Genomic DNA, 286,845 nt, shown 5'->3' with positions numbered 1-286,845 from the left:
GTCCTTCAGCTAGGAATTAGGCCCTCTCGATGTATAAAACAGAGAGGAGAATTTTTTTGCTGTAATATAAAGAGACAGAATGTTTTCCACCCAAGGCATGAAGGAAGAAATGTTCCAGCCTTTTTAAAGCTGTGTAGCTAACATAAAAACATCTTTTCCTTGCGGCCAACTCAGCCTGGTTCCTGCAGCATCCTCATTATCATCAGGCCATACTCTATTACAATTAAAGACTCTTATGAATGACAAAACCTAATCCGACTTACGTCGAAGTGGCATCTCTGAAGTGAGTAAAATTAAATTAGCCCTTTCAAATCTTAGGGAAGATTGAGTTATGTAACCATACCAAGAGACTCTCTCAGCAACTTGGATCCTCCAAATTAACCATATTACATAAGATTTAGGTTAGCTCACTAATAAAAAATACTACGATATTCCACAATAACGGTCCAGAATAAGGCAGTAATACTATTGTAAATGATAGCCTTTTGTAGCATTATGCTAACATATTGCTGTATTTCTCTAGAGAACAGTTTTGATGCTCAGATACAATAATGACAGGCCCATTAGAAATACCTATTTAGATTAAATATATAGCTTGCCCATTCGCAGACAGAGACCTATGAATATAGCTGGTGTCCTTTTAGATGAGATTTTTATTGGTAATTATTTCCCCAAACTTCTGTTTCACTCCCACTTCTATTACTTAAACCTAAAGATTGTGGACTTTTGTCCTTCTATATCCTAAATTTTAAGTCCGTCAACGGTGGCAGAATGAAATCCCAAAACAGCAAATCTATAGTGCAAGCTTTTTCATACTCCTTTTACCAATGTGTTGTATCCCAATTGTAGAGGGTCCCCCTTTTCTGGAGGAAGAGGGGAGTTTAGTCTTCATAACTCATTCAATTCTTGGTCTCACTCCAAAGACAGCCAACAAGGTTGCCTATTGTGGTGGTACTTCTTTTGTGTGTGAGATGAGGACATTTGTCCATTAGGAACTGGACTGAGACCACCAGTCATTTCACAAAGGCCTCCAGACCAACCTTCAGATGCTTACAACTTTCACCCATTGCCAACCTGGGCTAGATTGGACCCAGGCGTGCAATCCTGGACCCATTGAAGTCAACAGCAAGACTCCCATTGACTTCAGTGGGGCCAGGATTGCTCCCCAGCATGCTACAGGTGAAAGACTTCATAACCAGTCCACCATGCCACTTGGCACATGATAATGAAAAACAATTGTAATTTGTTTTTGTTGACACTTATCTGGCTGTATCTTACACCTTGTTTTGTTCTTCTGTGTATAATGGCCAAATGGATCGCGTCTGTAACTGAAAGAACAATACATTAAAAAAAAAAAAGATGCACATCTGAAAACACAGAACAAAGGGCCAAGTACTGAGGCACTTCACTTCGCCAACTCCCTCTGAAGTCAATGGCAGTGTGGCCTGAGGAAAATGAGTAGAAATTGAGTAAGGACCTCACGATTTGGCCAAATGAGAATATAAACCCTCATACCTAGGGTAGAAGTTAGAACAAAAGCCATAACTTCAGTAGGTGTGGAGGACACTCAGCACCTGGCCTACCAGCCTCATGGGCCTAATCCAAGCCCCACTGAAGTCAATGGAAAGAATTCCACTGACTTCGATGGATTTTGAAACAGGCTCTGTGTTTGTATAGAACCAAGTAAGTACCCCATTAGTCCTCACTCAACCACTGATAATTAATAAGTGAAACTCACTGACATTTTGGTTGTGAATTATTAGGTTACTACAGAGTTTTAGGGGTTGGGAGGGGCTGCTCATTTGGTTTTTAGTCAACAATACTAGATCCTTCAAACAAAAAACCAGTGGGACTGTGAAAAGTTAGCTGTTGTGCATAGTCCTTTCACATATAGGCTGCCAAGGAAAAGCAAGTGGGCCTGTTTTGCTGATCTGTATTTATGCTGAGCTCATCACTGGTGCATAAGGTTGTCCTGCGGCACAATGATGTGTACATAAAGAGGACAAAGCTAGACGAGACACGACAACCTGTTATGAGGCATGCCACATTTGTAAAGGGAGGCGTCACTGGTATTTATTTCAGATAACTGCCATCCAAAGCAGGAAGCTGGATTTGTGTGACCAGAGGGTGATCTTACAAAACAACAAAATTTGACAAGTAGCAGGATAATTAGTTTTGCAAAGAAGTTTGGAAAGATTTTAACATGAAATCGATATTTCAGGGATAGTTTAAAGCCTAGTTACTTGAAGAGACATTTCAGCGGTTTACTTCTCATGCTAGCATTTGAATTCAGAGCAATGCAGAAAGATCATATGGAATGTGAATTCTAAGAGCCAGACTCTGATCTCAATTAGACTGGGGTAAATTTAGAGTAACTCCAGATTGAATCACAAGTTTTGCCCTTAGTGTGGAGAAGGACATTTGGGGAATCCAGTGGTTAACCAGGATGAGTTTCATAGATTCATAGATTCTAGGACTGGAAGGGATCTCGAGAGGTCATCGAGTCCAGTCCCCTGCCCGCATGGCAGGACCAAATACTGTCTAGACCAGGGGTAGGCCACCTATGGCATGCGTGCCGAAGGCGGCACGCGAGCTGATTTTCAGTGGCACTCACACTGCCCGGGTCCTGGCCACCAGTCCGGGGGGCTCTGCATTTTAATTTAATTTTAAATGAAGCTTCTTAAACATTTTAAAAACCTTATTTACTTTACATACAACAATAGTTTAATTATATATTATAGACTTATAGAAAGAGACCTTCTAAAAACATTAAATGTATTATTGGCACGTGAAACCTTAAATTAGAGTTAATAAATGAAGACTCGGCACACCACTTCTGAAAGGTTGCCGACCCCTGGTCTAGACCATCCCTGATAAACATTTATCTAACCTACTCTTAAATATCTCCAGAGTTGGAGATTCCACAACCTCCCTAGGCAATTTATTCCAGTGTTTAACCACCCTGACAGTTAGGAACTTTTTCCTAATGTCCAACCTAAACCTCCCTTGCTGCAGTTTAAGCCCATTGCTTCTTGTTCTATTCTTAGAGGCTAAGGTGAACAAGTTTTCTCCCTCCTCCTTATGACACCCTTTTAGATACCTGAAAACTGCTATCATGTCCACTCTCAGTCTTCTCTTTTCCATACTAAACAAACCCAGCTCTTTCTGCCTTCCTTCATAGGACCTTTAATCATTCCTGTTGCTCTTCTCTGGGCTCTCTCCAATTTCTCCACATCTTTCTTGAAATGCGGTGCCCAGAACTGAACACAATACTCCAGTTGAGGCCTAACCAGCGCAAAGTAAAGTGGAAGAATGACTTCTCGTGTCTTGCTCACAACACACCTGTTAATACATCCCAGAATCATGTATGCTTTTTTGGCAACAGCATCACACTGTTGACTCATATTTAGCTTGTGGTCCACTATAACCCCTAGATCCCTTTCTGCCGTACTCCTTCCTAGACAGTCTCTTCCCATTCTGTATGTGTGAAACTGATTTTTCCTTCCTAAGTGGAGCACTTTGCATTTGTCTTTGTTAAACTTCATCCTGTTTACCTCAGACCATTTCTCCAATTTGTCCAGATCATTTTGAATTATGACCCTGTCCTCCAAAGCAGTTGCAATCCCTCCCAGTTTGGTATCATCTGCAAACTTAATAAGCGCACTTTCTATGCCAATATCTAAGTCGTTAATGAAGATATTGAACAGATCCGGTCCCAAAACAGATCCCTGCGGAACCCCACTTGCTATGCCTTTCCAGCAGGATTGGGAACCATTATTATATCTCTCCTAGAACTGGAAGGGACCTTGAAAGGCATTAATAACAACTCTCTGAGTATGGTTATCCAGCCAGTTATGCACCCACCTTATAGTAGCCCCATCTAAATTGTATTTGCCTAGTTTATCGATAAGAATATCATGCGAGACCGTATCAAATGCCTTACTAAAGTCTAGGTATACCACATCCACAGCTTCTCCCTTATCCACAAGACTCGTTATCCTATCACATTTAAACAGCCTTTGTCCACATTAAGGGCTTGTCTACACTGGCACTTTACAGCGCTGCAACTTTCTCACTCAGGGGTGTGAAAAAACACCCCTGAGCGCTGCAAGTTTCAGCACCATAAAATGCCAGTGTAGACCGTGGTAGCTATCCCCCTTGTGGAGGTGTTTTTTTTAAATCGCTGGGAGAGCTCTCTCCCAGTGCTATGCCGCGACTACACAAGCCATGTTAAAGCGCTTTAACGTTGCCAATGAAGACGTGCCCTAAAGGCAAAATTGTGTTTGACTATGTATTAGTTAACACATTTTCTAGCTCGATGTTTTGTCTGAAGATTTGCTCCTCAAATCTTGCCCTCTGCTGTGACTCTCTCCAGGAAGAGGAAGCAGACTCGCGATGCAGCACATAGAAAAGAATAACACCCTCCTGCTCACAGTTTCATGTCCCTCTCCAAATGCCACTACAAAACCTTCATTATATTTCTTTATCTTGCAACAGACTCTCTCGTAAAAGGTTTTTGTGAGCTGACCCTCTGCATGAAGAATGATACCATATATATTAAATGTGTATTGTGCTGGCAGAGTTACATAATGGAGCTTTGAACTGGGCCTGTCTCTAGCCAGGTGCTATTAATCCTCACTTTTATCAGCACTATCTCACTGAACACCTGAAAAAAAATAATGCTAAAGAAAGCACTGAGGGGGGTTAGTACATAAAACATGTTTAATCCTCCAGTAAGTCACCACAGATTTTATATAGTATCTAGAGTTTGGTCTTTTCTTGTCTGGCTAATAGATTTTTAAAACTAAATTGTTATATTGATTTTTTTTAAATGTATGAAATTCACCCTCTTTAGCCTTTTGAATCTGCTAATGCTGCTTCTCCCTTTCCCCACCCCACCACCTTCTTTAATACAGTATTTAGGTTCCACCTAGTGGCTTCCAGTAACATCTATGGCCTGGTCAACACTATGAGTTTAGTTCGAATTTAGCAGCGTTAAATCAAAATAATCCTGCACCCGTTCACACAACGAAGCCATTTACTTCGAAATAAAATCGATTTCTGTACTCCTCCCCAACAAGGGGAGTAGCGCCGAAATTGACATTGCCATTTCGAATTAGAGTTATTGTGGCCGCAATTCCACACTATTGGCCTCTGGGAGCTTTCCCACAGTGCACCAATGTGACCTCTCTGGACAGCAATCTGAACTCGGATGCACTGGCCAGGTAGACAGGAAAAGCCCCACGAACTTTTGAATTTCATTTCCTGTTTACCCAGTGTGGAGAGCACAGGTGGCCACACAGAGCTCATCAGCACAAGTAACCATGCAGTCCGAGAATCGAAAAAGAGCACCAGCATGGACCGTACGGGAGGTACTGGATCTGATCGCTATATGGGGAGAGGATTCCGTGCTAGCAGAACTACGTTCCAAAAGATGAAATGCCAAAACATTTGAAAAAATCTCCAAGGGCATGATGGAGAGAGGCCACAATAGGGACTCACTACAGTGCCGCGTAAAAGTTAAGGAGCTCAGACAAGCGTACCAGAAAACCAAGGAAGCAAACGGAAGGTCCGGGGCAGAGCCGCAGACATGCCGCTTCTACGCTGAGCTGCATGCAATTCTAGGGGGGGCCGCCAGCACTACCCCACCCCTGACCGAGGATTCCGAGGAAGGGGTAATCTCAACCATGCCTGAGGATTCTGCGGACGGGGAAGATGAGGAGGAGGAGGATGAGCTTGCAGAGAGCACACAGCACTCCATTCTCCCCAACAGCCAGGATCTTTTTCTCAGTCTGACTGAAGTACCCTCCCAACCCCCAGACAATGAGGCCATGGATGGGACCTCTGGTGAGTGTACCTTTGTAAATATAATACATGGTTTAAAAGCAAGTGTTTTTTAATGATTAATTTCCCTTGGGGACTTGGGATGCATTCGCGGCCAGTACAGCTACTGGAAAAGTCTGTTAACATGTCAGGGGATGGAGCAGAAATCCTCCAGGGACATCTCCATGAAGCTCTCCTGGAGGTACTCCAAAAGCCTTTCCAGAAGGTTTCAGGGCAGTGCAGCCTTATTCCGTCCTCCATGGTAGGACACTTGACCACGTCATGCTAGTAGCAAGTAATCTGGTATCATTGCATGACAAAGCCTGGCAGCGTATGGTCCCGGTGTTTGCTGGCATTCAAGCAACATCTGTTCTTTATCTCACTGTGTTATCCTCAGGAGAGTGATATCGTTCATGGTAACCTGGTTGAAATACGGGAATTTAATTAAGGGGACAGAGGTGGCCGTTCCTACTGGGCTGTTTGCCTGTGGCTGAAAAGAAATCCTTCCCTGCAGTTAGCCAAGCGGGGAGTGGGGGTGGGCGGGGATCATTGGCGCTGAGCTTTTCGCGTTTGGCTAGCAGGGATCTTCCCTGATACCAGCCACGCGGTGTGGGGAGGGATAAAGTGATTATCCCAGAGACTTGGATGGGGGGGGGGATTAGTTTGGTTTCTGCAGGGATCTTCCCTGATACCAGCCACACGGTGGGGGGAGGGATAAAGCGATCATCCCAGAGAATTGGATGGTGGGGAGGTTATTTTGGTTTATGCTGCTGCACGTTAACAGGAAAACCGCAGCCCTCAATGGGCTTTGCTTGGTATGTGGGAAAGGAGAGTGCTGCTTTTCTGAAGGCTACAAGCCGAAAGACAATGGCTTACCATGGCCAGCTGCAAGCTGAATTCTGTTGCCCAGACCTGCGTCTGTGCTCTCTACCACCAAAGCCACAGGCACTCAATATTAAGATGCAAAATGCGACCTTGTGCCAAAATCACATGTGCTATGTAATGTGAATAGTGTTGTTCACTATGAAAGAGTATAAGCATTGTTCTGTAAAATGTAACTTTTTAAATACTTCTCTACCTTTTTTCCCTCCCTCCCGCAGCTGCAAATTTTTCAAGCCTCCCTCCTCTGTCCTGAAGGTTATCTCAGATAAGGTGGCAAAAAAAAAGGACGCGAGACTAAATGTTCTCTGAAATCATGGAATCCACCCGCAATGAAAGAGCTCATCTGAATGAGTGGAAGGACACGGTATCAAAGTACAGGAAAGATGCCAGTGAACGTGAGGACAGCAGGGACGCTCGAGATGAGAGGTGGCAGGCTGCAACGCTGGGGCTGCTGCTTGATCAAATGGACATGCTCTGGCGTCTGGTGGAGCTTCAGGAACGGCAGCAGGATCACAGAGTGCCGCTGCAGCCGCTGTATAACCTCTCTCCCCCCTTACCATGTTCCATAGCCTCCTCACCCAGAAGTGTAAGAACGTGGCGGGGGGGAGGCTCCGTGCACCCTCCCACTTCACCCCAGTGGACAGCCCAAGCAAAAGGCTGTCATTACTTTGAACTTTTTTAGTGGCCTTTTCCTTCCCCCCTATCCTCCTCCCAAACCCCACCCGGGCAGTTCTCTCCCTATGTTTATAATCAATTCATAAAGAATACATGATTTTTAAACAATAGTGACTTTATTTCCTTTGAAAGCAAGCTGTGATCGAAGGGGGGAGGGTGATTTGCTTACAGGGAATGAGTCAATCAAGGGGCAGGTTTTCAACAAACAGAACTTTCACACCGTAGCCTGGCCAGTCATGAAACTGGTTTTGAAAGCTTCTCTGATGCGCAGCGCTTCCTGGTGTGCTCTTCTAATCGCCGTGGTGTCTGGCTGAGCGTAATCAGCGGCCAGGCGATTTGCCTCAGCCTCCCACCCCGCCATAAAGGTCTCCCCCTTACTCTCACAGAGATTGTGAAGCACACAGCAAGCAGCAATAACAATGGGAATATTGGTTTGGCTGAGGTCTGAGCGAGTCAGTAACGTGTGCCAGCGACCCTTTAAATATCCAAATGCACATTCTACCACCATTCTGCACTTGCTCAGCCTGTAGCTGAACAGCTCCTGACTACTGTCCAGGCTGCCTGTGTATGGCTTCATGAGCCATGGCGTTAAGGGGTAGGCTGGGTCCCCAAGGATAACTATAGGCATTTCAACATCCCCAACGGTTATTTTCTGGTCTGGGAAGTAAATCTCTTGCTGCAGCTGTTTAAACAGAGTAGTGTTCCTGAAGACACGAGCGTCATGAACCCTTCCCAGCCATCCCATGTTGATGTTGGTGAAACGTCCCTTGTGATCCACCAGTGCTTGCAGCACCATTGAAAAGTACTCCTCGCAGTTTATGTACTGGCTACCCTGGTGCTCCGGTGCCAAGATAGGGATATGGGTTCCATCTATCGCCCTACCACAGTTAGGGAATCCCATTGCAGCAAAGCCATCCACTATGACCTGCACATTTCCCAGAGTCACTGCCTTTGGTAGCAGCAGCTCAGTGATTGCTTTGGCTACTTGCATCACAGCAGCCCCCACAGTAGATTTGCCCACTCCAAATTGATTCCCGACTGACCGGTAGCTGTCTGGCGTTGCAAGCTTCCACAGGGCTATCGCCACTCGCTTCTCAACTGTGAGGGCTGCTCTCATCTTGGTATTCTGGCACTTCAGGGCAGGGGAAAGCAAGTCACATAGTTCCATAAAAGTACCCTTACACATGCGAAAGTTTCGCAGCCACTGGGAATCGCCCCACACCTGCAACACTATATGGTACCACCAGTCTGTGCTTGTTTCCCAGGCCAAGAATCTGCGTTCTACGGCTATAAACTGCCCCATTAACAGCATGATCTCCAAAACGCCGGGGCCCGCGGTTTGATAGAATTCCATGTCCATGTCCTCATCGCTCTCGTCGCCGCGCAGCCATAGCCTACTCCTCCTCGCCTGGTTTTGCAGGTTCTGGTTCAGCATAAATGTACGATAACGCGCGAGGTGTTTACAATGTTCATGACTGCTGTCTTGAGCTGAGCGGGCTCCAGGCTTGCCGTGGTATTGCATCTGCACTGTTCACCCAGGAAAAAAGGCGTGAAACAGTTGTCTGCCATTGCTTTCCCGGAGGGAGGGAGAGGATGTACCCAGAACCACCTGCGACAATGTTTTTGGCCCCATCAGGCATTGGGATCTCAACCCAGAATTCCAATGGGTGGAGGAAACTGCAGGAACTATGGGATAGCTATGGGATAGCTACCCACAGTGCAACGCTCCGGAAGTCGATGCTAGCCTCAGTACATGGACGCACACCACCGAATTAATGTGCTTAATGTGGCCGCATACACTCGACTTTATAAAATCGGTTACCAAAAATCGAATTCTGTAAATTCGGAGTAATCCCGTAGTGTAGACATAGCCTATATCACACCGAGGGCTAGATATTCAGGCATGTAAACCCATGCTAAAGGACAACTGTATGCATAGATGTTAGAGGCACTTCAGTCTGACTCTGTTAGCACCCAAGCAGATTGGCATGTGCCAAAAATGGAATGGGAAAGGGGTGCGTGGGATGGTCTGAAAATATCACAAACATGTGTGACCAATAGATGATTGCCTTTGTTATACATATACACACAGTTTAGACAGAAGATAGCCAAGTTTCTTTTTATCTCCTAAAAAGCATTCTCTGGGCCTATTCATGATGTATCCTGGTGCTATGGCTTTACAAATAATGTAGATGCTAGGGCAGGAGTAGGCAATCTACGACACGCGTGCCAAAGATGGCACGCGAGCTGATTTTCAGTGGCACTCACATTGCCCAGGTCCTGGCCACCGGTCCAGGGGGCTCTGCATTTTAATTTAATTTTAAATGATGCTTTTTAAAGATTTTAAAAACCTTTACATACAAAAATAGTTTAGTTATATATTATAGACTTATAGAAAGAGACCTTCTAAAACATTACAATGTATTACTGGCACGCGAAACCTTAAGTCAGAGTGAATAAACGAAGACTTGGCACACCATTTCTGAAAGGTTGCCGACCCCTGTGCTAGGGGCTTGTCTTTGAGGAAAAGTTTTACCAGTCATATTGATATAGTCCCTGGGCCTACATTGATGGTATAAGAGTGACTTTCTGCTGTTTATCTTAGCCCTTTTCCCAAGCTACATAACTGAACAGTGCCTTTATTAAGACCATGATTTTTAATAGCTTACTACTGCAATCTGTAACCCACTAGCTCCCTTTTTTTTTTGTCCTATGACTGCCGGCATGTTAACAGGCCACTTCACCTTGAATGGTGCCTTAGAATATGTGCTAACCACTTATGCTAAAGAATCTGTTCCACCTTGTATTTAGCTATAACAAGTACCTTCCCCGGACCTGAAGAAGTGCCCTGTGCAGCTTGAAAGCTTGAACCAACAGATGTTGATCCAATAAGAAATATTACCTCAGCCACCCTGGCTCTCTAATATCCTAGGATCAACCCTGCTACAACAACACTGCAAACTCAGGGTAACCCATTTTGGGGCTGCCTTTTAAATATTGTTTTGTCCTATATTTCTATTTCCAGTCTTATTTCTGTGGGGATGGTGCTGTCTCACAGAAATGGTCACTGAGTTAGTGTTTGGTGGATTTGATTCCTTCAGTCTGCTCATCTACTGAAAATAATGCATTAGCACACTTTTTACCTATGTCAGCTGCAGGAAAATCCTAATTAGGAGTGTTCATTATACTGTCTGGTGTGTACTGTATATACCACACCTGATGATCATGTGCTCTGATTACATACTTGGACTAGGCTGAGCCTGATATAAACATATTGAGTGTAATGTAAATATATAGATACTTGTACATTTACCTTAATTTTTATTCAGTTACTATCAATGGCCATATTATTGCTGACATTTATATTAGTCTATTTATTGCAACAAAAGTTGGCTCCAGGTTCTCCCCACATCAAAGTTTGGAAAGGTTAGGACCTGGGAAATTTTTAACTCAGCTCTGACAACAAAGAGTTTTCATTATATTTTTTTTTAAGTCCGTGATTTTAAAAAATAATAGTAAAATACCCGCTACTGAACCAGAGGAGTTTCCAGATGCAGTAAAAAAGAGGTAATTCGGATTAAAGAGTGTCCTGGTTTACAGTAATAATTGTATTAGCGATGAAGAAACAGTACATTACCATGCATTTAGATCAACAGAAATGATAGGTGGCTCCATAGCTCAGTGGTTAGAGCACTGGTCTTGTAAACCAGGGGTCGCGAGTTCGATCCTCGCTGGGGCCTTAAACTTATTTTGTTTGCGAGAATGTGCTAAATAAAATCATTTTAGGGCAGCAAGGGGAGAAGGGCAGCTCCGGGCCGCAGGTAGCTCCAGCCGCTCTGCTCTGTTGCACGCGCCCAGCGCGGGGGCTGCGGCGCTTCCGCCCCTTGCACAGCCCCGGAGCGGAGACCAAAGCAACGAGCCCCAGCAGGGCGAGTCCCGCTGCAGGCTGCAGGGAAGTTGTTACGCATCTAGCCCCTGCTTGCTTCACCGGCAGCACCGCGCTGGGGGGGCTGGGACCGGTCCCCCGCACGCCGGGCTGGCAGAGCGTAGGGGAGACACACGGGACGCTGCAGCCGCTGCTCTTCGCCTTCGCTACCGGCCGCTGACGCTGAAGGACAAAACCGCGGCGCGCCGGTTTCACCCCGGAAACCCCCCTCTGGGCCCCCCGCCCGAGCCGCTGAGCACTGGGGCCCTGCGACTCCCGCCCTTGGCGCGCGCGCGCGCGTGTGTGTGTGTGGAGGGGGGAGGGGGGCTAGCGCAGCGCGCAGCGACCCGGTCCTGCTCTGCAGGGCTTGAGCCCCTGCCTTGCCTGCTGGGGCCCTTCTCGCGCTGCCGCACCGCTCCCGTAGCGGGGCCCCGCGGGGAGCAGTGCCAGGAGCGGGGCTGGGCTGCGGGCAGAAGGGAGAGCAAAGCCCTGGGGAAAGCAGGGCGGGTTCCCACAGCCTCGGCTTTGCTGGCAGAGAGTAGGGTTACCATACGTCCGGATTTTCCCGGACATGTCCGGCTTTTGGGGGCTCAAATCCCCGTCCGGGGGGAAATCCCCAAAAGCCGGGCATGTCCGGAAAATCGGGAGGTCAGCCGGGCCGGCGGGGAGCCGGGCGAGCCGGGCCGGCGGGGAGCCGGGTCAGGCGGGCCCGCGGGGAGCCGGGCCGGCGGGGAGCCGGGTCGGCCGGGACCCCGGCCGGCGGGGAGCCGGGCCGGCGGGGACCCCGGCCGGCGGGGAGCCGCGTCGGCCGGGCCCGCGGGGAGCCGGGCCGGCGGGGAGCCGGGTCAGCTGGGCCCGCGGGGACCCCGGCCCGCGGGGAGCCGGGTCAGCCGGGCCGGCGGGGACCCCGGCCCGCGGGGAGCCGGGCCGGCGGGGACCCGGGTCAGCCGGGCCGGTGGGGAGCCGGGGCCGGGAGCCGGGGGGTGCGCCGGGGGCCGGCAGTGCTGGGCAGGCCGGGGGTGGTCGGCCGGGGCCGGCACCCCAGGGCCCGAGCTGACCCAGGCTGGAAACGCCGGGGGGCCAGCCTGGGCCGCGCCTCCTCCCCCCACACCCCCCTTACCTGCTTCAGGCTTCCCGCGAATCAAATATTCGCGGGAAGCAGGGGAGGGGGCGGAGACTTTGGGGAGGGGGCGGGGTTGGGCAGGGGTGTGGGCGGGACTGGGGGCGGGGCCGTGGAGTGTCCTCCATTTGGAGGCACAAAATATGGTAACCCTAGAGAGCAGGGACTGCGTGCCCCGCCCTGCCTAGGGTTGGCACCTCTACCAACTTAGGTCGGTATAACTCTCCCGTTTGTTTGCCGTGTGGGGGCATATGCCCCATCATCACAGGACTGCAGAGGTGCTCCTGTCTGTTTTTTTAATCACAGCTCCAGTAGACCCCACCACCACCACAGTGAAACCCTAGGCCCACTTCATGAAATTAGCTAGATACTTTTGTTCATTGGGTTTTTAATGAGTCTACGTTTTTGAGACTTTTCATGTTTTTTTTCTGTTTATAGAAAACAGCTGCTGCTTCTACAACACCCAGCTTTCAAATATCTCATTGCATGATGTTTTGCATAAGGAACAATATCCAACCTCAGAGTTACCAGCAGTAACCAAACTATGTGCAGGGGAGATCCAGGGAACAGACTCACTGACAGTGGAGAGGGAATTCCTCTCACTGGCCATAGAGGAGCAGTATTGTCCCTCTGTTGTCATTACTACAGCCTCAAGGACTGCCATGAATGCTGCTCTTCTCCTCTCACTCACAGATCAACTGGGCCTGTTTCCACTGCACCCTTGGTTTACCACCTAATCCCCTTGTGCACCAGAGCATGGGTCCATTATACACAGTGGTCCAGACCCCTGCTGCCTAAATCCCATGTCTTAGAACTGAACTGATTCTGCTGCATCTGTATCCTGCGTCTGGTGAAAGGGGTCAGGATTTGGCCCTGTTTATGTGATTTGGGGAGTGTAAGGTGCCATGACATAGATGTCTGCCAAACTCTTTTCACAGTGTTTGCTGTTCAGTTTGATTCCATAGGGTAGTTTGGGTCAGCTTGAATTTCTGTTCAAAGCAATTGTCCAGCCACAGCTGGCCTGACTTTCAGATGTGCTGAGCAACTCCAGCCTCCCTTGAAATCAATGGGAGCTGCAGGTACTCAGCAACTTTGAAAATTAGGCACATAATAACAAATATGTCTAAGTAGACTGTTCCTCTGGTGATTTAAAACAGCTGCCTAAAATAAACACACATTCAGATTTTCTTTTGGAGTATTTAATAGAAGGTGATTTTTAAAAAATATATTTTGACAGATAAGAAATTCAGTGGCAAAGGATGATAAAATACTGACCAAAAAAAATCTGGCAACTTCAATGTATTTATTCCATATACTGTGATTAAAATATGAACCCCCTCATAACCAGTTAAGCCCACCAATAGATACCTGCTGCCTAATCTTGCAATCCTTATTCAGGCAACACCCCTTGAGGTTAAAAATCCAAATGCCCAGAAACCAAATCCTACCCTCACTGCACCTGTGGGACTGTCACTGAAGTCAGTGGAGGCTTTGTATAACTGCTAATGTCAGGAAATGGCCTTCAGAGCAAGATTTGCAAAGAATGTGAAACTTATGAGGCGGGGAAAACCTTGCTGCAGTTAAAGTCATAATAGGACATATAGTCCACTCATGCTAAACTCATGAAGTAGTATGCATTCACCAAGACTGAATTTTCCCCCACATAAACTTATGAACATGTTATGGGCATAAAAACTGCACGCAGGTCTGATTCTTCTAATAAGGTCCGTGTTGGAAAACTCCAGTCCACACCGCAAACTGGTCGTCCTTTTCTCAATCACTTGCTTTCTTTTTGGCCCTTTGGGAGTTCTCTTGTGTTCAGAGGGAGCTCCTTGACCTGACCCCTTTTTTCTTCTGTTTTTTCTCCTTAGCTGCTGCTGTTTTCTTAGGGAGAAGTTTCTTCTTGGCTCTGGTTAGCTGGGAACCTTTCCTGTCTGGCAAAGATGTCACACGTGATGCTTTGGATACCTTTGGAGCCTTTGTCTTCTCTTCTGCTAGATCTAGTTTAGTCTTGGATCCTTTGGCCTGCCTCTTTTTGCCAGACACAGTTGGCTTCACTGCTGACAGCTTGGTGGAGCTTTTTGGGGAAGCTGGCTTCTTGGCTTTTTTGGAAGAAGTTGCTGGGGTGGCTCCTGTGGAGATGGAGGATGTGTTGGGAGGCTTGGTTGTTGGGGGTTCATTAAGCAGTTCAAGGACAGTCTCTGAAAAATAATTCAATGCTTCAGCATTCCTGATTTAAGGCAAAACACTAACTCAGACATATCCCTGAAAAAGAGCCTTAGCAGACTGACAAGCAGGCAGGCAGACAAGAAACATATTTGCCTTTCAAAAGAGATTAAAAACTGTGATGCTTGAACACTACCTCACTTTTCTCATTTTGATTCTGCTTCCTCCATTAAATATGAACCCTGGCTTCTTTTTGTAGGGTTGCTAAGAATAAGTTTGTTTTCTCTTAGAATAAAAAACGATGATGGAACATTTGTTTAGAACAGGGGTCGGCAACCTTTCAGAAGTGGTGTGCCGAGTCTTAATTTATTCACTCTAATTTAAGGTTTTGCGAGCCAGTCATACGTTTTAACGTTTTTAGAAGGTCTCTTTCTATAAGTCTTCAATATATAACTAAACTATTGTATGTAAAGTAAATAAGGTTTTTAAAATGTCTAAGAAGCTTCATTTAAAATTAAATTAAAATGCAGAGCCCCCCCGGACTGCTGGCCAGGACCCGGGCAGTGTGAGTGCCACTGAAAATCAGCTCGTGTGCCACCTTCAGCACGCGTGCCATAGGTTGCCTACCCCTGGTTTAGAAAAAGGCCAAAATGCATAAAGAGTAAGATGGAATTTGCAAGCAGATTTTAATGAAAGGGTAGATAAAGTTTCTCTTTGGCAGCTCCAGTTTGTTGACGGGTCGTTATTATCATTAGTATTAATTATTTATATTACAGTAGCATCTACAACTCCCAGTGGGACCTCATGGTGCTGGGTACTGTTCAACCTAGATAATGGGAGGCAATCCCTGAGTCATAGACATTACAATCTAAATATGCACGACAGACAAAGGGCAGGGGAACTGAAGTATTATTATCCCAGTTTTACAGCTGGGGAAACTGAAGTGTTGAGAGATTAAGGGTTAGAGTCACAAAGAGAGTTAGGAGTTGTGAGTGCATAACTTTTAGCCTGGTGAGTGCATAACTTTTAGCCCAGTGGTCAGGGTAGTTGCCTGGGATGTGGGAGACCCCCAGTTCAAGTTCCCCCCTCCACATGAGGTGGAAAACGGATTCTACAGTGGAACAGCTTCAACAGGAGAGACTGAGGGAGACCCACAGTCTCCCATAGCCCAGTGGTTAGGCCACTCACATGAGAGGTGAACCAGGCGTCTCACGCATTAAAGGTCAGTGCACTAACCAGTGGGCTAAAAATTATGAGGGAAGTGGACCTCCTCCTCTCCCCTTCCCTGGGTGTTTTGTGTGGAATTAGGTGGCCCATGAGCATGTCTACCAGATTAGGAACCTGAAGCAATTTAGGTGTAGGAGTGCCTGTCTTCTTGTGGCTCATGAATCACTTGGGGGCCTAGGTGGGAGATAGGCATTTGGATGCCTAGAGGGAGGCAGCAGTGTACATGCTCAGAGGCAGAAACTTAGGCGCTCAGGGAACTTTTACAACAAAAACCTAGCCACCGAGTGAGTTTAGGCACCTACCGGGTTAGGTAGCAGCCAAGCAGGAGTCTTGTGAATCACAGTGGTGCCAAAAAACTGGACATAGGTACCTAAGTCTGGGGGGTAAGCGCCTAAATAACTTTGTGAATGTAGTCCGCAGTGGCTTTGGCTACATGGGGAGTCTGGCAGAGCCCAAAACTGCACTCAGGTCCCCTGAGAGTTCCAATCTAGTGCCTTAACCACAGCACCATCTGTCCTCACATGTTTTCTATGTGTCACTCTGTTGCTGTTGTGAAGACTGAAAAACTAACTTTCACCACTTCCAAACTCCTCTGAGGACCTAAGAAGCAGCAGCATATTTAATATGCAACGGAAACATGAGTTAACATACTTATCGTACGACATTAACAGTTGTTGCATAGTACTTTGGCTTTAACGAATGCTTACATTTCAACCTGACATCTCTTTGAGATTGTATACAGTTGTGCCACACAATAAAATGAAAACCTAAGGACTTACTTGCTAGAGGAGCAAATGGGATACGCTTACTCTTTGTTTTCACTGGAATAGGCTTGTGTTTACATTTCCCAGGTGGAGCTCTCCTTCAAAACAGATTTAAAAGATAAAAAGGCATATGTGACTATCTAGGAAATGATCAGGAAGTTTACTTTTTCCAGAGACAAAGATCACAACACACATCAATCCTCCCTGTTAGGTCATGTGCCCTCAGAAGAAACCAGACCGTTTGCAATTAGAGTGGGTCAAAAATTAGGAATGCTTTTCACAAAAAAGTGTGCCTTTTCTCACTGAAAAATACCCACGTTTTATTATTGTGGAGTAATATTTTGGTGATACGATTATGAAAGGTGCTACATAAAATTCTCTGTTCTTTGCTAGCTACCTCGCTCTATAATACCACCAATGTACCAAGCTCCTCACATCTGGCCACCTTCAACAGAGAAAAGTAGAATAAAAACAAAACTCCGTTAAATTGCAATGAAAGAAAAATGAGGATAGAAGAGCTATGATTGTGACAGAACTGAGAGAGCTAGACTGCTACCCAACTCACTCGCTGCCCCTCTCTGTTGAGATGCCCGAGTGTGTGAAGCCCTAAGGCCCTGATTTTCTGAGGTGCTGAGCAATCTCACCTTTCACTGGAATTGTGGCTACTGAGCACTCCTGAAAATCAGACCTTTACTAAAGTTAGATGCTTAATCAAAACAGACAAGACGAAAGCTGAACAGATAAGCAATGAGACCTAGTTATCAGGGAACCCAGATGAGGCGCAGAAAGAAAAAAAAATCTCCAAAGGACCATGGGCCACGGGTATCATAGGCTGGGGGAGGCTGTGCCTCCCCAAACAGCCAGGCGTGGCCCTGCCCACACTCTGCCCCCAGGCCCTCCTCCTCCTGCTTCCCACTTGCCGCAGCTCCAGTCTCCCTGTGGGGTGCCCTGGCTCAGGCCGTGCCACCTGCCCTCCCGGGGCTGGGGCCATGCCGCCCACCCTCCCAGCGCTCTCAGGAGCTAGCCTCAGGCTGCTGGCGGCTGCGGTGGGGGGAGCTCTGGGCTCCGGCAGGGTGTGTGTGCGGAAGGGGTGGGGCCTCAGGTGGAAGGAGCGGGGTTGGGGGGCTAGCCTCCCTCAGCCAGCGGTTCACCGCCCATGCAAAGGACCAAGGGAAAGATTAAACATACAGTCATGCTCTAGAAGGCAGGTGACAGGGTGAGGGGAGAAGCTTCTGAAACTCAGCAAAGAAAATTGGTTCATTTCAGGAAAACTTATAGAGCAAGCAGCAAGCCCTCCTGTGCAGTAATGCTGTTCATTAGTGAGCTGCCTCCTTGCCCGCTTCCAGGAAGCTGGCCACCTGGAAACTCTCTTCAGGCTTCTTGGAAAATGTAAAGCTGGGTTTCTCCATTCATACAGTAGAACCTCAGAGTTACGAACACCTAAGAACACATGCGGTAGAGTCCTGCAAGCCAGCTTTCCTTGTGTGCAAATCCAGAAGAAATCCCTACAGTACATTTGCCTAGTCATAGATAGCAACAATTCAGGAAAGTGCCAGCATATCACTGCTTTTGAACAGCCTCCTAAGATTATCAAAATGTAGCCTAATAGACCCACCCTGGAGAACTGATTCATAACTGACCCTGCTAAACCCTATTAACCTCAGTTCATAACACTGGAATTCACAGGAGACTTAGAGATTACAAAGCATTTTTAATCTGTTTTCAATTTAAATTTGTTTAATTGGGTTTTTTCACCTTTCTCTGCAGTATGGGGCATGACTTGCCTGGACATAGTTCACCTCATCAGTCCGGCATTGGTGGCACCTGGGTCTCTCCTGTTCTCTGCCTGTGGCACACAACTGTTCAGTCTCCTCACGACTAACATGCTTTGGTTTAACTGAAATCATTGGGCTCAACATAGGGGAATTTGGGTGAAATGTAATGGCCTGTGATATGCAGGGGGTCAGACTAGATTAGTGTTTCTCAAACTGAGGGTCCCAACCCAAAAGGAGGTCACAAGGCTATTACAAGAGGGTCGTGGCCAGAGAGCCCAGCTCTGAAGGCAGCGCCACCATCAGCAGCAGCGCAGAAGTAAGGGTGGTATGCTATGAGGTGCGGGTCGTCACTTTTTTGAGAGGGGGTCATTACAGCCTGAAATATTTTCAAAGGGGAGCCCAGCAAAAAGAGTTGGAGCACCTCTGGACTAGATAATCTAAATGGTCCCTTTTGCTGGGTATAATAGGCTTAGGCTTCCCTGGTGCTGCCACTGATCCGCCACTGGACACCTGGGATGCGGTGGCCCTGCCCCTTCCCTGAGATCCCCACTGCCTCCTCCACCCCCACCTCCCCCAGGTCCCTGCTGCTCGCTGCATCCCTCCTCCTCGGGGCGGGGAGAGCCAGCGGCTGGCGAGTGAGGAGGGTCGGCCGGGCGCTCTGGGGCTGGCGGGGCTTTCAGGGGCAGGGAGGGGCTGGAGGCTCGGGGGGCCAGCGGCTCGGCACTGGCAGCCAGCGGCTCGGCCTGGGGAGGGCCTTCAGGGGTGGGAGGGGCTGGTGCTCAAGGGGGCCAACCCAGCGCTGGGCCAGCCTGGTGCTCAAGGGGCCGACGGCCTGGTGCTGATGGTGGGGGCCAGCAGCTCAGACAGGGGAGGGCCTTCAGGGGCGGGAGGCCGGCAGTTCGGCCCAGTGCTGAGGCTGGCCCAGCACTTGTGGGCTCCAGGTTGTGGGGGGGCAGGGCCTGGTGCAGAAGGGGCAGGGCTAGTGGGCTAGCCTCCCCAAAGCGGGCGTTTACCCACCGCCCGGGCTCCAGGACACTATGAAGTAGTGAACAATGTTGGCATGACGATGCTAAACACTCAAATCCTTTAAGCACAGAACTGATGCAGCAGGATGCGTGGTGATGCAAGCTCCCCACACAATGGGCCTCAACTGTATTCTGGAAAGACCACCTTGCATGGTGAAAGGGCATTTTTGTCTGCATGGCAGCCAAGTTAAAGTTATGTTGAGTAAGAAAGAAAATTTTTGGTGAAAGGCCTTTTTGGCATTACAAAATTAATGTCTATTTTACAGGGTCCTTGGCTGACGTATAGACAGAAAAAGGCTGTCTCTGTCGTGAACCTGAAGGGTACTGATTATTACTTAATACTATTAAAGCAAGTTTGTGGTGTATCTTTGACTTGTAAAAAAGTGAACATTTTTTAACCTTATTGTCCCCAAACTTTTAACAGATTTTGGGCCTGATTCTATTCTCAGTTGTATCAGCCTAAGTCTGAAGTAATGTAAATGAATACAAATGTCAGTCTAATTCTAGAATTAACTTCACTCAAGCCAGGGGAGTTGTTCAAGATATTCCACCTCTATTGAGCCAACTAGATAATTTGTGTTGATTATAAAGTAGCATGCAAGAGAAAACCAGATCTTAATGCTAACCTTGCAGGATCAACAAATTTGTAGATAGATCCATGGGGTGCATAGGCACTGGGATAAGAAGTAGCCAAAAAATAAAGCTCCCCTAAACAAACAGAGAGAGAGAAAAAAAGAATATAAGCTGTTTCAGATGCAAATGCATAGAATTATTGCAGATTTGGTGCACTACCATTTCCCCCTTCCCTTGCCCCTCCATTATATCACATAATTGGAAAGGAAGACACAATCCTATTTGTTTCATTCAAAATCCTTCTTCACACCTTGGGCCATGGTCTCACAGCGTGATCCATGTGGGCAGATTGCAATGCCCACACACAGACCCACTGATTTCAGTGGGGCTTCATGCAGGCATAGCAGTCCTGTGCCAATCACAATGCCGCATCAGAGCTATTGTGTCCCCCTGTGGAGGACACTCCAAAATATTATTTTATTGGGTATATCCTATAAGTGTACTTTCTAAAAGGCTTGTTTTTATCCAGTAAAGCAGCCAGCAATTATAAATAGAGGAAACACACACACAAAAACAAAATATTTAGCTGACTTATAAACTACCAAAAAAAAAATCAAACAGGCTCCAGAATGGCTAATCATTTAGGACAAAAGTCTCTTGTTACTGGGCTGTTCAGGTTCATAATTGGAGAAATTGACTACCATCCCTAGAATACGTATCTTTTCATTAGCCATCAGTATAATATCTAGGGAGCAACAGAGGGTCCTGTGGCACCTTTAAGACTAACAGATGTATTGGAGCATAAGCTTTCGTGGGTGAATGCCCACTTCGTCGGATGCATGTAATGGAAATTTCCAGGGGCAGGTATAAATATGCTGGCTGATCGTTATCTCCAGACTGATTCTTGCCAGCATATTTATACCTGCCCCTGGAAATTTCCATTACATGCATCCGACGAAGTGGGCATTCACCCACGAAAGCTTATGCTCCAATACATCTGTTAGTCTTAAAGGTGCCACAGGACTCTCTGTCGCTTTTTACAGATCCAGACTAACACGGCTACCCCTCTGATACATATCTAGGGAGGTTATTGTAGTTTGAACAAATACCAGGAGAAACTATTGTTGTAGTTCAAATTACATTACAGCACTGTGACAATTTTTAGAGGAAGAGTTGATACTGGAGTTTAACATCCATCTCTGCCACTTATTACTAGAACAGAGACGAAAGCCTGTCAGTGTTTTACACTAAAGCAACATTTCTGTATTCCCCAGGTCTCTCTAGGTCTTCTGCCTTATTTTCATTTTCTAGAAACAGTAGCCAGATGCGTAAGAAACTAGTATTCCCCGGTCTGAGCTCATCCAGGATCTTTTCCATTACAAGCACAGGATGATATCCACATTCTGCTGAACCATAAGTTATTATCAGAGGGCTTCCTCTTCTTCCAAACTCTGCCAGAGCACAGCTGGCTGCTATCTGAAGCGTTGAGATCAATTTTGCATTATGCTTTGGAGAGCTCTTTGTACTCAGGAAGCCCCAAAGGCATGACCGATGGATCTGTTAGTAATTTCACTTTTGTTAAAGCCATGATGACATTTTAAATCCTTGACCAAGCTTTGAGACACTCCTATCAGATACAGAAAAAGGAATTGTTTTTCCTCTCTCCAAACCAAGGTCTCTTCAGACCAGAGCTCCTAGTGTTGCCATTGTGAAAGAGAATGGTGTCTTGATGGGGTAGAGATTCAGCTGGCTGCAAGAACTGTAGTGAAGAGGATCCCATTGCAGTGACCCATACTTTTACATTTTTAAATTTAAACAAGTGAACAAACAATGTATATGGGTATGAATCAAAACAGGAATCCAGCCACCCCACCCAACTTTGAGTGAGTTCAGATCCGGATTCAAATTTCAAGTGGGTAGTGAGCTCTATCATGAGCTGTCTTGAGTTCTGCATCACGGGTGTCTAGGGTAGGTGGGAAAAAAAACCTCACAAGGTCTCATGACTGGGCATATTTCTGAACTGTCTGAGCCATCTGCCAACCCCAGCTGCAATGCGGAGATATTTCATCACCCCTGCACAGTCAATCTTCACTAACATTTCCAAAGGGCAACCAAACCCCATATATTCACCCTGAAACACAGAACCCAGTTTCCTATACAAATGTGGTTAGGGAGATGCATTACCTGCTTCGTCTTCAGCAAAGGAGATGATGAATTTGTTATAAGAGCTGATCAGCCCAGGGAAAGCACAGGCTTTAGTGCTACCAATACAAATATCTTGTTTCTTCCATTTCTTTTCCCTCTCATCTTCCTGCAAAGCCATAAGTCGACTGGATGAAAAATAAAACCTTATGTTGTAGGATTCCATTTTTCCATTCTCAGGGTTAATTCCTGCAAAAATCATGCATCACTGGAAGTAAAAGGTTAGTTGGAACCCTGATCCTTAAAGTGGGTTTAATTTTCTTTTGTATAAGATGGGCCTGAATAAAAACCCCAATTCTGAAAGCTCTAACTTGGGTGAAGTTCAGATCCAGATCAGAACTTTAGAGGTGCTGTCTCTGTAATGGACCAAACCAAACCATTGATCTAAATATAATGAATGTCTAGGACTTTCACTGTCTAGGACTTTCACTGACTGTGGGCCAGAGGGTTTCAGAATGCTCAGACATGGAAGCCGTATAAATATAAGGATAGCCGGATAGAAAAGAATGGAAACTGTTGTCTCCCTCACCCACTCATGAAATCACCAAAAATGTAGAGGCCATTCAGGTTTGGAGATTCACATCCCCGGTACACGTATCCTCCAGTGACTGACTTCCCCACAGTGTGGCCATAGGCAAATATCGGAAGAATGTCATCTGTTAAACACATACACACAAAAAAACAGAATAGCTTTCATGGACTCGCTGATCAAAGAGCAACTGGTCAACAATACTGATGTATGCAATGGAGGCCAAAAGGGCTAGTGGACATGGGAGTAGCTTGGTTCATTTCAATGAGGTTTCATCCATTTACACCAGCAGAGAATTTGGCCCTGAGGTTTAAAGAGCTTCCTACGTGGCTTAACAAGACTCAACCAGTGAACTTCATTATCATGCTGGACCAATATTCTTTACATCAGGTAAATGCTGCAGAGAGAGTTCATGAAACGTTACATGTGGCCAAGTGTAGCAAGCATTTTAACAAAGATCAACATTAAAAATTCTGTTGTTTTCTACTGAAAAGACAAAATACGGAAGCAGGAAGTTGCAGCTCAGCTCAACAGATTTATACATTGCAACTGCTCCCAGTACAGTAAATGCTAAACATGCCGGCAACTAAAAATCATTCTGCTGGATCACAAATATTACCAGAAATGTAAGTTACTGCCACCCTTTCAGCCTGGCACCAGGAAAGGTGGTTCCAGCCCTTCTGGGGAGGGGCTGACATTCTGCTCCTGAAAACTTTCAGTCCTGTCTGCACTTTTTTAATATGACTGAGATTGTCTGTTTATGCTGAACAGCACAGATAGAAAAATGTAATGAGTTAAAATCTGAAGCCTAGCAGCCAAGCCTAACACAGGCACATGGTAAACTTTCTGGTCCTTATGCCACAGTGCTGGACCTTGTTAAAAACTACTGGCATATTCAGCAGTAATGGCACCATATGGCAATCACCAGCACATACGTGGTGTGTAGACAGATGCTGCATACGTACGCTCGTATGCCAAGCTTAGTTCCCAGAGTCATTTACATTTTATTATCTTATCTTAAGAGTGGTGCTTGTCAACAAAATCCTTAAGGAACATAATTACACCCAGCTCTTATATTGTGCTTTTCATCAGTCGGTATCAAAGCACTTTACAAAGATGAGCGGTATCATTATGCCCATTTTACAGATGGGGAAACTGAGGCACAGAAAGGTGAAATGACTTATCAAAGACAAAGTCAGCCAGGAGTAGAACCCAGGTCTTCTGAGGCCCACTCCAGTGCTCTATCCAGTAGGCAGCACTGCCTCCTACATAGGATTTGCTACAAGATCATGTCACCAAGCCTGGCCACTACCTGATGTTTCAGAGGAAGGCAACTATTCCCGATAATGCACTTAGGCCCCAATCCAGTGCCCACTGGACTCCATAGAAGACTTCTGTTGACTGCAATGGGCACTGGCACTGGTCCTTTGCCATTTGTGCAATGCGGTGCACAACAGAGATGCCAGGATGTTTTGTATTTTGATGCCTCTGGATTGGAAAGCTGGGAGGCTGTATGTTTTCTTATCAGACAGGAACATATTCCCCATCATCCCGTACATGACTTCAGATTACAGAGGTTCACTGGAAAAGCAGCAGTATAGTCGTTAACTAAGTACATATTGCATGGTGTGTGCTCGTTCAAGCAAAGCTCCCACAAGAAGTGATTGGCTTACCTAAGGAGGAATTATAGCAAAGCTTTATGTCATAACATTCAAATCCCTCCTTAGCTCTCCAGCCGTAGTTCCCTCCTTTAACAATGACGTCAACTTCTTCAAACCTGTTCTGTCCAACATCACCACAGAATATTCTCCCTCGTCCCTTGTGAGTGACTGGGTCCCCTCTGTCAACAGCACAGCGCCACATATTCCTGACTCCGTAGGCATAGACCTCAGGGAGAGCCTTGGGGTCTGAGACAAAGGGGTTATCTGGTGGGATGCGATATGGCTTTCCATCTGGGCTTTTTCCATTCACATCTATCCGTAAAACTTTTCCTAGTAACGTACTCCTGAAAGTAAGGCAAGGCATAAGCAATAGGTTAATGAGACTGTCAGGTAAATCAAGGCTTATAGATGTTAATCTGAGAGTTGGTGGGAAAATGGGAACACTGAAAATTTTCATGAAAAATGTGCCCCTTTTTTCATCAAAAAATATTTAAAATTTAAAAAAATTTCAACCAGCTCTCATAAATATTGTAATGAACTGGATTGTGGGGGGGGAGGTGGAGGGAGTACACAAGCACCACTGCCCTCTGCTGAAAGGAATCGAAACTGCTTGGCTGTGTGCGATAGGCCCTCTGCTGCACACAGCTAATGGAGTTTCTCCTTTAACTCACATAGGATCCGTGTTTTTCTGGAGAAGGGAGATATCAGGTCTCTCTCTCTGCTTTCCCCATGAAGCTCCACGTGGCCACAGTGCGACAGCCATGAAGCCCCGTTACAATATTCTTCAATCAACACAAAAACTACCGTCACAAATGATACTCATTGGCACCCTTGTCTCAGCAGAGGGGCAAAAGAATGGATGGACCATGGAAGCAAAACCAACCCTTAGAGGTGGTTCCACCAGGTCAGGGCTGAGGCACGGGGCAGCATGGGGGAAGCCTGCACTGCTCCTCGATGGGCTGTACTGGTTCTAGGTGTGTGGAGAAGACTTCATTTTCAGGAAACATCAATCTGTACCATGGGCACTAACTTCACTTTCACGTTTTTGTCAAAAGCAATGTGTTATTTATATAGGTATATTCAGCTGCAAAAATAGCTTACATTAAAACTGGATTCACAAAATGTCCCTTGTAAGGACAGAAGGACTGGACTAATATAGACATCCAGTGTAAATGACTCACTCATGCTGTGTGGCATGGAAAACAAGATGCTGTCTGCAGTCGCTGAATAGGAAACAACATCAATTTAACTGGTTTTCAACTGTCATGTAAAATTGCTCTTCATTTCCCTTGTAGCCAGTACTAGTATGCAGTTCTTCCAAGATATTAAGGCTAATATCCTAATAATTCAAAACCACGTAGGGGATTTGGATTCCAATACCCAACAGGATTTGGACATCTGAATCTCCTAGGCTTTGGAATTTTCAGGCTTTGAAAATCTCATCCTAAAAGTACACGGATACTGTAAATTGGGGGTAATCCTGGTTTGCAATGACTAGTCAAGCAGCATTTTTGTTGTATCAGTCCATTCTCTTGTTTTGCTAAAAGTCCAAATTCTGTCTCATCATGCACTAAGCCAATGCATTGCACTAGCATGAGAGATGCATAAACCTGTCCTCCAGCTTACTTGTTCTGAGCATTCCCAAATTTTCCAAAAGGGTCCCCAGCTTTCCCTCCGTCCCCGATGAACAGATACAGACAGCCATCCAGGCCAAAGAGGAGCTGCCCCCCGTTATGATTTGCAGCTGGTTCTTCAAGCTCCAAAAGACTCCTAAAAAGAAAGGAAAGAGAAATAACCACAGATGTAGCCCCTGGACAAGATTCAGTGTCTTGTTGGGTTAGAGAAATGCGTTACTATTCAGTCAGCACAATAAGCAGAACTGCTTATCTGCATAACGTATCTTTCCAAGGTATCTTACTGTTTCCAGGCTAAGCAAGGACCTTTCATGTCTTTTGCTAATCACATCTCTCCATTTAAGGGTATGTCTACGTTTGAGCTGGGAGGTGTGATTCCCACCTTGCGTGGACATACAAGTAGCATTGACTCCGTGGCAGCACAGATGGCCTATCGGGCTAGCCATCTTGAGTATAATCCTGCCTGACCTGGGTATGTGGCTAACCCAAGCTGTCGTCTGTGCTGCTGGGGACACATTGCTATTTTTAGGCACTAGCTTGAGCGGAGCTAATGCAGGTACATCTACATAAGCTGGAAATTACACCTCCCAGCTCAAATGTAGAGACATACCCTGAGTCTGCAAGGCACATGGCAGCCTGGTAAGGATAAGTGCATAACTAGCAGGTGGGCAGCGATTGTTCCCATTGATTTCATCTTGCCCTTTCAGCAAATGGTAAAATCAAATAGCTCAGTGGATCTTGTTCTTTAAAGGCAGAGCTTCCCGAAAGTTTGACAGTCCAAAGGCACTTTTCAGCCATAATAAAGTGTGAAATGTGTTCAACATGTATCTATCTATATTTACAATTGGATTTTTAAAATCTAATTTTGTTGGGTGCATTTTCTAGCACTTGATGCGGAAGGTGTCAGGGGTGTGTTAGTGACCAGGGAAATGGGCCAGACATCAAGGCCTTGGGGCTGAAGTTCTCTGTTGATCCACAGAACATGTACAGCATGGCTGTGGCAGTGCAAGCTCCACCCACACTACCCCACTATTGTACTTCCATCTTAACAGAGAAGAGCCACCTCTAGAAGTGAAAGGACACTTCAGGCCCCAGTGTCCATTCAATCCTTGACCGCTCTGCTCAGACTACCAACAAGGATACTAACGAGTGCCTCAGTTTTCCCATCTGTAAAATGTGGACAATAGTACTTCCTTCAGAGGGTTCTTCAGAAGCTTATTTCCTTTGGAAATCATTTTAGATTCCCTCTAGGAAAGGCATTACAGAAATGCAAAAACTTCATTAGTATTATTTATTAGTAGCAGAGTGCCCATCATGCTGGGGGTTTCTGTAATATGGACACTTGCCACTGGGAATAGGAATGAGACCCATCAGCTTTATTTCTCCTGGGCTGCTCTGCAGCTATCAGCCACTACCAGATGGAATGGTTTCAGTCAGGTAATCTAACACCATTAGACTTTTTTAACCTGCTACTGGTTGGGGCTTAAAAATGTGATGTCATCTGTGCCCCTTGTGGCACAGAATCTACCACAACTGGGGCGCAACCAGAATTTTCCTCAGGAGGGGGCCTAGCGCTCTCCCTCCCCTGCACTCAGCCCAAGCTCTCTGCCCCACACTTTCCCCCTGCACCCAGTCCAACCCATCCACACTGCCTCAGCACCCAGCTCTGAGCTCCCCGCCCCACACCCAGCTTCATGGTCTCCACACCCCACACTCAGTCCCGAGCTCTTACCCAGAGAGGTGATCAAGCTGAAGAGTAACATCCCCTCCTCCTGCATCTCTGCTTCCCCAAGAAGCACCAAAAAAGCCCAGATCCAGTCCTCCCACCCTCTTGGGCACTGGGGGTTCCCAGTCTCCCTGCTGTACTTCTCCTTCGGAGCTGGGGATGCCCCGTGCTCATGAGCACCAGATGGACTGCAGAGGTGGGGGCCCCAAACAGGCACAACCTTACTCAGATTTGGCCCAGCCATCCCAAAGTGGCTGGGCCAAATTTCCAGCTCCGGTCACGGGCCAAGGGGGGGGCCCTGGGTCCCCCAGCTCTCCCTTAATTGCACCCCTGACCACCCACCATCGGCACAGAAATAAAATACCAGTGCCCATTCAAAAACAGGAATCTTCCAACACATTTCAAAGTTTATTCTGGCTGAAAACTGTTTCTTGCCTTTTAAACGTTCACAGTGAGAAATGGGCACTGGGTTTTTGTTTTATATACGTCTTTCAGCATGATTGTGAAGCTCACAAGCAACAAAATTATTACTAAATCCTTTTCTATGAGTGAAAGGGACAGAATCAGCCTCCCCAGAAAAGATGTTCTTGTTCTGAGCAATTTAACTTTTATTAGAGGTGAGACCAAGCTGGTGCCACTAAGAACTTCTGTAGTGCCTTCAGCCCTGTGATATGTGTGTGATATTTATATTATCATTGCAATAAAATACCTTTGCAGTGGGCAATAAAAACACGGAGCCTATTTAACATTATTGTCTATAAAGCAATTTCAGAGCAGGAGTTAATTCTCTACAGGGTTCACAGTTTGAAAAGTTGGTGTGTTTGAGGCTGCCACTGTACTGCTAGATTTCACAGGGCAGGGACAGGAGGCAGTGTGTCTAATGGTTAGAGAAGGAGAATTTGGTGCTATTTTCCATTCTGCTTTGGGCTCACCGTGTGACCTTGAACCAGCACTCACATCTCTTTCTGTCTCTGTTTAGCAATCTCCTTAATGGGCCAATCCAAACACCTGGATCTGCGCAACTTAGAATGGTCAGGAGCTCAGCATTCAGATCCAGATGTTGCAGTTGGGCAGGTTCCTATGTGGTCATATGAGAAACTGATACATTCAAAATGGCTCTGAATAAGCTTTACCTTTCTGAGCGTGGATCAGCTTTGTTGACATCAGATGCTAAAACTTTGAATTCACTGATCCGGATCTTCTCCGCTTTCTTCTTGTCCATGTACGAATAATAGATGTAAAATTTTCTGTTGTGTCTGTGCTTGGGGTGAAAAGCCATCCCTAGGAAACCCCTCTCATCCCCTATCCATGGACTAGCCAGCACTATTTTCTTAATATCTAGAAAGGGCTCCTCCAATCGGCTCCCATCAGGCAAGTAGACCCAGATGATCCCCACCTGTTCAGCTACGAACATGCGATGGGTGTTGTCATTAGCATGGAGCATCAGTACAGGATTCCTCAGCCCATTAGCAACCTCTGTCAGGCACAGCTGAAGGCAGCCCTTGGGGTCCTCCACTACTGACCCCAGGTTGCGATTGAGGTCTGTGTTTTTTAGCACATTGGGGTAGCAATAGTCTTGGTCCTGTATGTTAAGGAGGTTACAGAAGCGGGTTTTGTTCCTCTCACAGCATTCTTGAATGTGTTTATCATTAGTCAGCAGTGTGATAGCAGAGCGGCAGTTGAAATGGAACTCAGAGCAGTAGTCAAAGCAAAGTCCTGGGAGGTTCCTAAGAGGTGTCTGGGGGTTTTCTGCATCATAGAGATGTGCCGCATATGGGGAGCACTCCTATGAAAATAAACATAAACTAATTACATGTCTGTCTGTACGGATCCCTGATGCACTGAGTAGCCTTCATCCAAGCAAACTGGTCAGTAACATGCAAATCATTAATAAGATAAATAGCCCCAATTAAACAATCTTGGAATAACATTCCCACTGCATTTTTCAGATCTCTTTAAGGTCTTGATTCAACAAAGCATTTAAGCACATACCTAGCTTTGAGCATGTGTGGAGTCCCATTGAAGTCAATGCATAACATTGAATTATGATCCAATTGAGCTTGGACTGAGATTTAAAACTCTTGGGTTGTGCTCCTGGATCCCCCACTGACTCTTTGTGTGATCTCGGATAAATCACGGAGGTCAACATTTTCACATTGATGTTCCTAAAGTTCTGCACCTTAAATCAAATGTTTAGCTGTGCAAGATTTAGGTTAAGTGCCTAACATTAGGCACCCAAGTTTGAACATTTGGGTGCACACAGCTCTGTGCCTCAGTTTCCCCATCTGTGTAATGGGGATATTAACACTTACCTACCCAATTTCGCAAAATTCCACTAGCCTTTCACCCAGCTGGGTTTCTGTGTTGGACCCTTCAGAAAATAATGTTTCTATTAATACTTGACCTGTATATTTTTTGGTGCAAGCTTTATAGAAACGAAAACACAATCAGTTAAATCCTGATGCTCCTCTCACCCTAGTTTTGCACTGGTGTCATTCCACTGGCTTCAGGAGTTCTCTCTGCTGTACCTATGTGAGGTGTGCAGGAGACTAAGAACTATGGCAACTGCTATAGCATCCAAATGTGCTTGCATGTGAGGGAGAAATGCATTTCTCATTGAAGCAAGAAGCAACCTCAGCACCTCTAACCTTAATGAACTCCCCCTCCAGCCTCTACTCCTTATCACTGTGGTGCTAGGTCTTCTACAGTTTAAGGTATTGAACAAAGTGTACCCTCTAAGCAGGGGACATTCTTTTCCAGCCATTCACTTAGTAGCTGTTTCTAAACTATTCACATTTCCAACTCATTGTCTGTGTTGCAAGGAATGCAGACAACCGCCATTGTTTTGGCTAAATGTCTGAGGTGAAGGCATTCCTTAGGGTCTATGTAAAACCACCAGGATTAAGCAGTCTCACACTACTCGCTGGTCATTTCCCTCCTCTGTGGAGGAAGGGGACAGTGGGGGATGGGGAGAGGGAATGGATTATTATTTCAACTAATTAATAGAGCTGAAGAAATAAGAAGATCTTCAGAATCCTTAAAGGTGGCAATTTTGCAACAGAAAAACTTCAAAAACAGACTCCAATGAGAAACTGCTGAACTTGAATTAATATGCAAACTAGATACCATTAATTTAGGCTTGAATAGAACCTGGGAATGGCTGAGTCATTACACAGATTGAATCTATTTCCCCATGTTAAGTATCCTCATACTTCTTGTCAACTGTCTGAAATGGGCCATCTTGATTATCATTACAAAAGCTTTTTTTTTCTCCTGCTGATAATACCTCATCTTAATTAATTAGCCTCTTAGAGTTGATATGGCTACTTCCATCTTTTCATGTTCTGTACGTATATATATTTCCTTTCTATATGTTCCATTCTATGCATCTGAAGAAGTGGGCTGTAGCCCACAAAAACTTACGCTCAAATAAATTTGTTAGTCTCTAAGGTGCCACAAGTACTCCTGTTCTTTTTGTGGATACAGACTAACACAGCTACCACTCTGAAACCTGTCAGATCCAGATGTCACTTGTCTGTCATCTTCAAGACAAATGACCGATTTCTCACTAAGTGTAACAAATTGCAATTGTGAGCATAACACAATGAAATTAATTGTGACAAATCTGGGGCCTTTTAGCATGTCACAGTTGTCTCATTCATGTCACACAGACCTTCCTGGAGACAGTGGGGATAGAACTCTAATGCTTCTGCTTCAAAAAGCACAGGCCCCTACCACTTGAACTAAAGGAGAATCTCCATTAACTCTTAACAGACAGGCCCTGTGACACTCAGTTCTCATTCACAGTATTTTCTAACCCGACTCGTTCAGAAATCATGAGTCAGCCCCCACCCCAATCATGATACTGGCTTAAGGGTTGGAGGGGATTTGGGGGAGGGTGGTTACAAAAAGAATAAATATTGTGTCCTTTTTATTTGTATTCTGTTTTTTGAGCCTTTAGGATTCCCCCTAGCACATGCCAAGTTACAGGCAGTGTGCCTATCTATACCAGATCTTAAAACATGCCAATTACGACGTTAGGTAGCACATGCTAATATCACACCTTTCAATCCTAGTCTAAACAAGATTTAATTCACCTTCCCCCTGCACCAGCCAGCTGAACAGGGAAACCTTAAATCCTCTCAAAGGCTGATGAAGCTGCCATTCTAGTGTGTGCTACCAGGGATTGCCTCCTAGGGCATCAGCTGCCATCAGTGCTCTTTCTTAAGGACATCAAGGGCAGGTCTTGACCAGGGCTTCACCTGGACTGTACGGACCAGATCCTCAGCTGGCATATCTCAGACTAGCTACCCTTTTACAGCCTCTGGGGATCTGGCCTTTCTAGCCCTAAATGTTTTCAATCAGTCAGTCAAATAATTAGCAAATACGGCCCGACTGTCAGCGGGTGTAAATCAGAGCAGCTCCACGGATGTCAGTGGAGTCATGTCACTTTACGCAATCTGCCGAGTTGATCTTTTGCTTTCACTTCAGCTAAAATGATAAAGAGAAATGCAGGAGATCTAGGCTGTGACAGAGGCAAAGCTGTTAAAAATACTTTCTAAACCACTCGTTACAAGAGTGCTCTCTGTCTGTATATATGTAAATAGATATCGATAAGGTGACAGGAGATGGCACTGAGGAATGTGTAGCATGGCTCCTGGGTTTTGTAGGACCAATAAAAGTTGTTGTGCACTACAAATAGCTTCCTCTTTGCAGCACATTACATCAGCTCTTAACACCAACTTGCTACCATACCAGGAAGACTATCAAAAGCAGGTCTGTTTGCTCTCCACTATTTCTAGCATAGAATGGATGCATTGGCTTCCACGCACCTGCCTGAAAGGGCTTTGGCCATGTCTCTACTACAAGTGATACAGTGGTGGCACAGCTAGGGTGCCATAGCTGTGCTGCTATAACCCCATCGTGTAGATGCAGACTATAATGATACAAACGTTTTTTCTATCGCTGTAGGAACTTCACCTTGGGGAGGCAGAAGCAGTCTTTCATCAACTTAGCTGTGTGCAAGATTGGATCCTCACAGTTTCTCAGAGTCTGTTTTGTATCATGTGCAGTACTCATCACATGTGTCAACATTTAACAAAAAAAGAACAGGAGTACTTGTGGCACCTTAGAGACTAACAAATTTATTAGAGCATAAGCTTTTGTGGACTACAGCCCACTTCTTCGGTATGCATCCGAAGAAGTGGGCTGTAGTCCACGAAAGCTTATGCTCTAATAAATTTGTTAGTCTCTAAGGTGCCACAAGTACTCCTGTTCTTTTTGCGGATACAGACTAACACGGCTGCTACTCTGAAACATTTAACAATCATTACTAATTATTAATATGGCCTTGATTTGGTGGAATGATGAGCTGTCCTTACTACTTATTGGATCAAAGAGCTATGGCTGACTTCACTTGAGGGGAAAAAAGCATTATGAAGTAGAACCTTGCTGACTGTGCTAATCCAATAAACAACTGAATCTCACCAAGTAACCTAGCCTGTTCCCAGTGTGTTGACATTAACATCAATAGGAGCAGAAGCAAGTCATTAAAAACTAGCAGTCACTAACCACTTCTCATCAAAGAGTTAATAGATAAGTCATTATTATAGAATCTCTAAGGTTACTAAGACAATTATTTTTAAAAATAAACACCAGTATTTTTATTATATGATTACAATTAATTCAAACTAAGCTAGGACTTATGTCAGGACTTATGATCAAAGTATAAAGATGCAACAGTCTTAATTGTTATTATTAATGTGTGGGCTTATTTTCTAGCCGTCACATAGGAAATCCTCCAAAGGCCGCTCAATCATTAAACATTAGTGTGAATTATGTTCTGCCATGGCCACATTAATTTTTTTCTTAGTTTATTGGCTGTAAGTGACTATGAAATGTTGATGTTGTTTTTCTGAAAGTTGGTTTCTCCAAGGTGACTCCAGACTCTGACCAATGAGACTATAAAAGTGGAAGTATTTAGTAAACATGGATAATATTTGAGAGCTAAGAAGGATTAGCTGGAAGAATTTTATACCTATGTGATAAGCAAAAATATGTTTTTTGGCTGCTTTGTGTTGGCATACAGTAAATCATGACCAGCATGATTAGCATACCTGTTAAAAAGTCAGGTCCTTTCTACTCACAAATCATTGTGCAGGCAGGAACCCAAGAAGAGCTTTTACTACTGAACTGTCTGCTTCCATGAGCCAGATGGGCAGTGGGAAGAAAGCACAGGGGAAATGCAACAGCTGAAGCTTCAGGATCTTTCAGCTGCATGAATCTTCTGGCTGTTTCTTAATGTTGTTCTACTTTAATAACCACAGCGTTTGCAGTGTACTAGGCAGGAGCACAGTCTAAACACATTCGTCATGAGACCTGGGAATGCAAACACTGTGCTTCATGTCCTGTATAATCTGCCACCCAAGTCACCCTGTATTTATGAGCAGAATGAAAAATAAATAATGATCTTTTTAATCCTCCCTTAGTTTCAAAGGGGCTAGTATTGTTCCCCTCCTAACAGCAGGATACACTCCTTCATTTCATCAGCACTACAGCTATCAAAAAATAGCAATTCATTATTAACTACAGTTACTGATGCTGTTACATGCATTTATAGGACATCTATCCCTGTGGTACCTGGCCACACTTTGAACCCAATGCAAACTATGCAATAACCGTTATCCAGTAACATTATCCCCACTGTTCCCCCTCCCCCAAATCCACACATCCCCACAGCATCACAAATGTAAAAGGGATGACAGGGAGAAATCACCTTTTAATAAAAACTTATAGCACATGAGCGTGCACACAAACAAATGCACAAATGTAGTGTAAACTACAGGTTGAAACCCTCTGCCCTACCTGACACAGGATATCCTTGATATATCCTCCACACAGCTCATGGCCCTGGGGATCAATGTAATCCATGATCTCCCAGTATTTAGCTGCAATGCTGTTGTCCTTATCCTGGTCACAGCAGCCAAAAGTCTCATAGGCAGAGCAGAACTCCAGGTGGAAAGGGGGCTGGAAAGGGGGTCCGTAGTCCAGGCACTGGGGGTGCCCCCAGAGCATGCCTGCTTGGCCCAGCAAGGCGACAGAGAGGCAAAAGAAAAAGTTTGGGGACAAGTTGCTAACTCCAGACCTGCTGCTGTGTGGCCAAACATTAACCTTCTTCACTGGAGGTTTCCTGAGGTCAGATGTATAGGAATCCTGGCCATCTTTAAGATAAGGCCCATTCATCCTCTGAGCTTTACAAATTGCCAGCTGCAGAACTCAATGTTTGCTCAGGTTTGCTTGCTCGCTGGGGCTCTCCCCGCGCGCTCTCTCTCTCTCCCTCTGAAGTTTACTATTTGTGGGCTGGGGAGAAACCCTGCAGGCTGCTTCTTTGGTATTTCACACGTCACATTGCAAGAAGCCTCCCTCCCCTCTGCACATTTCTCATGCCCCCAAGAGCACTCACACATCTAGTCCCTACAACTTACTTTAAACAGGTTCCAAAATCATTCATTGAATATGTATAACAGGTAAACAGTACAATGCGTGTGATCCAAATATATCCAACCTGATCTGCTCTCCCTATTTACAATGCAAAGCATGCTGCAGCTGTGAAAATATCAGGGAAGGAAAATGAATGGATCATTTTCAATCAGTACATACCCTCTATTTAATTTTCAAGAGCTGGGTCAAACTTGGATCAGATTCTACAGGGATGGAAGCAGGGAGTCCTCCACCCTGTTTAAGATTCACTTAATAATCCCATCTTAAATAAATGTTGAGTGTATGTGAGGATAAAAATCTTTACAGGGATGCTATTGCCAAACAAGGTATTCTACAAATTCAGAGCTAGAGTTAAACTTAAAAGAAATCCAAACATGTGAAGGTAGGAAATGTAAATTAAGGCACACAAACAACTTTAACTCTACCCTGTAATGATGCCATGCAACCACCACACTTTTAGGACTAATGTGTGAGCTCAGATTAGTTTAAATTGTTTTTTAAAGACCCATTCGATTTTTGCATTTTTCCTTCCCAGTGTGCACTGCTAGACAGTGGCCTTTTGAGACTCTACTTCTTAGCAAACTAGTTCTCATATCCACCGAGGATGTGCTAGGTTGTGTGTGTGCTGTGCTCACTGCTGACGACTCAAGTCATTTGTCCTGGACTCCAGTGCATGAGCAAACATGGCAAGCAGATCGAGGCTACCTCAACCACACTCCAGCTTTGTCACAGCTTCTCCTGCAAAGTTTTCCTTGCTCATTTGCTGCCAATCAGAAAATGGTACAGTAATATTCATGCAGCGTATGTGGTTTATAACACTAACAAATCCATGGCCACTCAGAACTTGACAATTGCCATTATGCTACACGCCACAGGCCACTCAGAACATCAGACCAACACCATGCAAACTTGCTGTTTCAAATTACGGGCCCCTATCACTTGAGGTAAAGGAGAATCTCTGTTGACCTATTAGCAGTGTAGGGCCAATGACACAGGGCTGAGTAGTTCTGATTCCACGCCAGACAGTGGTGTGCACATGTATGTCCACACCCACCCACCTGTTCATTACAATACAAAGCTGGTTGAAAAAAATAAACATTTGTGGAAAATGTTTAAAGTTGTTTCCATATCCTAGGGTTACCATACGTCCGGATTTTCCCGGACATGTCCGGCTTTTTGGGCTCCAAATCCCCGTCCCGGGGGAAATCCCAAAAAGCCAGACATGTCCGGGAAAATCGGGCCGGGCCGGCGGTACGGTGCCGGGCCGGGGGCTCGGGGGCCGGGCCGGCGGAGTGGTGCCGGGCCGGGGGCTCGGGGGCCGGGCAGGCGGAGTGGGGCCGGGCCGGGGGCTCGGGGGCCGGCGGAGCGGGGCCGGGGGCTCGGGGGCCGGGCCGGGGGCTCGGGGGCTGGGCCGGCGGAGCGGGGCCAGGCCGGGGGCTCGGGGGCCAGGCCGGCGGAGCGGGGCCGGGCCGGGCTGGCGGAGCGGGGCCGGGGGCTCGGGGGCCGGGCCGGGGGCTCGGGGGCTGGGCCGGCGGAGCGGGGCCGGGGGCTCGGGGGCCGGGCCGGCGGTGCGGGGCCGGGCCAGGGACCGGCAGTGCTGGGCGGGCCGGGGGTGCTCGACCGGGGGCCGGCACCCCAGGGCCCGAGCCGACCCAGGCTGGAGACGCCGGGGGGGCCAGACTGGGCCGCGCCTCCTCCCCCCACACCCCCCTTACCTGCTTCAGGCTTCCCGCGAATCAAATGTTCGTGGGAAGCAGGGGAGGGGGCGGAGACTTTGGGGAGGGGGCGGAGTTGGGGCGGGGCTGGGGGCGGGGCCAGGGCCCCGTGGAGTGTCCTCCTTTTGGAGGCACAAAATATGGTAACCCTAAACTGAAAATAATGCTTTTCATACAAGGCACCAGCCAGCTGCTGTGTAAGCTTCCTCAGGCTGTTCTAGCAGTACACCTCCATCCTGACTTGCAGTTTCAGTTTTGGGCCCCCTATGCACAGACTGCCAATCATGTCCAATTGAAGTGAGAAACTTACTTCTCCGAATTCCCCAGCTCAGCAGTCGTGAAAAGCGAGTATATTAAACCCTCTTGTCCCCAGCAAATCATAAGGAGAAGAGAACTGCTGGGGTTTTTTGTGAAGAAATCCTAAACATTTTGATTAGGTAGCTTCCCAAATACTTCAGTCTAAACACACTGGCTTAGATAAAACAACAAAACAAATGTACTGACAACAGAAAGATCGATTTTAAATTACTACAAGTAATGAGGCATCTAAATCAGAATTGGTTACAAGTTAGGAATTGGTTGTTTTACCTTTTAACAAGCTAAGTGAATACAAAGCAAAGATCTCTCTCACCACATGTTCCAGCAGTCGTACTGGGTGAACCTCTTTCAGTCAGGATCTCTCCCCCAGTCCAGTGCTACTTCCTTTGTTCTTCAGCTGTGGATGATGCCAGGGGCAGAGAGCAAGGGAGAGATGATTTGAGGCATCGGCCCTCTCCTCTTACAGCCCTGTCTCTTGCTCAAGTATCATCTCCAGCTGATGTCTGGCCAGGAAACAAACTACTTCGTTGTCAAAATGTAGATGTTTTCCTCCATACCTCTCTTCTGCCAAAGAGTGGCCACTTACACAGGTGGTGGTGACTCCGAAGGCTCGTGGGAGACCAACACAGAGACCAGTAGGAAGTGACCCAGGGAGGGTGACGGAGTGGTACCTCCCGCCCGGGAAAACTCAGTGTGTTTCAGTAGGACCCCCTGCTGAGTCAGTGGCAGGATGCTACACAGCTGTTAGGGGCCTGGTGGAGTCGGGTGGGCCTGGGCCCCCATACCGGGGCCACCGCACCCCTTGGTGGGCACTCCACCCTTGATAGACTCTGGCCAATAGGCCTCACTGCCCTGCACTAAGGGCTGCTTAATAGACTCTGACCATTGGGCTGTGCTGCCCTTGTCCTAGGGGCATCACAGTTTGCAAGTGCTTTGGAAGTTAGGATTAAAATTCAAAATGATCTGAACAAACTAGAGAAATGATCTGAAGTAAATCGGATGAAATTCAATAAGGACAAATGCAAAGTACTCCATTTCTGAAGGAACAAACAGTTGCACACACATAAATGGGAAATCCTAGAATATCAGGGTTGGAAGGGACCTCAGGAAGTCATTTAGTCCAGTCCCTTGCTCAAAGCAGAACTAATTCCCAACTAAATCATCCCAGCCAGGGCTTTGTCAAGCCTGACCTTAAAAACCTCTAAGGATGGAGATTCCATCACCTCACTAGGTAACCCGTTCCAGTGCTTCACCACCCTCCTAGTGAAAAAGTTTTTCCTACTATCCAACCTAAACCTCCCCACTGCAACTTGAGACTATTACTCCTTGTTCTGTCATCTGGTATCACTGAGAACAGTCTAGATCCATCCTCTTTGGAACCCCCTTTCAGGTAGTTGAAAGCAGCTATCAAATTCTCCCTCATTCTTCTCTTCTGCAGACTAAACAATCCCAGTTCCCTCAGCCTCTCCACAGAAGTCATGTGCTTCAGCCCCCTAATCATTTTTGTTGCCCTCCGCTGGACTCTTTACCATTTTTCCACATCCTCCTTGTAGTGTGGGGCCCAAAACTGGACACAGTACTCCAGATGAGGCCTCACCAATGCCGAATAGAGGGGAAAAGACAGTTACCTTTTCCGTAACTGGTGTTCTTCGAGATGTGTTGCTCATGTCCATTCCACAATAGGTGTGCGTGCTCGCCACGTGCACCGGAAGTTTTCCTCCTAGCAATACCTGTAGGGAGGAGCGCCCCAGCGACCCCTGGAGTGGCGCCTCCATGGGAGTCTTCTCTTCTCCAGACTAAACAAACCCAATTTTTTCAATTTTTCCTCATAGGTCACGTTTTCTAGACCTTGAATCATTTTTGTTGCTCTCCTCGGCACTTTCTCCAATTTGTTCACTTCGTTGCCAAAGTGTGGTGTCTATAACTTGCCACAATACTCCAGTTGGGTCTTATCAGTGCTGAATAGAGTGGTAGAATTACTTCTTGTGTTTTGCTTACATTTCTTTTGGACTTTCTCAGAAGAATTGAGGACCCTAATTGATCGCTGCTGACGGAAACTACTGATAGGTTATTTCTCAATTATATAATAAATCCAGGCCATTCATACTTTTGAAAATCAGTAGTAGCACAGTGTATTGAGAGTTATTTAGCACAAGGCTGAAAGAATAAAAACAAATACTTATTTCAGTGCAAATCAACGGAAAAAAACAATTCTGCCTCATTTGCCTCTAAAAGATGTAGGACAATGAAACCCAGAATATAGAACATGTTAATCTGGTCTGGATTGATTGCCTAAATGTCTGTAAATTAAATGTTTGTCTTTTCAGCAATGTTATTAGAAGCATATACATCATGTTCCACACCTACTCTAAGTGGCTCCCTTCAAGGAACTCTCAACTCTCAGAAGACAGTATGGAATATTGAAAACAGACTCTCACTAATCTGTCATTTTTCTATTTAATTTATAAAATGGGACACAGAGAGAACATTGCGGGCTGCGGATTTTGCAGTGCACAGATGAATCTCAGAAGCATTCACATAAACATCTGAAAGCTTGAATTATGAATATAGACTGATTTGTCAGGCATTCAAAGAAGACAAAACAATGCAAATATATTTTTGGAGACTGAATTGTTTTAAAGCCACCCTCTAGCTTTTCAAAGTGCTGTTCAGTTTCTGAGCACATTACACATTGAAAAAAGGTTTATATATAACCATACCATCTTTGGAACCGCAGTCTTACCAGTTCCATTTTGATGCAAATCCAGGAATTTACCATGGGTTTATAAAATCAATTTCAGTACTGTCGTGGTTGAGATTATATTGTAATCCACATTTTATAGAAGACAACCAAATAAATACTCATCAGCATTGACAGAAAGTTTTAAAAATTGTTTTGAACAACTGAACTCTCCACAGAGGATTGAAAGCCTTAGTATATCTTGCTTAATAAGGCTGATGCTAGGTAGGACATGTTTTCCTTCATAGTGGTGATGGGAATTAAAGCCATTACATGGGTCAAGTTGGCCTAAATCCTTATGAACAGGAACATGAAGCAGCCAGGCAAAACCAGTCACAGGGGCAAATCTATAGAGAAGGGCTGTAATCTACACCAAGGGCCAATGTTTTTCTTCAGGACAGGGCACGTTTACCTTAGTTTGCCAAGTTTTCATTTGTAAAATAAGCACATTTGTAATTCATAATGCAAAGAAAATCCAGTCTAGTACACATGTTCTAGTTCCCTCTCTGATCTTCTTCTAGGAATTGTAGGACTATGTAGAATTATATTCCAGTGTACATGTCTGAATCTGATTTGGATATAGATAGCAGCTCCACCTAATATGTTCTTAACATTTTCTCCTTAACATGTGATACAATCAATACCAGCAGCATGGATGGACAAGATGGATGGTGTTGAGGCATTTCTTCTCCTTCTCAAGAAAAATCCTTACAGGACTAGTAAATTCTTGTGGACAGTGTGATGTATAGCTAGCATTAACTACTGCAGTGGTGTACACAACAGGGCAGCCCAGTGTTCCCTTTGAATACTGGCACTTCCAAAAGCAGCATAGGATGAGGTTTGGTAAATGCGTTTAGTTCGGTTGAGAGCTATATATGTATACTGTTGGACATGAATGAACTGAGTTGCTAGGTGAACTGTAGCTGTCATGGCAAATGTTGAGAAATCATGATATGTGGAGAAAGTGAATAAGGAAGAGTTATTTATTCTTTCACCTAACACAAGAACCAGGGGTCACCCAATGAAATTAATAGGCAGCTGGTTTAAAACAAATGAAAGGAAATACTTCTTCACACAGTGAACAGTCAACCTATGGAACTCATTGGCAAGGGATGTTGAAGTCCAAAACTATAAAGGTGTTCAAAAAAGAATTCGATAAGGTCATGGAAGATAGGCTATTACTGAGGGTGGTCAGGCATGCAACCCCAAGCTCTGGGTGTTCCTAGCCACTAACTTCCAAAAGCTGGGAGCATTGGCCATGTCAGAAGACCAGATATTGGGCTAGATGGACCATTGGTTTTGATCCACTATGGCCGTTCTTATGATAGGTCAACTCACTAATCGTAGCAAAACCTAATTACTTCACTATTGCTCAATCCCGTGACAAATCTTCTATTGATTTCAATGGGAACAGGTCAGGTCCTCACTGTACATCAAGGGTTCTTTCATCCCCATATGCAACAACTTTGTCTCCTTTTCTTTATGCAGTTGTCCTGTATTACCCAAGCACTAGGTCACCAGGGTATCTCACAAGAGGTCGGCTGAGCTAGCCTTGAGTGCCTCTACAGTGTAGTCACTGACATATTGCTCTTGGAGTACGTGTAACCCTATGGAGGTTTTGTGGCAGAGGGTTCCTAGTGCTTTTCTAGTTTGGAATCCCATTGAAATCAATGGTGTCGAATGGGTTGCAAAGAAGTCAGAGTAGAGCAGCCTAGTGAACTTTGAAAATCCAAAGTACTAGAATCTAACTCAAAATATTCATCCTTGGTAATAATCCTACAAAGGAGCAGCAGCCAAACAAATCTCAGTTTTGTGCTTTTTCTTTCATTACTAGGTAAAAATGAGAAGACTATTTCAAGACCTGAAGGATGAGCTGAACCGCACTTATCAACTAGACCCTTCCATCAGCTACACTGGCATACAGCATAGTGATACCAGGACCTTTAAAACATGTTTTTAGTGTATTACTATCAAGTCACATTGATTTTTTTTTCCATTTCCAGACACTTCAGGAGACAAACATAGAAAGACAGCAAACTAGACTATATTAGCATGAATTGTACTGCGAGCCTTGCACAAATAGGAAAAATCCAACCAATGCATTCTCTGCAACAGAATATACAATTGTTTAATATCACTGTTGTAATAGTCAGGTTACTGTACACAGAACAATACTGGAGTGCGAATGACAGCATTTCTATGGAGACTTTCATAAATCAAAATGGAGTGCTAAGGACAAGTGTGCTTTCACTGATGATTTATCAGCCCTGGCTCAGAAAGTTGCCTTAATTTATACAACCATCTTACCAGGAATTTACCTAGGAATTCTTCTTGTTTTATGTACCACACACCTGATTATAGATAGATTAGAAATTAAGAACTGAGGGTAAAATGTTCAAAATCACCTAAACAACTCAGGAGATCATGTCCGGTTTGTTTCCAGAGACTTAAGCTCCTAAGCAATTTGGGAGCCTTTGAAAATTTTATCATACAAAAAAATTAAGTTTAGAGGGAGTTAAGGTAGAGAGTCCATAGCACTAAAACACATTACAGGAATGCTTTAAATTTTCCCAAAACTAAGCACCACAAATGCAGGAAATTCAACATTAAAGTTACATTTAAAAAGTAGTACAAATAGATTAAGAACTGAAAATACACAGTTAACACAACCTTAACTCTTCCCTGTAGTGCCACCATGCAATAACCGTAGGACAATAAATGTTTTCGTTTTTGTGACCTCAGTTCAGCTAAAACTGATTTTTTTAAAGACTTTTTTCCAAACTCGTCTCCCTCATGTCGTCACTACAAAGTCAAGATGGGTTGGGAAAAATTATAAAACCCCTATAATCTTTTTTACCCTTACATTACTGATATATACTCACAACCATAACTTCATCTTAATGTACATTTTGTATGAGTTTTGTTAATTTTTAATTACCGAAAATTTCACACATGATCACCAAACAAGGAATCTAAAGAAAATGCTACTATGATATTTCTAATTATTAGAAGATATGCAGTGTCAATCTTTAATCATTTTATTTTAATTTTAACTTTCAAGGTCAGATTTGCTGGCATACCAGAACAGCCTAAAGCAGCCAGGACGCATTGGCCATTTAAACTTAATGCTAATTGGCATCACTAGAACAACACAAAGCCGATAAAGTGTACTGGTGAATCTGTCTCTTAATTTGCAATTGACTTGTTGCTTTAGAGAGCGGTATTATTGAGATTCATGCTATGTGAAAAGGGGGTGGGTAAAGCACAGTCTGCAAGTCTCAATATCTGTGAAATTTAAAGATATTCCCTGCAGGGGCTGCCTGGGTGCACAATAGAGCTAAGGCATCTAGGGAGCCTTTCAGGCATTGATACCCAAGCTCGTGTGCCAGCATGGAACCTTCAAAGAGCTGTGAAATTGGGCCAACTAATCTACCAATGAGCACTCCACTCATGTCCAGTCTCCTTCATCCAGAGTCATTACACCCCATAGAACTATTGCATGAAAAATAACTTGAGAGAAAGGGGGGTGGGATTGGTGAAATTGCATCTGATGTCACAATGGTCCCAATTAAAAGTTACCTGACCAGTTGAACTGACCCTGTGTGTAGTCTATATAACAATTAGAGTAAAAAAATCCTGAAAATAGCTTAATTGCAACCTAATTTCTTCCAATATAGCCTACACACAAGTTTTCAATTAATTTTAACTATATAAAACATTTGAAGAGTTTGTGTTAAGATCATTTGGGACATAGAAGAGAGTGATACAAATGCTAAATTTCTTAAGGGTCCCAGTTTTCAATTAATTTAACTAATTAATTTATTTTCTTGTAATTCTCAGAAAATTCATTCTGTGCTCAAAAGGAAAGTACTGTAAGTTTGAGCAGACAGGATAATGCTGTGTTTTCCATACATAAAAGACGTTGAATCCTATTTGAAACTAAAGCTCAACCTTAATTATGCTGTCCATACTAGTACCTTCATGATAACTGAACAAATGAACCATTAACACCAGTTTAGCTTAGATCAAAATTGATGAATTGGAAGGGTGGAATCAACATCAACAGAGAGCACTTTTACCATCTTGGATTCATGGGCTATATTGTGTTGATTGCCAAAAATACTATCAAACTACAGAAAATGCTGCGAGAACTCAACACAAAAAGCAGCCAAGTCGGACTGAAAATTAACCGCTCCAAAACAAAATGTATACGATATGATACCTTGCCAAAAGCCCAAATAACAATGAAGGGAGAACAAATAGAAGTTGAGCAATATGTCTATTTGGGCCAAGGAATTAACATGCGCCACGATCAGGAAGCTGAACTCTCGCGAAGAAAGAACGCACATTGGTGTGCATTCAGTTCTATCAAGGATGTCCTCCAAGGAAAAATCAACAAGGCAACACGTGCCAGCCTCTTCAGCTAAACAGTACAGTAACTCCTCACTTAAAGTCATCCCTGTTAACGGTGTTTCATTGTTATGTTGCTGATCAATTACAGAACACGCTCGTTTAAAGTTGTGCAATTGTTAGTGGGGGAATGGTCCCGCTATTGTGGGGAACTTTCCTGGCTTCTGCACTACCCCGGTGAAGTGGGCTAGCGAAAGGATCTGAGTCCTCGCTCCCACGCCCTTTACCCAGAGGCCTCCCTGTCCTTGAGGGCTCCCCTTCCACTCTCCTGTCTGGCAGAGTCCTCGTAACCCCAACAAGGCTGGGCCCAGGATTGCTGGGCCCAGGATTCCTGGGGGGCTCAACCCCCAACCCTGCTGTGGTCACCTAGGACAGGGGCTAGGGTGTCCCTACTCCAGGATACCCTATCTGCACTGGGCACCTCCCTGACCCACTGATTATTCCATACAATTTAAAGCAAATACAAGTTGTTTAATTAACAATTAATCTAAAGAAAAGAACAAGGAAAAATGGAAAAGGTTAAAGGAAAACACATCACCCTGCTCTGTGGCAGGGAACATCACAAACAGTGTCTCTGGACATCAGGGCACTTCGCAGTCTGTTCCTTGTAGGTCCCAGATTTCCTTCTCAGGCCCTGGCTGTGCTGCAGGTATGATGCAGGTTGGACACTTGCAATGGTGGTGGCCACAGACCTCCGGGCTTTGAGTGATGGGACCCTTCTTCCCAGCGTCAGCCCCCCCATCAGGTTAAGGTCCCCCGCCCGGTCTGGCCTGCAAGGGCCCTTGGCTAGGGGTGTCTTTCTGTGCTGGGCCCTTTGCCCGAGGTCCCCCTTTGGCTGGTCCCAGTTGCTCACCACACCTGGCTCTGTGGCTGCAGCTCTGCTCCCAGCACAGGATCTGCTCTCCCTGCGCTGCGTCTCTGGCTGCGCCTCTGGCCCCTCTGGGTCTGGCACGGTTCTGCTCTCCAGCTCAGCTTGGGCCCCTGCTTTCTCCTTAGCTCGGCCCCACTCAGTCTGACCCAGGCAATTCCAACTCACACGGAGGACGGGACCCACCCTGGCCTCCTGTCATGCTGATTAGCCTGCCCGCCCTGTCAATCAGGCTGACCTGAGCATTGGCCTCTCACCATTGTTCCTGGGGACTGTCAGTCTCAGGGTCCTGATTTCCCATCGACCCCTCCCCTTTTAGTGCTGGGAGCTAGCCAACCAAAACACCCCCACTGAATGTTAGTAAGGGGCAACGGTCCCCTTACACAATGCTGCCTTATGTCATAACAGATAGTTAAGGGTTAATGCCTCTTTTACCTGTAAAGGGTTAAGAAGTTCACCTAGTCTAGCTAACACCTGACCAGAGGAACCAATGGGGGGATAAGATGTTTCAAAAGGAAGGAGGGAAGTTTCCTTTGTTTAGTTTCAGTTTAAGTTTTGACCGGAGTGGGCAAGCTCCAGAATTCAGCCTCTTATCAAGAAGTGAGTATTAGTGAAGGAAATAAATAGGTTTATGTTTATTTTCTTTGTAACTTGTCTTGGGCATTAGGGAATAATCAAATTGGGTATTTTTTGTGTAACTAAGTTTTTGCCCAGGGGAACATCCTCTGTGATTTGAAGCTGTTGTCTGTGAGAGTAGCTGGTATGCTAATCTCTCCCAGAGGGTTTTCTTTTACCTTTCTTTTCTTTAAGTAAAAGCCTTCTTTTTAAGAACCTGCTTGATTTTTCCTTGTTTTAAGATCCAAGGGGGTTGGATCTGGACTCACCTGGAATTGGTGGGGGGAAAGGAGGGGGAATGGTTAATTTCTCCTTGTTTTAAGATCCAAGGGTTTGGATTGGTGTTCACCAGGGAATTGGTGAAGAAGTCTCTCAAGGGTACCCAGGAAGGGAGTTAGCACTTGGGAGTGGTGGCAGCAAAACCAGATCTAAGCTGGTAATTCAGTTTAGAGGTTCACATGCAGGCCCCCATCTCTGTACTCTAAAGTCCAGAGTGGGGATGAAACTTAGGACACCTTATAACGTCGTTTGGCAGCCGCCTGCTTTGTCCACTGCTTGCAGGAAGAGCAGCCTGTTGCAGCTAGCTGCTGAGGGCTTAGAATCTGGGTGGACCAGTAGCCCCCCCTTTCAGCTCCCCACTACCCTAGGTTCCCTGTGCAGCAGCTGCCCAGCCAGCTATCAATTGCGGGCAGTTCAGATGTCCCTCCGCCCACTGCTATGTGCTGCTCCTGCCCTCTGCCTTGGAGCTGCTCTTGGGAGCCTCCTGCTTGCTGTGCAAGGGGGGGGGGGCTAATGTCAGGGTTTCCCCCTCTCCCCTGCTCCTGCACCCCACTTACCCCTTCTCCATATACAGCAGGGTGGGGACACTGATGGAGAGAGACAGAGAGAGCTTGGGGCAGCAGCTGCTGTCTCAACTCCCGATAGACTTAAAAAGACAATGTACTTACGAGTGGGGTCAGCATACTTAAAGGGGCAATGTGCATATCTCTCTCCCTCCCCCACACACAGGGTGTGTGTCTCTGTTTGCCATGCTGTCTCCCCCCATTGGTGCTGCCTTGTAGAGTGTGAGGCTACATTAACAACATTTTAACCCTTGAAGGCTCAGCCAAAAGCTAGTTCATCATTTAGCAGTAAGGCATTCCCTGGGGAAATATCTCACTCTCTTCCACCCCCTCAACCAAGCTTCACAATCGTCATCGCTGTGTACAGTATTAAAGTGTTTGTTTAAAATGTGGTGTGTGTGTGTATAGTTTTTTCTCTGGTGAAAAAAATTTCCCTGGAACCTAACCCCACCCATTTATATTAATTCTTATGGGGAAATTGGTTTTGCTTAACAATGTTTCGCGTAAAGTCATATTTTTCAGGAACATAACTACAACGTTAAGCGAGGAATTACTGTACTGCAATGTTGTATGGTAGTGAAACATGGGTGCTGACAGAGGAGCAGCAACTGTTGTCATGGAGAGTGTGATGGAAAGAAGAATTCTGGGAATTTCAATCCACGACCGAGTCCCCAATGAAGAGATCAGACAGCAGAGTGGAGTGCTGAACGTCGTTGTTTAGAGCAGGCATAGTAAAATGCAATAGGCCGGGCATATAGTGAGGCTCACTGACAATCGATGGACTAGCAGCTGCACTCGGCCAAACTCCAAAGAGATGGGAAGATGTTACCATGAAAAGACATGGCCGCACATGGAGAAGGAAGGCCATGATACAAGAAGAATGGAAGACGTGTTGTGATTGGTGCAATCGAGACGAGGGCTGAAGGACCAATCGATCAAAGTGATCAAGGTGAACTTCTAGTAATGAATAGTCTCAGAAATGTGTTTTGGAAATTTAATGAAACATCTATATACAGAAGGAATACTGCTAATGTAATGTGTGGTTTGGTATTTAACTGCATTTCTATTAAATTTTATCTCAAACAAGTTTCTACAGAATTATTTACAGAACATTGTACAGCGATCAGCTATATTACCAACATGTTGTGAAATAAAAATGGATATGACCATTCTTTCAAGATAGCTTTCCTGACATAGTTCTCAGGAAATGTTTAACAAGACCTGTAAAAATGATTTAGTGTTCAAAGTATTATACAAATTCTTTTGACAAAAAATAGTGAGCATATAGTTTTCATTCCTAGTCATGAAAACTATTTATCTTCCAAAGGTTATCTTGATCTGAAGTGATATAACTGCAGTGTAGAAGTTTCGTGCCAGGGCTCGACCCTCCTGGGCAGGAGGGGAGCCACACCGACTCACTACTGGTGGAACAAACAACCAGTTAGTTTAGGGCTCAGGCCCTCTGGTGCAGGGGCTGAGCAACCGTATAGAGTTAGGGAGCTCAGGCCCTTTGGTGCAGGGACTGAGCAACAATATAACAGCCAGTTGGGAGGCCCAGGCCCTGGATCAGGGCGGGGCACAAACAGTCACAGCTCAGGCTCTCTGGTGCAGGGGCTGAGCAAACAAGCAGCAAGTTCAGGTAGGGCCCAGGCCCTGGATCAGGGCGGGGCACAAACAGTCACAGCTCAGGCCCTTTGGTGCAGGGACTGAGCAACAATATAACAGCCAGTTGGGAGGCCCAGGCCCCGGATCAGGGCGGGGCACAAACAGTCACAGCTCAGGCTCTCTGGTGCAGGGGCTGAGCAAACAAGCAGCAAGTTCAGGTAGGGCCCAGGCCCTGGATCAGGGCGGGGCACAAACAGTCACAGCTCAGGCCCTTTGGTGCAGGGGCTGAGCAAACAATATCCCAGCAGGCTCCTACACCTCCTGCAGGGGGGGACACAGGCCCACCCACTCCACTGCGTTCCAGCCCGGGGCCCTAGCAGCGGCTATCACCTCTGCTGGTCAGTGGGGTATCCTGCCCGAAAAACGCCGGGCTCGGGCCAGTCCAGCAACATCGGTTCCTCTGGTCCGGGGCTTGGGGGCAGGTCTGGCAGCTCCTCGGGGAAATCCGGCCAGTGAGGCTCCAGCGGCTCCTCCGGGTAACAGCAGGGGCGGAGGGGCTCTGGGGGCTCCTCGCCTTCGTAGTTGGCACGGGGCAGGTCTGACTGCTACTCCCAATGACGGGAGCGGACGGGCTCCGGCGGCTCCTCCTCGTAGTGGGCTCGGGGTAGCTCAAGCTAGTTAGGGCAACAGCCTCGGGCCTCGGAGGTCTCCCGGCCGCACGTCTGCTCCCTGCGGTGGCTGGGCCTCACTGAGCTCTGGCGGCCAGCTTTTACACTTCCTGTACCGCCCCTTGACTTCCGGGGGGCGGGAACAGGCGTCGGTGACTCCGCCCACTTGGGTGTCTGTAAGGGCTCTCCCTCTGCTGGGCAGGAGGGGAGCCACCCCGAGTCACTACATGCAGGCTAGTAACATAAGGGTCCTAAAGTCAATCCAACCCTAACCCTGTCCCTTGACCCATTAAGTCCCACCCCTTGACCCGTCAAACCCCGCCCACCTGTCAAAGGAAGTCCCGCCCCAGAGGGTATTACTTCCGGGGTCAAAGCAGCCACATGATTATAAGCAAGGTGCCTTCTGTGACCCCTGTAAGAACTCCTCCCACTTCCCTCTACCAATCACCATGGGTTTTGCCCTGATAGGACCTCCCAGAGAGGAGATTTGACCAGTTAGGGTGAGTCCTAGGGCGGGGTGACCTGTTCGGAAGTGGGTCGTGTTACCCCTCTAAGAACTCCTCCCAACACCCTCTGCCAGTCAGAGTGCAGCACCATTACCCCAGAAGTCCCAGCTACGGGCAGAAGAGGCCGTCTCTTACCAAGGACACGTGTTTTAGAAATTGTGGAAAGGCTGCTGAGAGGGAAGGTGGACTCCTTTACCACCCCCGTGAGAACTTCGGACTTTGTTTTAGACCTGAGCACCTTTGGACGTGTGTGGAGAAAGCGCTACATCAGTGACAGTTCCAAGGAGGACCTTTTGACTCAACCGTTGATGGATACGTTGGAATCCAACCCCAAAACCCTTGTGAGGCACCACGATGAGCGTGACGGCCTCTCATTGTTCAACCCCCTAGAGGTGGAAGGTGATCATGGCTTGGAGGAGTCACCGGCGGGCAAGGTGAACGGAAAAGACGTTGCTCAGGTAAATGAATGACTAAGAAGCGAAGGTCGAGGCAGGGCCAGCTCTAACTTTTTTGCTGCCCCAAGCAAAAAAGAAGAGCGCCGCCCCGCCGTACCCCGCCCCGTGAGTGACGCACAGCTGAACCCGCCCCGACCAGCGCCGCCGAAATCCCCACACCCCCAGCACCACGCTGCCCGAAGCCCCACCCCCCGAGCAAGCCCCTGGCCCCCCAGCGCCGCACCACCCAAAGCCCCGCCCCCTCCAAGTGCCGCGCCCCCACTCCCAGCGACGTGCCATGCCAAGCCCCTGCCCCCCCTCCGACCGACGCGCCAAGCCCCCGCCCCTCCGAACGTTATGCTGCCCAAAGCCCCACCCCCGGAGAGCCGCGCAAGCCCCCGCTCCCCCAGCGCTGTGCCGCCTGAAGCCCCGCCCCTTCCGAGTGCCGTGCCAAGCCCCCGCCCCCCCTCTGAGCGCTGTGCTGCCCGAAGCCCCACCGCCCGTGCGCCGCGCAAGCCCCCTCGCCCTCAGCACCGCGCCACCCAAAGCCCCGCCCCCTCCAAGCGCCGCGCCGCCTGAAGCCCCCGCACCTCTCCGAGCGACACGCCATGCCAAGACCCTGCTTCCCCTCTGAGCGCCGTGCCAAACCCCCCGAGCGCCCTGCCGCCGAACCAAAATAAATAAATAAATAAAAATCCTAGCGCCGCCTCGCTGTAAGATGCCGCCCCAAGCACGTGCTTGGTCGCCTGGTGCATGGAGCCGGCCCTGGGTCGAGGATGGAGTGTAATGGGGCTAGGAACCAGGGATTGCGTAAATTAACAAATTAAAGCCTTATGGGAGGTACCGTCACAGCATGGTCGAGCTGTTGAGAGATTTTCAGAAAAGCAACAGTGTAAGCACCCCACTGCTGCTTGTTAATTTACGCAATCCCTGGTTCCTTGCCCCATTATACCCCATCCTCGACCGTCGCTTCTTAATCATTCATTTACCTGAGCGACGTCTTTTCTGTTCAGCTTGTCAGCTGGTGACTCCCCTAAGCTATGATCGCCTTCCACCTCTAGGGGGTTGAACAATGAGAGGCCATCACACTCATCGGGGTGCCTCACAAGGGTTTCGGGGTTGGGTTCCAACGTATCCATCAACGGTTGAGTCAAAGGGTCCTCCTCGGGACTGTCACTGATGTAGCGCTTTCTCCACACAAGTCCAAAGGTGCTCGGGGCTAAAACAAAGTCTGAAGTTCTCACAGCGGTGGGAAAGGAGTCCATGTTTCCGCTCAGCAGCCTTTCCACAATTTCTAAAACATGTGTCCTTGGTAAGAGATGGCCTCCTCTGCCCGGAGCTGGGACATATGGGGTAATGGTGCTGCACTCTGACTGGCAGAGGGTGTTGGGAGGAGTTCTTAGAGGGGTCACACGACCCACATCCAGACAGGTCACCCCGCCCTAGGACTCACCCTGACTGGTCAAATCTCCTCTCAGGGTGGTCCTATCGGGGTAAAACCAATACCGAGGAGGAGTTCGTAGGCGGAGGGTCACATGACACACCTTGCTGCCGGTCATGTGGACGTCTTGACCCCGGAACTAACACCCCCTGGGGCGGGACTTCCTGTGACAGGTGGGTGAGGTTTAAGGGGTCAAAGGGCAGGGTAAAGGGGTCAAGAGGCAGGGTTAGGGTTTTATTGACGGTAGGGCCCTTATACTACTCAGGTTTACAGTATTATACAGTTTTGGCCTTCTTCATTTTGCTCAGGTGATGTTTGTGTGCTCAAGGAACCTCTGCCTTTGTGAGTGTTAATATTCTCCCTAGAGGTCTGAGCAACAGTTTTTGTGGGTTGCTCATTTATGCAAAGAGATCTTGAACTAGATTCCATGGGTTCAATAGCTGTTTCTGCTTGGCACTGTTGAGTATCATCTACCTGCAACACAACAAAAAATAGTCTTGTTAAGTACCAGCAGGAAGTGAGAGACGCATTCCAAGCAACCAAATACCATGAATTAGCAGACACCCGCTAAATGCAAGAATCTTCAGTGTTTATATTGATCACTTTGAAAATACAACAGTGCTGTGCAGAATGCTTTACAGCAACTACCTACTCCTCACCACGTTCAAGTTTTACAAATCGCAAGTCACATAATATAAAAAGGTATAGGCAAAGCTAAGGAGTAGTACACAGTAATTCCTTGTCTAGTCTATTCTTGCTCAATCACTAATCTGCAGAACTGTATTTTGAGATATGTAATTTAAGTTTAATTACTGATATTTCATAATGAATTTGTAAATGTACTATAGTTTATTCTGTAAATAGAATAGCACTTGAAAAAGTTGTTTTGTCCTGAAGCATTTACACTGGCCTGCAGAGGATATCTTGTCCAGATGTTCTGCTGTTCAACACTAGCTTTGTAAAACTGTTGAAAAATTTCACAATATTTATACCTTTGGAGTTATCTCAAATTCCAGTCCCCACTGCTATTACAATCATCCTTGTCTCCCCTGCACTTCCCACCAAATGCTGACATGATTTTAGCATCAATTAGTTAAAACTTAAGTAGTTATAAATGTGTGCTTCACGACAATTGAAATCCCAAATGCCACAGCTTCTGATAGTGTAGGTAATTGGTCTCAATTCTCATCCCACTTACACTGATGTGGGTCCTGTGTGAGAGATGAGCATCAGGGCTTATCCTTCTAGCGCCGATACTTATCAAAATAAAAGCTGTTAAAATGTTGATGTCAAGTGGAAAAAGGGAAGACCGTCCTTACAGTTCCGTAATTGTAATAGTAGCTTGAGAAATCTACGGCTAAGTCTAAAAATAAATGATTTTTACCACTGAAAGCAGACACTGTGGAAGCATTCCTTTTTAGACCTAAGAGTTGTGGAGATAGTGTGCCACCTCTCTAATTGTTCTATCACTCTAACAGTGTTTTTCTAGCAATGGGCAAAATCTCCGATTGTGGACATGCAGTTACCAGGGTCTGGTTGAGGCTATCACAATACAAGCATTAAGACAAAGTTCAGTACCAGAACCTCTAAAGAATGAGATCAATTTTCATTCCAGTACCCTCAATAATTAAAAGCAAAGGAAAAAAATCAGATCAAGTTTGCATAAGGACTGAGAAACGACTTCAGGGTCTGGCCCTAAAAAATGAAAACTCTGGGAACAGAATATCTCTTTAAACAATTTGTTGAAGCATGATTGTTTTTGTAGAGATTGTTACTTAAAGAATGATTTTGTGTGTTGTTCACAGCAATGCAACAGCAAAAACAAAATTGTTACCAACATATATTACTGGCAAAGCTAGTAGGATCATTTATTATTAAGGTTACCTGTCTCCTCCCATTACAAGACCCTGTTTTCTGCTGCTTATAACTTTACAAACTTTAATTGCTTGGGCTGAAATTTTCCATGCTGTATGTCTGCCTCATGCTCTTTTTCTTCAGGGGTGGGGGACAGAGGCAGAATTTCAGCCAAAATGGTTAAGCTATTCCCAAGAGCAAGGCTGGGGAAATCTACATTTTTCTCATATTAAAATATTCTGGCAACTTTTCTTTGAAAAGCTCCATGTGTTGGAGCAGGGACTTGTCATTTGGCAGGGAGTGGCCTTTGTGTCAGAGAATGTGCTTTTTGCCATCCCCAGGAAAACCTGCCCAAATTTGGCCAAATTAGAAGCCTTTGAAAAAAATCACAGTTCACAGACGCTCAGTAGAGAGAATTCTTAGATTTTTAGCAGCTAAAATCTCTGAAGATTTCATCCTTGCTGCGTATACTTGGATCTCGCACAGCTCTTAGTGCTAACCAAACTGCGCATGAGCTATTCCCCACAGAATGACTGCACATGTGCCATTTCCCCACAGCTCCTGGATATGAAAACACAGCACTGAGCCATCCTCACAGAGCAACTGATATGCTCCAACCCAGGCCTACAGGGGTCAACGCCAGAGTTTCCCTGCAACGGTTCTTCCCAGCTGCTTTGGGCCAAGCACCAGAACTGAGACAGGAACCTTTCTTTCCTGTACTCCCAATGACCCCTCCAAGCTGGTGCACATGCCCGGTGGTGGAGGAAGATACTGGACTCAAATGCAGAGGGGACAAAAGGCAAATGGGGGGTGGGGGTGGGAGGGCAGACTGGGACAAGGAGTATGCCAAGATTTGGACTGGACCTGGGGTGAGGGGAGGGGGCCAAGGACAGGGAGCCAGTAGGCGAGGCTAGGGCTAGAAGACTATGAGAGAAGGCGGGGGTACGGGGAAAGGAATGTGTAGGAGACACTGAGGCTAGGTCTATACTACCCGCCTGAATCGGCGGGTAGAAATCGACCTCTCGGGGATCAATTTATCACGTCCCGTTGGGACGCGACAATCGGTCCCCGAATCGGCGCTCTTACTCCACCAGCGGAGGTGGTAGTAAGAGCCGCCGACGGGAAGCCGCAGAAGTCGATTTTGCCGCCGTCCTCACAACGGGGTAAGTCGGCTGCGATACGCCGAATTCAGCTACGCTATTCACGTAGCTGAATTTGCGTATCTTAAATCGACTCCCCCCTGTAGTGTAGATGTACCCTGAGAGAAGACACAGAGCTAAGAGGAGGAGGAGAAGAGAACTGGGGCTGGCTGAACAGAGAGATTGGGACAAGGAGCTTTCATTCCAGCATATCCGAACTTTTGAGTGCTTTTGTGTGTAATCCATCTATGCACGCACACACGCACCCCCCTGTTCTAGGCAGCCAGGTCTTTCAAGAAATAATCAAATATTTGTGATGAGCATTAAAGTGGGAAGATTTACCTCATTTCTATTTACCAAGTTAATGAGCACTTGGCATGAGATCACAGATTTGATCATACCAACAATTTTAAGTTTACCATTATGCCCAGATCTTTGTTATATGCCACACTTTATTGATTGTATTTACATTGATGACCTTGCCTTCACTATATTCATGGCAGATAGAAAGGAGGTGTGAATAACACGGCATATCTTCAAACTCACTTGGAGAGATAAATACATGATGTGGATTGCCCATGCCCTGCACATTCAGATACATTTTTAAGATCAGTTACCTTTTGTGATTTGCTGCCACCAGCTGTCGGTTTACAGATCTCCCCAAGATTATCTGACCTGCCTTTTCGTAAAAGTTGGGAACCTGGTGACAATTTTTGGCTTTGGGCAGCAAGACTGGGACTGGTCCTTAGGTTAAAAGTTGTTCTGCACAAAATGTAAGGGTCGGTTTTCACAATAGGAATAGCAGGAAACCCTAAAAAATAAACAGCTTCTATTAACCAAGGTTGCTTAAATTACTTTATTGTTCTAATCAATCTGATCTTGCTCATTTCAAGATGGAGATGACAACTGGTAATAATTTAAGAAAGTAAAATGGCATTTACTCACTGAATAAAATATAATGGGGGAATTATTAGGACTATCTTGCGTTCCTAGAATTTTATAGGTGAACTCAGGCAAGGGTGTGGATCTGTGCAACAGCAGCTCTACTAAAATGTCCAAAAGCGTTTTCCCCAAGAAAATGTTCTCTTTTTCCTTTAAAGGAACACCATTAACTGGAAAATCATTTCCATCTGAAAATGAAGTCTCTTCTACTGTTCTAAGTGGAGCTGGCCGGAGGGCGACAATTCTGTTTTGCGACACCTTTCGAGGTTTCAAAATTTGTTTTTATTCTAGATTGGAATGAAACCATAAGCCTTTCAAATGCTTTCACAAAATGAAATTGAATCAAAAACATCAGGTTTTCAATTTGGGGGCCTTCCTCCTTGCAAGAGTCCACTTTGCACCTCAGAAACCTTCCCAGCAAAAACTTTGTCTGAATCAATACATTTCCGTGAAACATTTCGGCTTTGACAATGCAGCACATTTCAATGAAAAAACATTCAGTTAAAAATGTTTAAGCAAAAATTTCCCCCCTTCCTCTCAACCAGAAGAAAAAGGTGTTTTATACTGGGAATGGCTGGGCCTAGAATCCCTCTCTTTTTGCCAGAGGTCTTTTGCAAAGTTTTTGGAGGAGTCCCAAAGTAAACAACATGTATCTAGACTGATTTTCAAAACTACAACCCCATATTAGGATTCTGGATTTCACAATTTTTGGCTGTTTTGCTTTTGTCATCAAATACTACAAAACTGTACAGATGGGAAGACATCACACAGACCAAAAACCAAAACCACTAGAAATTACATACATCTACAACAAAATATACTAGCCCCCTATAGCCTCAATTGTATACTAGGGCTTTTTTTTAAAGCACATGCGGCTAAACTCAGCTCTGACAAGCAGTTGAGTTAAATGGACTTATGCAACCTATACGAGGGCTGAATCTGGCCGATGATGTCCAAGTTTTTACAATGCTTCCAAGTCACACATATGACAACACGATTCTCTAGATAAGCGTGCGCGCACACACTCCCCACCAATGTGGTCTCTTCTCCTCTAACGAAGTAACAATTACCTTTTTTCACCACCTCTGGGAGTCCGTCTAGCTCATACTCTGGCTCATTCTCATGTAGGGAGATGGCAACCTCATCAGCACCTGACCAAAGGAAAGAGTCATTACCTGTACAAATAACTTTAAGGAGACTCTGGAAAGAGGAGTTTAGAATGCAATGATCTCAATCATTCATTTGTTAATTAAGTACATAAGATGTGTGCTTGTGCAACCACAGTAAACTATACCAAATAAAACAAACCAGATATCATGTAAAGGTTACTTTACAGAAGAGATCTCTGTTGATACCATATTTACTGTCATGGTGCCAGGTACCCCGATTCGTTGGAATCTGACCCTGAGCACACAATGCATGGGCAACATTAACTCTGGCATTTCCTAACTTTTAAGTGCTTAACATTACCACCTTACCATTATTTTAACAATTTTTGGGTATATAATTGAATATAGCTCGTCTCAGAAATATGGATCTCTTTTTATACCGCTAGTGATTCTGCTTATTGGACACTCATGATTATTTGCTAGCCTAACTTACCCTAGCTAATGGCAGACAAGTTGTAGTATATTTTACACACTGTGGTGACCACTTTAAACTGTTGTCCTATTAGCTCTATACTTAGCCCCTGACAACTCTTGAAATGACTGAAGCTTGTGATCAATAAAACCCCAATGTATGTGTCTTACAAAATATTTGTTAAAGTTAATAAACTCCAGCACTTCCTGGTCCCAGAAAGCATGTTTCTTCAGATGCAAGTAATGGAAATTTCCAGAGGCAGATATAAATCAGTATGGAGATATCGAGGTTAGTTCAATCAGAGAGGGTGAGGTGCTCTGCTAGCAGTTGAGATGTGAACACCAAGGGAGGAGAAACTGCTTCTGTAGTTGGATAGCCATTCACGGTCCTTGTTTAATCCTGATCTGATGGTGTCAAATTTGCAAATGAACTGGAGCTCAGCAGTTTCTCTTTGGAGTCTGGTCCTGAAGTTTTTTTGCTGTAAGATGGCTACCTTTACATCTGCTATTGTGTGGCTATCCAACTACAGAAGCAGTTTCTCCTCCCTTGGTGTTCACACCTCAACTGCTAGCAGAGCACCTCACCCTCCCTGATTTAACTAACCTCGTTATCTCCATACTGATTTATACCTGTCTCTGGAAATTTCCATTACTTGCATCTGAAGAAGTGAGGTTCTTACCCACGAAAGCTTATGCTCCCAATACTTCTGTTAGTCTTAAAGGTGCCACAGGACCCTCTGTTGCTTTTTACAGATTCAGACTAACATGGTTACCCCTCTGATACTTGTCTGAATCATAACACTTTAAGAGTTGCTCCTCTCTCCCTGTCTACAAGCCAGAAGGACACCAAAAGCTGTTTGGAAGGACATATGTATAAACTCTAAAAGATGTCAGTTTCTCCATGGTGGATGCTGAACTATCAGCCATCTATACCCAGAATGTGAATTTTCTTTGTTGTGATGGCCAGCAACGGAAAGAACAGACACACTCCAACATTTTACACTCTCATGTCTCAAACAAAGCATTGTAAGAAGTTATACACACCACTCTAATGTTCTTTAAAAAATAGCCTCCCCTTCATCCTAAGGTCATTTTTGATTTCAAAACATAGGCATTGGAAATCTATATTCATAACATAGAAGGAGACTCTGAAATTTGAGGAGACAGATCTTGGGCCAAATTCTCAGCTGGTGTGAATGGCAGAGCTTCAGAAACTATACTGATTTACACCAGCTGAGGATCTGGCGCCTCATCTGAATCGAACGTAATAATACATGTTTTGAAAACATATTGTATAAATAAATGCATTAAGGTTAGAAACAGGATCATGATTAAGGCTATGTTTTAGTCTCGGGTATTTTTAGTAAAAGTCATGGACAGGTCACGGGCAATAAACAAAAAGTCACGGCCTCATGACCTGTTCATGACTTTTACTAAAAATACTCGCGACTAAATCTTACCTACTGGGAGGGGGGACGCTCCTGAAGATTGCTGGAGAGTGGGGGAGAGAGAACAGGGTGACGCTGTTGCTGGGGGGATGCCCAGGATCCCGCTGCCACTACTCCCAGACTCCTACTCCAGGGCAGTACTAGGGACCATGCCTAGTGCTGCCGGAGCAATGGCCAGTGCGGCTGGCTCCTGGGCTTCCCCAGCTGATGGGGTGGTCCTGGGATCAGCTGCACCAGCACTGCAAAATTCACAGAGGTCACGGAAACCGTGACTTCCATGAATGATTTGCAGCCTTATAATAACATTCTAGTAGAGCTTTTCCTTCTTAAACTACCCCATACTTGTCTTTTGCTCCTTTAACGGAGCACCATGTTCAGCAATTTGTTTCTGCAACATTTTTTTTTCCTTCTCTAGCTGCTTACCGGATTTCATCCACGTCTTCATTTTAGTGCGAGCAAATCCATTTTGCTTCTTTGGTTGAATTCTAGATTTCAGATTGTCCAACTATAAAATAAAAAATTGTTTGTAGTTGCTAATAGGAAACTTCATTCTTCTGTATAAGCATTATACTCTCACTAATGGCATCTCACCTGTCATTAAAAGTTCAGTGCAACTAAAAAACCAGACAAAAGTTGTAATATGCATTTGTATAATAGATTCACTTAGTAATATACAATTGAATTATAGCAGCTTCTAATTCCAACAGAGAAACATTAAAGTCATGTTTCTTGGAAAGCTACATGTGTGTAGATTTCCTTGATAGAGAAATAATAATCTAAATAGAATATTCAAAATAACCAAATGACAAAACCCAGCTGAAAAGCATGTGGTCCAGGCAGGTTTGTCCACCCTATGTGCATTGGAATAATGCCAAAATAAAGGGATGGTGGATATCTGGCAGCCTTATAAAACACACTTCAGGATAATGTAAATATCAAGCACAGTGCTCCATTAGCTGGGCATGGAGTGAGCACAGTAACTCAGTGCCTGCTTGCCACAATACAGGCTCCACACTGTGCTTTTTCATGTGTTTATTTCTGAAGCGAGAGCACAGAACTACAGTCCGTCATTCACCACAAATGGAAGAGAAAAAGACTGCAGGCTAGAAAATGCAGAGGGAATTGATAAGAAGAAATTCACCTAGATGGACAGGTTTAAAAACTAAAAACGCCTATCTAAATTATTAGCAGAAATAGTGCTGTCATAAGAAGAATCGCTTAATTAATAATTTAGATGGAAATTCTGCATACATCAGAACTGATATGCTCTCACAAGTTGCGTGTGACATAATGAGGTAGTAGAAGCAGTTTAAAGACAATAGGGGCACGTCTACAGTGGGAAGTTTCACAAGGTATTAATTAATGTGTTCATTAACATGGTGTTACAACATGCAGTGTAAACACTGCACTGTTATGTTTAATATCACATCAGTCAGTTATGGTTAATCTTAGGGGCAGAGTGAAAAGACATGTTTAAACACGGTCTAATTTTGAAGTACAGACCCTGGCAAGTAAGGTATTGTTTCCTTTGCACCATAAGTGGAGGCATGGCGATGTCTCTCTCTGGTAGGACTATTGCTGCACTTAGGTTCCCCAAACTTTCAAACTTTCCTTACATTTTAGTTTAACATCTAGTTTTAACCGGAAATGATGATCTCAAAGGAGGAAAGCATGAGAAACTAGATAGTTTATTATTATTGAGGTTTTTTTCAAGACACTGGCTTCCAGTGCTGAGAGAGTCATGTGGGTTTGGGATTTCTTTTTTGTGTGGTTCTGTACATGGGGTACTTCCCCCGATTGTTTACAGAAGTGAGGTAGCACGCTAATCACCCTGCTCTGGGCATCTCTCAACTAAGTAGAGGTACTGAGACAAATGCTGATTGTTGGAATAGCTTGCTAGATGGCCCCAGGTGCCTGAAAGGGTGTCTCTCTACACCCTTCCGAAGAGAATTAGTACCACTTGGGGCTTTTTACTCAGTAAAGCAGGAGCCATTTTGAACATGGGAAGGGATTTCTCCTTGATGCCTCTGTAATCCCCTGATGGTGCAGCTACATAAGGAATGGAATTCTTATGTGCCTCTGGCCTGGTCTACACTAGGCGTTTATGTCGAAGTTAGCGCCGTTAAATCGAATTAACCCTGCACCCGTCCACACTGCGATGCTATTTAGTTCGACATAGAGGTCTCTTTAATTCGACTTCTGTACTCCTCCCCGACGAGGGGAGTAGCGCTAAATTCGACATGGCCATGTCGAATTAGGCTAGGTGTGGATGGAAATCGACGCTAATAGCTCCGGGAGCTATCCCACAGTGCACCACTCTGTTGACGCTCTGGACAGCAGTGCGAGCTCGGATGCTCTGACCAGCCACACAGGAAAAGCCCCGGGAAAATTTGAATTTGAATTCCTTTTCCTGTCTGGCCAGTTTGAATCTCATTTCCTGTCTGGACATCGTGGCGAGCACAGCAGCACTGGCAACGATGCAGAGCTCTCCAGCAGTGATGGCCATGCAGTCTGTGAATAGAAAGAGAGCCCCAGCATGGACTGATCGTGAAGTCTTGGATCTCATCGCTGTGTGGGGCGATGAGTCCGTGCTTTCCGAGCTGCGATCCAAAAGAAGGAATGCAAAGATCTACGAGAAGATCTCTAAAGACATGGCAGAGAGAGGATACAGCCGGGATGCAACGCAGTGCCGCGTGAAAATCAAGGAGCTGAGACAAGGCTACCAGAAGACCAAAGAGGCAAACGGACGCTCCGGATCCCATCCCCAGACATCCCGTTTCTACGAGGCACTGCATTCCATCCTCGGTGCTGCCGCCACCACTACCCCACCAGTGACCGTGGACTCTGAGGATGGGATACTGTCCACGGCCGGTTCCTCAGACATGTTAGGGGACGGGGAAGATGAGGAAGGAGATGAGGAGGGCGAGGCAGTTGGCAGCTCTCACAACGCTGATTTCCCCGACAGCCAGGATCTCTTCATCACCCTTACAGAGATCCCCTACGAAGCGTCCCCAGCCATTACCCCGGACACAGAATCTGGTGAAGGATCAGCCAGTAAGTGTTGTAAACATCTAAACATTTATTTTTAACAAAACAGGAATATTAACAATTAAAAGAATGGGTTGTTCATGATTAGTGTGCCCTAGGCGCTTAACGGTTTAGTAAGGGGCAGTGCAAGTTTTGAAAAGAAATCTAGCAATGTCCGGTTTTCAGTGATTGTCCTGCACAAGCCGCTCTACTGTGTATTCCCTGCTACTGCAGCTACAGTAAAATGCGGTCTATATGTGCGGGGATAGAGCAGTAATCCTCCTGGGACATCTCGATGAAGCTCTCCTGGAGGTAACTTGAAAGCCGTTGCATGAGGTTCTTGGGGAGAGCGGCCTTATTGGGTCCTCCGAAGTACGACACGTTGCCGCGCCACGAGATTATCAGGTACTCGGGGATCATTGCTCTGCACAGCAGGGCGGCATACGGCCCTGGTCTTTGGAGGCTTTCCCGGAGCATTCTCTCTTTGTCGCTCTCGGAGATCCTCATCAGGGTGATGTCGGCCATGGTGACCTGCTTTTAATTAGGTAGGGGAATGTTAGTGTTGGGACTGCTTTCCCGTTCCTTTACAGAACTGTAACCGCTGGTTTGCAGCCACGCGGTGGAGGCGGGAGAGGGGCAGCCGAAAGGGATCGTTCCCGGGGACAGCCGCGAGGGGGTGGGACAGGGGCAGAGTTCCCGCTTGCCGGATTGCTGGCAGCAGGGACTGACATTGATTTAAATGTGAAATGAGGCCAGTGGTAATATAAAAGTTTTAAACTGCCACAAGTGTACGGCTTACCATGTCTGCCTGCAACAGAAATTCCGTTGTGCTGCCTCGCTTCTCAAATGTGCTGTTCAAGACCCCAGGCACAGAATGCGAAGGCCGAGAATTCGACCTTGTGCTGAGTGCGCATGTGAAAGGTGCTGTGCATGGTCTTGTTCACAGAGAAAGACTATGTTCTTTGTTCACAACTACATTTATCTTTCAGAGGAATTCACTCCCTTTTTCCCATTTCCACAGCCCCGTCTGCGACTGTCTCACAACCTAGCCTGGAATCACACTCCCAGAGGCTAGCGCGGATTAGGCGTAGGAAGAAGAGGACACGGGAGGACATGTTCTCTGAGCTTATGGCCTCTTCCCAAGCCCAGGCAGCACAGCAGACCCAGTGGCGGGAGAACTTGACCCGAATGCACCAAGCCAACATGGATCGGGAGGAGAGGTGGCGTCAGGAAGACCAGCAGGCGACTCTAACGCTGCTTGGACTACTGAGGGAGCAAACGGACACACTCCGGCGCCTTGTGGATGTTCTGCAGGAACGGAGGCAGGAGGACAGAGCCCCGCTGCAGTCCATCTCTAACCGCCCTCCCCCGCCACCAAGTCCCATACCCACCTCACCCAAAGTGCAAAGAAGGAGAGGCGGCAGAGTCCCTGCTAACTCTCACTCCACCCCTGCAGAGAGCTCTAGTAGCAGAAGGCTCTCATTTCCCAAAATTTGAAAAGTTCTTTCCTTCCCGCCTGACACAAGCCCACGTCCAAGTTTCACCTCCCAATGCCATGTGTAGTTGATAATAAAAAATTCGTTTCTGTTAACTACTGTTTCAATCATGTTCTTTTGGAGGAGGAGGGGAAAGGGGGTTGGAAATTGGACAGGACAGTCTCCTTTGGCAGGGTACATAGTCGGGGGCAGGCACAGCAGCAGGGCACATACACAGTGCAGTGATGCAGTGACTAGTTGCCCCGGTTAGTCTGGGAGGTTGTTTTGATGTAATGTTGGGGGGGGTGGGTTGCTCTGTGACTTTGTGGCGGGGGAGGGCAGTTACAGATCTTAAGCGCCGGTCCTTAGACAGGATCACAGAGCCACACAGCATGGGATCTGTAACCGTCCTCCCCCTGCCACAAAGTCAAATAGACCTCCCATACACACAGTCCCGATCAGGAGGGGTGACAGGCTCCGTTGAAACAAGCATCCCACCGCAGCGGAGCCTGTCAATCCTTGAGTTTAGAAGCTGCATTCGCATCACAACACTAGACCCGCCCCGCACCACAGTCTGCGTCCCAGTTTTAAAAAATTCCCGCGAAAACAGTATTAAAGAAAACGGTGTGCTTTAACAAAGTAGAACTATTTTTATTTCGACACGTGTGTTGGAGGGGGGGTGAAGGGGGTATGTAACTGGATAGGATAGTCAACATTACCTGGGTAAAGAAACGGGGGCAGGTTTAGCTTCTCAGTACACAAACTATAAAATCACAGGTTACCCTGCTCACTCAGGAACTTTGCTTTCAAAGCCTCCCGGATGCACAGCGCTTCCCGCTGGTCTCTTCTAATCGCCCGGCTGTCTGGCTGTGAGTAATCACCAGCCAGGCTATTTTCGTCAACCTCCCACCCCGCCATAAAGGTCTCCCCCTTGCTCTCACAGAGATTGTGGAGCACACAGCAAGCTGCTATAACAATGGGGATATTGGTTTCGCTGAGATCACAGCGAGTCAGTAAGCTTCTCCATCTCCCCTTGAGACGGCCAAAAGCACACTCCACCACCATTCTGCACTTGCTCAGCCGGTAGTTGAAGAGTTCTTTTTCAGTGTCCAGGGCGCCAGTATAGGGCTTCATGAGCCAGGGCATTAGCGGGTAGGCTGGGTCCCCGAGGATGACTATAGGCATCTCCACATCCCCAACAGTTATTTTGCGGTCCGGGAAGTAAATACCTTGTTGCAGCCGTCTAAACAGACCAGAGTTCCTGAAAACACGAGCGTCATGAACCTTGCCCGGCCATCCCACGTAGATGTTGGTAAAACGTCCCCTGTGGTCCACCAGTGCTTGCAGCACCATGGAAAAGTATCCCTTTCGGTTAATGTACTGGGTGGCCTGGTGGTCCGGTGCCAGGATAGGGATGTGAGTTCCATCTATGGCCCCACCGCAGTTTGGGAATCCCATCGCTGCGAAGCCATCTATGATCGCCTCCACGTTTCCCAGGGTCACTACCTTTGGCAGCAGTACATCAACGATTGCCTTCGCTACTTGCATCACAACAACCCCCACGGTAGATTTGCCCACCCCAAACTGGTTCGCGACTGACCGGTAGCTGTCTGGCGTTGCAAGCTTCCACAGGGCTATGGCCACTCGCTTCTGTACACTCAGTGCAGCTCGCAACCGGGTGTCACTGCGCTTCAGGGCAGGGGACAGCAACTCACAAAGTTCCAGGAAAGTTCCCTTCCGCATGCGAAAGTTTCGCAGCCACTGGGATTCATCCCAGACCTGCAGCACTATGCGGTCCCACCACTCAGTGCTTGTCTCCCGTGCCCAGAATCGCCGTTCCACGGCATCAACATGACCCATTGCCACTGTGATGTCCTCGGCGCTGGGTCGCCTGCTTTCTGACAGGTCTGTGCTACTCTCAGACTTCAGGACATCACCGCGGTGCCGTAGCCTCCTTGCCTGACTTTTCTGCATCTGCCTCAGGGAAACCTTTATGATAAGCTGCGAGACGTTGAGAGCGGCCACAACTGCAGCGATGGTCGCAGCGGGCTCCATGCTCGGAGTACAGTGGCGTCCGCGCTGTCAATGACTGGAAAAGCGCGCGAACTGTTTTCCCGCCGGCGCTTTCAGGGAGGGAGGGCGGGAGTGATGGACGGATGACGACAGTTTCCCAAAAGCACCCTCGACTCATTTTGTTACCCAGAAGGCATTGCCGGCTACACCCAGAATTCCAATGGGCAGAGGGGACTGCGGGAACTGTGGGATAGCTGACCACAGTGCACCGCTTCGAATGTCGACGCTATCACCGTTAGTGTGGACGCACAAAGTCGAATTACTGTCCTTAGTGTGGACACACACGTTCGACTTTGCAATATCGATTACAAAAATTCGATGCAAGTAAAATCGAACTACTCTCGTAGTGTAGACAAGGCCTCTGTTCTGGGCACACACTGTCTAAAGTGCTCTTTAATCCTTCAACGCTGAGCAAGCCTATGGAGAGGGGGAGGAGACTCCAAACTCCTTTCCCTGGTAAAGCCTGGGTCCTTGACCTGATAAACGGACAGGGACAATTCCCACTCCATTGTGACCTCAAATTTGGGCCCCCTTCCCTGGTTGAAAGAGTATCCCAGGTTGAAAAGCAGAGATGAACAATTTACATTACCCTGCCACCTGAGACAGGGCTTCACAGAAGTAACACGTGTCTCTGCACACCCAGATATACTCCAGGGTGGGAGGGGGCAGTGAGTCTGATACAGAGCACTCCAGGAGACCCGCATATAGGAGAAAACCCCAGCAAACACATCCTAAGGATGGGAAGGCAAGAGACAAGATTTAAAGCCTGATGTTTATACTTCCTGCTCATTAATTATACATATTACTTCCTTACAAAGGGGACAATCCATTTGTCTTTTTGGGACCCAGAGCATATGGAGTTTCCAAGTGTTATTCCTGAGCAGACTACGTGGGGTTCTCATCTCCTTGAGAATCCTCATGCTCCTTCTCACAATGGAGTCAGGGCTTCAAATGGGTGTGTTTATGTGCGCATGCAGGGCACTAGTGCGCTGGCCCAACAAAGCCCCATCCCCTCACACAGCAAGGGTTGGTGGCTTGTAGCAGCAAGACGTAGGTTACCCTCTAAGACCCCTAAAAAGCTGCCCACTGAACTACTTGGACTTAGCTTGATTTTGCTGGGCTTTTCTACCACTGCACTAGTGGTCAAAGAGAGTTACTGAGAAGTGCTGTGTTTGCGGATCCAGAGAACTTACTTGAGGAGAGAGAAAGAGGAGCAAGAAGTTGAAATGAAATCAATATAGCAGAAAAATGAACAAAAATTAATGATAAAGCAAAGTTGTTGGGAGAAACTGAACCGCCAACTTGTTCTGCTGGTGGACACAATTTCTGGTGGCCTGAGGTGAAGGATGGAGCTTAGTCCTGGAGCCTTCAGCAACAACACTGGTCCACCTCCCAGTTCTACAGGTGAGAGGAATCACCTCTTTGTTCCAAATGAGGAGAAAAGCTGGGACACAGAACAGACAAAACGTGCACATTTTATCATGTTTTCAGGTGTCCCGCTAAAGACCTCCTGTATCTTTGATAGCCAGAAGTTTATAAAATAACAGATTTAATGAGTATCAGGGGGTAGCCGTGTTAGTCTGTATCTACAAAAACAACAAAGAGTCTGGTGGCACCTTAAAGACTAACAGATTTATTTGGGCATAAGCTTTCGTGAGTAAAAACCTCACTTCTTCGGATGCATCCGAAGAAGTGAGGTTTTTACTCACGAAAGCTTATGCCCAAATAAATCTGTTAGTCTTTAAGGTGCCACCAGACTCTTTGTTGTTTTTGTAGATTTAATGAGATTTCCATGCTACTAATGGAGAAGTTATAGCAAATGTTATATTAGAATAGAGACTAGATATTAAAAAGGACACAAATAACTATTTTGGCTCTTAAAAGCTTAAGTATGAAATGCCTTATTAAACTATCTGAAAAACTTATGTTTGTTTCTAGTAAGTCTACTTTTTCTTCTTCTAAAGCCTTCTTAAGGGTTCCATTTTCAAGTTGTAGCTCCTGGACTGAATCCTGGAGCAATTTATTGTTGTTTTTTAAATGCTGAAGCTCGGCTTCTTGTGCTTCCAGTTCTATTTTCTGAGCCAAACTCTTATCTATAGTAATAAAAAAAATTAAGTGGTTAATTTGTGAAAGCAAACAATGTCAAATATGCAATATTAGCTTTTATGGGTAACACTATACAATGGCAATATTGACAATTTTCAATTTTTCACCTATCAATAAATGTTCTTAGTATTTCAGAATATAATTACATATGTGTTCTAAAACTGCCTTTATTCCCAAACCATGAAATTGTATAGCATTGCCAGAATTCAGTTTTGCAGAAAGAACATACTGCTAGTCAAATCGCTCTATGCTTCACAATTGTAACTCTGTTTCTACAGCCCATCTTCACTGAGGTCTGATGGCTTGTACTCTGAAACTCATGGTTGACAGGTAACAGTATCAATGGCTAGATAAAGAATTTTGGTGCCCTATTTGTCCATTTTCCTGTCTTCAAAATCCAGAATATATAAAAATGATCAAGGTGTTTGATGGACTGGTGTATGGAGTAAAATTAAGAGAGACAGACAATACAAGAGATTTCCTGTATTGCAAAGAGAATTCTATTGAATAACACCAATTTACCATATAAAACAAGACTACGCATTCCCTTCCTACAGGACAAGGAAAATTCAATGTCTCCAAGACCCAGAACTTGGTGAGAAAGAGGGGCACAGAGAGGGGAAGGGAAATGATAGCAATCAACAGATATTTGAACTATGTCAACACATAGGATGGAGAAGGATTATTTAGGGTGGTGATTCAAAGGGGAGTGTAGCGGGGCGGTTGCCCGCTCTAGCCCTGAAGGGATTGGAACAACCCTGCAGAGGGCTGTGGCTGGGGAAAGCAGCAAGCCTGGGCTGATTGGGGAGGCAGCTACAGCTGGGCCATGCCCCCATCAGGCCACAGCTGGCCCTTATAAAAGGGCTGTGAGCCAAACACTCAGTCAATCTTCCTCTAACTCTGAAGGGAGAGGGACCTAGCTGTTTGGGAAGCTAAGGGTACTGGAGTGAAGCAGGGCTAGGGAAAGGCCAGAGGAGCTGGGGAGCTCCAGGCTGCCAACTCCCCAGGCTGCAGGGCCTTGTCCAAGGCCCAGAGTGGTACTGAGTTGTAGGGAAAGGCAGCAGGTCCAAAGTCCCCTGCCAATGATGAGTGGCCATTACAGACTGCAGTTGGCCCTAGTGAAACAGGGCTAGATGGTGACTGGCAGTAGCCACTGAGGCAAGGTGGAGGATAGGGGGTGGGGATTCCCCTGGATGGGGATTCCCCTGGGTGGGAATCCCCAGAGAGTGGGTTACTGTTGTGAGCAGGACCCTGACAGGGGAGGACACCAGGGTCCGGGAAGGACACGGGGGCTAATGTCGAGCAGGATGGTGACCATCAGAGGGTGCTCTGGCTAGAAATGAGCTAAGTCCCTGGATGACGAGAAGGGGGCGCCGCAGGGGTGAGTCCCACACCGTTACAAGGGGGAAAAGGTATAACTAGAGAGGATAATCAGAGACTTCTTAGAGAGAAAGAACCGTCCGGGGGTTAAGAGTGACAGTCTAGGACTCTGGGCACCAACATTCAGTTATGTTTCAATTAGGACAAGTTATTGTTGGCTGCAGTGAAGAGCTACAGCACAAACATCTTCTGATTTATTTTTTTGTTCATAATTATTCCCTCCAGAAAACTGAGAGAATGCTCCCATTTGACACCTTAAGAACCACAGATAAAAGATAGCGAAAGCAAGAAAATGGGCTTAGAAGGCATTACATTTTCTTAGCTAGCCGAAAGTGCTGCCACTTGCCAAGAATAAGATCAAAAAGCAAAGCAGTTATTTGGATGGCCTCATGGATTGGAGAGTGCAGAAATACTGATTAAAATAGGAGCAGGACTAGGTCCATAAATTTAATTTTGAAATCTCATTAAGTGAGGTTAGACTTCTACAGCGATAAGTGGGAGCAGTCTCCTTCTTTACAATGGCTAGTTAGCAGAATTACCTGTTCTCTTAAACCTCAGTCTGCAAAATGCATTTTCCCAACCAGATAGACAAATGTAGGGAAAAGTCAAATTAGGGCTCGGCGGGTAACATTTCATCACGTTTTAGCTTGATGGAGTCCATATACAAGCTAAAGGATAATAGTTTGAGGTATATTTGTTTGCTTGGGATTTTAAAACACAGGAGCACATTGTAGTATTTAATTTGCTGACCATATAGTTTTGTTTGGGACATATTTATTCCTCATTTTAAATCGCTTTAAAACCATATAATTTTATGAGTTAGTATATTTGTATAAAGAAGTTCCATCTCAGTTTGGAAAGAGAATTGCGTGTATTAGCTGAAAGTTAATTTAACTATATCACACAGTGGGAACTTATTATTTCTTGGGGACGCTTCAAATCACCATTTATAATGAAGTTTACAGATCTCCCACACTGAAGTAATAGTTTGTAACGGGATTTAAATGGGTAGAAATGTGTCACTCACTTTTCATCTCTTCAGCATTCTTCCGGGTCTCTGTTAGAAGGTGTTGGGCTATTTTTAGTGCTTCTTCCAGCTGATAGATTTTTTCTGATTTTTCATCAGACTGGCAGCAAAGAAGGTTTTTTTCCTTCTTCATTTCCTACAACAAAACATTAGTTACAAAACAGTCGATTAAGTCAATAAACTGAGAGTAGTGTGATGTGGCATACTACCCCTCTGAGTCCCATGAAGACTCTGGAAAGTTGGGCCTTGGTTTCTAAGCACTTACATGATTTAGGAACACAAACTGCACTCTTGGCAATCCTCAGAGGGCAGATCCTTTTGGGACATCTCCCAGCTGGCACAGATCACAGCAGTACTTAGCTGGCTCAGGATATGGAACCAGGGAGCTGCAACCAGTTCCCTGTTGCCTGCCCATAGCAGATCTTGACACAGGATAGAAGTCACCCAAAGAACATGAATAAAACCGTTGCTGCTTCTAGTTATTTTCCTTTTGTTTCACAACCTTCTCGTCCAAAATATCCAACTGTTATATCGAAACACACACACACACACACTCTATCATCAATCATTCTAAAATACACAGTTGTCAAGAGACAAAATTTTTAGACAATGCTGATGTCTGACAAATGTCTCAAAGCTGCAGGAATTCTGAGCTTCCCGTGTTCAAAATACCAATGAAATTCAAGGGGTTTAAATGGCTGAAAGGCCCGCCCCTCTTGCTGTGACTCAGCACAAGTGGCTCTGATTAAGAAGCATTGAACAAAAATCTGGAACCAACAACCTAACATAGCTGCAAAAAAATCCCACGCTCTGATGCTGGACTTTCACAAAACCATTTACAAGACATGTATTCTCCCACCTTCATGTACATCCCATCCCATCATTTGCAATTACAATTTGGCCTCAATCACATAGGCCATCATTAACTCTTGCTTGAATAATCGAAATCCAATGTATTTAGACTCGAATGCATCTGCCCTGAAAAATCTGCAACAGTTACAGAACATAGCAGCACACCTCCTCAGTAATACAGGTTCACTTGAGTACATCAGTCCTATGTTTCACTCACTCCGTTGATTCCCCAACAGAACACTCAATCAAATCTGTCTTTATTTTTGAAGTTATAAAGAACATGGGCCCAAAATACCATCTTACTCTCTCAGACTTCAGTAGCTGTGTTCCTCGGGAACAACTGTCTACACATCAGAAGTAAAACTAGCATATGCAGGAGACAGGGCTTTTTCAGGAGCTGGCCCAATACTATGAAATTCACTCCTGCAAAAACTTAGAATGACAACTAACATCACAATTTTTCATATTTACACACCCCCCACCCCACCCCACCCCACACACAAACCCTTTACCTTCTGGGACAATGGCTTTCAACCTCTTTTCTATTTGCGGACCCTAGAAAATTTCAAATGGAGGCGCAGACCTCTTTGGAAATCTTAGACATAGTCTGTGGATCCCCACAGACCACGGGTTGAAAACCACTGTTCCGTTGTAACGACAACCTTTCGAGGACCCCTTAGACAGTCTGCAAACTCCCAGGGGTCTGTGGACCAGAGGTTGAAAACCACTGCTCTGGGGGATATGGGAGAAATAGAAACCTCAAATAACAGATGCTAGTCACCTTAATTATTCTTAACTCTGGAAAGCATTCAGATACACCAGCAATTGGCACAATATAAGAACTTAAAAAAAAAAATCTCGGCTGTTGCTTCTATGACTATTCTGACTTCTCTTCCCTTTCATTTTCCTTCTAATTCCAAATTAAAAGGAAAATCTTTTAATCTACAATCAAGGGTTTTTTTTTAAATCAAAATTTACAGCCAAATCCTTTTCGTGTAAATTGGAATAACTTTATTGATTTCAATGGAGCTATGCTGATATATTCCAGGTCAGGAACTGGCTTCATAGTTAGAATTTTGATGATAATGCTAGTCTATAGTGCTTGAAAAAGTAAAAATGTACAAATCATTTTGGGGATTTTCTCTTGCTTTAAATTGATTGTGTGACCAAAAAAGTACCCATTCCTCCACGAAATCTTGGAATTAGGCCAAACACACTTATACTTAGGAAGCAGCTAATGATTCTAGAATTTCCAAATGAACTCAACCCGATATTTAATATATTTTATTTTTAGGACTAAACAAAGAGTCTTTTGAACCATACGACATAATTAGATTAGTCAAATAATTCCATATGAACTGTAACCCTATCTGTAGTATAGCTGGTGCAAAATAATTTTTTGAAACCCTGACCATACAACCAATTTTGTGCCTGGGGTCAGTCCACATGGAATCAATTGCAAAAACTGCAAGATCAGGGCCTTATTTTGTATCACTTCTATAGGTCTTGTGACAGGGTCGGGCCAGAGGGCTACAGGAGAGTGATCCTATTGGGATCCAGGAAGTGGGCGGGCCAAAGCCCGCCCACTGCTAAAAGATCCCCCCAGCCTTAGCGGGGGATCCACAAGACCTGGAAACCAAGTGATTTTGGGGGACAACTAATGAAATAACAGGGACAGGAGTGAGGTCAAAGGGTCCGAAGGGAACCTGAATGGGACACTGAGCAGAGAACCCCGGACAGCGCCCACTGCTCCTCGAAGGCGTCAAGGGAGTCAGTGGACGCCGCCCAGAGGAACTCTGCCCGGATGCCTGAATGGACGGAGGATCAGAAAGAGGCCCCACAGTCACAGGAGACTCCATCCGCCAACCTCCTTTCCCTGGTTTTATAGATGGCCATTTTAGCCAGGACCAAGAGGAGGTTGACCAGGAGGTCCCATGACTTTGTGGGGCCACGGATAGAGAGTGCATAAATAAGGAGGTGAGGGGAAAAGTGCAGCCAGAAACGCAACAGGATATATGTGAGGACCTGGAATAGAGGCTGCAGCCTGGCGTACTCCAGGTAAACGTGCGCCAGGGTCTCCCTCACGCCGCAGAAGAGGCAGGTGTCCCGGGACGGGGGTGAACCGCGCCAAGTACATGCCCGTGCTCACAGCCCCATGAAGGAGCTGCCAACTGACATCCCCGGCAGGCCTTGGGAGCAGGGTGGAGTATAGGCTGGCCCACCGGGGCTCCTCACCCTCTAGAAGTGGCAGGAGGTCCCGCCACTTTGTGTCGGGGTGTGACGCGAGAGTGAGGAAGTGCAGGGTGTGGAGCACGAGCGTGTATAGATGTTTCCTTGGCGCAGTCTGGAAACGAACCAGCTTCAAGTCGTATAGCCGGCTTACGGTGAAAGGGGGGGGAGGCCGGTTGGGTCCACAGGGCAGGGGCCCGCTACAGGAGAGTGAGAGAAGACAGATATATTAGCCCCAGATTAAGCAGGTCCCTTTTCCCTGGGTAAGATAATGGGGCAGTTTCAGAAAAATCAGGAATTTTCTGAAACCAATTAAGGCAGGCAAGCTAATTAGGACACCTGGAGCCAATTAAGAAGCTGCTAGAATCAATTAAGATAGGCAGGCTAATCAGGGCACCTGGTTTAAAAAGGACCTCACTTCAGTCAGTGAAAGGTGCGCAAGGAGCTGAGAGTGAGAGGGCGTGCTGCTGGAAGACCGAGGAGTACAAATGCTATCTGGCATCAGGAGGAAAGTCCTGTAGTGAGGATAAAGAAGGTGTTGGGAGGAGGCTATGGGGAAGTAGCGCAGGGAGTTGTAGCTGTCACACAGGTGTTACATGAAACTCTGTAGACAGCTGCGATCCACAGGGCCCTGGGCTGAAACCCAGAGTAGAGGGCAGGCCCAGGTTCCCCCCTCTCCCTTCCCCCTATTGGATATAAGAGGAGGAGTTGACTTGGACTGTGAGTCCCACCAGAGGGGAAGGTCCCTGGCCTGTCCCCCTGACCCAAGGTGGGTCAGCAGAGTCTGCGGGGATTGTTCTCTTTCCTTTTCCCCATGCTGGCCAGTGATGAGGTTAGCTGAATGAATGGCAGGTTTGAGCCACAAAAGTGTCCAAACTGAGGGCTGCCATGAATCTCTGCGGTGAGCAAATCCGCCAATAAGCGCAGGGCTCACCAAGGCAGAGGAGGAACATTCTCACAGTCTTAAGATGGTCCAAAAAAGGACAGCCAAATTAAGACAGTATCGAAACACAACTTCTGGTGGAAATACACTATTCTCCAACACACAGCTTGCAGAGTTCCCCTGTGAGTCAGTAAGGCCTAAATGGCACCAGTTCTTACTGATTTCCAGTTTAAATTGTTAATTATTCCAGTTCCCCTCTGATTTCTTTACCTCAAAGTTTCTCCTCAACTCATTTTGCTTTGACTGGCTTGCCAGTAAAGCCTCTTCTGCTCTGCACAGCCTCTCTGTAAGCTCATTGGAGTTGTTTTCCAAATGATGTTTCACTGCTATTGCCTATGAGGAAAACACATCACATTTTATTTGTAGTCATATTTAATCTATTTTAAAAAATTAAAAATTCCTGATGTCCCTTGAAATGATGAGCTCCAAAGATACGTTATAAAACAAAGCAAAAAGAATAAGCTATGTTCTGCTTCCTCTTACAGAAAGAACTTTGGAGTAACTGTTGACTTCTGCGTTGTATAACTAAGAGCAGAATTTGGCCCTAATCCTTGAAACTCAGCATGATGGCTTTAAAAAAGTACAATTAAAAATAGGCCAGATATCTAAAAAATCCATCCTCCTTTCACTGTCCAGTCCCGGGTTCTAGATTCTGTATCATACCAAAAACAGTACATGTTAAGGTAACACAAATCTTTAACTCAAGACTGGGCAAGGATATGAAAAATATTTTCAGGCACATTTTCAAGTATATAGTTGCAATGTATAAATATATTCATAATTTAAGCAATATTTATAGTACAGTCTGTTAATCATTGGGAATCCTAACCAGAGCTTTCTTTTAAGTTCAATCATAAGGGCAGCAGATTTAACACTTGCTCTCAATTTTTTTTAACGTAACGTATTTTGTCAAAGCAAGCACCTATTAGGTTTAGAAGATGCTTCCCCATTCCCACTCAGTCCTCAACTGCTCATTTGAGAGGTAACGTTTAGGTGTTGGACTGATGATCAGCTATCACCAAATATGCCATTGAACAGCCAACAAACAGAAAGGATCAATACCAAACTAGACTCAGTTCTGTACAATCCAAATGTCGGAGAAAAACACAGTTCTCACTTTTTGTTTGGGTACAGCAAGTCAGATGCTTTATTTCTCTCACACAAATATCAAGAGATTGACAAATTACTCTACCTTTTCCACTTACTATATATTCAAGGAATAGGTTACATGTTCTTAAAAACCAGTATTTGTACACCTTAATTCCCTGTATTTATGGACCAACAAAGACATTCAGCTTGCACCTCTGTCTCCAGAACTACATTCTTCGGAGATAAGGGAAATTAGTGTAGTGCTATGCTCAATCTTAAATTTATCACCTGACTTCATATCGCTATCTAAACCAGGAAGTTAACAAGACCATAACTGTGACACCACCAAATTCTAACTGGTTTTCAATCTTTTTAATCTGTTTTATATCTGTCATAAGAGCTCTATAGTACTCCAAATTAAAAAGGAAGTAAATTTATTACCAACATCAAGAGAGAAAAAAATGAGAATGAAATAATTTAGTTCCATTCTAGAAAGGAGTACGCTTTTCTGGATAAAAACCTTTAGACGTCCAAGTTTCAGTATGAATCGAGTGTTTCAAGAGTAAACATGGAAAGAAGAGTATGTGTAGTGGTTAGTATTTTCTCCTCTGTAGAAAATGTTTGATTAATGTGCTCACACAGCTAGGATGACACATAGCTATGCCAGACAGCTATCGTGGACAAATTTAGAACCTCTGTATTAAGTCAGTGTAGACCATGTGTATCAAAAATAAAAAAGCAGTTTTCTATTAGAGAGTGTGGGTAGAAAAGAAGCAGTGCTCAAATCCGAACAAGTCTAAAGGGAAGGGTTCCAGGGCATTACCCCCAAACTGCCTTTGGGCCCATCTGCTACCTCAGTTTACCTTCAATCTTGCATCAAACCAGCTATCACATGTGACGATTTTACAGTAGTGCTCTTTTCCAGTTTGGTTTATTATCATAACACAACACTCAAACATACCCTTACCAGCCTCAATTATTCCTTTCCGTTTATAATGCCTCAAGTTTTTCCAGGTTTTTATCAGAACATGCCCATCCCTGCAGTCCAGCCCCTCTCTTAGCTGGGATTTCTGCATCCTGCAGGTCCATCAATGGAGGCTTATCCCTGCACAGTTTCCAGTTCCTTGTAAATCTCTTCCCCCAAAAGTCTTCTGCCTTAGAGTTCTGGAAAATTGTCACCTGTCCTCTTCACAGGCTCTCTGCCTGGGAACTAAGGAGAGAGAGTGTGTCTCTCTGAACTTTTGGGGCGTGGGGGGGGGTCTCTCTCTTGAATGACTACAGGCTGCCATGCATCTAAACCAGCAGGCCTGGTTTAGACGCATGCTTCTGTCACATGACCCTTGTATTCATTCCCATCATACAGGGAGATGGGCTAAACCTGAGAAAAAGTGCAGCTGTGCCCCAGTCTTTGAATGGACCAGCTCACCCTGTGACAGGAACATAGCGCAGCTTGCTCTCACCTGGGATGTATTTAGTTGCACTTAAATATTAGTCATGTATAGATCTTTAAACACAAAAAAGAGGACAGTTAAAATTTTACATAAAATAAAAACTCAGCATCACCACTTCCATTTGAATAGTTCAGATATTAAAAATCCTACGTTGTCAAGTTCTGCCCGTAGACCATTGTAATCGTTCTTGGCTTGCTGCAAGTCCTGGTTGAGTTTCATCTCCTTGCACTGCTGGGCCACTGTCTGTAAGGCACGGAGCTGACGTAATACTTCCTAGAAATGTAGAAGATGGGGGAGGGGGAGGGAGGAGGGAGAAACACACTCCTGTTACATGTTTCTAGTCAAGTTACTATAACTATTAACACTGGAAAACATGGGGGAGGGACTGTAAATAGTCTCTGTAAATAGTTACTAATTACACTAAAGCCCTCTCTTACAGAAGCAAAAAGAGTTTAAAAACCATTTTTAAGTAAAGCCTAAATTCGGTTATGGCCACTAATGGCCATGACTCAGTTTAGCCAATCAGAGTAGCCTACTGAATCTGTTACACCAATACAGGTGGATCAAAAAAATACTAGCAAATAATGGAATGAAGCTTATATATCAATTCAAAAGTAGATCTCCATAACAACACTGAGCATTACAACTAAGCAACCAGACTAATCCCCAATAATCATGATCCTTTGGGGGAAAAAATTCCCTTCTTTGCTATGATTACATGTTTAACTTACTGCTGTAAAAATGTTTTTTGTGAGGAAACTGCCTTAGTTTTTTTCAATTTGACTTAACATAAGACTGAGTAGCAACAGAAGTTTGGTAGAGGGGCATTCACTCCTCCCGCCTCAGTTCTGGGGGAGCAGAACTTCACTAATGCACACCTCCGAAGATCCTTAGGAATCTAGCCCATCTCCTGCAATCTTTAGGAAATGCAAAGTAGATATCCATCCAGGTATAATTAGTTTTCGAGGCTTCTTCCCAGCCCCACGGTCCTTATGGTTGGGGCTCTACATGAATTTGAGAGGGAATTTATGTGGGGGAATAGGGCTATGAGGGGCACAGGACTTTTAGTAGAGGGTGTTGAGGTTGGTAAGGAAAAGAAAGAGCTAAGTGGGGGAGCAGAAAGTGGAGGAAGATAGGGAAGGGAAAGCACTAGTGGCGTCTCCTGGCAACAAACCTCTCTGCCAAACTTCTCTTGGCAGCAGTTGCAGGACTCCCCTCTAACAAATCATAGCAGGTTTGTCAGATGGAGAAGGTAGTGAAGTGCTAGTGCTTCCCCTCTGCTTTCTCCTAAGCACCCTCCTATCCTCCAGCAAGACACCTGCTCCATCCCATGTCCTCAAGTACCCCCACAGCCTGTTCCCACTCTCATTGCCAGCCAGAGACCCATCCTATGAAGTCCCCAACCCTCTTGGATCCCAGTGATCCATTTCCCCAAATCTTTATGTCTCCCCCACTTATCCCCAGCCTCTCTGCCCTCATACCCTTTCCAAAGGCCCACTCCTACCCTGGGCTGGCCTGCCAGGAGCAGAAGAAGGCAGGTGGGGAGGGTCACACTCAGGAATAAGTGAGCCAATTACTAGCAAAATGTTCACGCTTTTTTCTGATTTTTTTATCGTCTAACTATAAATTAGAGGTGAACAAATTGGTAGCCTGCCTGCCCAGCCTACCTTGAAGAAATACGGATTCACTTCCTCTTACCAAGTTATAACCACCAGACTACTATTATCAACAGGTAGGGAACATGGCTTTAGTCAATTTAATTCGTGGTAGGCCAATAAATTGTTTCACTAACAAATGCAGATCCATCCAGCTGCCAAACTAAAAGAAAAGAAAAAATCCAAATAAAAGTAGCAAGGGAGAGTGTGACAAAGGAGAAAAAAATGAAAGAGGGAAGGTCAGAGTGGAGATACTTAAAATATTTTCCCACTAACTTTCCCTCAATTTGAATACGAGCTACTAAAATTTGCCCCTTAGTAGCAAAATCAGAATATCATGTTACAAAAAAGTTATTTTCCTTACACTAACTGGCTTCTTTTGAGATGTTTTGGCTACATGGATCCTGCTCTAGGTGTGCACGTGCCCCATGTGCATGAGATTGGGTTCTTTTGGGTTGACAGTGCACAATGTAGCATCAGCAGGTATCTTAATATGCACGCGCACACACACGCACCCCCCTCACACACACATAACACCTGCGGGCAAGGCAGGCCCAGCCACTTCTCAGTTTCTTTGCCAATACAGAATCCCAAAACTAATGGATTTCACAATAGTAGAGAAAGAGGACTGGTCGTGGGGTCCATGTGGGCAGAACAGCCAGAAGAACCAGAATTACTGTAAGGTAAGTCTCCCACTATCTGTTAACATGGATCTCACTTTAGGTGACTAACAGTTATTTCCCTATGGAGGGGGATGTCAAGAGTCTAATTTACATAAAGACTGCAGGACTGCCCTAACAAACTGGGCATCAGATCTAGTAGTTGCAACTAGCGAGTAGTGCTGAGTAAAAGTATGCAATGAGCTCCAACTGGCTCCCTACCAAATTTCTGACATAGGAACCTTCCTCAAGCATGCCCATGTCACTTGGGGCCTAGTATAGTTTGCTTTAATATGATAGGGTTACCATTCGTCCGGATTCCCCCGGACATGTCCGGATTTTTGAGCTAAAAATAGCGTCTGGGGGGAATTTGTAAATGTCCAGACTTCCTCCCCCGCCCCATGCAAGCGTGCGCGGTTAACAGGGTAGCCGGCTGGATGGTGCCACTTACATGGGGCTCCGACAGCCAGAGAGAGCCCCTCCTCCTCCCCCCTGCAGAGATCACTCCCTCCCTCCCTCCCTGCATTCGCAGATCACCTCTGGCAGTCTGGAGCTCTGCCCCCGCTCCTCCTCCCCTGCCAGCCAGCCTGCCGGGACGAACGGCTCCAGGCGTTCCTGAGCAAGCTCACAGAGATGTTAGGCGAAGGCCAACAACAAGGGGGCCAGGGGGTCGGAGAAGGGGCAGGGAGGTTTTGGATGGGGCAGTCAAGAGACGGGGGGTTGGGAGTTCGGGGGGAGCTTTCTGGGGGGAGTATGGATAAGGTTTTGGGCAGGTAGCGGGTAGGGTCCTGGGAGGGCAGTTGGGGGGGGTCTTAGGAAGGGGCAGTTAGGGGATAAGGAACAGGGAGGCTTAGGTAAGGGGTGGGGTTCTGGAGGGCAGTTAGGAGCAGGGATCCCAGTAGGGGGCAGTCAGGGGACAAGGAGCGAGGGGGGGGGGTTGGCAGTTCTGGGGGGGGCTGTCAGGGGGCAGGAGTGGGGAGAGGAATCGGAGCAGTCAATGGGACTGGGAGCAGAGGGGTTTAGATGGGTCGGGAGTTCTGGGGGGGCTGTCAGGGGGTGGGGAGTGGTTGGATGGGGTGTGGGAGTCCCAGGGGTCTGTCTGGGGGTGGGGGTGTGGATAAGGGTTGGAGCAGTCAGGGTACAGGTAGGGGGTAGGGTCCTAGGGGGCCAGTTAGGATTGGGGGGGGTCTCAGGAGGGGGCAGTCAGGGGACAAGAGGCAGGGAGGCTTAGGTAGGGGGTGGAGTCCTGGGGGGCAGTTAGGGGCAGGGGTCCCAGGAGGGGGCAGTCAGGGGACAAGGAGCTGGGGAGAGGGTTGTGGGTTCTGAGGGGGGCGGGAAGTAGGAGGGGCAGGGGCTGGGCTAGGGCAGGACGGGGATGGGGCTAGGGCGGGGCTCCTCCCGTCCTCTTTTTTGCTTGCTGAAATATGGTAACCCTATAATATGAGAAGGTGGATCTAATTTATTTAGTTCACAGAAGATCTTTATGCAGTCAAATATCCATTTCAAAAGTCTCTGGGTTGAAATAATGAGCCATCTAGACCTGTCCCAAATATTACAAAAAAAATTCTAGGCCAGTTATGGAATGCTTTGTTCTATGGAGGTGGTAGAAAAGTGCCCTAAAGACACCACTCATATGAAGTTTTGCCTCTCCAGGAGTCAAATGAGGTTTGGGGGGAAACACTGAGGGTCTATGCCCTGATGCAAACAAAAGCCTGAGACCACTCTGAATAAGAACCTAGGGCGAGATCAAAGAACAGTCATCTTGTCTTTGTGAAATATAGTAAAAGAGGTCCTGCCATTAACGCCTAAATCTAGCTTATCCTTTGAGCAGAGATAACAGTCACCAAAAATCCTGTCTTGATAGAGAGGTGATAAAGGCTCTAACAGGGACAGCGGGGAGATCATTAGGTCCAGGAAGACAATACTTTGGTCCCAGGAAGGTCCCTCACTTGGGGAAGTGTAGTTGCTGTAGCCAACTACACTTGAGCACCACAGTCTCCAGCGGCATGGTTCCAAAGCAGGGCACAGGGCAGCCTCCATCAACATGGCTTTTAATCAGATATCCCTGTCTTTAAGAGAGCGAGGTCTGAAGTTTTTGCAGATCCTACACTTCTCTTTAATATGCGCCTCTCTGAGGCACTTAAGGCAGCTCGTGTTCAGGTCACTAATAGACATAGGTTTGCTGCACCCAGCCCATGGCTGAAACCCCAGGGACCGGCCATACCCCGTCCTTGGGGCTATGTCCCTAATGGGATTCCGCTCCTAAATGCTAACTGCTAACACTACAGTAACGATATACAAGAAAAACTCAGAGTCCAAAGTTAGAGAAACCACTATCGGACTTGTGAAAACAGGAAGCGTTCCAACAACCGTCACTGGTGGAAAGAAGGAACTGAGAGGGCATGGGGCCAGCAGGGTCCAATGTACCAGCGCATAAGCACAGGGCTCCAGAGGTTGCCAAAGCCGGCCCTAGGGGGCGCGCACACATCAAATATGGAATCGACATGAGCAAGCACTCAAAGAAGAAGAATCCAATCTTGCGTACCTGAGGCACATATGCACCTAGAGTGGGATCTACATGGACAAATACTCAAAGAACAACTTGTTCACTCTGGTAACAGCAGTCTGGAGGCAACTTTAAACTTGTGAAAAAAGGGGTCTTGTCTTACCTTTTCCCGTTCTTTTCTTTTCTCTTCTAAGGAGCAACGATTAATTTCAACTTCTCTTTGCCATTTCTGTACTCTTTCCATGGTTTGCTCCATCATTTCAGTCTATAAAAAGTTTAATCATAAATCACAGTGATGCAAGGGGAATATTTATTATTTGTACTAAAATAGCAATCCCGCCCCCGCAATCAAGACTGAAACCCCACTTTAGTAGGCACTGTTAAAAAAAAAAAAAAAAAAGACCACATACATACGAGGAAGTCATGGTCTCTGCCCCAAAACTGCTTACAGTCTTCCATGACCTAGTGAACACCCACACAGGTATCCCATCCCAAACTGATAACAGATTACACTTGGCTATAGTACAAGTGTGTGCTAAGTTTCAATAAATGAGCAGCAAAAACTAAAAAAAACTAGAAGTGTTTAGGCACAAGAGATAAATTCAATGCAACTTTCAATTTACAGTGAATCAGCACATTGATTCAACTGAAAAAAATGAGTGAACTATTTTGAACAGCAAGAACAGAAGAATTTTCATTGTTTAAAGTAGGTTAGACTGAAATTTTAAACTGAAAATCAATATGCTAAGAATTTCCTTTTTAGAGGAAATTCTCCTATTAGAAGTGTTTCAGTTTATCTGTCATTTTATTAAAATAATATATTGCTTGTAATTTTGGTGGTTTATAAAGAACTAGAGTACACTAAAAGCCCATTTAATAAATTCCCAGTGTAATTTCTATTGTGAAAACAATCTGCTGATAAAAGTCTGAAAGTTGTCCAAAGCACACTACTATACATTTTCTCAGAACACAATACTACCGCCACTCCTTTGCCTCTTACAGTTTCATTGTATTCACAGCATGTTAGGGAGACTTACAACCAATTTACCAGAAAGCTGTCCTAGCAGAATAACTGTTTTTCTCTCCACAGAACACATTTTTATTTTCTGAAATCTTTTCTTTAAGACAAGTAACTATTTTTAAAGGTAATAAAAAAGTGAACTGCTGCTAAGATTTAAATCATCTTTATGGTTGGATGCTTTTAAAACAGAAGATGAACAATTTACTTGAATATAATTTTAAAAGGATGTGAAAAAATGCTGCTTTTGCTTTATTTCTTAGTAGTTTAACACAGTACAGTACTGTATTTGCCTTTTGCGGGGGGGGGGAGGGAAAGGGGGTGTCTCTGCTGCTGCCTAATTGTGTTCTTCTGGTTCCAAATGAGATTTCTGTGGTTGACTGATCAGTTTGTAACTCTGGTGTTCGTAACTCTGAAGTTCTACTGTAAATTATGGAGCCACCATGAGCAAGCACATACATAGTTAAGCTTTGTTGGAGAACTGTGTAATGAATTGTGTTAGTCAAATGTGTACTAAGTAATGTTAGAGAAATTATTATATATAAGACTATAAGAAAATAGGAAGGAATTTTTGCTTTTTGTATGTATTTCTGCTGCTTTAGATCATCAGATTTTGCTGAAACAGTCTGTAAATCAGAAAACTGATTTTGTGTGTCTCAGAAATAAAGTTCTTGACCAAGCAGAGAGCAGGGTAGAGAAGAGAGCTGTTAGCTTTCAGTAAGTCAGGTACAATCCCTCATCCTCCACCCGTCCAACAAGTAAAAACTCAAGACCACAAAAACAGATGAGTAAAAAGAATACAAATTGCTGTAATGTAAGTACAACTGCATGGAGCCAGTGAGGGTGACAGCAAGGAATAGATGCATTGGGAACTACATAGATATAAGTAAGTTTTAGCAGAATAAGCAAAAAAATGTATTAATTTGGGTTAGTTATTGTGATTTATGCAGGAGAATCTTTTAATTAGGGGGTTAGAGTGGAATATATACGGATAAAGACACAGATGAGGTAGCTTACTATACTGAGTCTGTGCAAAGTTACAGAACAGAGGATTAAAAAAATAGATGATTGACATAATAGTGGAGAAGATACAGAGGAAAAATAGCCAAGCATAGCAGAGATTTGAAAAGAGTCACCCTGTCCCCAAGAAAGATAACTTGAGCATTTCCTTTTCTTGTCTTATCTTTTTTTGCATGTTTATGTAATTCATAGGTGATAGTAGCATTGTCTGAAAACATATATAATAAAGGCTAAAATAAATTGTTTCAGCCTAAATTGAAGTGGATTTGGTTCTCACCCAACAGGTTGACATTGGCATTTAAAATGGAACTAAAAATCCCTGTTTCACAGTATAATAAATTAATCTACTTTCCAAGTTTAGCAGAGTTACACTTTAGATGACATTCATTTTCTGCATAAAATAGTTTATTATTTTGCCAAAGAAAACAATTTAAAAAAATCACAATATTAATAAAATTCACCACTTGTTCTCTCACCTTTTTCTTGGCTTTGAATATTCCAGTGACAGACCACCCCAGACTCTTCATATATTCCATATTTAATAATATAATTTAATAATATAATATAATTCAATCAGATTTCCAACTCATTTAAAGAAGCTAGACTGTAATAAGAAAAGCTCTTAACAGTCACACCTAGAGGTTATGGTGACAGAGCTATGCCAGTAACTCAGGTGATTTATAAGTAGCATCATTGTGACATCAGAAGTAGCAACCAATCAATCTTTCCTCTGCAATTTGCTCAGTAACTCAGGTGATTCATAAGTAGCATCATTGTGACATCAGAAGTAGCAATCAATCAATCTTTCCTCTGCAATTTGCTATCAGTCACTGAAGTGGAGAGGGCCTAGTCACAGGTCAAAAGTTCTCATTGTTAAATTACTTGAACATCTGTATACAAACATGGTAATAACACTGGATTGGCTCAATGTCCCTGGCCTCAACCTACTCCCAGCCAAGACCGTCTCTCGATGGGCTCCTCACAGAGGTAGCAAAGAACAGCCCTTACTGTACCTCTCCAGAGGGAAATTCTTAACCCCCATTCATCTGATGGTATAATCTTCAGCATCCTGTATATAGGGTGTAACATTCTTAAGTAGGCAGCAGAATCTGCATGCATCTATTAAAACCCTGACAGCAAAGGGTAGGTGACAACCATCACATCTACAGAAGACACATGTGGAGTTCCCTTTCTCCACGGCAACATAACTTCTTTCATCTAAGTGTGTATGGAGGGGCACAAAGGGGATGGGAAAAGAGTTAAGCTAAAGATAAATATGAAGAATCATGGAATCCATGACTTGCATGAGCTACAATGTTCTACCAAATGCACAGGAAAATTGTGGAGCTGCAGCAATTGGCAGAGGCCAAAACATTCAGCTGGACTTCCCCATGTTCTCAGGAATTCCTGTAGCCCCTCAGAGTTTCTCCACTAATCTCAACTCAGAGTGCCTGCAAAGTTCAGAAGCTCCACCAGAACCTGCAGTCCTCCTGGTAACAACAGAACCTGAGGAATACAGACTGGTTAACCCCTATCGTACTTCTAAGCACTACAATGTTCCCTGTTACTTAGCTCCCCCATTGTTCTCTGCATAACACCAGGGACTCTCTGCCAGCTTTCTTTCTTTGCATGGAAAAGATTTCAAAATGTCTTAAAAAAATAATCAAGAAAATCCCCAGGCAGAAACCAAACCAAACAAATCATTAACATCTGTGAGTAAAGTTGACAGTACATGTAAGTGTTTTTTTAAATTCATAATAATGCTGCAGTTATTAAAAACAAACAAAATCAAGCATTAGAAACCAAGGTAATTCAGAGTTAAGATCAAAATAAAAGACAGCCTAACATTTGAAAGTAGGCAAGTCCCTCTGCCCCTAAAGCAGGGGTGGGCAAATTTTTTGGCCCGAGGGCCACATCGGGGTGCAAAACTGTATGGAGGGCCGGGTAGGGAAGACTGTGCCTCCCCAAACAGCCTAGCTGTTTTACATATTTCCACAACAGAAACATATCAGCGATGATGCCTAAGCTCTGGTAGAATAAATACTGAATGAAGCAGGAGAATCCATATTAACCACTTATTAAACAGGCCCTCACACAGTCATCTATGCACCTAACTGGATGAAGATCTAAAAGATTTCATCCTTTGCAAATTAACATGCCAAAGCACGTCTGACATTCAACATAGAGAGCATAGCAGCAGCCTTAGAAGCGGGTGGTTCAGAGAAAAATATAGGCAGGTGAATCTGCTAGTTCAGATGGAAGTCTGTGACAACTGTCATTAGGAACACAGGATGTGTCCTAAAGACGCTTTGTCCGGACATAAGATAGCATAAGTTGGGCTTTGAGCAAGGAGTTGGACTAGATGACCACCTGAGGTCCCTTCCAACCCTGATATTCTATGATTCTATGACCCAAGGCCTGAAGCTAGTCTCATTGCTTTACCCATTAAGTACATCTGGAGCAGGGCTTCTCTAGATTTGCAGGTCCTGCAAGTGAAGGACTTGCAAATAGAACATTTTCCAGGGATATTCCCCCAGACAAAATAAATATTTTAAATGCCAAACATTAAAGGGTATAGTGCCCTTGTTTGATGGGCAGTATGTAAATCCAGGGGACTTAGAAGAAGCCATCCTGGCACCAGAAAGAAATAGCTATTCTGGTTAAAAAACCAAAATGCCAATGGGCAACAACTAACTATCCCTATCTATACTATGCACAAATTTGAAAAGAGCCAGCTATTTTGTTAGCACTGCTCACTGCCCATGTTCTTCTCCAAGTCAGGAGGCATGAGAAGAACTGAGTGGTGGCTGGCCTGCTCCACCCTTTTATGCCCTCGGTGCAGGACATGAGGCTGCTCAAGGTGCATGAGACTCTGAACCTGGGTGAGTGGGGTACATTGCACACCGTCAGCAAACTGTGCATATGGATAACCACTCCAAGGGGAAAAAGTTACAGAGGGATAGCAGTGGTCTGTTCACTAAACCGATAATACACTGGCTTTTACAAATTGTCCTAGAGCCGGTACAAAAAGCCCTTGATCAAAACACCAGTTCAGTATGGAGACCTAATCTTGCAAACTCTTATGTGAAGGACTTGAAAACAGCACATTTTCCAGGAAGAAAGATTAGAGGCTAGAGTCACTGAAGAGGCAGAATTGAGGTTGTTTGAGAGCCTTAATTATACATTTCCAAATTTTTAAATGTTGGGTTGTGATTTACGTTTAACTTAACTTTGAATTTCCTGTATTTTTAATACTTGTTATTTTTAATTACTACAAATTTATTGTAAGGGACTCTCATCCTTAACTTGAGTTTACCCAAGTATTTAGCCTGCGATAGTTTAGAATCCAAGTAACTTTCCCCTTAATTTATGGTAGTTTAGGCTGAAAATGTTAAACTATATGACAGTGTCCCTTTAAGGTCACAATTAGCCACCAGGTGTCATTCTTGCTCTATGTAATATTATTGGTAGGGTCTACAGTCCATTTTGGTCAATTTTACCATCATAGGATTTTAAAAACCATAAATTTCATGATTTCAGCTATTTAAATCTGAAATATCATGGTGTTGTAATTGTAGGGTCCTGATCCAAAAAGGTGGGGGGGGGAGGGGTCACAATATTATTGTGGGACGGGGCGTTTGCGGTGCTACTACCCTTACCACTGTGCTGCTGCTGATGGCGGCGCTGCCTTCAAGCTGGGAGACTGGAGAGTGGCAGCTGCTCGCTGGGAGCCCAGCTTTGAAGGCAGAGCTACTTGTCAGCAGCAGCACAGAAGTAAGGATGGCATGGTATGGTATTGTCACCCTTACTTCTGCGCTGTTGCACGTGGGGCACTGCCTTTAGAACTGGGTGCCTGGCCAACAGGCACTGCTCTCCGGCTGCCCAGCTCTGAAGGTAGCACAGAAGTAAGGACCCTCAATTTGAGAAACACTGGTCTCCCCCATGAAATCTGTATAGAATAGGGTAAAAGTACACAAAAGACCATATTTCATGGTCCGTGATGCGTTTTTCATGGCTGTGAATTTGGTAGGGCCCTACTGGAGAAGATGTTCCAGATCTTCAGTGAATCATGCCCAAAGGCATGAGGCTGCAAGATGCTAAGTGCTTGGACCCTTGCAGAAAATGGCAAGCTAATTAAGAACTTAAGGTTGTCCAACATAATGCATACTTTCAATTCATCATCCTCAGGATGTTCTAAGAAACATTATTCAAGTATCTTCAATCTTGTAAATATGACTGAATGTTTGACACACACTACTGCTAACAGTAATTATAAGAGCGCCAGAAGAGGCCTGGTGCAACATGGTACAGGAACTCCTCACTTAAAGTTGTCCCAGTTAACGTTGTTTCGATGTTAAGTTGCTGATCAGTTAGGGAACATGCTCATTTAAAGTTGTGAAATGCTCCCTACTAAGGTCGTTTGGCAGCCGCCAGTTTTGTCCACTGCTTGCAGGAAGAGCAGCCCGTTGCAGATAGCTGGCGGGTGGTTGGAACCAGGGTGGACCAGCAGCCTCCCTATCAGCTCCCCCCTCCCCTAAGTTCCCCAGCAGTAGCTGTCCCTCCCCCCACTGCCATGTGCTGCTCCTGCCCTCTGCCTTAGAGCTGCTCCCAGAGACTCCTGCTTGCTGTATCGGGGGAGGGGGAAAGAGGGGGGCTAATGTCAGGGTGTCTCCCCTCCCCCCCTGTTTCTGCAACCTGCTTACCCCATCTTCCATAGAGCAGTGGGGACACACTGCGGAGGGAGCTTCTAGGCAGTAGTCTCAGGTCTCAGCAAGTCTCAGGTCTCAGCAAGCTCATTTAATTAACAAGGCAGTGTACTTAAGCCTGGAGTCCGTACTTAAAGGGGAAATGCTCATTCTTCTCTCACACCCAGGGTGTGTGTCTCTGTCTCTGTCTGCCGTCCCACCTTTCCTGCTGCCTTGTAGAGTGTGAGAGTTAACCCTTGAGGACTGGGGTGGGGAGCAGGCAAAATTTTTTTTGCTTGGGGCGGCAAAAAACCTCGAGCCAGCCCCAATACTCTCCAAAGTCAGTGTTGATCTCTCTATTCCTGATGGCAGCTGAAGGTACAGCACAACGCATCAGGCCTAAACATAGAAACAGCACCTACTATTAGGGTTACCATACGTCCGGATTTTCCCAGACATGTCCGGCTTTTTGGGCCTCAAATCCCCGTCCGGGGGGAAATCCCAAAAAGCCGGACATGTCCGGGAAAATAGGGAGGTAGGGTGCAGCTGTGCGGGGCCGGCGCAGTGCTCGGCAGGGCCTGGGGCCGGGGGCACGGGGCCGGCGCGGTGCTGGGCCGCCCCGGGGGTGCGGGCACTTGGCCGGGGGCCGGGACCGGGGTCAGCACGGTGCTCGGCCGGGGCTGGGGGCGTGGGGCCGGCGCGGTGCTGGGCCGGGGGCGCGGGCGCTCGGCCGAGGGCTGGCGCGGGCACTCAGCCGGGGCCGGGACTTGGACCGGGGTCGGCGCGGTGCTCGGCTGAGGTTGGGGCCGGGGGCGCGGGGCCGGCGCAGTGCTGGGCCTGGGGTGCGGGCACTTGGCCGGGGGCCGGGACCGGGGTCGGCGTGGTGCTGGTCCAGGGGCTGGCGCGGTGCTCGGCTGGAGGTGTGGGCACTTGGCCGGGGGCCGGGGCCCCAGCCGGGAGGGAGACACCAGGGCCAGAACCTCTTGGCCTGGGCCGGCCGGCCGCCGAAGGGAGCCGCTCGGCCAGGGGGGCCGGACTGAGCCGCACCGCGCTGCGCCGCGCCGCACCCCGTCCCAGCTTACCTGCTCCCTCCCTGTTTCAGGCAGGGGAGGGGGAGGAGCAGGGGCGGAGCGTTCAGGGGAGGGGGCAGAGTTGGGGCGGGGCTGGGCACGGAGTTGGGGCGGGGCCCCATGGAGTGTCCTCCTTTTTAAAAATTAAAATATGGTAACCTTACCATATCCTATCACATAACATAGGGAAGTGTTAGTAGGGAGCAGGAGAGTTCCCATATCTCAGCCTGGGGCAGTTTTTTTAAGACATGATGTCAGCTGAAATGAGACCTCCCTTCCAAGGAGTCTATTGAAGATGGTAAAGCGCTTTGAGCTTCTTGGGTAGAAGATGCTGATGGAGGACAGAGTATTATCACCAGAGCAGGTCGACATTTTTGTGATCAGAATTTTTTTTGATTAAAAATGGCTTTTAAATGCTAACGTCTTGTAGAAGATTTTCATATAGTTTAAGATGCTTTGATTTTTCTTCAAAATTAAAAATTTAATTTCAAATTGAAATGAAAAATTGAACTGATTCTTTGGGTAAACCCTCCAATATCTATATCCCGGAACAAATGTTTGGGAAGCGTCCAGATTAGCTTTTACAAAGGGATTAACTCCCTCAAGTCCATTGGCAACCAACCAACTCAAGTGAAAATCTCTTGTAATCAGAATTCATGGCCCCAGTTGGTCTTCTACATAGAAAAACTTGTGCAGGGGACAGGAAACTCCACAAAGTTCCCCTGAGAAGTGTGTTTCCAACAGATCATCTTTTGGGAGGCAATTTATGCCCTGCAGAATAGGCAGGAGTTCAGACCCCCACAGATCTTGGGGAATCCACCACAGCTTCCTGTGTTAAGGTCTTTGGTTCTGTGCTGCCCCGACCCACTGAAGCTCTCCCACAATTTGCTGTGACTTACCCTGAGCCCCAACTGACCTCTGCCTCTCTATGAAAGAAGAGTTCTTGGTTCCTGCCCTTGGGATATCTTCAAACTCCTCCCTTTAGAAAACCCCATTTACTATCTGCTTCCATAATCTATTTTCATGTGTCTCACCCTGAGAATATTGAAACTCTGGCCCTACAGTCAAAGTTCATTGTCTGCACAGTACTTCTGCAAAGTGAAAATTTTAAGTACCAGATGAAACAATGCACAGCTGCACTATTCATACTAGGAAACTATTCCTATGTTAAATAGTGACAAACTTTTGTTGCTGCCACAGCTTGGAGAGTTTTGACTGCGTCAGCCGACTGCTCAGTACCCACAATCTACCAGCTTTGGTTAGACTGCCAACACATTGCAAATACAGCACAACCAGAAGATTCAAGCATGGACTAAAGTACCTTGAACAGATTTAAATACTCAGGGCCCAGTTTTCAGCCAGGCTTCACCCTGGCATGCCTTCCCTAACATATCTATTATCTTTGCATAGCACCAGTCACTGCAACATCTCGTTGTTGCTTTTGCATCAACATATAATTGCAACCTTATTTTTGCATCCACAATGAACTGCAGGTATAAATATTAATAGACACCTAATTACTCAATTTGCAGGTGCAAACATAGGCTGTCTCTGAAAATCAGGCCCTACAAGGGGTTTTCTGTGGCTTTTGTTCTTGTAGTGATACTGGGTTCTTCTATGTGCAATATCCTTCCTGCTGGTGCACTCTCCTTTTTCTAAGTGGCAAGAGCATTTCAATTCAAGCCCATCTCTGCCCTTGTGCAAGAAGTGCTGCCTCCAGCCTCACAAATTCAAATGCTACAGAATCAGCCGTGTAGAAAATTGCAACTACTGAGTTACTTGATATCTCTATTTGTAGACAAGAGCCTTCCCTGTCTCTCCTTTGAGTAGGAAAAAGCTAGTGTGGCTTTATGCAAGTCTGGGCTGAGAGAATGAGAATGTTGGGTGCTCAGAGACTACATAATACACCACAGAGAATACTATTAAGCAAATCCTCACCCCCATGGCCCAGCCACCAAAGACTTTTTAAACTAGGCATTTTTTCTTAACCAAAAAAAAGCAAATGTTATCTGAAGGCAACAAAACAGGACCAAAAGTAAATGCACCAACTGTTTATATTATGAAAATGAGGCTCTGGTAATGAAAAGCATTAAAAGGAAAATCGCAACTGTGGAATCAGTACTTAGCTGAGATCTCCAGATTTATTGAGTATCATTATTTGTTTAGTGCTCACAATGTGCTGAGGGCTGCACCAGATGTCAAAAATAAAGACAAGCTCTGCCTTAGACCACTTACAATGTGACAGACGGACACTCAGAAGATGGCTACACTGACGCCCCGTCTACACTGGCAACTTTCTGCGCAGTAAAGCAGCTTTCTGCGCTGAAACCCCCGAGGTGTACACACTGCCAAGCAACTTAGTGCGCAGAAGCTGTGCAGTTGTAACACTCTAAAACAGGGGTCGGCAACCTACAGCATGCGTGCCAAACACGGCACGCGAGCCAATTCTGAGTGGCACGCAGCTCCCTGCCGCGGTCCCAGCCCCACTCAGCCCCCCGCCCACCGCTCTCCCCTGCGGGGGTAGGAGGCAGAAGCTTGGTTCTGTGGCAGCCAAGCTTTCTCCCCCCTGCCCCCGCTTCTTCCCCCAGCGTGGTGCTTTCCTGCCCCTCCTTCTCTCCTTCCCTGCGCCAATCAGCTGATGGCCCTAGTGAGGGGGAGGAGGAAGAGCGGCAGCATGCACACAGCTCCGTAGAGGAGGCAGAGAGAGGTGGGGACGGAGCCTGGGGGAAGGGGGTGGGACAGGGCATATCCCTTCCAGCCCCCTGCAATGAGCCGCTCAGGGAAGGGGGCTGGGAGCACCCCCACAAGCCAAGCACCCCAACCTTCTGCCCTGCACCTCCCACTTCCCCCAGCCCTCTGCCCTGAACCCCCACAACCCAAGACACATATCGCCTTCTGCCCTGCACCCCCCCACCCTTCTACCCTAAACCCCCCACCCCCTTCTGCCCTGCACCCCCCACTCCCCCAGCCCTCTGCCCTGACCCTTGAACCCCCCCACACCCAGCCTTCTGCCTTACACCCCCCACACACCCCAGCCTTCTGCCCTGAACCCTCTCCCCTAGCCCTCTGCCCTGACCCCTGAAACACCCCCCCCCCAGGTCTGGGGTCCCAGCCATAGGCCCTGCTCAGCCCGCTGCCAGCCTAGAACAGAACCCCAGGCTGGCAGCGAGCTGAGCAGGCTGGTGGCGTAAGATCAGCATTTTAATTTAATTTTAAATGACACTTCTTAAACATTTTGAAAACCTTATTTACTTTACATACAATAGTTTAGTTATATAATATAGACTTATAGAAAGAGACCTTCTAAAAATGTTAAAATGTATTATCGGCTCGCGAAACCTTAAATTACAGTGAATAAATGAAGACTCGGCACACCACTTCTGAAAGGTTGCCTACCCCTGCTCTAAAACAACCACCCCGATGAGAGGCGTTCAGCTTTCTTCGCCGGGGCTACAGCGCTGCGGTGCCAGTGTAGACACCGTGATTACAGCGCTGCAATTGGCCTCCGGGAGGTGTCCCACAATGCCTGTTCTCACCTATCTGGTCATCGGTTTGAACTCTACTGCCCTGCCCTCAGGTGACCAACCATCATCCCCACCCCGTACATTCCTTTGCAAATTTGAAAGTCCGCTTCCTGTTTGCTCGCTGCTGCGTTCAGTGGTCTCAGCGCATTTTTCCAGGTGGCCATGCCTGCTCTATGCACCAGGCGATCCCCCGCTTGGAGCGATGCCAAGCTGCTGGACCTCATCGGCATTAGGGGAGAGGAAGCTGTCCAGTCCTAGCTGCGCTCCAGCCGTAGGAATTATACCACCTACGGACAGATTTCATGATACATGATAGAAAGGGACCATGACCAGGACACATTGCAGTGTAGGGTAAAAGTGAAGGAGCTGCAGAATGCCTACCATAAGGCGTGGGAGGCAAACCGCCGCTCTGGTGCTGCGCCCACGAGCTGCCGGTTCTACAAAGAGCTGGACGCGATACTCAGTGACGACCCCACCTCCACTGTGAAGGCCCCTGTGGATACTTTGTTGGCTCACGTGCCAGTCAAGAGTGGACCAAGCCAGGAGGAGAAAATCTTGGACGAAGAGGGGGCGGGGACCCGGAGGCAGAGACGCATGCAGTCAGGAGCTCTTTTCTACCCCGAGGAGCCTAGCCAGTCACAGCAGTTGAATGTTGGTGAAGCACAAACAGGAGAGGAGGCCCTGGTAAGTGGATCTGATTTTGGGAAGCGCTGAAGCGATTTGTTGGGGGCAGGAGGGTTGCAGAAAGCAGGCTTGTCTCTCACCACATGCCTATTCTGAGCGGGTAATCCACTATCACATGTTCCTAGGCAGAGCTGCTTTGTTTCTTGCCCCATTAACGGTAACTTTCACGCGCCACTGTGCCGTCGGGGGGAGGAGGGGGACCATTGCTGCACACAGGCGAGCCACATAGAGGCCAGGGCAGAAGATGCAGGCTTGGAGAAGACCCTTCCTTGATTCCCTGCTCACTCTCAGCAGCGAGATATCTTCCATAATGATATCACATCCTGTGGAAAGTGTGGAGACAGGAATAATTATCAGGCTGCTGGCTCTCCACAAGAGCCACATGCCCAGTGTACAGCAGGGTCCAGGAACAGTGACTTACCCTGCCCCTGCGGCTACTCACCATTTTCAGGGTCTTGTGGCTCATGTGTGCTTGCCTGGGGTCAGCCAGTCAGTGACAGGTGTGTTTTAAAGTAGTGAATCGGTGTTGTCTGTGTTGCAAACAATACTGCTTCTGTAAAATGTTGCATTTAAACTTTACAGAGATGACCTTGGGAGGCCAGCCTCTCTTATCGGCGGCAGAATGGCTGAGCAGAATTAGAAAGTGTCCAAGAAGAACTAAGGAGGACTTTATGCGTGAGGTTATGATGCACTCCGCCGCTGAGAAACAGGAATTGAAGGAGTGGCGAGACTGCAAAAAGAGGGACTGAAAGGAGAATGCGGCACGCCAAAATAAAGCCACAGAGTGGCTCTTAAACATTATGGAGCGCCAAGTGGACACGCTCCAGGCGATACTAGCTCTTCAAACCGAGCGGCTTCACACCCGCCCTTTCCTGCAGTCACTTTCACAAAACTCTTGCCCATGCGCACACACACCATTAGGGTGACCAGATGCTAAGTGGAAAATATCGGGACCACCGCAGGGGGGGGGTGCCTTTTTAATTGTTACAGTCACCCGTCGGGGTCTTCGGCGGCAATTCAGCGGAGGGTCCTTCAGTCGCTGATGGTCTTCGGCGGCATTTCAGCGGCGGGTGCTTCCTTTGGTGGCAAGGTTTATTACCCGCCGCCGAAATGCCGCCAAAGACCTGGACGGGTGAGTTAAAAAAAAAAATGCCCGAAACAAAATATCGGGACAAATGGCATCCCGACCGTACTTCAGTCGGGACGCGGGACAAACTCCTCAAAATCGGGACAGTCCCGATTTTATCGGACATCTGGTCATCCTACACACCACCAACACACTCTTATCAACCTCCTGGCTCCAGTTTCTACCCGCAGCATTCCACTCCTCCCTCCTCACAGTCCAGTACTGTGGACTCCCACTATCCACTGCACTCAACACCCATCCCTCTGCAGTTTGGCCCTGCTGAAGTACATCACCCGCTGCATTGTACTCCAAAGGAGAAGGTTGGATATGATCCCTGGACATACACATATCTGTAGTAATCCTGGGACCCCTCCTCCTCTGGAGACCTTCCCTTTTCCCATCTCCCTCCCTGCCAATGTATTTTTGTCGTTTGACTCTCTCCTCCGGTTGTTATCTTTTAATAAAAGAATTGTGTTGGTTTGAAAGCAATCTTTATTCTATTAAGTGAAAGCAAAAAGAGCACAGCAAAGCAACATACAATTATGTTAAGGCCCCTTCTTGCATCATGTGAACCAATCACCTCCTAGCATTACAAGCACTGCAATCCCAAGCATAGCAACAAATATTAGTGGCTTTCAGTCTCAAATTGCTGCCTCAAGGCATCCCTGATCCTTATGGCCCCACGCTCTGCCCCTCTAATAGCCCTGATCTCTGACTGTTCAAACTCAGCCTCCAGGCACTGAGCCTCTGTGGTCCAGCCCTGAATGAATCTTTCACCCTTCCCTTCACAAATACTATGGAGCAAGGCCGGCTTTAGCAAGTGCGGGCCCGATTCGTGGGGCTTGTATTCACCGGGCGACGCTCCAAGTCTTCAGCGGCACTTTGGATTGCCACGCTCCAGCCAGGGTTGCGGGGCCACAGGGTTGCTGGGCTCCGGACGGCGCTCTGACCGGGGAGCGGCGCCGCGGGACTTGCAGGGCTCGGGCTGGCGCTCCGGCTAGGGGAGCGGGGCCGCGGGGCTTGCCGGGCTTTGGCTAGCGCTCCGGCCGAGGGAGCGGGGCCGTGGGGCTTGCCCAGCTCGGGCTGGCACTCCGGCCGAGAGAGTGGGGCCGCAGGGCTTGCCGGGCTTGGGCTGGCGTTCTGGCCGGGGGAGCGGGGTCGCAGGGCTTGCCGGGCTTGGGCCGGCGCTCCGGCTGGGGGAGCGGGGCCGCGGGGCTTGCCGGGCTCGGGCCGGGGGAGCGGGACCCTCTTAGGCGCGAGGCCTGATTCTGGGGAATCGGCCTAAAGCCAGCCCTGCTATGGAGCGTACAGCATGCGGCTATAAGCATAGGAATATTGTCATCAGCCATATCCAGCTTCCCATACAGGCATCGCCAGCAGACTTTTAAACGGCCAAATGCACACTCAACAGTCATTCTGCACTTGCTCAGCCTGTTGTTGAACCGTTCCTTGCTGTTGTCAAGTTGCCCCGTGTACGGCTTCATAAGCCACAGCATTAAAGGGTAGGCGGGGTCTCCCGGGATCACAATGGGCATTTTGACTTCCCCTACGGTGATCTTCTGGTCTGGGAAGAAAGTCCCTGCTTGCAGCTTCTTGAAGAGGCCAGTGTTCTGAAAGATGCGTGCGTCATGCACCTTTCCAGACCAGCCTGCATTAATGTCCGTGAAACGCCCATGGTGATCCACAAGCGCCTGGAGAACCATAGAGAAATACCCCTTGCAATTAATGTACTCAGTGGCCAGGTGGTCTGGTGCCAGAATTGGAATGTGCGTGCCATCTATTGCCCCTCCGCAGTTAGGGAAGCCCATTTGTGCAAAGCCATCCACAATAGCACGTACATTGCTCAGAGTCACAATCTTTTGAAGTAGGATGCGATTAATGGCCCTGCATGCTTCCATCAACACAAGTTCAATGGTCAACTTTCCCACTCTGAACTGATTAGCGACTGATTGGTAGCAGTCTGGAGTAGCCAGCTTCCACAGTTCAATCGCCACATGCTTCTCCAATGACAGGGCAGCTCTCATTCTCATGTCCTTGCGCTGCAGGGCTGGGGCGAGCTCATCACACAGTCCCATGAATGTGGCTTTCCTCATGCGAAAGTTCTGCAGCCACTGCTCGTCATCCCAGACGTGCATGACGATGTGATCCCACCACTCAGTGCTTGTTTCCAGAGCCCAAAAGCGGCGTTTCACTGTGGTCAGCACCTCCGTGAAAGTCACAAGCAATCTCGTGTCGTAGCTACTACGCGTGGCGAGATAAATGTTGCACTCCTCTTGACTTTGTAGTTTAAGGAATAACTCCACTGCCACTCGTGACGTGTTGGTCAGAGTGAGCAGCATTGTCATCAGCAGTTCGGGATCCATTCCTGCAGCCAGAAAGAGTCAGGGTGCGCAGTACACAAACCGTTGAAAGATGGCACCAAATGTGGATGGAAGCACAGGGATTGCTGGGATGTGAAGCAATGCATCACGGGGCATTGGGACTGCACCCAGGATGCCCCGCGACCTCCTCTGCCTTCCCACAACTCTTAGCAGCAAAAGAGGAAGAGATGCTCTGTGGGATAGCTGCCCAGAGTGCACCGCTCCAAGTAGCACTGCAAGTTCGCAAGTGTGAACACGCTATTGTGCAGGCAGCTGTCAGTGTGAACACACAACAGCGGTTTTCCTTCTGTGCTCTCTGAGCAGTGCTGTAACTTTGCCAGTGTAGACGTGCCCTTAGAAAGTGTAGAAGTGAAGGAGGCTTAATGTACTTAATAATATGTTAATTTACTATAAGCTCATTGCTCGTGGGCTTTATAGAAGAGGAGATGGATTTTTATGAGGGACTCAGAAGTGAGGGCAGTGGCTTGGCACATGGGGATGGGATAACATCATGCAGAGCAGAAAAATGCAGAGACTGCAGCTAAACATCACAAATTTAAATCTCTACCTCGATAGTGATCAGGTTTATCAGATTACCATTTTAAAAATATGGGAAGGAAAATGGAATATTTGTTGACGTGTACTGGATCTCTGGCTGCAAAGGAGTTGTTCAGAAGATGGGGATTCCCTGGCCGAGTTGGTTTTGCTATTATATGGCCTATTTGTGAAGGAAGGGCTTCTTCAGAGCAACTGAGTTTTATAGGATCTATTTTACTGTCATTTCATTTTAGCTCATTTTGCAACACTGGAAGTACCTTGGCGGGAACACTTCATAAATGTATTATCATACAGAAGAAAAATTGGATAGGTCCTGTGACACTGCACCCCATATTCTTCATAGATATATTATTATATGATTATGGTATAATTATAATGTATTTTATGCAATATAGGTAATGAGATATAATTGGAAAGGTTATGATTTACTGAATATGATTATCCTGTTTGTCTGCATGTATCATTTTTGTATCTGAAGTTAGGAATATTGACTATGTATCTGTATTACAAATGTGTTTACAAATGGGGAATGCCCACTAGGCAAATGGCTCTCAGTCTAGATGGCTGGCTGGGAAGGGCCCATTCAAGTTAATGAACTATTAGGGAGAACAATAAGCCTTAGAAGAAGCTTATTTCCCACCTGGGGAGCCTTCCTGAGGACTCTGCAGACAACCTCCGAGAAATGGCTGCTATGACACTACAGAGATATGTGACCAGGTCATCTGGTGCTGGACTCCATCTTGGGACAGCAGTATTTTTCCACTGGCTGGCGTGGGAACCAAACTTTGAAACAAAGGGTTCCTGCCATATGCAAAAGCTATATAAGGCAGAGGAATGACATCATCATGGTTCTTCACTGACTCCTCAACCAATGGGACTCCTGGAAACAAAGAGTGAACTGGGGAAAGTGCTGGACCCAGGCTAAAGGGATTTTTAGCCTGTGACTGGAACACCTGGGGGATTCTAAGCAGTAAGCAAGTGCAACTAGCCCCTTAAGAATCTGTAGCCTGCTTGTATCATCTCTTAGGGTGAGGATCTGCTGTTCATATCCAATCTCTTTAGTATATTAAGCTTACATTATGTTTTTGTTTATTTGCTAGGTAATCTGCTTTGATTTGTTTGCTATCCCTTATAATCATTTAAAATCCCTCTTTTGTAGTTTATGAACTTGTTTTTGCTTTGTTTAAAACCAGTGTGTGTGGGAGTCTTAACTTGGGGCAGAAAGCTGTTGTGTATTCCTCTCCACATTAAGGGAGGGGGCAAATTTCACAAGCTTCTGCTGTACAGTTCCCTGTGCAGTGCAAGACAGTATAACTTTGGGTTTATGCTCCAGCGTAGGTGCACGCCTGAGTAGCTGGGAAGTTCCCTAGCTGGAACCTTCCCACGCAGGGCTGGTCACAGCATCTGCGTGTAACTGCAGCTGGGTGTGTCCCTATCTGTATGTGGGCTGGGCAGCTCGTCACGGCAGTACAGTGTAAAGGGATCCCAGGTTGGTGGGTCGGGGGGGGTTCAGTGGTACCCAGAGTTCAGGTGGCATCCTAGGAGGAACCCATCACAGGTCCAGGTTGCAAATTTTCAACACTTCCCCTGTGTTCTTCAACACAGTGTTCAGATTCACGATTTATTCAGTATATCATTGATCTGAATACCCCCATCATTCGGTAAGGTCTGCTCCAGATCTGAAATTAGCAGCTTGGTCTTATCTGTAATTATTCTAATTATGATATTTTGACAATGGTATAAGATTCCTAGAAGAAAAGGCCAGATAAAACATGATGCAAGGAAGAGATATCACCATATTTTCTTCTCAGAACATAGAGATTTCTTCACACCACGTGTCAGTTGTTGGCTGCATGCGTGTGTTCTCGCTTTGGACCGAACCAGCTCCGTACAGATAGCTGAGACAGCAAACCTCGATCAAACTGCCCCAGACAACCACAAGATTCAGTTCAGTGGCGGCAAAGGTCCTCGGCCTGGATTATTACCGACAAGGCACGGTATTAGTGCCCTATAAGTGCTACAGGTACACTTAATACATGTATGCCCGTGACAATGGACTCAGCTCAGTAAGTGGCAGGACTTTCCAATTCTTCCAAGGCCAGACCAAGGGTTAAGAGTGCACCGCTCCAAGTAGCACTGCAAGTGCCGCAAGTGTGAACACGCTATTGTGCGGGCAGCTGTCAGTGTGAACACACAAAGCAGTTTTCCGGTGAGGCATCCCACCATTTATGGATTGAGATGAAACAATTTATGTATCACGTTATGTGTTCCATGACATATTTGTTACCTCCCCTTGTAACTCTCTCCTGATGCTTCAGACTAACCATCCTTATGCGGCACCTGTCTTTGTACTTTTACTCCTGCTGTTTCAGGCAAAACATCACTATTCATCACTTCTATCAAACCATCTGATCATCTGCTAGGTTGGGGTGTTCTTGTCCTAGCTTGCTGGAATGTGTTTACACATTCAGTGTGTTTTAGCAATGTTAGCAATACCAGTGCCAAGTTCATGTACCGGACAATGAACTTGCAGGCAAGCATCTGTTTTATGACAAGGCCTAAGTCTTGCTCATAGCATAACTTTTGCTAACATTGGTTCAGGCCTTAGGTCTTGCACCCGGCCCATGCTTCAGGCCCTCTTTCTACTCTGTAAAAGCAGCAAAGAGTCCTGGGGCACCTTATAGACTAACAGATGTATTGGAGCATGAGCTTTCGTGGGTGAATACCCATTTCGTCGAATACATGCATCCACGAAAGCTCATGCTCCAATATGTCTGTTAGTCTATAAGGTGCCACAGGACTCTTTGCTGCTTTTACGGATCCAGACTAACACAGCTACCCCTCTGATTCCTTCTACTCCAACGTTCAAAAACAGCAAGCTCTCTTCTAAAAGAAATTCTGCCCTCTCTCCCACCCCTCAAAAAATGCAATCTTTCCAAAACTTGAGCTAGGAGCAGCTAGTGATCAGAGAAGCTTTTATTAGGAAAAAAACATTATTCTAAACACCTTAGAAAATCTGAGAACAAACAAATACAAGGGTGATTGTTGCAACAGTGAGAGTTATTACTGAAAGCAAAAAGGATGAATTCTGATTTCATTTACAAAAGGTATATTCGCTGAAGTAAATTGTACTTGGACTTTCAGAAAGCCTTTGACAATCCCTCACCAAAGACTCTTAAGCAAAATAAGCAGTCATGGGATAAGAGGAAAGGTCTTCTCATTTAACAATACCTGCTTAAAAGACAGGAAATGAAGTGTAGGAATAAATGGTCAGTTTTCAGAGTGAACAGAGGCAAATAGTGAGGTTCCCCCAAGGATCTGCACAGGGACCTGTGCTGTTCAACATATTCATAAATGATCTAGAAAAATGGGTAAAAAAAGTGAGGTGCCAACATTTGCAGATGATACAAAATTACTCAAGATAGTTAAGTCCAAAGGGGACTGTGAAGAGTTACAAAGATCTCACAAAACTGGGCAACAAAACGGCAGATGCAATTCCGTGTTGATAAATGCAAAGTTATGCACATTGAAAAATGTAATCCCAACTATACATACCAAATGAAGGGGTCTAAATTAGCTGTTACCTCTCAAGAAAGATCTTGGACAATTCCTTGAAAACATCTGCTCAATGTGCAGGGGCAGCCAAAGCTAACAATGTTAGGAACTGTTAGGAAAATGACAGATAATAAGATAGTAAGTATCACAATGCCACTATATAAATCCATTGCACACCCCATCTCAAAAAAAAAGAGAGATATATTAGGACTGGAAAAGCTACAGAGAAGGGCAACAAAAGCAATTAGGGATATGGAACAGCGTCCGTACGAGGAAAGATTAAAAAGACTGGGACTGTTCAGCTTGGAAAAGAGACGAGTGGGGGGAGGGGGAAGAGATATGATAAAGGTCTATAAAATCATGAATGGTGTGGAGAAAAGGTATTATTTACCTTTTCCCCTAACACAAGAACCAAGGGTCACCTGATTAACTTAATAGGCAGAAGGTTTAAAACAAACAAAAGAAAGTACTTCACACAACGCACAGTCAACCTGTGGAACTTGTTGCCAGCAGATGCTGTGGATGCCAAAAGTATAATTGGGTTCAAAAAAAGAACTAGGTAAGTTCATGGAGGATAAGTCCATCAATGGCTATTAGCCAGATGCTAGGATGGATCACTCGATAATTGCCCTGTTCTGCTCATTCCTTCTGAAGCATCTGGCATTGGCCACTGTCCAAAGACAGGATGTTGGGCTAAATGGACCATTGGTGTGACCCAGTATGGCCATTATGAGTTACTCTGGATTTGCATTGTTGTAATTGAGATGAAAATCAAGCCTAAATAATGAGGACAGAGGTAGGGCCAAATTTTCCTCTCAGTTAGCCTGGTTTCACACTGGTGTAACTAATGACTTTAGTGCAGAGATACTTCAAAGCTATCAAGCTGTTCTCTACCCTCTTATTTCCCTCACCTCCACCCCACTCCTTGATGCTTTGTTTCATGTTTCTTTTTCCTAAATTAGTAGACCATGTAGCGCATATATTTCTCCCCAGGTGAATCATGCTAGAGCTTTGAAGGGTTTGTGGTTGTTAGTTAAGAACTCCATCACTCGCCCAACAGGTCAGACAGCAGGTTCTACAAGAATTGACTTTTTTTTTTTTAAATATTCTAGAAAGGTTTAGCCTTTTTTTTTTTTTTTTTTTTTTTTTTTTTTTTTTTTTAAGATTAGCCTAAAATCAAATGCCATTTTTCCTTTTCTTTGGAAATTACTGGGCTTAAGTTGTTTAACATCTCAGCTCTTTAAACCCTCCTCCCCCCACTTTTCATTTCAGGAGACAATTACTAGTCAGAAGGATTATAGGAAACCCAGTCTCTTCCAAATGGGGATATGCACCTCTCAATTCTTGTTGAGCCAAAGAAAGATGGAGCCATCCTGATGTGCAAGACCCCAGAAGAAAGCACAGACCAGAAAAAGAACAGGCTGACAAACTACCCTTAAGGGAAGCAAGTACCTTTGTGTGGACCATTCCAGAAGCATGCTAACCCTGAAAGACAATGCTGATGAGATCCTGAGGGAGAAATGGAGCCTAACCCCAGGGAATTTTGCAAATCCTCTCTTCAAGTCTATCTAGCTTGACTACTGTTACCTGTGATTTCTAAAGAAAAAAATCAAGCATAACTTCTATGAATCTTGTACATTAAGAAGTTCACCCTAGCTAGGATATGTGGAATGAACCTAAACTTTGTCTTTCAGAAGTTCTGCTCTTCTGACAAAAGTCTCATGCTAGCAATGCATATAACCTTGACCTGTATTCTTGTCAGATTTCACAAATAAGGCCTGATCAAATCTTGATTTGGAGACTGCCAAGAAAAAACAAAAACCCAGGGTATTGCAAAAAGTGGTGTTAGCATTCTTACTGCTAAGTCACAATTGAATTAATGTCCACTTTAGTGCTGGATTTGGCAGGGATGGAATGTCTTTCAGTTGAAATGTAAAGCTAAGGTCCTGACCATTTGATGTTATTAAAGATCAGCTAGTACATTTCCCACGAGCCAATATTACTCCTGGCCAAATTCTCACTTGGATAATTACATTCTGCCTATCTACACTCACCATGCAGTTTCAGTTGGACGTGCTGTTCTATCATTATTCACTTGCTATTGCATTGTTAAAGAACTTCTTCCTTCCACCCCAGGGGTGGGGGAGGCGATTCACCAAAAAAATGCTTTACAGGTTATATATAGAGGAAAGACCCTATACACGTGGAAGTTGTAAGAACTGGTTGTTAGCAATAACAGTTCTAGGTAACTACTGTGTGAAAGGTAATTGTATGAGTTTTATTTTAATATAAACAATATGTGAATCTAACAACTTTACCAAGTTGTAACCAGGATGTATCATGGCTGATTTCACATATAGTTCATGACCATATGCTGTTACCACTTGGGTCCTAACGGGTGTGTGAAGGAATCCGAGGGGTGCAGCCTGGGACTGTGGGACCGTGGTGCCCCCTGAACTTTCCTCAGCTTGGGCTGTCTCTCACAATGCCTTGCTAGTGACCAGCAGCAAACCCCCTCCATGCGCTGTTATCACTCAGCACAACTGCATGTGGAGCCCCACACCCCGCTAGACTGCATGAATGCTCCCAGAGCCACTCATGAATCACACAAATCCTCCCAGCCTTGCACCTCGGGAATATATTGTCTTGCACTGCTCAAGACAAGCAATGCAGATTTATTAATAGGGTCACCACTTCATCAATGGAAAGTGGATATACACCAGCCTTTGCAAACCTGAGCAGATTTGCCACACACTTCATACAAACTCACTGGTAAAGATAAACAGTTTAAAAATTTTATTGACTACAAAAGATAGATTTTCAGTGATAGACAAAGAGTCAGAGTTAGTTACCAAAAGAAATAAAATATGAGCACGCAGTCTAAACTCTCAACTCTATTAGTCTGGGCAACAACTAGATTAAGCAATTTTCTCACCCCACTGGATATTGCTGTTCATAGTACACAGATTTTACCCTGAAATCTGGGCAAGTCCCCTCAGTTGGAGTCTTCAGTCTCCTTGTTGCTTGCAGCGTAGGTGGGTGAAGAAGAAAGGCCCAGCATGTGGCCCGTGTCTGTTTTATACCCTCAGTCCTATGTGCTTGGAGAACACACAAGTCCAGGCATGTCTGGGGGCATTGCTGAGTCTCCAGGCAAGGTTGAGCAATTCCCCTGGTGTGGCCTCATGCAGGTGAGTCATTGAATTGTAGCTCCTTGCTGGACAATGGCTGTTGATGGTTGTTTGACACCCCGCTGGGCGTTGGTTACTTTCCTTGCTGTTGCCTCTGGGGAGCGAATATCTGATTCCCCAACTTACAACATGCTTTAGTGACAACCATACAATACAATTCTCATAACTTCATATACATTAAGGATATACGTATATGGATAGAGAAATGACTTTCAGCAGAACATAATCTTTCCCCGATACATATAAAGCATGCCTTGTAAGGTAAGACCATGATTATATAAAAATGAGGAATATGGGGGTTCTTCTTCAAGTGCTTGCCACATGTACTGGTGCCAGAAGATTTTCCCTTAGCAGTATCCGTAGGGGACCAGCTCTGGAGCCCTCTGGAGTGGCGCGCACATGTTGCGGTATAAGGGGCGCCATCGGCTCCCCGCACCCTCAGTTCCTTCTTGCCACCAGTGACATGCGGCAGTTTAAGGTCTCTAGGAGAAGGACACATAAGTGACAAGTGTTGCATGTGTAAGTCGTTCAAACCCAGAACGAAAAAGGAGAAAGACATCCATCTCAGGGCACTCCTGATCGAGTCGGCGCTGACCCCGGCCCTGGAGCAGAGGTCCGACTTGGCGCCGAGCACCATAGCGTTGGTACGGTGCGTCCCGCCTGTCCTGTCTACGAGCCAGCACTGATCCCCCTCTCTGGCCAAGAAGTCCAAGAGGTCCGCGAGGGGAAGATCTCCCACTTCCCATAAGAGAAAGAAGAGGGCCGGAGGAGAGCCAAGACCGATACTGGGCAGCTCAACACCTCTGTCAGGGAGTCGACCCCCTCCCATACTATGCCTGCCACACTGAATAGTGACGAGGGCCTCTGTCAACGCGAAGTCCCATCAACGCCCGAGGCCCTGCAGGCAGCGCAGGAGATCCTGACGCTACCGGTGCCGCCCACACCGGCTCCGGCGGTACCCAAGCCCAGGGGTAAACCCACCTTGTGACCTTTTCTAGTGTCCCCGCCTCAGCAGTGCACTCCCCATTGCGGGGGACATCCCCCCAGCATTCACCCGCACGGAGCGGTCATGTATCGGACTTTGGGAGGTAGGCTCAGAGATGCCCTCTTCGGACTCCGGATCCTGGGCACTGACAGCGGGATTTGAGGTGCGGCTCGCCGGTAACCTGGCACAGACCTGCGGAGCCACGCGGCCCCTGGCATGAGCGTCGAGACAGACCCATCGCGTCTCCAACGTCTCGGCACTAGTCCTGCGACTAATCGACAGAACGGGGTCACCGGTCACCCGGCCACTGGCACCGAGACACAAATCCCTTCAATCGGGGAGATTCTATAGACAATGAGCCCGCTCTAGATCCCGGTACAGGTCAAGCAGCGCAAGGCATAGATCGGTGGTCTACCAATGCAAATCCACCGAACACCAAAGATCCCTGGGGTCCCAAGGAAGGAACTTGTCGGGTCGGATGGGTCAGCGTCGAAGCACAGTGGCCAGCACCGCAGTGAGGTCACTCTGCAGCGTCTGTTCCTCTTACAACTCCGGTGCTGATCAGAAGTCCCTGGTAGCAGGACAGGCCCCAATACCAGTGGTACTGTCAACCTCATCAGCACTGCAACTGACCTCAAGGCCTCTGGGCCAATGGCCAGCAGCGTGGTACCCCTGGAATCCATGGGGGTTCACTCAGCCTTCCCAGGCTGCCCAATCAGTGGTGGGGGCCTCAGATAGGCCATCGGCCACAGCATCCCACCCTCCGCCGGAGGTGGAGGCCTCACAGGGGAAGACACCCCCCTCCCAGGCCCATGAGGACCTAGGGGAGCAGCTAGATGGACCACCAGGGGATGTGGTGGATCCCTCGGCACTGGCTTCATCCTCAGCATCACTGGATAAAGCGATTACAGGTCCCCCTCACCCAGTTCTGCCAGACGACGTCAAGGGTCATCAGGAGCTTTTGAAGAGCGTCGCCTCTAACCTGGGGCTCCAGGCAGAGGAACTTGTTTAACATCCTTTGCTCCACAGCACCCGCTAGAGTGGCTTTACCCCTACACGAGGGGGTATCGAAAATAATTTGTGCCCTATGACAAACCCCCTCCTCCCTGCCACCCATCTCAAAAAGGGCTGAGTGCAAATATTTTGTGCCAGCTAAAGGCCATGAGTATCTCTATACTCACCCAGCCCCAAACTCCCTCATAGTTGAGGCCGTTAACCAGAGGGAGAGGCAGGGTCAACCCGGGGCTACACCCAAGAATAAAGACTCGAAGAGACTGGATCTGTTTGGGCGAAAAATGTATTTGTCTTCCAGCCTTCACTTGAGAGTGGCCAACCACCAAAGCCCTCCTTGGCCACTATGACTACAATACTTGGCAGTCTATGGCCAAATTCGAGGTCTCGCTGCCTGAAGGGTCCAAGAAGGAATTCCGGGTGATCCTTGAAGAGGGCATGGCTGCAGTGAGCACAACCCTCCAAGCAGCCTTGGATGCAGCAGACTCCGCGGCTCGCCCCATGGCCTCGGCCATCTCCATGCGAAGGGCGTCCTGGCTGCTCCTCTCGGGTCTGTAAATGGAGGCTCAGCAATTGATGCAGGACCTCCCCTTCGACGGCCAGGCCCTGTTTGCAGAACAGACAGACAGTAAATTGCATGGCCTTAAGGACTCCCACACTACCCTGAAAACTCTGGGGCTGTATGTTCCAGGTCCAGCCCGTAAGCGGTTCAAACCGCAGCAAACTCAGGGCCAAGGGAGTCAACCCCACCAGGAGCCCCCCCATAAGAAGAGTAGTGGCTACAAGCGCCGCCTGAGCCACCCACCTCCTCCCTCTGCCCAGTCGGGCTCAACTCACAATAAGCAGAGGGGCAAGCAAGCGTTTTGAGGGTGCGCTCAAGGGCGACCTACCAGACTTTACCCCAGATCCGTCTGTCCTGCTGTTCTCCAACCACCTTTCTTTTTTCCTCCCCGCATGGATAGCTGTAACTTCAGGTCCTCAATACGGTGGCTGCGCCCCAGCCCCACAACTCAGCTGGGGGCTGCAGTGGGGACCATGCTGTGCCCCCGCCATGGTGGGGGGCTCAGCCTGTCAATCCTCCCTCCCCTCATCAGACTCCATTCCTCTTCCCCCCCCCCCCAATTATTTTTAGTAAAGTCACGGACGGGTCACAGGCTCTGTGAATTTTTGTTTACTCCCCATGACCCGTCCATGACTTCTACTAAAAATAACGACAAAATCTTAGCCTTAATAATAACGGAAACTTACAGATGTGCAAAGTAAGAAAAATGCTACTTGAAAACCTATTAGAGTTTGATTTATGGTTATTAATTTTGTATATTTTTGACTATTTGTATTTTCATTGTTATAAAGCTTTAACTTTTTAAATCAGTGTCTAGTTATTAAATAATAATCTGACCTGGCTCCTATTATTCAAGTCCAACCCCCCCGCCTCAAATTTCCTGCAACTGTGAAAATTTAAATCAATAAAAATAGGGGAAAAAAATGCTTCAAAATAGATATTAGCCTGTGACATTTTAAAAAGGACACACCAATTCTGCCAAGCCTAACCATAAGCCACTATTAATTAAGCCTATGTACTCCACACACTTTTCCCCTAGTAATTGATTCCACAGATTTCTCAGTCTAGACGATAATCCCTAGAAGGTGTCAACTAGCAACATGTCTTGCTTAGTTGTTTAAGTATTTCTCAGACTGCATTTCTTGCAGCATAACAAGTGAGAGGGTGGGAAGTTCCCCTATGGGAACACATGACTTGGAAAACTCCAGCTGCAGCCAGACATTAACTATTTTATGTCACTGTCAATTTGACTGGATTAGAAACATGGCCTTGCTCCACTCCCATTTAAGACAATGTCAAAACTCGCTTTGACTTAAATGGGAGCAGGATCAGTCTCAATATCAGCAAGCTATAGGTACAGTGCTCCACCATTACTTTTCCACAACTAAATACCTTTCAAATATGTTCTTGAGGCATCAGCTCTGCTTATTACATCTCACACAAACAAATATGGACTAAAATATTAAAGAAAGCAGATTCTCTTACTCCCCTTTTATTATAAATAAGAATACAAACCAAAGAATATGGCCAGCAATATACTGAGTCTAGTACTGAGCTAGCAATCTAGTCTCAAAGTTCTTTGAAGTGAGAACCTGTAAAGAAAAGCCTCACAGAAAAGCTGGGAAAATAATTTAGCATTTTTAATAAGAGGACCTTAAAAGACATCTTGTAAACATCAAAGGTGCGTGCAGGAATCCAAAACACCAGATGCTCTCAAATGGGTAGAGCTGTGTTTCTTCACAAATTTCTTCATTGTCCGAAACTTTTCCTTCTTGGCTTTGCAGCCTTGGTGTGAAACATATTTAAAATATTTGCAATCTAAAACAAAAATGAAATGACGTTGTGACAGTGTACCCCATAAGGCTTTATGGGGGGGGGTGTGCTTATAAATGTATGTACGACATAACTGGAATATGTTTTGTGCTGCCTGTGCCATGTAACATATCTCCGTAAAGGTTATGGTCTACTATATCTATTCATCCTATCTGTACACATATATCATTTTCTACTTGAGGTTATGAATATGGGCTGTATACTTGCGTGGTTTCTAAGTAAGCTTTGTGAGGCATTTGATCAGTTTCTTTAGGAAGGAATTCGCAAGGTTAAGTACCTGATCAGGAAGCACTTAGGGAACAATGCATCTTGGAATGCTCCAATCCACATAAGAAGTCTTCCTGGAGACATACAAGATACCATGTAGGCAATGGCTTCGGCCTGTATAGAATGAGTCATGCAGGGACATGTGACTTGCCCAGGTGACTCCAGAACTCCATCTTGGAGCTGGACTTGCATAGGAGAGAGGAAGGGGGTCTCCACCCACAAGAGAGTCTATTTAAACCCGTGGGAGACCCCTCCATTTTGTCTTCAGCTGGCTAAAGAAGGAGCCTCTCCACCCCCAGCCCCCCCGTATACTTGTAGTTACTGTCCTTTGTTCCAGTTTCCTTCAGGGGGTATGAGTGATTGCTGGACCCAGGCTAAAAGGCGATTAGCCTGTAAAAGGGAGTATTCTGGAACTGGTGAGGATCTTATCTGTATTTAGTTTGATTAGACAGATTTGCGCATTTTATTTTATTTTGCTTAGTGACTTACTTTGTTCTGTCTGTTGCCACTTGGGACCACTTAAATCCTACTTTCCGTATTTAATAAAATCACTTTCTACTTAGTAATTAACTCAGAGTATGTATTAATACCTGGGGGAGCAAACAACTGTGCATATCTCTCTATCAGTGTTATAGAGGGCGAACAATTTATGAGTTTACCCTGTATAAGCTTTATACAGGGTAAAATGGATTTATTTGGGTTTAGACCCCATTGGGAGTTTGGCATCTGAGTGCTAAGGACAAGTACACTTTTGTGAGCTGTTTTCAGGTAAACTTGCAGCTTTGGGACAAGTGATTCAGACCCTGGGTCTGTGTTGGAGCAGACGGGAGTGTCTGGCTCAGCAAGACAGGGTGCTGGAGTCCTGAGCTGGCAGGGAAAACAGAAGCAGGGGTAGTCTTTGCACATCAGGTGGCAGCTCTCAAGGGGGTTTCTGTGATCCAACCCGTCACAGACGCTATAAACCACACTGTGATACAAACTGAAGAACACAAAATGCTTTTACACAAGAGGCATTTCCCTGAGCACAAATGTTCCCTTAAAAGAAAAGTTTCTATAATAGAAGTCACTGGTATAAGATGTGCATGCATAAGGTATATCACAACTACCAAATAAGCAGTTGTAATATTTAGACCAAGAAAGTCTCCCACACGTCCTCAAAGACAGCGATAAGGTAGGTGTAGGTAATTGTACATTTCATTGGGTTTTTCTGGCAAGTCTAATTTTGTAATACCCTTCAGATATATTAAGACTTAAGAGTGCAAAAAAAGTTTATTTACCCCCAGAAAGTAAGTATATATACACAAGTCCAAATATTTAGTAAAACTAATGTGCCCTATTCTCTCTTCAATATGTGCATATTGCTTCCTTAGCTTAAAGGGCTTCAAGAAAGTCATCCTACATCTGGAACTAAATTAGTTAACTGCCCACTTACTGATAACAGCCAAGTGTTCAGTGGCCGCTTGTTGGACGTAAAAGTGGGCTCCTGATATTAAAAATAAGTCTGGAAGGTGTTAGTAATGGAAAAGCTGACCCATTAAAGGATGAATAACATTGCCTTTCGCTGGAAAATCCCAGCTACTTCACAAACTTCAGACTAATGCCTCAATCATCTACTCTACTACTATGGGCAGGAGGGACCTTACTCAGACAGGTCGTACTCTGGGGGGGCAAGGAAGAAGGTGCAGTGCTGCCTCCATGGCATTGTGCAGCCCTCCTTGGGAATCCACAGAAGGTCCTCTGCCAGAGTTCCAGGGTGAGAGTGCTCTGCGGGAGCAAGGGACCAGCCATTTCCACTACAGTCATCCCCCTTCCTGACAGCATGGATTTTTACCTGATTTTAGTCTGATTAAGAGCTTATGCGGTCTGCAACTCCTCACAGCCACAAGGACTCTGCACCTCTTGAATACAGGCCTATTTGTGGGGACGATGGAGAGAAGTGGGACTTGAACTGGAAGAACCTAGGGCTAGTGAAGCAAATCAGAGCTGTGCTCCGATGAGCCACAAGTGATTCACCCAAACACAGCTCCACTCCATTCCATTTCTCCATCCTCCCTGTTTCATTTCCCCTTCTCCCATGTGTGCCCCATGAACTGCCATCAAGCTACCCACCTCACATAGCTCTGCTTGCCTCGGCTCAATAGACAGAGGACTACTATACTCCAGCGTCAAGGCTTATAAATCAAATCATTCTCCTTATATGCAAGTTTGGACATACAACATTAAGCAGGAAAGCACTAAATGCACAGCTTATTTTCAAGCACTAAGAAGTTTGTTTGAATAATGACATGATGGTATCTCTCAAGCATACACATCATTTTATACTGGAGACCTTACTGATATCCTAGTGGTCACTGCAGATCTGTTCTGTTATGAGAGTCAGCCATCCAACTAAACAACCATGCCCCTGAAGACAGTTTCCAGGCAAACCACACCCAACACAGGCCGAGCTTCCTTGGGGTCCTATTGAGATAAGAATATAGTTCTTAAGTACTGAGTAGCTCCCTAGACACTAATAATAGACAACACTCACTCAGGAAGTTGCTTCCTCATAGTATTTCTGGAATGACGGCTTCAGGGGTACTAACACTAATGCGACACCTGCTAATATTTCTTCTTGTGTTCCTAATCTTCTAATATTATTCTGTTTATTAGCTCGTTCTTATTTTGACTGTCAATGACTCAACAAGGGGCAGATAAATCAATCATTCAAACCACGATGAATATAGCTCAGTGTCATTTCAAGGGAACCATAGCTGCAGCAAGACCTGTGAGATGTGAACTACACCTCAATGGCAAATACCAAGCATTTTAGAGCCTCTCTTGTATTCACCCTTGCAGGATCACGCCAGCCTCTTTCTTGAAATCACGAGGCTGAAAATTCTTCCAGAACACAAATCAGACACGTCCCCTGCCATTAAAGCTTGAACTAGCCAATATTTCTATTCCACGGAGTAAAGAAGAAGATTTAAAATTACCTTTTCCCAACAAGATTCCAGCCACCAATGCTTTTTCACAAGCAAGACTTTCATTTTCCTGCCAATTTCTTTTCGCCAAGTAGTGGCTAAAGTGGAAGGCTGGCCACCAGTCCTTTCTGGAGTTCCACTCCTCCGTGACCCAGTCAAGATGCTTGCTAGAGCTGGAGAGAGTTAATAGGTTACAGCTAAACTTGAGTTGGGTGGGAGGAATCTTTTTTTTAAATAAAGTGGAAATTACCAAAGCATTGCTCTGAGTGCTGCACATTTCATATGTTGCTTACAGGGACCTGGAATGCATGTGGTATTCAATCCACCACAAATTTGATAGAAAAAAGTGGTAGTGGCCACCGTAGGGCTGAGTGGCACTGCCAGCTGAAAAGAAAGAGTTACACTACAGAATGCAGCACCATCTCATTTAAAGTCTGCATGCTGGCACTAATTAGGGTTTGAAATGAGAACTAAACTAAATTTTATACAAAAAATGGAGTGACATTTTAGTTTGTGCGCCAGTTTAGTACAATAGTAGTAAGCAAATTTAATAACTACATTTGCGAGAAATCTGATAGTGAAGTTGTTTCAGTTTAAAGGGGTGTGTAAATCTGAAGTGACGCCAGAGATGAATTTGTCCCAGTTGCCACTTAAGGGACTGACAAACTGACTGTTTTATGGAGGTAATTTTTCAATAAATATAAGAACTGTTCCCAGGTCATTTGGTTATACTCTGGGGTTGGCTCATAGGCCAGGAGATTGCAGATAAGGCTGGTCTTTTGACCAGATTTCACTAAACAGAAACACCACCAAGACACTTCTGGTTTACTAAGTCAACAGTGAAAATATCTTAATTGTTCATCCACGAGACTAGCAACATTGGTTGATCTTTAAATAAAGGCCTCATAAAATCATTGAACATGGGCCTACATGCTTTTCAAACACTACTTTTACTCACCACCAGATCTATTTGTAAAAAAGCATTACATTTACAGGATATTTTACATAGTAAGATATAATCCTGGTCTGATAGAGCTTACTATTTGAGAAGTGTTTTTTCAAAGTGGAGCTAGAAAACAACCTGGAGCACCTTTTACACACAAAACGTGCATACTATGTTAAAGGGCACCACTGACACACTCAGCCAATATTATGAATGGTTCAGGTGCACAGTTTGCCTTTGAGGAAGTAGAGAAGCCTCCAAGATCATCCCTTTGAATGCCTTCATTCACCACTCCTCTGAAGTCTACTCATCACAGTAAACTTCTAACCAGGGTGGGCTGCTTGGAGATGGCTTCCTTTGGAGTTGTAGTTAATGTCACTTAGTGCTGGCTCAGAAACTCACTATCCACACAATGATCATCTTTTAAAAATAAAATTCTTGCAGTATTCTAACAGTAGCAGACCAAACACTGTAGTATCGCCACTGAAAGATGCAGCGTTTGGGAATGCAGAGTGCTATAGGACATTTTATTAAAAGAGCACCCTGATGTCTGGGCACGGTCAGTGAACTACTACAGGACTTGCCAGTTACTCTTCTGTTCAGTAACACAGCAAGCATGTGAGAGGACATAAGCGGACAATGTTCTTGTTACCAAAGTGCATATATCCTAATTTCCATGTGGACTGACCCACTGTAATGTTTAATTCCTCTAGTATGGCAATACCAGATATACTGTACTTACTTCTCCAGGATCTGTTTAATCTGTTTTGCTAAACAGCTCCAAGCTTTTACATGCTCCTTCCACCCAGCAAAATCCAGGAGTGTGAAAATAATCTCCAGCCCCAGTCTGTGGTTTTTTCTTTTTTCTGGAATTAGAATAGGTCAAGTTAATGAACAATCCTGCATTCATTCATAAGACAAGCAGCAACAAGATCTAGATTGCCTTCATTCTGCTGGCCGTGGTGATGCCCTCTTCACAATTCCAGACCTGGTTCTTCCTCCTCCTACTGGAAACCTGGCAAGGTATATCTGTACTCAAGAACAGCTGCTTCGTTTTTGGAACACAGCTTATATTGGAGCTGCTCTCTGTCCTTTTAATCCTGCTTAATGACTGTTGATTGAAGAGGTTTCAAGAGCAACCATCCAGCAGAACCAAGTTCACTCACTCATCCTAGACTGACTGTCTTACAGTGTGGCTGCTGCCTCTGGTCAGCAGATCCCTAGAGCTCACTAATGATGCTCCTGACTGGTCAGTAGTGGTTGCTACCAAAGATCATCTGCCCTTCTCGAGGGGACTGAACACACTGCTTCTGGTTTGTTCCAAGTTCCCACAAGCCCACAGAGAAAAAACTGACTCAATCACAAATCCCCACAATAACCCACAGACCTCCAGGCTAGTCCAACAAGACAACATTTACTACTGTTTACTAGATACGATACTTTTCTCTTACAGTCAGACCCATGCTATTAATACAGTTCTTAAATTTCACTTGCAGCATTTCAGAGTAAACGATCAAGGAAGCAATGTTTGTTCCTCATTTAAAGTGACTCACCACTACTCACGGTAAAATACAATAATGAACAATAAATCTTAGCACACATGGAGGCTAGGTAGCACGCTAATTTAAAAGCACCAACCTTTCTGCTCTGACAAACATTGAGCCCAAATCCCGGTCCCAAAAGCCAATGACAGTTTTGGATATTGAACTTCAGCAGAACCAGGAGTTCACTTTATAGGCTTCCTCCTCATTGATGTGGCACACCCCCTGAAAGGTGCAGTGTATCCTCATTGCTGTCCCCCCATCTCCTTTAATTTAAGTCCAGGCTAGGGTTGAGCGTGCTTAGAACTACACAGGATTGGGTCCTTAATGCTCACTTGAATTGGAAAGGAACAATGTATTTATTTTGTTCCCAGGCTTGATATAGCAGGCATTCCTCACTGAAAACAACATATTTGCCAAGTTTGGATTTTTAAACAAGACTATCTGAGTTATCAGAACAGAAAAAAGGATCTGAAAAATTATCCTAATATATGAGATGTTCCCTGCCAAACTCTGATCATTCAAAACAGCTAAATGGATTTTCCAAAAATATCACGTGTGCGCTGATAACACAAGAGATCCTGAAAATTTCCCCTTTAGGCTGAAGTAAGACAAGTGAGGCCAGGGGAAAGGGAAGGAAAGAACTTGGAATTAAAGAACTGTCACTACACTGCCTACATTCTACAATATACTACATTTCAGAGGATTAATTCAAGAGAAGAGTCTGACTAACATTGTAAGTGACTAGCACATCGAGATGGGGGCTATGCCAATTCTGGAGATTATTTTCAGATAGACAAAGATCCATTTGGAGGAGATGTGGGTTTTGTTCTTGGAGCTAATGAATAATACATACTGAATTCAGGCAGAGTGCTGCACATCAATCCTTTCTGAAAGTCAGAGGCCTCATTATCATGTTGGGCACCTGACACTGAGGTATCCCAAACACTAGTTAATATTGAGATCTGGGCTGTGTTGCCTACATACTCTGACAATTAGTGTCTGCACATTTTTATTTAGACAAGCATTTGTTTGCAGAGGTTTGTAACTATCTGTCAATGCATCTGTCTTCTAGATTCCTGTCCTCCTTGCACCTTATTTTTTTTTTTCCTTTAAAATATACTAAAACTACTTTAAACAGGAAAAAGCCAACAGCCATTCTAGGAAACTTGTACTTAGAATAACTTTAAGGAAAAGAACACCGGTATCCAAAGACTTACTTGATTTTTGAAGCATGGCATTATATTCTAACATTAATTCATGAGAGGGAACAATCTCGTGCAAAATCTGGAAAAAAAAATGTTTCTGTTATAGAATCTTCAAAAAGATTTGCAGAGTCCACACTTCTGCTTCACCACGATATCTGTTTTTTATTAAAATAAACAATTTGGTCCTTTAATTCAGTCATGCACAACAACTTCAACAAATAACACTTAGGGCTAGATTGCAGTTTTAAGATACTTCCTATGACGGGGAGGCGCAGTATCTTGGTGGCAGGCAGTTCACAGAGGCATTGTGTCCAATGCAGGCACAACATTTATCAGGAGCTGCCTGAGGAAGCATCCAATACATCCTTTAGCAAAGTGCTGTGTGCGCTCCTCTTGGACAGACCCAATTCCACTGGCTGGTGGTGCACTAGTGCTGGGCGATCGTCCCATTTTCTCCCACACTCATTCTCTCTGGAGTTTCTAATGCAACAGTTGGTGCTAGTCCACAATCCTTGCATAGCAGGAGCGCACGGACTGAGAATCTGCTGCAGATGGGCAAGATGTGTTCCTTGTGCCTGCTGCCCTCCCTTTTATGCACCCACATAGGACTCGGCACAACCTAGCTCATAGTGTTCATTACTTCCCTCTTTTGCATTAATTTCATCTTCCCTCAGGGTTTCCTTAGTACACTAGCTCTGCACAGTCTTCTCCATTATGACTGACCCAGTCAGATGTTCCACAAGATCCATTATTAACCAGTGACAATGACCCCACCCTCCCACCTCCAATAGCACAAGGAGTGGAACCAATCAGCAATCAGAAAGGAATGGAGAGAAAAGCAAAATGCATTTATTTTAATGACTGGAGTAAAGAAATCTACTAGGACCAGAAAAGACATCATCCAACAGCCGGAGAGAACTAGATTCTTTAAACGTTTATCCAGATGGTGAGCTTTAAGAGGTATATCTTGTACTTATCTGATACTTGATCATTCGACTGCAGAAAAATGCATTGTTAATAGAAATAATAGTATATGGAAATAGTCGAAATCAAAGACTTCAGGTACAGTGGTAAACAGCTTTCCCCTCATTAGGTACTTTTATGGCCCTCGGTACCATAGTATCTCAGCATCTCAAACACATGGTGACCAGAAATAAACTTCAAAATGCATAACAAAGACTAAAAATGGCCATTGACTAATTGGGGAATTCAGGACAAGTAATTTAATCTTACTAGCTATAAAAGTGTCTATAAACCATTGTCCTCAAAGAGGCATTGTGATTACTAGACCACATTGCCTTTTAGTTAGTGAGGGACTGGAAAGAGATATCGGTTTTCTATTCCCTAACCAGGCCCTTGTGTAGAATAAATGGACAAAAATCTGACATCAGGAATCAGAACATTCAAAAACCAGTAGAAGAACACTTCAATCTCTCTGGTCCCTCAATAAGAGACTTCAAAGTGGCAATTCTTCAACAAAAAAACTTCAAAAACAGACTCCAATGTGAAGCTGCAGAACTGCAATTAATTTACAAACTGGATACCATCAGATTAGGCCTGAATAAAGACTGGGAGTGGTTGGGTCATTACAAAACCTAAACTTAATTTCCCCAATACTAATTTCTCCCTACTGTCTGTAATGGGCCACTCTCTTACCACTTCAAAAGTTATTTTTCCTCCCTTGGTATCCTGTTGTTAATTGATTTATCTCATTAGATTGATCTCACACTTGGTAAAGCAACCCCCATCCTTTCATGTATTTATATCTGCTCCTGTATTTTTCACTTCATGCATCTGATGAAGTGGGTTCTAGCCCATGAAAGCTTATGCCCAAATAAATTTGTTAGTCTCTAAGGCAGGGGCGGGCAAACTTTTTGGCCTGAGGGCCACATCAGGTTTCAGAAATTGTATGGAGGGCCGGTTAGGGGAAGCTGTGCCTCCCCAAACAGCCAGGCGGGACCCATCCCCTTACCTGCCCCCCCCCTGCTTCTGACCCCGTGACAGCACCCCCCCCTCCCCGGGAGCCCTGCCCCATCCAACCCTCCACTCTCTGTCCCCTGACTGCCCCCGGACCCCCTGCCCCTAACTGCCCCCCGCCACCCCATCCAACCCCTCCTCTCCTTCCTGACTGCCTCCTCCCCCGGGACTTCTGCCCCATCCACCCCCCCCTTCTTCCTGACTGCCCCCAGAACGCATGCCCCCATTCAACCCCCCCCCCCCCCGTGTTCCCCACACTCTGACCACCCCAACCCCTATCCACACCCCCGGCCCCTGACAACTCCCCAAACTGCCCTGCCCTCTATCCAACCCCCCTTCCTCACTCCCTTACCATGCTGCCTGGAGCACCGGTGGCTGGCGGCACTACAGCTGTGCCACCCGTCTGGAGCCAGCCACGCACTACAGAGCACCGGGTCAGGCTGGGCCCTGCAGCGGCGCTGCCCCAGGAGCTCCCAGCCCTGCTGCCCAGAGCATTGCGCCAGCGGTGGAGTGAGTTGAGGCTGCGGGGGGAGGGAAAACAACAGGGGAGGGGCCAGTGTGAGCTCCCGGGGCAGGCAGGAGGATCCCGCAGGCCGGATGTGGCCTGCGGGCTGTAGTTTGCCCACCTCTGCTCTAAGGTGCCACAAGGACTCCATGTTGTTTTTGCTGATACAGACTAACACAGCTACCACTCTGAACACTAATGAAAGTGTTTTGGTGCCACCAAGTGGTTAAAATTATAATAAACATGGTAAGCAAAAAAAATGTACTGACGTTTAGGGAGCAAGGGCAAATCAATTCATAATTACCCAAAGGGAACAAAATTAGCTTAGCGTAGAGAGGGCACAACTACCAATGGACAGCAGTAATAGCAAGTTTTACTGTATCTTAGTTCCACAGTTCACTGAAAATGTCAGAGAAACCAACTGCTAGGCAGGATGACTGAAATCAGTGTGCACAAACAGAGCAAACAGCAAATTGTTTTCTTCAGTAAATTAAATTTAAAGATAAAACTAGGACAAAAGCAATGTATGTTGTATGCAAACCTATTTACGTAGCTCCAGAAAGCTATACCAACACCTTTTCTGAACTAACTGGAAACGGTTAACATATAAAATGGAGAATCAGTCCCAAAACGGATCAAGACTAAACACACAGATTTGAATTTAGACACGTTGTGTGAAAGTAAGACAGTAGAAGACGTTATTTGCTCTGCACTCTATCAATTCCAAGTTTGAGTCTGCATTTTGGTGTCCTGTCAAAGTGGCATCCCACTTCCTTTATGATCAGTGCAGACTGCAAAATACAAACTTACCAAAATGATTGGATAAGTTCTACTTTGCAACAGCAGCATGTGCACACTATACAAAGAAATAAAACAAGGTAGTCAAGAGTTCTCATGTGCTGCAGACTATACAACAGGAAAGTTATTGAGTTAACTGTGTGATCGGTTGAACATAATGGAGTGAAACAGTTGAGAGAAAGAACAGAACCAGAAGCAGATGATGCTCTGGGCTGTAAAAACCAAAAAAAAAAGGATTAATTTTTTCAGAGACTAAGATTGTGATCCGGCAAAGCCCTTAAACATATATGTAAAGTTGAGCACACGCTTGAGTGTTTTACTGCATCAGGGGATGTCTATTCTGCAGCTGGAGGTGTAATTTCTAGCTGGGACTAGCACACTAAATATTGCAGCGTAGCTGTCCTGGCACGAGCAGCGGCGTAGGCTAGCTGCCTGAGTATAATCACACCCAGGATTTCAGATATGTATTCGGGCAGTTAGCCTGAGCTGCCAGCCACAGCTACACTGCTATTTTTAGCACACTAACTTGATCAGAGCTAGCGTACATACATCTACCGGAGCTGAAAATTACACCACCAGCTGCAGTGTACACATCTTCACTATGAGAGAATCTATAAGGGTATTAACAAAGGGAAAAGAATGTGTATGTGTTGAACTTATTGTGTGCAAGTACGTCCCATCAACCCTCCTCTTCTGTCTGCAGACAGATACCTATCTTTCACCCTCAAATGCCTTGCAAACACAGACACAATGCCCCCGCCCCTTTTTTTTTCTGACAACCTTTGTTAAGTTACAGGCAGATCAATGTTAGTGCTAGTGATGTAGAGAGTTTCTTTCCCCAACAACTCTGTGTTTACAATGGCAGGTACTCTGCTCTTCAGAAATAATTTGTATGTTTAATCTCAAAGGAATACCTCTGTTATTGTTATATGGTAAATACAAATAATCTAAAAGGAGAACTACCGTGAGACAAATTCTCAATCCAGCATGCTGCCTAAGTAATTGCCCGTGTGCTTTTTAAAACTAACAAAGCAGACCATAACTATGACATACATTAAATGAAACATCAACATCTCCTTCCCTGGAACAGGTTGATCCAGAAATTTGTTGACATTTCAGTTAAACACAAATATAAGACTTACAGGGCTGTAGAAGGTGATACCAAACGTGTGTGTGGGGGGGGGGGGGGGGAAATGTAAGGGTTTATTTTAAACTTTTTCCACCATTTGCTATGTGGTGGTAGGAGGCTCACAATATTTTGAGGGTAGAATTTGGTTTCCCTTCTGTAAAAGTGTGTTAAAAATTTTTGGACAAAATCTGTAACAGCTGATACAGGTTATCAAGAATAAAGCTGAGAAATTAAAAATTGTTTTTTAAAGTCTAATTAATTTAATTTGTTCTGTAAATATAGTTACAAAAATATTAAAACAGTCCAAAATTTGTACCTTGAGCACAGACTTCAGTGTCTTCTTTGATTCACCCTGTCTCTTTAGGAACTGATAGTAATAAACATGAGCATTGGGATTGGGAGGAAACTTCGAATTGTAAGCATACTCGCTTAACACCTGCCGGACTTCATCATAATCCTCATAGAATTCCAATAGCTATGGAAAAGAAAACGTGAGCACATTGTTGGTGCCTGTCAACGTAATAACGATCAGAAATATCCACAACTAGTTTTCGATTGTCACAAACTGTACTGTTATAACAATCCTGTAAGTAACACCACTAGGATGGAAAGGAGCCTTTTGCTATCATTACACAAAGTAGTTCAAAATGTTACTCTTAAATCCATTTTAGTGTTTCTGAAAGGTCCTTGTTTTACAACCCTGAAGAATTAAGTCCTCTACAGGTCAGATAGAAGTAACTCCACTGCAAGCTTCCCCATACTCTTGTTCCACACAACCCCTAATGCATCCCAACTTTAACCTGGAGAGATCCTCTCTAAGCATGAAGTTAGTTCTCCCAATGACTAATTCTATCCTTGACGTCTTTGCACCTCTGAAAACAAAGACTCCGATCCAAATCCTACTGGAGGCAAAGGAAATACTCTTAGATTTAAATAGGAATTGGACTGAGACTAGCAAAAATTAAGGAAAAATGCGGTGACGCTTTTCTGTAACTGTGTGAGGCACCAAATTTTTGATTTTACAGTGCACAATACAGTAAGCCCAGCAACACTAGATGCTTCTGGACTAGTACTTAACAATGCTAATAGATTTCCATTTAAATCTCATGTCTCTTAATAATGCTCCTCTTACATGCAATTCACTTTCCACAACATATATAAAAATATTCATATCTAGAAGTCATTAAAAGCACTGCAAATACATTAAACAGCTAAATATTTATATATTAAATACACCTCTAACCTGATATAACGCGACCCGATATAAACACAAATTTGGATATAATGCGGTAAAGCAGTGCTCCGGGGAGGGGAGGGGAGGGGAGGGGGGGAGCGGGGCTGCGCACTCCGGTGGATCAAAGCAAGTTTGATATAATGCGGTAAGATTTTTTGGCTCCCGAGGACAGCGTTATATCGGGGTAGAGGTGTAATTGCTGTCACTGTTTCAGTACTTCTTTTCAGTGAACAGGACTGCTGTCCCTCCATGAGGGTGGTCAACTTAATGAGACAGCATAGAAGACCCCAGGAGGAGGTAGAATCATGTGAGGCAGGCAAGCACCAAAGAAAATTAAGTGCCATTAGCAACTCTAGAAAAATCAAACGGTTTCAAAGCTATTTTAAGTTTAATTCAATTTTAAAAATTAGTTGATTTAGCAGTTATAATCAGAAAATCAGACTGAGATTCCATATGACTTCAGTATCCAACTACAATCAGCTGATAATTAAAAAAGAGGTTTGATCCTTTTGTGCAGCAAATACAACCTGTGATATGAAAAAAAAAAAAAAAAAAAAATCAAGCTATGCTCTAATTTTGGCACCCTCACCAGTAACAAAAAAAGTCTGCAATCAGTATACCTAGTGATTTTACTAGTAGACTCCTGCTTGTATTCTCATAGTTATGTTGGCCTCACAGTGCCACCAGGAATAAAAACTTGCTTACATGACTTCTGAAAGCAGATATGACATGAAGACACTACATATATTGTTTTAAAAGGTAGCATTTTCACAGTGTCCCTTTCCTAACTATAACTTAATTGCAAGTGGTCAAACATCAGAAAATCTTTCACTTTCATCTAACCATTTTGTTTAAGATTAGACAAAGCAGCGTTTAAGTAATATTTGCAAAAAAAAGGGCTCTTACGTCCACATAGCACTTCACAAAAGGGTCCCAAACTCCAGGTATTTTAATTATCTCCTTGAGATTCACTGCTGCCTGCCGAAAGAAACTGTGCATTTCCTGTTCAACAGAGTCTGCAAAATTACCATCTGCCAAAAGATAGAAGGGTTTTTTTTTTTAATTTACATGAGTGATAGTCTCACAGAGTCAGGACTCAAGCTATAGCGGGCTTTACAGAAAAAAAGTCAACACCTTGAATCCCATTTCAAAAAGCACCTTAACACAAGAGAATGGAGCTCAGTGAGAGCTAAAAATGAGAAGGACAAAGGAAGAGGTAGTAGCTTTATAAAACAAGTGCAGAAGGTAAGAAATATTTGTATACTGTATAGAGATTTCAGGAGCTAGGTGTGGGAGGATTAGATCTTAGCTGAAAAATACTAGTAACCATCTTCCTGCTTCACCTCCCCCCACCCACCAACAGTTAAATGAACTGTGGAGCTTACTAGTCTTGTGGTGTGGGGTTTCTGGCAATTAAGTTAATTATCAAATTATATCTGAATCTTACGGATCTTGCCTTATAGACATCACATTCTGACTAAATTATCTGAGGCTTCATTTTCTGTTACAGCAAAATAGGTAAATAAAATAAATCTAAAGAAATGTCCATTTTATTCAAATAATATATTTAATCCCATCATCTCTACAAAGGTAAACTAAAAAATTAACAATTAAATATGAAAGTCAGCTTCTAAATATGCATATACGGCAGGCAGCTGAAAAGACTACCTATAAACAAAAGTTCTCTGATGGAACTCCTTTGATTAAGCATTCTCCATTAGGAACCAAAAATCATTTATGCTGTTGCCAGGTTATCTGAACTCAGGGTAATTGACAAGTCTCTGTAGTAGTATAGTTTTAGAATATTTTCAAGGACACAGAGCTTCAAGTAGGTGATTTTTAATGTCTACTGGTAAAAAATCTAAAATAAATGGTGTTTCTCTTAAGCAGAAAGTATTTTTATAGGTAATACTTATAATTTTCATTCATATAAAACTCTTGGTTGCTGAATGTAAGAGGAATTAAGGGTTCAAACAACTTTTTTAAAATGACCAGGATCCTGAGCTGGGATTTTCTACCTTTATTTTTATTTGGCTTATAATAAATATGCCTTCTTGCAAAAGTTTCAGGGCACATAGATATAACAAATGACTTAAACAAATGTCAAACAAGATTCCAGTGTGACTTTCCACCTCCTCCCGCAACTATCTGGCATGAAAAAGCATGAGAAAGGAATTCCAGAGTCAAGGGCTTGCCCTTGAGAACAAGAGCCACCTTCCCCTCTTCTTCATTTAAATGTGGGGACTGTTAGCTCCTATGTCCCAACTGATCTCCACGGCCATGGTGGTACATGGAGGTGATTTCTCAGGAAGCCAAGACACTGCCACTATAAACCTGGCCTCAATCAGATCGTGTTTATCATGAAGTAGAGCGAAAAGTACACCCAGACGTTCAGATTTCTCTCACTGAGAAGGCAGCCAGGTTCTTGTCCTCCACTCAGAACAGTTCTTTTGGAGGAGATCTTGCAGATCCAATGGATGAACACTTTTTTTTTTTTTTTTTTTTAATAAAAAGCATGCATCAGAATTTTAGAAGTTCTCTGTGCTGCAAGTAATCAGACTGAATGCAGCTTTCACCACCAATGTTCTAACCTATGTCCATGTTCCCTCCTTCAAGAATCAGCGGCAAGCCATGGTGACTTATGAGAACGACTGATCTGAACAGCTCCTCTTATCTAAAGGCAGCAGCACTGGTACTCACCAAGCTCCAACATGGCTTTTCTTTTTTTGGCCCAGTTATAGTAGTCCAGCAGTCCCTTGTAAGCTTGAATGAGTTTCAATTCTTTATCCTGAGCAACTGTTTGTTCTCCATACCTCCAGCCTTCTGCCAGGGACAGGTTTTGGTATGCATCATCTATCAGTCCATTACACAGGAGGTGAAAGACATGCTCTAAACAGACCTACAACAATTTACAATACTTAATTTTATGTCATACAGATCAGACTATCCTGACAGCACACTGCAATTTTACCTCCTACTATACACCTGCAAAAAGAAAGCCACATTATTGGCATCAATACAACATAGCCTAAATACATTTTAATTAGAACTGTGACAGAACTGGAATATTTTAATTAGGTTATTTTTAGGGCTGTCAAGCGATTCAAATAATTAATTGCAATTAATCGCGCTTTTACTCAACAATAGAATACCATTTATTTTAAATATTGTAGTAAACATACAAAATTTTCAAATATATTAATTTCAATTACAACACAGAAAACGAAGTGTGCAGTGCTCACTTTATATTTATTTTTATTACAAATATTTGCACTGTAAAAAACAAAAAAATTGTATTTTTCAATTCACTCCATACAAGTACTGTAGTGCAATCTCTTTATCATGAAAGTTGAACTTACAAATGTAGAATTATGTACAAAAAAACTGCATTCAAAAAGAAAACAATGTAAAATTTTAGAGCCTACAAGTCCACTCAGTCCTACTTCTTGGTCAGCCAATCACTCAGACAAACAAGGTTGGTTACAATCTGCAGGAGATAATGCTGCCTGCTTCTTGTTTACGTCACCTGAAAGTGAGAACAGGCTTTCGCATGACACTGTTGTAGATGGCGTTGCAAGATATTTACGTGCCAGATGCTCTAAAGATTCATATGTCCCTTCATGCTTCAACCACCATTCCAGAGGACGTGCTTCCATGCTGATGATGGGTTCTGCTTGATAACAATCCAAAGTAGTGCGGACTGATGCACGTTCATTTTCATCATCTGAGTCAGATGCCACCAGCAAATGTTCATTTTCTTTTTTGGTGGTTTGGGTTCTGTAGTTTCCGCATCAGAGTGTTGCTATTTTAAGACTTCTAAAAGCATGCTCCACACCTCGTCCCTCTCAGATTTTGGACAGCACTTCAGATTCTTAAACCTTGGGTCGAGTGCTGTAACTATTTTTAGAAATCTCACATTGGTATCGGCTTTGCATTTCGTCAAATCTGCTGTGAGAGTGTTCTTAAAACGAACATTTGCTGGGTCATCATCTGAGACTGCTATAACATGAAATATATGCAGAATGTGGGTAAAACAGAGCAGGAGACATACAATTCTCCCCCCCCAGAGTACAGTCACAAATTTAATTGACACTGTCCCCCCTCAAAAAAGGAGCATCATCAGCATGGAAGCATGTTCTCTGGAATGGTGGCCGAAGCATGGAAGGGACACACAAATGTTTAGCATATCTGGCATGTAAATACCTTGCAACGCCGGCTACAAAAGTGCCATACTAATTTTCAGGTGACATTGTAAATAAGAAGCAGGCAGCAGAATCTACTGTCAATGTAAACAAACTTGTTTGTCTTAGCGATTGGCAGAATAAGACATAGGACTGAGTGGACTTGTAGGCTCTGAAGTTTTACACAGTTTTGTTTTTTAGTGCAGTTATGTAACCAAAAAAAAAATCTGCATTTGTAAGTTACACTTTCACAATAAAGAGATTGCTCTATAGTACTTGTATGAGGTGAATTGAAAAATACGTCTTATTTTTACAGTGCAAATATTTGTAATCAAAACTAATAACATAAAGTGAGCACTGTACACTTTATATTCTGTGTTGTAATTGAAATCAATATTGAGAATGTAGAAAAACATCCAAAAATATTTAGTAAATTTCAATTGGTATTTTATTGTTATACGTGGGATTAAAAAATTAATCGCGATTAAATTGTGATTAATTTTTTGAGTTAATCACGTGAATTAACTGCGATTGACAGCCCTAGTTATTTTGCATAGATTCTTTCAGTCAAATGATGTATCTGCAGAAAGTGCTGGAGATACATACAATATTAGGAAAAGGAGAAAGAAAAATACATGGATATAGGTAAGTGTGGACATTGCTGAGAAGCTAAATGATTTTTTGCATCAGTCTTCACCATAGATGATGCTGTGGAAGATACATATCCCAGACCTGCTCTTTTGTGGTAATAAATATGAGGTACTATCAGCGATGGCGGTGTCAAAAGTAGTAATGCTAGTACAAGCAGTTTATAAAGCAATAAGTCACAAGCGAGATGGTATACATCCAACACTTCTGAAGGAGCTTAAATATGAAGTGGCTGAGCTGCTAGCAAAAATATGCAATCCCTCACTAAAAACAGCCACTATTCCAGAGAATTAGAAGATAACAAGTATATAAGGCCCTTCATTTTCAGTCTACCGATTTTTACCAAAAAAGTTTCCCAAGTTTTATAAATGCTATTTTTTTTAAATTGCTTTTCACCTGAATTTTGACCAAATACATGAAAATACTAATTATGTTAAGCAAATCCAATACATTACATTAGGTCGATGTGTTTTTGTTAATAAATTTATCTACGTGTAAATGAGAAGCTGTCTGTTAAAGTAAGGCAATGTTGGGGAAGATACAGACAGACAGACATACACGCATGTGTTCATGTACTGGTAATGTACAGTTCACAAAATAAGCCACAGCATTAAACTGCTTTTACTTACAATATCCTGATGTTTCTCTATTAATTTTTTTCTGTCCTCCATCCCAATATTAACCCTGTATTTCCCCAGAAAACTGGTTAATTTTTGCACTGATTTTCACCCACTTTTTAATTTCTGTAATAAACTCTGATACATTCTTGGGAAATGTTAAACAAAGTAAAAACCTGAAAATGCAGGAGATTGCAAGTGCTGTAATTTAAAAAATATATAGTTTAAAAAAAAAAAAAAAAAGGAAATGGTGGCGATCTGGTGAATAGTACCAGTAAACTGGCAAATTGGTTAAAAACGATAAACTAAAACACGAAAACATCTGTAAGATCACAATATGATGGGGGCCTAACCAGCACAGATTCAACAAACGAAAATCATGTCTCACTCATCTATTGCAATTCTTTTAACAGGTTGATAAAGTAGTATATAGAGGAGAATCAGATGCTAGCTTATTTAGACTTTTAAAAGTCCTTAACAAAAGTCTAGTAAAAAAAACTAATTAAAAATGGAATGGGAGTCAAAGTAAACCTTTGGGGGCAGGGATTCTCTTGAAGTTCTGTGTTTATACAGCACTTAACATAATTGGGTCCTGTTCTATGACTAGGGCTCCTCAGTGGTATGGCAATACAAATAATAAAAAATAATATTGTCATGAATCAAAAATTGGCAAAGAGACAGAAAGCAAAAAGAGTAGGAATAAATGGAAAAATGTAATCATGCCAAAAGATTTACAGAAGAGTACATCAAAGTTCCTGACTAGTCTAGTGTTTTGTATATGTATTATGAATCTGGAAAGGGGGGAAAGGAGTCAGGCAGCAAAATTTGTAGATGACAAAGTTATGTAGATTAACCAGGATCATAGCAGACTGTGAGGAGCTACAATGAGACCTGACCAAGCCAGGTGAACAGGCAACATGATGATAATGGAAGCTCAATATTGATAACTGCAAAGTAATATACATTAGAAGAGAGAAAAAAAAAAAAAACACAGGCTATCCATATACATGTCATGGTTCTAAATTAATTATCAACTTAGGAAAGAGACTGTGGTCAGCTCAATGAAGACTTCAGCAGAATGTGCAGCTACAGTCAAAAAAGCAAACAAGACGATAGGCTATATAGGGAATGGGATGGAAAAATAATGATGCCATTACATAAGTCTAAGGTGCAGTCTCTTGATTCTTCAGTGATACTAACTATCAGAGAGAATATTCTTAAGAGTTTCTTAAGTGTTGCTTGTAACACCAGTAGGTAAAATTTACAGGACTTAAATCATACTTCTTTCCGAAGTGTCCCCTTAAGGGTATCCTCACCTTTAAATACCTTTTTACTCCTAGATTTTTCATCCGCTCAGCAAAATAGTTGAACTCTTCAATGCTGCTCTTGGGATGATGGCACAAAATTTCAGTTCCTATTCTCCAAATCACCTGCCAATGGAGAAAAAAAAATCCCAAAAGAATTAAAATTTCAGAAGTGAAAACTCTCTGCACACAGCAGCCAGAACAGCATTAGTCTCTCATCACTAAACTATGGCTGTTATATTTAGCCATATTATGTGTGGCTTAAATTGCAAATAGAAAACTATTGTGTATTATTTGCTGCTATAGTAAAATATACCAGCATGTAGTATAAGTGAAAATAAAGCTTAAATGCAATGGAAACTTCACAAGTGGTCATCAAAATCTCATACTTCAACAAAACACACCAAAACCGTATATAGAAGCCAGAAGGTGCCTACCATGGACTGATAACTCAAGCAAACAAGAAATTTTCCTTTCATGTTACCCCACTAAAATGTACGGTATAGGTAGCTCACGTTACCTTAATACAAAGGTAAGGATAATTAGATGAAATTGCAAACTGAAATACATCCCCTCTGTCCAGAGGCATCCTACCCCACCCCCAAATATCTTTGTGATCAAGATTTGTCTACACAGTTAGATCAGCAATTCCAACAAACTGGTAGTAGCCAATGTTCTCTGCACTGAATTAATTTTTTTTAACAGCTGTTTGTCAGTATAGTTTACTACCCTTTCCATCTGTTGAGATGCATAGAGGAAGCAGGGAAGGGACTAGCAAGAAGGTTCATGCAGTACTGGAGAAAGATGATGGAGAACTAAAAACAAGATGCAGTTTTCAAATGGACACCAACATGTAAGGGAACCAGTGGCAAATGTGCTTATTTCTCTGTTTCAGAATGAGATTATGAAAACCTATATTTTAAGTAGAACATGCTACTGGTGTGATTTGTGGCATATTTATTCATATTTGGGCCACGTTCTGATCTGTTGTGCAAACAGATGACAGGTGACACCTGAAAATTATGAAAACATCTGACAATTAGATTTTTGTGAAGTTTTAGGGATTTATATTTTACATAAACAAAGTATAAGTATGGGTCCTGAATTATCTCAGATGCCCCTTTAAATTATTTCCATCAACTGAGGGAGAGAGTACTGATTTTTCCTTTCTACTTACCTCTGGGGCAGCCATCCGTTTTTCAGCAGAAGTACTCTCTAATGTCTCCAAATAGTTAGTCATGAATTCTGCAGCCCTCTGCCACTGGTGTTGTAGCAGGGCATCCTGAATGTAATTTAAACAAGCTTTCTTAGTCTCCTGAAATTCTGTTGCCTTTCGACCTCTGGTTGCTGAAAAAATAAGGTTAGTGGATAACTACTGACTGTGATCTTCTTAAAAAAACAAAACAAAAACACAGCTGTTACTTTAGTATCTATATCTTTGCCAATAACAAGGCTCTAGTCTTCCATCCTTTGATCCTTAATCCCTTTAGTGTCCCTTGACAAGGGGGTAGGACGAACTCAGGGAGAACAGGGGTTTAAAAAAAAAAAAAAAAAAAACACCAGCTCCTAAACGAATAGAGAGGCTAGTGAACAGAAGCAGCAAACACAGGAGTTTAGAGAAGGAGTGTGAAAGCCAGATACACCTAACATTTGCTAAACTGAGGTTAATAACACCCCCCCACCCAAAATTTTTTTTTAAATGACACAGAACAAACAAAAACCCTGCAAGAGTAGAAATAATGCAGACAGAAGTCCAGCAGCACAGTGGGGGCTATCCACTCTACTGCACTGAATGCAGCATGTACGATTACCTCCCTTATGGACTGGTGGCATATATGTGTATTCAGAGCAAGCAGCTCATGGCCCTCAGAGACTGAGTACGGGCTCTTGAGACTAGCGTGGCTGAACTGAAGGAGCTAAGGGAGATACACAGGTGAGAATTTCAGGGACCCAATAAAGCAGTCCCACTCCTAGTCTGACAGCCTCTGTGCTGAGGATGAAAGTCTTGAGGAAGGAGAACATCAAGCTGGAGCGGAGAGAAATGATCCCATAGTTGGGATCCTCCTTCCAGATGACGTAATGTTATCCTCTCACATTGAGGATACCCCTTCAAGGGCAGGTAACAGTCATGGGGGATTCAATTATTAGAAACATAGATGGTTTTGTGATGCACCAGGAGAACTGCATGGTGAAATGCCTGCCAGGGGCATAGGTTGTGGACCTCTGGAGACCTCTAGATAGATATATGAGCAGCGCTGGGGAGGAGCCAAGGGTCATTGTACATGTAGATACCACTGACATAGGAAAAGGTAGGAGAGAGGTCCTAGAGGCCAAATTTAGTCTGCTAGGTAAGAGATTGAAGTCCAAGACCTTAAAGGTAGTATTCTCTGAAATGCTTCCAGTTCCACATGCAGGGCCAGTTAGACATGCAGAACTGCAGGGTCTCAATGAGTGGATGAGACAATGGTGTTCAGAGGAGGGATTTAGGTTTATTAGGAACAGGGGAACCTTTGGGGAAAGGAGGAGCCTATACAGGAAGGATGGGCTCCATCTAAACTAAAATGGAACCAGATTGCTGGCATGTAAAATTAAAAAGGTTGTGAAGGAGTTTTTAAATGAAGGGCTGGGGGGAAACCAACAAGTGCGGACGTATGGAGCACCAGGTTTGGACAGAGACATACCTTAGGGGAGGATTTATTAAAGGGGATGCTCTGTATCCTAATAAAGAGGAGAGAATAGAAGTTGATAAAGTACAGGTAGGAAATGAAGAGAAACAGTCAAAAACGGCATCCCCTTCAATTATGTCACATGAAGGCAGACAACTAAATATTGACAAATTTTATAAGTGCTTGTATACAAATGCTAGAAGTCTAAATATTAGGCTGGGTGAAACTGAATGCCCGGCTGTAAAGAATTATATTGATATAAGGCATCAAGGAAACTTGGTGCAATGATGATAATCAATGGGACATGGTAATACCAGGGTACAAAACATATGGGAATGACATAGTAGATCATCTATGAAATAAAGCATAGACTCAAATACAGTAAAAATCTTAAATGAATCAAACAGTACCATAGAATCTCTGTGGATAACAATTCCATGCTTAAATAATGAGAGTACAGTAGGAATATACAACTCACCATCTGATCGTTATTGAGCATTGTGAAATGCTCAGGGAGATTAGAGAGGCTACAAAAACAGAAAAAACAATAGTAATGGGGGATTTCAACTATCCCCTACTGACTGGATATATGTCACCTCAGGATGGGATGCAAGATAAAAAGATGTGAGATCAAATTTCTAGACACTGTTAATGACTGCTTCTTGGAGCAGCTAGTCCTGGAACCCACAAGGGGAAAGTCCTAAGGGGAGCACAGGATCTGGTACTGAACCGATCAATTATTATTGCTATTATAATAGCAACCAAAATGAAGTTAAATTTACATGCTGTTAGAGGGGAAAATACCAAAGAAACCCATCACAGTAGCAAGTAACTTCAAAAAGGGAAATGACACAAAAATAAGGAAGCTAGTTAAACGGAAATTAAAAGGAACGGTCACAAGAATGAAATGCCTGCAAGCTGCATGGAAACTATTTAAAAACCACCATAATAAAGGCTCAAACTAAATGTATATCCCAAATTTAAAAAAAAAAAAGTCACCATGGCCAAACAACAAAATAAAAAAGGCAGTTAGAGGCAAAAAGACATCCTTTAAAAATTGGAAATCAAATCCTACTGAGGAAAATAGAAAGGAGCATAAACGCTGGCAAGTCAAATATAAAAATATAATTAGGCAGGCCAAAAAAAAATAAATATTTGAAGAGCAACTAGGAAAAGACAAAAACTAACAGCAAAATTTGTTTTAAGTCCATCAGAAGCCTGCCAAACAATCAGTAGGACCATTGGATGATCAAGGTGCTAAGGGAGCAGTCAAGGAAAACAAGGCTGTTGCAAAGAAGCTAAACAAATTCTTTGCATTGGTCTTCACTGCAGAGAATGCGAGGGAGATTCCCACACCTGAGCCATTCTTTTTAGGTGACAAATCTGAGGAATTGATCCAGATTGAGGCATCAGTAGAGGAGGTTTTGGAACAAATTGATAAATTAAACTTTAATAAATCGCCAGGACCAGATGGTATTCACCCAAGAGTTCCGAAGGAACTCAAATATGAAATTTAAGAACTACTAACTGTAGTATGTAACATATGGCTTAAATAAGCCGCTATACCTGCTGCCTGGTGGTGAGCTAATGTAATAATGATTTTTAAAAAAGGCTCCAGAGGCAATCCTGGAAATTACAGTCAGCATGCCTAGCTTTAGTACCATGCAAATTTGTTAAAAGTATGGTAAAGAACAGAATTATCAGACACATAGATGAACTCATATGCTGGGGAAGCGTCAATACAGCTTTTGTAAGGGAAAGCATGCCTCACCAATCTATTAGAATTCTTTCAGTGGGTCAACAAACATGTAAAGCCAGTGTACTTGGACTTTCAGAAAGCCTTTTGACAAGGTCCCACACCAAAGGCTCATAAGCAAAGTAAGCAGCCATGCGATAAGATGAAAGATCCTCTCATGGATCAGTAACTAGTTAAAAAGACAGGAAACAAAGGGTAGGAATAAACTGTCAGTTTTATCAATGGAGAGAGGTAAACAGCAGGATCCCAAAAGATTTGTACTGTGACCAGTGCTGTTCAACATACTCATAGTATCAGAGGGGTAGCCATGTTAGTCTGAATCTGTAAAAAGCAGCAGAGGGTCCTGTGGCACCTTTAAGACAGAAGTATTGGGAGCATAAGCTTTCGTGGGTAAGAACCTCACTTCTTCAGATGGCATCTTTTTAGGTGACAAATCTGAAGAAGTGAGGTTCTTACCCACGAAAGCTTATGCTCCCAATACCTCTGTTAGTCTTAAAGGTGCCACAGGACCCTCTGCAACATACTCATAAATTATCTGGAAAAGGGGGTAAACAGTGAGATGGCAAATTTTCCAATGATTCAAAATTACTAAACATAGTTGAAGTCCAAAGCTGACTGTGAAGTGTTACAAAAGGGATCTCACAAAACTGGGTGACCGGGCAACAAAACGGCAGATAAAATTCAATGTTGATAAGTGCAAAGTAATGCACATTGGAAAAATATCATCCCAACTACACACACAAAATGAAGGGGTCTAAATTAGCTGTTACCACTCAAGAAAGAGATCTTGGAGGCATCGTAGATAGTTCTCTGAAAACATCTGCTCAATATGCAGCAGCAGTTAAAAAAGCAAACAGAATGTTAGGAATCATTAAGAAAGGGATAGATAAGGCAGAAAACATTATAATGCAACTACAAAAATCTGTCAGTCATCCACACCTGGAATACTGCATTCAGTTCTGGTTGCCCTATCTCAAAAAAGATATATTAGAATTGGAAAAAGTTCAGAGAAGGGCAATAAAAAAAAAAAGATTAGGGGTATGGAATAGCTTTCATGTCAAGAGAGATTAAAACAAGACTGGTACTATTCATCTTAGAAAAGAAATGACTAAAGGGGGATACAGTAGAGGTCTGTAAAATCATGAATGGAGTGGAGAAAGTGAATAGGGAAGTGTTATTTACCCCTGCCCATAATACAAGAACCAGCAGCCAACCACTGAAATCAATATGCAGCAGGTTTCAAACAAAAATAAGGAAGTACTTCTTCCCACAATGCACAATCAACCTGTGGAACTCGTTGCCAGGGAGCATTGTGAAGGCCAGAAGCATAACTGGGTTCAAAAAAAGAAGTTCATGGAGGATAGGTCCATCAATGGCTATTAGCCAAGATGATCAGGGACTGAACCCCATGAGCTAGGTGTCCCGATACCTTTGACTGGATGACAGGGGATGGCTCACTCAATTTAACAGGATTCACCTGTTCTGTTCACTCCCTCTGAACTATCTGGCACCAGCCACTGTCAGAAGACAAGCTACTGGGTTGAATGAACCACTGGTCTGACCCAGTACGGCCAACCTTATGTTTTGTTCTTAACAAACTATACCTGTCTTGGAAGCTATGGAAAGTGATCTTCACCTGTGTGGATCTGAAGTTACCCGGAGAAACATATTGTTTGAAAAACAGCAGAGGAGCAAGAGACCATAGCAAGGGCTATAAATGCAAAGTTAAACGGCATTATCACTTGTGGGGCAATTAGAGTTAAGGAAATTTGGGAATTATACAAGGGTCATTCACTGTACACTACCGCCCTTGAGATGGGTCCATGCTGCAAAATTCAGATCTAGGCTTTCTCAAAATATAGAGGATTTCTGTACTAAAGTTTTGGTTTTGACCCATTCTCTATTTTTACTAAGCATTTGTATTAGAAGCTAACAAAAGCCTCAACCAAGATTGGGGCCCAATGGAGCCAGATACTGTATATACAGATATACATTAACATAGTAGCATGAGAGATGTTAGAAGTTTGCAATAGGGCTTTTTTTTTTTTTAAATTGGGTACAGTGAGGTCTGTGTCAAGACACAGAAAGCAGTGATGCATCTTTATGGCACTCCCCCCCATCCAGTACTGTGGGAGAGCCCTCAACTCTCAGTGAGTTCAGTGGCAGTGACATCTCTAATGCTACTAGGTTAGTTACCAGCATGTGCTAGTAAGGATAAGCAGTCAACAGAGAAATACAATTACTTGGATGCCAAAGGTACTGTGGGAGTAAAGGTAAATAGACAGTTGGAAGTGAACTGCTTGTGGTGTTTACCACAGACCCATCCCACGCAGACTCTTCTGTAAACTCTTCCTCTGTCCCCCTTTTCAGTTGTTCAACAAAACTGTCCATGTCTTTAAAGTGAGAGGAAAACTTTTACATCTGAAAAAAAATTAACACACATGAAATGAAGATGTGTACTGTTTCTTTAAAGTCCCATAGGAGAGGGGATGGGGAAGGCAGAGTAGTTTTATTACAGTGGCACCATTTTACAAATAGGAAACTGAGGCACAGAGACTACCTTACCCCAATCACACAGGGGGTTCACGTCAGAGCCAGTAGCTGAATCCAGATCTCCTGAGTCCCAGGCCAGTGCCTAATGCCCAAGGCCACCCCACTGTTGCCAACTCGTGGTTTTTTCACTGGTCTTAACTCCCCAGCTCCGCTTTCAGCCTGGGGCTGTGCAGAGCCGCTGCCGCTGAGCCCCCTAAACCAGAGCCAGGGATCCGCCCAAGCCCGGCCCTTTCACCCCTGGCCCCACAGGGCAAAGGGCACGAGACGCCCCATCACCCTCCCGGGACCCCGGGGCAGCGCCCCCCACGAGCCCTGCGGAGCTAGCCCGGCCCGGGCTGCACCCAGCCTGGCCCTGACGCTAGGCGTCCCCGCTCCCTTACCGACCCAAGCCCCGCTCACCTGCATGAGCCGCTGCTGGAGGTCCCCCGCCCACCTGTCACGTGGGCCAGGCCCTGCCGGGGGTGAACGAACCCACCTCCTACACACGCGGCACGTGCCGGAAGTTGGTACGCTCCCAACGGACGTTTCCGCACTGCTCCAGGGAGGCGGCCATATATTGTTTGGGCAACCGAGTCTAGCCGGGGGTTACTCCCATGACCGTGCGCTGTGTCGGCTGGATCGCGGTTTAAAATTGGGTTCCGAGAAGATAGTCTGAACACTTGCTCAGGCGTGACCTTTGACCCACAGGGCGGAGCAACCGAGTTGATGCGCATGCGCATTGTTGGGTCCGACGGCTGAGTCAGGAGTGGTGAATCTGCCCGTGATTGACGGGTGGTTCGGCGCGTGCGCCTGGATGTTCGCGCGCGGAGAGGAGCGGCCGGTGCGTGAGGGCCCCTCCTGCTGCCTCCTTTGTGGCGGGGCCTGTTCCCTCAGTGAATGGGGGAGGGGTCAGTCCGACCTCGGCGCCGTGCGTGGGGCCCCAGGAGCCCCCGCCACGAGAGCCAGGATGGGCGGTCACTCCCGCAGGGTGAAGCGGGGCCGGTCCGGTCCTAGCTCCGTGTGGTGTGTGTCAAGCGCATCCCCGCTGAGCGCCGCCGCCCTCTGCCGAGGGGACGCGGAACTGGGCTCCGGTGTGGCTGGCGCCGGACAACCGCGCACTGCGGCTCCGCGCTGCGGGGCGGTGTGTTGCGGAGCCGGCTGTAACCGCAGACGCTCGCACTGGGTAACACAGAGCCAGCCCTGGACTCCTACCCGAGCCTGGATCTATTGCCTCGTACAGAGCTAGGGCCCGGGTCTGGTTTGTGAGATAAGGCAAAACCCCACTTCGCGTTATGGAGAGTCTACGAGAAAGGGTAGCTAATGCCAGAGCTGACCCTGGGGGAGAGAGGGAACGCCGCAAGGTTGTATGTGGCGTTGTTTGTAGCCATGTCCGTCCCAGGCTATGAGAGAGGCAAGGTGGGTGAGGTTATAGCTTTTATTGGCCCCACTGCTGTTGGTGAGAGAGACAAGCTTTCGAGCTACACAGAGCTCTTCTTCAGGTTAGGCGGCTGTTTTCATGTGCTATGATATAACTCTGTAATTTCTTTAAAAACAGGTATAAACATCCTTTATTTATTAGCAGGGAGCTATTCAGGAACCTAGTGGCTTGGATTTGCAAAGTAGGATTACTCAGATCACTTAGATAAGTGATTGTCCTATAAGTATGATAATAAGTAATATAAAACCAAATTAAATGGTAAAAAGCCAAAATACAGTAGCAGCATGTAGTTAAACTGGAGTGTGTACAGTACAGGGTAAGGGCTGGTCTACATTGAGAACTTATATTGGCATAGCTAAGTCTATCAGCAGTCCATACCCCTGTGACATATAGCTAAGCTGACTTAACCTTCTGTAGCCAGTACTAGGTTAACTGAAGAATTCGTCCCTCAACCTAGCTACTGCCTCTCAGGGAGGTGGATTACCTACGTGGATTCTCCTGTTGGTGTTGTAGGTAGTGTCTATACTGAAGTACTGCAACTTAGCTGTGGCATTTTAAGTGTGGACAAGTCCAAAGTGTAGACATACCCTGAGACCATGTTGATGGGAGAGATCTCTCCCATGGACATAATAAAAACAGTTCAATGAGTAGCAGTAGCTTTGTTGGTGGGAGAGCATCTCCCAGCGACATAGTGCTGTGGAGTTGAGTGCTTATGCTAGCAAAACTTGTGTTGCTTGGGGGGGGGGGGGTGTTTTTCACACCCCTGAGTGACAAAAGGTTTGCTGACATAAGTGCAAGTGTAGACATGGCCTAAGTGAGGCCCCAATACTGAAAATGTACATGCACTTAACTTTACACATGTGAATAATTTCATTAACTGTGGAAATAGTCCGATGCATTCAGTATAGAATCATAGAGTTAAAAGACTGCAAGGGTCATATAATCCAGTGGTTCTCAAACTCGGGGTCAGGACCTCTCAGGGGGTTGTGAGCTTATTACATGGGGGGTTGTGAGCTGTCAGCCTCTACCCCAAATCCTGCTTTGCTTCCAGCATTTATAATGGTGTTAAATATGTAAAAAAGTGTTTTTAATTTATAAGGGGGGGGGGGGTGTCACGCTCAGAAGCTTGCTATGTGAAAGGGGTCACCAATACAAAAGTTTGAGAATCACTGATCTAGTCTAACCCCCTTCCAAGATGCAGAATTTGTTGTGTATAAACCAGCAGTTCTCAAACTCTGGGTCAGGACTCCATTTTAATGGGATTGCCAAGGGCTGGCATTAGCCTTGTTGGGGCCCAAGGCTGAAGCCCGAGCCCCACTGCCCAGGGCCAAAGCCCAAGGACTTCAGCCCTGAGTGTAGGGGGTGGGAGGCTCAGCTTACAGGCTCCCCACCTGGGGCTGAAGCCCTTGGGATTTGGCTTTCCCACCGCCAAGAGCAGTGGGGCTTTGGCCCTGTCCCCCCTGCTTGGGGCGGCAGGGCTCGGGCAGGCTCAGGCTTCAGTTTTCCCCCTCCTGGGGTTGTGTAGTAATTTTTGTTGTCAGAAGGGGGTTGTCGTGCAAAGATGTTTGAGAACCCCTCGTCTAAACCATCCAAGACAGATGGCTGTCCGGCCACCTTTTGAAAACCTCTGTATAAGGAGCCTCCACAATCTCCCTAGGCAGTCTGTTCCATTGTTCTACTGCTCTTACAGTTAGGAAGTTTTTTTCTGAGAGTTAATCTAAATCTGCTATATGCTGTAGTTTGGACCCATTGCTTCTTGTCCTGCCCTCTGTGGCAAGAGAGAGAAATTTTTCTCCATCTTTTTTATGGCAGCCTTTCATGTACTGAACACTGTTATCATGTCCCCCGACTCTTAATCTCCTCTTTTCCAAACTAAATATACCCAGTTCCTTCAGCCTTTATTCCTATGGCTTGCATTCTATCCCTTTGCCCATCTTTGTTGCTCGCCTCTGGATCCTTCCCAGTTTCTTCATATCCTTTCTGTACATTGGTGACCAAAATTGGACGCAGTACTCCAGCTGAGGTCTAATCAATGCCAAGGCCAAGCAGAGTGGTACTATTCCCTCCCCTGACTTGCATGCTATGCCTGTGTTAATGCAACCTAAAATTGCATTTGCTTTTTTTGCAACAGCATCGCATTGCTGATTCATGTTAAGGTTGTAATACACCACAACTCCCAGATCCTTCTCAGCAGTGCCGCTGCCGTGCCAGTTATCCGCCATTCTGTATTTGTGCATTGGTTTTTTGCCTAAATGCAGCACGTTATATTTGTCTTTGTTGAATTTCATTTTGTTCTTCAATTTATCAAGATCCCTCTGAATTTTAGCTGTATCCTCCAAAGTGTTGGCAGCCCCTTCTCCCCCCAGCTTTATGTCATCTGCAAATCTGATCAGTATGCGCTGTCTTCTTACATCCAGGTAATTAATAAAGATGTTAAACAACACCGGACACAGAACAGATCCTTGTGAAACACCACCTGAGACCTCCTTCCAATCTGACATCATTCCATTAGTAGTTACTCTTTGTTTGCGGTTATTTCACCAATGATGTATCTGCTTAATGGTAGTTCTGCCGAGCCCACATTGCTTCAGCTTGCTTATGAGAATGTGATGTAGGACTGTGTCAAAAGCCTTGACAAAGTCCAGGTATATTATGTCCACTGTATTCCCTCATCCACCAAACCAGTTACCCTGTAAAGAAGGAAATCAAAATGGTTTGGCATGATTTGTACTTTGTAAATCCATGCTGGCTGCTAGTGATTACCCCTTCACTCTCCAGGTATTTACCAATTTAATATTTTATACATTGCTCTAGTAGCTTCCCAGGTATTGAAGTCAGACTGACTGTAGTTCTCCAGCTCCTCTTTTTAAAGATGGGCACTAGGTTAGCCCTTCTCCAGTCTTCTGGGACCTCTCCTGTCATCCATGAGTTTGTAAATATTATTGCCAGTGACTCCAAGATTTATTCAGCCAATTCCATTAGTACGCTTGGGTGAATAGAATCAGGCCCTTTTGATTTGAATTCTTTCAACTTGCTCAAAAGATCTCTGATGTGTTCTTTACTTATCCTGATCTGCATCCCTTCCCCTTCATTGTCTCTGATATCTTCACTAGTCGTCCGGTCATTTTATTTTTTGTGAGAAGACTGAAGCAAAGTAGGCATTGAGCAGCTCTGCCTTCCTATCATCTTCTGTTACCAGCTCACCTTCTCCATTGAGGAACGGACGCACACTGTCCCTGATCTTCTTTTTTTTTTTTTGTCTGACATATTTGAAGAACCCCTTCTTGTTGTTTCTCTAATGTTTCTTGTCAGCTGTAACTCATTCTTTACCTTGACTTTCCTGATTTTTTTTGTCCCTACACACTCACGCTATCCCCATATATACTTCCTTGGTGATGTGCCCCTCCTTCCATTTCCTGTATGTGTCGCTTTTGTTTTTTAGATCGCTAAAAAGCTCCTCATGCAACCACGTTGGCCTCCTGTGGCTCTTCTTACCTTTCCACTGCGTTGGAATAGCTTGATATAGAGTATCTAGTACAAGGGCCACATCTGGGTGTGTAAATTGTATAGTGGGCCATGAATGCTCACAAAATTGGGGGTTGGGATGTGGGAAGGGGTGAGGGCTCCAGCTGGGGGTGTGAGCTCTGGGACGGGGCTGGAGATGAGGGGTTGGGGGTGCAGGAGGGTGCTCTGGGCTGGGACCGAGGGGTTAGAGGGCAGGAGGAAGATCAGGGCTGGGGCAGGGGGTTGGGGTCCGGGAGGGGGTCATGGGTGCAGGCTCCAGGCGACGCTTACCTCAAGCAGCTCCCAGAAGCAACGGCATGTCCACCATCCAGCTCCTATGCGGAGCCGTAGTCAGGCAGCTCTGCGAGCTGTCCCGTCTGCAGGTGCCGCCCCTGCAGCTCCCATTGGCCACGGTTTCCAGCCAATGGGAGCTGCGGGGGCGGCACTTAGGATGGGGGCAGCATGTGGAGCCCCCTGGCTGCCCCTATGCGTAGGAGCCGGAGGAGGGACATGCTGCTGCTGCTTCCAGGAGCTGCGCGGAATGGGGCAAGCCCCCGACCCCATTCCCTGGCTGGAGCACCGGAGCAGGCAAGGCCTGGACCCTGCTCCCCGGCGGGAGCTCGAGGGCCAGATTAAAATGTCTGGAGTGCTGGATGCGGCCCACACCGATCTAGTATTATGTATGGATAAGTTTCTGCAAGTGAATTATATGATAAACAGAATGGTTGACAAAATTGGGATTACAAACTCTTGAGAGAAGATTAGATTAAAGATTTTAACAAAATTCAGCTTTATTTGAGAGCATTGGACAGGGCTGAATTGGGGGGACAGGTCAGGATTTTAATGGGATGATACAAGTGTATAGATGGAATGGGCTTCCTTTTAAAGGTGTCTATCATATTTCAGTAAAAAGCAAATTCTACAAATGTAACATTTTACCTTGAGGAGTCCAATAGTCCTTTTTAAAGACAGGAATAGTAGTTTAAAAAAAAGTGGGGGTTAGCAGGTTTAAAGGTTCGTTCTATTACTACAGAGTACAACACTAAAAACTTTCAGAGTTGCATTGTCCGTCCCACAGGAAGTGAGTGGGGCTGTTTGCTAGACAGAGAGTTTTGTTAGTGCCTGCTGCTGCAGATTAAATGTGTTTGTCCTTGTTAGGAGGTGAAGATGGGGAAGAGGCAGCGTGGGGGACAGACAAGAAAGCAGAAGTGGATAAGAATGATAGTGAAAGTGGGCTTTTGTATGAATACTGTGGAGGACTGAAATGATCGGGGGGGAAGGTCTGTGTATGATTGGAATGGGGTGGGGGTAGTGCATAGGGGGATGCAGGTAGGGGAAAAAGAACAGTTTCTGTATATATGTAGGGAGTATAACAGGAGTGCAGCAGACTGGAATGGGGGAGCTCTCTGAAGTATGGCTCAGTAGGGAAGAGGCAGAGGGGAAGATAGTCTGTGCAGGGATGCAGCAGAGGATGTTAAAGTCAGGGATAGGTCTGTGCATTGTTTAAGGAAAGAGGGTTGGGTGAAGTGAGTCCATGGATTTGTAGCGATTAGTAATGCAGCTGAGGTTGGAAACAGAGGGCCTTTGGTTGTAGGAACAGACTCATAGACTCATAGACTTTAAGGTCAGAAGGGACCATTATGATCATCTGGTCTGACCCCCTGCATGCTGCAGGCCACAAAACCCTTCCCTGGACTCTGCCGTTGAAGTCCCCAATCCTGTGTTTTAGTGACTTCAGTCGGCAGAGACCCTCCTGCTAGTGATCCCTGCCCCATGCTGCGGAGGAAGGCGAAAAACCTCCAGAGGCTCAGCCAATTTACCCTGGAGGAAAATTCCTTCCCGACCCCAAATATGGCGATCAGTAAGACCCCGAGCATGTAGGCAAGAGTCTCTAGTCTGACCCCTGTTGGCCATTATACTATTTACGTACCATTGCTTGGTTTTCCTCGGCTACTATGTTTTACCATTAAACCATTCCCTCCATAAACTTATCTAACTTAATCTTAAAACCAGACTCATAGACAGACAGGTCCGTCGCCCCCACAGTTTCCCTCGGAAGGCCGTTCCAATATTTCACCCCTCTGACGGTCAGAAACCTTCGTCTAATTTCAAGCCTGAACTTCCCCACGGCCAGTTTATATCCATTCGTTCTCGTGTCCACATTAGTACTAAGCTGGAATAGTTCCTCTCCCTCCCTTGTATTTATCCCTCTGATATATTGAAAGATAGCAATCATATCCCCCCTCAGCCTTCGCTTTGTCAGACTAAACAGCCCAAGCTCCTCTAGTCTCCTTTCATACGACAGGTTTTCCATTCCTCTGATCATCCTAGTTGCCCTTCTCTGCACCCGTTCCAGTTTGAGTTCATCTTTTTTAAACATGGGAGACCAGAACTGCACACAGTACTCCAAATGAGGTCTCACCAGCGCCTTATACAACGGAAGCAGGACCTCCTTATCCCTACTAGATATCCCTCGCCTAATGCATCCCAAGACCGCATTGGCTTTTTTTACCGCCACGTCACATTGTCGACTCATAGTCATCCTGCGGTCTACAAGGACCCCTAGGTCCTTCTCCTCTTCCGTTACTTCTAACCAATGTGTCCCCAGCTTGTAACTAAAATTCTTGTTAGTTATCCCCAATTGCATCACCTTACACTTTTCACTATTAAATTTCATCCTATTTCTGATACTCCAATTCACAAGCTCATTCAAGTCTCCCTGCAGAATATCCCTATCCCCCTCTGAATTTGCAATGGCTCCCACTTCGTATCATCTGCAAACTTTATCAGCCCACTCCTGCAATCGGTTCCGAGGTCAGTTATAAATAGATTAAATAAAATGGGTCCCAGAACCGAACCTTGAGGCACTCCACTAGTAACCTCCCTCCAACCTGACAGTTCACCCTTTAATACGACCCGCTGCATTCTCCCCATTAACCAATTCCTTATCCACCTCTGGATTTTCATATCGATCCCCATGTTTTCCAGTTTAACCAATAATTCCTCATGGGGTACAGTATCAAACGCTTTACTGAAATCCAGGTATATTAGGTCCACCGCATTTCCCTTATCTAATAAGTCTGTTACTTTCTCAAAGAAGGAGATCAGATTCGTTTGGCACGATCTGCCCTTCGTAAAACCATGTTGTAATTTATCGCAATTGCCATTAACCTCAAGGTCCTCAACTAGTTTCTCTTTCAGAATTTTCTCCAGCACCTTGCACACTACAGATGTTAAACTAACAGGCCTGTAGTTACCCGGATCACTTTTTTTCCCTTTTTTGAAAATAGGAACCACATTAGCTATTCTCCAGTCTAACGGGACCACCCCCGAGTTTACAGATTCATTAAATATTATCGCTAATGGGCCTGCTATTTCCCGTGCCAATTCCTTCAATATTCTCGGATGAAGATCGTCCGGTCCTCCCGACTTAGTCCCATTAAGGCGTTCAAGTTTTTTTTCTACCTCGGATACTGTAATCCCCCATCCTGTATGCCCCTCTGTAATGGTGCTAGTATCCCTAATACCTTCATTGGCCTCATTAAACACCGATGCAAAATATTCATTGAGATATTGCGCCATGCCTAGATTATCTTTAATCTCCTCTCCGGCTATAGTCTTCAGTGGTCCTACTTCTTCTTTCTTTGCTTTCTTCCTATTTATATGGCTGTAAAACCTTTTATTATTGCTTTTAATTCCCCTCGCTAGGTCCAACTCTACACGGCCTTTGGCCTTTCTCACTCTATCTCTACATTCTCTGACTTCACTGAGGTAAGTTTCCTTACTGATCCCTCCCCTCTTCCACTCTGTACGCTTTCTGTTTTTTCCTAATTGCCCCTTTGAGTCGGTCGCTCATCCAGCTCAGTCTAAATCTCTTGCTTAGTAATCTTTTTCCCTTTTTGGGGATACAGGCCTCTGACAGCTCATGCATCTTTAACTTAAAGTAATCCCAGGCTTCTTCTGCCTTTAGATCCATTAATACGTTTGCCCAATCCACTTCCCTTACCAGTCCCCTTAATTTGTTAAAATTGGCCTTTTTAAAATTATAAACCCTAGTCTTTGACTTAATTCTGTTACTTCTTCCATTTAGTTTAAACCGAATTAGCTCATGATCACTGGAGCCCAAGTTGTCCCCTACTACCACTTCCTCAACGAGGTCCTCACTACTCACCAGAATCAAATCTAAAATGCCCCCCCCCCCCTCGTCGGTTCAGCTACCACTTGATGAAGGAATTGATCAGCAAGCACATCTAGGAACATCTGAGCCCTATTATTGCTACTAGCGTTTGTTCCCCAATCTATATCCGGGAAGTTAAAGTCCCCCATAATTACACAGTTTCTATTAGTATTTACTTCTCTAAATACATTAAATAGTTCCTTATCCATATCCTGGGTCGATCCCGGCGGTCTATAGCACACCCCAAGCACTATCCCCGGAGAGGCTCTAGTAGTCCTTTTACCCAGTGTGAGTATTGCCCAGACGGACTCTGTGTTATCTATTCCATCCACTATTATTTCTTTACAGCTTATTTCACTATTGACATACAATGCCACCCCCCCCCACCCTTTACCTTTGTTCCGGTCTTTCCTAAACAGCGCATACCCCTCCATACCTGTGTTCCAGTCGTGACTGCCATTCCACCACGTTTCAGTTATTCCTACGATATCCGGTTTCAGTTCTCGGACCAAGAGCTCCAATTCCTCCATTTTATTACCTAGGCTTCTTGCATTGGTGTATAAACACCCTAATGTATGTTGTTTAGCCTGTCTCCCATTAGTAGCACTATATGTTGCGGGCCTCTTTGTGTCCGTCCCCCCTGTCCTTCCTATGTCCAATCTCATCTCCCCGGCTTTGTCTCCTCTTATTTCACTCAGCTTTTCAATACTAGAATCTGGCGTGGAGATTAACTGTGCATCTCCCAACCGTCTCCCCAAACTTCCTAGTTTAAAGCTCTTTTGATAAGGTGACCCAGTCTCCCTCCCAGAAGTCTATTTCCTTCCCTACTCAGGTGAAGCCCATCCCTCGAGAACAGGTGTCTGTCCCCGAAAGCCTCCCAGTGGCCATACATCCCAAAGCCCTCCTTATAGCACCACTCCCTTAGCCAACTATTTATTCTCACAATCCTATCAGCCCTTTGCTGCCCTTCCCTTGGAACAGGCAGAATCCCACTAAAGATAATCTGAGCCTCTATCTCCTTGAGCGTCTTCCCCAGCCTGGCATAATCTCCCTTGATTCTCTCTAACAAGAACCTAGCCGTGTCATTCGTTCCCACATGAAGGATTATCAAGGGGTTCTTACCTGCTCCTTTTAGGATCCTTTTCAACCGCAGGTCCACATCGCGTATCTTTGCGCCCGGTAGACAGCACACCCTTCTGTTCTCCGGGTCCGCCCTGGTCACAGGCCTGTCCAATCTCCTCAGTAAAGAGTCTCCAATTACATACACCTGCCGTTGCCTGGCAACAGTGCGATCTAGTAATCTAGTCTCTGATCCCTCTAGTCCTGACCTGTGTCTGTTCCTATCTTCCCTTATGCTCCCCCTTATGCCTTCCTGAATCCTCCGGGGGCCCAGAATTGGTGCTGTCTCCATCAACTCCTCCCCTCTCTCTCTCGGACTAGCTGCTCTTCTCTTCTTCCTCACCCTCCCACCTTCAGTCACTACCTGCTGCCCCTCCACCTCGTTATCCAAACACCCAAACCTGTTCCTGAGTTCTATTCCCCCCTCACTGGCCCTTCTTTTCCTTGGCCTGCTTCTCACAGTCACATGCTTCCACTTCCCTTGTTCTCCCCCTTCCATTTCCCTCTCGCTGTCTTCTACTACTGCCTCCTCCTGCACCCTAGAGCATTCCCCTTCGGCCCCGCCTTGCCTATCCTCCATCAGCTGCTCAAACCCCCGTCTGAACTCCACCAGGGTATCTACCTGCATCTCTAGCCCCTTAATCTTTTCCTCCAGTAACACTATGAGGTGACACTTCATACACACATACCTTTGTTCCAGGTCCCCTGCTAGGACTATATACATACCACAGCTCCCACATGCCGCCATCTGCATTCTGTCTGCTGCTGCTTGGCTCATGGCTGCTGCAGCCTCTGCCCACAGCACCTGGGGACACAGAGCACACACCACACCGCGCCCTCCTGCCTCCCCCTTTACCTCCCCCTGCAAACTCCCTCTCAAACTCCCCTGTTAGCCGCCCTGTTTGCTGCCTCCGGTGCCGCTGCCTGGCTGGGCGGTGTCTGTATATGGGGACAGGCAGGGAAGCAGAGTTTGTAGGTAAGGGATTGTGACCCTAAGAACTCCTAAATGGCAACCGGTAAAGGGGGTTATAAGAATATCGTGATTCTGGTATGTACATTTTGGTTCACCAAAGAATATTGTATAAGAAATCAAAGGAAAACCAGTGTCACCCTAGTTATAAATGTTGTTGTAAAATATGTATTGCTACTATGTAAGGAGTGATGTATATTTACTGAAAATGGTCCTACAGTTTGTATCAAGGTGTTAATCCCCAGCCGAGGTGAAAAACTGGCTTCCTGCCAGACCAGAGATGTTTATCTAGCTGTTGAAATGAAAATTGAGTAATGTCTCATTCACCATCAGCAGTTTGAGCTAATTGCAGATGAAGAATTGTGAAATTTAACAGAACAGCAGGGAGAAAAGAGCATAATCTGAGGTGCACCTCAAAGATTTACTGGACTACACCTGGGGGACAAGGAAAGCACCCTGTAATCCTGCACCTAGGAAGTAAATGGACAGTATGTTTACCTTTACAAAAACAGGACTCCAGGCAGTCTTGGTTGGAAGCATTGCAAAAAGGGCTATGTGTGAGATAAGACTGCTCTAGACAGGAGGTTAGCTTATTAAGGTGTGGTCCCTAGAAAGCATGTATTGATTTTGTTGTATATGTAACCCTTCTGTTTCCATTATCCTTAATCACTGTTCACTTGAATTTTTGAATCTCTGTTCTTTGTTAATAAACCTATTCTCGTTTTCACTAAAAATATACCTAAGTGCTGTGGTATAGTACAAGGAGCTAAGCTGGAGCTGAATTATTCAAGCTAATGTGTACACTATTCCCTTGGGGCAGCATACCTGGTATTACTCTGAGTGTTCAGTGTATGAGGAGCTGAACGCTACAGGGGAATGCTTCAAAAAGCTCAGGGACTGGGGTGCACCTGTTGTTAACCTGCAAGGCAACGTAAGGGCTGGCAAAGCCCAGAGATTGTTTGGGTGGTATAATAGGCTGGTAGTGTCAGGGTGCTGACACGACACCCAGTTAAGCACAAGCAAGTCTCCCTCTTACTGGAGACAGGAGGGTAACAAGGTGACTCGCAGTCCTGGGCACCCTGTGAACAGTCACACAGTGTGTGGAGGATACAGTCAGGTGTTAATCCCCACCTTTTGAAAAACTAATAATCCTTTATTTTGAAATGATGCTGATCTTTTATTGTGAGACTATAGTACAATTTGATCAGCTCATAACAAAATGATGTACCACAATGAAACTTGAGCTCTTAGAGCTGGACTTTCTCGCTGCTATCTGTATGTTTGGTTTATTGCCTGATTAACTTAACCAATTGATTGATAATTACATATTTGTTTCTTGTGGCCATGTGAAGATGACTGTTATATTTTTTGTAGATTTTTTTTTTTCTCCAAGTAAAAGAAAAGTTGACTACACGATCTCATAAAATGGATGACGTACTTAGTCCGGTTACCAAGTCTTGTTTTGATACTTGTTGATTTGAGTTTACTTGAAATATTGGAGGAGGTCTGAGAATTGAAACAGAAAGCAGTGCTGGAAAGCTACTATAACCCATTTGCTAAACAGCTCTGCTGGGCTGTGTGTTTGTCCAAATGCTAAAACATTTTTTATCCCAGAAATATTTGACACTGGTCAATGTGCTTGTGTACAAAATGCCAAAAGGGAAGAGGCTGGCAAAATCAGACTTCTGTATGCATGCCACCATAGTGAAGAAGCTGGAGGAATAAGTCATAATGGCTTTTCCAATACTTCCAGAGAAGCCCAAACATGTTGGAGGAACTAACAGCAAAATCAGATAAAATACAAAACATCACTGATGAAAAATTTGAAGCTCTGGACGCATAGCAAATGCCATACTGGATCAGACACCTGGTTCATCTAATCCAGAATCCCATCTCTGACAATGGCCAGCACCACATGCTTCAGAGGAAGGTGTAAGAAATGCCACAATAAGCAGATGTAAGATAATCTACCTCCCAAAAGAGTATCTCCCTAACCTCATAATAGTTAGAGATTGTCTTAAAACCTGAAACGTGGTTATATATTCTTTCTGACTTTTTTTTTTTTTTTTTAGTAGTGTGACTCTGGATATTCGTATCCATAACACAAACAAGTTTAAATACTTGGATCTCAGTTATATACACTTTATGGTAAACCTAAAGCCATGAAAAAAGAGGCACAGAGAAGGAAAAAGACTTCTGGGTTAGAGGCACAGTTGATCTTGTAGATTTCAGTAAAGAACTTCTGAAGCAGCAACTTTTTGCTGACCAGAGAATAGAAAACTACATCAGAACTAGGAATATACCCTGTAGGTTCCAGTTGACAATGAGATATCTGAACCCGTAGCCTGGATTGAAATAAAATCTCAGTTTATCTGAGCTGGCAGTAAAGGACTGCGTATACACTACAGTATTCCATAGAGGCCAGTTTCTTGAGGTCCGAACACCTCAAGCAACAATGAGGAGTATATAAAGCAGGGGTGGGCAAACTTTTTGGCCTGAGGGTCACATCGGGGTATGGAAATTGTATGGCGTGCCATGAATGCTCACGAAATTGGGTGTTGGGGGGCGGGGTGGAGTGAGGGCTCCGGCTGGGGGTGTGGGCTCTGGGGTGGGACTGGGCATGAGGGGTTGGGGATGCAGGAGGGTGCTCCAGGCTGGGACTGAGGGGTTCGGAGGGCAGAAAGGGGATCAGAGGTGCAGGCTCCAGGCGGTGCTTACCTCAAGCAGCTCCCGGAAACAGCAGCATGTCCCCCTTCCAGCTCCTACACAGAGCCGCAGCCAGGAGGCTCTGTGCGCTGCCCCATCTGCAGGCACTGCCCCTGCAGCTCCCATTGGCTGCGGTTCCTGGCCAATGGGAGCTGCGGGGGCGGCTCTTGGGGTAGGGGCAGTGTGCGGAGTCCCTCGGCTGCCCCTACGCGTAGGAGCTGGAGGGGGGACGTGCTGCTGCTGCTTGTCCTCCCCTGCTCAGGAGGACAGAAACAAACAGCAGGTTATTGTAATACAGTCCCTAATCTTGCAAAGATGTACTCATGTATCTAATTTTAGTATGCAAAGAGTCCCATTAACTTCATGGGGCTACTTGTGTATATAAAATTAAGTACAGGGCCAGAGATATTTTCTCTCAAGGAACTTTTGCCCAAGCCATCCAGTAAGTTCAATTACCTAGAAGAGGGGTGGCCAACCTGTGGCTCCAGAGCCAAATGCGGCTCTTCAGAAGTTAATATGCAGCTCCTTATACAGGCACCAACTCCGGGGCTGGAGCTACAGGTGCCAACTTTCCAGTGTGCCAGGGGGTGCTTACTGTTTGACTCCCTCCCCCACCCCCAGAGCCTCCTGCATGCCACAAACCAGCTGATCAGGAGGGAGGAGGAGGCACTGATCTGTGGGGCTTCCGGTGGTTGGGAGATGCTGGGAATGGGGGAGGGAGGAGAGCTGATGCGGGGGCTGCTGACTTATTACTGTGGCTCTTTGACAATGTACATTGGTAAATTCTGGCTCCTTCTCAGGCTCAGGTTGGCCACCCATGACCTAGAACATTTCTATTCTCTGGATGGATAACTGAATTTACAGGGTAACTTGGGCAAAACTTTCTTTAGAGGAGAAAAAAAATTACACAGGTATCCATAAATACTTTAAACTGTAATGAATAGAGAGAACTTGTGGTAAATCCATGTTTGTAAACCAACAAAAAGCCATGAGGCTTTGAGAGATGGTGATTACTAGAAAAAAGGGATCTTGCTTCTCTTTGTCCATGGCAAAGACTTGTCAAAGTGGCATGTTTCATTTCCCCCTGCTTTTGTCCATTAAACTGTCACCATTACCTGTTTTGTTTTGTTCTGTTTCAGAAGCAGTAGTGAGAGGTCATTATCAAACAGCTATGTCTTCAGAAACGAACACCTGAAAATCAAAATGGGAATTATGCTACAAGAAATTCTGACATAAAACTCAAGTCAGCTAAACTTCATTCTTTTGTTTTGACATTATAGAACTTGTGAGCTCCATGTACATTGCAGCACATTAATATTAAAATATTTTATACATATGTATATGTCTTCTAATTTTAGAGCATTCACATGTATATTGTTTGCTCTTCCATAAAATCTAATTTTATGGCTAACTCACTCTTGGCAGGGTCTTCAGTCACTTAAACATAAATCTTGGAAAACTATATTTCAAACTTTCACTCCATGCAGCTGAAGAAGTGAGGTTTTTTACCCACGAAAGCTTATTCCCAAATAAATCTGTTAGTTTTTAAGGTGCCACCAGACTCCTTGTTGTTTTTGTTGATACAGACTAACACGGCTACTCCCTGATATATTTCAAAAGAGAATTTCAGACTATAACAATTTAAATTCAGATTGAATATCAGAACTGTTGTGTGGCTAAATCCATTTGTAAACTTCATATTACTTAGAACCTATTAGGGTTTTCATCCATAGAACTCCGAGCACTTTACGATGGTGAGTATCAGGGCTGGTCTACACTGGGGGGGGGAAATCGATCCAAGATATGCAACTTCAGCTACGTGAATAGCATAGCTGAAGTCAAAGTATCTTGGATCGAATTACCTGGGGTCCAGACGGCGCAGGATCGATGGCCGCGGCTCCCCCGTCGACTACGCTACCGCTGCTCGCTCTGGTGGAGTTCCGGAGTCGACAGTGAGTGCGTTTGGGGATCAATATATCGTGTCTTAACGAGACGTGATATATCGATCCCAGATAAATCGATTGCTACCCGCCGATACGGCAGGTAGTGAAGACGTACCCTCAGTATCCGCAGTCTACGGATGAGGGACCTGAAGTAGAGAGATTAATGAACTGATTTCCAGAGATACTTACACTGCATGGCACCATCAGCAGCACTGTGTTGTACAGTCCAGGCACTATGCTTGGAAAGTACTTGCTTAGAGAGAAGGGCCCCAGCTACGATACATCCTGCAGCAGCTGAGTGTTTTTTGATCATCTCCCCGCCAAGTACAGAGAACTAACAGGATACTCAAAGATACCTGTACCCAAACTTATCAGAGATTTTTTTTCTTAGCATTGTTAGTTTATGTATAATATAAACTATTTTAAATTCTCTTACCTTGCTGTTGTCTGGGGGAATGACAACAAACTGATCTTTTTTTTTTAATCGATATTTTTTTCCCAAGGCTATGTAGTATTAACTTTGCTACATCCTTTGGGCTCTCAGTTCTCCTCCTAAGGGAACGTAGAAATGGGTATATAAAGCAAAAATCAATAACCATGAGCATATGATAAGAACATGAACAGTAATTCTAATGTGATTAGTACTGGTGATGATTGCTAATAGTTTGAGATAAGAGCTGATAATAAATGGAAGAGCACAAAGGACTGCACTTTCTGTGGTCACAGAGTAACCCCCTGAGCATTTAATTATTAATAATCCTTTGTGCTTCAGCGATGATCTCAAAGTGTTTTGCAAATGTTAATTAGTTTAAAAGGACTCTAAATCACAGCTTGCCAACTCCATTTTCCCAATGTACAAAAAAACAAAACTCTTTCACTTTGATCATCAGACACTAGGCATCCCCATTCATAGAACTGTAGGGCTGGAGGGAACTTTAAAAAGTCCTCAAGTCTAGACACCTGTGTTGTGGCAGGACCAGGTAAAACTTGACCATCCCTGACAAGTATTTAGCTAACCTGTTTTTAAAGATTTCCAATTATGGGGATTCCATAACCTCCCTTGGGAGCCAATTCCAGAGCTTAACTATCCTTATAGTTTTTCATAATGATCTAACCTAAATATAAATATCCCTTACTACAGATTAAGCCCATTACTTCTTGTCCTAATTGTGGTAGCCATAGAGAACAATTGATCACCTCACCATCCTCTTTATAGCAGCCCTTAATATATTTAAAGACTGTTATCAAGTCCCCCCTCAGTCTTCTTTTCTCAAAACTAAACATACCCATTTTTTTAACCTTTCCTCATAGGTCAGGTTTTCTAAAGTTTTTATCATTTTTGTTGCTCTCCTCTGAACTCTCTCCAATTTGTCCCCATCTTTCCTAAAGTGTGGTGTCCAGAACAGGACACAGTATTTCAGCTAAGGCCTAACTGATACCAAGTACAGTAGGACAATTACCTCCCATGTCTCACATATGACACTCCACTTAATACACCCCAGAATTATATTAGCCTTTTTCACAGCTGCATCACATGGTTGACTTATTCAATTTGTGTTCCACTATAACCCCCATATCCTTTTCAGCAGTATTGCCTAGCCACTTATTTTCCAATTTGTAGTTGTGCATTTGATTTTTTTCTTCCTGAATAAGTTGCTCTGCACTTGTCTTTATTGAATTTCATCTTTTTGTATTCAGACCAATTCTCCAATTTGTCAAGGTCATTTTGAATTCTGATCATGTCCTCCACAGTATTTGCAATCCCTCCCAGCTTGTTGTCATTAGCAAATTTTATAAGCATACTCTCCATTCCATTATCCAAGTCATTAATGAAAATATTGGACTCAGGACTGACTCCTGCAGTACACCACTAGATACGCCCTCCCAGTTTGACAGCAAACCATTCATAACTACTCTGTGTGTAGTCTTTCAATCAGTTGTGCACTCACCTTATAGTAATTTCATCTAGACCACATTTCCCTAGTTTGCTTATGAAAATGTCATGTGAAACTGTCGGAAGCTTTACTAAAATGAAGCGATATCACATCTACTACTTCACCCCACTTGGTCACTAGCCGCCCTCATGTCAGGATCCAGTTCAGAATTTGCCCTCCCTGATTTTAAATCCTTCCCCCCATTTGTTCCCACTGAAGCTAAGAGAGTTTTGCCATTGACTTCAATAGAATCAGCAACAAGCATCTATTGTCCATCACCTATTCCCCCTGAACTATATCCTTTTGTCTGCTAGCAGCCTAGGAGTCAGGTTGAATGTTTACAGATAAACTAAGTATATGGAGGGAGGAAAGACATTCCATAACCACCTTTACCCTTCAGACAATTCCTGTGGCTTTCTTTGCAGCCCTCTTGCCCTAGACTGTTAAATAACTATAATGTAATGTAAGAATGCATACAAGGTACAGGTACAAATGTAAGAAGCATGTATTTTATTTACAAAACATCTCTAATGTAATTCATGTTAATATGTAGCAGCAAATCCAAATAGAATTTACAGAACAGTTATAATAAGCACCTTCAGGGATCAATCCTACCAGCACTTACCTGAGTAACTTCTACCATGAGTAGTTGCATTTAGTTCAATGGGACTACTCACATACATGTATATGCTTAAGTATTTGTGAGATTGGAGCCTAATCAGCCGGAGTTGGGTGAGGACAGAATGCATGATACTGCTTTTTTCCAATGATGGAGTTATGAAGCTCAGATCTAGATCTGAACTTGCACAAGGATTGATGGGGAGAGTATTAAGATCCAGTGTTTGGTTCAGCCCCATTGCTACTGTTAACCTTTCAGAATTACATTTCATTACCGTACCATATTCACAATGTTGATGTGTTCTTGTTACAGTTATATAGGTACACCCATCTCACATATAGATACAATGTACTTAAAGATAATATGAAGAATTACCTTTATTTTTGCTTGACTTCTTGCCTCATTTTGAGCATCACTACCCACCAGAAATTTGTACAACAGATAGAATCTATTTCACCTTTACACTCAAAGAGGGAAAGTACCTCTTAAGTTATCTAGTCCCCCTGGCCAAGGGAGGCAGGATTACTCCTTACAGTGAACTGAAAAGGAGGGGAAAGGTTAAAGGAGACCTCTCTACTTCTGAAAGAGTTCATTCCCCACTTCCAGGCCTCTTATCCTGTTAACGCAGCCTTGCTCCAGACAGTGACTTTAGCCCAATACTACTTCTGAACAGAAAATATTTTGCTTTTGGAATGCATTAGATTACATGTACTTTAAACCAAATTTCCCTTCGGAATCGAGCAGGACTCTGTACTTCTGTATACAAGTTCTCCACCCCCAAGACTTCACTTTTTCCATAAGTGGAAAAGATTCAGCCCTTAAAGTGAAAAAATAATTACTGCACCCCAACTCCCAGGCTCTGAACAAAAGCAACGTCTTGCCACCTCTTTCAACAGTGAAAAAAAGTTCTGCAAGGAGCTTCTCTGCCATGCAATATCCATGATATCTCTGCTCCCTTCTTATTAAAATCTGCATGTAGGAGCTATGTAGGGATCAGGCGTCATGCCAGGAGGCTCTCCAAGATGGGCTGGTAAGTGTTCGTAGGAAGGAGGGAGGGGAAATGGGGTGGGACGTGGCTGAAGTTAGATGGACGTGGTAGGAGTCTCGTGAAAGCAGCCAGTCTCTTGGATGGGGCACCAGGGGGTCCCTAAATTCCTTTGGGGCTAGGGTGCCAGGGGAGGGTTCTTGTCCTCTGGGGCTGGGATGGCAGGGGAACGGTTTCTCGCCTCTACTCTGGGACAGGCGGTGGATTTCTTCCTCTTCCCCCTCCCACCCGGGTCCCTCCTCCCTCCACATCCTCCTCCATCCCGGCTCTGCTGACGTGTCGGCCCCGCTCCCTCCTCCCCCCGCCGCCAGCCCTGCTAACATGGCTGCAGCGCGACCGCGCTTCTCCCTCCTGCTCCTCGCCCTAGTCGCCCTGCTCCTGCCCGCGCAGCGGCCCCTCTGCTTGGCCGCCAAGCACTTGGACCGGCGCTTCGCCGAGCGCAAGCGCTGCGCCGACCCGGAGTGCAGCAGTAAGTGGGTGCGGGGCGCTGGGGTCCCCGCGGGAGGTCCGGTCCCGGTGAGACTGCTCGGCGGCGGCCAGGACCTGTTGGCATCTCCAGGGCCCCTCCCAGCACGGGGCAGTGATTGGGGGCCCGCTGGGTCACCCCTGCTGCGGGGAAGGGGAGATGCTGGATTTACCACCCTGCGCCCCCACACCACTGCTCCACCCCAAGCGCCCTCTTGTGGGGAGGGAGATGCTGAGGTTACTCTCTCCCGGCGCTGCCTCTCTCTTGTCGAGGGAGACAGGGATGCCTGGTGCCCTTCCCTCTGCCCACGGCTTCCTAAAGATTGCTTGGAAACTTGTTGCTTAGTTTATTACAAATAGTTGTTTGCAAGTACGCCGCCTGCCTTCCCCGCCTGGTGTGTCGTGTAAAGGGAGAGGGACAAGGACCTGGGCTGGTTATTGGGGGATCTGGCTAGGGAGGGAGACATTCTCTTGTTTTCTGTCTAAGCTTTTGCCTCTTCTTATGGGAAGAAATGTGTTTAAAAACTACTCCGATTTTTGGAGGCCCGGTGTCAAAGGGGAGCTCGGTGCTGGTAGAAAGCTCCTGCGTTGGGGTTATTACCCTTTTTAGTGGTTTGCTAACCTTGTTGGTCTGAGGGTGGCCAAGTCTCCCTCCCAGTTTCCTGGTGTATTACATTGCTTGTGTTTTAGATTTTTAGTAAACATCAAATGTTTGAATTCCCCTTCCTTGTAAACAAAACCGTGTCTTCCAGGCAGAGAGGATCCATTCTTTTTCTTAATATTTTTTTTAAACAAAGAGCAAAGAAAATGGATTTCACAGGAATAAGCAACACTTGAACTCATCCTATTTATGTGTGTGTGTGTGTGTTATTTCTTTCCCTACATCAAGTAAACCTGGAGCAACCTGAGTTCTTGGAAATATACAAATATTCAGGCATTTCCTGTCTCCCTAGGGGACTTACTGTATTTCTTTTGTCTGACAGAGAATGCTATGCTCCAGAGTTCAGTCTGAAAAGGTCCAGTAGAAATAATTTTCCATCATCTTTGACACAGATTTGCAAGAATAAGCATTCCAAAATACTTAGAGAATGAATTGTTGTGGCATAAGCTGCAAGAATCTGATTTTTTTTTTACTTTTATACAAAAAATAATCATACAATTTTAAATAATTGTACCACAAAAAGTCTTTGCCTTGCTGCACAGACTTCCTAAAGACTTACCTTGATGAACTTGCATTTCATAAATTGATGATCTTGACCAGTTTTTTTAGCTTCCCCAGCTCTCTTCCTCCTGCAAAAACTCTCTTCAAAAACAAAACAAACCTCCACCCTCTACAGGTATAATTTCTGCACTGAATAACATGAAAGCTGATTAGTCATGAAGCACGTGTCATCTTTGGATCTATCTAATTTAAAATTATTATTAATAATAATACCTCTTTCTTATTGTACTTTTAACATTTTCAAAAGTTCTTTATAAAGGTTGTAACTTTTAACATCACATCATGAAACAATCTTAATATTACCATATAAGTTTTTGTCCCTTAAATCAGTCATATATTCTTATCCCTTGACCAGATGCCCATAAATATATTAGCCATATTCTGCATACAACAAGGCCTTCTTTCCTGCTAATTAATACAGATACTGTTCAGGGAACTGTGCTTTATTTAAAATGCTATATTTTGTTTTTGTTTTCTTTGTACAGTGTTGATGTATCGAGGGAAAGCAAAGCAGGATTTTAAAGGTCCAGACTGTCGCTTTATAAATTTGAAAGAAGGAGAAGCAGTGTATGTGTATTACAAATTAATAGGAAAATCAACTGAGCTTTGGGCTGGAAGTGTAAGTACTGCAAAACACGTATTTTATTTCAGTTGTATTGGCCATTTTAGCACTGTACATTTCAATCATCTTTATTTCTTTGGCTCCTTTTCAAAAATCTGAAAACACTTCACTTTTTTACATAGAAGAGATAGTGTAACAGATGTAATTTTCACTTGAGACAAGATTTTAACACACACTTTTATTTTTAAGGGATGCTATTGGGTCATATTTGGATCATACATTAGGTTTTGTAAGAATTAACTTTTCATATATTAAATAAAGCAAGAGAAATATTTTTCCATTTTTTAAAAATTCCCCTGCAGTTTTTGCGGACCGAACATTGTGCTAGTACACGAGAACCTGAAAGTGACTAGAAACTAAGGTCCCAGTCCTGCAAAGCATCTGTTTAACTTTGCACGCTGTGTGTGGTCTCATTGGCTTTAGTGATGCAACACAGACTGCATAAACTTAAGCAAGTGAATAAATCTTTGCAGGACGGTGGCCTATGGCTTTTTATGTACTCATCATCCTATCGTTCAATTGACTAGGTATTGTTATTGTCCAAATTAAGTAAAGAAAAAAAAAAGGCATAAAGAGTGAAAAGCAAATTGAACTTCGACAATTATTTCAGTTTTAATAAGGAAGTGTTTGTAAAACTTAGGGTCTTCCGTGGGACTACTCACGATAGTAATTTTTTCATAATCAGACTGTAACAGACCTTTAGACAAGGCTGTCGTTTTGTTTTATTCTGTTTAAAGATGATAGGTCACTTGAGTAGGAAAAGAAGACCCCTTCAGCAAACCCTCTCAGACCCTGATCCTGAAGTCATTACATGGCAAACTCCAGTTGACTTCAGTGGGAAGTAGTTTTGCTTACACGAGATCTGCGGAATGGGGGCACTCACAGGGAAGAGGAAAGAAGATTATTAAAAAATACAAAAAGTCTAACCTTGCAAGGTGCTGATCAGCCTCTGATTTCACTAGTATCTCTGGCAGTTAATGATGCTCAGCATCTTGTGGGGTCATGCCCTTAAATTCTTTATTCCTGTCTTTCCCCTGCTCTTCTTCATGTCTTTACTGTTTTGCTCCCAAAGATGAATGCTGCTGTTGACAACTAAGTCCTTGTGCCTCAGTGAGCTGGACTGGACTTCACAAAGCCATGCCTGCTCTTATTGTGTGACTACTGGCTTCATGCACTGGCAGGTGGTGTTGCTTAGGGTGGGGACAGGCAGCCTCATAGTAATAGTAGGATCCAATTAAAATAGCATGGAAGAAAGTGGAAAGCTGTGCCATGTGGTGAAAGAAGCAGAATTTATAATTCTATCATGCTGGCAATTCCCTTCTGACACGTACTGTGCCATAAATAACCTGGATAATTAGATGGCACCAGTTTCCAGGGCTGCCAGCTCTCCACAAACACAAAAAGCTAACACATGGGCCCAATCCTGCAGCTCCTACTCACAAGCTAGCAAGGGCTGCAAGATCAGGCCCACAGATTATTCAACAGACAAGAAATTGCAGAATCAACATTTTAACCATATTCATTAACAGAGCTAGCACCAGTATCTTAAAGGCACATTGTCAAGCTTAAGGTAATATATTTAAAAAAACCCAAATCAAAAGTCCTAATTTGTGTTTAAAAAATAATACCTTACATTATTAGATTTGAAAGAATTTTAAAAATCCAATTTATTTTTCACTATTTAGGTGGCTTTCTGCATGTCTAGCCAACAATGAAAAAAGACTAATCAGTTTAATTTTTGTATTTTTAGTTTCTAGTCAGTTTCACTTTCAGCGTCTCCTGATAACACAATGCTGCAATAACTAGGTTGCAAGCTTTTCAGAGGGATACTTATTTATATATGTTTTTAAAACCTCAATTAATGTATGTAAATAGACCCTTTTCTGTTCATATTAGGGCTTTGGAAATGTGCCTTTAAAAACAACTACTAAATTTTGGGACAAATTTGATTTCAGTGCCCTTTTATGTAGGGATAAGAGGGAGTTATAAAACCAAGAAGTAACTACAGGGATACTGTACTTATTTATCATACAAGGAGTTAAGCTGATTATATTGCAACCTCCATAAACAGTTTATCATCTGAAATGTATTACTACACATTTCCACCATAAACTTTAATTTTATTGGCTCTTAAATATGGGGAATTTGATTTGTTAGAAGAATTTATAGCTATTTCTAACCCACTTATAGTTATTCTGTCCTTGCTTTGGGCCACCAGATGAAACTGTATTTAAGGATCAGAATTACTAAAGAACTGGGCTCGTTCCAAAACAAAATTTATACATATAGTCCCCATCCTGCAAGTGACTGTGTCCAAGTGGAGTCATTTGTAAGATCAGGGCCATAATAAATGTGGGTGACTTGAAGGACCATGATCAGATGAGCAAGGGTTAATGCAGGTTGGAAAATCTAAAGCAGTTGTTCACTGCTTTACATGCTCTTTTACTTGCCTATTAATTCATCCCTCTATTCAAGCTGTTGTTGATGATTGCAAAAATCCTTCAAGCTGTTGCAAGAATAGCATCTTAGTCTTGAGTTCATTCTTGGATGCCCTCTGTACGTGGATTTCTCATTGAAGTCAAGGGGAATTCTGCATGCGGAGGGTTTGCAGGATCTACTCTGTTGTTAGTACAATGGAAAATGCTCAGAGTGTTAAAGAATAATTCTGTTTTTAATTCCATTGAAACATCAGTTCAGAGAAAATATTGCTGCCAGGTTTTCCTCAAAGCACGAAGCGTTGATGGCCATGTCATACTTCATATGTCATACTTTTTTAACTCCATATATTACTGTCTCTGTAAGGTATCCTCTACCACTCCCCCTGCCCCATGAACAGTCCATATCACCAAAATAAAAAACACCCCACATTTATAATCATGCCCACATTTTAATCAGAATCTCTAATATCCCAAATCTCTGAGCAGCTTCAAACAGCTGCCACTTTTTAAAGTAACAGTTTTTCAGTGTTAGACTTCTGATTTCTACCCCACAAAAATATATATTACCGTATATACTCATTCATAAGCCGAATTTTTTTAGTAAAAAAGGGAAGCACCAGAGAAGGGGGTCGCGAGCTTATGAAGCTGCAAGAGGTATAGAGAGGGAGAGGTGGGACACAGCCCCTCCCCCAACAGAGGGAGCAAGGAGAGGCAGCACAGCCAGCAAAGCCAGAAGGGAAGAGGTGGGGCCAGAGTCTCTCCACTTTTGGCCATGCTGCTCTCTCCCCAGCCTCCGAAGCAGCTGCAGCTCCGGGGTTGGCAGGCTGTAGCCGTGCCGCTCGGCTCCACCCCCCAGAGCAGGCTGTTGCCACGCCGCCCGGCCTGCCGGAGCATGCTGCAGCTGTGCCGCCCAGCCCAGCCCGCTGGACCATGCTGCAGCCATGCCGCCTGGTCTGGCCCGCCGGAGCAGGCTGCGGCCACGCTGCCCCCCCGCTGGAGCAGCTCCAGCCAGGCCAGAGACTGCCTCCTCTGGCCCTCCCCAGATAAGATGGGAAGGGATGGGATGGGGAGAGTGTGGGGGTCCTGGGCTAGAGGTGGGGTCATATGGGGGGTGGTCACAGGGGTTACTCCCCTGACTCCCAGCTTCTCCCCCCCCAAAAATTTCCCCACCAGTTGCTGTTCTGGCCCGTCAGGGTAAGGAGCTGGCTCACCGGAACACTTTGTTTACTTAGGTTTACCTCCATGCCTGCGGACGCTTGAGGTAAACAAACCATCTCGGTCCACCAGCTGCTTATCCTGATGGCCCGGGAGCCAACGTTTGCTGACCCCTGAATTATAGGGTTGGCTTATGAACGGGTTGTAAAAATTTTCCATTTTTACTTATCCATCTTGCGGGGGGGTCGGCTTATAAACGAACTGGCTTATGGTCGAGTATATACAGTACTCTGTGGTGCAGGATGGAACATTATTCAGTCCTGTACCAGATAAATGTTTCCTTCTGTTTTCTTGCCTCACACCAAAAAAAGGACTTGGCTTGTGGCCACCTTTCTCTGGACTCATGGTTGTGGATGGAGTTACTTTAAAAACAAAGTGTGTGAGAGAGAATTGATTTCTGGAAGATCCACATGGAGTTCAGGAATTGCTCTTAACATTTGATTCTAATCTTTCTGAATGATATACAAAGGCTACACAAAAAGGTAGAGCAATCTAACCATCTCTTTGCACCAACTCTCCTGCTGTATTGGATCCTTGTAAGTGAGAATATTCCTGATGATGTTTGTGCTTTTGTGGATTTTATTTTTAAATAATAGCTGAACCTTGTAACTCAGACATAGGAGAATATTTCCTCTTTCTGGTTTCTGTCATTGTGGTATTCAGCAGGTGGTGTGAAGCGATTGCTTTTTGTGGTATAAAGATGTCAGTATCATTTTGTGAATCAGCTACTAGAGATTGCTGTCATAGGGAGACACTACAAGGACAATTACCTCAGACACATACAGACTTCAGAGACTGCCAGTTCTTTAATTCTAGATGCAAGTGTGTTTAAACCCATGTCTCATTTGCAGATCAGTTCAGCTGCCAATTAATTAGGAGCATCTCCCAGATAGGCTGCAGGATGCATTTTTTCCCTCCATTCTCTGCCGTGACATTCTATTTTCCTTTCAAGCCTCAATCACTACTGAACAGAATAAATCACTTGCATGCATGGCAATATATAGGAGTAAGTTTTTCTGTCATAGGCCATGTTAAATTGCAATCTGGGTCATGGCAAGGGAGTTGTATGCTTGGAAGCTTGGATTATAATAAAGTAGTGTGAAATTGTGATGCCTAATTGTTGTCATTAAGATTAGTCTATAAGGAAGCTACTTTGAGGCTTCGGCTTTTGCACTTGAAAGAGTCTTTGAAAAATGGAATATTAACTGGTGAAGAAAAAGATAGCATTATTCTATGGGAATAAAGGGGAAGGGATTTGAACTAGCTTTTCTAGGCTAATTGCTTGGCTTGCTCCTATCGCAAATATAATACACAGGATTTTTAAAAATATAGTAGCAGTTACTTCTCCCTGTAGCGTATACAAAAAAATGATATCAATTCTGTAAACATTATTGTTATGTAACTAGTTTCCACAGCTATTTAATTTAGGATTTGAATGGTAAATATTTAACAAAGGAAACTCCATCTCCCTTCAGAATTTTATTCATTTATGTGTGTATTACTATATCTATGTATTACACACCTAGACCAAGTTCTAATTATTATTTGCACTGTGGCAAATCCAGAGAGCTTCACTGAACTGTTGGAAACTACTCTGGATTTATAAACCAGTGTAATTGATATCAGAATGTGTCCCATCTAATTATTTTGATAGAGTGAACTATGTTCTTTTTTTATTTTGATCCTTAATTGAACGATCTTCACTCAGACTCTCCAAGAATATTGGCAATTGCCTTCTTGCTCCTACAATAAAAACATCAAGATATCAAGGAAATGAGCAGTGTTTTATTCTTGAGCATATTTTGGCTTTCTAGGGACTCTGTACTCTTAATAGGGTGTCTGCCAGTTTCTCATTGCTTTGGCTATCTAATCTTTGAAGCAATACTGTGCTATTCATATTGGCTTCCTGACAGCAGTTATCAGAGCTCCCAAGTGAGAGCATTATTCTGTGGATCTTTAACTAGCAAGTGATAAGAGAGCTTTTGTCTCCCACTGTTTGCATTTGATCACCACATCACCTTACTCTTTACTGACCACCTGCAGCTATTGCTCACCTGGAAACAGTAGCTACTGAAGAACAAGTGTGTTTGCAAAGAGGGTCACATTTTACACACTGATACTAAGGTAGATAATATTAGTGTGATAAAAGGCTACTGTTCAGCAATTTACAATAACTCAGGTGCAATTTTGTGTTTTCTAAAAGCTGGCTTTAAGAAATCTTTTCAAAATGTGAGGGGAGAAGTATAAAGTTATGGAGGAGGTTGGTTGTCTGCTTTAAAAATGTGACATTTTTGCAGGCCTTATCACAAAAAGATATTTTTGTTAATTGTGCACAAGAAAGGGATCGGAGCATTTGTGAAGTCAGTGAGAGTGTGCTATGAGCCATGACTCCTGGGTTTCATTCCAAACTCTTCCCATAACTTGCTATGTGGCCCTATGCCTTAGTTGGCCCTGTCTTTGAAAGGGGAGTAGAAATACTTCCCTACTTCACAAAGGTGTTGTGAGGCTTAATTAATGTTTAGAACAGGGCTCAGCAACCTTTGGCACTCGGCTCGCCAGGGTAAGCTTCTCACAGCCCCCATTGGCCTGGAGCAGCGAACCGTGGCCAATGGGAGCCGCGATCAGCCGAACCTGCGGATACGGCAAGTGGCCTGACCCACCAGGGGGCTTACCCTGGCGAGCTGCGTGCCAAAGGTTGCCGATCCCTGGTTTAGAATCTCAAATTAAACATTCAACTGTAATGTATTACTGTTCCGTTTCACCAATTTATTGTGGTAACAACCTGTATATCTAGAAATATTTAGATTTAATATCTAACTTCATGTATTCTTAACTACTAATTGTAATTTTTAAAGTCACTTTTTTTCTAATGTGGCTTTACAAGCTTCTTTACATTGAAACTTTTCTTTTTGTTTTGTTGGTTTTTTTCTGGCAGGTTGGCAGTGAATTTGGATATTTTCCAAAGGATTTACTTGAAATAAATTATATTTATAATACCAGTGATGAGCTAGAACTACCAACAGATGTAAGTTTTGATTGTGACTTTTTTGACTGGCTTTATTACACTTAGGGCTCATTCCTGAACTGTGAGTGAAATCAGTGAGAGAGAGAACTGGGACCTTAATAACCCTAGGAGGAAAAAACTGTAATTACTTTTCAGTCAGTGAACTAATATTGTGTGTATATAGGTCTGTATCCACCATAATTTGAACACTGGACTTGTCTTAAATGAACATTCTTTCTTCTGACAAAAAGTGACTAAATAACTATACATAGAATGGTCTCAGAATCCCCGAAGAAATGTTACTGGCTGGGTTGTATGGAGGCTGTTTCATACAAACTCTGAATGAATAGGTTTGTTTCCCAGAACTTCTGGAACTTAGAGAAAAACTTTGAAACTGTGTAAGCCTCTTTGTTTGCTTAACTCTATTAGCATATAGGTTATCAGTCTGATTTGGCAACTCTTATTCACATGGGTAACGCCATTGTAATTACTGGAAATACATATGTGAGTAAGGTTGCAGGATCAGACTGAATTTTGGCCCATGTGTATCGTGTAAGTACAAACATTTAGTTTGTATCACTATTTATTTATGATGGCACCCACTATATGCTAACCACTTGATAAAGAAGAACTTGTCCTTGCCATTTTACTGACAATAGCTCCAATTTCAAAGATGCACATGATAGATTATTTAAAATATACCCAACTCTGCCATCGACGCCCTATCTGTTCATGACTGCTTAGGATTTAGCCCACTGCTTGGAATCCTAAGGTCCTTACTTGGTTGTTCTACTCAGTCCTTACTCAAGAAAACTCCCATTGAGTCAATGGAAGTTTTGATTACAGACTTCAAGATTTAGTCGCCAGTTAATGGAAAAGTGTAGACATGTGTAATGGTAAAGAAAATTGTTTGAACCTTTTACATTGGTGTAATAGAAAAAACTCTCTGACAACTGACAATGCTTTTTTCCCCTTTGCTCCAGGAAACTGATTTTGTTTGTTTTGATGGAGGAAAAGATAATTTTGATAACTATAATGTGGATGAGCTTTTAAAATCTTCGGAAGAAACTGCGGTGAACAGGGGCAAAGCTGAACTGAATGCTCCAGGGACAGAAGTTGTTGAAGAAACCAAAGAGGAGGAGCAGACAGAAGGGTCCAATACTGTAAAGCTCCTTGATGTTTCTGAGACTGATGTTCTTGAGCCAGGTCCAGAAGAAAACAAGAAAGTCTTCACCAAAACAGAAGAAAAAGTCAGTTTTCTTTCTGAAAATACTGAGAATGTACAGGGACTCTTCAAATCTGAGAGGGATGACCTCAACATGTATAGCCATGAAAAAAAGTCTCAGGGAGACCAAATTGCACATCCTCACTCAGAAGGAATGCTACAAGAAAAATTAAAAGTGCTAGAAAGTGAAAATGCCAAAAAGTCTAATAATCCTCAGGGTACAGCCAAAGAATCAGATAAGGAGAGTGAAGAGATTGATGCCTATACACTTTTAAACAGAGAACTATCTATGGACTTGAAAACAAAATTTGGCTCAACTGCAGATGCCCTTGTGTCTGATGATGAGATGACTAGCCTTGTGACATCACTGGAGGATGATTTTAATGAAGATTTGAATACTGATTCTCATGACACAGAGTGGTTAGAAGATCTTAAGGAACAATCTGAAGAAATTCCTTTGCTGTCATTTACAAAAGAAGAAACTCCAGTGGACTCAGAAGCTGGTAAATATGCTGACCATGAGTCAGAAAAGAATAAACCCTATGAAACCATTGAGGATGCTGCAGAGTTAATTACCCAAAGAAATAATGAGAAAAAAGACTATCCGGGTTTATTAACAACTGTAGAGGACACTATCTTTCCAACTCGCAGAGGGGGTGCAAGAACAAATGATGATACAGATGTGGGCAAGTCTGATTCAATGGAAGAAAAAGAGGAAGAAGATGAGGTGATCCCAGTTAGTAAGGAGGATAAAACAGCAGCAACAGTTCAGCTTGAAGATCTAACAGAAGAAGACCTTCTCAAAAAGGAAAAACATGTTGTAGATGGCCAAGATCCAAAGGAAAAAACAAATAAAACTAAACAGTATGAGGAAGAGTTCATGGATGATAAGACAGAATCATTTACTGAAGAACTGCAAAGCACATCTGTGCATGATCCTAGCGCTATTCCTAGCCTGGAGTCTAAATTATCCATTGAAGAAAAGCAAGAAGCTTTAAAACCACCTGTAGGCAACATCAAAGATGATCCAGAAGGAATTACTCTTCATAAAATATTGAAAGATAAAGAAAAGGCAGAGGAGGAGATTTTGGAGGACAGCTTGGAAAATGATACAAAACCCAAAACATTATGGAAGAAAATAAAGGGAAAAAAAGCATCTGGGGACCAGCAATCCATCAATTTTCTACCAGAACCACTGGAGGAGCGAAAAAGTGCATCCCAAAGTGACCTGGGGGATATTGACCTCTTAGAAGGCAAAAGAGAGCATGAAACATCTGCTACAGAGAAACAAGATATTCAACAAAATGGAGAGGATTTTGAACAAACAAGGGTGCCTGAGAATGAGAATCAAACAAATGTTGCTGTTAAGGAAGAAACTGAAATACTAAGGGGAAAAAAGGAAGAAAACCTGAACAATCAGCATACAAGTAAAGCAGCTGTTGAGCAATCTAAGCAACAAGAAAACAAGACCAGGTATTCAGAGGAAGATGCAGAACAAGAGCTTTCCAGAAACACAGGCAAGAAGACACTAGAAAAAAGTATTGGTGAAATAGCAACTGAAGAAATATCCACAGACACTACACAGGATGTTGAGATAGAGAGGCTGACCCAACAAGACACTGCTCATAGTGAGGATGAAAATAAAGACAAAGCTCTTGGAACCGATATAGTTGGAGAAAAAACAGTAAAACCAGAATTTCTGTCTGAAGAGTTGGAAGCTGAAGAAGATGATGACCTCCTAAGTCAAGCGGAGGAAGAACTATTAGACGATGACAATGCTGCGAGTGCAAAATTGTCAAAAGAGAGGCTTGCAAATAGACAGGGTAATAAATTAGATGGAGAAAGTACAAACCCAGAATTGGAAATACCAGATGGAGCTATTTCAGGAACTGCTAATCCTGTTTATGAAATCGATGAATCAGGAGAGGAAGCAAACACAACATTTAAGCATGCCAGAAAGAACAGCATGCAAGATTTGAGTGAGACCAAGAATGAAGAGGAGGATATACAATTCAGTGGAGCTAAACTGAATGAGATGGAAGAAGACGAGGAGTCTCCAGAAACAGAAGAAAGATTAGTAGCACCTGAAGTGGAAGAAGAGGATGAAAGGACTTTGCCAAATGACAAGTCCCTTGAAACAGTGGACAGCAAAAATGACTTTAATCAAACAGAAGATCCTCTCTTAGAGGATCTTGTGCAGAAAGACCTGAAAGATATTCAGAACGTAATAGAGCAGACAGGGCCTGCTGATACTTCTGTAACCACAAATGAAGCTGTGGAGCCAGGATACAGAGAGGCTGTGAAGCAGCTCACTATAATAAAAGAATTTCTTGATGAAAAGCGAGTGGCACGTTTACAAAAATATCTTGGGCCCGAGCACATTGTCAGGGTAGAAGCCATGTTTCACAACATGAAGTTGAAGCTGGATCTTGCGCAAAAGGGTAATCGTGATTATGAGGATATTGAACAAGCTTTGGACCAGATCCTTACATTTTCAGAATCTAGGATAATGGAAATTGTGGAACATGTTTTAGATGCAAGGCAAGCAGAAAATAAAGAAGAGGTGGTGAAAGAAATCGATTTGTGGGATGAAGAAGCTGCACTGATGGATGATGTTCAGGAATTAATATATTCGTTAAGGCACAAATACTCATCTGTTAGTGAGAGTGAACCTCTTGTGTCCGTTCCAGAACATGAGGAGGATTATAGCATGCCTGGTACAGGTAGGATCTTAAGTTTGACAATTGCTCAGAGGAAGTTGAGAGTTGTTTTTGCTTGCCTATGGAGGAAAAAAAACCCTAAAACAAACATATAACCCTACTCCGAGTAGAGTTTTTATAGCATAATTGGGTGGGGCGGGGCGGGGCGGGAGGAGGAAAGAAACCCAGACTCCATTTGGGACTTCACTATTACTAATCAATTTTTATGTGGAAGGGCTCAGATATTGTGCTGATGGTTGGCCGTATAAACCCTGAGAGAGAGATGACGGCTATTGAGCCGCAACCATCTGCTTCATTCTGATGAACAGGCCTCCTGCATATGAGACTGAAGTGATTGGATGTGTCAGGAAAGACCCATCCACACAGGGCCTCGTTTTGAAAAAAAAAAATTACAGGCATGCAGTGAAATTTTTAGAAATACGTAGTAGGTGCTGAACTTCCACAGCAGCTGCCTTTAACTGTGCCTTTATCTGATATGTGTAATGATTTTATATTAAACTTAGGCACTGAAAAAATATCTAGATAAGAATCCCATCACCACAATATATCATCAAAACACAGTGAATGAGTGGAGGAAATACTGAGCATGCCAACCTTGGCAAGGAAGATGAGCCATAGGCTTCATGAAGTCCACCAGAGACTTGCTGATGCCTGCCTGATTAGTCAGATAATAGTGATGGGGACAAAGATGAAGTACAAAACCCTAGTATAAATAGGGCACTTTTAACAGAAGCAAATAGTTAGCCATTTATTTTCTGATACATTCTTGTTACTGAGATTCAGTAAAACTTCCATCTGGTCAGTGTTTTTACCTTGCATAATTTCCATGCAAATATTTAATTGTGTGTCACTGAAATTTGCCTAAAAATATGCTGGAACAAAAAAATAGCCATCTGGAAGAATATATTTACTGGAGGATATCGGTAAGGCTTTGTCAATCACAGTCTTTGAATAACTTTCACTCAATACAGCTGCCAGTGAGAAAGACAAGCCAACTATGCCACATCTATGCTTTTCTCTCTACTATAGATACTGTAAAAGAAACTGAATATGATAGCCATCTTGTGGGAAGCCCAAGTTCAGCTGAAGAAATTGGTCAGAAGTTCCCACAAGTTGAAGATGAGAGGCCAGTACAGCATACTGAAGAGGAGGAGGAGGCTCTTAAACTGAGGGAGCCTGAGCCAGATATGAATATTGTGGAAGAGGTGGGGCTCTTGGATAAAAAGGAAACCCAGGAAATCCTTGATACTGAGAAGGGATTGTCACTGGCGGATACGTCCCTTGGGCCAATTCAAAGTAACAGAGAAGATTTGGCTGCAGGTAATTTTCTTGATGTTTTAAAACATTTTTAAGAGGAGTATGGTTGAATTGACATTAATATGCTATGCCTGGCAAATCCTGCCTAAATCTTTCAATGATTCTGATAATTGCAATTCAGCTCCTGTTAAAGTCAGTGGAAAGAGTCTTCTGCTGTGTTTGTGCACTACAAAAATAGCACAAATGCAGTTTCTAATATTAATACTCAGACTGATGTGCCGAACCTGATGGACAATCTAACTTTCTATCTTTGGTACCTATATGGCTCCCATTACCATGTATTTGAGAGTACCTCCCAATCTTTAATGTATTTATCCTCACAACACTGGCGGGAGCTCGAGGGCCATATTAAAATGTCTGGAGGGCCGGATGTGACCCCTGGGCCATAGTTTGCCCACCCCTGCACTAGACCATCCTTTCTTCTCACTTTACTATTACACATGATTGAGAGAAAGTGATTCACATTAATCTCCAGTTACCCAGTATAAAACTTCTATGATATATCAACACACTATACGAATTTCAAATTTAAAATAGTCACAAGCTAACAAAAAAAGAGGCAATGGGAACAATATGACTCAGAGGGTTGGTAGCTGGTTGTTTTAAAAAAAATGTATACAGCGCTGTAAAAATCTACCCAGTCCTGCATACAATAAGATTTTCACTTTAGGGAATGGAGCCTGTCCTTTTCTGAATTCAGCCCAGGCTCACAGGACCGTCTGATGACTGTTTGGCATATGTGAAATGTGGTGGCAACTATTCAATTCCCAGTGGACAAAATGTCCACATTCACAAGCCTGTTGTTTGCAGTCTCAGTGGAGAGGCTAAGGCTTGAATAGGCCTGGAGCTGTCCTTTTACTCCTACAAGTGAGTCCAGGTTAGAACTGAGTCACAATGGCTGAGCATTGTAGAGTAAATTGCAATAGTACGATCGGTGCCTTTATCTTATTTGTGGCTAGACAGAGGACTTCAGTCTGCTGGGCCAGAAATTTCAGAGAACTATCTACAATGACTCAAGAGATCTGTATCTTGAGTGGTAATGGCTAATTTAGACCCCCTCACTTTGTATGTATTATTGGGATTATGTGTTTTCCAGTACTTTTCCAGTTTTCAAGTACTTTGCACTTATCAGTATTGAATTTCATTTTTTGTAAAAACAAAAAAATTTCATCATTTTTTTTTTTTTGTTGCCCAGTCACCCCGTTCTGTGAGATCGCTTTGTAACTCTTTGCATTCCGCTTTGGTCTTAACTATGTTCAGTGATTTTTGTATCATCTGCAAATTTTGCTACCTCATGTTCACTCCCTTGTCCAGATCATTTCTGAATATGTTGAACAGCACAGTCCTAGTGCAGATTTCTGGGGAACCCCACTATTTACCTCTCTCCATTGTGAAATCTGACCATTGATTCCTACCCTTTGTTTCCTATCCTTTAACCAGTTACTGATGATCCATGAGAGGACCTTTCCTCTTATCTCATGACTGCTTATTTTGCTTAGGGCCTAATGATATATATGATGTAATGACAGTAAGAGTAAAAAATCATGTTAGGTATTTTAGTTAAAGATCAGCCAGAGATATGTTAAAGAGAAAAATGTAAAAATATAAATGCTTATGCTTTAGGGCATAAACTAACCTCTTATTTAAAGGGGTTAGGAAAAGATTGTGCTAATGGCCTGCTGATTCCACAGTTGTCTGCTATATGGGTTTCTTGCACCTTCCTCTGAAGCCTCTGGTACTGGACTAGATGTACCAGATTGCTAGTCTGAAAATTCGCATATTTCTATGAGATGGGTCAGAATAGTTAAGTTTGGATCCAGAGTGAAAGGTCCTAAAACTAAAGCAGATTCAGGCCAGACTCATCTAAATTTAGTATATTAACATTGCCTTCTAAGAACACTAAATCCCTCGGAATCCTGCTTTTTCACCTACAGAAGTATCACCATTTTCTGAAAGAACGTAGCAGAGATTCCTCCTCAATTCTCTTCCATGTAAAATTAAATTAAAAATCATTTATTTGCTTGTAAGCAAAGTAAGCTTAAAAATGAGTATATACAGTAGTAGGGTTGGCAGCAAGTCCTGCCTGAGATCACCAACCCTGAGCCTCTGTTTACACCAGGGGTTGGCAACGTTTGGCACGCGGCTCCCCAGGGTAAGCACCCTGGCGGGCCGGGCCAGTTTTTTTTACCTGCTGACGCGACAGGTTCGGCCGATCGCGGCCCCCGCTGGCCGCGGTTCGCCGTCCCGGGCCAATGGGGGCGGCAAGAAGCGGTGCGGGCGAGCAATGTGCTGGATGTGAGTATATATGCATGATAGCTTAATTTTAGAGTGGTCAAACATCACTTTCAAGTGCTATTAGTAGGAATTCTGGGTAATGGTGGAGAAAAGAGATGCATGTGCAAATTCTGCCACAGCAACAATTCCATGGTGAAGCATTGTTAGATCAGAAGTCTATGAGCCAGGTACTTCTGAGGTACAATCCTTGGTCTCACAACCACGTGAACACTAATTTTAAAAAACTTCCATATTGTAGACAGGGCCTAGGAATAAATACTAAGGTGTACTGTAGGTAGTTCTGTAGGTTTACTTAAAATATTTCTGAAATTAACGTTTTTCCTCCTTTTAACTAAGGTATAGTTACTACTGCGGATGATACTGTGAAGATTGAAAGTCCTCACTTAGAAGCAGATCCTGCTGTACCGCATATAACTCTCAATGATGTGGCTGTTTTAGCTAAAGAAAACATGCGACCATTCACAGATATTGTAAGTACAGTATGGCATGTACTTTTTAAAATTTATTTAATTTTATGTTGATTTTTTTTTAAATTGAGCATTCATAGTTGGCCTACTGAGGCATCTCCAAAACAATTTTGTGAAACACTGTATGAAAAATGTATAAAATGAAAATTGGGTTGTTTGCAAAGAAAGCTGTTTAGGGAGCGGGGGGTCTATAGACTGGCTTCAGAAAAACAGATACCTGCGGCATTAAAATGACCCAAACCAAACTGAAAATTGTTTATAAAGATGATTCTATTGTAGGAATACATGAAATTAAATTCGGTGTGAGAGTTCTGAGGGCTCCTATAAACAGAGAAGTTGCACCACTTTAGCTTGAATGGATTGAAAACTGTCTGTGTTTAGCTTGGATTTGTATATCTACAGGCACAAGCTAAACTTGGCATGTGCCCCCACGCAAGTTGTACCGGGTAATTAAAATGATATAAAATCATCCCCCTTAGTGCTCGGTGCCCGCTGGTGGTAGCCGGGGACAGCGGGACAGGTCAGCCCGGTCGAAGGGCTGGCTGGGGCTCTCTCGCACCTGTGTAGGCTAGGCAGGGGGAGCGGACTGTGATTGCAGACACGCCCGGCAGCTCAGGACACGGAGCCGTCTCTCCTCCGGCGCAGCCTCTGACGGGCCCGGGCCCCGGCTGGGGAACTGCGGCCCCAGGCCCGGCTGCGCGCGGAGCACAAGGGATCGCGGCTCGCGCACGGCCCCGCCCCGCCCGGGGGGGGCGTAGATTCGGAGCCGCTTCCGGGTTCCCGCGCCTCCCCTGCCGGCGCCGGCCGATGACGCGAGAGGCCGGCGCCGGGGTCACCGTGAGGTGACGTGTTGTTGTAGGCGAGCGAAGGAGGCGAAGTTCGCTCAGCGCCGCCAACTGCCGCCCCCCTCCCCATGGAGCCCGCGGCCCCCTCCAGCCCGCCCGGGGCAGCCGCCACCGCCGCGGGCCCCGCCGCGCTCCTGCTGGGGCCCCTGTCCCGCGGATACGCCGCCCTCACGGGCCGGCTGCTGCAGGTGGGAGCCCTTCCCCTTCCCCGGGCGGCTCGCGTGGATTCCCCTGAGCGCGAGCCGGGGCCCGACCTCCCCCTCCCCCTTTGCACGGCGCCTCCCAGGGGGGGGCGGGGGCCGCCGGGGTAGCGAGCGCTGTGAGCTTGGGCCGTAGTCACCGCTACACCCGCCGGCCTGTTCCCCTCCCCCTTCCCGTCATAACGCACTGACGCGGCGGGGCAGCGAGCCGGCACGGAAGCCGGGCCTGGGGCGGGGTGGGGCACGGAGTGGGGCTGGCCCCTCCTCGCGTGGAGGTGGTGGGTCCGTTGTCGCTGGGGGGTGGGAAGGAGAAGATGGCTGGGTATTGAGAGCTAGGCCTCGGGTGCGTTGGGGGAGCAAGAGTCTTCGTTTCCTCAATGTTCAGTAATTTCCCAGCCAGGGAATAAATTCTCTTGCGATTACTTGTTCTTTCCATTTTACTGCGGTTTATGTTATCACCGTTAGCTACATATAGCCCGTTATAATGCTGTCATGGATTTCCGCTTTCTGTTAGGTCACTCCCATTCTCCCAGTATTTCACAAATTACTTTTACCTAAAGCTTGCAGGTATGAGAAACAAAGTAGGAAAATTGGTAGAGGTTTTTGTCGCTGTAACATTAGATGGACTATTTTGGGGTGTATTGTCTTTTGTTTGGGCTTGTGGGTTGGTGGTATGATTTTTTTGCACATAAGTGCGTTGTATATTCAAAAAGACTGTTGAAACAAGACAGATCTCTGGATGAGCTGGATCTTTGGCCTTTAACATTTAATTTTTCAAAGGTTATGGAAGATTGCATGTTTTAGTTGTGTGGCTAAAAAGAGGACTCAGTGGCTAAATGTGTTAAAATAAAATTGTCTTATCCAACCTAACTTTTATATCAGAGATGGGAAGAGACCATTTGGCAAGGATGAAGCTAGGGGAGTGAGAAAATGTTCAGACTATCAAGCTTGTATTTTCGTATGGGTTCAGTATTGTGCTAATGATGGGAAATGTAAAAAGGAATGACTTCATGTGCTGAAGAGCTAATTGATTAGTTATCTATAACTATAAATGTGATCCACTTGGCCTTGTTTTTAAAAAGAAGTTGGTGGCTTCTAGGGAGTGTTGGTTGGTTAAATTGTATAGAAGCCCCTAACTTCCAGGTTCTTCAGATATTCAAACATTTTTTTTCAAGTAGAAATGTGATCGGATTGTTTGCATCTGTGTTGCCAAACCCAACCATCAAGCTTCTTCATGGCTCCACAGATGCTTCTTTAGGCTAATTACATTTCCTTGGCATGTTCTAGCACTGAGCTCTTTGCAGGCCATTTGAGACAGTTATGACTACCCTAGAAGGTTTTGGATAGTCCTCTCTGGTTTTATGACTAGAAGATGGAGTTTTGCTTCTTTTGCTCTTTCTGTGTATTTTATTAAAAGGTCTTTAAAAAAAAAAATTGTTTATGGTTGTCCACCCTGTTGTTTTAGTTGGTTGCCACACTGCCTGAGGACATTCGGCCTGGGCCTGACTTTCATGGACTTCCATGGGAGCCCATCATTATCACTGCCTTGGTGGGAATTGCTACTCTAGGTATACTGTTCTGGAGAACCTGCCTTTCAGTGAGTACACTTTAAGTTTATGAGCGTACTGATGTTTAGTACTTTGTGATGTTGGGCCCTTATGGCTGAATACTTGTAATGCTACAAGTATCAAAGCAATATTTTTCTTACCTTTCCCATTTAGATAATTAACATTAATTTAGTGTTTAACAGTTTCTTTTAAAACTGAAACCAATATTCTTTAATTTGTGGAGTGAGTCTATCAAACTATCACAGTGAAAATTTCAGTAACAGTCAATATATAGTTCCAAGATTGCAGGAAGTTGTTATGGAAACCTTAGAATGCTGAGAAAGAGTAAAATTGCCTATAGAAATTGTGCCTCCTAAGTGCCTGATCCAATCCCCAACCAACTACATAACAAGCATTTGACCACTCAGCTGACCATTTTCAGTTCCCTGGTAGGAGATCTAGTCTTCATTGCAGCTGCAGAGCCCCTCCATAACCCACTTCTTGCCCACTCCACACAGAATGTTTCACATTTCCCTTTTCCACAAACAAATGCCTGGGCAATGTATTTATCCCAGACCAGCCTTCAAATGTACTTCCTTTTCCAGTGTCATCCATTTGGGAATTAGCATTTAAAGTTAGATTGCTAAAGTGACAATTTATTTTGCGACCTTTAAATTAAGTGAGAATAAACACTTTAAATTCTATACATATGACTACGCCTCTTACTGTGTAAAGTAGAATAATATGGAAAACAAACATGTTTTGGGACAGCATTGATTTTTTTCATCACTCTAGCTTTGTTGCTTAATGCACTGATTCTGGATCTCACACAAAGTCGTCTTAATTTTTAAGGGCATAAGAAGGAGAGTTTTATGTCTTTTTTTTTTTTAGTAGTAGTTGCTTGGAAAATAGTAATTTCTGTACAAATGTAGTTCATTTTAACTAGTTGATTGCAGCTAGGTTTGTGTGCTCCCTCCCCCCCCCCCCACACACACATCTGCAAATTTGGGATGATCGTTTGATGTACAGTTGGTTAATTTTTTATTAATTTATTCTAATTTGGGTTATTTGTGCCCTCCTAATGGTTGAATAAACAGTCCTTTACCCAGGCTCTGAAATAGGGCATTAGCCTAGAAGCTTTTCTTAGCTAAGCTTGTTTATTCAATGTTACTTGACACTTTAATTGACAGAGATAGATATGTAGATCTTTCAATATGCTAATTCAGGCCACATACACTTAAGGCTAACAATCTCCCTCTCACAGTTGTTTTCCCCCCTTTGGGGAGGGATTCATAGAAGCCTTTGAATAACTCTTTTTGTGACCAGTTCCTTTTATTCTTGTTTTCTCCTGTAGGTAAAGAGTAGAATGTATCAAGGTAAGATGCTTTATGCTTTTCAGTGTTCTTAGTGTCGTTTAAACACTTTGAACACATGTTATGAGGACTAAGTATTAGTCTTCTTTTCCTTTTCAAGAGAACACATAGCTAAGATCTTTGTATATGCTAAGGGAAGCCAGCATGAGCCATGTGTGCCGTGCTGTGGCAGTGCTTATCTTTTAATATTAAGGTGCCGCATGGATTGGCTGCCTGGATTAAGATGAAACATTGGATACTAGGGCTTCTGATTGCTACAGCTCACACCTCCAAGTTAAGGATAAAGGCAGCAGCCACGAGCAACAATTCAAATACCACCCTCAGTAGGGCGGAGGTTGGCTGTCAAAACCCCATGTGTAGTGGGGAGGAGAGGGGCAGCAGTTGCACTGCAGTTTATGGGTTACTGGAGCAATAACTGGTGCCCCATGCCATGGAGGGGTAGGATGCATAACTTCCTTGCAGAAATTGTCACGGAGGAAGCTGGAGGTTTTGAAAACTGGAAACGGGAGAATTGGCGCTTATGACACCTAGGGAGATGTGGGAGGCAATTTGGGACTTGGATAAGCATACTAGCTGGATGTTTCTGCGAAAAAGATTAGGTTTCAGTGTCAATATTATTTTGATGTTAAAGATGATAATTTTAGCAAGCTATTTAGATGGAGGAGCAAGTTCACACCTCTCCAGGCTATTGCTTCATCAGAGAAATACTCCCTATGAGAACTAAACACAGCTCCATCAAGCTCATCAGCACCGCTCTCCAGTTTAGGATCTGCTCATGTTCTCAGTGTTTCCTTCACAGCCATGAGAGGTAGAAACCTTGGCCTAGATTCTCTGCTGCACAGATTTTACGTTTGGTGCAGTAGAGAGAGCCAGCTATCAGGGAGCCATTTGCAGCTCCCTGGGTCTCAGGGCAGATCTGTGCCCCCACCTCAACCCCCACATAAGCTAGAGCTGTCTGAGGTTGCAGTGGTTCCCAAGGAAACATGCGCTGTCTGGGCATAAGCAGAATGTGTCCCTCTCTGACCAGGCTTCCTGTGCTCTGTGAGGAAGGATGTACAGGAGCCAGGTACACCAGCTCTGCACCAACTGAAGTTTCCCCATGGCAGGGGAATTCTTAACTCTGTGTCCAGTTGCTTTCCAACCCTTTTATGTAAATGAAAGCTTAAGTTCTATAGCACAGTTGTGCAGGAAGGAGTGAGTGCTATGGAAAGGCGGCATGCACAAGACCCTGCTTTGTGATATAGTCCTCACTTGAAAACAGTCTACAAAGTGGTGATAGCTGCTTTGAGTTTTCTCTCAGGACGTGGAGTACAATTATTAGATTTATTCTTTTTCCCTTAGTGACTGAAAAGCAACTTGCTGAAAAGATTAAAAATCTCCTACAAGAAAAAACAGAAATCTTAGAGAAGATGTCAGAATATGACCAAAAGGTATTGCACTATTTGCCTACTTCATGCCTCTTAATTTTCTGTTATTGGTTTACTGTACAGTGAATAAACAGCTAATGCCTTAGCATTATTTCTGTACCCTACATGGCATATTGTCTTCTGTCATGTTTCTCTGTTTGGCATTTGGGACACAGTTTGTAAATAACATGCAGAAAACTTGTATTGTATTACTATTTGTTGTTTGTACCTCCTGTGTTATAATCTTATTCTTTCTGTGCACCTAGATTAAGGAAGCCAAGGAATCTGTGAAGGTGGCCCAGAAACAGAACACTAGTCTCTCAGATGAAGCTGCAGGACTTAAGGTAAAGAGCAGCTCATGCTTTCTATGATGTGCCTGAAAATATACAAATACTGTTCTTTAGTTGGTTGGGAATTGTTTCTATTACAGGACGTTATCAAGGGGCTTGAAGAAACAAACCATCTCCTAGATGACAGATTGAGAAATTTGCACACAATGCTAGAAACAGAGAGACAGCAGAATGTGAAGAAAGAGGACAAAGTAAGATCTCAATAATGGCTGGTGGTGCCTAATGGGGTTTAGCTCGGGGTCGCTGTGCCTGAATTGTCTAGGTGAGGAGGGCTGAGTGAACTAGTTCAGAAAAAGAACTGAGGTAAACCTTCTCCCAAAATTCAAAGTAGAGTTTTGTCTGACTTTTTATTCACGTGATTCTGCACTTTCTTGTCTCAACCAAAAGTAGAAACACTGAAATCCAAAGAGAGGGATTGCTTTCTGGGATTTCCTGGCAATATTGGTTTCAGACTATGTTCCAATAGTTATCCTAACTGATCTGAAATTTCATCACCTCCCTAGGAACCTCAATTTTGTTCCGAGGATGAAGTTTTCTAAGGTCTCCCTTGCCCTTATCCAAGTCTTTCCATGTTGATCCTCCTAACACAAAGGATATGTCTCCATGCCTGGGGAGACAAACGTGCCCTAGCTCTGGTCTTGGGGTTGCCAGGGCTGGCATTACACTTGCTCGGGCCAAAGCCCGAGCCCCACCACCTGGGGCTTCAGGCTTGGCTTTGCCTCCCCACCCCCCGGGGCGATCGGGCTTAGGCTTCAGTCCTCCCCCCCCCCCCCCAACTCCACCCCCCCGGGAGTCATGTAGTAATTTTTGTTGTCAGAAGGAGGTTGCAGTGCAATGAAGTTTGAGAACCCCTGAACTAGCATATTCAAAGCAGCAGCCTGGATGTTGCAGCATGAGCTACCCACCTGAGTACGGACCGTAGGCATATGGTGGGCATGTATTCAGCAGCAAGCCTGTTTCTCAATATCCGCATCGCTATTTTTAGCGTGCTAGTTTGAGCAGAGCTAGTGTGTGTCTGTGTGTCCTGGGAGGCATGGCACCAGCTGCAATGTAGACATACCCAAAGATGACTAAACTCAGATTTCATTGAGTTTCAGTGTTACGTTTTTCATTTGGTCAAAGTTGTTGCTAGGTGGCAGCAGCAAACTGCACCTTTCACTTCAGGCTGGAGAAACTGATCCTGAAACACTATTAGTCTAGAAAGCAAGGGTCGTAGCTTGGAACCCAAGCTGATACTTTTTTTTAATTCCCCTGCCCCTGGTGTGGCAACGTCTTGTGCTCCAGTTAGTCTGAGGGCTGGCTCTGAAAATCTAGTTTGGTTGGAGTTTCAGGTATGTTCAAATACCTCGAAAATATATTCTTTAATGGTAACTGAAATTAAATTTCAATTGTGAAGCTAAAATGGAGTCGCCTTTAATTCTTTCTTATGCAGATATTTGAAATGCAGAAGTCTTTGGAGAAACTCCAAGAAGTTATCATGCTGCATTCTGTAGAGCTTTCGGAGGTAAAGCACTTTCTAGATCTTCCTTCAGAGTCATTCACAGAAGCTGGTTTTTGTACCAGCTATCTTCATGTATTAAGATTGTGACCTTAAGCACTCCTGTATTCACACCTTACCTAAATTCCCTCTAAGCTGCGCAGCTGCCTAATAAGCACTGCACAGATGCTCAGGGCTGTGGTGGGGAGAGATGCCCCTCCTCAAGCCCTGGACCTGCTGCGACCGGGGGAGAGGCGCCTCTCCCTCCCAGCCCAGGTGCTACTGCTGGGGGAGAGAGCTGTGGGGGAATCCTCTCTCCCCACCGTAGCCCCCAGGAGCCCCCCTGCACCTAAGCCCCTCATCTCCAGACCCACCCCAGAGCCTACACCCCCAGCCGGAGCCATCACCCCCCCACATCCCAACCCTCTGCCCCAGCCCTGAGCCCCCTCCCACAATCTGAACCCCTCTGCACCACCCTGCCAAAATAATTTTGTTATGTGCACCAATATGGAGATGATGTGTCACACATCACCTCCATATTGGTGCATATATCAAAATTCATCCCCCACATGGGTGGGAAAGATTAGAGGGAACACTGCATCTTACACATTGTTTTAATAATCTTTGTACAAAATATGCTTTCTGAAGTATCATTTTCAAATCTAGTAACTCACTGATGGTTAATGTTCTGGTGTGATGTATGTACACAGTGGTTATTAAGAGTTATGGATATATACTGGAATTACGATTAAAGTGTGTTTAAACTAGGCCAGTCGGGGAGAGATAGTAAACAAGTCAACCTCAGACAAAGAAATGTGTATTTGATATTCTGACCAGTCCAGTCTTCAGGTAAAGACAATGAAGGTCCATTTTTACATATTAAGTAAACATAGCTATTAAGCTAACAAGTGGGGAAGAAAGAGCATGGAGCTTCCTTTACCACCAGACTCCATGTCACCTTTCTCACAGCTTGAATAAACTTTACTTTGAAGAGTAACCCTCAGAAGAATTCATTTCAAAGTTTTTCTGGGGTATAAAGGTGAGGGTTAAACCACAAGTGATAAACAATTAAATCAACTGATTTATAATACAGTAACATTGTATACAAAGTGCATAGACTGAGGTCTTTTCTAGATGCTAATGACACACTGATGGGTGATAGAATTGTGAAATATATATATATTAACACTATATGAGGAAATATGGATACTTGATATTTTAAAGACTGTGGCAAAACAGGGAGAAACAGGTTCCCTTTACTAGACCAGAGAGAAGGCAGCTATTTACCTGTCTTCTGTGTAAATTAAGCATAGTGGAAAACAAAACAGTAGATGCCTAATTTACATGCAGGGGGATGGGAAGCTCACAGGAAGGAAAGAACTGCATGAGGTTACCGTTCCTCTTCAAACAAAGTAATTGAACTTTGGAAGATAAGTAAGGAGAGAAGCCATTTTTGGCATCTATCACTAGACAGACGTAAGGGAACACAGCTCTTGCAAGCTGAGAAAAAGGAGTCCTTGGAGGAGGCGGGTGTTTGACATCTCTGGGAACTAAATATAGGTGAGAAACTTGCTTAGGCAAAGACTGTACCTTGCTAGATTTAAACTTTAGACTTTTAGATGCATGTGTTCACTTTTGTTTTACTTGTAACCCTTTCTAACTTTATTCTTTTACATGGCATCACTTAAACTATGTTCTAATGCTAATAAATGTGTTTTATTCTTACTATAAACCAACTCAGTGCTGTGTTTAAATGGAAGGGTGTATTTATCCCAGTTAAGTGTGGTGTGCTTTGTGTCTTTAGAGGAACAAACAAACCTTTATTATTTCTCTGAACTATCCAGGAAGTTACTGGACATTACAGAGCAAATGGTTTGGGGAAAATTCAGGATATTGAGTGTGTTGGTGTCACCTTGCTGGTTATTTAAAAAAAAAAAGGGTGGGTGGGTGGGTAGAAGCCAGAGTGGGACCGTAGACAGGCTCCTGGGGTCAGAGCTGCTGAACCAGGGCTGTCTACCACATGGACACTTCAAACTGAATGCTTGTAGTTTGGTTGTAAGCATCCCAGGTTGGGAAGTACAACAGCAAAGCATTGTGAGGCACCCAGGGTTGCAGGGCAAGCAGTGACACGACCCCTCACCAGTCTCGATTGCACCCTCAGACCATCACAATACCTGATAGCAAACCTTAACCTACCAAATTTTTTGGAGGGGGGTGTGTGGGTGGGTTGCTTTTAACATATTTTTTTATATACTATAATCCGTAACATACAATTCTTAAATGACATGTTGAAATTTTTTAGGTTCAAATAGTCCTCAATGAAGCTAAACTAAGTGAAGAAAAGGTGAAGTCTGAGCTTCGTCATGTACAGGAAGAGAATGCTAGACTCAAAAAGAGAAAGGAGCAAGTAAGCATCACTAGTCTTTTGACATTACCTCTGTTTCTTCCTTGAATTCTGTAATATTTTACACTGTGCACTAGGTCTGTTGGAAAACTGAGGATTTTGTTTAAAAAAAAAAAATTGTCCCACAATTATTTCTCCTGCAATTAATTCTTGTTGTCAAATACTAGAATAAATAAACCTATGGGATTTTTAAGGAGGTTTCCACAGCACATGCAGATCTTAAACGGTTGCTTTTCAAGTATTTATACACTGATACACCAAGCCTTTCCACACTTTGTGGTCTTAGCACATTCCTTCCTATCATCCTAATACTAGTATCTTATGTTGATTGGATCATCCTGGCATGAGTCAGAGGTATGATAAAACTCAAGTCCACTATTTCAGAGTTAGCCCTGATTGACAGATGTCTTACAAAGCTTTGCAGGCAGGGTGATTCCCATTTGTATGTTGTGAAAGCTTCACCAGTTCCAGTGAGCCAACTGCTAACCCTTCTATGAAATTGTTGCTATGTTGATGTGATGGCCGGTGTCTGATCAGAAGCAATATTTCAGACGCTAATGTTACCACTTACAGACAGGGCCGAGTGAAGCCATTGTGAAGAATTGCTACTCTTGCTAGATATTGGAATGCAAGAGGCCATTCTGAAGCTGTCTTTTCCTTGATACTGAAACATGACCCATTTTGTACAGTGATCCATCTTTGTAGCAAAAGCTACCTCTTGTGTTGTGTGTCTGTCTTCTGCCCCTCTTTAGATTGATTACTATGTTAGGGGTGTGGCTGGAATGCTGGTAACCTTCAGTTAATTTCTACTATTTAGAAGCAAATGAGCACTTTGACTCTAATGTTGAATATTAGATGTGTGAAGAAAACTAAAATTCGTAGAACTATGTAACAATACAAGTTGAAGAAAATTTTCTAGCACCTGGATTTTCAAGTAGTCCGAGGATGATCTATCCTCTCAAGTTAAATGTCAAGTTAATTTAAGCACACACTCTCCATAGTCACTGGTGATCAGTTACCATTTCAAAGTTGGCAATACACTCTACATACATAGTACTTAAAAAATAAAGCCAAAAATCATGCTGACTTGTTGCTTTTTTAGCTGCTACAAGAAGCAGAAGGCTGGAGTGAGAGACACACTGAGCTCAGTGAACAGATCAAACTGTATCAGAAGTCTCAGAAGGACATAGAAGAAGCACTCGCCTACAAGGAAAATGAAATCGAAGTATGTTCTTGCTAAAGAGCAACCATCTTAAATATTCCATATGTTAAATGGCTGAACTACTCTGCAAAAGTAGAGTGGCTTCTATTTATTGTTCGTTTGATTTCTTCATTAGGTTTTGACTAACTGCATTATGCAGCTAAAGCAATTTGATGCAGATTCTGAGGCCAAGAAGGATGGAGAAGGAAATGGATGGGACACAGGAGACGATCTGGCCAATGGAGAACTGCCAGGTATAGAGATCTTAAATAATGGCTGGCTTGTGCATGCAGCAATTAAACATATATAGATGATGAGGTAGTGCTCTCAAATCATATCAGGGGAGAGGTACAGAATATGTTTAGGTAATAGATAATCTGTTATGAGCATCTGTTTTATGTTCTGCTTTGAGATTAAATCTCTCTCCTAATTTCAGGACTAAAATGGTCACTGGTCAAAGTATAGGATTTGTTATAATCACTAAGAGGAGTTGCCTGAGTGAGGGGCGTGTTTAAAGGCTAGTGTAGCAAGACAAGCAATTAATAACTTTCAGAAAACTTAAGATCTCAGCTTTGCAATAGTATGCTGCATTTATTTCTAATGTGAGTAATTCAAGATAGTAGACCTTTTAAAAAAAAAATCAAGATGTTAATTGAAATGAGTTATTTTAATCTGTTCACTTCCAACTGTTTAGCAGCTGAGATCTTGCAACTTCAATTTAGAGATTTAGACTGAGATTGTTCAAAGCAGCATTGGGGATTTGGATGCCCCACTGGCTTCCAAATCCCCAGTGTGTCATTGAAATCTTAACCTTGGCACCCTATGCAATTTGGAGGCTGGAATACCAGGTTTTCAGGTGCTAGGGGGAAAAAAAAAACTGTCCACAAGAACAGCTACCAAATTCATGTTAGAACTAAAGGGTGTTGGGGGTGAGGGGAATTGTAATCAGAACTCACTCTTTGGATCAGTAAAATGTCTTTAAGGACTAATAACTTGTCCCAAATGATGGTCCTGGAACAGTGATATGAGAGATTTAAAGTCTTGATTCTGTTCTTGTTTCAGTATTAAAATATTTGTCAGATAATTTTTTTTAAAACTCTGTATTTTCTAAACAATATTCGAGAGAAGAGACTACAAAGCAAGTAGTTGTTTTCCTTTTCTCTTCTAGATAACCGGAGTGAGAAGATGAAGAATCAGATTAAGCAGATGATGGATGTCTCAAGGGTATACCCCATTATGTTGTTTAACAAATAGAATTAAAAGTTATGTGGGAACTATTTAAGTTTATAAAATACTCGTTTCCCTCTTTACAGGTAAAAACAACATTATCTATAGTTGAAGAAGATAGAGATCTTTTGCAATCCAAACTGAGTGATGAAATAGCAGCAAGGCATGAGCTAGAAGGTGAGCTCTGCAAAAGAGCCACTTAGTGTGAAATACTCTGTGTGATTTATAAACTTGCTTGATAGCAGTTCCAGTCACTGCCTTATGGGCCTCTTTGTCTCCTGCAGAGCAAATAAAAAAGCTGGAACATGATTCCTGTTCACTACAGACAGCCAAAGCTCGATTTGAAAATGAATGTAAAACTCTGCAACAGAAGGTGGAAATTCTCAATGAGCTTTATCAGCAGAAGGAGATGGCGCTTCAAAAGTAAGCTTTGTTTCCGTTCCTAAAGGTGGAGTAGTTACTCTTTCCCATCTGCCTATATAAGATGCACCATCTAACTGTTCCTTCTCTGTTCTATCCTCACTTTGAGTTGCTTGGTTACATTTTTATATACAAAACTCTCATGGAGTGGTGATAGACACTGCTTAGATAAGGTTGAAGCTAGCTTCTGGTTGTAAGCCCAGTATATGACCACAGCTTCCCCAGAAACTTGACTTTCTTGAAATTTTCACATATCTGCTCCTAGAGTAGAAGCTTTTGGGGGGGAAGTTTTGCCGAAAACTTTTGATTTACCTTATGTCTAAACAGTTTATCTTACAAACTCCTTATTTGTGATGGTGTTCTTACTGAGAAGTTCCTTTTTAGTATCTTGCAGAGAGAATAGTAAATACATTTCTGTTCAGTAATCAGGGGATCAGTTTTTCCACTAACCTTTTTCAGCATTGCATTTTGCCTTTTGCATCTATTTTTGCAGTTCTAGGGAGAAAGTTAAGATGGGTAGGCAATGTCTGGTAGAGTGAGTGGTGAAGGATTAGACCAGGTCTACACTATAAACGTACATCAGCGTTACTACGTCACCGAGGGATGTGAAAAATCCACACTCCTGAGCAACACAGTTATTCCAACCTAGCCCCCCAGTGTAGACAGTGGTTTGTCAATGGAAGGGCTTCTCTCATTGACATAGCTTCCACTTCTTGCAGAGATGGATTAACTACTACAAAAGGAGAAGCTCTCCTGTCAGTGTAGTAGCGTCTTCGTTGAAGTGCTACAGTGTAGATATGCCCTCAAGCAGCACTGGGAAGTTAGTTAGATCCCTTAACTGTTCATTCCCCATTTGTTAATGTTTGGATTTTTTTTAAGTTGCAGAAATGTTGTTAAAAGTACAAACCTGCTTCTTTGGTAGGGGGACATGAGCTGGACTCTGAGCCACACTTTCAGCTAAAGAGCAAATGTGACTAAGAATAACCCGGTTCTGGAAGAGACAAATGTTTAAAACTCTGTTTATGTGGAAGAAAATCAGTAAGGGATGGAAGCTTAAGGTACTATAAGGCTGTCACAAACAGGACATAGTACCAAAGAAATTGCCTTACCTGATTGGAGTAGATGGACTCTGGTCCAGAGTCCTGTAACTGACAATGGCCAACATCAGTTCTTTCAGAGGAGGGTGTAGGAAACCCTGCAGGAGGCAGTTATGGGACAACTTGCCCTCAAGGAAAGTTTCCTTCTAGCCCCCAGTAGTTCAAGGTTGGCTCGTGCCTTGAAGCATGAGGATTCAGATCCTTTCCAAAACTGATTTTTTAAAATGAATTTACTGTTAACTAGGGATAATCCTCTCATCCATTTAATACTCTCTTTGCAAAACTGATCTGAATGAAACACTTTCAGTGGACAATGCTCATCCTCTGGGAAGTCTTTCCAAATATAGCTAATAAGTAAGGCAAAGATTTTATCGTGGTTATTTTTAGTAAAAGTCATGACCGCAATAACCAAAAATTCACGGAAGCCTGTGAACTGTCCCTTATTAAAAATAACTATGACAAAATGGGGAGGGAGGAGGGTCCAGCCCCCACTGCTGCTGGGGGCTCCAAGGTACCCCCACCTATGGTGGCTCAGAGCATAGGGTCCCCTCCCCCACCAGCAGCAGCTTGGAGCTGTGGGATCTGCCTGTGATAGCTAGGAGCTGCAGGAAGTTGCCCATGCTGGCTGGGAGCCGTGCGGTCCTCCTGCTGCTGCTGGGGGCGGCATCCCTCCTGGGGAATGTGTGGGGGGGAGGCCTGCTGGTTGACGGCTCCAGTCCCGCTGCCCCGGGGCTGAAGTGAAAATGTCACGAGGTCTCGGGAAGTCACTGATTCTGTGATTTCCATGACCTCTGTGATAACATCTTAGCCTTACTAATAAGGAAATCACCCACCCGAAAGCAGCTGCTAGTAGTAATTAGGTTTAGAGTTACTATCAGTTTAAATGCTAATGCTTCTTTTTTGAGAGAGTTACTTTTAGAGTTGCCTGTAACTTGGATACTTCAGACTGGTTGCAAAGGAGTCAGAAGAAGGCGAGTGGGAACTAAACACAAGGTGAACAAGCGGCACTGGTAATTGGTCACATAATAATAGTAATTGGCAGGGAGACTTTTTACCAGAGGCTTCAGTTCCCTTCAATAACTGTTGCAGAGAGGATGTTTTCTCTCTGCTCTGTTCCCAGACCCCCCAAATCCCTGTTTACTTGTACTTACACACCTTCTTGAGCCATTTGGATGTCAAGTGTAGAATCTGTCCATCTCCTTATCAGTGTCTTTCTATAGAGTTGAATTCACATCTGTCATCTGCACAGCTCTAGATAGGGAAAACTCTCCCACAAACAGAGAAATTGGGAGTTGTAGAGCTGAGCTACCTACTAGTAACAGACCTCTGAGGCTCTCTCACTCCTGGTCAGCTCTACACCTGAGATTTTGGGTTCTCAGGATATAGATTTGGTTTGCTTGTCTGGCTCAGAAGGCTGTGAATATTCTGGGTCCTGAACATTTTTCTCCTCTTTTGTACACGTTTCTCTAGTGCAGTGGTGGGCAACTGTCAGGTTAATCCACTGGCAGGCCGCCAGGCACTTTGTTTACATTTGCACAGCCGCCCGCAGCTCCCAGTGGCCTTGGTTTGCCGTTCCCGGCCAATGGGAGCTGCAGGCAGCTGTGCAAATGTAAACAAACTGTCTCGCAGCCCACCAGCAGATTACCCTGGTGGGCCGCAGGTTGCCCACCACTTCTCTAGTGTCTCCTTTCTTCTTGTAGGTAGAAGGCATGAGATACAGCCAGCTGGGTTTCTAGTTTTCAACTGTAAGATCTTAGATGTGTAGCATAGTGAAGTAACTTTCTCTCTCTTCCGTCCAGGAAGCTGACCCAGGAGGAGTACGAGCGTCAAGAGAAGGAGCAGAAATTGTCTGCTGCAGATGAAAAAGCAGTGTTGGCTGTTGAGGAAGTGAAAGTTTACAAGTAATTTCAGTTACTGGAGGTTCACAGTGTTCTAACTTTGGATATTGGGGGAATTTTTCTTTTTAATCTTTCATATTTTATAGGCAAAGAATTCTGGAAATGGAGGAAGAGCTGAAAAAAACCGAGAGGTCTTATAAAAACCAGGTAAGATATTCCTGCTCATTGGTTATAGTTGGCTTTTTTTATATTGTATTATTACATCTTTTTATTATTAATTATTATTATATATTCTGATATATGGTGATGAGTGTGGGATAGAGTAAATATTGGATAAACCAAGCTAAAACCACTTTTTTCCTTTTTCTTAAATCTAAGATTGCTGGTCATGAGAAGAAGGCCCATGACAATTGGGTAAGAGCGTGTTCCTTTTTCTGACCCTTGTACTACAGTTCCTAAATAGTCTGCAATGTTAGATTTATTTAATTTTCATTTAGCTTCCTGAGTGGAGCAGTTCATGCAGTTGGCAAAACAGATTGAAACTTTGGTGGCTTATTTTTTGGTCCCAAATGCATTCAGTTTCCACATTACCTGTTTTTCTCTTTTCCTGAACAGCTCATTGCCCGCTCTGCAGAGAGAGCTTTGGCTGAAGAAAAGAGAGAAGCTGCCAACCTGAGGCAAAAGTAAGCATGTGACAAGTTATTCGTGGAGCTCAGTCAAGTGTGCTCAGCACCATTTGGGCACAAATGAAAGGAAGTCGCAGTCCTGTCCCAAGTAGCTTACACTTTCTAGATTAAACAAGCAGGTCAACCATACCATTAATTTGAGTCAGTGATGCACCTTTTTAAAATTCACTTGACTATTAAATATATCTTCATGCTGAAAGACATTAGTAAGCTTTCACAATGCAGGTGGCCTGAATAACAGACAAAGCATACTCAAAATAAATATTTTTTAACTTGTGCTTATTTTTTAGATTAATAGAAGTGAACCAAAAAATTGCAATGCTTCAAAGACCATTAATTGTAAAACCGACTGCAGGCAGACCTGACCGTCAAGTCCCAGCACGGAGAGGTAAATACTGCTCTTCCCTCCTTCGCCTGCAACCTTCTTCTAAAGATTGTGAAGTCCTGGGTGTATTTGCTCTAAATATTTAGAGTAAAATAACTGCTGGATTAATGAAGTACTGTTGCACCCTTTACACAGGTCCACTGAGCCGTGATGGCTCTTTTGGGCCATCACCTGTGAGTGGAGGAGGTCCTTCCCCGCCATTGATGATGGAAGCTCCTGGTCAGCCCCTCTCTGCCACACGAAGGGAAGGTTCAAGAAGTGAATTTGGTAAGGAGTGAAACTTCTCCTGCAGCCATAGACATTTATGCGAGGAAGCAATGAACACAAGAATTCAGAGGTCTAATCTCAGTTCCCACTTGTGCCCTTGAACAAGTCAATTGACTTCTGTGCCTGTCTATCCTTATTTGAGAGAGGTGTTGAGAATGTATTATCGTTGGTGGAGCTCTTGGAGAAATACTCAAATGCTAAATATTGCCTTTTACTAGCGCTTATTGTTCCTAGACAGTATTACCAGTGAACTGCAAGAGAGAACTTGAGTAAAGCTGGCATATACAGTGACTGCTCTCACTTTAACCACGTTGAGAGGGGTAGTCATACAATGCCTTTTTGTGCTGACTCTCGTTCTTGAAATTATTTTTTTCGTCTTGTGAAATTCTCTGGATAGGGTTAATCGTATCTGTGGTGTTGCAGAACAGTGCATTCTGGGATGTCCCTGGCAAACCAGAAAGGGTCAGAAACTCATTCAGCACAAGTTTACGGGTGCATGTTAATTTTCATTTTAGCTTTGAAGCTTATTGTTTAACATATGGGTTAGTCCAAATACAAATTTTGTTGAAAAGAAACTCTAGTCTGAAAGTCTCAGTACTACTGAGATCAAGGGGGGGCCTGGTAGAGCATTTGACTTTTTTGTTTTTAATCAGCTTAGTTTCAGCTAGAGATTCCATCAGTTATACTTGTACATAGATGCATTTACACCTCTGAGTTTTTCACATGCAAAAGAGTGATTGGAGAGACTGCTTCTGTCCACATTAGATTAAGTAATGAGCTTACCTTCACTGTAAGGGTTCACTTGTTTAAAAAAAAAAAAAAAAATCCATTTCTTACTCAAATAATCCAAAATGCTACACCTTGTGAAAATGCTTCAAAATCTATGCTGTTTTATTTCTGGAGGTGCTGAAGTGACAACCCCTTCCCTAAGGAAGGATTTCCTGCACTTTCACTGCTGGCTCACAGGGGGATAGTGCTGGGAAATTCTGTCTCTATCAAAGGGTTCAAAAGGAAACTGCTCCCAAAGTTTAGTTTTCTCTCTCTACCCCTAGTGGTGCCACTGAACCTGTATGCAATTAGTGATGTGTAGGGGCTAGTGTACAGAAGATATGGATTTATTATAGAAGTAGCTAGCTGAATTAACAAGTCTGTGTCTGAGCTCTGTGTTTTATATTTCTTTTAATGTACGGTAGTGGATGGCCCTTCAGCTCCAAGGAGGCCACCTGAGCTGTCTGGAAGATCATCTGTCCCAGGTGTGTTACGTGAGCTGTAGCCTCCAACCCCTTCAATAAGCTGTTTATTGATTGGAAACGTGTAATTGAAGGCCCAGGTTCCTCTTCCAAAGCTGAGTAAAGTCATATGAAACTTCTGCTTTTCTTACAGATCTCGGCCCTGCTGTAGCAGCCCTGGTCAATAGTGGGCCAAGAACCTCCTCACCTTCCACATCCATGGACGGAGTGGTAAGCTGAAAACTTTTCTTCTGCCACAAGAACACTTTAGGCAGCATTTCTTGTGACCCACTGTACCTGCTGCTTCTCTTCTTAATTGTGTATCATGTTCTATCTTGTCTGTATCCCTTGTCCGTCATTTACTGCCAAAAACAAAAGCAAAACCCTCCCAAAGACTCTGAAGCCCTGTGTGTATCTACTGTTCCGCCTTCATCTTCTGAAGCAGCAGCAGTGAGTATTTGGCAACTGGATATGGTGCTGGTGCACTCCTTGCTTTCATGGTGAGGAATCAAGGGCATGGTGTTTCAAATTGCTGAATAGCTAAATGCTCTGCAAAACTAACCATGGGTGCTCTGTTTTTAAAGGTTTCTTTACTCCTGTTGATGGTTCAGTTAACGTAACTATGTCTGATTTTTATTGCAATATGATGGAAAACCCTATTGTTTTTGTCAAAGACTGCATGCAAACATTTATCTTTGAGGAGAACTGTAAGAGTAATCCAATGAAATGTGATATTTGTTGCATCTAAATATGTGTGGTACAGAAGGATTTAGATTATCTCTCAACCCGTACTACAGGAAGAAAGGAGTTGTTTTTTAGCATTTAACATCCAGCAATGTGGTATGGGCCTACTGGCATTTTAAAGGGGTAAGCATCTGGGAGCTGGGGTTAGTCATGACTGTGCTGTACCATAGAGCGGTCATCCCAGAAGTTTGTTTAATTTGTATGGCCTAAACTGGATTCTTCAAAAGGCAGCACACTCCATGCTCTGCAAAGGTTTGGGGGAGGTTTGACAACTTGCTGCTCTTTGGCTGTTTTGCCCTTACTTGTGTTTTCTTACCTCTTGGCACTCGGGTTAGTTCTGGTGTTTTAGCATCAGTATATTTGCTTATTGTCACAAATCATATTCTTCACTAAAGTTTCAAACCAACATCTTGAACAGGTGAACCTAGGTCCTAAAGGTCCCCCATCTTTTCCTGGGACACCCATAATGACCTCTCCAGTGACCGGACCTCCGCCACCTCCAATTCGATTTGGAGCACTGCCACCTCCACTGCGTGGGCACTATGGGTCTCGGCCCCTTCCTCTACCCTTAGGTATGAATACCTTATACTTGAGTTTAACTTTACTTCCAGTAGCTCCTCCATATCCGTTTGAAGCAGTGAGAGTCTCTCCTTTAAACACCTAGTGGGCATGTCTACACTGCAATTAAATGTAACGGGGGAGGGTCCAAGAGCCCAGCCCTCAATGTCTACACTTGAATTATGTAGACATACAGGAACTCACAGGGTATCACTTTGCTGAGCATCATTGAATATGGCTCCTTTGTTTGTTGTACAGTAGTAATAGTGTAAAAAAAAACTCTAGCTGCCAAAAATCTCCCCGGCAGGCATTTGTGGTCTTGAACGTTTCAGTGTGTGGTTGCCGTTTCTATGGGCACCTCTTTCTGACTGGGGTGCATATCTTTCTTTAGCTGAAATGCTTTGGGCCAGGATGTGAACAGGCTGACATTGGGAAACTTCTGTATCATTTTCCTTAAATGGGTGTAGTCACTACTTCAATGTAGGTGGCACTTCCATCATCACTCAGTCTTTCCCCTTTCCTTTCAGTTCGTGGTCCTCCACCACCACCTCCAGCTGCAAGAGACTATTTACCTGGCCCACCATTAGGAATGAGAGACGTGCCTCCTGGCCCATTACCGCCTCCTGATCCAAGAGGATATGTACGTTTCCCTCCTCCTTTTCGACCTGGAGGCCCTCTTGGCCCACGAGATTATCCTCCTGGCCCACGGCTACCCCCACAAGGTTTAAGGGACTATCCCCCTCCTCCAAGTAGAGACTTGCCTCCACCAGGATCTAGAGACTACCCACCAGCCCCTCCTTGTCCACCATCACCAGCAGGCCCCAGGGACTACACACATCCTCCTGAACAAAAACCATAACTTCAGCTGTTGGATGGCAACGCTGTGGAATGGACTCTAGCACATTTCATGCAGTTAGGACTTTAAATGGCTTCAAAAGACAACCATCTTTTAATTTTATTCTTAAGTTTGGTTTCAGTATATTAGTTCTTGCAGAATTACTTTTCCCTCAAATTTCCCTAGCCATGTGCATTTGAGATCACCTTAAAGAACACTCACCCACTGGGGATGCAAAAATCATATGCTATGATGGACTTGAAGCCTGCTTCTTACAGCTGTGGGCTACCTGCAGCTCTTTAAATGTGCAATACAAAAGTACCTGTGTGGTTGGTTTTAATTAATGTAGCCTATGTAACCAGTTGTTGAATGACTTAAAATTTCATGAAAAATGTAATCAAAACATTTCCTGTGGAAATATTTTTGTAAGTAAAATGTTACCCAACTTGTCTTCTCCCTTACGTTAACCCGCAGTTATTGTAGACCAAGGGTCTACAATAAGACTGTAAAATTATTTACCTTTTTAAGATGTCTCATCAAAAAGATCGAATACAAGCTACCCTGTACTCGAAGGAAAATTCTACTAATAAAGAGCAAAATCAATTTGCTAGATCTTGTTTGAGCATGCAAGTGAATCTGTCATGGAAGCAACTTGAGCTAGTTCTTTAGAAAGACACTTAGTCATTGTGATTGGAGTTAACAGTAACCTTAAATGTTCTACACTCCTTGTGTAAAACTTGTACAACTGCTTGTATGAGTAGCTCAACCTTTTGAAGATAAGGCTCTAGCAAACCCCTGCTTAAGAGATGTAAATCATGTGGGATTTATGGAACTGTAATCAGATCTTACATCACTTCTGCCCATGTAGGCAGCCTTGAACTGATGTAGATATTGCAGTGAAAGCCAGGCTAGCCTGTGACCCATTTGCTTAACTGCAGTACAGAGAAGTTTGGGTCCAATGCAGTTTAAAAAAAAAAAAAAAAAAACCTCCCAAAAGCACAACTGTGTATCTCAAAGTTTGTATACTTTGACCTCTTCAGTGTTGCATCACAGGTCTACCTGGGAGTTTCAAAAATACAATAAAGGCTAGAACTTCAATTAGTGGTCTGAATTCAGATTATGAATAATAAGTAAAGTGCCCTTTACAAAGCACCTATGTCTATCCTGTGTAATCATGGAGTTTAGCAAATTGTTTAAACACATGGAACTATACTCTACAAAATCAACTTTCAGGGAAGGTATATTTTAAGCTTACAGAATTTCCCCCTGGCAAATGGTTTGGGAGGGAAAAAGTAAGTTTCCTGTAGGCTGAAGTGGTGCTAGTCTGCAAGTATTAGTAGCCTCTAATGGGCATTGGGTGAGCTGATTAAACAGCTACAAGGGAAGATAGGAAATAGCTCAAGTGAAATCCTCATACTCTTAAAATAGAGGTATGAATAGTAGAACCTCAGAGTTAAACTGACCAGTCAACCCCACACCTCATTTGGAACCAGAAGTAAACAATCAGGCAGCACTAGAGACAAAAGTACTGTATTGTCTTAAACTACTAAAAAATAAAGCAGCATTTTTCTTCTGTATAGTAAAGTTTCCAAGCTTAAGTCAATATTCAGTTGTGAACTTTTGTTTAAAAAGTTACAAACAACCTCCATTCCTGAAGTGTTCATAATTCTGAGGTTCTACTGTTCTGGGAAGCTAGATCCATTCTGGGGAGCAAAGCTGAACCCTCTGCCATATAAAGCTTTGAATAGTTTCTCTTTTGGGGAGAGGGATAGCAAAAACAAAAAAAAAATCTAGTGCAGGGCTAATTTCAGAAACTACATCTTTACTTCCACATACAAGCAGCCATTTATTTGACTTTTAACTGTAGGTAGGTTATTCAAATACTATAAGAAATGACCTTTTAGCTAAACTCAATTTCTGACTGATATAGCAGAATTGTAGATCACCACTGTGCATAGCTATACAAGCAGCACCCTATGTTTCACTCTTGGGAAAGTCTTTCAGGGATCGCTACATCATGAAGGATGAAAAAAATGGAGAGAATGGACTTCAAAAAAACATTCTACAAACATTCATTTACAATTAGTTTAAATACAAAGCTCTACTTGTATATTGAAACAAAGAAGGTTTCAAACTGTACTGCACTTGACATTCCATACAATTGCAGTTAATAGGGACTTCAAGGGTGATAGTTTAAAACAACTGGATCTGTTTCACATGAAAACATGTTTAATTTGTAGGCACTAGTGTACACATTGGCTCATAAACATTCACCAGTAGACATGTAACTGGTTAATTGTATACATCTATTACATATGCATTTTAAGGACACCCATCTTTGAAAATCAAATCCCTCAAGTTAAAGTTTAACCTATTATATTCCCCCCCAAGCAAGTTTATTCCATTTCATTTAACTCCCCTAAATTAACATCTTAAATAGTTCTTAACTTTGAAAGGATTATCCCTAGGAGTCAGTATAACATACAGAGGGTATGAGTAGGTTTTAACTTTTCCCCATTAACTGACTGATGATCACCTAACAGGACAGTTTATATGGAGATGTATTTGAGTACTTCATGTGTAGACAAGTACATAGCCACAAAATATTTATTTATTTAGTAGGACAAATGTACACATCGGAAAACATGGAAGCCTCTTAGAATGAACTTTAAAAAGGCTACACGAGGCCTAGAACCTTATTCAGCAAAGCACTGGTGCATGCAGAGAGACCCACTGACTTTAACTTTAAGCAAGTGCTTTGGATGATCAAGGTCGTACACTACACCTTTTGCAGTGGTGAAAAATTGTGGTTTTGCACCTATAAGATATTGTCAGTTTATTTAATGAATGTTTCCTTCCTTTGTACAACACCAGCAGACACAATGGAGGAACACTATGGCCGATTCTATTTACATTTATTTTAACAAAACTAATCAAGATATTTAGTGTTTGTTTCAGGCATGACGTTGTAAAAGGTTATAATGTAATTGGGTCCCTTTTAGAACTGTTAACAGGAAAATACAGTTCAGCCATTAGCCAAATAATTGCTCACTGAGGTGAGCTCATCTACAATTAAGCCCGAGGAGAGGAAAGAAGGGGAGAATAAATTCAGCTTCCAACTTCCAAAAGGCCTCATTTTATCCCCATTATAGTTCCCTTCAAATCACTGTACTAGAGGCAGAAAGGAACACCCCTGATACACTCCATAAACAGACTGCTGTGAAAAGTGAAAAAATCCTTTTCCCTCACTTTTTTAAACAGTGTTCTGGAGTGAGTTAGTATTACATGGTGCAGAAAGAAAGGCGTTAATGGTACATTTACATCCAAGCTATTAGAAAAGCTAACACTTGACACTGCATTCTCCTGGAGCTAGTCCTTGTTAGCATAGCAGTGTGTATGTAGGCACTATTTAAGATACACATGAAGCACATCAGACCTTGAAGAACTGTATTAAATATTCCACTCATTGAATATATGAAAAGTTCGAATGGGTTCTACTTCGGTCCCTTTATTAAGTTAAAAGGTGGATGCAAATATTCATGTTATAATAAGCCAATGCCCTGCAGCTTATTACACACTATGCATCTCAATAATATAGAAAATAAATGATAATCCTATCTACCTACATAAAAACCAGGTTATTTTAGACTAAGTTTCCAGACTTGCATACAAATAGAGGTATGCAAAGATCCACAATCAGATTTTATGAAAACAGTTTTTCATGGGAAGGCGTGTCTGTCTTCAGTCCACAGCCTGAGATAGCCGAGCACTTCCAAGCTGTTAGCATAAAGCCCCCACCAAAAACATTGAGTAGTAAGGGCCCGATCCTACCACCTGTGAAATCAATGGTAAAACTCCCACTGACAGCAAAGGTAGTAGGATGGGCCCCCAAAGCTGTCCCACACATGCCCCTTTGTACACCACTGTCTGGGAAAATGGGTAGGAAATACAAAGTATAGAAAAAAAAATGTAAGAAGGTTGTTCCCTTAAGTATTCATGATTTTTAAGGGATTCCAACACTTGTAATAATAGACAAGTTCTACCTGAAATCACATGACACACTAGATGCTGCAAGTCTGGGAACTATCCGAATGGGATTGAGATAAACAATTGACAATTTGGTTGTCTCATCAGCACCTTCCCTTTTACCCTCAACGCTTCTCCCTCCTTTCCTCTGCCACTTAGCCAGATAAGACAAAAGAGCAGGCTGACAAGATGTTCTAGAGCAGCATTTCAACTTTGGATTGAATCTCTCTCTCTAACCACCATCCTCCTACTGCTTCTTAAACCACTCACAGACACTTCCTTTCTGTAAAATCCCTTTTCTATCACCTTCCCCCACCCTCCCAACAAGACAGAGTGAAGGATTCTAAAATGTGAGGGACTGCAATAGCAAAGATAGCAAGAGTAAACAAGCTAGCAAACCTGCCACGACATTTTGCTGCATCAGGCTTGGTGAATGGGGCACTTCCCACCCTCTAGCAAGGTTTTTGAAGCAAGGGTAAAAACAAGAGGTAAGTTACAAAATTGAAATTTTAGAAACAGCTCAATTATGAAGAGAAATTGTCACAAAATACTTCAGCCCGCTTGTGATAAAACTGGTATCCAAAAGGTACTGGAAGAAACTTGCACCTGAATGGTAGGCTTCACCTCTGACCCTGTGATATTGCTGTGCAGTGTGTGATGGTCTCATCTGACCTACTGGCACGAGTACAGCCATTTTCCTGCCTGTTGAAGGATGGGGATGCTACACACGCAGCTACCATGATTTGTGACAAGTGGTTTAGTTCACAGAAGTCTCACAAAAGGGTCATTCCTTGTGCAATATTTGATGGAGGTGAAGATAAAGTGGTTTCTTGGTCAACAATTGCAGTTTCTTCCTTTTAAAGTCAGTGGGTTTTTTGTATCTGTAACCACAAGAAATAAAATTGAAGGCGAATGCTAAGGAAGACTAAATGCATCTGAATAAACCCAGGCTCAAATGCTTGTTCCGACAGTACCCAGACTCCATGTGTGAAAGTGCTTCAGGTATGAATTTAGGATTCGTACAAGGGAACAATAATGAAAAGTAGGTTACACAGGAAAAACTGTCATTTTCTTTTCTTTGGAATATTATTTTCAAGGCATGGCAAATTAAACTTTCAAACGCATACCAGCCTGAGTAGAAGAGAATTCGGTTGCAAGACATTCGGGTTATCTTGCTTTGCCTCACACACGCTTGCAACCTGTTACTGCAGGTGTAATTCTGACAACATTTAGATTTGTTTAAAAAAAAAAAAAAAAGCCACCAGATCTTACAAAATTGTTACGATTATCAGGAGCCTTTTTCATTAGATGTTTCCCACCAAAGTTACTTTGGATTAAAACACATCCCCATGTGACAAAGTAGCTGGGACTACCTGCATGCCTTTCTGGGACTGGCCCTTTACAGTTGGGAGAGTCAAATAGCTGCAGCCCTAAAATGGCCATTTTGCAACTGACAGCTCACAACTCCCAGCCCTTCTCTTCCAGCTGATAAATAGCAATAAGAAAGAAAATAAAGTTAAGGAGATGAGACAAATTGTCATGCCCCTCAATGTTTGCAACTCATATTACAGCACTACAATAGTGGCACCAAGAGAGTCAGAAATCCATACCGATTAAAGAATGAAAGTAAACTGGCTGGTTTGTCTTTTTCCAATCAGAAGACAGTACAAGTAGTGAGCCTATAACACTGAAGGAGTTTAACATTTTCAGTTTTAATATTCCAACTTACTGTAGTACGTAATTTGTTTTTGAAAGCTATTTTTGACCTGATCGTGTCCCTTGAGTGTGTCGCAAGCCACAGGGGTTTCATTCTAAAAGAAGGCCTGCTTGATAGTCAGGAAGATGTTTGTTTTTTAGTAGCAGATCTGATTACTTTAGTTAAGGATCAAAATGCAGAACTCCTATATAACCTGACACCTTTATGCTGGTCTGTTCAAAGTTCCTTCCAAACCAAATGCTGGGGTTTGTAATTGTATTTTCAGGATCATAGGAATAAAGTAGCAAGAAAACCAGGAGGAGACAAAGTAGTAAGTTTGACAGTAAACAGTTTCCTATATCTAACACAAAGCATCAGCAGACAATACCAAGCTCTAGATTAGTTCCTTTGTATCATGTCACTGGAATCTACCGTGTATATTTATATATCATCTATATATAAGATTATATGCTAGGTCACTTACAGTTCTATAACAATTGTCCCAGGTTTAATTTCATCCATCTCCATGAAAGCAAAGCACTTGGTGCTGGTAAATCTCTTCTTGGGCTTATAGTGTTTGAATTCAAAGAAAATAGCTGCACCTAAAGGGGGGGAAAGTTAGAGAAAAACTAGTCAAATGTTGCCTAAAACAGATTCCTTGTCATGGAAATATGACTGTCATCGTAACCTGTTCTACATATATCAGAGACAATGGCTTCTATTATTTCTCTAAATCTCCTGAATCAATAAGAAAAATCATGTTTCTTGAAATGTTAGAATTACTCCCCTGAGCTTGTAGCCCCACTCTATTACTCATGAATGACAGAACCACAGCAGGGCAGTGTGACTGGTCCAAACAAGTGTAACAGAGTATACTACTTGAAAGCAAAATATGCCAAGCCACTACTCTAGGACTTGCAGTGAGCTGTTGCAGTGTCCACAAAATTGCTACTGCACTGTAGATTCACACCCAGGCTTGCCACGCAGACAACCCTGGGGTCTTGAGCCCCAAGAATCTTCAGAGCAGTAGTCTTGACACTGCTCCTACTCTGAGGAGCAGCCAGGCCCAAGCTGCCTGGCTCCTCCTCAGAGTAGGAGCAGTGTCAAGACTACTGCTCTGAAGATTCATGGACCCCATTTCAGAAGGCTAAAATTACCCACCTTTTGTTAGTTTTTCAACATGTTTCTGAATCTCAATGTCCACATTAAAATGAACATAGGTGTCCTCTTTCCTTGAAGCCACTGGAGTATCCTGCACAGGGGTCAGGTCTACCCCATTCACATCTGGAGGAAATAAAAAATTAGCCCCTTTTAAGGTCAAACATCTTTTAAAAAAAACTTGTCATTTTATCATTAGCATACATGCACTTTCCATCCTAGTATTAACAAATCTTATCCATAATCCATATTTATTACATCCTATCATCAGTTCATTGGGTTCAAATTCCAAAACCAGCACTGCATCCTCTTTCTTCTGCTCCAAAGAGAACCCCCTGAAATGTCAGAGTCACTGCTCTGTCACCTTCCTATTAGCGACAGGCCAGAACTAGTCAATTTTATTTTCAAAAAGGGTGATTTTTATGCTTGCCAGTGAAGTATCAAAGTCCCTTTTGAGGAAAGTTTTCACATAGAGCTTAAAGGTCTATTCTGAGAAAAGTCTATGGAAAAATACAGTCGTAACCCATTACCTCTGAATGTCCAGATGCAGATATGCTTGCTTTCCTGGCTAGAAACAGTGCTCACTACTTTTCACTCCTATTGGCACTCTAGAGCCAGCACAGGTATGGGGGAGGGAACTAGATTCAGTTATGCGAGCACAGATTAACAACTGTTTTGCTCCAGCATAAGCCAGAACAAGCAAGATTGCTGCTTATTCTACTTATGGTTGTTTGACTGTTATTTTGTCCTCTCCCACTTCCGTCGTCCTCCCCTCACCAGTTTGTTTCATCCATCTGTTGTGCCTCAGCATATGGTAAGATCATGAGCTCTTTGGGGCAGAGGCTGTCTTTTTTATTGTGTGGGCATGTGTCTGGCAGTGCCTAGCACCTGGGCCCCGATGAAGGCATCTGGGGGCTGCTGAAATACATTAACAAATAGTGGCAGAACTATTATGGTTGAAGAGTTAAGACACCAACGTTCAGATTCCAGACAGATTTTAAGGATAGTAAGTTTAAAAGAAGAAAAAAATCCCACACAGGTTTGGTATGGAGTCACTGAGACAATGAACACGGTCTCACAATGCCTTTTTAAAAAAAAATTAAACAGTCACTTTTCTGAGTAGACTCACTTTAAAAACTCGGGGGGGGGGAGGGGAATTAAAGTACACCCCCTTCTCATTTCCAATAGGTTGTGCAGTCTCCCACTGGGGAGTTAAGAGTTTAATAGTAAGTGGAAAGCGGAGTCAGACTATCATACAATTTAATAACAGCATTGCTTGGTAACTTCTGCTTCTCAGAAGAATACCACATGTACTGTAGGTCAGGACTGAGGGGCAGGGTTGTATGGGGAAAGCTTGCATAGCACTTGTGCACACTACCCTGCCTCCTGCCTGCAGCTACTAGCATTTGTGTTTTTACAATATATAACTAGCAAAGGGAAAATTTAACACATTTCAAACAACAGAACAGCGTAGCAGTTTATAGGATATTTGCTTTTGAACTCTGAAATTTCAGTACCCAATATTAGAATGGTGTTAAAAATTGGTACTTTACTAATAGCCAAAAATGAAATGCATTCCTTCATGCTTGATTTGACCCAGATTGGATGTTGGACTCCAACAAGAACTGTAACCCCTGGTCCCACAAATTTAGATCTCTAAGCCAGCTGGGGGGCAAAAGAACAGAACAAAAAACCCCAAATGACTGACAAGGAATACTTGGGAGGGATGCGAGGAAAGATGTGTAATTAAAGAGTCTAAAAATAATGCTGAAGAACCACAGCAACATTATTAAAAATAAACCTTTTGCATCTTCAGTATCTCACTGAGAGAAATGCAGGGTGAATGTGTAGGTCCCGAGAGAGCAGGATTCAGGCTCCAGTTTTCCATCAGAGGGAAGAGGCTTCAGACTGAGGGCTTCTCTATACAAACAATGACTTTGCTGCAAGCTGGGGTATGAATCTGTGCTGCACTTGACTGAAGTGGACCTAGTGTCCATCTGCGCCCCGCTGACGTGCACTAGCAGTTTGTTAATGCACTTTGGTCTAGTACTCTCTCTGAGGCAAGACTAGATCTTAAACTGTTAACACAAGTCAGCAAGGTCCACACAAACATGCACAGCGAGTGCAGCAGACTCGTGAGGGAGATTCATACCCCAGCTTGCCACAAACTAAATGTTCATGTAGACAAGTTCAGAGACACAGGGTACATCTAATACCGCACTTAAAAACCCACGGCTGGCCATGCTAGCTGACTCGGGCTCAGGCTAAGGGGCTGTTTAATTGTGGTGTAGTCATTCAAGCTCAGGCTGGAACCCAAGCTCTGGGACTCTCCAACCTTTGCAGGGTCCTACAGCCTGGACCCCAGTCCGAGTTTGAACATCGACATTGCAATTCAACAGCCCCGCAAGGCTGAGTCAGCTGGCAAGGGCCAGCCACGGGTGTCTAATTGTACAGTAGACATATCCAGAGAAGCAGGGGTCTGAATGTTGAATATAGCCACAGGAATCAAGAGAGTGGAGGAAGGTTCAGATCCACTTGTTTTGGCTGAGGGATAGTGGAGGAGATGCAGGACCCTACTCAGAAGCACAATCAGAATCTTCTCATCCTTGACTAAGATAGCACCTTGTAAAGCCACAAAATGATTGTACGGGGGGGGTGGGGGCTCTGAGTGCCAACAAGAGTGCTTCTCTGTATGGGGAAGAGGGATTCTATTTCCATAAAACACACACGTCCCTTCACAGAGAGTAGAAGTCAGAACACAGCAGAAAGAGCAATACTTACCCTTTACACTAACTGTGATATAAGGATCAATGCACTGCCCAGCATCTTTCAGACCAATTTTCTCTATTTTGATAGTGAGTAACGTCATCCCGGGTTCCGACGGCAACCTGGGTAATAAAGTACCTGGCAACAGAGAGCAAACCAAAACATTAACCCGTTGGGACTCTTACAGCTAGGGCCCTACTTCAGTCCTTCCCCCATCGTCATTGCTCATGGAAGCCTTTGTTCACCACAAACTATAGTGGATAATGAGAAGGGATAGGGATTAGTCCTAAGGCCCAGGATTTGCAGCCTCACGACACATATAGTCATCTAACACCAACGAATCTCAAAGTGGTTTACACATTTATAGGTACAAAGAAATGCAGTCACCAGCTCTGGAGTGAAGAGTGGCAAGTCTGTTCAATATGTTATGCACTACATTGAGAGACATAGGGGTAAGCATCTATTTACAGGAAGTGCTGTGGGATCTTGAACGTCAAGCAGAGCAGACAGGACCTTTGGTTTTCAGGTCTCGGATATGCACGCATTGTAAATTGCAATACAATTCCATTTCTATAGCTCTTAAGGGCTGAGATCACCCTGCTAGGATTAGAACTTGTGGTTGCAGGGAGTCCAGGCATCCATCCACCAGCTTCATGCTGATCATTTACAACTAGTAAAAGAGATGGGAGCAATAGAGAAGGGAATGTTCCATTGGTATGAACCCCACTCCTGGGGAGGTAAGAGAAATACCAGATCAGCAGGGTTCTTCTAGAGCAGTGTTTCTCAACGACCAGTCTGTAGACGAGTGCTGGTCCCTGAGATCTCCCTGACAGTTTAGGAAGGCAGCAAGCCGGTTCCTGGTATCAAAAAGGTTGAGAAACACTGGTCTAGAGTGTTTAGCATCTATTGGCATTAGACATCAAAAGGCAGCAGTATAAAAAAATAAAAAAGTATTTGCCAGAACTGAGAGAATGTGAGGGATGCCAAGTCATTTCCAACTAAACATTAAGAAAATCAAAGATGTTCTTATGCTCAGACACAGACTGATGTTAATGTAGGAGAATCCCTGGAACATTGTAGCACAGCTGGTAGTTTGAGATATCAGTAGCATGTAAGAATCATACGAATGGCAATATGGGTCAGACCAATGGTTCATCTAGCCCAGTATCCTGTCTTCTGACAATGACCAATGCCAGGTGCTTCAGGGGGAAGGAACAGAACAGGGCAATTATCGAGTGATTCATCCCCTGTTGTCCAATAAGTCAAATACCCTTGAAATCAACTATAGGATATTTCCTCCAGGCTGATTTTAGAGAAAGCTGGGAGGTTTTAAGACAGAATCTGGTGTTAGTGGTGTTAGATTCACAAACGGTGTAAGAGAAAGTAAACTCATGAGCAAGTCTGATGTAAAGCCTTGTTTTTGATTGCAAGTTTTATGACCCCAGAAGTGAAAAGACATAATTTCCCTTGGCAAATGGAGTCAGTCATCCCCTCCACAGGTTTAAGTTTTCTTTACTATATTATGACAGAGAGACAGGCTTCAAAATAAAGGACCAAATATTCTGCCCATAGAACTGCACCCCCAGCAACCAGGACTTCTATAGGGGTTGTATGACTATTCCCACCACCTCATTGGGGTCCTTAACAAGGTTGGAACCCAGAACCTTCAGTAACAGAAGCATGAGTCTCTATGGCCTTAGCTGACAGCTGTAATAGACTCATGGCCTCTATGCACCAGCCACCACAGGGGACCACATCTCACAGTAGAGTGGGTCATAGCTGCACTCAGATACCTAAAGACAGGATTTGGCCCCCAGCATTTAATGTTGATGGGACAAAGACTGCTAACTGTAGAGTTGGGAACAGATGAATAAAAACTCAAGATTGAATTGGATAGTCCACAATACCAATGAAAACGGGCACTTTTCATGTTGGGGGGAATTGCTGACACATCCTGCTTCAACACGGAGCCATTTCTCTGGCACTGTGGTTTGCCATGGGTTTTCCTGCCATGTTTATTAGACATGTGCTTAAAATGAGGGCTTGTACCTCAACCAGCCCTTTCCTGTGCTCCCTATGGGCTTGTAGATGCGCCCTGCCTATCCTGTATCAAACACAAAAATGAAGGAGGCAAGCCAAAGCCATCTCCAAAGAGCAGGGAATCCGGCCAGGGGCATAATATAAAACCTGTGATTTCAAGTCTTCGCCAGCTATTGCTTGGGAGGACAGAGGGTTTTTGTCATCAGTAGGATATTTAATAAGTAAAAAAAAAAAAAAAGCACTTTAGGAAGGGGGCAGACTTGGGCCTTTTCCTTGGGTTTGTTTTAAGAATTTTATTTTTTCCCCATGTTAATTTACTGCTCCTGGAGGGTGCCGGATTGACTGTGTGAAGTCCCTTCTTTGCCCATTGGGTAGATAAGGAGTAGCGATTCAAGCTTCCATCAAATGGTCCTCTCCCCCTCCTGGATCTCTAAGGCAGCCCAGGTCTCCTTACCATTTTAATCCCTAGCACTTCTAAGACCACTTAAGAATGTGGCAGTTATGTATGTCCGTGTCATACAAGCCACCATATATGGCAATCAGGATTTGGATTGAGACTACTGGATCCATCTCACACAGGCACCAATCAGTTGGTAGCAACCTTTGAAAAGAATTAGAACCTGCGGTCTAGTGGAGAAGACTAGACATCAGAATGGGCCTGTTAGTTTTAACAGTGAGTGAAGCTACCCAGGAGATAAACTTCAGTCACTTTAGCCTAAGCAACAGGGAGCCCTACTTATTTCCATGCAGGACATAGAACAGATTGGGGTAACATATAAGAATGAAATAGTGTATTTGCTAGGTCACTCTGTAGCCCAACTTCTGTCACAAAGCATTTCCGGTTACCAATGCAAAGCCAGCTAGGCATGCACCCCATTGAAAGAAACCCAGCTATACATGCAACCAGCAATGCTGCAAGACAGAGCAAGAGAAATCAAGACAAGCAAGTTTCTAGAGAGCCATCTAAGGTGCTACACTAAAACATGATCCTTCTTTTCTCTGTAGCTGCAAGTCAGCTCACCGGTTACTTATACACAGAGAAACCCCCAATTCTTTCATTATGAAAACAATTATACTTTGACACTTGGAATTAAGATATCAATGAAAGATACCACAGCAATGACTATACACATTAAAATGTTATCATACCTTCAATGACTCCTGAGTTAGCAGATGTTAGAATGGTTTAGCATGTGTTAACATGATGAAGCCATGCATGTAGAAGACAAGACCATGGACAATTAGACAATATAGTAATCTAATGTGAATTAAAAGCATACAGAAGCAAAGTCTATAAGTGAGGAAAGTACAATGTAACCTACTGAATCAACTGGGTCAGTCTGTTGCTTAGATTTATAAGCCTCAGATCAGAAGGTTCTGTGAATAGTTTATTTTAGTTTGAGCCTTATTGTCCAACATCCAAGGTTAAGTAATTAGGTCACCGAATCGTCAAACATCATGCCACACAAATATTCCTGTACAGAAGGCAAAAGAAACCCAGATTGTACCAAGTGGCAAGACAATTCAAGGCTGTTAGATTGTTTGCATTAAGGCTGACTTCCTTTTTGAAGGCAATTTCAAACTAAGTGAAAGCAGGGTGTGCAATTCATGCTGCAAGTTGGGCAACAAACTAAATGTGTTAATACTAAGTTTATAGGGTGCCCTTACCTACTCTTGAAGTGTGGTCCTATGCTGAAAAGTGATTCGGTACGAATGGCTCTGTGGGGCCTAATGTGTATTATCTCACTCTGATTTTACATCTAGTGTGCTGGGTTTACCAATAAACATTTGTCTTTTCTAACAGTCAACCCTGCAAACCCAATTTGGCTTCAATGTCAAGCTAGGTTCTTCCCTTCTTGCACATCACTTGTACTAAAGATTCTACAGGTTCCTAATTAGTGGCACCTGCACAGCTCCATTGCCTTCAGTGGGGTTGCAAAGGTGTATTTGTTTGCAGCTTAGTAACAGTGCTGTTCATGATGCACAAGGAGGACCAAAAGCAGTAAACACATTTCTGTAACAACAATCAGCAGATGTGACCACACCCCGGGAGCACATCTGCTAAGTAAGAAGGTACCATTTGTACCTCATTACTTTTCAGAACAGAGCTGTGTTCTGTTCATGTGAACTGAACGCTTCTTTAAGAGGTGGTGGGTTCAGAGCTCTAATTACCCTCAGAACAGGTGCATCACTGGGAGGCCAGTATAAGCTTCTCCACACTGCTCTGCCATTGTACCTTCAACTCTAAAATGAAGATGCCACCTCTTGGAATGAGATGTTAATTCAGTCTCTGTGGTTCATTCTTGGTGTCTAACATTGGCATCGGTGTATTTTTAATTGTGGTAGTTTTGCACTGGAAACCCTGTGAATTGAACTGGAGGCCTCAGCTCAATTCTTAGTGAGCATCACTCACTAAATGGTGGTATCTTTCAACTGCTGCCAATATGGGCAGGACTCAAAACGGGTGACCTAAATGCAATAGAGTTGCACATTTCTCCCAGTTGCCCAGGGCCCCTTCCAGCTCTTTACCTACTTTAAGTATTCTAAGTAGCCAGTGTGTTGAATGTTAGACATCCTGTTCTATTTAAGCATCTCCCTCTACCCCAAACCACTGTGGACATTTTGCTTCTTACTAAGGTAAGATCATTTGGCTACAAAAGAAGTCCCCTTACTATGTGTAGAATTTAATCCTTAGATTCACTAAGGATATCTTCAACTATTTCTCATTAATAGAGCTTCAGAGGTGACAAACAACAAAGACAACACAGACATACAGCCACACAGAGGGGAAGACAAAAGCAAGACCCTGGGAGATGCTTGTTTGAAACTGACAGAAAAGACGGTTACTCACCGTTGTAACTGTTGTTCTTCGAGATGTGTTGCTCATATCCATTCCATTAGGTGTGTGCGCGCCGCGTGCACGATCGTCGGAAGATTTTTACCCTAGCAACACCGGCGGGTCGGCTGTGGAGCCCCCTAGAGTGGCGCCTTCATGGCGCTGAATATATACCCCAGCCGACCCGGCGCCCCCTCAGTTCCTTCTTGCCGGCTACTCCGACAGTGGGGACGGGGGGCGGGTTTGGAATGGATATGAGCAACACATCTCGAAGAACAACAGTTACAACGGTGAGTAACCGTCTTTTCTTCTTCGAGTGCTTGCTCATATCCATTCCATTAGGTGACTCCCAAGCCCAACTTAGGCGGTGGGGTCGGAGTGAGACATTGCTGTGTGCAAAACCGCTGATCCGAAGGCAGCATCGTCCCTGGACTGCTGCACTAGTGCATAGTGTTCTGTAAACGTGTGGACTGACGACCAAACCGCAGCTCTACAAATGTCCTGGATCGGAACTTGCGCCAGGAAAGCAGTCGAGGAAGCTTGGGCCCTCGTGGAATGAGCGGTGAGGTGCGGTGCTGAGACACCTGCCAGGTCATAGCAAGTCCGGATGCAAGACGTAATCCAAGAGGATAGGCGTTGTGAGGAGACCGGTGAGCCTTTCATTCGGTCGGCCACTGCAACGAAGAGTTGCGTCGTCTTTCTAAAGTGCCTTGTGCGGTCAATATAGAAGGCCAGGGCCCTGCGTACGTCCAGAGAATGCAAACGTTGATCCTGGCGAGTAGCATGTGGTTTAGGATGAAAGACCGGGAGAAATATATCCTGGTTGATATGAAATGGAGAAACCACCTTAGGGAGAAAGGCAGGATGTGGGCGGAGCTGCACTTTATCCTTATGGAAAACTGTGTAAGGGGGCTCGGATGTAAGCGCCCTGAGTTCAGAAACGCGCCTTGCTGAGGTGATGGCTACGAGGAAGGCTGTCTTCCAGGATAGGTACAAAAGTGAACAGGTGGCCAGTGGCTCGAATGGAGGACCTGTGAGCTTGGAGAGAACCAGGTTGAGGTCCCACGTCGGAACGGGCTGACGTTGCTGTGGGTACATCCGGTCTAAGCCCTTGAGGAATCTAACGACCATCGGGTTAGAGAATACCGAAGACGCGAGTTCCCCTGGGTGAAAGGCCGATATAGCGGCCAGGTGAACTCTAATTGAAGATATCGCCAACCCTTGCTGTTTTAGGGAGAGGAGATATTCCAATATGAGAGGAATAGGTGCCTGTAACGGGGACGTGGCTCGTTGTTCGCACCAACAGGAGAACCGCTTCCACTTGGCCAAGTATGTGGTCCGTGTTGAGGGCTTCCTACTGCTCAGCAGAATCTGTTGGACAGAGTGTGAGCACTGCTGCTCTGCCTGGGTGAACCATGGAGCAGCCACGCCGTGAGGTGGAGTGATTGCAGGTCGGGGTGACGCAGGCGACCGTGGTCCTGAGAGATGAGATCCGGGCATAACGGAAGCGGGATCGGTGTCCGAACCGAGAGTTCCAACAGCGTGGTGTACCAATGTTGTCTCGGCCACGCTGGGGCGATCAGAATCACCTGTGCCTGGTCTCTGCGCAATTTGAGCAGTACCTTGTGGACCAGAGGAAACGGAGGGAAGGCATAAAACAGGTGGTCCTTCCAGGGAAGGAGAAACGCGTCCGAGAGGGAGCCCGGAGCTCGACCTTGCAGGGAGCAGAACATGTGGCACTTCCTGTTGTCTCGAGATGCAAACAGGTCTATCTGGGGAAACCCCCACTTCTGGAAAACGGAATGTATGATGTCTGGACGGATAGACCACTCGTGTGTTTGAAAGGACCTGCTGAGTCGGTCCGCCAGAGTGTTCTGGACTCCAGGGAGGAACGATGCCATGAGATGGATTGAGTGGGCGATGCAGAAGTCCCACAGGCGAATGGCCTCTTGGCATAGCATTGACGAACGTGCTCCTCCTTGCTTGTTGATGTAAAACATGGCGGTGGTGTTGTCGATGAGAACTAACACACAGCGGCCACGTAGGAGATTGAGAAATGCCTGGCACGCCAGGCGCACCGCCATCAGTTCCCGAACATTGATGTGCAGGGCTATCTGGGGTGCAGTCCACAGGCCCTGGGTATGGTGTTCGTTGAGATGGGCGCCCCAACCCAGGGATGAAGCGTCTGTGACCAGGTGCAGAGAGGGTTGTGGGGCGTGAAACGGCATCGCCTCGCAAACCACCTTGTGGTCTAGCCACCATGTGAGGGAGGTCAGGACCGAGTTCGGGACCGTGACCACCATGTTCAGGCTGTCCCGATGTGGGCGGTATCTTGATGACACCCAGGTCTGGAGTGGGCGAAGCCGAAGTCTGGCATGCCTGGTTACGTACGTGCAGGAAGCCATGTGACCCAGCAGGGTGAGGCACGACCTCACCGTGGTAGTTGGGAAGGCCTTGAGTCCTTGAATGAGGCTCGTGATGGTGCAAAAGCGATTGTCTGGCAGGATGGCTTGTGCACGTCTGGAGTCTAGAACCGCGCCGATGAATTCTATTCTCTGGGTAGGTTCTAGAGTGGATTTGTCCTTGTTGAGTAGGATACCCAACTTGTTGAATGTGTGCACTATTATGTGGACGTGATCTCGAACTCGTTCTTTGGTGCGACCGCGTACCAGCCAGTCGTCTAGGTACGGGAACACCTGTATCCCTTGCCGACGAAGGTACGCTGCCACGACAGCCATACATTTCGTGAACACCCTTGGGGCCGAGGATAGGCCGAAGGGAAGGACTGCAAATTGGTAGTGCACCTTGCTTACCACGAACCGCAGGAAGCGTCTGTGAGGCGGGTAAATTGCTATGTGAAAGTATGCATCTTTCATGTCGAGGGCGGTGAACCAGTCTCCAGGATCGAGGGAAGGGATAATGGCCCCCAAAGAGACCATGCGGAACTTCAACTTTACTACGAACTTGTTGAGTCCGCGCAAGTCCAAGATGGGTCGCAGACCTCCTTTGGACTTGGGAATGAGGAAGTAACGGGAATAGAATCCCCTGCCCCTTAACTCCACTGGAACCTCCTCTATGGCCCCCATAGCAAGGAGCGTGGAAACTTCCTGTATAAGAAGTTGCTCGTGAGAAGGGTCCCTGAAGAGGGCCGGGGAAGGGGGGGAGGAGGGGGGGATTGAAGAAAAGTGGATAGCATATCCCCTGTCCACCGTGCGAAGGACCCAACGGTCCGAAGTTATAAGGGACCAGGTCCGGTGGAAATGGGAAAGGCGATCCCGAAAGGATGGGGCTGGATCCTGTGGGATGACTGGGGCGCCGTCCTCGACCGCACCTTCAAAAGTTCTGCCTGGGGCCTGAAGGTGGTCTAGGTGGCCCCTGGTTCTGACCAGGTTGAGGGTCGGTCCACCTTCTTCTACCACCTCGCCCTCGCCTCCGGGTCGAGTCCTGTCTCTGACGAGGCGGGGGGGGGTAGAAGCGCTGAGGCTGCGGTCTAAATGGCCTGCGCTGAGGGCCCACAACATGCATCCCCAAGGAACGCATGATCGTCCTGGAGTCCTTGAGGCTCTGCAGGCGAGAGTCCGTCTTTTCGGAAAACAGCCCTTGTCCTTCAAAGGGCAGATCCTGCAGGGTTTGCTGCAGTTCCTGAGGCAGACCCGAAACCTGGAGCCAGGAGATCCTCCGCATAGCGATACCTGAGGCCAGGGTTCTCGCAGCAGAGTCCGCTATGTCTAAGGAGGCCTGTAAGGAGGTCCGAGCCACCTTCTTACCCTCCTCCACCAGGGCTCCAAACTCCTCCCTGGACTCTTGGGGAACCAACTCCTTGAACTTCCCCATAGAGTTCCAGGAGTTAAAGTTATAGCGACTCAAGAGCGCCTGTTGATTAGCCGCTCTAAGTTGCAACCCTCCGGCTGAGTAAACTTTACGGCCGAATAAATCGAGGCGCTTAGCCTCCTTCGATTTGGGCGCTGCGGCCTGCTGACCGTGGCGCTCCCTTGCGTTCACTGATGCCACCACCAGTGAACACGGCTGGGGGTGGGTATACAAGTACCCGTAGTCTTTAGACGGAACAAAGTATTTCCTTTCCACCCCTCTCTCTGTGGGTGGGATAGAGGCAGGAGTCTGCCATATCGTAGATACATTGGCTTGTATCGTGCGGATCAGGGGTAACGCCACCCTCGATGGGGCATCCGCTCCGAGGATATTCACGATGGGGTCGTGCACCTCCACTATCTCCTCCGCCTGCAGGTCCATATTACGGGCCATCCGACGCAGAAGATCTTGGTGAGCCCGAAGATCTATTGGAGGTGGACCTGTGCACGATGTGCCCGCCACTGCCTCATCCGGAGAGGAAGAGGAAGATGCCTCCGGTGGGACAGGATCCAAGGGAGGGTCCTGGGCTCCCTGCTCCTGGGCCGGAGCATCACCTGCGCTTGAGTCCAGGGCGTCAGGTGGTGCGGACACGGAAGCCTCCATGCCCCCTGGCGGAGGCCGAGAGATGGTGGACTCCGGGGCCCTTCTAACAGAGTGACCGGAGCGAGAGGTCGAAGCAACTGGAGCCCCTTGCGCCTGATGGTACGCCCACGGGGTCCAAAACGACCAGTGAGAAGGGCCATGAGAATGGTCCTCTGTTATGTTCTGCCAATGGCCCAAGTCCTGTTCCTCGGCTTGCCCTTGAGGGGGGTATGCCGATCTCGAGAGGTCCTCCGAGGAGCGAGGCCCCGATCTCGATGGCCATGGCGGTGCCGAGAGCGTCGAGACGATTCCCGTGGGCTGCGGTGCCGCACGGTGCCGGTCTGGAGATGATCTATCTCCACGCGGTGCCGGCGATCGGTGCCGGGACCGCGACCGGTGCCGATGACCTCGTCGGTACCGGGAGTCGGATCTGGACCTCGACGAGGACCTGGAGTATGCTCGGTACCGGGAGCGGCCTCTCGACGTCGAGCGGCGACCGTAGCGGTGCCGAGAACTACGTCTCGATATTGATCGGTGCCGACGATCATAGCGGTGCCGAGACGTAGAGCGGTGCCGCGAAGAAGATCTTGGCCGCGAGTACGACCGGTGCCGAGGTGATATTCGGTGCCGGGACTGCGAGCGGCATGGGGACCTGCTTCGGGACCTGGATCGGTGCCGAGGTTCCAGCCCTTGCGATGGAGGGCGCATCAAGGCAGGTTTCCCCCTCGACTGGACCGGGCGAGGCAACGGTGCCGTCGGTGCCGTTGGTTGAGGCGGTGCCGGCTCCGTGAGAGCTATTAAGTCTCTCGCCGCCGCGAAGGTCTCTGGCGTCGACGGGAGGCACTGTATCACCGCCTGCCTCGGCGGAGACGCCGTCTGCACCGGACTCAACGGCCTCGGCGCCGGAGTCGACGGTGCTGGAGGCACCTGTTTCCGGTGCTCCACCGGCGTACGCGGCTCTACCCCCGGCACTGGGGGAGCCAGCGTCTTCGGCACGGAGGTCCCCGTCTTATGGGCTTTCTTATGCCCTGGGGATAATGACCGGCGCCGAGGCACTTGCTGTGCTTTCGGTGCCGACGAGGTCCGGTGCCGGGAAGGCTCATCTGACGCCACTCGCGTGGTCGTCATGGCCGGTGCCGCCGGGGCACTGCGCACCGAGGCGCTAGGTGCCGGGGCCTGACTTGTAGATGGAGCGTCCGGACTAAGTGCCGCCTCCATCAGGAGTTGCCGGAGCCGAAAGTCCCGCTCCTTCTTGGTCCTTGGTCTGAAGGCCTTACAGATCTTGCACTTATCTGTTTGATGGGACTCTCCCAGGCACTTCAGACAGGAATCGTGCGGGTCGCTCGTGGGCATAGGCTTAGCGCAGGAGGCGCACAGCTTGAAGCCGGGAGCGTTGGGCATGAGCCCGGCCCCGCGGCCGGGGGAGAAAAGGGGGAGACGACCCCCTTAATCCCCTGAACTATTATAACAACTAGACAACTCTTAAAACTATTGAACTATTTAACTATAAACACTAGGACTATAACTATAACTATAACTGCGAACTAAGCTAGGGAGAGTGGAGAACAGCTAAGCAGCGCTCCACAGTTCCAACGACCGTCAGGGGCGGTAAGAAGGAACTGAGGGGGCGCCGGGTCGGCTGGGGTATATATTCAGCGCCATGAAGGCGCCACTCTAGGGGGCTCCACAGCCGACCCGCCGGTGTTGCTAGGGTAAAAATCTTCCGACGATCGTGCACGCGGCGCGCACACACCTAATGGAATGGATATGAGCAAGCACTCGAAGAAGAACTCATATTTACAGTTTCTCATGATAACAGATGTACAGCAAGACACAGCATTCAGAAATTGCAGTTATATACTGTACCACAAAGCTAGTCGTGTGTAGTCTGCACACTGGCATTAAGCTTTCATACTTACACTAAAATCAGCAATTGCATATATGAATCATTTATATTCTAGTGGCATCCAGAGGCCCAAATAAATCAATATCAGGGACCTATCATGCTTGGCACTATCTGTACAGATGAGGAGAGTCCCTGCCCCAATTATGCTGCCTACAATTCTAGTACCAAAATTTTTCCCCCTTCCCAGAACTTAAATTTGGTAATTTGCTCTGAAGAAATGAGAAACAGTAAGGAGAACAACATCCCTCTGATTCTAATTTTCCACTCTCTTATCCCCATGAATCTTCAGCAGACAAAAATGTAATTAACAAGCTGTGTCCCCACTAGGACCTGTAGATATATCAACTGCTCCACCTGCTTCCATATGGATAGTAATTTATCCTTTGGATAGCAAAACCAAAGCAACACCCCCACAATGGTTTAATTCAAACTAGTCTCTCACACAAATGATGCACCATGAGAGCTAGACAGAAAATACCCAGCTATAATTTCCATCTCCTCACTGAAGGGAGGAATATTGCTCTCACTGATTAACTCCATCTGGTTCAGCCGCTAGTCCAAGATTCCTATGAGATATTTATTGCTTTCGTGTCTAACCATTCGAGAAGTACTGTTGAAGGTGATCCAGGAATGACTGGAAATGGCTTCCCCTTATAACAGCTTCTAAACAAGTCTCATGCCCCTTCCTTGGTGTATGAAATATTTCAGATGATGAAGCTGGTCACCCTACCTGGAACTCTAGCAGGAAAAGAATCTGGAGACCCTGCTCCAGCTCCACCTTCCTCATCATCTTCCTCAAATTCCAAGTTCTCCTCTTCTCCAGGTGCTAAAATCTTCCTGTAAGACAAACACATAAAACCTAGTGACTTGTCTTAAAATAAAGTTTATCAATGGAAAAAAAGTCACCATCCCCAGGTTTAGTGCAGAACACACACATTGTCCCAAAACACACTTAGTACTTTTGATCATCTGAATGCTATACGCACTAACCAAATTGAGCCTGCAAAGCTAGCAATCAAATTAGACAGACAGACAGAGATTATGGGCCAAATTTCAGTGAACTCTAATTTGGATACCAAGGGCCTGATTTTTCCACTAATTTCAAGTGACATTGAATGTTTAGAAAATCTGAGGCACGAAAAAAGGCTATGGGCATCTACAGTTTAGGTACCCCAAAATTAGAGGCTGCTTTTAAAAAAATTGTCTTACCAAGGCAACATGGCAAGTATGTGATCCAAGGAGTTCATGCCGCCCACTTTTTTGCTCTAACTACTAGACCATGCTGCCTTTCATACCAATTCACTTTTTACATGTACAAATCCACAATTTTCCTTACCTGAGTGGGACAGGCTGAACATCAAAGGGGAATTCTTTATTATAGGTGAGGATATTCTTTAAGACTATAAAGAAAAAAAAAGCAGACTTTATTTGCTAAGAAAACCAAGTTTACCCCCCCGCCCCCCAAAAACACCCTGCACAACTTAATAGTGCTGTGTCCATTATCATGGTGCATTCGTGACAGATGCATCAAAATGCACCAAAGAGCCAGTGACAGTACAACTAGAATTACATCATCACAATAATGGTCACTTCCACGTAATAGCTTAGCTCAAAATGATACAGCTACCCAGAAAGGTGAGGGTTTAGCCACATTTACATTGTCAGCAAAGCCTTGTTCATAACAAAAGGAGTATGAAGAGAAACAATGGGCCTAAGTGTAGTGGGAGCAATCCAGGGACAATAACCTTGGTACTGGCAATACTTGGCAGGAGTTCTCAAAAGGAATGTTAACATTACAGGCATCAGCTCCAATCAGATTGACAATTCCCCAGAACTGACATTCCTTAATAAACACCTAGGGTACATTTATAGCAAATATAGATTAAGTACATCCAGAACAGGTACTATATTAAAGTCTTACTATACTGCTGTTGAAGTGTAATATGGTTGAGACTTGCTAACCCACGTAGGCATACGAGGCAGGCTAACATGAAGAGCCAGGAAAATTGAAAGCAGAACAAAGATTAATATGACATCCTTAGGAAACCAGTGGATACTGAAGCCTGTAGCTGCTCCCAGGAAAGTAGCAGCAAATTTGCAGCTCTGCGCTTAGTACAGGAAACTTACCCATTTCAATTATGGGGGTCTTATTCTCTCTCTCACATGCATTTTTTTTAAATCAGTGGATTCAAAAACTGAAAGTGGGATTTTCAGAAGCACCTCAACTGGGGACCTACCTCCCTTCATCACCCACCCTCCAATATTATCAACAGAAAACCCAGATGAAACTCCCCAATTTAAATCTGTCAGTTTGTATGGCGGGGGTCCAGTTCAAGAGCCAGCCAAGTCAGTTTCAAAGGCACAAATGGCAGTTAGGTGCCTAACAGCTAATGACTCCCCATGGGTCTTGGGTGCCTAACTGCTCTTTGTGCTTCTGAAATTCTCCCCCTTCATTCCAGCCAAAAAACTATGTTAAGGTTGTAAAGTCAAGCACTCAAAAATTGGGAGGTGCCAGAGTTACGGTTCCATATGCAACCTTAGTTTGGCCTGCTTAACTGTATAGGTCACAGAGTAACCGGCCCCCGTAACTGAAGTAGGTCCACCTCCCGTGTGTCAGAGCATTTGGTCACTTAAGAGGGTGGGGCAGCACCTGGGACTACAGAGGGAATTCCAGTGAGGGAGGACTGGCTGAGAGTTACAAAGCAGGAGCAGCAGGGCTGCCAGAGTCCTCTGAGAGAGAAGGCAGTGAGACCAGAGATGTGAAGGATGAGCTGAGGAATTGTTTTCTGGTAGACTGGTTAAATATGAAAAAACTCGGACTGTGGGAGTGGCAGTGAATCCTTCGGAAGCTGGGGAGAAGCCTTGCCTTGTGACCGTATACATTATGATACGGTCTTTACTTACATGGCCACATACTATTTCCTTCCACAGCACCCCTGCCTCATTCTGTGCACAGAATGGAAGATGCTCATGGAAAGGGTAGCTAGTCAATACTTTTTATCCCTATCTGTCACTGTGCACAGCATCCAAACCCTACAGTAAATAAAGAACTATTAATTACTCATGGGGTTTTCTATGATGTTTTTGTCACATCTTTGTTCTTCATAAATATCAATGATTTAATCTTCACAACACCCCTGTGAGGTGGTATTTATTATACCAATTTTACACTTGGGCAACTGAAGCACAGAACTTAAAACCAATTTGAGAAGCCTAGGGCTTGATTTTTAAGAGCATTTGGCATTTTAACACACTTCATATGTCCAGAACACAGCTCCCATTGACCTCATTAGCAGCTATGACTACTCAGCAGGTCTGCAATCAGACCCCAGGTATCTCAAGATAGATACCCAGAAAACCCCTTACTACATCCCCAGTTCCCTTCCTCCACACCCACTCCCCAGCTGCTGCCCCTGCTGAGTTCCTGTGCCCATCATCCACCACATATCATTAGATCAGTGTCAGGCAGCTTCTTCCTCCATGCTGCCTGGATACGTAGGAGGGAGCACAGGCAGGATGCTCCTGCTCTCAGTTCTTTTGCCTGTTACCACATCAGCCTGTGGCTGTGGGGAGAAAAATGCCAGGAATGTCCTGCTTGGTCCTTCTGAGTGGATGGCACATGTGGCGATATGACAGATATGAATGGTGAGAGGATGGAGAAGACCCAGAGTACAGACGAAATCTTCAGAGAACTTAGCTGCCAAATTCCAATAAGTCTAATGAGCATGTGCTAACTCCAAGATTTCAGAAGCTCATAACTTGCCCAGATTTGGATAAATTTTCATGGGAACCACAGAGGGCACATCTCTGACACCAGGGTAACATCCCTTCACCAACCAAAGAATGGAAGTAACAGTTTCCCAACTAAACAGCTGTAAGAATTTTACTCTGGCATAACATTTTTCTCCAACCTACACTATTCTACATAATCGCAGTAGAAGAACCTATTCACCACAGTATCTGAATGCCTTCAGCAACATAATTAACATCTGTCGTGTGTGTTGTTCATGCATTCTCTCATCCTCCCCCCAGGAAGAGAAGTGTGGCTGCAGGGGAGCATTTTGATTTGGGGAATTTTTTTTAAATGCACATATTGCTATGGATTTACTAGAGAAGACTAGATCAAAGTGCACCTTTCACCTTAGAGTGGAAGGTGGTGAGGTGTGTCATGGTCCTTAGCTCCTGGAGTTCACGCCACAGTCTCCATCCCCCAGGAAAGTTCCATCTCCTGGAAGTGAGCTTAATTCTTATGGTAGGAAGTTCCACTGTACCAAAGATAAGAGCTGATGACCAGAGTCTGTATCCTGGATCTTTAGGTGATATTTTAGATACCCTGGGCCCAGGCCACTAAGGCCTTGAAGATAAGGACTGAAACCTTGAACTTGATTTGACATTCTCTGGCATTCACTGATGCAGCCACTGCCACTTCTAAAATGTCAGATTGCCTACAGGAAATTAACTCTTGGCTGAAGAGCAGCTGGCTCAAGCTGGATTACTGTAAATCATTTTATCTGAAGCTGAATGTGAAACTGACTCACAGCATCCATCTGGTACAGAATGCAGCTGCCCCCATTCTCCATGACTCAGGCTTCCGTAAGCACATCATGCTTGGACTAAGCTCCCTGCCCTGGCTCCCAGTTGGCATCCAATGTCAGTTTAGGGCCTCAGTCCTAATTTTCAAGGCAATGAATGGATCAAGCCCCAGCTACATCAATGACCGAACTTTGATCTGTGAACCCCCATGACAGCTGCGCTCCTCCAGGAGCGTTCAGATCACTAAGACCAGGATGAATCATGAGAGTTCAGAGAAGCATTCTCTATGAAGGGGACCTAGCTCTGGGACAACCTTCCAGAGGAGACCCAGTGAATCCCAAGTCTGACCCTCTTTAGAAAGTGGTGCAAAGCCTTCTTCTTTGAGAAAGCCTTTCCACCATATGCAGTGCTTAATTTGTGGCAGGGCTCGCTAGGGCTGGGCCCTAGCACCTCTGGACTTGGCAGTTCATAGCCCCAGCACCTCTAGCGCTGCATCAGTTATGAATGTAAAAAAAGTGCTTGAGCCCCGGCACATCTTGAATTACAAATTAAGCACTGACCATATGTGATACTCACTTTGAATACCCCTTTTATTTTCAAACCCCTACAAACTTCCCAACTGCCTCTTTGCCCCCACCAAAAAGTTCTACCCCAGTGACTCCATGATGTCCACTAGATACTTTATTCTTTCTATTGATTTTACGTGGGAGGGTCTCAGATACTATGGTAATGAGTGGCAGTACAAAACCGTAAGATAGAACAAGTTTGATGTGTCCCAGTAGCCAATGTTGCTGAGAACCTTAACTGTGTTAGCTGAAATTTCCTTAAAAAAAAATTCAACCCGTGGCAGACACATAGCATGGAGAATTTCAGCCCTAATGGTTTAAGTCTGACAAAATTATAAAGCAACAGAAAAAGTCTAATGATGGAAAACCATTAGGCTTCCTTAACTATAGACATTACTACCTGCATCACCTATAATTATCCATTAACTTTTGTTGGCTAGGATCATCATCAAAGCAGTGTGTGGAAAATCTCCCTATTGCCCAGAATGCATCTAAATTAGCAATGGATGTGTTCTCCTTCCTTTTCAAAGACAAAAGCGTGATGATGGCTGTTTAGCATAGAGGAGTCAGGCTCCCAGTCCATTGCAAGTACATCTTTTAGTCATTAACTCTGCCATATGATACCTGAAAGCATCTGAGGGTATATCTTCTCAAATGTATGTATATTACAGAGCACAGCATATAAAAATCTTTCCCTTACAATTTTTGCTACAGAAAAAAACCTCACTAATCTATATGACTTGTAATATAGAAAGCAAGACATTCTCCACTTCCCAGCTTATATTTACATAACAGAGGACTGTAGGGAGGGCTTGTATTACAAAAACAATTATTTTTACCAAATGTACTACAGAACACTTTATTAGTAAGTATTTTATAAAGTATCCAATGAGTGTTACTGTAAGTGACCAAAAGTACCTTCTATGACACATTAGCCTCTTTTTGAAGTCTGCTCACTTATTCACCAATTTGAAAATTCAACCAGCCATTTACAACCAGTTTCCCAGTCACTGATGCAAGTGAGTGAGGTTCTTCTGTAATGATTCTATTTGCCTGGAATTCTTTTAAAAAGGGATATTCTACAATCGCTGAGGACTTGCCCATTTGAAAATTAGGGCTAGTATTGTTCCAGCCTTTTTTAGGAGGTCTGGTACTGAACTATTAAAACCCCCCAAACATTTTGCTTTCAATACTAACAGCATAGAGCGCTTTAAAAACATTATATACCTAAGCTTAGGCCTAGAACTAAGTTTTGTAGTATAAAATTTTTGCAAAACCTGATAATTGTTTAATACTCTTAAATGTCCAATGGAAAGAATAATTTGGATTTTGTATATTTAATCTGAGACTCTTATCACTTTACAGATATTATCTACCTAGGTGAGGATAACCCCCTCATAATCACAGTAGCTGAGTACCTCAAACACTAATGAATTCATCCTAACTCACTCATCTTTGTGAGTAAAGTGGGTATCACCATTTTTCAGATAAGGAACTGAGGCACAGTGAGATTAATAGATTTACCCACAGTCCCACAGGGAATCTATGGCAGGCTGAGTAGTGTACCTAGATCTCTGGAGCCTCACTCCAGTGCCTTAATCCCTGAAAGGTCAATAAAGGAGATATAGCTATTGCTTCTTGGGAGGAAAACAGTTTTTAACAGCACACAAACAGTACAAACAGTTTGGGTGAGGAACAGAAGAGGTTTTTATGAATTTCAAAATCCCCTTACAGTGCTGGAAAACATAGCTAAGCAGTAATGTGTATGAGACACTGAAAGTGAAACCATCCAAGCTTAGTGAATTGCAAGAGGGAACACAGCCTAACGACAGAAAGAAACTAGATCAGACTTTTATATTAACCCAGTATCCAAAATAAATAAATAAATAAAAATGTTTACACTTAATTTTTCATGTATAAGCAGCATTAGATTCTTCGCTGTTCTCAGAGAGAAACAGACTTGTTACTATGAATACACAACACTCTGAAAGAATTATTTAGTAATTCACCTCTACTGCCACTGGAGGACAGACAACAGTTATCAGTTGTAAATAGAAAAAAATTATAGCTCTGACAGGATCACAATTTCAGATATTGTAAAGTACTATGCTATATGAGTAAAATGTAAGTAAAATAACTGAATTAAAGTTAGAAACAGCATATGTCTTCACGGGCAAAATATGTAACTTAATATCTTAAACATGTTTCTCATGACAGAGCCTTTTTAACAAGATACCACAATATTGTCTATCTTTAAATTAAATTACTAAGTGACTTCTATTCTACATTTCAGGTGAGATTCTTACCTAATGTTGCTCCATTGATTTGAGCTATACTGATTTACATCAGCTGTGTCACACACCCACTAATGGTGGGATTTTTGAAAGCATCCAAGGAAGTTAGGAACACATAGCCCATTGAAAGTCAATGGATTTATTTTCCTAACAGGTACACCTCTACCTCGATATAACGCTGTCCTTGGGAGCCAAAAAAACCTTACCGTGTTATAGCTGAAACCGCGTTATACCGAACTTGCTTTGATCCGCCAGAGTGCGCAGCCTTGCCCCCCCCGGAGCACTGCTTTACCGCGTTACATCCGAATTTGTGTTATATCGGGTCGCGTTATATCGGGGTAGAGGTGTAATTTTGAAAATTCCACTATAAATCTTTTACACAGCATTCTTTTGGACCATTGTAGAATGCTGAGGAGGGGATTTTCAGAGACATTCAGCATTGGTCTAACTATTTGCCAATGCTGAATGCGTTTGAAAACCTCACTATTGGTCCATGCTTACAATTAAATGTGCAGATCGCATCATAGCAAATGGATTAATGTACAGATGGCAACAACTTTGTATAATGCTATGCAAGCTTAACAGAAATCCATCAAAACACATAGTGCCTCCTAGAGTCAAATGCACAGCACTATCTGAGGACCTGATACGTCTGGAGGAATCAGCTTTGCTCATTCATTGCTGTAGGTAAAATGTGAACAGTATGCTCCCCTCCCCTCTCCTCCCCTCCCCTGAAGCTCCTCATGTATTCTTCCCAAAATACATTCCGTGCTTCCCTCCCCCCAGGACCCATCACTCACTTTGAGAACTTCTGATTTATAGAACATGTTGAGCAGAAAGCTAAACAAAATATTAATACACTAACTTCACAAATGATCACACTGACAACGAAAGACTTGAAGGGAAAATACTTTTCCTTTAAGGCCAGAGGGGGAAGTCTGAGAGGCCAGGATACCCTGTTCCAGGAATTCTGAAGCAGAGGAGGGCCTAGGAAATGGCAGAGGAAGGTGACAGAAGAGGATGTGGTCCTGGGGTGATAATGTCTGGGAAAACCCAGGCTATTGTTCTTTACAGGCTCAGGATGGGGAGCCTTGCAGCATAGGGTCAGACAAAGCTCCCCTCTCTCAGCCACCCAGGATAAATTTTGCAAGAGGTCAACATATAACCTGCCTCTTTCCTTACACAGGGACACTCTCAGGGAAGGACTGTCTGTCTGCTGACTCTTCCCACCCACGGGAGAAGGGACAGAGGTGGTGTGACCGAGCCTCCAAGTGGCAGAGCAAGGCTGGAAGACTGCACCCAACAGAGATGCCTGGGAGGAAAGGACTTTTGCTATGAAGGTTTGTGTTCAGTTTGTTTTTTTGAAAGGCTGCCTGGGTGGAACCAGCTGAAGGCAATTTAAAGGGGCCACCTCAGAGAAGCTGCCTGAAAGACTACAGCCTGCTACAGACTCAAACACTGAAAGTACAATGGAGGTTATAATCAGTAGTTGATGAAACATTTATTATTTTTGTAAATAGCTGGGAGAAATATATATTTCAGACCACAGTCTAATCCCAAATCTACTGTTGTGGATGCCAGGATGCCAGACAGGGGAAGTGGCGTATCAGAGATCAAAATATGGCCTTCCATTTCTAAGAATGGCATTTAGGCCCCAATTCAGGAAAGCTCTTTAAAGCATAACTTTAAGCACATGCTTAAGTACATAAGTATTCCTCAGTAAGGATGCTTTTCTCAATTAAGGTCTTAATAACCTATCTCCACCGAAGCACAGGGACTTCAAATGCATTGTGACTGCTGCAAATTGTGTGCAGAGAGATGGAGGCAGGATGGCCCAGTGATTAGGGCCTTTGGCCGGGACTTGAGACCTGGGTTCAATTCCCTGCTCTGCCACAGACTTATACAGCCCATACATGGCCTTGGGCAAGTCACTTAGACTTAGACACCCATGTCACTTTTCAAATGAGATTTTGGCACCTTAACGCTGAGCAGGGCAACACCCAAATCTCTTTCCTTGTCTCACAGTGGTGTTGCAAGGACAAACACATTAAAGATTCTGAGGTGCTCACACACTACAGGAATGGGGGTCATAGAATAGAGAGAAATTGCTGTTTCTCCTCAGTAGGAAAACATGCTTTTATACCCTTCTTGGTCTCAAGGAAACACCCTGAAATATCCAGACTACATATTTTCATCAGCGAAAGTATGAAAAGGTTCTTTGGCTGGCCAAAGCAATAATTCAAGTGATGCACAGTCTGACAGCTGAGCAGAACGTCAGACAACCATGTGACAATGTACCACCTTGGCTTAGTCTCATGCCAATGACATCACATGATAATAATGAAATATCAGATCGGTCCAGTAGGAGATATGACTGAGAGGCATGTTAGAGTAAGTGGCCTGGTCTTGCTAGTTTTCGCTCTTTTGGGGAAAAGGAAATATGTATTTGTTTATGAAGGAAGTGTTAGAAGCTGACAATCTTGTAGATATTCATGGTACTTTGCATGGCTGCAGATCCTGTGACTTCAAAGACATATATGGTGTTAAGTCAATAGCTAATATTACCAGAGGGAGAATGGAGCACACAAATTTGGCTTATTTCTGAAATGGAAAAATGACTTCTGAATTGAGAGATATCAACGTTTGATCCAGGTCATTATTGAATTAGACTAAGGACATAAGGGTTTGAGATTTACCTGACATCATAAGAACATAGGCATGGCCATACTGGGTCAGACAAATGGTCCATCTAGCACAGTATCCTGTCTTCCGACTTTGGCCCGTGCCAGATGCTTCAGAGGGAAAGGATAGAACAGGGCAATTTATCGAGTGGATACATCCTACCATTCAGTCCAAGCCTGATGGTCAAGAGATTTAAGTATCAGAGGGGTAGCCGTGTTAGTCTGAATCTGTAAAAAGCAACAGAGGGTCCTGTGGCACCTTTGAGACTAACAGAAGTACTGGGAGCATAAGCTTTCGTGGGTAAGAACCTCACTTCTTCAGATGCAAGTAATGGAAATCTCCAGAGGCAGGTATATATCAGTGTGGAGATAACGAGGTTAGTTCAATCAGGGAGGGTGAGGTGCTCTGCTAGCAGTTGAGGTGTGAACACCAAGGGAGGAGAAACTGTTTCTGTAGTTGGATAGCCATTCACAGTCTTTGTTTAATCCTGATCTGATGGTGTCAAATTTGCAAATGAACTGGAGCTCAGCAGTTTCTCTTTGGAGTCTGGTCCTGAAGTTTTTTTGTTGTAAGATGGCAACCTTTACATCTGCTATTGTATGGCCAGGGAGGTTGAAGTGTTCTCCTACAGGTTTTGGTATATTGCCATTCCTGATATCTGACTTGTGTCCATTTATCCTCTTGCGTAGTGACTGTCCAGTTTGGCCAATGTACATAGCAGAGGGGCATTGCTGGCATATGATGGCATATATAACATTGGTGGACGTGCAGGTGAATGAGCCGGTGATGTTGTAGCTGATGCACGTCCACCAATGTTATATATGCCATCATATGCCAGCAATGCCCCTCTGCTATGTACATTGGCCAAACTGGACAGTCACTACGCAAGAGGATAAATGGACACAAGTCAGATATCAGGAATGGCAATATACCAAAACCTGTAGGAGAACACTTCAACCTCCCTGGCCATACAATAGCAGATGTAAAGGTTGCCATCTTACAACAAAAAAACTTCAGGACCAGACTCCAAAGAGAAACTGCTGAGCTCCAGTTCATTTGCAAATTTGACACCATCAGATCAGGATTAAACAAAGACTGTGAATGGCTATCCAACTACAGAAACAGTTTCTCCTCCCTTGGTGTTCACACCTCAACTGCTAGCAGAGCACCTCACCCTCCCTGATTGAACTAACCTCGTTATCTCCACACTGATATATACCTGCCTCTGGAGATTTCCATTACTTGCATCTGAAGAAGTGAGGTTCTTACCCACGAAAGCTTATGCTCCCAGTACTTCTGTTAGTCTCAAAGGTGCCACAGGACCCTCTGTTGCTTTTTAAGAGATTTAAGGACACTAAAGCATGTGGTTACATCCCATTTTGGCTAACAACCACTGATGGACCTGTCCTCCATTAACTTATCTAATTCTTTTTGGAACTCATTTATACTTTTGGCCTTCACACTGCCACATGGCAATGATTTCCATGAGCGGTCTGTTCGCTGTGTGAAGAAATACTTCCTTATGTTTGTTTTAAACCTGCTGACTTTATTTCATTGGGTGACCCCTGGTTCTTGTGTTATGTGACGAGCCAAATAAAACTTCCTTATTCACCTTCTCCACACTATTCATGATTTTATAGACCTCTATATATCCCTGCTTAGTCATCTAAGTTGAACAGTCTCAGTCTTTTTAATCTCTCCTCATACGGAAGCTTTTCCATACCCCTTCTCTGTACTTTTTCCAATTTTTACATATCTTTTTTGAGATGTGGCAACCAGAACTGCATGCAGTATTCAAGGGGTAGGTGTACAATGGATTTATATGGCGGCATTAGGATATTTTCTGTCGTATTATCTACCCCTTTCCTAATGTTTCCTAAAATTCTGTTAGCTTTTTTGACTGTCATTGCACACTGAGTGGATGTTTTCAGAGAACTATCCACAATGATTCCACGATCTCTTTCTTGAGTGGTAACAGCTAATTTAGACCCCATCATTTGGTATGTATATATTGTTGGAATTATGTTTTTCAACCTGCATTACTTTGCATTTATCAACATTGCATCTTCCATTTTGTTGACCAATCGTCCATTTTTTGAGAGATCTCTGTAAATCTTCACATTCGGCTTCGGACTTAACTGTCTTGAGTAATTTTGTATCATCTGCAAACTTAGTCTCCTCACTGTTTATCCCTTTTTTTCAGAATATTTACGAACACATTGAATACCACTGGTACCAGTACAGATCTTTGAGGGATCCCACTATTTACCTCTCTTCCTTCTGAAAACTGACCATTTATTCCTACTCTTTGTTTCCTATATTTTAACCAATTACTGATCCATGAGAGGACCTTCCCTCTTACTCTATGATGGCCCACTTTGCTTAAGAGCCTTTGGTGAGGGACCTTCTCAAAGGCTTTCTGAAAGTCCAAGTACACTATATCAACAAGTTCATGCTTGTGCACGTTTGACAACCCCCTCAAAGAATTCTACTAGATTAGTGAGACATGTTTTCCCTTTACAAAAGTTGTGTTGACTCTTCCCCAACATAGTGTTCATTTAGGTGTCTGATAATTCTGTTTATTACCAGGTAAACTGTAACTATAGTAAAGAAGTTAGATTTCCTGACCTGTACTTACCAGGATCACCTCTGGAGCATTAGCTAACCACCAGTCAACTAGTACAGAGGCTGATTTAATCGATAGTTCTGCAATTTCATATCTGAGGTCCTTCAGAATCCTTGGTTGAATATCATAAAGTCCTGGTGTCTTATTACTGTTAAATTGATAAATTAATTCTAAAACCTCCTCAACTGACACTTCAATCTAGGACAGTTCCTTAGATTTGCCACCTAAAAAGAACGTCTCAGGTGTGGGAATCTCCCTCACATCCTCTACAGAGAAGACCAATCTAAAGAATTCATTTAGCTTCTTTACAACAGACTTGTTTTCCTTGAGCGCTCCTTTAGCACCTCGATCGTCCAGTGGCCCCACTGATTTTTTGGCAGGCTTCCTGCTTCTGATGTGCTTAAAAAAAGTTTGCTGTTAGAATTTGAAGAGCAACTAGGCTTGCCTAACTATACTTTTACATTTGACTTGCCAGAGTTTATCTTCCTTCTATTTTCCTCAGCAGGATTTGACATCATTACAACAATACCATCAGTGTGTTGGGTAATAGTTAATTTGGTATCAGAATATATTCTGAATCATTTGCTGAGGCCCGGTGTACTTGGCACAGTACAGAGAAAGACATGTTTCCTACCCCACTGAACTTACAATTCAAATACAATAATGTTCAAAGAGATACATACAGGTTGAAGATTCAACTAAGCAGTGTAGAATTTTTAAAATACATGTATTCTATACTGCAGTGATTTTCAGACTGCGGGTCATGACCCAGTACTGGGCCGCAGAATGTAAGGAACTGGGTCGCAGCGGCGCTGGTCAGCACCACTGACCAGGCCATTAAAAGTCCCATCGGCGGTGCTGCCCAGCTAAGGCAGGCTAGTTCCTATCAGTTCTGACAACGTGCTGCGCCCTGGAAGTGGCCAGCAACAGGTCTGACTCCTAGGCCATGCCCTGCCCCCACCCCGAGCACTGGCTCTGCACTCCCATTGACAGGGAAGCCAATGGGATCTGAGGAGAGCAGTGTCTGCAGACAAGAGCCAGACCAACTGCTGGCCACTTCCAGGATGCAGCGTGGTCTGCGGTGCTAGGACAGGTAGGAAGCCTGCGCCTTAGTACCCCCACTGCGCCGCTGACACGGAGCTGCCCGAGGTAAGCCCGTGCCCCAATCCCCTGCCCAGCTCCGAGCCCCCTCAAAACCCAAAGCCCCCTCCTGCACCCCAAATCCCTCATCCCAGAGCCTGCATCCCCAGCCCAGAGCCCTGACTCCCTCCCGCACCCCTGCCCCAGCCCCAGCCCAGAGCCCCCTCCCGCATCCCAAACCCCTTATCTCCAGCTCCGTTGGGTCGCGGGCATCAACAATTTTCTTCAACTGTGTCGCCAGAAAAAAAAGTTTGAAAACCACTGCTATACTGGATGGATTCTGCTGTACTATAATACTATTATTGACCCTAAAGAGCACTGTCCATTCAAGGGAGGACAAGTTCCTAGACTACTGAAGTGTAAGGACATCCATATTTAAATCTTCCAGCACTACACTAAAGCCTGGTTATTAAAGAATGTATGTGGTAGCAAACATTTGGAGGAATAACCTTAACAGCATTGCTGTCTACCCACATTTAGGCCAGTCAGCATTACTGCGACTATCAGACTTTCCACTGCAATTATAAAAATCACCCACTTAAAATGTCAGATACTACTTACTTGGTTCTAGCTTCTTCAGATCCTCCAGCTTAAATTCCTCCTGCGACTGTGTGGACTAGGAGGTTACAAAGGAAGATAGTATTAGGTTTCATTATGCACCGTCTGTTGCCATTACTATTTCAGAATGGGCATGCAGCGTTGTTCTAGCTTTTGTCCATCTGTTCTGAGCTGTTTTCTCTATGGGGTCTCTATGTGAGAGGGTTTTTAGTACAAACCTTTCATTAATTTTGTCCCTAATATTTCAATGTCATTTTAATGATCCTGAAGAGAACAAGTTTATTCCATATTGTGAGCCTGGAAATGAGAAAATTTCAAAACAGCCTAATTATACTCATTTATACTTTCAGTCATGAGTGCTAAGACGACAAGGGAGGTCTGTCTTAAACCCTCCAAACTCTAGGTGTTCTGAAGCAAGGATCAGGTCTAGGGTTAGGAACTGTGGCTCAGATGGGGTTTGGTCCTGCACAGTATGGAGTGCTCCTGCATACTCAACACCTTGCAGGAGAGCACCCACAGAATGCCAGGTCACCCACTGTTCTTAAACCTTCCATAAGGCCAAATGGGGCCAAAGTTTAAGGATCCAATTGTTGCTGTGCAAGTGTCAACAGCGGCTGGGCATGTCACAGGAGAGAGGCTAGTGTAGTGGGGTTATATACCATGCCAGCAGAAGGGAAGGGCTGACCAGCCACTTTGGTCCCAGACAGGATGCCACAATGTAACTGTAGTGTGTGTATGGCTTCCCAAAATGAGAAGATGGATGAAAAATCCCATGACCCTAACCTAAAACACTATAAAATCCCTGAGTTACTGACTAGAGAAGTGTGGCTTGCTTGGCATAAGCCGTAGCTCAGGAAAGGATGAGTCGGGAAACACCAGTGTTTGGAGGCTGGAGGACAGGATCACAAAACAACTAAAATAATTTGTATTTGTTTAAAGGGGCTTCAAATTTCATGTTGGTGCAGATTTTAATGATGAGGTTATAACCCTCTGAACTAAGGTTACAGAGCTAAAGCCAGCAGGGATTATCAGTTCTCTCGATAGACTAGTTATGTTCTGAGTTTGGCCACAGAGTGGGTTCAGGCACTTGTCATTCAGGTCTCACTCTACATTTAACCTGGTATGGGTCACAAATGAGTGGGTTGGCTGGTGATCACACGATTTGGGACAAGTGGCACTTTCTGTTCAAAGGCCTGTGACTAGGTTAAAAAATAAAGATAAGCCAACCAAGACCCAAGTGCCTGAATACTGCTAACTACCCCAAAGAGCTCAGTCCCTGCCCATGCTGCATCTGGCTCTGACTAGTTTTAGAAGATCTCCCTTTACCACCCATATAAGCAGTTACAAGGAAGACACATTGGAACTATGGTAAGTTGCAGAGTAACATGAAGCAGCTAATGTTGCAGATTATAAACAGCAGCCAACACCATTACAAACCCCATTCTAAGCTGAAAGCACACATCAGATCACGCAGCTTTGGGATGCTCCTTGCTATTTCCCTTCCCCTGTAAGGAAGTTGGACCCCGGGAGAATAGGCTGGTTGCAGTCTGTGCTGTGCTCCTCACTTAGCTCTTTGGCCAGCTGCAGTTCAGGGTCAGGCATGCAGCTTCTGAATTCACCCTCTGTCCTACTGCAATGGCTGCTGGGAGAAAGGACCTGCACTCGTTGAGCTTATCCACTAGAAGGTCAGAGGGTGGGAGTGGTTTCTGATTCCACTTCACCCTCAGCTCCCTGCAGCTATGGAAAAATAAAATGTCAGCTCTGCTTCCACTTGGCTCTTCAGCCAATGGTGGATGAGGAAAATACTTAGGACTTTTCATCAACAGATCTCAAAGCACTTGAGTGGTGAGTATGTATTTCCCTCAGTTTACAGACTGGTAAACTGAGGAACAGAGAGGTTAAGGTAACACAGAAAATCAACGGAGAGCTGGGAACAAAACCCAGGGCTCCTGACTCCCAGACTTGTGCGGTCAAGTGTACCATGGAGCCTGCCTCCTCTTCAATTGGTGGGGATGCGCTCTCTTTTGGATATCAATACAGCTAGCCTTCACTGTTGATTAGGTAGATAAGAGACTTCCCAGATCTTCAGCCATCTTAAAAAGTATGTCGCATTAACACAGGCAGAAATTAAATCAAAACCTTGTAGTCTTAACACATATTGGACACTAGATTATGTTTAAAGTCACAAAAAGCAAACAGAGCTTATATTTTAAAATTTTAAAACCAAGATTTTTCTGCTGTAATTTTGACAAAGGCCAGAGCTACTTTCCTGGCAAGACTGAGTTTGAGGAATTTCTTATAAACCAAATCATATTTAACACACACAGTCCATAAACCATCATGAAGTACAGCCCCTACCTGTATTTTCTGTAACTGTAACTATTAATTATTGTTTCACAAGCAGCCAGGATAACAGAAGGGGATTTTAAATAACTTGCTCATTAGCTACTAAAAGGGGTGAAAAGGTATACAGAATAAAAGCCAAGGTCAAAATGCAGGAAGAAACATCTTAAATTGATTTCTACAGGACCTTATTTAGATGAATAATGGAAGAAATAAAACCTACACCGCAGCTCAGCGCCTAAATTCATTTTCTGTCACCCCGTCTCCCATTTTTAGAAGTCCCCCTCATCTCATTTTTAAAGTTAACTCTCTTCCCTTCGCCCCCCAACATTTGTATCTGCACAGCTTCCATTGGAGGAGGAGGAGTGAGTACGTGAATCTATGCAGAGTGAAAATTGCTGAAGTGCTTCCTTGAGGTCTAGCAGGGACAGCGTGAAAACAGCTAGGCTTGTGTAAAGTTCACTCCAGTGCTATTCTGCTCCTGTCTGTATAGCCTCTGTGCAAACCACCAGCACTGTCATTTTCTGTGGAAGGAATCTGAAGTGACAAGGAACAGGAAACAGGAAGCCTGCAGTTTCGTGCCCATTTAAACCCCATTGCACGCAAATGCCCTTAAGCATTCAGAGGCTTTCAGGCAACTACCTGGTGGTAGAAGTCCCAGCATTCAAAGAGATTGCTAACTTTGTCAGCCAGAAATCATGTCTACATCTGGAAAGACTTACACATTACCTGCTTCCCCATTTCATTCCATTGAAACTTAACAGAGAGAGGAATAGAAGCAAAGTCACTTCCCTGACTGCACAAATCAGATTTCTATATAGAATTGTCTTCCCATGTTTTTGGTGGACACTCATTAAAACTCAAAAGAAAAAGAGAGCAGAACAGGATATGGCAGGGGACTACATTAAGTCACTATACCTGCAAAGCTGCACTCCGCAATTCTAGGCATGTTGCAATTTTAGCTATGGTTTTCTGTAAGGAAGAGAAGGAAATTATTTCATTTGTTTGCCAATTAAAGCTGCATACAACTACATTCAAGAAAACAGCCGCTTTCTTTAAAACAAGCTTACAAACACTTTTTCCACACACCCCAACATTTGATTGCACAGCAATATTAATATCAAACATTATTTTAATATTTGCATCTAGAAACAATATATACAAGTCAGAGAGATTGACAGTGCAATGGACAATATTACATAACCATTGGCAATTGAACTCCTTCCACATAGCTCATCAGTACAAATGTGTCAGTGAATGAACTGCAGACCGGGGCACTGCCTCCCACACCATAAATTGCTTATAAACCTGATGATTACTCTGGGAGTGATGGGGGACATGTCTGAGAATAAGATCAATTACTTTGAGCATGTGAAATTACTTGTTCCCATTTGTAGATCCCCCCCCCCCTCGATTACAAAACTAAATGAGGACCCGATCCAGAGATGTATACTGATCACCCTTCAATGGAAGTTGTGGATGCTCAGAATCTCTCAAAAGCAGGTCCTATTGTACCTAAGCATAGGTTTGGCTGTGTTTTGCTCTGTGTGTTGTGGGGAAGAATAGAAGAGGACTCCCTTGAACAACAACAAAAAACAACAACATACTGGTCAATATAATTGCAACAGCTAACATATTCTAGGAATAGCAGTCGATATGAATTCGAAGCAAGTCTTGTAAAACTTTTTAGGGTACTTAAACATTGTTAACAATTTCAAATGGGTTAACAATTTCACCCAAATAGGAGAGAACTCTTCAGTTAAAGCTTGTTAGCCATGTAAGATTGCCATTGATCAAGGGTAGGTTGTAATTTCTCCCTTCATATACAGAAGTGATGCGCGAGATGCTGTGGCGAGATTACCGCAGGTGGAATCCCTAAAAGACCTCAGTTCATCTAGTTGTGGAGGAGAGAGCCGGAGCTCTAGACAAGACACCATCAGCAAAGAGGAGTCTTTCAATATATTACAGCTCTCATAAAGGCCTTTCAAGTGGCCAGCTAGAGAAACTGACAATGGTAGAAGGCTTACAAGCAATGATGCAGATAATCTTCAGTGCCACCAGTATAAAAGCTTTCAGGAAGAACGAAGCTTCCACTCAGGTAGGCACTAATAGTCAAGACTACCCATTAGAAGCATTTTGGTGCAAGGGCTACAGTTTTGAAAATCACAAGATTATTCAGCACCTAGAAGAGAATGTCTTGGTAATGATGGGGACAAACTAACTAGCAATAGGTTAACAAAAGACAAACAGAAAAGTACAATATGGCCAATAAGACAAAAATGGTGACGATGATAAAACTATAGAGAAAAGCAAGTTAAATATAATGGGTGATAAAGCTTCTCAGGTGAAAGTCCAATAAATGCATCTGTTATTGCCTAGTTTAAAAAAAAAAAGAGTTCGGGTTCCTGATATAGCAATTCTACTACCTAAAAATAGAAAAGAGGTAATGGGCTGATCTACTACTGAGTCCAACAGTATTTAGGTCAATTCCCAAGCCTGCATGTCAGCCAAAAGCCAATACCTACTACACAGTGATCCTGCCTTCTTGGTTTTAAACATTGCCTCATGAGATCGTGCTAATCTAGGCATATCTTCCTTGTAATTTATACAGTAACTCCTCACTTAAAGTCATCCTGGTTAACGTTGTTTCGTTGCTGATCAATTAGGGAACATGCTCGTTTAAAGTTGCACAATGCTCCCTTATAATGTTGTTTGGCAGCTGCCTGCTTTGTCCACTGCTTGCAGAAAGAGCAGCCCGTTGCAGCTAGCTGGTGGGGGCTTGGAACCAGGGTGGACCGGCAGTTTGGGAACCTCTGGCCTAACATCTGTCACGTTTGTTCATTGTCTTCTCTCCCTGGCAAAGAAGTGTGTGCAAGGGAGTGTTATGTTTTGGATTTTTTTGTTTATAACATATATACAAACACATTGCTATGTGTTTACATTAGAGAAGGCAAAATCAAAGACGCGTGCCTTGCACTTCCACTGGAAGCTGGTGAGGTTTGTGATGGTCCTTAGTTCTTATGGGAGTTCATTCCAGTCTTGGGCTGGCCCCTGAGAAAGCTCTGTCTCTTTTGTGCTTGAATGACATCTGCCTCACGTAAGAGGGTAAACAGATTGGAAAACTATGCTTCTCTGCCCTCAACCAATAAACATTAGAAATCATGTACCTCCTGCTCTGGAGTACAGTCGAATACCTTAGCGTTAAAAAGACTGAGTACGCACGTTCCACACATTCATTAATGCATGGCCTAGTCCCACGGTCAGGGTTGGGAAGGGGGGGAAATCAAAGATAGTAGTGCTACAGATGCAGCATGCTCAACCCCCAGAAGAGAATGTCTGGTATTTTCTCTAGCCAGTTAAGCAACAGCACTGGGAGTTCTTTATTGTTGAAAACAACTGGAAAGAGGTTGTCCACAAATGTAGGACCTCCAGGGATGGGGAGGTCTGAAGTGATGGAGAAAGACAGAGGACAGAGCTCCCCTAGGGAGGCAGAATATCTACATATAAAATGTAATTCTACTATCAGTGCAAAGGAGCAGTGAACATGCCAACTGAGTGTTAAGAAAATGCAACAGATAGAACAGATCCCCCAATTATGCTTCTAGAGACTGAGAGCAATTGCTCTCCCAATTGTCAAGAGGATTGGTACACTAAGAATCTCCAGCACTGTGTGAGGTAGGCAAGACATGTAAACATAATTTAACTTCTGCTCTTCCCCAGTCTCTCTCACACAGTTTTAATTCCCTCTCCCCACCCTACTGATATGCTTAGCAGAGCCCATCCTGAAGTTAGATTCTTACAGCTGCCTAGACTAACCAGCTAACTCCTTGCAGTGGGGCAGATGAAACTGCAAAGTGTGTGTCGTTAGGCTCTTGGGAGTTGAAGAATGATAACACAGCACTAGGAACAGATTAACTTTGGAGAGATTTGGAGTTTAAAATAGAAAAGAACAGGTTTTATATGGAATCTATTGAATTATGGCAAGATACCAGCAGCCATTATTCATAACTATTTTTAAGGGACCACACCCAACCCGAAAGTACAAAATGCAGCTAAACACTATCGTTTTCAGCTGCAACTATCCCATGCAGGGGCTTCTTTTACAGCAATGAAAACACTTAATATATTATTAGCAGTACTGAAGCTGCAACAAACTCTGCTAGTTAGAGCTATTAAAGATCCAGTTTCAATGTAAACTAGTGTTTAGAAGGGAAAAAGTCAGTTGATCTAGTAGTCAAGGCTTCTTCTGTACTGTTGTGTGAGTAATGACTGTGCTAACTGTAATGCAGTTTGAGATGTTTGCATAAATAGAGAGCCCAAGTGAAGTTTGGTTTTCAAGAAAGGTCCAAGTTGCTAGCAGACCAGTAGTTTAATGAGGCATGCTAAGATTATACAGCTGTGCAAGTGTTTCAGCAAGTTATCAGCACACAAAAAATAAGGTTTTTCAACACTGCATAAAGCCAAGCATAATTTTTTAAAAGGCTCATGCAAGCACTTTTTAGTCAGAAACTTGAAAGGTCACATGCATTGTGTGGAGATCTGGCTGAAAACAACTAACACCCTGTGCAGAAGGGCAGGCTGACAGACATGGCCAAAACTAAAGAGATCAATTAATGTAATAAGATTGGCCATACTGGGTCAGACTAAAGGTCCATCTAGCCCAATATCCTGTCTTCTGACAGTGGCCAATGCCAAGTGCCCCAGAGGGAATGAACAGAACAGGTAATCATCAAGTGTTCCATTCCTTGTCGCCCATTCTCAGCTTCTGGCAAACAGAGGCTAGGGACATCATCGCTGCCTACCCTGGCTAATAGCCATTGATGGACCTATCCTTCATTTATTTATCTAGTTCTTTTTTGAACCTTATTATAGTCTTGGCCTTCACAACATCCTCTGACAAGGAGTTCCACAGACTGACTGTGCACGGTGTGAAAAAATACTTCCTTTTGTTTGTTTTAAACCTGCTGCCTATTAATTTCATTTTGTGACCCCTAGTTCTTGTGTTATGAGAAGGAGTAAACAACACTTCCTTATTTACTTTCTCCACACCAGTCATGATTTTATAGACCTCTGTCAGATCCCCCCTTAGTTGTCTCTTTTCCAAGCTGAAAAGTTCCAGTCTTATTAATCTCTCCTCATACGGAAGCCGTTCCATAGCCCTAATCATTTTTGTTGCCCTTTTCTGAACCTTTTCCAATTGCAATATATCTTTTTTTGAGATGGGGCAACCACATCCGCACACAGTATTCAAGATGTGGGTGTACCATGGATTTATACAGAGGCAATAGGATATTTTCTGTCTTCTTATCTATCCGTTTCTTAATGATTCCCAACATTCTGTTCGCTTTTTTGACTGCCATTGCACATTGAGTGGATGAGAACTATCCACCATGACTCCAAGATCTCTTTTTTGAGTGGTAACAGCTAATTTAGACTCCATCATTTTGTATGATTTTTTTTTATATATATATATATACACACACACATATATATACACACACACACACACACACACACACCCCTCTACCCTGATATAACGCTGTCCTTGGGAGCCAAAAAAAAATCTTACCGCGTTATAGGTGAAACCGCATTATATCGAACTTGCTTTGATCCGCCAGAGTGCGCAGCCCTGTCCCCCTGGAGTGCTGCTTTACCACGTTATATCCAAATTCGTGTTATATCTGGGTAGAGGTGTATATACGTATAGTAATAAGCTATGCTTGCTTACTATAGGTATGTCTGCACTGCAAAGAAAGGTGGGATCTTAATGTGAGTTAGCTTGTTAGCTAACTCACATTAAAATAGCAGTGAAAACACAGCAACTCTGCTCTTAAGTCAGGTTAGCATCTTAAATTCAATCCCCTAACAGGCTTTAACTCAAGCTGCTAACCTGAGTTAAAGGCAGAGTTGCTGTGTCTTCACTGCTATTTTAACCTGAGTTACACCCCCTGCCCTTTTTTGTTTTGCTTTGTTCTTTTGCAATGTAGACATAACCCTAACCAAGTAGAAATCTACTTGGTTCCTGGCCAATGGGAGTGTGGAGCCGGTGCACGGGGCGGGGGCAGCACAGAGCCCCATGGCTCCCCCGCCTAGGAACCGGACCTGCTGCCACTTCTGGGGTGCAGCGCGGTGCCAGGATAGGTAGGGACTAGCTTTCCTTAGCCCCGTAGCACTGCCAACCAGATTTTTAATGGCCCGGTCGGCAGTGCTGACCGGAGCCACCAGGGTCCCTGTTCCAGTCAAAAATCAGACACCTGGCAACCCTACCAGGCCCTCCAAGAGAGATACTCCACAGGGAGCAGCCTTCCCCCCCCATGACACACACACACACACACATACCCACACACCCTTATCTGGGGCAAGTCACTATCCACAAAGTTCAAAGAACCCAATTTTGCAATCATCTTGAAACAGTGAAGTTCATACTGACACACAGCATAAAGGACAGCATGCTGTTAATCACAGCCTGCCATAAATGAGATTGCCACCACCTGCTAACCAACCACACCTTCCAACTCTACTTCCAACAACGGGGGATATACAATCAATATTGGGGGCGGGGGGGGGGAGTGAAACTATAACAAAAGACTAAAAACTATCTGCAATGACAACAGAAGCCAATAAAGAATAAAAATTTGCTGACTTACCAAAAAGATCTCCTTAGTCCATGGGTTGTGTGTGTGGCAGGGGGATGTTGGGAGGGTGAGGGGTAGGAAGATGATGGTCACCATCCCCATGGGGGCCCAAAACAAGTTAAGGTGAGATCATGAACACTCTGTCTTTATGACTAGATAAAGGGGAGAAGAGTCCTGAAGCTTTTTTGTTTTAATACGTGGTTTGGAAAAGGTTGAGAATCACTGTCCTAGCATGTCTCTCCATGTAGTAACTGAAGGCAAATGTCAGAGGGGTAGCCGTGTTAGTCTGAATCTGTAAAAAGCAACAGAGGGTCCTGTGGCACCTTTGAGACTAACAGAAGTATTGGGAGCATAAGCTTTCGTGGGTAAGAACCTCACTTGCATCTGAAGAAGTGAGGTTCTTACCCACGAAAGCTTATGCTCCCAATACTTCTGTTAGTCTCAAAGGTGCCACAGGACCCTCTGTTGCTGAAGACAAATGCTGACTTTTTAAAATGGCAGCCACGGCAGCACATTCATTTCTCAGATTATTTATCCACCTTGAAGTTCTCAGTCCACAGCAGATCGTAAAGCATCTCTTACTAGGTTCTTTTTCTCTAATCCACACATAATTCTGTAACTTGTATACTGAACTGAGTTGTGTACTAGAAAATTCCATTCCTAAATAAGCTATTGCTCCCATAAACAATACCTGTAATCACAAGTCTTCTCCACATGGCCATCACTCCTAATAAAACCCTGTCCCTTCACAAAATATCACAAGGGTAGCAAAGTTACATGTATTACCAGCAGCAGGGTTGGGGAGGTTTATTATACTGAATACACCTCACTAAAATTGGTTTTCAATGCTGAGAAAGTCTGTTGGAGTTTCCCTTTTTAACAAACCCCCTTCCAGAATTACACCAACATGATGCTGACAAAAAAACAACAGAACACACACTACAACCTTGTTCAGTCGAAAGACTGCAAAGATTGAAGACTCTAGATCAGTGGTTCTCAACCAGGGGTCCGGGGCCCCCCTGTGGGGCCACGAGCAGGTTTCAGGGGGTCCACTAAGCAGGGCCAGCATTGACTTGCCGCAAGGGGCTGAAGCCCAGGGCTGCGAGCCTTGTCACCCAGGGCTAAAGCCTGAACAACTTAGCTTCATGGGGCACCCTGTGGCCTGGAGCACCGGGCAGTTGTCCTGCTTGCTAGCCCCCAACGCTCGTCCTGGCTTTTATATGCAGAAAAACAGTAGTTGTGGCACACATGGGCCGTGGAGTTTTTATAGCATGTTGGGAGGGCCTCAGAAAGAAAAAGTTTGAGAACCCCAGCTCTAGAAGACTTTGGCAGTCTCACTTCCCATCAGGTGTTACATGTTAAATTAACATCCTCCCCCACGCACTAGACACATCTGCAGTTCAAGACATTTTACATTTGGACTTTACAAAATTAAATTAATTCCTTGCCAAAGTTCTATAAGTTATTAAAAGGTCACCCAAAAAGAAAAACTCTGGTTATGAAGGATTCTGGACAGATTGTAAGACATGAATACTGCACATCAGAATATCTGTCACATCTAACGATAAACATTTCAGCCATGCTATTTTCTGTTTTCACAATACCTTATACTTCAAGGGAGAAGAAAAACAGAGGGCTCAGTCCTCAGAGCCTTCAAGAGGACTCAGGCAACCAGGACCTTGCAGGATCAAGCCCCCATGGACTGAACGAACAGTAACGTACCTTTTGATCTTCTGTGAACTCTGAGTTGTTGTGTTGAGACTGGGCCTCTTTCTGTAGATGTCTTGCTAATCTGGATGGGGAAAGAGGGGGGAGGAGTATTAAATATTTTCTGTAGATTGGGAACAACATACTGAATCCCATGATGCTATCTTCAGAAAACATGTTAGCCAGAAGTTTTGTAGACTGTTGTGCTTGCATATTCCTAATATTCAAAACCCTTAACTGTGGACATTGTATTGACAAACACATGATCACACCAGACAGTTAAATGAGACGTACAGGAGATCTACAAAAGGTAAGAGTGGGATTGCATCTTTTTATGATGTATAAGGACCACCTAAAACTTTCTAATATGAAAAACAAACACAACTTTTATTTAGAAATACAGGTCTTGTCTACCCTGGATAATTCTGTAATGACTAGAAAACTCCTGAAACTAAAGCATCACAAGAGTCAAAGTAACAATTTTTACTCTAACTTTATTAACACCTATTTAACTCTAATGACAGACATTCTGGAGAAGAGATGTCTGTTGAAGATTCAATATGCCAACTCCCTCAGTTAAGATGACTGATTATCAAGACAAGAGGTCTTCCAGAAAAAGCAGATTTTACATCCCTGAGAGGTCTAAAGTAAAAACAAGCAAACACTTTTCAGAAGCACCTTTCAGGCCTCCTATATATAATAAAGGAGCAAAATGAGGATTTGTGCATGTCATAGTAGAAGGGACTGGCAAAATCACTTGCTTAACAAAAGTGGTCTTCTCATGAAGCTGGAGCAGAACTGGACTTGTTACATTTGGGGATACTTTAGACAACCTCCTGCCTTGAGAGCCCTCCAATGAAGGTGGTCACTTGGATAGGTTTCACTGTACTTTAAATATCAAGTATTAAAACAAGTTTAATATAAATATCTATCATTCAATCAAAAGACTGTCACACTTTAGTGCAGATACAACTGTGTAGCCCCTCAGAATGCACTATCAGAAATTAGGAGACCAGAGTTCTTCTCTTGAATTGACGACTGACTCACTGTGACACATTGGGTAAGTCATTTAACTTCTCTGGACCTCAGTTTCCCAATTTATCAAGCAAGGGCGGTAATTACCAGTCTCTGTAAAGCACTTTGACCCTTGGCTGGAAAGCACCAAGTGCAAAATATGCATTTATTTGATTTCATCATATTTTAACAAATTGGATATTGTTTAAAATGCTAATTTTCATGATAAAACTGATAGAGTAAGGCTCATAAAAGCCAATGCCATCTGCTAATGGGCAAGAAAGCATTAACAGGTCTATCCGCTATCATAAAGCATGAGAGTCATGTAATTTAATTAAGCCAAGGAAGAAAAAAGCATTGTTACTTATATAGAAGAGAACTTCTTGGAATCTGGGGAATAGCCCTGACAATACCATACACAGGAGGACTTGATTCTTTGAACGAGGGAGCACATTTTGAACTTGTTCCCTCTCCAGTTTTGTGAGTGGCATTTCTAAATTTCCTTTATTGTTAATTAAAAAAAAAAAAAAAGTTAAAGATACCCAAAGTGAGAACAAAACATTCTGTTTGACCCGAAACAAGGTGGTTGGAGCGGGGTGAGGGTGGGGGCATTTCTTTTTGCTAGGAAAATCAAAATATTTTTGTTTTGGGTCAATCTGAAATGATTTTTTTTTCTCCAGTTCAGCCAGAAAACTTAAAAATCTATTATTTGCACAGCTCTATTCATTTACTATTGGAGAGGGTGCCAACATTAATCCTAATGGTGTTTTTGTTTAACTTAATGCTTTTCTAATGTGGCTATTTTTACAGATGTCACATGTTAACAAGACCCTTACTCCCGCTACAGCTCAGTTTTCTCATCTGTGAAATGGGGACAATGATACCTACCCTCCTTTATAAAACACTGAAATCTATGGATGAAAACTCTATAAGAGTGAAGTATTATTTTTATATGGATGAACTGTTACTTTCCAAAATCTTTTCAGAGGTTAAACTTTTAATCCTGTTCTAACACAGCAACTGACATCCCTCCATTCTAATGAGGTAAGAGGTATTAGAGCACAGGTTTATAATTTCAATTTGGAAACAAGATGCATGAAAAAGCTTTTAGAGGCAGTTTCCTCAAAGATCTATGGGAGAACAAATAAACTCATTACAAGTTTGCAATAAGTTACTGACAAGGAATTATTGGGATTGCATTCCATGTGAACTTGAAATAGAATCACAAACTTTCTTTTAAAAAAATCCAATACATCAGCTCTTCTGAAGTTTCTGTGGAAGTAGAATTACAGAATTGGGTATGAAAGGGAAAGGAATCTCCCCCCACAACTGCTTATCATTCTGAAAGGTCAGTTAGGAAACTTTTTGGAGGAGAAAAACCTAGAGAAATTCAAAAGCTCATTCTTGATTCATCTCTCACATGCATACTGTACTTGCTAGTAAGGAAGACTTCATTGGTACCAGATTCCCAAAACCTTAGTTTTTGTAAAGTGTATCTTCCTCAGTAAGAAACATAATATTGAAAAGGCAAAACCTAGTTTTTACGGTAAACACCAATCCTTCCACAAGTTCCAATTTAAAAACTGCATTTGGGAGGAGGGGGGAGAATGGATGACTCAGGAGATTAGAATTGGGATGTAGTGACTTTCATTGTCCTTCCAACCTTGGCTTAGGTCATTTGTGACCAAAAATTGCTAGCATTAAATGGCTGTTCAGCAAAGAGTCTGATCATCTCAGTCAGATTCTCAGTGAATCAGTTTAACACAAAACACCATGCAATTTATACCAAGACACTCTTGTTGGCAGTCTCAGTAAAAAAATATCCAAGGACTGAATGGGCCCTGGATCCTCTCACTCCTAGACATGGTCCTTTCAGAACAGGGTTGAGATACATTGGCAGGAGAATGTGTGGACGAAGCTTGCACTTTTGCTTATTGTATTGGTCCTGTTCTAGGAATAAAGAGACTTGGGCTGTTAGTCCAAACACTAACACACACGGAACATACCTGAACATTGCAAATGTGGTTTGTTAGTTATTCTTGGATTATCTTTAAAATTTTAATTGCCAAAAAGAAAGGAATAAGTCTATAAACCACATTGTCCTTTTCCTCCATTCAGCATCTACTTTCCTGAATCAAGAACATAAGATTTGAGAGAGAGATTGGATGGAGGGTATTTAATTTAGAGCAGGGGTCGGCAACGTTTGGAACGCGGCTCGCCAGGGTAAGCACCCTAGCGGGCTGGGACAGTTTATTTACCTGCTGACGCGGCAGGTTCGGCCGATCGCGGCCCCCACTGGCCGCGGTTCGCCGTCCTAGGCCAATGGGGGCTGCGGGAAGCCGCGGCCAGCACATCGCTCGCCCGCGCTGCTTCTCGCCGCCCCCATTGGCCCGGGACGGCAAACCGCGGCCAGTGGGAGTCGCGATCGGCCGAACCTGCCGTGACAGCAGGTAAATAAACTGGACCAGCCCGCTAGGGTGCTTACCCTGGCGAGCCGCGTGCCGAACGATGCCGACCCCTGATTTAGAGTATAAGCTTCTTGAGGTGGGGACTGATGTCCTCTGTGTAGCATTGAGTGTCCCAGTGGACCTCTATAAATGAAAAATAATGCAATGGTCACATGCCAGACAACAGCATTTGATGACAGCAAGAGCATTCCAGTAGAAAAAACTGGGTATTTTCTTACCACCCCAATTTTTTGTTTTTAGGATGTTAATGTAGTGCTCATGTAAGGTGTCTGACTCATAACATGAACTGTGGAAACACAGATTTTCCCAAGTCCAGGTCACCCAGAAGGGGTGATTTTCCAACAGTCAGAAGGTAATTTAATTTACACTGCTCATTGACAAAATAAAAACAAAGGAGGAAATAAGGAATCCACAAATATGTGAAGGATGTAAATGTTACAGAGGCAGAGTATTTATTTAAGGGTACTACTTGAGGTATAACTAAATGTAGTGGGATGAAATTTTAAAGAGGAACACTACACGTTTTCCCTTGTTGCATAGTAGGAGGAAAAAAGTCCTAACAATTAGATCATGGAAATTTGACAAAGCATTTTGTAGCAGGGTGGTTACCTGCTCCTGCCCCGTGGGGGCTTGAAACAGCCTAGGAGAGGGCTGTGGCTGGGGTAAGAAGCCTGGGCTGATTGGGGGAAGTAGGCTCAGCTGGGGCCATGCCCCAATCAGGCCCAGCTGGCCCCTATAAAAGGCTGTGAGCCAGAGGCCCAGGCAGTCTCCCTCTGCCTGTAGAGGGAGAAGGGCCTGGCTGCAAGGTGCCAAGGAAGAAACCTAGATTGGAGCAGGGCTGGGGAAAGGCCTAGGGAGCCGGGGAGCTCTGGCCTAGGAAAGCCCCAGGCTGCAGGCCTGGTAAGGCCCATTAGGTATTGGGTTGCAGGGGGCAGCCCATGGGTAGGTGGAGGCAGCAGGTCCGAACCCCCTTTGCCTATGATGAGTGGCTTACACTGCAGTCCGCCCCAGTGAGTGGGGAGGCTAGATGGGGAATGGCAGTAGCCGAACACTGAGGCAAAGTGGGGATAGTGGATGGGGGTTCCCCTGGGAGGGGGAAGACCCTGAGGCTGTGAGGGGTTACTGCCAGAGGGGCAGCACCCCAGGTAAACGGGGACCCCTAAGGGGGAGGGACACAGGGCCAGCGGTAAGTGGATCACCGGCCTGCAGAGGGCGCTCCAGATGCTGGGAGAGCTAATTCCCTGAGGATGACCAGCAGGAGGCGCAGCAGGGGTGAGTCCAATCCCTTACAATTTGAAGGTATGCTCTAGGGAATGATTCTGCATCGGGAGATGGACTGATAGAAGCTAGAGATGGAAAAAACCTATTTGTTCAATGATTCTACACTACATTTCAGCTCATGAGGAACGTTTAGGATTAAGGTACAACTCCTAAAGACTGCATTGTTAAAAAGCATCTTCAGATCTTGCTATGGGGCACTGGCCTGCAATACACATCTTTGTGGCCCTCGAGGTGCATTGTTTCAATCACCCAGACTAAAGTGGTTCAAAACACGTACCTGTAACAGTCTTTATCCCTATATCCACTCCTTTTTCAAGGGTATGAAATTTTGTACAATGAAATCTGAAAACTCATAATTTGCTAATCTTTATTGTCCTGGTAAAATGTGTGGCAACATTGTATGTAAAGTTAAGATGTCTACTGTATGATGTTATTAAGGGCTTGTCTACACTTGCAATTTTTTTCGATTAAACTAATGTTGCCAAGGGCGGGGGGGGGAAATCGACAAAAGCGAAGTCGCCAAACCATGTCTACATTTGCTCCCTCTGTCGACAATCGTGTCCGTATTTGAGGCACCTTTGTCGACAGCGAGAGCAATGGACTGTGGGTATGCATCCCACAGTGCCTGGCAACACCATCCATCACTAGGTGTTGTGGGAATCTGGAAACAGAGCGCGGCGCATCCTGGGATGTGCAAAATGTACCATCATGCATCGCTTTATGTCCCACCCCTCTGGCTTCCTTTCGCGGCGTTTTTCCAACTGTCATTCTTTTGTAGTGCACGCCAGCATCTACAATGAGAGAGGATGGATCCCGCACTTCTCTCCTATGCGCTGTTAGCTGTCGTGAGGACATCGCGCATGGCAGCACAGTTAGGGTTAGCAGAGGATGAATCGCAGGCACCCGAGTGTGATATGGATGGCAGCAACTTATCAGTGCTTTGTGCATTCACAGAGCAGCTGCATATGGTAGACCGTTGCTTTTGGGCTAGGGAAACAAGCACTGATTGGTGGGATTGCACTGTGATGCAGGTGTGGAATGACGACCAGTGGGTACAGAACTTTATGATGCGCAAAGCAGCCTTCATGGATTTGTGCTGAGCTGTCCCCAGACCTGCAGCACAAGGACACCAGATTGAGAGCTACCCTTCCGGTAGAGAAACGTGTTGCAATCGCTGTGTGGAAGCTTGCAAATCCAGACTGCTACCAGTCAGTTGCAAATCAACACATTCCAATTTTAGCACCAGACCACCTTGCCTCTGAATACATCAATAGGAAGGGATACTTCTCCATGGTGTTGCAGGTGCTTGTGGATCACCAGGGGCATTTCACGGACATAAATGCAGGCTGGTCTGGAAAGGTGCATGACACACACATCTTCAGGAACAATGGCCTGTACAGAAAGCTGCAGGTGGGGACTTTCTTTCCAGACCACAAGTTCACAGTGGGGGGATGTGGAAATGCCCAGAGTAATACTGGGAGACCCGGCTTATCCCTTACAGCCCGGGCTCATGAAACGTTTCACAGAGCACCTGGACAGTAGCAAGGAGCGTTTTAACAGGCTGAGCAGTTGCTACATGGTAGTCAAATGTGCCTTTGACTGTTTGAAAGCTTGCTGGAGGAGTCTCAATGGCAGGCTAGACCTTACTGAGGAGAATATTCCTGTGGTCATAGCCGTGTGCTGCACTTTGCATAATTTGTGTGAATCTGAGAGTGAAATGTCTGCTCAGGTGTGGAGCACTGAGGCAGAGCGCTTGGCTGCACAGTTTGAACAGCCAGATGCTAGGGTTGTCAGAGGAGCCCAGAGGGCTGCTATTAACATCAGAGGCTTTGAGGAACCATTTTGACAATTAGGGGCAGTAACACGTCTGCTTTGGAGTTGCCTCCCTGTTGCATCCATGTACAATTTTGGGGCCAAGATCCGTGCAACACAATGCTTTAGAAGCCTGTTCCCGAGAGTGAATTGATTGTGATACACTTTTGTAGAACACAGAATAAAAACGCTGTACCTTTAAATACCTTAGCCTTTCCTTATTGTTAAAAAGGATAAAACCACACAACTGTGTGTAGCTCCAGCTATCATTGTGCAAGCTCTGACGGGGTGGAATGATGGGGAAACTCAGGAGTGCTGTGAAGTGAAAAGGAATGTGTGGGCGTAGAGGGGGGTGGGAAAGAATTGTGCATCTGCTGCAGTGGCGCTCCAACTCGGATCTGCTCAGTCTGCAGCTGTATCAATGACTTGAGCATCTCCGTCTGATCCGCCATAACTTTTATCATCCGCTCTGTCACTTCCCTAGCAAAAGCAGCACTCTCTTTTCTGTCCTGCCTTTCGGCTTCCCAACACCCTTTCTGTTCCCTGGTCTGTCTGTCATCGCGCTGTAGAACCTCGCGGAACACGTGTTCTTTGCTGAGCCTAGGTTTTTTTCTTATCTGCCGCAACCAGTCCACAGGGGTGCGTGATGTGTTCAAGGTCTGTGCTGAACAGAAGAGGGATTGTTACATTCAGGCAAACGATTGAAACATTTTAGTGAAAAAGGGCATTTTGCTAATAGAAATCACTTTCTCTCTGAGACTCTATGCAGGCACACAGCTCAGCGAGTTTCGGGAATGGGGCGAAGGCAGTTGTGTGTACGGACAAAAAGGTCACAGCTTGCAGGGCAGCTTTGCAGGGAACTCATCCTAAAATTATCCTACACTTTTTCACAAGCGGCCAACCTGCTGGCTGACATCTCCCTGCTGAGGGTGACCAGAGAAACCAGGACTCAGCTGCTGAATGGTTGGGGCTTTCACCCCGGTCTATATGCAGCGCAGGTGTGTACCACCTTGGTCCCATCTCCAGTGATTGCTAAATGGCATGGTATAGTTTCCTACAATGGGGGAATTAACAAGGCTGCAATCCCTTGGAATCTGCGGCAGAGGATTAACAAGTACCTCTTTGAAACTTTCCAGAGCCTCTCTCTGGAGGATTCCCTGCAGGTCTCGATGTCCATCGACACCCTGATTGGCCATGCAGATTAGATACACAGGGCAATGTCCAGCTCACAGAAAACATTACCTGCCTCCCACTTTTCAATTCCCTACACAAGCCACAGCAACTTACCCGGAGTCTCATCTGCTTCTCGCTCCCCGCTGAGCACTTCTGGAGTGGAGAAAAGTTCCTGGCTGCCTGGCCCACCAGGCAACCCCACTGGGAGCACCACATCATCTTCATTCACAATTTCAGCCTCCGGGTTACTCCCTCTTTCAGCTGCATGCGAAGTATCCACAGGGCAATCCGTGATGGAGATGGGGTCACCAACGAGGATGGCATTCAGCTCCTTATAGAAACAGCACGTCTTACATGCACCACCGGAGCGATGGTTTGCTTCCCGCATCTTATGGTACACCTGCCTCAGCTCCTTTATCTTCGCTCTGCACTGCTGCATGTCCCGATCATAGCCCTTTTCACACAAGCCTTGAGAAATTTGCCCATGTGTCTCAATTCCTGCAGGTCACTCGCAGCTGCTACTGAACAGACTCCTCTCCCCATATACTGATCAGATCCAACAACTCAGCGGTGGTCCAAGCGGGAGCACGTTGGTGCGATAGCCAGCCATGCTCACCTGGGAAGCTCCTCTGGGAAGCCAGCAAGCAGGAAATGAGATTTAAAAGTTCGAGGCCTTGCAAGGGAGAGGGGCAGGTTGGCTGCAGTGCAGTGGAATTCAAACCACTGACCAGAGCAGCAGCATGGGAATTGTGGGATACTTTCTGGAGGCCAATAAAATCGTGTCTACACTGGCTGTTTGTCGACAAAGGAAGGGGAAAAGACAAGTCTCTTGCAGGGGTGGGGTGGAAGTTTGTCACCAAAAGTAGGGTTTTTTCTGAAAAGTGACCTTGCAGTGTGTACGCTATCACTGTTTTGTCGCCAAAAGCCAGTTTTTGGCGACAAAACTTGCAAGTGTAGACAAGCCCTAAGACATATTCCAAATCTGGGGAAGCAGCCACAAACCAGTTCCTCAGAGACAAAAAGCAAACTGAAGAACAGGAGTACTTGTGGCACCTTAGAGACTAACAAATTTATTAGAGCATAAGCTTTCGTGGACTACAGCCCACTTCTTCGGATGCATCCGAAGAAGTGGGCTGTAGTCCACGAAAGCTTATGCTCTAATAAATTTGTTAGTCTCTAAGGTGCCACAAGTACTCCTGTTCTTCTTTTTGCAGATACAGACTAACATGGCTGTTACTCTGAAAAAAGCAAACTGACGCCTCAGCCAGGTGTCAATGAAATCAAATGGACCATCACCTGGTTAAGTGACCATTCTTTGGCAGGAAAAAGGGGGTGAGCAAAAAATTTACATCTTTCCCATTCCCACAGACTGTCTCCTGAACCCCAGCTGGAGATGATTCTCAAAGAGGAGGAAGAGGTACAAGAATGGGGAACAGATGCCCCAAAATTTCCTCCCTTTCTCAATCCACGGCAGTCACAACATCTGAGGGGGGAAAGTAACAGCTTTGGACCGATGGAGGGATTCTGTCTGAAAGGAATTCTGCCAGTAGGACTACTGAAGCATGTGGTGAGAGAGACCTTTTGCTTTCTAAGTGAGATTAATTTACCTTTAATTTCTTTGTAACCAATTGTGACTTATGCCTCATTACTTGTAATCACTTAATCTATCTTTCTGTAGCTAAACTTTGTTTATCTAAATCAATGTGCTTGGATTGAAGTGTTTGCGAAACTCCATTTGACATAACGGGATTTGTGCCTATCATTTTCTATTAAGAAAATGATGGACTTTATATGAGCCTGTGTTGTCCAGGAGAGGGCCAGGCAATACAAGAGACACATTTCTAGGAGCAAGTCTGGGACTGAGAATTTGCTGGTTTGCTCTGCAATGTAATTAAAGAGTGGCTGGCCACATACTCATAGTATAGCTGGGAGTACTTACATGCTGTAGGCTGTGTATGAGTGGACCAGGAGTGGTTGCTCTCACAATGAAGCAGTGTAAAAGGCACCCCGGGTTAGAGAATTGAGGGGACACAGCTGTTCAACAATCCAGCTTATACCTTGGGTAATGCCACAGAATCCCTTGTGGGGTCTGATTTATTAAGTCTTTCTACAAAGTGTAACTCAGTTTAGTAGTCGACCCAGTTCACACCCATTCCAGGTCCATATAACAGCCCTGGTCAACTTCCTTGCCCCTGTTTAGGAGGCCCCTTCATGGAGTTGGGGTTGTACTCTCAACAGTTACTCTCTTATCCCAGGAATCCCCTGCTTTCCTCCCTGGAGGTGAGGTGTAACTTAGGCCAGCTGTAGGGCATTAGCAAGTTTCTTCTTCAGCTGCCCTCTTTTCCTCAATTAGTCCTCAGTTCTCAGAGAATTCAGCACCAGCCTTCTCCTGCTGGTATGTGCCATGCTGTGAAGGAGGAGGCAGCATATACACTATCTTCCTTCTTCCAGCTTATCCCCAATTGGTGAGGGGAGCCTTTTCCCCTTCCTCCCCCCCACCCACTCCAATGCTCCTGGCCTTGGGTCCTTAAAGAAATAACTGATTTTCTCCAAAACACTATTAATTCCCGGGACTGCTTCCTCTCTACCAACACCCTCTTCTTTCCTAGGTCTTTGCAATCATCAAAACCTTCCAAAATCTTAATGGGCCATTTCAGGTGACACGGGTTGGGCTAACCCCTAGGCACCACCACGCATAAGGGGTAGACTACCCCATCCCAGATCCTTAATCATTATACAAACGTCACTGAAACAGGGATTCACAGAGATGCTCACTCAAGTTGGATGGGGACGTGGAGGGGCAAAATATATTCAGAGCAGCAGCAAACATATTAACCTCTTTTTTAAAAATGAAGCAAGCAAGGTACATGGGGCTTTAATTTTTGCTCTGAGCAAACTGGGAAACTAATGCCCTTCACAACCTGGAGCCACTTTCACAAACCAGTACTAAACTGTTTTTTTTTAAACACAAAAAACAACAAAAACTAGCTCTAGGCTATACTGCCAGTAGAGGACTTTCATTAAACCAGGTTTCAATGCAGGCTTTATAGCAGCAATCAGACCCCCTCCCTCCCCCACAAAGGTGATGGATCTAGGAGAAGAGTAGCAGGTGGTGCAGTAGGTAGTAACTACATGTTCTCTGATGTTGGAGATTAAATGCAGGCAAGGATGGGCTGAAACTGTACTGGATAGCTTAGTTGACATTTGCTCCTCTCATCATAACATGCTGAGTGGAGACTCCACCCATAATCAAAGAGAGAGGAGCATCAAGGGGTTGGATTGGAAAGTTACAGTAAGCAAACAGCCCAAGAAAGTGAAAGGAAACTAAAGAGCATTTTGAAGAGAATCATGGGAAGAACTACAATTTCCTTCCAGTAAGGAAGGAAAAAATTAAACAAATGGAGCTTCGGTGTCAATTGTTGCGATTCCCTAGAAATAAAAGGGCACCAAAACAACAACAGTACTCAACATTTTTCCAGCTCCTTCCATCTGGGCTTTCCCCATAACTTACACTATTGAACGAATACAGCTTTACAGCACTTGTGAGATATACATTATGCCATTCTACAGAGGTAGAAACAGAGGCACAGAGATTAGGTAACTTGCCACTGGAAGTCTGAACTCCCCGTTCTGTGTCTTAGGTTCAAGATGCTACAAATCAAAAACCCAGCAAGAGGACATGTGGAGTTGGAGTAGTTATTAAGTTCTTATAGCACCTTCCAACTAGAGGAGGGAAAAATAGCACAGCCACACACAGTGGTTTTAATCCCCCTTTTAGAGACAAGGAAATGCAGGCAAAGAAGTTATGTGACTTAAGGTCACACATGGCAGAAACAGATCTACTGTCCCCATGCTGTGCTTTAAACATTGTGAAGATGCACTGTATGCACAGTAGTACCAATTGTAATGATTTATAAAGAATTTATCCCCATAGCTTCTAGGCACTAAGCCACCCACAACAGGCAGCATTGCAGAACCACTGCTGTTGATTATAAAGTATCAGCACAACCATCTTTCCATTTGTCAGAAATGTAAGAAAGAAAATAAGTAAAAGCATCTTGCATCATACTCTGAAGTTTGCTCTATTTGAACTGCCCAGGGAAGAGGATTCCACGATAAGGGTCTTTAATTGAGAAGGCCCTGATGACAATGCACAGGTCTTCCAGCCAATCTGAACTGCTGGGATGGTTCAAGAGATGGTCACTCAGACAGCCTGTCCTTGTCCATTCAGGGCCCTACCAACACTTTGCATTGCTTTTGGAAGTGCAGGAAGTCCATGCAAAGACCTGACCACATGTTCACATACACTTGCAGGAGGCAAGCAGTTGTTTTGCCCCATAAGAATGTCCATACTGGATCAGACCAATGGTCCACCTAACCCAGTATCCTGTCTTCCAAACGCAGCCAGTGCCAAATGCTTCAGAGGGAATGAACAGAACAGGGCAATTTCAAGGGATCCATCCCCTGTTGTCCACTCCCAACTTCTGGCAGTTGGAGGTTTAGGGACACCCTGAGCATAGGGCTGTGTCCCTGACCATCTTGGCTAATAGTCATTAACAAGTCCATGAACTTCAGAACTTCTTTTCTGAACCTACCAACAGCACTAAAACCATGCTATGAGCCAGCTTGTACTCAGGAAGCCATTATGCAATGCCAGAAAGCTTGCCAGTGACCACTCCATCTCCAACCTCCACTTCCTGGGTAAATTGATACCAACGGAGCTAGTCAACTTCAGCCAACTGCGACAACTTAGATAGACCCCTTCTAATCTGGCTTCAGACTAGGGTTTGACATGCAACACATTAAACCATGCTAAAAACAGGTCCAAATATCCATCTAGTGCTGTTATTTATTAGCAGCCTGCATGGGACTGATCAAGAGATGCTACTAACCTGCCTGTAGTGCCTAGAAGAGGTGAAGAGTCTTGTTAAACTGGCTTTGATCTTTCCTATGAAAGATCAGAGGACTGCAATGTGACCCTTTTCCTCCTCATGAAAGGTCCCTTCTTTGGGGTTCTTCAAGGCTCATGCCTGTCACTTCTCTTATTCAGCACATAAAAGCACTGAGAGATCATCCACAGATGTGGACTGCACTGTCACCAACATGTTGATGACACCCAGCTGTATGTTTGTACACTTGTGTTAGAAAAGGAGTCTCCTGTTACAAATCAGAAAGAAATAAGAGTGCATGTGGAAGACACCTGCTTCAGCTCAGTCCTGATCAAAAAGAAGTGAAGCTGGTGAGAAGGGAGTAGTAATTAGAGGTGAGGTTCTCAAACTGGATTGGTCTGCAGAATTAATTATTTTACAACCCAAGCAGTAGGAAGATAGGTACTCTCAGACCCTGCACCCTCATAAAGCGACCTCAGAGTGAAAAAGCCTGGAGAAACCTTCACTTACGGAAACTGATAGGAAGTGTGATACCACCCTCTACTGAGATTTTCTGTTCTCAGATTGCCAAGATGATTTCAAACTTTCAGGTTATGGTTGACTCTTTTTTCCTTATGGATGTCCACATAACAATAACTATTAGAAACACCTTCTTTTACTTTCACCAGGTGAAGGAACTCTGCCCCTTTTCAAGTACTGCACTAGCACCAGAGCTCCTTATTTTCCTTCCCATCCCAAGGTTTGATTATTACAATACCCTGTCATTATTCAGAAGGCCAACAGCAAACCAAACAGTTCAACTTGTGTCACCCCAATTGCTAAGTGGAGAGAGGTGATGACAGCACAAAACATCAGTGTTTTATAACTTATTCTGATTTACAAGCCTAATTTCAGATTCAGAGTCTTGGCCCTTGTCTTCCTAACTCACTTAGGATTTTGATCAGGCTATCTCAGAAACCACCTCTTTTGCGATCTTTCTCTGAGAATACTATGAATGATGGAGCACAAGTGTGAACCTGAAGGATTTTCTAAGCAACAGGCCTCTTAGGAAATTCACCATCCCATGATCAAACTGAGCCCAAGGTCTCCAACCTTCAAATCACAGTGCAAGATTCTTCTCTTTTGGTAGGCATTTTCCTAACAGCCAAACTGTGGTGCAGCCCAACCAATCAACTGTCCAGATACTGTTACTGTATGGAGTGCTTTAAAGTACAATATAGAGCAAAAGAGATGGGTGCTTTTAGTGGCAGGATGAACTTGCCCAGCACTGAGACCTCTCCAAGTTTAAGGAATTAACTCACTGAAGAGTCGCTGTTGTCCACCTCTGCAGGATTTCACAGGCAGTCACCACCATTAGATCAATGGTGCATCAAAAAGTTGCTGACGGAACCAATATTAACAACCAGTTGAGAGATCCCCAACTCCAGAAGACAGACCCTTAACTCCCCTCTCCCCCCCAAAAAATCCCACACACCACCCATACTCCAGTCCCCGTGTTCTCAAACTGGAGGTCAGGACCCCTCAGGGGGTCACTAGGTTATTACATGGGGGGTCATGAGCTGTCAGCCTCCACCCCAAACCCCACTGTGCCTCCAGCATTTATAAAGGAAGTTAAATATATATAAAAAAAGTGTTTTTAATTTATAAGGGGCACTCAGAGGCTTGCTATCTGAAAGGGGTCACCAGTACAAAAGTTTGAAAACCACTGAGGTAATGACTGTCCCCATCAGCCACCCAGCCTAACCACAGCCCCACCTCTGCCACCACAACTGGCAGAGACCAGCCGCAACTGCCAGCCCCGGAGGCAGCAGGGTCAGCAGAGCTGCATCAGGTGGGTACGTTATCCGTTGCCAGGGCAGGCAGGGGCGCTGCTCAGATGGGAGCCGTCTCTCTGCCCACGTCCCTCACAGGGCACCTGACTTCTTGGATTGCGAGCGACAAGACCTTGCTTGGGGTGTACAGCGCCTGGCACGCCGGGGCCGGGCACTACTGAACCAGTCCCTTCTCTAGCCCCAGTGCCCGCGCCCAAGGCCCCTTCCCGCCCCCAGCCCATGCCGACCCCTCCCCCAGCCAACGTCCCGCCGCCCCACTCCCAGCCGGTGTCCCAGCCCGGCCCCTCCCCGTTCTCAACCCCCAACCAGTATCCCAGCCCCCTCTCCGCTTCCATCCCTGCCCGGCTCCGCTCCTGGCCCCCGCCCGTGTCTCGGCGCCGCCCCGCACTCACATCTGATACTCGTCTATCGCCTCCACCAGCTGCCCCCACGAGTCGAAGTCCGTTCCCTTCCTGAAGCTGGCGCCCCAGCGCTGCAGGAGGCTCCGAGCCGCCTCCGACATGGCCCCCGCACTAGGGCAGCATGCTCAGCCCGGGGCCGGCCATCACACGGGCGAGCCGCTCCCTCCAGCCCAGCAGCAGCACCAGCCGCCGACCAAGCCCATTTGCGGCTTCAACCGAACCTGGCGGCCGCCTCCACTCAGCCCCGCCCCCTCCCAGCGAGCTAGTCTGCGCCGGCCACACCCTCGGCCCCAACGGGCGGGGGCCGTTGCTAGCGAAGCAACCTCGCCCTAGCCCACGGCTCCAGGAAGGCGGCGCAGACCCTTCCGCCTCGGTGCGTGTCATGGGACGGGAGGTCACGGGGTCAGCAGGCAACTCTGCTCGTCCTGGCCGGGCCTCGAGTTTGGTGTCTGGTTGCTGGTAGCAGCGTCCTGCGCCTGGCTGGGGGCTCCCCGCGTTCCTCTGAGCGGTGCTGCTCCAGCTGTTCCTGTGCGGGAACTCCCCAGTGCCAGGTGAGCGGCCTGCGCCTTTAGGCAGTAACGAGCCACCCCAGCTCCCAGTGCTACTCAGAGCAAGGGTTGCGTTGGGGGGAAGTGTCCTGTGTATGTGAGTAGGAGGCTGTTCGTTGCTATTAGAGGGCGAGTCTCCTTGCAGTAGGAAACCAGTCTCCTCGCTGTCATTTTCTCCCTTTCATCTTCCTTTGTTTCCACGCTACAGGGGAATATATTTAATAACCCTGGTTTCACACACTCCCCTTTCCTCACTAGGGGTCTATTTTCAGGCTGTGTTTAGACTCCTCTCTTGAGACAGGTGTGTTTCCCTGCCTGCATTTCGGAGACCCACTAGGCTTTCCCAGATCTATGTATATTTTAGTATCAGAGGGGTGGGGTAGTCGTGTTAGTCTGGTTCTGTAAAAAGCAACAGAGAGTCCTATGGCACCTTTAAGACTAACAGATGTATTGGAGCATAAGCTTTCGTGGGTGAATGCCCACTTCGTCAGATGCATGCATTCACCCACGAAAGCTTATGCTCCAATACATCTGTTAGTCTTAAAGGTGCCACAGGGCTCTCTGTTGCTATGTATATTTTGGTTGTTAAAGGTCTCAATCAGACTGCCCCCATAGGCCGATACAGTTGCTCCCCCAGGATGTCATGAGGAGCAAACACTACGTGCTGAGAAGTCTTCCCTTAAGTGGTCCCTGAAGGGTGGGACTGACTAGGAGAACCAATCGATCCGTGTTTTATGCGCTTCCTTTCTGTCGTGCTAGAGAGGGAACGGTTCAGACTAGCTGGTCTGGGTGAAGGTGTTGTACTTGTCAAGTCTTGGTTGGAACTAGTGCAATTGTAATAATAGGAGGCCATCTGTGTGGAGGAGGAGGAGCATTCCAGGCGGATACACCTGGTGGGAGTACTACCCGAGTATAAATATCACCTACACGGGCACTAAAACTCAGAACATTGTGCCTGGATAGATGTTAAGGATGTGGGTGGATTCAGGATTTCTGAATATGATGGGGGTTACGTTAATAACGTGTATCCTGTTTGAAGGGAGCAGCAGTTTGGGGAAACAATGAGATCTGCTTTCTTTTCCTTCGGACTGGCTGCGCATTAGCCGTAATGGGAGGCTCAAGTCAGGACTTCAACTTGTCATCAAATCAGTCTCCTAACAGCATCCTCTGGGGCTCGAGTGGAGGGACCAGTTTGTAACTTATACATCGCCTGCAGCATAGAGCTGGCTCCATATGTCACTGGCTGCGGGTGGGGTAGCGGAGGAAAGACCCGACTTGCCCTGTCACAGGTGCCGAGATTTTCTGTGTGTGTGTGTGGGGGGGGGGGGGGGGCGGGCTGGCTGGCTGCGGGCAGAGTGTGATACACTCAGCCTTGGGAAGGGTGGGCCTGGCTGGATATTTCAGCCAGACACTCGCCACCTCTCTGAATGAGCAGATCCACGGAGATCTAGAGCCCGAGGGGGAGGGGGGGCAGCGGCCTCCACTCCACCACCTTCCTTGGGGTGCGGGAGAAGCAGGTCTGCACGCTTAGTTGCCAGAGATTTGGGGGAACCAGTTCTCTAGGACAGCTGGCAGGGATCAATGCACCCGGTCATCCGCAGCCAGCAGGCTCTCAATGAGATCGGCTGTCTTCTACCCGTGCCTGCGTGGCAGCGGCCATTTTGCGCACGGACTGGTGTGGGCTCCGTACTGCGCCGGCGCAAGCGATGCGGGCGGAAGCAGGGCTGCCTGGAGGGGGAATCTGGGGACAGTGAGGGCGGAAGCGGTTCCGCTGTGAGCTGAGGCTGGTCCGCCAGTGGGTAGAGGGGCGGTTTCCTCATCAGCAGCAGGCTCGTCCGCGGTGGTAAACAGCAGCCCCCGCCCATAGTGTAAGAGAGCGAGGTGGCGGCTGGGGGGTGCGGGCCTGTCCGCTAGTAAGTGAGCCTGGCCGGGGGTGGGTGGCACGGGACGGGACTCCGTTGCTGTGAGCTTGGCCTGGCGGTCGCGCTGGGTTTCTTGGCCTTTGAGGGCGCTGTGAAGTGCGGCCCTCCTGCCTTGGCTCGCTGGGTGGGCTAAATCCTGGCTCCCAAGCTGGGGACCAGAGATGGGGGGACGGGGTCTCCGGGGTCTAGACGAAGCTGCGCCCCACTGTTGTAGCTGCGGCAGGCGGCCCGCAGCCCCTCGCGTTCCCCAAGCACCTGGTGATGCACGAGCAGGAGGCGCCCTAACTCTCCCAGTAGCTCCCGTGTTCGTGTGTGTATTATACCTGATAGTGATGCTACCAAGCGCAGGACAGACTCACCCAGTTCTTGACTTGGCAGATTTACAAGATCTTTAAAATTGTCCAGGTTACTAGTCCCAGTTCTTTAAATATTCAGGGTCCCAGCTTAGCAGAGTAATCTAATACAAGAAGTATTGTACAGGGATAGTACATACTTGTAAAAAGACATAATTATTCATAATTGTTCTGAGAACTTTCTTTGGCCAACTGCTTCCTTGTAATGCCCAAACAAGAGATTGCTTTATCCAACGTTGTTAAAGTGACAATTTGTTCAGACACTTGATCACCATGGTTGTCAATGTGCTGCCATATTGAGGACAAGGTTCAGAACAGGAAAGAGAGCTCTCTAGATATAGTCTGATATCTTCCTCTAGTTCATCTTATTTTGAAGCCTCTAAAATCTTCCCTCTAGCAAATGTTACTAGGTGCATTATGCCTTGGGGAAAAATACAATGAGGCATTTGCTGTCCACAGAAAGATTCTCCTCTCTTCCACACGCCAGTAGAAAGTTGACTAATTATCTAGGCCCACAATCTGTTCTTTTGCCTCTCTCCACCTCTACTCCAGAAAGATCTGGAAAAATAGAACAGCCACACACCCTGGCTCTAAACAGTAATTGACTTTAGAACTGTCTGGAAGAAACAAATTCTGATGTCAAGGGGCCTGTGCTGCATATTCTGTTCTATTAGACCCCGGACAGTTCACTCTAAGGGCTGTTGGAATGATGATTATTATTTGTATTACTGAATTGCTTAGGAGCCCTAGTTATGGACCAGGAGCCACTGTGCTAGGCACTGTTCACATAGAAAAATGAAAAGAAGGTCTCTCATGTAGTCAGGATCCTCTCCATAAAAGAGCTTTCTAAATCAGCGATGCACCCTACCCAGAAGTCAGGACGGTCTTCAGAAGAATCTTTTTCTGCTGATGCTATAGGAAGGCAGTCTTCCAGTCTCCAAATGTAGGTTCAAGTAGCAGGCATTGGAATAATCAAGTATGGATATCAAAAAGGCATGGATAATTGTGCCACAGGCCACATCAGACAAACTATTGCCTTACCAGACATAGGTGAAAAAAGGCACTTCTAACTACTGATGTCTCCTAAAAGTATGTTGCTGTATGTAAACACCAATCGGATGGCAAACTGCCTTGATTGTGGTTGAGCATTCTTTGTGGTTGAGCATCCAGCCTTCTGTTAAAGGGAAAGTCATTGTGAAGAGTGGAAGACCTCTTGGTGCTGAGGAAGCATGGGAGGAAAGGCAAGTAAAACTTTATGGCCTACCACCTTAAACAGTTTCTCTTGTACTATACACCTCTACCCCGCTATAACGCGATCCAATATAACACGGGTTCGCATATAGCGAGGTAGCAGCGGGGCTCCAGCGGTGCTTTAAGGGGTCCGGGGCTCCGGCTGCTGTGGGGAGTCCTGGGCCCTTTAAATCACCGCTGGAGCCCTGCTGCCCCTATCCCGGAGCTCGGCCGGCGACTTAAAGGGCCCAGGCTCCCCGCAGTGGCTGGAGCCCGGAGCTCTTTAAATCACCGCTGGAGCCCTGCCGCCCCTACCCTGATATAACGGGGTTTCAGCTATAATGCGGTAGGGATTTTTGGCTCCCTACGACCGCGTTATAGCGGGGTAGAGGTGTAGTAAGGGCTTGCTGTTGTGAGCCTTCCTGTGCAATCTCCCGTTTCTTCAGTGTGAGCTAAGCCTGTAAAGGAGCTGTAGAATAGTGCCCTACAGGGGTGAGTTCAGAGTTTCAAAAAGTACGTAAGTACATATCAATATATCTGTAACAGGTCTAGGATCTCCAACAAGTCTCTCCCCCCCCCCCTTAAAATTACTTATAGAGCTTTGCAAATTCATTTCATAAAAGAAAAATGTAGCTCACATGCACTTTATAGACCCAAGTGGAGCATCAAATGCACTAGAGAAAGAGGAGCACCCCAGTTACCCTCATGTAACTGTTTTCTTCCAATCTTTAGGTTTCCAGTACATAGAATCGCAAACAGTACTTGAGAGAAATGACCCACTGGTTTCATCGCAACCCTTTAAAGGCTACAGCTCCTGTCACATTCAATTTCTATGGGGTAGCCAGCAGTCCTGCTGCAACAAAGATTTGCAAGTAAGTGTGTTTCAGACTAACACTAACTTCTTTTCCAGTGTTCAGGGTGTACCATGAACATCTTTTTAGTATGGTTTGAAGAGACTAGAGATTTGTAGGCTGGGAGACAATAAAGCACTGATAGCATTTTCAGCGTCCAGTTCTAGAGAATGATTAATCTAATCTTACAAATCTGATGCTACATAGCAAAACCTATTGTAACAAAACAGGCTAAAAGGACTAGACGTTCCATCACTTTTTTGCTGTGTGTGTGTGTGTGTATCCTATTACGGAAGGATTAGTGTAAGTAATGTACATAAATTAATAAACCAAAAGTGTTCTATTGTAGAGATAAGAGTGGCTTTGAAAAAGCATTTAAGTCAAGCTTATAAATACAGAGACATGATTACAATTCCATCTATTCACGTAGTGTAAAATCCCAATGCTGATTTTGCTCCCGCCATGTTAACTTCTCTGGAGAGGATGAACAGCAGTTCCTATGCATTCTAGTATACAAACACATGGCTTCGTGTACAAAAGCATGAGAATCAATTACACAGTGTGTGCATATATCTTTGATTAAGAGACTTCGAGTCAGGGCTCCTGGGTTTTATCCTTAACTTCTGTCACATACTTGCCCAAGGCCACACAGCAAGATACTTACCTTCTTTGCCTCCGTTTATGGATCTGAAATGAGTACAACACTGTTCTATTTCATGTGTATTGTGAGGCTTAATTCATGTCAGTGATGTAATTTGAGATCATTGCATAAACGTGATTATAAAAAGTTACTATTGGAACACGCTATTACAGATTTTCTTCTAATTATAATGTACTCTAGTAGTGCACCACTGATGCAGTGATCTACCTCTGAAGTTTTGGGTGGATAACAAATATTTCTGTTAGTTGGGTTAAAAAGCAGTTAAAATTGTTCATTTACTGACGTTGATAACTACTACATATAATGTGTCCAAAATGAGCCATACTTTAAACTGAAAATACCAATGCTGAAGTGAATGTTGGGTCCTAGAAGAGATTAAAAGACTTGTTAAATCTGATTCCTCCCTGAGAAGTGTTTGATATGTCTTTTTTCCAGTGGTTATCTCAGATATTAAATTGATACTGCAGTTAGCTAGAAGGATAAGAAATAGTGTGAGGATGTATAAAAGGATCACCTTTTGTATAATTTTTTTTTTTTTTTTTTAAACACAGTGACTTAAGATCATCCAGGGTACGACTCTTGGAGCTGTTTACTGACTTGAGTTGTAATCCAGAAATGATGAAGAATGCAACTGATTTGTACTTTTCACTCCTGCAAGGTAAGAACTTTGCAAGCTGCAAATAAAAGGTTTTGTATAATAATCTTAGGTTTAATAAAACTCATAATAATTTGTTATACCAATTTATGTAGGGGCATTATCTGGTCACCAGGAAATACGGTGTCTCCTGTTCCTGTCACCTATTATAGCCTTAGAAGCCTCAGTCAGCATCCTGGCAGTACTCAGAGCATGGACAGTCCTTTGCTCTCTGCCTTTTAACCAAGTGTTTCAGGTTAGGTATCTCAGCCACCTTCTGCTTTCTGGGGAGGAGAGAAGTTGATTTTCCTTGTCTCTGAGAATAGACTGCGTTACTCCTAAAAACAGGTCTATGACTTCTCTCAGAATGGAGAGGATACCAAATCAAAAGTGTAAAATAGTCTCAGGTCTAACATTAGGTAATAGTTTAGCTAAATAAAGCAGTCTTGCAACTACAGTTATCCAGGTGCTGATATGGCTTTCATCACTTTGGTATCTGAGTTTTCAGTAGATATTCACTTACATTTTATGGCTCAGATGTCTGTCATGCTTCCTCAGGCTCTTTCTTGCCCCTCAGCATGCCAAGATCTCAGTAACCCACTCTGAGTCAGCATTTTCCCTGTGTCCAAATTGCTCTACAGGCCAGTCAAGTAACAGCCTTGTATTCTGTGCAATGGGCAGAGCTGAGCTTAAATGAAACACGTTACTTAGGGATTTCTAGGCTAGATTGGCGTATGGACAATTACCCTTTTTTTGCAGCTGTCTTCATTTGAAATCTGCCCCCCTTCCAGCTCTATTGTACCTTATAAGTTTATTCAATATTATATGAACCTCTGCTTCCTTGTCCACCTCCATTCAATTCTTTCCTACATTGATTTGAAACAGATTTGAAATTACATACATAATAGCTTGCCTTTTCCACAGACAATGATTTGCTGTCTGTTGTGATGATTCATTAGTATGCTTATAGCCTTCTGTGTTCCAGCCTGACGTGTGAATCTTTCAAATCAAGTTAACTTTGGCTTAAATGACAATTGCTGATTCTCTCTATCAGCCTTAACCCCCCCCCCCCCCCCGTGTGTTTAATCACTCATTTTAAAAAAATATTATTTCTAATAAATATTCCTCTGTGTCACACAAGGGTCTTGAGACTGCAGACAAATCAGGTTCCCCGGATAGAGGAGAGGGTACTGTCCGAGCTGTTGCAGAGAAGACAGGTGGAGGAGGATGCCTTCAATAAAGAGGAATCCATACCCATTCACTGGGGCTTGTCTTCACAGTTAGTTTGAGTTAGTTCACTTGGTTTATTCCACTCAAGTTAGCCTACCCTGAGTGAGTGTGAAAACAACACTCAAGCTACCTAGAGTGATTGGGTACGCATCTAAGTTGTTGCTTCCCCACTACATTACTAATGTGAACAAGTGTTGGCAGTACTGAAGCTTCAACCACTCCCCTGACAGGCCAAATAACTCAAGCTTAAAGCACCGTCTAAGATTTGTGTATGTGGACAGGAATCAGGTTGGGGCAAAATTCAAATTATAAATTGAGCTAACACTGCAGTGAAGACGAGGCCTAAAACCTTTTCTGCGTCAAATACATTTTTCAAATATTTCCTACCAGTATTAACCCTACTGTAGATGATGACTCTTTCAAGCACCATGTTGATTGGACCTCTCCTGAGTATAGTTAGATGACAAGGTGTTTAAACTACCAGCAGTCCATTTACACCGGGAGCTGGGGCCGAATCATGCTTTGCAACAGTGAAATCTTCAGCAGAGGCTCACAGGGCTGAGGCAATAGTTTGTCTGAGCAGGGAGTGTCTGATAAGACCAGTTGATCTTGTCTGTTGTAAATCTTGTTCTCTGAACATTCTGAAGAACAAAAGCTTTAAGGAGTAACATAAATGGCCTGAGAGACTTTTTGCTGTTCCACCTGCCTACATCTCTACTTGCATCTTTACATTGCTGCCTTCTAATGTTTAAATTGCCTGTTGGAGTGTTTTTTTTTTTTTTTTTTTTGGACAGGCTTTATAGTCTCACTGGATAACTCTTCTCAAGACTGCAAGTTGCGATATATTCAGAATTTTAAGTGGACAGACACATTACAAGGACAAGTTCCAAGGTATATGTTCTATGGAGTCTGCAATGTCTGTGACCAGGTTCTTTAGATTATAGTATAGATCTGCCACTATAGTAAATGTTGCACAATGCTGATCATTAAGTAGTTTCCAAGAGGCTGATTACATTAGTGTTCTAATAATTGCCTTGCTCTTCTGCTTTATAGCTATTACAGTGTTGTTCTGGAGATGCCAAAGTGCCTCTCTTTCATTTATTTGAGGTTAAGACACTACATTGAAATGCTGGATCCAGTCTGTTGGGGCTTTCTACAACCCCTATTTACAACTGAAGACAGAATAACTATTATAGTGCAAAATGGGAAATAACCATACACAATTAATAGTATAAAATAAGAATTAGAATGTATATAATTGTAGTGGTTGCTGGTGCTGGAAATCTGAAATTAAGTCTTACTTTCTGGTGATATCCTCCCTCCCCTATTGTCTCACCTGAAATGTAGACAAAACTGTTCCGGTCAGGGTCTTTCTCTCTCCTTGTCTTCTGAAGCATATAGCACTCTTTTGGGTGTTGTAGATAAATCGTAAACAGAGACTTTAATGGGAAGATGTTTTTTCTGTGTTTTCCTATTGCCACATCCTTGCACCAAGCTGAATAAGTTATCCTTTAAGTGGGATGAACTTATCATAAGAGCATTTTAACATCTATGCAACTTTCTATTCTTACATTCTGTTCTCTTATTTGTAGTTAGTAACTGCATGCTGTAGAAAGCACTTCAAAATAGCTGCCAAGTTAACAGGTCTAAGACTACATCTTTTGTTTATTTAAAGTAGTTATCCCAGACCTAGGTTTTCCACAAAACAAGCATTTTAAAAATAAAAGAAAGAGAAATGTTAACCTCACTGAAAGCTCAATAAAGTATGTTACCCTGTTAATATAAAAATTCTACTAAACTCTCTTCCCAACTCCAGAAAAAATCCATGTGAAAGGCACATATTTGAACACCCTGTGAGATTTGTTCACCTGACTTCTTGGGGGATAAGCAAAAGATTAAATCATTATTAGAAAATCCAAGAAATAGAAAAGCTATAAATTGTAAGTTTGACATTTTAAATGAAAACCAATCCTACTTTATGCAGGTAGCTGCCATTTGTTATGTTGCAGAAGTACAAATTAGAGAACTTGTCTAAACAAATTGGAAAGCATGGAATTGCTTGTTTTCCTTTTTTTAAATATATATATTTGTTCGTTTTTAGTGCCCAGCAGGATGCTGTGTTCGAACTGGTTTCCATGGGATTTAACGTGGCTCTCTGGTACACAAAATATGCATCGAGACTGGCCGGGAAAGAAGAGTAAGTGTTTTTTCCTCCTTTAGCAACTCTATTGCAATAATATCCCAACAAAAAGGAAATCCTAAGTTAAAGCAGACAACATTCAGATGCACTCTGGCTCCTTGCTTCCCCAAGAAACTTCCTTGCACTTGCAAAATGTAACCAACCACAATGCACACACCAAATTTCTCTACAGCACACTCCGATGTACAATTTAAACTTCAGCCATACCTAGATCTAACATTTTTATAAACCTATTCGCCACTGAAATCTAGAATATTTTATTTCTGCATAGATAAGTGTCACATTGGCGTGGAGGGTAGTTTCCCCCATGCTCACATAGCTCCTCCAACACCTCTTGCTGCCACGTCTGCCTCCCTGGCTCCCCAAGGTCTGTTGACTGGGCAGAGCTGAACATAAGGGAATTGGGCTAGCAGCATCGATGAACAAATTAACTGGCAGAACTTGACAATTTATTGGCTTTTCTTTACAGAGATAAAATAAGTTATAGCAAACAAAGGAAATAACTTTTTGCAACTCAAGATTGAAAAGTAGCCTGACTGAGACCAGGGGCGGCTTTATTTTTTTTGCCACCCCAAGCACGGCAGTCAGGCAGCCTTCAGTCCGCTGGTCTCACAGATTCGGCGGCATTTCTGCGGGTGATCTGCCGGTCACATGCGTACCTGCCACCGAATTGCCGCCGAAGCCGCAGGACCAGTGGACCTCCTGCAGGCATGCTACCGAAGGCTGCCTGACTGCTGCCCTCACGGCGGCCAGCACGCCGCCCCCCGCGGCTTGCTGCCCCAGGCATGCGCTTGCTGCACTGGTGCCTGGAGCCGTCCCTGTCTGAGACATTCTCTAAATGAATGTGTGTGGGAAGTTTCTAGTTACTGTGGCTCTTCACTTGGAGAAGCCTGAAAAACATTAATGTGAAGGGAAATCTTAGCGTTTTCAATGCAAACTATTAAATATTGGACTGAAAATATAGAAAATTCAGTTCTCCTACAATGAGTGTGTTTAATGACTGGATTTAGTTTTGAAATTTAAGTGTGAAATAGAGGGATTGTAATTCTGGTTTAAATGCAGATATAAACACAGCCACTACAGTGTCCTCATAAGTAGCATTTTGCTGAGGAAAAAGTACAGCCAGGCAATGCTGATAAAGCTCAGGCAATAAAACTAAGAATAGTGAACAAGTAGAACTACTTTAAAAGAGTAATGTATGGACAAAATCCCAGGTCTTTGGGCTTTTAGATATAAGGCGATTAACCAATGTATGAGTAGTCAGTTTTGTAAGATTATGAGCTGGTACATAACTCAGCTGTGTAATATTAACTTGAATGCAGAATTACATATTTCATTAACAATCTTTCAGTATAACAGAAGATGAAGCAAAAGATGTTCACAGAAGCTTGAAGATAGCAGCTGGGATTTTTAAACATTTGAAGGTAGAAAACATACCTTTATTCCTATTTCTTAAGTTGTAAGTTTCTCTGTACAGAGACTTTGTCTTCTCCTTGTCCTGTACAACACTCAGTGAATTGTCAGTGCATTACAAAAGACTTTTAAGAGACTTTTTTGGTTCATATGCAGAGGATTTATGCAGTCATAGTGGAGCTTTTGAATGCTGCGGAAAATAATGTACCATCAATGAGTCACGCTAATAGTCAGTTGCTATGGCTGGCCGTTAATCAAGGTAGAAAGGCAATGGCAATAGTGTATTATATTGACATGGCCAGCCATCACCTTGACTCCTTCACTTGTAATTTGTACCCATTTAGTAATAGAAAATGTATCTTGGAAAAAACCCTGACATTTAGTAGTGGTGTCTTAGATTTGAACTAACCTTGAAACTGACTGTCTCTCTACCCTTAGGACAGCCATATCCCCAAACTGATTACACCTGTAGAAAAGGGAAGGGATTTAGAAGCTCGACTTATAGACTCCTATATCATCCAGTGCCAAGCTGAAGCTCAAGAAGGTAAAAAAATAATGGGGGTATTTATCTGTGGATTTCTTTTGTGGTTCATCATGTCTCCTGGATAGTGACAGCCAGTGTTCTCCCAAAGTACTGTGGTTTGGGGTTGATTGCGTAACCAGAATCAAACTCTTCACTTTTGTTAAACAAATGGCAATAAAACATTACAAATATTTGTTGATCAGTTTTAGAGACATTCTCTAGGAGATTCTCGTTTCCACACTTCTCAGGCACCCTTGCTTAATACAATATGAAAATGTCTAATAAACTAAAGGTCCAAATATTTTGAAATAAAAAAATTGAAAACTAATCTCACTGCAGCGTACCATTGCCCATTTTGTCAAGTTTTCTTTTGTACTCATTTCGAGCTATTCTATTCCGACAGTAATTATGCCTTAATTTTGTCTATAACATCAATTGTTAGAGCACACCGTTATTTCTATGCTAATAGAACTCAAGTATTCAAACTGCTAAATCCCTAATTAGGTTTGATGTGACTGTCTGCAATTACATTTTATTAATGGTTTTAGTGACAATTGCCCGAGCTATTGAGCTGAAACACAATCCTGGTCTGATAGCTGCTCTAGCCTATGAAACAGCCAATTTCTACCAAAAAGCTGGTAAGTTAAATTACAATGTCATTTGAGTCCTTAGTGATTTAGTTTGCATGTCTTGCAGAAAAACAAACAAACAAACCAACCACTAACATTGCAATCAAGAGCGGTAACCCTGCTGCAATTTCTTTGTGGACAGCGTTAACAGCATGTCTGTGCTTCCAGTCAGTAATTTGAAATCATGTTCTAACGGACAATCATCAAGTGTCAATTCTCAATATAACAGATTTATAGTGGGTGGGTCTAGAGGCAGTGTCCTACTAGCTCTGTGGGTGATTTTGTTCTGGTTCTGTTCGTCAGCTAGCTAGGATAGTAAGTTAGTAGACAAGGGGGTGGATGGAGGTTAAAGGATTGTTTTGAGATGTTCAACAGCAGCTCCTTAGGGCAGGACTGACTATTTCTGAGGAAAAATTAGTTTCTGATAGGGCACTGGTAAATACTGGTTTAAATTGGGAAAAATAAAATTAGTATTAGAATATACTAATGAAAATTACTGAAAAATATTTAAAAGTTATATAATAGTTTTGCAGTAATATTGTCTGTTTAATTTTAATTAAAGGAAATAGAGAAAAGCTTCAACCTAAAGCTTTATTCTTTTGCCTTGGCTACCTCAAACAGAAACTGAAACTTTTGAATCTGGGAATTCCTAGTCTTTGTTTAGCAATGAAATTACATGTTTGTTTAGCAAACAAAAGGGAATTCCCAGATTTTTTTAAAAATTGGGTTTTTTAGTTGTTTTTGTATTGATGCTTTCATGCAGCTTAAGTTTCTTTGCAGCTGCAGGTAAAATTGGTGCACTTCATTGAGATTATAGCTATTTCATACTTATGATCTATGGATACACTTAACTAGACCAGAGTGCTGCTTTGAATGTTTGTTTTTTTTAATGATTTAGAAAAAAAAATTGTTTATGTAATTCTAGATCAAATGTTATCCAGTTTGGATCCAGCGTACACTATTAAATGGAGAAAGTACTTACAGTTGAAGGCATGTTTCTATATGGCTTATGTGAGTACTCTGTAACCAATCTGTGAACACTTAAAAGGGGTTTCTAAAGGTTATCTAGGAGTTAGATGGGGAATGGGAGTCAATTATCATTTGTCCTTGTCACCACATAACAAAATGAGATATTGCAGTCCCTGTAGTACTTAAAAATACGCTGTTCTAGAATAAGATGCAATTTGTGTTGTGTAGAATTTATTGTAGTTACTCACCTCCACAGGTGGGGCAGGTCAGTTTGAGCATTTAATACTTGTGCTCTATTCTCTGCACTGATTCCCAATCTACTTCCAGGTGTAATTCAGAGTTGATCACATCTCTGAATTTATGGATGAGATAGGACCTGATAATATCAGTTGCCACCCCAAAGCCTTCTTGTAGGATGCGTGTTCTGCTAGAGCCTGGTGGATCTCCTGGCATAACATTCTCAATCAACAATCAGCAGCTCTGTAATTAGTTGCTGCTTGCAGTCAGACCATATTTTAGTTTTAAAAAGAAAAATACTTGGACTTTCTCTTAGTTTGGGTCTGTAGCCAGAGGCTGTTTATCTCATGAATGGTGAGAAAATTAAGGCTGGGCTGAGTTTGATTTGTGCTATTTGTTAAGACCATCTGTGTGTAATTCTTATAATATGGACAATGATGGAATAAGGTAATGCTGTCGGATTTGGTTTCACAGTACAGCAGGGAATATATATGTTGCATCTTGAGAATATTTATATTGGGCCTAATCTAAGTGGAGTGGGCTTTTATAAATGAAAGGGAGCATTTGATATTGCACTTCAATAGGAACCCTATTTGAGCATAAGAGCCCAAAATAGTCTTATGAAAGGGAGAAAATGGGAGTGTGGTGAAGTCCCACTTAGACCTTGCCATAACAATTCAGAAAAGCTGGAATGTTTGTTGCCTTTCTGAATTGAGTGAAGTTTTTTCATATATTTAAAAAACCCAAACACTCATGGTACCTGATTCTCACCATGAAAACAACTGGGTTTCTTCCCTGCTGAAGGGACTTGTGCACCAGTTAGTGCTGCTTCCTGTTACTTCCCTAGACCCTCTGCTGGTTGACTGTGCAACTGACAGCAGCCTCAGAGAGATGCACATCTTGCTATTTTGGATTGTGTTCAGCTATACACGATCCCTATCCAGTGAGGAGGAAATATAGCAAAACTGATGTGTTGACAGGAAATGTGCGATTGATGCCTGTGCCTATATCATTCTCTCTCATCAGTCATACTGCTACCATGGTCAAACTCTGCTGGCCAGTGATAAATGTGGAGAAGCAATCAGATCTCTGCAGGAATCAGAAAAATGTAAGTATGGTTTCCACATTCTCAAATCCCTCATGGAACATCTGCTGTTGTACTGTTTAGAGAATATTTAAAAATCTTTAGTTTTCATACTTCACAATAGCTCATAAAATATACAAATATTTGTATTAAAGCCAAACAAACACATTATCAGGGTTGTATTAGAGTAGGCAATCAATGCATACTAGCTCTCTAGAAGACCTTTAGAGTCCTTAGTGAGTCCAGAGTCCACAAATGTGTGATACAAAGAAAATACGCAACAAGGAGACCAATGTCCATTTAATCTGCTACACCCCTATTCGGGGAGGAGGATATAAACACTGTGGTAAGTCATGTTCCTGGTGGATTGGCTGCACATTGTACTGAAGCAGAATTAGGCACGTTCTTACTAAACCTGTAGGTGTAACAAGTGCTGGGCTGATAGATGTTGCTTAGTGAGGCTGAAGACAGTTTGTTTTCCACATTCTAAAACTCTTCCATTTCCAACTGCTGTGGTCCAGTGATAGAACGAATGGGTCTATTTAATATTACATGAGTTACTTGCGATAAAGGATAAAGTAGAGATATGAATACCCATATTGAAAGGTACAGTACTTGGGTTATAGTGAGTTCAAGAGCAGTTTAAATGCATTTCTTTGCACTTATTTGATCCTACTTCTAATGTTTTCTGTGAACCTGTGGCTCTCTTCTTGATGGTGTTGTAAACTTGTATTAGAATTTCTGACTCAAAAATCTGGGTGTAGAAAACTTACTTTCTTTAGTTCAGACTTACCTAATATTACAGGTTCTGCACCCTCATTTTGGCCTGGGCAGACTGAGTGTGCATGGTGGTATTGAATGTCTTAATAAGATGCAGTTAAAGACTGGAGTTCCTGTGAGAGGGAGTTCTGTCAGTTTGGGGAAGGAGAGAGATCTGCAGGAAGACTCAGTCAGGGATCCAGAGAGGAAAGAGATCTTTAGAGGACCAGGATCACAAAGGACTGTGGAATGAACTGTCCATGCTAGCCAGGTTAAAAAGGCCTGGATGGAGCAACCTGTACTGGGGGGCAGAAGCCTTAAGAGGGAAGGGACTTAAGGAAATGCCAGGCAGCAGGACTGGGTTTGAAACAATCTCTGAACCCATTAAAGGTCTGAAGAACTTTGGTGTTGGGAAGACTTGTTTTAAGTCGACATTTGTATTCTGATCTTTTAATAAACCTGACCTCAAAAAGGGATGTTGTGTGACTTGCATGACAGTCTGGGTGCAGTTATTGGAAAGCCCAAGAAAGGGAAACAGAGGCAGGGTCCAACTCCTTGTTACATCTGGTAATGCAATATTCCATTTTATTATAATGTACTTTATCCCATTAGCCTAAAAACAACAGATAAATGGAAGCTTTTGGCAGGCTTCAAAAAAGTGTGTCTTAAAGATGGCACCATCAGGAGCTCTTTAATTACCTGAAAATCATAAGGGAATCGCACAAAAAGTGGAAGCATGGATTAATTGCTAAGGAAGAGTAACAAAAGAATAGCACAAGCATGTAGGGACAAAATCAGAAAGGTGAAAGAACAGAGTTACACCTAGCAAGGGACATAAAAGGCATTAAGAAGAGGTTCTTTAAATATATTAGGAGCAAGAGAAAGATGAAGGAAAGTACTTAACGTTGTAGTTATGTTCCTGAAAAATGTGACTTTAAGTGAAACGATGTTAAGCGAATCCAATTTCCCCCTAAGAATTAATGTAAATGGGGGAGGGGGGGTTAGGTTCCATGGAATTTTTTTTTGCCAGACTGTAATAGGTCCTTGCCGGGGCTCGACCCTTCCGGGCAGGAGGGGAGCCACACTGACTCACTATTGTGGGAATAAGCAGTCCGTTAGTCCAGAAGCTCCGGCCCGCTGGTACAGGGGCGGAGCAAAGCCAACAGCTAACTCGGGGCTCAGGCCCTCAGGGTGGGGCTGAGCAGACAATCGGGAGTCCGGGGTTCAGGCCCTCTGGTGCAGGGGCTGAACAGTCGAGCAGCTAAGGAGTCCAGGCCCTGGATCAGGGCGGGGCACACAGTTAAAACTCAGGCCCTTAGTTGCAGGGGCTGAGCGGGCAAAGCCGTCTAGGAGCCCAGGCCCTGGATCAGGGCGGGGTAAACACAGTTCAAGCTCAGGCCCTTGTTCGCAGGGGCTGAGCGAGCAAGCAGTTCAGGGGCCCAGGCCCTGGATCAGGGCGGGGCAAACACAGTTTAAGCTCAGGCCCTTGTTTGCAGGGGCTGAGCGAGCAAGCAAATAGGTAGGATACGCCTAGGCTTCTGTAGCCGAGCGTTGGGTGAGGGGGAAGCCTGCCACCCGTGAGCACGGGGCTGGCAGGGGGGAACGCAGGCCCACCCACTCCACTGCGTTCCAGCCCGGGGCCGTAGCAGCGGTTACTGCCGCTGCTGGTCAGTGGGGTATCCAGACCGCAACACACTGACATTGGCTCACACTCGGTTGCAGCCGGACCGGAGTCGGCTACCCCCAGGCTACTTCCATGATCCCCCTCAGAGCCTACCTCGTTCGTCGCGCCGGGCTCAGGCCAGTCCATCTGCATGGGCTCCTCTCGGCCAGGGCTCGGTGGCAGGTCCGGTAGCTCTGCCGGGAAGTCAGGCCAACGGTACTCGGGCGGCTCCTCCGGGTAGCAGCAGGGGCGGAGGGGTTCGGGTGCAGTCTCGCCCTCCGGGTTGGTGGGGTGGGGCTCCCAGGGATTCTCCCAGTGACGGGCGCGGACGGGCTCCGGCGGCTCCTCCTCGTAGCGTGCCCGGGGTAGCTCAGGCCAGTTAGGGCTCGGGCCTCGGAGGTCTCCTGGTCGGGAGCTCCCGGCCGCATGTCTGCTCCCTGTGGTGACTGGCTGCCGACTGAGCTCGGGCGGCCGGCCTTTATACTTCCTGTCCCGCCCCTTGACTTCCGGGGGGCGGGGACAGGCGGCAGTGGCTCCACCCCCTCTGGTGCCTGCACGTGGGCTCCCTCTTCTGGGCAGGAGGGGAGCCACACCGACTCACTACACAGACAAAAGGCATTCTATACCTTTTAAACAATTTTTAAACAAGCAATTTAGTACTATGCTGGGGGAGGGGGGTAGTGTGCATGTGTTGTGTGTTTACCAACATACTGTACATACAATACAATACTATAGTTGGGAGGTGCCCCTGCCTTACCCTACACAGGCACAGCCCACTGGCACTGGAGATGAGGCAGGCAAGGAGGCTGAAGGTGCTGTAGGCTAGGAGAAGCACGTTGCGCAGCAGCAGCAGCTTCCCCTACTCTGCAAGCACGGGGGGAGGGTGGGGGGGAGGCTCAATCCTCAGCCCGCCCACTCCCCCTTTCCCCCAAACCCCCATCCTTGACCTGCCTCTTCTCCCCCCGCTCCTCCCCCTTTACTTCCCATGCTGTGTCCTCGCTCCCCCCCCCCCCTTCTAAACAATGCAAGCCAGTTGATTGCCTCCTGCCAGGGGAGGGAGGGGGAATCTGCAAACCGAGTCCTCGCTCCTCCCCCCTCCCCTCCTGCCCAGGGCAATCAGCTGGCTTGTAGCATTTAGAAGGGAGGGGAGGGGAGGAGCGAGGATGCAGCATGGGAAGTGAAGGGGGAGGAGGTGGGGGGGAGAAGAGGCAGGTCAAGGATGGGGGTTTGAGGGAAGGGGGGGAGTGGGCGGGCTGAGGCCCCCCCCTGCCCACCCCGCCCTTGGTGCTTGCAGAGAAGGGGGAAGGCACTGATCCACAGGGTCTGGCAGTGGGCGGGGGGCGCGTAGGGAGGCTGCCAGCTGTGGAGAAAGCAGGCAACCAAACAACATAAGAGTGGAGCATTGCACAACTTTAAATGAGCATGTTCCCTAATTGATCAGCAACGTAACAACGAAACAACGTTAACCGGGACTACTGAAACTGAGGAGTTACTGTATAGGTTGTCTACTTGGTGGGGAAAAAGAGCTAATAACTGATGACATCAAGAAGGCTGAGGTGTTTAATACCTATTTTGCTTTAGTCTTCACTAAAAAGGTTAATGGTGACCGGATCCTCACACAGTTAATATTCAGAACAAGGGGGAAGGAACACAAAGCAAAATAGGGGAAGAACAAGGTAAAGAACATTTAGATAAGTTAGATCAGTGGTTCTCAACCTATTTACCATTGTGGGCTGCATCCAATACTACCTATATGGCCCTGAGGATGTCATATGGGCTGCAGCTGTGTGCCGATTGGGCTGCAAGCGGCCCATGGGCCACAGGTTGAGAACCACTGAGTTAGATGTATTCAAGTTGTCAGGGCCTGATAAAATTCATCTTAGGGTCGTTAAGGAACTAGCTGAAGCAATCTCAGAATGGAGGACAGTTGAGGTCCCAGAGGACTGGAGAAGGGCAAACATAATACCTATCTTTAAAAGGGAACAAAGAGGATCCAGGGAATTATAGACCAGTCAGCCGAACTTAGATATCTGGAAAGATACTGGAACAAATTATTAAACAAATCAGTTTGTAAGCACCTGAAGGATAATAGGATTATAAGAAATATCCAGCATAGATTTGTAAAGAACAAATCATTTCAAACCAACTTAATTTTCTTCTTTGGCAGGGTTACTGGCCTAGCGGATGGGAGAAGCAGTAGATGTGATCTATCTTGATTTTTAGTAAGGCTTCTGACACAGTCCCACATGACAATCTCATAAGGGAAGTAGGGAAATGTGGTCTAGATGACATTACTATGAGGTGGGTGCACAGCTGGCTGAAAGACCATACACAAAGTGTAGTTATCAATGGTTTGCTGTCAAGCTGGGAGGGTGTATCTAGAGGGGTCCTGCAGGGGCGAGGCCTGGGTTTAGTACTATTTAATATTTTCATTAATGACTTAGACAATGGAGAGGAGAATCCACATATAAAATTTGAAGATGACATCAAACTGGGAGGAGTTGTTAGAATTTTGGAGGACAGGATTAGAATTCGAAATGACCTTGACAAAGTAGAGAATTGGTCTGAAATCAACAAGATGAAATTTAACAAAGACAATTGCAAAGTACTTTACTTAGGAAGGAAATGCACAGTTACACCATGGGAAGTAACTGGCTAGGTCATGGTACTGCTGAAAAGGATCGTTTAGGAGGGGTGGCATAGTGGATCACAATTTGAATGAGTCCACAGTGTGATGCAGCTGTGAAAAAGACTAATATCATTCTGGGGTGAATTAACAGGAGTGTCTTTTATAAGACACAGGAGGTAATTATCCTGCTGTACTCAGCACTGGTGCAGCCTCCACAGCCTGGAGTACTGTGTCCAGTTCTGGGCACCACATTTAAGGAAAGATGGGAACAAATTGGAGAGACTCTAGAGGAAAGCAACAAAAATGATAAAAGGTTTAGGAAGGGTTAGACTGGTTTAGTCTTCAGAAAGGAAGGCTGAGGGCGGGGGAACCTGATAATTGTCTTCAAATATGTTGACTATTCTAAAGAGGACTGTGAGCAATTGTTCTCCATGTCCACAGAAGTTAGGACAAGAACTGTAATGGGCTTAATTTGTATCAAGAGAGACTTCGGTTAGATATTAGGAAAAAAAGTCTAACTATAAGGGTAGTTCCGCTCTGAACTAGGCTTCCAAGGGAGGTTGTGATATCCCATCACTGGAGGTTTTTAAGAACAGGTTGGACAAGTACCTGTCAGGGATGGTCTAGGTTTACTAAGTCCTTCCATAGCGTAGGGGGCTGGATTTGATGACTTCCCAAGGTCCCTTCCAGCCTTACATTTCTATGATTCTATGATCTTAAATATTTGTATCAAGGGACTAATGGTAATATTATAAAAATTTGAGTTAATACTCAGATAATGCCTTCATTTATATGACTAAGCTCCCATGACTGGAGAGAGCAATTTCAGTTTGGATTAGCTTTATTAAAGTGAGTCTTGCATTTCTAGAGAGCACTTTCTTCCTCTCTGACAGGCTAAGCAGACAAAAGAGTCATAGAAAAACATCCTTCTTGGAATTTTCCCTTGGTCCCTCAGGGCACAACTGTACATTTCAGGCTTCTTTAATGTGCTTGGCTTATTATCATACCAGACACCCATAGTGGTGTTCCCCTTAGTCTGTCCCTGAATTCTTTCAGGACTATGTTCAGTTCCGTGGCTATGTAGTTCCAGTTCTTGTTTTACAGTCCCACTTCTACTTGTCTCTGCAAATGAGAATACTTCTCTGTCCTCCCCACCCAAAAAGTTGTCTACCTCTTTTACTGACTATACCGATGTTTGGCCATGGTTGGAGGAGTCACGCTGAAACCAGCTGCTTCAGCTTTATCTAATCAGAATCCTGGAGGGATTACTGGGTCTATTACAATTAAAGTAAGAGATAAGTGCAGTTTTATGCCAATTGTAACTTTCATATTGCTTTCTTGTGAAGTTTTTGTCAAGGCTGAAGCATTATGCAAAGAATATGGTGAAACGAAAGGGCCTGGGACTACTGCCAAACCCTCTGGCCACCTCTTCTTTAGGAAACTGGGAAGTCTGGTTAAGAATACCCTAGAAAAATGCCAGAGAGAAAATGGATTCATGTAAGTATATATTCCTTACTTGGTACACTACTTTACACAGATGTGGTTTTTTGTTTTTTTTTAATCCTTCATTTATTATTACTTTTAAGATTAGATTGTAAACTTTACAAAGAACAATTTTTCCCTTAAAGAATTTGCTTCAGTGTGTTAAAGAAATTGGAAGAGTGTCTACTTTCTTCATGTGTCTGTAATATAAGTAAACTTTGAATCTTGTCTTTGCTTGTGACTTTCTTAAACTTAGCTATTGTTTTTGTAGGCTCTACATAAAAACCTATATTTGTACTTCCTTTGCTGGCTTTTCTAAAGTAAATCAGTAATATTGCCTGAGCTGTGTGGCCTGTTAATTGCCAAGTGCCCCAAGTAACTATGGTAAATAGGGCATTCAGTTAACTGATTTATAAACTTACTCTTGAAGGGACATCAACTTTGAATCTAGTGAGTTCAGAATAGTTACAAGAACTACACCAGCCCCTGAATCCCCTTGCCAATCATAGAACACAAGTACTGTCAAATAGCACAGTAAACTAAAAATAGAGAAATGTTTTTTGCTAATCAACTTCAGTTACATGAATTGTATTTCTGACTTGTAACAGTAGTATATAAAAAGATTCATAGAAGTCTGATGGCATGTCCCTTTAAAAAAACAACAAAACCCAAAGTCAGATGCCCAGGGTCTGTTCCCTGAGATGTTGTTCATGCCATACTGATGACAGAGAAATAGTCACAGAACTCTGCTCGAGCATAAACACGATATGTGTTGAGCATAAGGTAAGTGGCAGTTTCTATTGCGTGGTGTGACTTTGCAAAAGATATATATAAAAATACTGTGTTTCAGGTTTTGTGACCTAGCAGGGCTCTCTGGTGGTTGCAGTGTTGCCAGCATCAGTGCATGCTGACATGCCAAGCATCTGACTTCAGGGAGATTGAGGAAAATTGTTGCATCTGTCTCTTCCCTTTTCTTCTAAAGCGTTGCTAACCCTAATCTGGATTTTTATTTTAAGTATCTGTAAATTGAAACAACAGCATTTATCTCTGCTTCCACCAAAACAAAGGGGAGAAAACTAATCTGTTATCAGATGGAAATGACGAAGGTAGCCAATGGTCCCTTCCTGTTCTATGAGATCGGAGGAAGCACAAATAGGAAATTGTCTGTTCTTGTGAAGCATCACGGAAACCTGCTGCACTAAACACCTTTTCATAATACCAGCATTAAGACCCTTAAATAAAATGGGACTACTTCAGCAGTAATAGTGTGGTGCCTTTGGAGTGGCCAGATTACTCCCAAAAGTGAAGAAAAATAAACTAACTGCAAATCTTTGTTTACTGTGTTTTTAAAATATTAAATTCTGTCTCAGTTACTTTCAGAAAGTGCCACCTGAGGCTCCTCAGCTGGAGCTGAAGGCGAACTATGGCCTGGTAGAACCCATCCTTTTTGAATTTCCTGCCTTGCATGCACACTGGACCGCTGAAACACTTGCTGCATTTGATCTCACCAAGAGGCCAAAGGATGACAGTGTAAGAATATTTTACTTAACGTTTTTCCTCCTCTCCCTCCCATCAGCTTTATCCCATACGTAGTAGAGAGTTGGCACTCTTCTTTTCCACCAGTGCCTTCTGCCATATCCTGCTCAATAGAGCAAATACAGATGGTCTTGAGGTGTAGGCTCTATGCAGGGGAATTGGGAAACCTCGGTTCTATTCCTGGTTCTACTATGTGACTAGGCAAATCACTGTGCCATAGTGTCCCCATCAGTAAATCTGGAGTAATGCTGGGACACCTCAGGAGTGTTGAGGTTAAATTCAGTGAAGTTGGTGAGGTACTGAGGTACTTTAGGAGCTAATGCCATGGGACAGTCTAATGTAATTAAATAAATAAAAATTGTATATGTGGGCACAGAATGTTAATGCATCTGCTAGGTATTGCTAAAGAGCATCATAGGACAGGATGGTACCAACTATCTAACATACCTTTCCACCAGTCCTTACTATTTTGCATTTTTATAGTACTCTTCATTTGAAGCTTGCCACGCCCCTGTGAGGTAGATGGTGAAATTCCCACTTCAAAAAAGGCACACCGTGAGTCAGTCATAGGTCAACAATCCAAGCTCCCAGCTATCTTCTCTCCTCATTGAATAACTTCTGTTAGTCCAGAGCCTAGAAGTCACATTGTTTCCTGGTTGTCTTTGGCTCATATCATGACATTGACCTTCTTTGTAAAGCACTTTGATGTCTCTGAACGAAAAGTGCAATATAGGAGTTAGGTGGTAGTATTATTAATCTGCCTGTCTGCATTTTTTAAGATAGAATTTAAGGGTCATGTCGTTAAAAGGCAATGGCCTTCAAACTCACTGCAGCTGTACTTCTAAAGTAGGTGCATCTAAATTTAGTTTAGTCCATTCTGTGCTGTCTATTTCAAGACATCATGAAATACAGCAGATTTAACATTGTTGTGTTAGAGAAGCCAGAAAGCCCTGAGCTGGCAGAATAGAGTAGACTAGTGGACAAGTATATCTAAACTCTGCATGGCCTCGCTGCTGAAACCTATAATATGAACATTGTGTGGAACCCATGATTCTTTTAATTCATCTTTTTCAAACTCTTTTCTTGTCTGCAGGCTAAGCCAAAACCAGAGGAAGAAGTGAAACCTCTGAAAGAACCAGATATAAAGCCTCAAAAAGACAGTGGATGCCAGATCTCTTAAACACCATGAGTGCTTTGAATTCCTTCTACAAGTTGTATTTAATGAACTCTGGGGCTTTCATTTCAGATCCCCTTTTCTAATTCTTCTTAATCCTAAAGATTAATTTTCTGATTTATGTTTAGTAGAGGTCTCTTCATTGAGAATGTGGCTGGATTTATAAATGAAATTATTTATAGCCATGCTTTTTGTTGTTTTAGTTGGGACCTCAGAATGAGCTCAAATGTCCACATGCTTATAGAAAGTGTTTTAAGTTTAGGTGGTGGTTCTCAGGTTAGCTTCTATACCGAGAATAGCATACTGAAGTTAGTATTTCCCACCATAGGAAAGGCTGGTAAAGTTAAAGATATGGTTTCTTTCCATGAGATTTAATTCCTTACATGCTACTTATAGTGTCAAGTGCCCAGAACAAAAAAGATACAAATGGAAATTTGCCAGAAGCAATCTTTTAGTCATGTTTGTCACAAAGGCTTAAAACCCTGTCTCATTCCCATTCTGTTTCTGATAAATGAGAAAAGTAATTCTCAGCTGGGCTTTATCCATGTGGAAACTTCTATAGTGAAGTCGCTTCACTATACTTCTTCAGAAGCAGAATTTCTCCATAATCAGAATGCAGTTTATACTCAGTTGAAACAACTGGACACTCCATTCTACTTCACTTTAAATCAGGTTTCCCTATACCCAAGTTCATAGTAACCTGCTTCCTCTGTAGCTTTTTTCTTTTATCCATCTGCTTACTTTGAAGCCTTTTAATCTCAAACTGGGAGTCTGGTGGTGGCATGGGAGTATGAGTAAGCAAGTAAGTGGAAAAGATCTTAAAATGAATATATCGTTGTGTCAGACTTCCAGACTTTTTCAGAGTTTAATACTGTGCGGGGTCCAGAATGAGTGAATTATGGGTACTTAAAATTCAGTGGCTTCGTAGAACTCAGATGAATGCATTTAGCCGTAATTAATGTGCTGTATTTTCAATTGGGTAATACCTGCTCTGTCAATGGCTTCATTTAACTAAGACAATGAGTATTGCTGGCGTTTCAGCTCAAAGGAGACCCAGCTCTAGATCTCCTTTACCTCAAACATAAATGGCATCTTCTCCCAGCTTTCTTAATTGCTAGCTGAAAACAGCACCTTGATAAAGAGCAGCTGTGGAAAAAATGACCCCAGGCAAGACTGAGGCTGATTGGAAGAGGGAAGTGCTCTGAAGAACTTGTTGTTTCTATAATTTTCCCCACTATTGAGGACTTACACTCTCAGACAAGTTAGTTTGCAGCCTTGGTGTCCTATGGGCATTCAGCAGTAATGAGTTCAATAGAACTGTGACAACAAAAACATCTATTTTTCATTTGTAACTGGTCAGAAGATTGTCTGGCACACAACTAGTCACAGTGATCCATGTGTGTATGTATGTCTTCCAGGCTTGAGCTTTGCAAGTCATTACACCTAAGAATAAAGCTACACACCGTGAAAAAGCATCAGCTGATAATAAGCACAGGAACCCATGTGGTTAGCATCGCAGGTTACAAGGAAAGTATGCTCCAGTGCTCTGCTGTCTCCATTCAGTACAGAGACCAGTTCAATGACTCTGTCTTGATATTCAGAATCTTCTGTGGGACTGGATGTAGCTACCCGGCAGATCGTGACTTTCCACAACAGCTGGAACAAAGAAGCTGTTAGCCAATAAGAGGCAATTTATGAAGTTGGGAAACCGAACTTTCACAGAAACTGGACTGGACCAGGAAACTCATTGCCACAAGAGATAGGAATGATTGTGGTGCTAACCACTATGGACAGATCAGATGCAAAACTCGTTTCTTCAATTTACCTTTCTCCTAATCAGTTCTATACACACGTCTCTATAAACTAATCAAACTATTTCTCTTACAGGTTGTAAAGGACAAGATCATTTATGTTTTTAACTATTTGAGGTGTTTAGATGTTTTGGGGCAGGGGGCAGGGCTGTAAGTACCTGGATAGATATTTCTCTCTCACAACTTCTCCACTTTTTTCTTGTTGCATCCCACGTTTTGAAGGAAGGGAACTGAGTATGTTTGGCCAAGGTTTCGCCAAGTGTTGATTTACTGATGAGAAAATTCTGGTCTCCTGAATAATTATAGGGGCCATTTTAGGATCTCCCACACTGGTAGTGGTGAAGGAGTTGAAGGTGGAGAATGGAGGTCGGAAGTATGTATTGTTGCCACAAAATCCTGTTCTTTTAAAGTATATTCTATCCTTGCAGTTATGTGGCTTTCATTTTACTAAAGGATAAGAAGCTGATGTAGCTCCATGCTCCCAGTCCTAAATTTGCAGTATGTTCTCTTACTCTTTTATGCTTAATAACCTGTACTGAGGCATTTTTCTACTGACTGACAATTTTATCTCCTCTAATTAAAGTTAAGATTTAATAAATCACAGTTTTCTCTTAATCCCTGCTGCTGACTATTGCACAGATTCGCCTGACTGGTTTTATTTTCTTGCACATGTGTGTTCATGCACCTGCATTGGTGCATTTGACCATGTGTGTACTGTAGCATATAAATTTCTTCCTAAAATCCAAATCTGTAGTTTTTGTGTAACCATTGACCAGATCTTCCCCAAAAAACCTTCCAAAAGCTTATTTTATGAACTTGCATATTTACTGGCATTTGGACCCTGGCATTGTATTATCCCCTACTTTCTGGAACTAAGTGACCTGTTTGATTTAAATTCACTGTAAATGTTTGCTGGCTGTGTACAACTCAAGTGTTAAATAATGGCATTACATAAGCCAGGTTGTAACCTTGTGCTGGTCCCAGGCTGTAGCTGTTTTCAGTAACCACAAGATAGTAGCTTTAAAAACTGATTAAAAGAATGAGTTTGTGCTCTTAAACTTTGTTGCTACTCAAGATTTACTTTTGTTTACTCACTACATACCATAGGCTTTAAAATACAAGTAGTCTTGCTTGTGGGCAAGGAATATTGTTATAGCCATGTTGGTCCCGGGATAATGAGACAAGGTGGGTGAGGTAATATCGTTTATTGGACCAACTTCCATTGGTGAGAGAGACAAAGCTTTTGAGCTTACACAGAGCTCTTCTTCAGAAAGTAAGAGTGTAACAGCTAAATACTGTGACACTTTTAGTACCTTTACCAGCCTGAAGAGCTCTGTGTAGCTTGAAAGCTTGTCTCTCTCACCAACGGAAGTTGGTCCAATAAAAGATATTAGCTCGCCTACCTTGGCAAGGAATATAGACATTTTAGTCTGAAAATAAGTAGAGGGTGCTATTCTGTAACGGGTGATTCCCTTTTGAGTTCTTATGAAGCGGGCGATTTTGTTAAGGTATTTAAATACAGACACTCCATTCTTTGAGTTAACTATTTCATTTGCTTAAGCATTTAGAAAGCCTAATTGGGGGGCTTCAGTCGGTCTGCACATATATGTGTATATAATAAATTTCCTTCTGCTAAGGTTTCCTTTAGTAATTTTTAAAAAGATAATGTATTTCATAAGGTGACTTTTTAATATTTATTAACATCAGCATTAGTAGGCCTCTCCCTTCTTACAGTGAGGACGTGGTTTAGTGATGACCTCTGTCTGAGGGTGCAATTTTACATTTAATTACACCCAGAAAAAAAAGTTGATGTAAACGTCTGATATCTGACTTGATACGTGTGCTTGTACTTCACAGTGGAGGCAAAATTTGCAGCCACAAAGAAGGCAGACACTAGAGTACTAGCTGAACATCAGGCTCTTGGTGTTTTTGTCCTTTTAAAATATTTAACACGAGGGCTCATAATAGCTTAATAATTAAAGCAAAACATGTCCTTTATAGAAAAATAATTCTAAATGCAATTAATACACATATGATGTGTGTCTCACTCCATGGTCCACGTTACTAGGTTAATAAGAAATGTAATCATTTAGCACGTAACACTCTTTACATCCAAAGGACTAAATCATGTCCTTGAATGTGCATGCCCATCTCTCATGGGCTTCTATTGGAGTCTTGTATGTGCATCCAAGTGCAGGATTTGATCCATTTATGTATTTAGTATGACTAATTGGCTGATATACCATGACAATACAATACCTGTGCATAGTCTAAGAAAGAAAGCAGACACTTGTTTATGTACAGTATTGTATAGCCAACTTTGCACTTTAGAAACTCTAATCATTCATTTTCAGTACTGTAGAATGTGCTTGTAAATACTCCTTTATTTTTGTTTCTGTTGTACTGATTGCTGCAGTCTGATACTAGTGAGATTTCATGGGAAAACATAAAATTAAAATGTATTGTCCACTGTATGTATAAAATAAACTGTTAATGCAATTCTTGATATGCTGCTTCATTTCTTAACAGGCATAAATGTACATTGCATGCTTTCCAAATTCCACACTTGATTTTTTTCCCCACTTCTGGTGCCAGCAGTGGCGAAAGCAGAAAAGTTGTAAGGCTTTAACTTAGCATTTGGACTAGGATGTTAAAGTTCCTGATTAGGCTCTCAGGTTCTTACATACTGATACCTAATTGTCTCTCAGAATTAGAAGGTTCCAGGTTGCCTTTTATTAATCATGACACTAATGTCTATGACATGGACTGTTCTGATCCTTTACACCAGAGGTGGGCAAACTATGGCCTGCGGGCCACATCCAGCCCGCAGGACCCTCCTGCCCAGCCCCTGAGCTCCTGCCCCGGGAGGCGATCCCCCGGCCCCTCCCCTGCTGTTGCCCCTCCCCTGCAGCCTCAGCTCGCTCCACCGCCGCTGCAATGCTCTGGGCGCCAGGGCTGCGAGCTCCTGCCGGGCAGCGCAGCTGCAGAGCCCGGCCTGACCCGGTGCTCTGTGCTGCGCAGTGGCATGACTGCCTGTCCTGGTGCTCCAGGTAGTGCGGTAAGGGGACAGGGAGCAGGGGGTGTTGAAGAGAGGGCAGAGGAGTTCGGGGTTGTGGTCAGAGGGTGGAGTGTGGATAAGCAGGGCCGCCGAGAGTGGGTTCGGGACCCAGTGAGAAAAAATTTTTGGGCCCCCCAGCAAGGGCAGACCGGCTAAACAGGGCCGATGGAGGGTGGGGAAGCCAGGCCCCCTTCTGGACCGCCGGTCCCTGGTAATTTGTACTGGCTTCCCCACGCCCTCGTCTGCCCTGTGGATAGGGGTCGGGGTGGTCAGAGGGCGGGGGACCACAGGGGTTGAATGGGGGCAGGGTCCTGGTGGGGGCAGTCAAGAAGGAGGGGCGGGTTGGATGGGCTGGCAGGGGGCAGTCAGGGGCAGGGGTTCTGGCGGCAGTCAGGGGACAGGGAAAAGGGGTGGTTGGATGGGGCAGGGGTCCTATGGTGCCGTCGGGGAACGGGGGGTTGGATGGGACAGGAATCTGGGGCGGCTGTCGGGACAAGAAGCAGGGGGGGTCGGAGGCCGGGCCACGCCTGGCTGTTTGGGGAGGCACAGCCTCCCCTAACTGGCCCTCCATACAATTTCTGAAACCCAATGCGGCCCTCAGGCCAAAAAGTTTGCCTGCCCCTGCTTTACATAGTAGGTTATTGGGAACCATTCTAGCTAGGTGCTTTGAAGATGTAATCTCACCCAGGTCCTGGTCTGCGTCCAAATGGAGTCTCTGCTCTTGATGTGGTCATATCTAGAGCCTTCTCACAAGATCACAAAGACCCAGTTCCATTACTACCCAAATTTTCTGTCCTGTTTTCCCTTTTCAATTCTGAGTTGGGAGCAGGGAAGAGAGCAGAGGTTCATATGCTTTTAACATTATTACCTGCTACTCCTGACCTATCTTAATGCAGCTCAGGGGGGATCTGGAGGAAGACATATTCTGCCCCTCTAGGCTGGAGGATATTTGTGGTAGTATCAAACATGGGGATAGAAGGAATCTAAAGTCTCTGAAGCTGAAGTTAACATAGATCCTGCTAATGCTTATTCCTTGCATTTTTACCCTGTCCCTAATGATTTGCATTGCTGTGGGGAAATGCCAACATGAGGTGTTTTTTGGCATTGAGAGAATAGGATGAGAAACTTATGGAACATAAATTCATGATGCCTGTTAGGGACTTTGCACAGCAACTGTAGGCTATCTTTCAGTACTCATCTTGAGACTATTCATGCCATTGTTGGTGTAAGTAGCTCACAATAGCCTCTAGGGTATATTCTGATTTCACGTACTCCCTCCCAGTGCCAATCATGCTCTTGAGAATGTCTGTCTGCGGATTCCACTGGGCATCTGAGGGACCCAGGACTGTGGTCTTTCATGTGCACAATCTCTCCCCTGCTTGATATTAGTACCTTCAGGGGCTATGGCCTAATATTTGAGGTGAGACTCACTGGTTGATCTCTGAATAGAGTAAATTAAGGAAAGAGTGGGGTACTTCACTTTAAAAAAAAAAAAAAAAAAGATACTTACCAACCACATATTTGGTCTGAAAATTGTGACTGCACACTCTAGAACATTGAGTAGTTTATCATTTGTATTCTAACTTTTGTCCATCTAAGACTTGTCCCTTTTTTGGCTTTGCATTTAAAATAATAATTATAGTAGTAGGGAATATTTCTCTTTGAATAAATTAAAATGAGTATTGTTATTGCATTTGCACTAAATTGAAAACCTACAGGACATTCTTAACACACTGATAAGATAAAGAATGCCATGTGCATATGCCTAACTGATAAGGTGATTTGGTACTTTACTATTGCTATTGGGCAGGTTACGTCAGTAGGTACCTGGAGCAGGGGAAGAAATTGTACTTCCTAACTAGTAGTAGGCCCAGTTTCACCCACATCTGCAGCATCCTCTGTTGTTCCAATACCAAAGATGCCAGATAGGTTGCATTGATCTGTTTTATTAGATTTCATTTGAAGATTGGCTAGTTCTGCTAAGAAGTTGTTTAGCAGTTGCTGATGTATGGACCTATTCCTCCAAACTGCCAGTAGGTGTCATACCAGTTGCAGGAAATATTTGTGTTTGCGGGTGTGTGTTTGGTTCCTACACTTTGCTGGAAAAAGTAAATATTACACCTGTGACTTAGCCTTAGTAAAGTCAAAGTTCACTTCATAAATTAAACAAAACCCAAGGGAAGCAGAATGCTGAAAATGTCCTCAAGAAATGTGATATGCTTTAAAAACAACCAGCTTGCAGGGTTTTCCACCCCCGCCCCCTTCCCCGGGTATCTATGAGCAAATGTCCATGTCCTTGCCCCCATTCCTTTTGCTACCCCAACTAGTCATCTTAACTTTGCTGAACATGCAAATAAAAAGGTCCTGCCCACAATTCAAACACAGCCCAGTTCTTTCAGATAGTTGCATCCTGGAGCACTGAGTTTACCTTCCTTGACTTGCCTCTAGACCTGAGCTGCTGCCAATGCTACAGAGTGGTTTTTTTTTCCATGCACAAATTACATACATGATCACTAAGTGTCATGGTTCTAGGTTTTTTCCCTTACTTGTCTTGGAAACAACTTAATCAACTTTTGCACTACAACGTCAAGTGATGGAAGATACCAGAGAGATTCTACAGGTGAATTTGCTTTTGATCTATTGTTGGCTGAAGATTTCACACATTTCTATATTTCAGCAATGTATTTACAGTATTTGATCCCACCAGTGTTCTCCTTCAAGCATAAGGAGAACACTGTAAACTAATATTTATTCTGTCTTTGGAATGTTAAAGTAATGATCTTATTGTCTTGTTGGTTATGACTGATTCGAAATTGATTAGTGGAATGGAATGGGGAAAACATAGTAGCAGGTAGCATATATAACTAACTTTTCCTGTCTGACTTGAAGTAAGATATTTATTTTGAAGAATGCTATATATTGGAAGGGAAAATATCAAAGAAATTAAAAATAAAATTATGGTACACCATTGGGCTAAGAGCGTAAGTAGTTTAAGAAATTTATTATCTTAAGGGTTTCTCCATAGTTACTTCATATCTATTTGCCTTCTTAACTCTAGATTATATTTTATATAGCTGTTGTTGAAATTTGAAATTATGAAAGGATAAACTTTTAAAAAGATGTATGCATTGTCCATTTTGCTGTAGTCTTTACCCAGACAAAACCCAAATGGGCCCAAGTTAAGCAATTTAAAAGGCAAATGCTAATAAAAATTGGGCAGAAGGGGAAAGGAAAGAAAAAAAGAATAGGAATTGTGGAAAAAGGAAATCATGATTCTCCCCCATTGGATCTGTGATGTTCTTCGGGGAGGGTGGGGGAGGGACCTGTCATCCCTATTTCTGAAGCCCTCAGTGCACTTTTTGGTGCTATATAAATAGTATTGCCTGGTTATTCAGTTGCACAGTAGTAAGCTGCAAATTGTTCAGTTAGGCCAATGGTGGGCAAACTTTTTGGCCTGAGGGCCATAACGAGGTTCCAAAAGTGTATGGAGGGCTGGTGTAGTGTATTAAGGCTCTCGCAGCCCTGCCGCCCAGAGCACTGGTGGCACGGTGAGCTGAGGCTGCGGGAGAGGGGCCTGGGGCTAGCCTCCCTGGCTGGGAGCGCAAGGATCGGGCAAGACGGTCCCAGGGGCTGTACTTTGCTCACCTCTGATTTAGGCTGTGATCTTGTAAGGTGCTGAGCGCCATTCACGTCGCATGATTTGGCCCTTCTGACACTTTTTGTTTGTTTTTGCTGTTGTGAAGTGTCTCTCATATTAGATCGTAGTAGTATACTCTGAGTCAATGACAGAAAACACGTACAGACATTTGAAGACCCATGGAAGAGCTGTTTGAGACACCAACAATTGTACCTGTTCTTGTAAGAGCTGGAAGCAGTCATGACACAGGCCATGTTGCTGTAGCTCCGCCTATGCCCTGGACCTCTTTCTTCTTCCCCAAACTGAAATATGCAGGACTCTTTATACCTTTTGAGGGCTTAAATAAGATTCTCAAACCCAGTCCTGTCATTCCTTAGCCTAAGAGTTAAGGTGAAGCTGAACACTATGCAGTCCATTGTCCATTCAGTGTACTAAGTGGGCACTCCTGGTGGGTGTTTTCTGATGAGCAGGAGGAGGATGGCTTCCAGCACAATGAGATGGAGGATAAAGACAGGGGAGAAACAAAGTCTCCAAGGAGGATCATTTACTTTGCAAATGGTGAAACCATGGAAGAGTACAGTACGGAAGAAGAGGAGGAGGAGGAGGAGCAGCAGCAGCCACTTGACACAGTGAGCCCCGTTATTGGCTTTTAGGAAACTCTGGGGTGACTGGAAGAGGGGAAGAGTGTTTCTGCTCTATGCACGTTAGAGAACACTGCACCCTTCACAGCCATAATAGCTAGCTCTGTAGATAATCACTTACCTCTCTTTTTTTTCCTCTGTAAATATTGTGATTTCTCTAACCAGTCACAGAACAGATTTAGTACAATTTGGATAGCAACAGTACAAGCTTCTTCAAGTTCTCCTGCTAACGTGCTTTATTCCTGATGTCCATGGGACTGACTGCTGAAGTGAGAGTAGTGGTTAAGCAGATCAAAATAGGAGGAAAAATTCATGACTCTTATGCTATACCCCTATCTAATGATAGCTGCATCTTGTGGTGACAATGCAGCAAGGAGATGAGAAGAAACCTACCCAAAAGGAATTCATGTCCCCAAGCAAAAACATGCAGGAGCATGCCTCCTGGCGCTCCGTGACCCATTCCTAAATGCCATACATCCATTTCCTCATCTCTAAAATGAGAACAAGACTGAGGGCTAGTCTACATGGGGACACTTGGGGAAAGTTAAGACTAATTAAATAAAGATATGAAGTTAAAGCATATTAAACCCTTGTTTGCACACTACTTCAGAAGAAAAGTGGCCTTAGGGCATGTCTACACTAAAAACTCGGAAGTCAACTTATATATATATATTACTGTGGTGGTTCATGTCCACACTACGTCCACTGACCAAGAATCATTCTCTGCTCGCAGCTCCCTGCTGGGAGCCCGGCTGCCCCACAGACTCCCTGCTCCCTGCAGCTGCCCACCTCCCACCTACCTCTCTGTTCCCTGCTCTCTGCTGAGAGCCTGGCTGCTCCCCTGTTCCCCCAGCTTTCACCTCCCTGTCAGGAGCCCGCCCAGGCTCTTGCTTCCCAGCTGTGAATTGGGACCCCAGGAGCAGCCTGGCTTGGAGTGGGGACCCTGGCAGTGCCAGCAGGCAGCAGCCTATGTGGGAGCAGGGAGGACTTTCTGGTCAATTTCATGGCTCCAGCAAGGAGCCATGAAATTGATAAGAAAGCCAGGGAACAGCCCAGGTAAGGAACACGCTGTCTACACAGACACTGCATCACCCTAATTATACCAACATAAACCCTACCCCTCTCGTGATGGTGGAGTTATGTTGGTGTAGTAGGGCACTTACACCAGGGGATAGGTCGGTTTAATTGTGTCATTCAGGGGTGTGGATTTTTCATACCTCAGACCAATGAAGTTATACGGACCTAATTTCTGAATGTACACAAGGCCTTAGTTAATTTGTTTCAATTCATCCCCATGTAGACCAGCCTTAAGTTACAGATCTCCCAGGGATACAGTGAGGATAAGTAATGTTTGTAAACATCTCTGAAAATGTAATGTATTATATTAGGCTAAGTATTGACATTTACATATGTGTCTATGTCTGTCAAAAATCTCTAAATATTTTTAGTATTTTGGTCTGATCCTGCAAATACTTAAACCTGTGAACAACTTTATTCACATGAGGAAGTCCCATTGAGTTCAAAGTTCCTCAGAGGTTTATGTATTTTGCAGGCTTGGACCCTTTGTGTTCTATTGTCTAGATGTTCCTCATGTTCATTGTACTGATGATTCTTGTTGGCTTGGTAAATGAGACTGGGATCCCTAGTGTAAACAGACAGAGACTTACTGTAAATCAGCTGAGACTAGCTAGCTTGAACAGCAGCCTTTGTAAAGACTGAAGAAAACAATTCGCTTTCTCCCCTACACAGTGGGAGAGCCCTTGCATGTGGCAAATATTATGGGCCAAATTAATCTCTGATACGACCCCATGGATTAGTTCAGCTCTGTATGTCTAAAATTAAAGTTTTTCTTTTGTTCTTGTTTTGTAGTCCAAACTCTCCTGGGGGCTCTATCTGCGGCTGTGGGCAGTTCGAATCGCCACAACTTCACTTTTTAGTAGGTATATTTTTGGGCATCAATGGGAGGGTTATTTTAGATGAGTTGAATATAATTACCGTTAAATATTATTAAAATATAAGACCACAACCAGAACATTTTCCTCCATCTTATTTGTTTCATGTATTCTCTCAAAACTGGGTGTTGCTATTCTATAAAAAATCTCTCTCTCTCTCTCGATATATAGGTATTTTCTTTCAAGGAGATAGACATCCAGGTAACACTATTAAATATGAAATACTTTAGGTTAGATTATTTGGGATCAGGCCATTGTCATTTTAAAAAATAAGTTTCTTACAGCGACAAGAAAGAAGCTCCCACCAGTGTGGGGACTGCCTCAGCATGCTTAATGGAGCAACCTGACTTCAGTGCCAGGAGCCTGATGGCTGTACCAGTATGTCATGATCTGGCTATG

At 44.4% G+C, this 286,845-nt stretch overlaps 9 protein-coding genes, 1 long non-coding RNA gene and 1 other non-coding gene across 31 annotated transcripts in view; 6 read left to right on the top strand and 5 right to left on the bottom strand.

Moving 5' to 3' along the window:
- The first annotated feature begins 11,047 nt into the window (after positions 1–11,047).
- TRNAT-UGU (transfer RNA threonine (anticodon UGU)) lies at positions 11,048–11,120 on the top strand. Its single transcript has one exon. It is a non-coding gene; the product is annotated as a tRNA-Thr (tRNA).
- Positions 11,121–12,921: 1,801 nt separating this feature from the next.
- HHIPL2 (HHIP like 2) lies at positions 12,922–39,566 on the bottom strand. Of its 2 annotated transcripts, none has more exons than XM_005306951.4 (9): positions 34,572–39,566; positions 28,841–29,493; positions 25,974–26,117; positions 24,360–24,691; positions 22,687–22,813; positions 22,140–22,285; positions 20,009–20,090; positions 16,598–16,680; positions 12,922–14,626 (listed from the first exon to the last, which is right to left on the bottom strand). In XM_005306951.4, the coding sequence occupies exons 1-9, from the start codon at positions 34,947–34,949 to the stop codon at positions 14,244–14,246; spliced, it is 2,328 nt and encodes a 775-aa protein (XP_005307008.2). In that variant the 5' UTR covers positions 34,950–39,566; the 3' UTR covers positions 12,922–14,243. The 2 variants fall into 2 exon arrangements, with proteins under 2 accessions (XP_005307008.2, XP_065446719.1); XM_065590647.1 differs by lacking the exon at positions 34,572–39,566 and adding an exon at positions 32,688–32,777.
- Positions 39,567–51,537: 11,971 nt separating this feature from the next.
- Positions 51,538–100,063, bottom strand: LOC135982680 (centromere protein F-like). Of its 3 annotated transcripts, XM_065590641.1 has the most exons (10): positions 99,952–100,062; positions 80,968–81,069; positions 76,135–76,257; positions 73,655–73,777; positions 69,421–69,556; positions 66,855–67,000; positions 58,756–58,837; positions 56,375–56,455; positions 54,980–55,173; positions 51,539–51,843 (listed from the first exon to the last, which is right to left on the bottom strand). In XM_065590641.1, exons 2-10 carry the CDS (start codon positions 81,061–81,063, stop codon positions 51,637–51,639), a joined length of 1,188 nt encoding a protein of 395 aa, XP_065446713.1. In that variant the 5' UTR covers positions 81,064–81,069; positions 99,952–100,062; the 3' UTR covers positions 51,539–51,636. The 3 variants fall into 3 exon arrangements, with proteins under 3 accessions (XP_065446715.1, XP_065446713.1, XP_065446716.1); XM_065590643.1 differs by lacking the exon at positions 73,655–73,777 and having other exon boundaries at positions 51,538–51,843; positions 99,952–100,063; XM_065590644.1 differs by lacking the exons at positions 58,756–58,837; positions 66,855–67,000 and having other exon boundaries at positions 99,952–100,061.
- On the top strand, positions 60,674–62,950 carry LOC135982681 (uncharacterized). The gene is made up of 2 exons (XM_065590645.1): positions 60,674–61,386; positions 62,381–62,950. Exons 1-2 carry the CDS (start codon positions 60,810–60,812, stop codon positions 62,854–62,856), a joined length of 1,053 nt encoding a protein of 350 aa, XP_065446717.1. The 5' UTR covers positions 60,674–60,809; the 3' UTR covers positions 62,857–62,950.
- A 5,793-nt stretch (positions 100,064–105,856) lies between the features above and the next one.
- On the bottom strand, positions 105,857–135,377 carry TAF1A (TATA-box binding protein associated factor, RNA polymerase I subunit A). 10 transcript variants are annotated; one of them, XM_065590635.1, is made up of 13 exons: positions 134,673–134,942; positions 133,964–134,141; positions 129,980–130,016; positions 128,476–128,645; positions 127,311–127,424; positions 123,249–123,447; positions 121,455–121,579; positions 119,631–119,789; positions 114,918–114,984; positions 112,899–113,022; positions 111,226–111,386; positions 107,804–107,968; positions 105,857–106,194 (listed from the first exon to the last, which is right to left on the bottom strand). In XM_065590635.1, the coding sequence occupies exons 4-12, from the start codon at positions 128,536–128,538 to the stop codon at positions 107,826–107,828; spliced, it is 1,155 nt and encodes a 384-aa protein (XP_065446707.1). In that variant the 5' UTR covers positions 128,539–128,645; positions 129,980–130,016; positions 133,964–134,141; positions 134,673–134,942; the 3' UTR covers positions 105,857–106,194; positions 107,804–107,825. The 10 variants fall into 10 exon arrangements, with proteins under 10 accessions (XP_065446707.1, XP_065446708.1, XP_005289675.2 ...); XM_065590636.1 differs by having other exon boundaries at positions 134,286–134,678; XM_065590638.1 differs by lacking the exon at positions 105,857–106,194 and adding an exon at positions 110,585–110,710 and having other exon boundaries at positions 107,627–107,968; positions 134,286–134,674.
- An 18,197-nt stretch (positions 135,378–153,574) lies between these two features.
- MIA3 (MIA SH3 domain ER export factor 3) lies at positions 153,575–191,398 on the top strand. 4 transcript variants are annotated; one of them, XM_042848597.2, is made up of 29 exons: positions 153,575–153,692; positions 155,880–156,013; positions 162,605–162,694; positions 163,657–166,621; positions 167,648–167,938; positions 170,567–170,700; positions 173,208–173,339; positions 174,644–174,665; positions 176,004–176,092; positions 176,335–176,412; positions 176,499–176,609; positions 177,851–177,922; positions 180,198–180,302; positions 181,402–181,524; positions 181,637–181,754; positions 182,669–182,724; positions 182,814–182,904; positions 183,012–183,150; positions 186,044–186,145; positions 186,229–186,289; positions 186,461–186,496; positions 186,698–186,765; positions 187,059–187,156; positions 187,289–187,420; positions 188,614–188,673; positions 188,804–188,880; positions 189,028–189,099; positions 189,812–189,965; positions 190,479–191,398. In XM_042848597.2, exons 1-29 carry the CDS (start codon positions 153,665–153,667, stop codon positions 190,808–190,810), a joined length of 5,970 nt encoding a protein of 1,989 aa, XP_042704531.2. In that variant the 5' UTR covers positions 153,575–153,664; the 3' UTR covers positions 190,811–191,398. The 4 variants fall into 4 exon arrangements, with proteins under 4 accessions (XP_042704531.2, XP_023967615.2, XP_023967625.2 ...); XM_024111847.3 differs by lacking the exon at positions 153,575–153,692 and adding an exon at positions 153,984–154,176; XM_024111857.3 differs by lacking the exons at positions 153,575–153,692; positions 189,028–189,099 and adding an exon at positions 153,985–154,176.
- Positions 191,399–192,997: 1,599 nt separating this feature from the next.
- On the bottom strand, positions 192,998–252,002 carry AIDA (axin interactor, dorsalization associated). The gene is made up of 10 exons (XM_005289610.5): positions 251,612–252,002; positions 236,766–236,835; positions 229,327–229,380; positions 226,069–226,123; positions 213,003–213,066; positions 212,397–212,503; positions 200,448–200,570; positions 197,670–197,792; positions 196,993–197,110; positions 192,998–195,693 (listed from the first exon to the last, which is right to left on the bottom strand). The coding sequence occupies exons 1-10, from the start codon at positions 251,719–251,721 to the stop codon at positions 195,597–195,599; spliced, it is 921 nt and encodes a 306-aa protein (XP_005289667.1). The 5' UTR covers positions 251,722–252,002; the 3' UTR covers positions 192,998–195,596.
- On the top strand, positions 220,246–238,295 carry LOC122173538 (uncharacterized). The gene is made up of 3 exons (XR_006174066.2): positions 220,246–220,399; positions 230,238–230,506; positions 236,661–238,295. It is a non-coding gene; the product is annotated as an uncharacterized LOC122173538 (long non-coding RNA).
- On the bottom strand, positions 243,523–245,127 carry LOC135982682 (uncharacterized). The gene is made up of 2 exons (XM_065590646.1): positions 244,613–245,127; positions 243,523–243,989 (listed from the first exon to the last, which is right to left on the bottom strand). The coding sequence occupies exons 1-2, from the start codon at positions 244,935–244,937 to the stop codon at positions 243,592–243,594; spliced, it is 723 nt and encodes a 240-aa protein (XP_065446718.1). The 5' UTR covers positions 244,938–245,127; the 3' UTR covers positions 243,523–243,591.
- On the top strand, positions 251,899–277,756 carry BROX (BRO1 domain and CAAX motif containing). 6 transcript variants are annotated; one of them, XM_065590639.1, is made up of 14 exons: positions 253,855–254,036; positions 255,185–255,684; positions 256,406–256,545; positions 257,737–257,843; positions 259,844–259,940; positions 261,151–261,246; positions 262,601–262,673; positions 263,101–263,206; positions 263,734–263,823; positions 264,740–264,825; positions 266,047–266,128; positions 272,502–272,652; positions 274,008–274,167; positions 275,267–277,756. In XM_065590639.1, exons 3-14 carry the CDS (start codon positions 256,445–256,447, stop codon positions 275,351–275,353), a joined length of 1,236 nt encoding a protein of 411 aa, XP_065446711.1. In that variant the 5' UTR covers positions 253,855–254,036; positions 255,185–255,684; positions 256,406–256,444; the 3' UTR covers positions 275,354–277,756. The 6 variants fall into 6 exon arrangements, with proteins under 6 accessions (XP_005289668.2, XP_065446712.1, XP_005289669.2 ...); XM_005289611.4 differs by lacking the exons at positions 253,855–254,036; positions 255,185–255,684 and adding an exon at positions 251,899–252,171; XM_065590640.1 differs by lacking the exons at positions 253,855–254,036; positions 255,185–255,684 and adding an exon at positions 251,975–251,993.
- A 4,909-nt stretch (positions 277,757–282,665) lies between these two features.
- The window catches only part of FAM177B (family with sequence similarity 177 member B), a 12,709-nt gene continuing 8,529 nt past the window's right edge, over positions 282,666–286,845 (top strand). Inside the window, exons 1-3 of the mRNA XM_005289606.4 lie at positions 282,666–282,836; positions 284,324–284,482; positions 286,364–286,430. Coding sequence (XP_005289663.2) covers positions 282,810–282,836; positions 284,324–284,482; positions 286,364–286,430 — 253 coding nt within the window. The 5' untranslated portion in view covers positions 282,666–282,809. The remainder of the gene's footprint in view (positions 282,837–284,323; positions 284,483–286,363; positions 286,431–286,845) is intronic.

This window comes from Chrysemys picta, chromosome 3 (assembly GCF_011386835.1).
Source record: "Chrysemys picta bellii isolate R12L10 chromosome 3, ASM1138683v2, whole genome shotgun sequence".
NCBI lineage: Eukaryota > Metazoa > Chordata > Testudines > Emydidae > Chrysemys > Chrysemys picta.
Note: the sequence above shows the minus strand (reverse complement) of the source record. Positions and strands in the feature narration are given on the sequence as shown.

Bases quoted from the DNA above. Each gene is read 5' to 3' on its own strand.
- LOC135982681 (XM_065590645.1), top strand. From the start codon at position 60,810: ATGCAGAGCTCTCCAGCAGTGATGGCCATGCAGTCTGTGAATAGAAAG. The intron at 61,387-62,380 runs GTAAGTGTTGTA...CCATTTCCACAG, and splicing joins ATCTGGTGAAGGATCAGCCA to CCCCGTCTGCGACTGTCTCA.
- TAF1A (XM_005289618.5), bottom strand. From the start codon at position 134,111: ATGGACAGTTTTGTTGAACAACTGAAAAGGGGGACAGAGGAAGAGTTT. The intron at 127,425-128,475 runs GTAAGTAGAAAG...CTCCATTGGCAG, and splicing joins AACGGATGGCTGCCCCAGAG to GTGATTTGGAGAATAGGAAC. The intron at 121,580-123,248 runs GTGAGTACCAGT...ATCTTTTGGCAG, and splicing joins AAAAGCCATGTTGGAGCTTG to ATGGTAATTTTGCAGACTCT.
- HHIPL2 (XM_005306951.4), bottom strand. From the start codon at position 34,949: ATGAATGGGCCTTATCTTAAAGATGGCCAGGATTCCTATACATCTGAC. The intron at 24,692-25,973 runs GTAAGCTGGAGG...CCTTACTTTCAG, and splicing joins TTTGGGAATGCTCAGAACAA to GAGTACGTTACTAGGAAAAG. The intron at 14,627-16,597 runs GTAAGTCCTTAG...ATTATTTTTCAG, and splicing joins CCCATTTGCTCCTCTAGCAA to AGACTGTCCTTGAACTGCTT.
- BROX (XM_005289611.4), top strand. From the start codon at position 256,445: ATGACCCACTGGTTTCATCGCAACCCTTTAAAGGCTACAGCTCCTGTC. The intron at 263,824-264,739 runs GTAAGTTAAATT...ATGTAATTCTAG, and splicing joins CAATTTCTACCAAAAAGCTG to ATCAAATGTTATCCAGTTTG. The intron at 274,168-275,266 runs GTAAGAATATTT...TCTTGTCTGCAG, and splicing joins AGAGGCCAAAGGATGACAGT to GCTAAGCCAAAACCAGAGGA.
- MIA3 (XM_024111847.3), top strand. From the start codon at position 154,029: ATGGCTGCAGCGCGACCGCGCTTCTCCCTCCTGCTCCTCGCCCTAGTC. The intron at 176,093-176,334 runs GTATTGCACTAT...CTGTGCACCTAG, and splicing joins TGTCAGAATATGACCAAAAG to ATTAAGGAAGCCAAGGAATC. The intron at 186,146-186,228 runs GTAATTTCAGTT...CATATTTTATAG, and splicing joins GAGGAAGTGAAAGTTTACAA to GCAAAGAATTCTGGAAATGG.
- AIDA (XM_005289610.5), bottom strand. From the start codon at position 251,721: ATGTCGGAGGCGGCTCGGAGCCTCCTGCAGCGCTGGGGCGCCAGCTTC. The intron at 236,836-251,611 runs GTGAGTGCGGGG...TTCCCCATCCAG, and splicing joins GCGATAGACGAGTATCAGAT to ATTAGCAAGACATCTACAGA. The intron at 212,504-213,002 runs GTAAGGAAAATT...TTTGTCTTACAG, and splicing joins GTTCAGCCTGTCCCACTCAG to GAAGATTTTAGCACCTGGAG.
- LOC135982680 (XM_065590641.1), bottom strand. From the start codon at position 81,063: ATGATGGAGCAAACCATGGAAAGAGTACAGAAATGGCAAAGAGAAGTT. The intron at 76,258-80,967 runs GTAAGACAAGAC...CTACATTTCTAG, and splicing joins AAAGAAAAGAACGGGAAAAG to GAAGTATTACGTCAGCTCCG. The intron at 51,844-54,979 runs GTAACTGATCTT...GTTGTGTTGCAG, and splicing joins GTGGCAGCAAATCACAAAAG to GTAGATGATACTCAACAGTG.
- LOC135982682 (XM_065590646.1), bottom strand. From the start codon at position 244,937: ATGCAGCAGTGCAGAGCGAAGATAAAGGAGCTGAGGCAGGTGTACCAT. The intron at 243,990-244,612 runs GTAAGTTGCTGT...TCTTCTGTTCAG, and splicing joins AGAAGCAGATGAGACTCCGG to CACAGACCTTGAACACATCA.